A 288358-nucleotide genomic window follows, 5' to 3' on the forward strand; every position below is an offset into this window, starting at 1 on the left:
TTATGACCAATTCATTCCAGTAAACAAACAACTTTTTCACTAACTGAAAACTATTTCTTCACTTTCACTGTAATCTCCAGTGTGGTCTCAGACTTCCTTTCTGGATTTCAGTGGAAGAGTATGAAACATAGCATTCTGCAACCTGCAGTGACAATAATATGCAGCTTAGGATGCAACCTGAAACTGGATTTTCCTGATTTTCTAGTGATAATGAAGTTAGGGCTTGTAGCAGTTTGTTTATTAAGGCAATGCCCACAAAAATTCAATGATGCATACCATATTTTGCAGAGCTGTGTGACAACATTTGCCAAGTAGAACTCAAGAAAAATTAACTTTTCATTGCCTTGAAACAAGCTCTAACATTTTGCACTGTGAAGCTACTTCAAAATATTGGTCAATACACCATGCCACATAACACAGGAAATAATAAAATTGCATTTTTATGGATGTTTGTACACTTAGTGTATCATCTCATAGCATTGTGATATAAAAATAAGTTACAAGTTAGTTAGAGAGTTCTTTGCGTCATGAAACATCAAGAGACTAAAGTGATACATTAAATTTCAGCTGTTCTCCAAAACATAACAATGAGAACACATGGAAAGGCAATTCTATCATTCAATGCTTCATATTTACATTTATCACTTCTTTCAAAAATGAACAATTCTGAATGTCAAGCATTTATTGTACATAAATTATTGTGAGGGTGAGTCAAAAAGTAAAACTACAAAACACCTTTATTTGGGTCCCATTTCATTACACAAGACCAGGGATCTGAGTACCACTTCTCCCAAAAATGTGCCCTGCGTGTTGAGCATCATGCAGCCCCCTTAGTAATTCATTAAAGAAGTTATTCAAGCATCTGCCATACAATACTGAGCTTATTTCCATTTTCATGAGCCAAAAGTTGGCAGGTGACTCATCACTATGTTATAAAAAATTAAAAAGAACTTTTCCATACATGTTTCTTCATGTTCAGATAATTGCTGTTTCATCCAAAGATGGCAAGTCTGAGCTTAAAATGGAAAGACTATAAATAATAATTTTAAAAAAATTGGTACTGAAACAAATGTCTTCTTTTTAGGGAATTCACTTTTTGACTTAGCCTCATCAATAATACTACCACCACTAGTCATATATAAGTTTTTATTTGTATTTAATATGTTAACCAGAAGAGACACATATACTTGTTTGGGGCACATGATTTTTGTATGAAAGTGACACAGGATGCTTCTTTCATACAACAAGTATGGAAGTACTGTAAGACTATCTGCATCCTCTGATACTGTACATGACATATACACTGATTATCAGTAAGCACAGCATTTATTGAAGACTATGGTACACAGAAGTTACCACTTTGTGCCTTTTTATTTACTTTTGCAATCTATTTGCTTAAAGTATTGTGATAGTTTGGAATCCGCAGAAAATAATGGTTTGGAATCCATAGAAAATACTTAGCACAACATTCGACAACAACTATATAAATATGTGGTTAACACGTTAAGAATTCAAAATTTAAAGTATTTAACATTGTTGGTTAAGGTTACAGTGTAGTTGTGTAATATCATAATAAAAGGTGTTGGTATTTAGTGATACTCCAATTATTTGCTGCCGATCAACAGTAACATAAATAAGAAATATGCGCAACCCACAATTATTTTGTAGACTGCTAGGTTTCTTGATCAGTATTATATTTCAAACATATCAGTTCATTTTCTTTTACACAGCAAATTCAAAGTGTAGCACAATTTTAAAATTTTTCTTTGTTAGGCTATTTAGTTGTTTCAATGAATCAAAATAACAATACAAGTAATTTGGACCTGATGAGACTCAAATGAAAAACAAAATTCAAAAGCAATTAATAGGTAGACTACACCTACATTAAAAACCACAAATTAGTGGATAGTATGCTTGTAGCCTATATCCTGTCACAAAGCTACCAAAATCACAAAATATGCAATGCCCTTAATGACAATAACAACAGATTTCATCAGAATGCACCTGAAAACATATTTCGATTCTGTAACAACAAATACCGATTCCATTTGCAAACTTTATCTATTTGACATTATTTCAACACTAGCATTTAAACATTTAACCTACCAGACTCAATCTGAAATGCAGTCCAAATTATTGCCCTCTTAGCTCGTCAGAGTGACAGTTATAGTACATTACACATGTACTACACACAAAGGTCTTAAAACACTTCTGAATGTTGTAAAAGTTTACTATTGATTCAAGATGAACTGATTCCACTGAGGTACCACCAGAAATTCATTTGGAAACTCTCTTATTTTCAAACTGAAAATGTAGACAGTGGTATACAACAATTAACACCACCAGTTCAGGCTGCGTATCACTCATTATGATAAGCACATAAGCTGCCATTACAGTTTATCTGTACATTCTGGCAATGAAACACAAAGTCCACAATGCGACTGAGGAACCATACACCATAGTACAAATACAAACAGCTTTGAATAAAACACTGAAATACTGGCATGACTAATGCAACTGCCCTACCAAGCATGATTACTGTTTTGCTAGTAATAATTTAGCTGTGTGCGTTATGAATGAAGTCTTTTCAACAGTAGCGGAACAACATTAATCTTTACCTGTCTAATTGTTTCAATGGTCTGACACAGTGGAAGAGACTGAAAACCTCCTACAATGATGCAAAAATGGAGATGACTATGGTGACCACGTATAACTTTGGATGTATGGAATGCATGGGCATATTTACACAACAAACTGTCTTAATGGTAAAAGTGACCTTTGCAGAGTACATACTCCAGAGTTCGTGTAAAATCTGATACAATATGCCACACATTTTCCTTAATACTAAATGACTAATGAAATACTTCTGAAGGAAGAAAATCAGTCCCTGTTATATCAGTTCAAGACATGACCCAAACTATTAACCATTAGAAACGATCAATATGAAGTTGTAAAGTTTCACAGCTGTAAAGTTTATTCTTCACCCAGCTGCATTTGTTAAATACAACTGAGATAAGTAAGGCACAACTAGTAGCCTCATTTTGTCATCTTTTGCATTCCTGTTCATTTGTTTTCTTCAATATGTTTGTAAAGAGTAGAAATGTGCATGAATCATTATTATGAGCCCTCATGAACCAAGCATTATTAATTTGTGTTCCTCATGTTAGTCACTGAACAGGGATATACCACTTCTCATCTTGAAACTGATTAAAGCTGTGGAGATGACTAGAGACATAAAAATGCAGACATATGAATTAGTCAGCTATGGTTGTACTCATAAGTACAGCATTCCCTATGAACAGCAATGAACAGCATATCAGAAATACTGAATAACCTGCTAAGCATTATTTGTAAGAAATAAAGAAAGCACCAGATACATTTGTGTGTGTGTGCAGCATCAAATAACATAATTTGAATGTTTTAAGGCACAAGCCTTCTCAAGTAAACAACCATATTAAAAACAAAATCTCTGTCCATAATATCATCAAACATTTCATACATGCTCATTTTCTCTTCCTTACTGAATACATATAAAAAATTAGGAGCTATAAACCTGTGTTAAACATACAACGTTTCAGGTCACCTTGTAACAAAAGTATGTCCAGTGCTTTAGAAATAGCACGGCATGGTTTCAACTTAGTCTGGAAATTGCTATAAATGCAAGCAGTGTTTGAAAATTGATTAAATCTTTGAATTGGTTAACAATATAATGAAATTCTAATGTCTCTTCTTTCCTGTGAGCCAATTCTCCATTTCTTATAAATTAATTACAACACTCTGAAACAGTTTTTGTTTACAGTTAGCATACTCCTACAAATTTCCTCAAACTTACAACTGCTTTTGCAGCAAACTGATTCTTAACAAAATTTAGGTTTTGAGGAAGGCTATAATCAGTCTTCTTTATTGTGCTGCTTATCACTAACATCTTCCTGTATGAAGTTTAGGCCAGCTCATTCCAAATTTCATGCACCAACCACTCATACAAAAAAGATTATGTAACAACAGAATAACCAAAATATTTGGTTCACTTTAACTGCTCCTTCTCTACCACGAGACTTACATGACATGCATTACCTTATATGCGGAAACGCTTCACAATATCCAATATAAATACAGACATCATGTATGTCCGCCTCCACATGAAACTCCTTTTCATACACAAATTCACTATATTACAGCACCATTTGAGTTCTTTTTCATGATGGGTGGTGTGTAGCACGACCTTTCTTGCTGCTACCAAAGGTAAACCAGGTGCCCATTTTTCGGCCTAGCGAATTACTTGAACTGTGACTTGTTGATGAGGATAGGTTGTGATGACTTGCATCAAGGTTATTCACAGGGTGTGAAGAATCACGCTTGTAACTCTTCCCTAGAAAATAATACAGATACAAAATTATCGTTTATTTCGGATAAGTCAAAAATATAGTGCTCAGAAATGGTAGAATACAATCACACTTGGCATTAGATAAATATCTTACAATTACACTATGTCTTCTAAAACATCTTTTCTGTATCAAGAATTTCTTGTCAATTTATCATTTTCAATGTGTTTATTCTAAATGTTGCCTTCATTATTTTCAACTCAGTTTACAAAACTCTTCCGTTATTCATTCTTGTATTCATTAAATGTGTGTCAGAAATGGATGCTGCTCACAATGAGCTGCAATGTTTTGAGGTTTTAAATTTAAGTCTGATTTATTTTTACTTTCAACATACAACTGTTAAGGCAGTAGAATATAACTAATCTTTTTAGCATACAGCCACAGAACAAAAAAACACCAAAATTCAGAGCCTTAAATGCAACTTTACAGAGTTTTAGCATCTCATGATTAAAACTAACAATTATTTGCTAATACACAAAATCAACAGATGATTGGCAACGTTTTTTAAGCAATGAGGCAAAATATTTGCTATTGGTATATCACTGAAAGGACCCAGAGAATGAAGTGGAAGAGCCACATTATGATATTTATCAAAATGCAGCTATATGCAAATACTATATCATAAATAAAACAAAGAAACAATATCTCTGGTACATTATGTGCACGTACCTCGTGGTTTGCTCGGTGGCCGACGTCGTTGGCAGCGAGCAGCCATCCTGGCAAGTTGTCGGGCAGCTGGTGCGAACTCCAGCCCTTCACGAGCATCCTTATCTACAAGGCGACGTTCTTCTGCAAGAGCCTGCAGCCAGCGTGTCTTCTCAGCTGCCGAACGGCATGCGAAAACAAGCCCTCTCTCCCGACCCGAGCAGACTATTCGTACACAGTGTCTCACTGCTATTCCCAGCTGAGGATCTGTAAATTCACAGTACAGTACTTCAGCTACATTTATTTCACATTACAAACAGCATAAAGTACCAGCAGTATACCTTTAAGTGAACTGCACATTTTCAGTTCATGTTACAAAGTGTAGAACTTTGCTTCCGCCATTTTCTCCTCAACATCTGAGGGTTTAATGAAACAAATTGGTTACGCATGTATCATCCAAAGTATTTTCCATCGTTGGCCACTACTTTCTCTCATCTTTCAGGCAGTGTATGAATCCCGCATCGAAAAAATTGTTCACCTTTTGAAGCGATCCACAAATCGATCCAATCTGTGACTTCTTCATGAGATCGGAAGTGTTGGTCAGCCAGGCCAGGCGCCATTGATCTAAACAGTTGATAGTCAAGGACTTTCCATTTTAACATTTCCAAGTACGCTTTGACCTCTTTTGCAACGTGGGGTCGAGCATTGTCGTGCTGCAAAATCACTTTATCGTGCCTCTCGCTGTATTGCGGCCATTTGTCTTTTAATGCTCAGCTCAGACACATTTATTGTGTTCGATAACGAGCACCTGTGATTGTTTCACTTGGTTTTAGCACCACATAGTACACAATGCCGAGCTGGTCCCACCAAATGTAGAGCACGATCTTGGAGCCATGAATATACGGTTAGGCCGTTGACGTGGATGTATGGCTGGGATATCCCTATGATTTTTTGTGTTTAGGGTTATTGTAATGAACCCATTTTTTGTCCCCCGTCACAATGTGATTCAGAAATCCCTTCAGTTTTTGCCTCTGAAGCAACTGTTCACAAACACACAAAGACTGTTCAATGTCTCTTTGTTTCAGCTCACATAGGACCCAAGTTCCTTCTTTCTGAATCATGCCCCTAGCCTTGAGACGTTTTGAAATGGCTTGCTGTGTCACTCCCATTAATCGTGCCAGTTTTTCTTGAGTACGACGTGGGTGTTTACTCAGCAATGTCTCCAATTCTGCATCTTTGGAAACATTCCCTCTTCCACCGCTATGCCAGTCTACGACATTAAAATCACCGTTCTTGAAGCTTTGAAACCACTCACGACACGTTTTTTCACTAATAGCGTCCTTACCATACGTACATGAGAGCATTTGATGAGACTCAGCTGCTGTTTTCTTCATATGGAAACAAAACAGTAACACCTCCCACAAATGAGAATTAGGCTTGTAAACTGACATTTTTGATCTAGAACAACTTCATGATGCAGACACAAATCGACTAATGTTAGAATGAGGTTATGTTGACTGAGTCCAAGCTAACTGCGTGATGTCTGTGATCTGTTTCTTTCGACCACTACTTACCGTTGTCACCACCTATCGGAAGCAAGTTGTACACCTTGTACATCAATAGTTTACTAATTATTACAACTACAAAAAAATGCAAGATCAATACATAATAGTTTCTCGGGGGAACATTGTGTCAAATCCAGATATGGAGATATGCAGTTGAAAATCAGAAAGCTATGCCATAATAATTTCAGACAAGTGTATGAACACCACCTGAAATAGATTTCATGCTAATTTCACTATGTCTGGCAATACTGTAATCAAATCTGATCACAGTCTTCCAAGAATATGCAACAGTCCAGTTAGTTCAAGATGAACTTTTGCAGTTTTCCTAATTCACTTCCTGAGAATACCAGAATGATTACTACACAAGGTCAGAGCTGATTCTTTCTTGGATCTGTGCAACCTTGAAAAATCTTTACCCTTCGAAATTTCAGACAGGAAACTGACAATGTTTATGCCACAGAATGACACCACCTTTTTTGCGAGTGGACAAATAGTCTAATAAGCCCTTGAGGTATTACAGGATTTGGAAAAAAAATCATTCCTCGTCAGCCCTCATTTGCTCCAGAGGCTACACTGATGCAATAGCTCCATACTTCACAATCCTATACAGCCCCATTTGCTCGACAAAAGATCCGAACAAAAAGACTGGAAAATTGCACAGGTCACACCAATATTCAAAAAAGGCAATAGGAGTAATCCATTAAATTATACATCCATATTATTAACATCAATAGCAGCAGGATTTTGGAACATACGTTGTGTTCGAACATTATGAGTTACCTTGGCGACAACAGTCAACTGACACACAGTCAAAGACAGATTTAGAAAACATCATTCTTATGAAACACCAACTAGCCCTTTACTTACACAAGGTGTTGTGTGCTATCAACAATGGATTTCAAATTGATTCCATATTTCTAGATTTTGACATTGTACCGTACAACTGGCTTGTAATGAAATTGTGTGCTTATGGAATACCGTTTCAGTTATGCAACTGGATTCAGGATTTCCTGTCAGAGAAGTCGCAGTTTGTAGTAAGTGACAGAACATCACTGAGTAAAACAGAACTGATTTCTGGCATTTCAAAAGGTAATTTTATAGGCCCTCTGCTGCTCATTGTCTACACAAATGGTTTATCAGACAACCTGAGCAGCTGTCTTAGATTGTTTGCAGATGATGCTGTTGTTTATCATCTAGTAAAGTCATCAGAACACCAAAACGAATTGCAAAATAATGTAGATATCTATATGGTACAAAAATTGGCAACTAACCCTAAATAATGAAAAGTGTGAGGTCATCCAGATGAGTGCTAAAAGGAAACCATTAAACTTCAATTACATGTTATATCAATCAAATCTAGAGGCTGTAAATTCAAGTATATATCTATGAATTAAAGTTATGAATAACTTCAACTGATAATAACACACAGAAAATATTTTGAGGAAGGTGAACCAAGGACTGTATTTTACTGGGAGACTTAGAAGATGCAACAGATCTACTAAAAGAGACTGCCTACACTATGCTTGTTCATCCTATTTTGCAGTACTGTTGTGCATTGTGAGATCCTTACCAAATAGGATTAATGGAATACATCAAGAAAGTTCAAAGAAGAACAGCGCATTTTGCATTACTAAGAAATAGGGGAGAGAATGTCATGGACATGATACAGGATTTGGGGTGAACATCATCAAAAGAAAGGTGTTTTTCCTTGTGGAGGGATCTTCTCACAAAATTTCAATCACCAACTTCCTCCTCTGAATGTCAAAACTCTTTGCTGATGCCAACCTATTCAGGGAGAAATGATCATCACAATAAAATAAGGAAAATCAGAGCTCATATGGACAGATGTAGGTGTTTGCTTTTACTCTGCACTGTTCGAGATGGAATAATAGAATGGTTCAAATGGATCTGATAACTATGGGAGGTCATCACTCCCCTAGAACTTAAAACTACTTAAACCTAAGTAACCTAAGAACATCACACACATCCATGCCCGTGGCAGGATTCAAACCTACAAACGTAGCAGTTGTGCTATTCCAGACTGAAATAATAGGGAATTAGTTTGAAGGTTGTTCGATGAACCCTCTGCCAGGCACTAAGTGTGATTTTCAGAGTAGCCATATGGATGTAATGTAGAGACACAAGGGGTGAATACGATTCTTCAAACCCAAACCCCAGGATGACAGAGACTGACTTATGGTGAGTCCTCATTACAGGTGAGTCTCTCTCAACTCCTCTTTTTTTTAACCTTCCCCAGTCTGCCCCACTCTCTTCCCTGAGAAAAGAATTAATAGTTCTAAAAGCTAGGATTATGTCATCATTTTTACTTTTAGGCATATCTATCGGCAGTACTAAACATTTCATCTTCTGGAGATAAGTACAAGTCAGAAGTTTAGTCTCATATTTATCAATTGTGTAATTACTGTAGATGTGTGGATGGACCGATTCCTGAGGATTCTTCCAATGAATCATCTGGATCTCCTTTACTTGTGAATAGTTTTATGTGATCATTCCATTTTAAATCACTTTGTATGCATACTCCTAGATTTTTTTATGGATATAACTGCTTCCACTGATTGTTCTGCAATCGTGATATCATCCAATAATGGCGCTTCCTATTAAATTTGTTTATGTCCAGAATCAATTGCCAAGCCGTGCACCAAGCATATTCTGCAGGTCTTCCTGAGTTTTGGTGCAACATTTATTGTTGCAACAATGCATATGGAGCAAATGAAATAATTACATTTACAGATCAGTAGCACAAGCGGTGTTGAGGTACCAATTTTCAAACATTGAGAGTTCTCATTATATAACAGTATCATCCACAAAAATCTGGAAAAAATCATATCTTGAGTGAAGTGGAAACCTCTAAAAGGTAGTACTTACTATTTTTTTTCCTGGCAGTGTATATATTGTAAAAAGTAATGGTCCTATAACACTCCCACGGACTATGGCTGAAGTTATTTTTACATCTAAAGACTGCTCTTCGTTGGGAATAATAGGCTGTGTTCCATTCTCTAGAAACTGTTCCATCCAATCACACAGCTGGTCTGAGAGTTCTTATGCTTGTATTTTGTTCATTTGGAAACATTGCAAAACTGTATCAAACACCTGGAGACCAGGGATTGTTGTTTCTGAAACCCATGCTGACTCCTGCAGGGGAGATTTTCGGTTTCCAGAAATGTCGTTAATACTCGAGCATAAAATGTGTTCCAAAATTCTACTACAAACCAACATCAAAGATATATGTCTACACAGCTTTGTGCATTTGTTTGGCAACCCTTCTCAAAGACGAGAATGACCTGCAATTTTTACCACTCTTTATGAACACTTCACTCCTCCAGCAACCTACCTCATACTTCTGCTAGAAGAGGAGCAAGTTATTTCACATACTCTATGTACATGGGATTGCTGAACTTTGCTCAGCACAGACTCATCTAATGTATATTGTACTATATTCCAAAACTTTGTCCATTGATACTCAGTATTATCAGTGCTGGAGGTGAAATTTTCAGTTCGACTACTTAGGAAATCTGAGATCCGTTTTCTGTTGCTCTTCCTGCCTCTCTTTATATTCCTGTTTAATGCCATTAAATGAAGCTTTAATGGCTTTATGACCACTGATTTCTTGATCTCGGCTAACTAAGTAGAAAGTTCAGGTCTGTTTGTCACCATGAGATCCACATATTATCTTCGCAAGTCAATTCTTTGATTAACTGCTCAAGATAATTTTCAGATAACGCATTTCGAACAATTTCACACAATTCTGCATCTGTATTACCCACTCTAATCACTTGAGTCTCCCAGGCCAATACATGAAAGTTGAAAATGTGTGCAAATTATTCTCCAAGTTTCCCTTCTAATGTTATGGAATGCTTTTAGAAAATAACAAGACATGATTTCCATGTTTGTTGACAGGGAATGAAATAAATGAGATGTAGTACAGCTGTGTGTGGTAATTCACTTGCAAGTACAATACTGACAGACAAGGTAAAATATAGTTATATGTTCTGCTTATATCAGCAGGAAATGGTTATTACAATATTACTGCATACAGATACACAGACAATTATTGCATTGGCTACATAAAGCAATCAGAAACAGAAATTTGACAACTAGCTCTCTATTCTCACTACTACAAAGGAAAAGGTCACTTTTTAATATAATGCAAGACAGGGATCTATTACAAATTAGATCAATGACCTTAACTGGATATTCACTACATACCGAGAACACCCTAAATAAAAAGGAAGACTGGTGTCTAAGATCCCACCAACAGACAAGGTCATTGGAAAGAGGGCAAATGCTTAGATAGGGAAGGAAGTAAATCATTTCCTTTTGAAGGGATTCATCCTAGCATTTACCTTAAGTGAGTTGGAAAAACAATGGAAAGGCCTAAATATGGATAGTCGGTTGGGATTTTGAACCTTCATTCTCCTGAACATAAGTTCAGTGTTCTAACCATTGTACCACCTCATTCGGTGTGTGACCAACAAGTCATAAAAACTCCGAAACATCATTTGAGACCCATTTGGGTTGTATGGTGATTGTTCCTTTCTGAAAGTGACAAAATGTCATAAATCTAATTTGCATTCTTCATATGTAGCCAGAGTAGCATATTATGACAATGACAACACTCAGGATGACATAAAAAGTGAATAATATTAGCACACAAGGGCAGAGTATGGTAAAAGGAGGTGGCATCTCCATAGACTACAAAGGTAGAAGTCATGGCCCCAAAATACTATGTGATTCCAATGTTCTTCTGACTTTAACCTATCTGTGCATACTTCATGCATTCCATTCTCATCATCATCATCATCTACTGAAGCATATCAACATTTTCACCTGAGATATCCCTCTAAATGTTGCACAAATCTATCTGAGAAGCCAGCAGCTTCTCTCAAGGTAGCAGCTCTCCTGGCCAATTTACCATGTCAAATTTAATTTAGGAAGCAAATATACTTTACAGTAGTTTAATGATTGTTAATTATTAATGTACTTTCCAATGGCTACTGTGCTTATGACAGATAAAGGTAACAATTTACTCTTCACTGAAATATAAATAGATATCATTCAAATATTTCTTATCTGAAAAAAGAAAACTCACCTTTTCCATCAGGCACATCAATAACCTCACTTGCATCCAGAAGTATTCTACCCTTGTAGACAAAAACGTTTCTTTTCAAGATGTCCTGGAAAAAAAAAAAAAAAAGGTAATAAACATGTACATTAATACAAGGGCTATTCAGAAAGTAGATTACATTTTTGCCTGCAGCAACAATGTGTGGGGGTAACACAGTCATACTGTTATCTGAGCATTTGTCTGTTCAATCAGTATCCAGCCATGCTAACATGAGGTTCATCTCATTTCCCGTTATTTCACAATAAAAGTTTTGAACTGTCTGCAATCGAAAATCTTGCAGTGCAAGTTGTTAGGTGCTCTCAGTAATGAGGTTTTTGTTGGCAAAACAATATAAACTGATTGAAATTTATCGGCAACTTTGTGAAGTGTACAAAAGTAACATAATCGTTGAAGGTGGAGTCTGCCCATGGTTCATTACATTTAAATGTGGCCAAATTAATGTTCATAATGAAGAGCACGGTGGACGAGCAAGCATTGTGACTCATGAACTGGTTGCAAAAGTTTATGAGAAGAGTCAAAAAAATTACTGTTTCACAATGACCCAGTGACTACCATCTGTTTTCAAAGATTAAGACCTGGCTCGCAACACAATGCTTTGACGATGATGCAGAACTGCGGGAGGATGTAACTAATTAGTTGAAGTTGTGAAGAGACTATATTGAAAAGTAGTATATCAGTGTTGTTTTCAAATGAATAAAACCTTTCTTGTTTCCTATACTTTTTTTAACACCAAAACGTGATCTACTTTCTGAACAGCCCTCATAGATTGCCTCTTGAGCCAAAATGCTCTTGATGATGATATTTCTCCTGCACTACATGAACTCTTACCTTCTTGCAGTAGACAAGTTGATGATCAAACAGAAACAAAGTTATGTTATTGGTCCACATTCCAGTTGTCACACGTATTACTTCACCATGGTGAATTAATTGAGAACTGACTTCTATCAGATCTTCTCCCTGAAATAAATATTATGTACTAAACAATATCAACGGATACTCCATTTTAAAAAGAAAAATAATCCCGACTATTATTTTTAGCATAAATTACACAAGTCAGCTGCATTTAACAATAGTGGCTACAGCAATGACAGAACTTGATGATGTTTCCAAATAGTCCTTTACCTACAATCAGTCTCAATCTTCCTCTATGGACATCTTTTCAGAAAATACTATGTAATACACAACAATATCATACAACACAACAAGTTCCTCTAACTTTCTGCTCATCTGCTACTACAGCATGCAAGAGTCACTGCTATCATTGCTACAATGTCCTGTTGTATTGATGTACTCACTTCCCAGCCTTCTACTCTCTGTTGCCAAGCAGCAAGCTTCTCCAGGCTCTCCATTCTACGTTTCCGCTCATTTATAAGGACAGCCACATTCCTCATTGCTTCAAGAGCTTCTTTAATTTTTTCATAATCAGGATGATCAACCTGCAACAAAACAAGTTTTCTTTACTTTTTGAAATAAGCTATGTAATTTAAGCAACAATTTTAAAATATCAGTAATCAAAGAAACACCCTCATCAAACATATTTTTTCACAGATACATACCTTGGTATACTTCAGAAGCTCTGCAAGCTGAAGAGGGTATTTGCATATCCTTTGTACTGGAGTGAGAAGGTAGCCATCCAGTGGAATTTCTATAAGACCACGCATGAGCCTACAAGCTTCAAAGAACTTGCTGTAGCTGTTGTGCTGATACAGCTCTTGAAGTGTTGCAGTAGCCATTGGTTGACTGTTACAATATTCAGAGTATATTCGAAATCCAGACCTCTGAATAACACAAAAAACATATTATTAGGTCAAACACAACGGGCGAGATCACAAGCTCAGCCTCTGCCCCTACTGCTACACATATATGTGCATGTGTACATTTTTATTCACTGTTTTAACATAGAATTCATAAAGGATGATAATTAAGGATTTTAAGTAAAGACTTAATACATAGTACAAAGCATGAGGAGTAGATTAGACAACCTACCAACCAGTATGTGAAAGCAAGTGTACCTGATGTCAGTTCCAGTTTGTCAGTTGTTTTCTGCCATGTCACTTTAATTTTATTCAGATTTCTTACAGTTATTTCCTTGTATGCTAATTTCTTTGATGTCTATTTCTCACTGGGCAGCTTCTATTCCAGGGTGAATAATAATTGGGAAAAAAAATCAACTAACTTACAGGATTACAGGTCTTACAAAACTGGCTAATAAGCTTATTAGACATTATTTTGTGTTTCTGCTGTCTATTCTTCAGTCACTGAAGGAAGCTGTGCTTTTTCTTTACTATTTACTCTCACCCAATTGTTGTATCTTCTACATTTATTTTACCAGTTCATCTTTCTTTTGTAATTTCTCAGGCTTTCAAATCTTGCTGGCTGCTGCCAATGCAGTGTTAATTTCGACACCATCATATCCTGCATAGTATTCTAAGACCATGGTTGTGCAATACTTGCAAAATTCCATCTCCTCCAATTTTTGACAAACCTTTTTTGTCATAATTTTATCAGTCACTTGGATTCATTTCTCCAACAATGGAAAACCCAGGATGGAATGCAACAATATTATGGAAAGGAAAGTTGCCACTCACCATATAGCGGAGATGCCGAGTCTCAGATAGGCACAACAAAAAGACTGTCACAAATAAAGCTTTCCGGCCATAAGGCCTTTGTCAAAAATAGACCACACACACACACACACACACACACACACACACACACACACACACACACAAAACTGCAGTCTCTCAGGCACATGGGCTACAGTTGCCTGAAACTGCAGTCGTGTGTGTGTGTGTGTGTGTGTGTGTGTGTGTGTGTGTGTGTGTGTGTGTGTTGTCTATTTTTGATGAAAGCCCAGGCCTTATGGGCTGAAAGCCTTATTTGTGACAGTCTTTTTGTGGTGTCTATTTGAAACTGAGCATCTCCGCTATATGGCAAATGGAAACTTTCCTTTTCATAATGTTGTTGGATTCATTTCTAATATTCACAAAATTTCTACCATATAGGGATAAAAATAAAATAACAATTTACAAGAATTTTTTGAATGATTCCATTCTTAATAACTGTGGAATAAGTTCACAGAAAATTATATGTAAATATGCTTTAAATTTAGTTATAATGCACAACGTACAAGACAGAATGTGGAAACTGCAATTTCACAGCCACTACCATCACCACCATCACTCCCACTGCACCATTCCCAATTCAAGCAAACTACATGTTAACAGTTAAAGTAATTTTCTGCTTTTAGATTTAGTTCTTACAGTTTTCACATTCTGTCAGTACCAACTGAATACCTCAGTTTACTACAGGAGGAAGATGTGACCAGTGTTTAACATCCCGTTGATATCAAGGTCATTAGAGGCGGCACGAGGTCAGATTAGGGTAGGATGAGATTAGGGTAGGATGGAGAAGGTATGCAACCCTTTCGAAGGCACTGTCCAAGCTTTTGCCTTGAGTGATTTAGGGAGATCTTGGAAAACCTACATCAGGCTGGCCAGATGCGAGTTTGAACCGTCGTCCTTCCAAATATGAGTCCAATCAATGTGCTAACCACTGTGCTACACCATGCACTCCCTCTGATAGAGCCTATCTCCGTTTTTGGATTCTTATTCCACACAGAATCCTTAGTAACTGTGCAGAATCTGTCTGAATTCATCCATGTTCCCAACAGTGTTTTGTGACATACTGTTTGTGGCAGCTCTTTAGTGCAATCCTGAACAATCTGCAGTTTTCTTTTCTTTGCAGTTACCAAATTTCAGATCTTCTCAGCTAGCCAGTAATTGTTGGCACTGCATATGTATTCATGTTGATAACTGATGTTATTGTCTTCCCTAGATATGAACTCCCTCTTTATAAACTTACTGATTGTCCCACTGTGCTCATAGGCAAGATGCTTGAACCACACTGTAATGTCTTGACTTGGCTCCAATGCTAGGTGTCTTCTTGTCGTAAAACCTTTTCACCAGATAATGGGCTCCATGTAACTTTAAGACACTTTAAGACCCTAACACTGATTTGTCCCTATTATGGCCTATCTTCCGGAATTATCACCTCACCTAAATATTTCAATTTCTTGACTTTTAAGTATTCTTCCATACTTGGTGCTCATACACTTGGGTTCATAATTGAAGTTTGGCACATAATAATAAGTTTGCAAACTTACATGTGTCAAAAAACATTCACCAATGCAAGATCGATGTGGAGCATCCCAGTCCACACATTGTTCAAGGTCTTCCAGAAAGTTTGACTGGAATTGTAGCAACTCTTCCAAATTCCCAAAGATGGTGTTAATCTGCTCTGGGGAAAACATATCTGTTCTCCTCTTACATTCTGCCAGATAACCCTGCAAAATAATTAAAGAAAGCCAATGAAAATTTTTTGCAGTTTTTCATTTTCACAAGTATAATAGTATTTTAATCACAGACAGCTAAAAAAGTTGTATCAATCCGGCTGGGGCAAAGCCACAATGAAAAATTTACGTAATCACCATATTTTGGAAGCAAACCTTCTGTCAGTCACAAAATGGAGGAAATGTGAGCGAATATTCTAATAGTGAGAGTCACAAAGATGAGTGTCATGCCCTATAATCCTCTGCTGCAACACCATACAGAGGTACATCAAATATGATAATTTTAGACTCTTTAATATGACTTCATATATTAATATAATTAAAATATCTATGCATGAATTTTTAAATATTTTAAACATTTTAACTATGACGTAATCCGTATAGCTTCATAGGTTCACTTTTACCTTTTAAATTTATTTTCATTATTGTCTGTTTTGTAGGTTTGATGAGGGCTGATACCAGTTTATTTCTCACTGAAACTACGTGTGATTGTTCCAGAAAATAAACCATTTTTAAAAAGAGGAAGATCCGTGTTGATGGCCTGGTCTTTTGAAGCAGAACACAAGCTTGATTTGGTAAGACTGGGAAAGAAATTGTCCAAGGTATATCAGAGGAACCATTCTAGTATTTGCTGTTATTTACAAAAACTGTGAAAAATATAACAAAGCCCGACAAAAAAAGTGAAGCACTAGAGGGGGAAGAAGGAATGAAATGAAACCTCATGGGCTGGGATGGTGTAGGATGTTATTTCAGTGGTTATAAAATCAAGTGTACAAAGAACTTAGCAGTATGAGCACACTTATCAGTAGCATGCTTCCCCGACAAACTGATACAAAAAGGGAGCTGAATTTCCCAAATGGTAATATCACCGACCAAATGATCACATACTTATATACAATAGGTGCAAGGAGTGTATGACAGATATTAGGTCTTACATAGGGACTAAAGTGGACACAGACTATTACCTAGTAATCGCAAACTACAAATGCAGCTATTGTATAAAAGAATGAGGAACAGCATGACCAAAGGAAAGTTTGATATTAAGAAACTGAAGAATACAGAGTTGTGTCACCAATATAATATTAAGAGTGCATAAAAAAGATAGAAATTGTGTAGAAAACAGGAAAAAGTCAAGAAAATGGAAAGAAAAACAAATACGACTCTGAAGACAGAGAAAATATAAGTTAACGACCAAAGTATTAATGAAAAATGGGGGCTATTAGAATGTCTGACAGCAGGAAAATATTTCAGATGATGAAACGTGAGAAATGGTCAAAGATATGAGGCATTACTTATTAATGATAAGGATGGAAATATGCTAACAGACAAGGAAAAGTTTCTGGACAGGTCGAGGGAATATATTGAGAAAATGCTGAAGATCCTGACTTGCTAAGTAGGCACTTGTTGATTGTGACACTCATCTGCATGTATTGCCATTTTGATGTTCATAATCGAGATCAGGCATTCCCAGTGCATCTTCCATAGGTCAGCCTCAGTATGTCAGTTTCTAACTAACTGGTTCATTCTCATGCCTGACCTACCGAGGCTGCGCAAAAAGTGCCTGAGCTTGATAATGAACATCAAAATGGCAATACATGCTTTATACAGCAATCATAGATAACTGTCACACCATGTGCTTACTTAACTAGTCAGCATCAAATACAGATCAATAAATTATGAGACAGTATTTCTGGCTAACCCTTCTCTTCAGGAGGTAAAATATTTAGTACTAATAAAGGATATGCAATAGTACTGACCAGTAATTTTGTCTCACAATTTATTAGTTTTCTTCCTCTGGTATAATAAAAATTACAGCTCAGTTGTTGCTTGCAGCCCCATACAAGAGTAAAAAAGAGATGCAACTCATTATTATTTATCAAACAATGGAAAATCCAGGATGGAACATAACAATATTATGAAAAGGAAAGCTGTCACTCACCATATAGTGGAGATGCTGAGTCGCAGATAGGCACAACAAAAAGACTGTCACAAATAAGCTTCCAGCCAGCAAGGCCTCCGTCAAAAATAGACCACACACACACACACACACACACACACACACACACACACGAGCACGCATGCTAACACAACTCACACACACGACTGCAGCCTCTGGTAGCTGAAGCCATACTGTGAGAAACAGCAGCAGTGCATGATGCGAGTGGCAACTGGGTGGGGGTAAGGAGGAGGCTGGGGTGGGGTGGGGAGAGGGAGGAATATCACGGTAGGAGTGAAGGACAGTGGAGTGCTGCTGGGGAGCATGCAAGAATGAGGTGGAGAGGCTAGGTGCAGTCTGGAGGCTAGACATAGGTGCAGTTTGGAGCCTAGACAAGAGGGCAGGGAAGAGGTGGGGGTAGGTGGGGGGGGGGAGGCCAGGAGGGGTGTAGTGGAAAAGAACAGAAATAAAAAGACTGGTTGCATTGGTGTGACCCACCCCTCCCACAGTGTTATTCCACCATCCACCGAGCCTACATAATATACTCATTCATCCCTATATAGCCCCTGCTCCCAACCCTTTACCTCATGGATCATATCCCTGTAATAGACCAGACGCAAGACCTGTCCCATACATCTACATCTATGTGATTACTCTGCTATTCACAATAAAGTACCTGGCAGAGGGTTCAATGAACCGGCTACAAGCTATCTCTCTACCATTCCACTCGAACGGCGTGTGGGAAAAACGAGCACTTAAATTTTTCTGTCCGAGCCCTGATTTATTTTATCATGATCATTTCTCCCTATGTAGGTGGGTGCCAACAGAATGTTTTTGCAGTCGGAGGAGAAAACTGGTGACTGGAATTTCATGAGAAGATCCCGTCGGAACGAAAAACGCCTTTGTTTAATGATTGCCACTCCAATTCATATATCATGGCTGTGGCACTGTCTCCCCTACTTCCCGATAATACAAAACGAGCTGCCCTTCTTTGTACTTTTTCGATGTCAACCGTCAGTCTCATCTGATGCGGATCCCACACTGCACAGCAATACTCTAGAATAGGGCGGACAAGTGTGGTGTAAGCCGTCTCTTTAGTAGATCTGTTGCACCTTCTAAGTGTTCTGCCAATGAATCGCAGTCTTTGGTTGGCTCTATCCACAACATTATGTGTGTGATCGTTCCAATTTAGGGTATTTGTAATTGTAACCCCTAAGTACTTAGTTGAATTTACAGCCATCAGATTTGTGTGACTTATTGCACAATCGAAATTTAGCGGATTTCTTTTAGTACTCATGTGAATAACTTCACACTTTTCTTTATTCAGGGTCCATTGCCAGTTTTCGCACCATACAGATATCTTTATCTTTACAAGACAGTACATGACAGCATCATCTGCAAACAATCTAAGACGGCTACTGAGATTGTCTCCTATGTAGTTAACATAGATCAGGAACAATAGAGGGCCTACAACACTTCCTTGGGGAATGCTGGATATTATTTCTGTTTTACTCGATGACTTTCCGTCTATTACTATGAACTGTGACCTTTCTGACAGGAAATCACGAATCCAGTCACACAACTGAGTTGGTATTCCATAGGCACGCAGTTTGGTTAGAAGGCGCTTGTGAGGAACAGTGTCGAAAGCCTTCTCAAAATCTAAAAATATGGAATCCACTTGACATCCCCTGTTGATAGCACTCATTACTTCATGAGTATAAACAGCTAGTTGTATTTCGCAAGAATGATATTTTCTGAATCCATGCTGACTACGTGTCAATAAATTGTTTTCTTCGAGGTACTTCACAATGTTCTAATACAGTATATATTCCAAAACACTACTGCAAATCAACATTGGTGACATGGGCCTGTAATTCAACGGATTACTCCTACTTCCCTTTTTGATATTGGTATGACTTGACCAATTCTCCAGTCTTTAGGTACGGATCTTTCTGTGAGTGACCTGGTGTATATAATTGCTAAATATGGAGCTATTGTATCAGCATACTCTGAGAGGAACCTGACTGATATACAATCTGGACCAGAAGCCTTGCTTTTATTAAGTGATTTAAGCTGCTTTGTGACACTGGGGATTTCTATTTCTGTTTCTCATCTTGGCAGTTGTTCTTAATTGTAATTCAGGAATATTTACTTCATCTTCTTTGGTGAAGGAGTTTCGGAAAAGCGTGTTTAATAATTCTGCTTTAGTGGCACTGTCATCAGTGCATTCACCCGTTGTTATCGCGCAGTGAAGGTATTGACTGCATCTTGCTGCTGGTATGCTTTATATACTACCAAAATCTCTTTGGGTTTTCTGCCACATTTTGAAACAGAGTTTCATTGTGGAAATTACTGACAGCATCTCACATTGAAGTACGCACTATATTTCGAACTTCTGCAAAACTTTAGCAGTCTTAGGGATTTTGCATTCTTTTAAATTTGGTATGATTTTTTCGCTGCTTCTGCAACAACGATCTGACCCATTTTGTGTACCATGGGGGATCAGTACAATCGCTTATTAATTTATGTGGTATGTATTTCTCAATTGCTGTTGATAGTATCTCTTTGAAATCATTCCACAACTTTTCTACACTTACATGATCAGATCGGGAGGAGTGCAGACTGTCCCTTAAAAAGGCGTTAAGAGCATTTTTATCAGCTTTTTTAAATAGATATACTTTGTGTTTCTTTTTGATGGTTGTAGGAGTTAAGTATTCAGCCTAGCAGCTACTGCCTTGTGGTCACTAATCCCTGTATTTGTCACGATAGTCACTATTTGTCCAGGATCATTTGCTGCTAAGAGGTCAAGTATGCTTTCACAACGATTTACGCTACAAGTGGGCTCATGAACTAATTGTTCAAAATCATTTTCTGAGAAAGCATTCAGTACAATTTCGGATGATGTTTTACACCTGCTGCCAGCTTTAAACATATAATTTTTCTAGCATGTCAAGGGCAGATTGAAGTCAGCACCGACTTTAATTGTATGAGTGGGGTATCTATTTGAAACGAGACTCAAGTTTTCTTTGAACTGTTCAGCAACTATATCTTCTCAGTATGGGGGTCGGTAAATGACCCAATTAATAGTTTAGTCCGGTTGTCAAGTATAACCTCTACGCATACTATTTCGCAGGAACTATCTACTTCAATTTCACTACAAGGCAAACTACTTTTGACGGCAATAAATACTCCACCACCAATTGTATTTAATCTATCCTTTCTGAACACTGTTAGATCGTTAGAAAAAATTTCTGCCGAGTTTATTTCCGGCTTTAGGCAGCTTTCTGTACCTATAACTATTTGAGCTTCAGTGCTTTCTATTAGGGCTTGGAGATCTGTTTCTTTCCCAACACAGCTACGACAATTTACAACTACAATACCGATCGTATCTACAACTAACTTACTGTGTTTTATATGCCCCCTTTTAGACAGACGCCCTTTCTGTGCTTCCCTGAGGCCCTCTTACCTAAAAAACCACCCAGTTCCTTCCACACAGCCCCCGCTACCCGTGTAGCCACTTCCTGTGTGTAGTGATCTCCTGACCTATTAAGTGGAACTCAGAAACCCACCACCTGATGGCGCAAGTCAAGGAATCTGCAGCCTACACGGCACGGTCACAGAACTGCCTTAGCCTCTGATTCAGACACTACACTCAGCTCTGCACCAAAGGACCACAGTCAGTTCTATCGACGATGCTGCAGATGGTGAGATCAGCCTTAATCTCGCAAGCAAGACCGGCAGTCTTTATTTACTTCTGCTAGCCACCCAAGACCAGAGAGAATCTCCTCCGATCCAAAGTGACATATGCCATTGGTACAGACATGAGCCACCACCTGCAGTTGGCTGCACCCTAACTCTTCATGGCATCCGGAAGCAGCCTTTCCACATCCAGAATGACTCCCCCCAGTATGCATACGGAGTGCACACTGGCTTCCTTCCCCTCCTTGGCAGCCATGTTCCTAAGGGGCGCCTAGCACTGGAGTTGCAACTACCAGCAAAACCAACCCTCTGCGAAAGCTCAGATCTTCTGGGCTGAGACGCTTCCTCTGGAACAGGGTGGATGACTGCATCCGGCTCAGATACATCGTCAACCACAGATAACGCCCGAAACCTGTTCGTTAAACGAACCAGGGAGGCTCTATGATCAGCCCCTCGGAAAGTTGTTCGCTGTCTGCAAGACTTTGGAATGATCTCCCAGTTGATAACGGGTGAGGGGTCAACCTCAGTGCAGGCAGTACCCAGGGCGGCCGCAGCAGTGGACCAAACAGGGGACACGTGGAATGTGCTCAACGTCTCTTGCATACCCACGTCCAACACCCCACAGTGATGCCCCTTGGCAGCAGCCTCAAGCTGTGTGATGGAAGCCAACGCAGCATGGAGCTGTAAGCGAAAGGTCACCAACTCAGCTAGCATCCGTACACAGCAATCACAGTTCCTATCCAATACTGCAGTCGCTCCCATTTGAAGCTCGTAAAAATATACAACAAACGAACGGTGTACTTGGCTTATTAGCAACAGGAATTCGAAGTGCTCTCTCACTAACAGTCTAAATGACACTGAGCTTCATTAACCAAAACAAACAAAAGCCTGTACGATCCGAGGGTCGATAGCAACGGTGGTGCAGTATGCTACACTGTTATTAAAATAAAAGCTTGTGCATATTAAGCACTTGAACACGCAAGAAATTACAAAAATAATCTAGTAACTACACAGGTATCTGTCGCTCCTACTTGAAGCTCATAAAAATGTACAACAAATAGTCTACTCGCCTTCTTAGCAGCAGGAAGATGAAGTGCTCTGTCACTGACGGTTTACCCTCCCACAATCACCTACTCCAGTCTGGTGACAAACATCACCTATCCCATCACAGGCAGGGCTACCTGCGAAACCAGTCACGTAATCTACAAGCTAAGCTGCAACCACTGTGCTGCATTCTATGTGGGCATGAAAACTAACAAGCTGTCTGCCCAAATGAATGGCCATCAGTAAACTGTGGCCAAGTAACAAGAAGACCACCCTGTTGCTGAGCACACCGCCCAACACATCTTTCATTTCAATGACTGCTTCACAGTCATTGCCATATGGATCCTTCCCACCAACACCCACTTCTCTGAATTGTGCAGGTGGGAACTCTCCCTGCAATATATCCCACATCCCCATGACCCTCCTGGCCTCAACCTTTGTTAGTCATCTTTTTCACCCATACAGCACGTCAGAAAGGTTATGCAATTGCGAATCAAATTCATACATTTAGTACAGCTGTGCAATCCTTACCAACGTCTGTTTCCTTCAGGCATTCTTAAAATCAATATATAACTGTTATAATTGTTTAGGCATGATGTTCATCACCATGTAATCACTAGAGATGTGCTATAAATCACTGACTGATAATGTAATTTAAGAGCTCTTGGCCATACAAATGTGAGTAAGCTGCGGAGATTTGTTCAACAAAGTTTTGAGCAGTTTGCACTGCCTAAAATGGATCATACTATCACACCAATAGTGTGGGGAAAGTGAAACATTTATTTTATTGAAGTGGCCACTATCTGAGCTATTCTGAGGAAACTGTATTATGTCTCTAGGATCAGTGGAAGCAGTGCCTTACAATGGATTACGCTTTTATGCTGCATTACTTGAAAGGTGGAAGTGAAGTGAGGATTTTTGGTGGCGCATCGGCAACAGCAAACAGTTTGTGTGTTATACTGCGAGCTCAGATTGAGGAACTACACTCGAATTGTCAGCCAATGATTAACTTTGGTCTAGTTCTGTCTCCATTACTGATCCAATAATTACCAATCATAAAACAATGTAAATAAAGTTTTGCATTCTCTGAAAGGTTTAATAACATTTTCAATGCTCTGCTGTACAACCAGTTCAACACAAAGATGTGTTAAGAAATTCATAAGTCACGCAAAGTAGAAACAATAAGTTTAATTCAGATTTAAACACAAAAAATAATTAGTACAAAAACAAACCTCTGCCACATCTGTCAGAATCTTCACAAAATCCCGTTCTGTGTTTATTAGCTCACGGACGACACTAGACCTGACCTGGTCATTAGACAAGAGGGAGACACTTGTGCGACGCCGAAGTTGAGATGTAGCAGCTGAACCTGCAGCCATGGCAGCAAGACAGTCTTCCACTGTATCCTCTTGACTCACACGTAACTGGAACAAATTATCATCAAATATTTAAAATTGGAACTAACTGCAACTAGGTACATTCACAGAAATGAACAGAAGCACTGTTAACTCCACAATTTCCTTGAAAGAAGTAACTTTCTTGCATGAAGGTGTTTTTATTTAAAATAAACACTTTACTTCACTTGCGATAGGCTAATTTCACCTCCATAGTCATTATCAAGTACCATAACACAAATATTACATTGTTTGCTTCCACGCTGACAAATGAAAGCATATTATAAATGTCATTTTGTTCTGATGCTTCACAACACTATACGTGGCAAAACAAAATATCGCAAACTGAACAAAATTTCTGATGGATTCAATGCAGCTATAGACCCAAGCAAAAAAACTGTCACTATGTTTCTTTTATTCTATACACTGGGCAAAGTATTTCAACAATTAAATATATTGCTGTGAATAATTTATCAAGACTGTAAATCATTTTGTGCAGTGTACAACATTACACATTAATTTAAGATAGCTGAAGAGAGAGACTTTTAGCTTCAGGCAGAACTCACCCTGACAAAGGCAGCTGGAAACCACCCACTGTCTTCTCCTCTCGTCCCCCACCACCAGTCTCTGTTGACTGAGTCAAGAACTTCTATGACATCTCCTGCTCGGAAAGCCAGCTCTTCAGGTTCCATTGTTACATGATCCCACACTGCTTCTGCCAAGATTACCAGATCTTCATCCATGGCCTTATTACAACAAACATGAGACTTCATAATTATGTTGTCATGAAATATATCTGAGATTATAGAGAAAAAGACACTCAACAAACACAATTTCATGTTTTGATGACAGAACGACAATTTAAATTTGATTTTTGCCACTCATCCTAGCAGCAAAAAATCTGAATTTTCTGAATATGGCTCTACTTGTGAATGTCCTCAAATCATTTAGAGAAAAATTTGTTTTAACTATCACATAGAATACCACAGAAAATTGATCTCAGATCTTTATCGACAACAATCTGCTTCAGTTTTAATTATATTTAGCATGAACATAATGGATGGAAATCTTCTATCAGTGGCAATTTCCGTGGTAATACTACCACAGGTCACAGCTTAGATGAGGTTTCCTATAACAGCCACAGGTTTGAGACATGCCCATGTGAATTTCCCTCACAGCATAGCACTGCCATCAAAGGCTGTGATAAATCTTTTACGCAGGCCATGTATAAGCAAGCATTCTTCAGGAAAACTGCATATGTACATACACCAAATAACACGTAAACTGCTTCTGTTATTCCACACTCCTATCACAATGTTCCCATTCCCATTGTAAAAATTACTGACAACGTTGTTGGATCACACATATGGTTTCCCTTCTCTCAGATCCCATTTGCGACTTTGTGAGACGCACAGTGAACTCCACAGCACTTTCTAATTCCTCAGGGATTGCAATATTTTGCTACCTAAACTGCTTTACACAGCAGGAGAATCTAAGATGTCATCATTCTTGGATGATGCACAGAGATCTAACAGATTGTTACTGCACATATGTAATATATATCATGTGATCTAGGCATTATCAGTCCATGATAGTGCAGTAGTTATCACGTGACCTACACATTGTGAATCCATGATAACAGTATTGTTACAATTACATACTAAATATTGTGGACTTCTATTACAAAAACTGCAGTAATTTACAATTTGTAAAATCAATAATGAAATCTTCTTTCAGATGTACCCAGAAAATACTACAACAAACAACTCAATGAAATATTTTTGAAACTGTCAAAATATACAGTTTATTTCTTAATCTAACTACAGAAAGGGGCATTGATACATATCTGTGATGCAATGACAAATAATTATGCAAAAAAGATGTACCGACAATTATTCTACAACGCTAAGTCACTTGTTTGCTTTTGGGTTTTCTTAAACCATATCACACACTACCCATTAAAATAAAACAAAAAATAAATCTGCATACCAAGTTAAATAAAGGGCAATTTTTGTGAGTGTTAAGGGCTACTGACAGTATGAGAAAATAATGTTGATTCTTAGACTTCTGCAACCAGAAATTCCTACTTCGGAAATTAAAACACATGGAGAAACGGAAAGCAGTGCACCCTCTTTTATTTGAATTAGAAAACTTTTACATTTTTCACACATTATCATGAGATTACTCATTATCATTATAGTATCATCATCATCATCATCATCATTATTACCACTGTCACTGCCGCCACTGCTGTTGCTTGGAAAAACTCGTAGCTATATTATCTGTTCAGGCTCCACTGTCTCAGGTGCAAGCACCACTGTTCCTGTCATTTGACAACTCTGCTTAAGAAAAACAGCTATGATAGCACTTTGTTGCAATTAGATTTAGGGTGCAGAAATGTGGATCGGTTGTTGTGTCATTTGGCCCTCTTGCAGGAATCAGCCTCATTTTCCTTTGACGAAATATCTGATTAATTGTCCTCTCATCACCACAAGCACACCCATGTTACTGCAGATATGTGGTTCATCTGTAAAGGAGACTGCGTTCAGGCTGCTAGTGTGACCTATTCTTGAGTACTGCTTGAGTGTTTGGGATCTGCAGCAGGTTGGATTAAAGAAAGACATCACAGCAATTGATAGGTGGGCTGCTAGATCTGTCGCGTATATGTTTCATCAACACACAAATAGGTGACTCAAATGGGAATCCCTTCAGGGAATGTGAAGTCTTTTCAAGGATCACTAATGAGAAAATTTAGAAAACTTGGATTTGAAGCTGACTGCAGAACAATCCTATTGCCACCAACATACATTTCACATAAGGACTACTAAGATAAGATATCAGAAATCAGAGCTCAAACAGAAGCACTTAAGAGTCATTTTCCTCTTGACATATCTCCGAGTGGAACACAAAAGGAAATGACTAGTACTGGTACAGGGTAACCTCTGCCACGCACTGTATGGTGGCTTGCAGAGTATGTATGTAGACATGAATGTACGTAGACGGTGTCATTCTTTTGTTGGGTTGTGACTCCCATGGTACTGCTCGGGGCAGTCTTAACCTTGCTACATCAAGGTCGCTGGGGAGCCTCTCATACCAAACAATAGGCATGTTTTGGCCTGGTATGGAACACAGGGTAGAGCACCTCGTCGTGGCGTGCTGCCAGTGTTCGAATCAACAGGTGGCACCACACACTGTACTTTCCCTCGGCCAGCACCCATGCCAACTTGGGAATGAATCCATACAAATTCTGCTGGACCTTTATTGGAAACTTTCTGGCTGTTTATTGTTGATGCCTTTTCCAATTTTCTTACACTATTCATTGCCTGTCTACCATGGCAGAAATGACAGTCAAGGCATTATCAGTAAATTTTCTATCAAATGCATAGCTTTTAACATTGTTTCGGATCAAAGTCCTCAATTTGTAGCTCAATCCTTCGAAGATTTTTGTTTCCGTATTGGCACCTGCCACATCATGGTGGTGCAGCCACATTTTCATCCACAGCCCAATGGTTAGGCAGAATGTCTCATGAGGACCTTCACAATGCAAATGCTTAAGTATGTCATGGAACTCCCGGTGGAAGAGGCTCTTATGTTCTTTCTCAGTTCTTCAGGACGACTCCAACTGTGGAAGAGTGTGCGGCTGAACTGTTGTACAGTCGACAGCTGCAGACACGGCTCTATCTTCTACTTCAGGATGGGCACTCTGCAGTAGCATAGATGTCATCACGATCTGTGCCTGGCGCTTAGGTCTGGGTTTGGACAACACCTGTGCTGCCTTTGAGACATCAAACACAGCCAGCACACGTGCCATTTGTTAATGGTGTGCACTGACGAGCACCCTGTGACATGCCAATCCAATTAGATGCACTCTTGGTTGGGCATTGAGACGTCTCAGCGGCCCATAGTTCTGGTGCCTCTTCCACGGCATTGCCTTTTGTTGACTGCCCACCCTCCTGCTGTGGTCTTCCACTGCTCTGGCAGAGGTGCAGACACACATGGGTGATGCGGCTTTGCCTCTTACCGCCCCTGTGGTGCTGGCTCTTGCGGAAAGGAGGGAGGGGGATGCGGAGGCTTTGTTGGCACACCCATGGGCACCTCCTTCACTGACATCAGTTTTGCCATCCCCCTTCTAATGCTGCCTCCTGACCCCAAGTATCCCCAGCTCCCAGCCATGATGCTGCCATTTGCCAGGTCCACTGCGTACGAGGAGCTGGGTCATCCACATGCAATCCAGGAGGGGTAGGAAGATGCATGTGTCTGTGCTCATGCCACTTCCAGTTCTACGCACGTTTGCATGGATCGGGATGGGTTCACATCCAGAATGAATGTCTTTGACACCATGGACGTGTCAGCCATATCAGAGCGTTTTGGAGGAGCCAACATCTAGCCTTCTTCCCCCTCCCCCCCCCCCATCCCGAAGAAGGAAGGAGTTTAGCAACCCACTGTTACTGCATCTCCACCACTACAGCCACGGTGTGCATCTCATTCAAATGGCGTGCTTTTCAGCAGCTCGAGACATTTCCAACAGAGACTAAGAGACTGTCACCCATGAACAGCACCTCAGTCATCTACAGCAGGAAGCCAGCGACCCCTGGTTGGTGAATACCCTTTATATTGTCTTGTACTGGCTCTGGCCAATCTCTCTTGTACAAGCTACTAAATGACCATGTTCCCTCTTTACTTTGCTGTGTCTATTTACTTTGCAGTGACTCAAATAAAAGTTATCAGTTTATTATAACCATGTTTCTTATGTGAATGTATGCTTTCCCGTCGTATACAGCTGGCGAAGAGATCTCGCGCTTCAGGCCGGGTGGCGGTGTCTTCAAACTGCGACGTTTCGACGAGTGACATACTCATCATCTTCTGGCGAAGACAGTCTTATTGTGTTCAGAGTCAGAATACACATGGCAGACCTCACAGCAGATAGCTCGATGAAATCATAATGATTAACGCAAGTCATACTGTTTCATCTACTGGAAGAGCAAGTGATTAGTGTTTAACGTCCCATCCACACGACGACGACAAGCTCGAATTAGCGAAGGATGGAGAAGGAAATTGGCTATGCACTTTTAAAGGACCTATCCCAGCATTTGCCTGAAGTGATTTAGGAAAATCCAGGAAAACCTAAATCAGGATGGCCAGACACAAATTTGAACTGCCGTCCTACCGAATGAAAGTCCAGTGTGCTAACAACTGCGCCTCCTCGCTCAGTATTTCATTTATTAAAATGTAAAATGCAAGGGAATCACAGTTATGTCACAGTTTAGGCTTTATTGCAGGTTTATAAGCAACGTGTGCAAATTACTGTATATAATACTTGTTCTGTGAATGGGAAACGGTATTAGAAACATGGCACATATTTTAAATGTAGCTGCAAATGTTCAAATCAACAGGATTAATTAATCAACAAAACAGCAATTTTAAGTGTAATAGGGCTGGTTATTCATTTTGTCAACTGTTACTTGGGGGATTCTTCCAGGACGACAACATTTCAATGTTGTAGTTTGTTGCAGAGCAAAGCTAAATCAGCTAAGTCTGATCTTCCATTGGTACTTCAAACTGCCTGTGAGTGCAGAAATATTTGAAAGAATGATACTGCAACAGGACCTGTCATTTGTCTTGACAGAAAAGGGTAATAGTTTGCTGAGTGGAGACCAATGAGACTCAGTCTTGACAAAGTAAAATATTTCATACGGACATTTTCACAAAATTCCTTTTTTTTCCTTGTTTGCCACTTCCTTTTGTACTAGTTAGTAAATGTTGCTTCTCCATACGAAATTCTGTATTAGCAATGGCAATGCATTCCTTCAACAAGATTCTATGACAATAATGGAAAGTTAGAGCATAGTGTACTTTTAGAACATATGTAATAAAGCACTATCGTATTGAGATTGAAACCAACATGCAAAATCAAATTCATAAGATATTTCATCTTCAGTTAATAATCACTTCCAAGTGCTGGCAATATTGTGTATTAGTTCACTTAACTTAATTCTAACTACACTGCAAACAGTAAAATGCAGAAACATGTAAAAGTTATATACACTGTACCTGTTCAAATGATTTCTTCCTATCTGAAAGAGATGCAACAGATGACTCAGAATCAGACATCATCTCGTCATCAGAAGTTCCAGCGCGGGCATCATGTTCATCTTCGCTTAACACATTACTGGTGGATGTACGAGGTTTTCTCCGCAGGAGTGGAGATAATTCATTCAAACCTAGGGGCTGGCTCAGAGATCGCCTGAGTTGTGGCCTTGCAGAACGCCGTTTTGAGCTGTAAAAAAAAAATTGTGATTGTTTTATCTCTGATCAGAAAATTCATGTGTGACACCTCATGTTCGTTTTAACACTGACAATCTGAATGAAATTCAATATTGTGCAAGCACCACAAAATTTAAGGCTCTGCAATCATTTATATATAACCACATGTAATGAAAAGCAGGCAAAAAGGAATACAAACGTCTCAAAAATGATATTGACAGGAAGTGCAAAATGGCTAAGCAGGGATGGCTAGAGGACAAATGTAAGGATGTAGAGGCTTGTCTCACTAGGGGTAAGATAGATACTGCCTACAGGAAAATTAAAGAGACCTTTGGAGAGAAGAGAACCACTTGCATGAATATCAAGAGCTCAGATGGCAACCCAGTTCTAAGCAAAGAAGGGAAAGCAGAAAGGTGGAAGGAGTATATAGAGGGTTTATACAAGGGCGATGTACTTGAGGACAATATTATGGACATGGAAGAGGTTGTAGATGAAGATGAAATGGGAGATAAGATACTGCGTGAAGAGTTTGACAGAGCACTGAAAGACCTGAGTCGAAACAAGGCCCCGGGAGTAGACAACATTCCATTTGAACTACTGATGGCCTCGGGAGAGCCAGTCATGACAAAACTCTACCATCTGGTGAGCACGATGTATGAGACAGGCGAAATACCCTCAGACTTCAAGAAGAATATAATAATTCCAATCCCAAAGAAAGCAGGTGTTGACAGATGTGAAAATTACCGAACTATCAGTTTAATAAGTCACAGCTGCAAAATACTAACGCGAATTCTTTACAGACGAATGGAAAAACTGGTAGAAGCCGACCTCGGTGAAGATCAGTTTGGATTCCGTAGAAATGTTGGAACACGTGAGGCAATACTGACCTTACGACTTATCTTAGAAGAAAGATTAAGAAAAGGCAAACCTACGTTTCTAGCATTTGTAGACTTAGAGAAAGCTTTTGACAATGTTGACTGGAATACTCTCTTTCAAATTCTGAAGGTGGCAGGGGTAAAATACAGGGAGCGAAAGGCTATTTACAGTTTGTACAGAAACCAGATGGCAGTTATAAGAGTCGAGGGGCATGAAAGGGAAGCAGTGGTTGGGAAAGGAGTAAGACACGGTTGTAGCCTCTCCCCGATGTTATTCAATCTGTATATTGAGCAAGCAGTAAAGGAAACAAAAGAAAAATTCGGAGTAGGTATTAAAATTCATGGAGAAGAAGTAAAAACTTTGAGGTTCGCCGATGACATTGTAATTCTGTCAGAGACAGCAAAGGACTTGGAAGAGCAGTTGAACGGAATGGACAGTGTCTTGAAAGGAGGATATAAGATGAACATCAACAAAAGCAAAACGAGGATAATGGAATGTAGTCAAATTAAGTCGGGTGATGCTGAGGGAATTAGATTAGGAAATGAGACACTTAAAGCAGTAAAGGAGTTTTGCTATTTAGGGAGTAAAATAACCGATGATGGTCGAAGTAGAGAGGATATAAAATGTAGACTGGCAATGGCAAGGAAAGCGTTTCTCAAGAAGAGGAATTTGTTAACATCGAGTATAGATTTAAGTGTCAAGAAGTCGTTTCTGAAAGTATTTGTATGGAGTGTAGCCATGTATGGAAGTGAAACATGGATGATAACTAGTTTGGACAAGAAGAGAATAGAAGCTTTCGGAATGTGGTGCTACAGAAGAATGCTGAAGATAAGGTGGGTAGATCACGTAACTAATGAGGAGGTATTGAATAGGATTGGGGAGAAGAGAAGTTTGTGGCACAACTTGACTAGAAGAAGGGATTGGTTGGTAGGACATGTTTTGAGGCATCAAGGGATCACAAATTTAGCATTGGAGGGCAGTGTGGAGGGTAAAAATCGTAGAGGGAAACCAAGAGATGAATACACTAAGCAGATTCAGAAGGATGTAGGTTGCAGTAGATACTGGGAGATGATGAAGCTTGCACAGGATAGAGTAGCATGGAGAGCTGCATCAAACCAGTCTCAGGACTGAAGACCACAACAACAACAACATGTAATGAAAAAAGCTAACTGGTTAGTTATATTTTCACATTCCATGGGGTATCATGTGATGTATTATAACTACTGAGCGTGTCAAACAATGACCTATTTTGAACATTTTAACAGATCATTAAGATGTAAGTTGTACATTATTGGTTACATTGTTTGAAAGAACACTTCATACCATTTTATTAGACAAGTCAGTTGCTATAAATTATCTCCGTTAGGAGGCCGCAACTGTTGGCAATGCAATTTTCGGCATGAACATGCACACTTGTCATAACCTTGCAAAGAGTGTCGCTTGTTATTGGTTTGATTTTGGCATGAATGTTGTTTTTGAAGTGCTCCATAGTTGTTGGTTCAGAAATCCCCACAGAGAAATGTCAACAGTCAATAAATGGGATAAATGTGGTGGCTAATTGACATTACCAAAGTGGAAAACCAGACAGACTGGAACTATTCTGTGTAAGGCTGTCATGGATAATCCGGCAGTGTGACTGATTGTACCATCATCTCAGAATGGCAGATACTGCATATGAATATTCTATGTATTTCCTGCATTACATACTGTTGCAACATAACAATATATCTACATTACTTTGGCAGTACTACCTGCACCATTCTCAGAAAAGTATGGACTGATAACACCCAGCACAGACACAGAGTACAGAGTGCCTTTGGCACTTTGAACTGGCCTTCCATGTGTTTGATGAGGATTGGTTGGCATCCAGTACCTATAGTTTTGATTGCGCATAGTCTTAATTCATGAAAAAGGGCCTCATCAGACATCTTAAAATCACTGAAAAAAATGGGACTGACTGTTGATCATCTCCAGAAGCTGCATACATCACTTGTGGCTTGCTTCCTGGTCTCTGGGCAATAACTGTTACATCAGCTGGAGCTTGCAAAGATGAAATAATTATCCAGATGCATTATCCATTGCACACTTCTGTTCAAGATGTTAAGGATATGTGAATGCTGATGAAGTGATTGCACTGGGCTTCACTGAAAAGCAGCTATCACTGATGCAATACTGTCCAATGCACAAACTGTTCACTGTCTGTTAGGTGATGACTGATTTGTTGCAGATGCTGTTGCTCTTAACTGCTAAAGACATCTCCTAAGACTTCTGGGATAGAACTTAATATTATGACCAACGTCAACATGTTGCCAATACAAATGTTACATTCCTATGATACAATCACTACATTTGAAAACCGTTTCAATTGGGAACACACGTCGTTCGTTTGACCAAAAACTTATACTTGAGGCTTTGAACCACACTATGCTCTGATACCGCAACCTTCTCCCTCGGAAGCCGTGTCCAACAATGGTGCACCATTTAAAACAGGTCACTGTTTCTGCCGTGCCCTGTGTTATTAATATGTAATTTGGCAAGTGGTAAATATTTTGTGACACAATAATTTCTGTTTTGAAGGTCAAACCTTTACACAAATCTGTCAAATATCATTGGTACCCTTGCGTATCACTTTGCTGCTCTAATCTGTTTAAGACACTTGATGTCTTAAGCTCTTTATGTGGTTCAAACTTATTTTCTTCCTATTTGCCTAAAGGACACTCGAATTTGCACAATGTGACCACTGCACATAAATAAATTTCTCAAATACGTCCATAAATACTCAACAGGGTAATAAAAGTGTGAAAATGGTATCCATTTCATTGTATTTGCCCTCCAATCCTGATCAAACTGAATTTAGTCACTCACTGCAGTGGTGGTGATGGGAATCCAGACAAAGTAATAAAACACAGTGCAAAATACATAGTCTCGGCTTGCTGACATCATGATTAATGTATCATTTAACAAAGGAGTCTTCCCATTAAAACACAAAAACAAAAAATACTATTTACAGGAAGGATGACCATTCTGATGTCATTAATTACCTACCTACATCACTGTTCTCCAATTTTTCAAAATTAATTGAAAGGATAATGTATAAAAGATTCTCTCTTTTTCTCAATAAAAAACAAGTATTGGTTAATGGACAAAACAGTTTTAGGAAAAGTAAGTCAGTCACACAGCCATATATAACTTTTTAAAATTGATCACTAATTTCATATATAACAGTGAATTAAATTGTGGCCCGTTTTTTGATTTATCAAAGGCATTTGATGTCAGTAGTCATAATTTACTGCTAAGAAAACTATACTGTTATGGGATTCATGGAATAGCATACAATTAGTTCCACGGAAGACTGAAATAGAATATCAGTTTCTTTATAAATTATGAGACAGAACTGCACTTGGACTATCCTGTTTCTTCTTATGCCACTCATAATGTTAATATTTTTTCTGTCTTATCTCATTTTGTTATCAGTACCAATATTATGAAGAGGACAGTTGCTACTCACCATATAGCGGAGATCCTGAGTCGCGGATAGGCACAACAAACAGAGTTGGAAAAATTTGTTCACAATAGAAAACAGAAAAACACACAAACTCATGCAAACACAACTCACACATACATGACCACGGTCTCTGGCAGCTGAAACCAGACTATGAGCAGCAGCATATAATGGGAGAGGCAACTGGGTGGAGGTAAGGAGGAGGCTGGGGCAGGAGGGAAAGGATAGCAGGGTACGGGTGGGGGATAGTGAAGTGCTGCTAGTGGGAGCAAGTAGGGACTAGGTGGAGAGAGGGTGGGGGAGCTAGGTGCTGGTGAGAGGTTACACGGAGGGCGGGGGAGAGAGGGGGCGGTAGCAGAAAAGAAGTAAAAAGACTGGGTGCATTAGTGGAATAGAGGGCTGTGTAGTACTGCAATGGGAACAGGGGGAGGCTAGACTGGTAAGGACAATGACTAATAAAGGTCAAGGCCAGGAGGGTTATGGGAACATAGGGTATATTGGAAGGAGAGTTCTGTGCAGTTCAGAAAAGCTGGTGTTGGTGGGTAGGATCCAGAATGCACAGGCTGTGAAGCAGTCACTGAAATGAGGAATGTCATGTTGGGCCGCATGCTCAGGAACAGGGTGTTGCAGTTGTTTCTTGGCCACAGTCTGTCAATGCCGATTCACGCGAACAGACAGCTTCATAGTTGTCATGCCCACATAGAGTGTAGCACAGTGGTTGCATCTTAGCTTGTAAATCATATGACTGGTTTCACAGGTAGCCCTGCCTATGATGAGATACGTGATGCTTGTGACCAGACTGGAGTAGGTGGTGGTGGGAGGATGTATGGGACAGGTCATGCATCTAGATCTATAACAGGGATATGAGCCATGAAGCAAGGTGTTGTGAGCAGGGGTTTTGCAGGGAGGGATGGGGATATTGTGTAGGTTCGGTGGGTGAAGGAATACCACTGTGAGAGAGGTGGAAAGGGTAGTGAGGAGGACATTTTTCACTTGAGGGCATGTCGAGAGGTAGTCGAAACCCTGGCAGAGAATGTAATTCAATTGCTCCTTTCCTGGGCGGTACTGAGTCACAGGGGAATGCTCCTCTGTGGCCAGACGGTGGAACTTAGGGAGGTGGTGGGTGAGCGGAAAGATAAGACACAGGAGATCTGTTTTTGTACAAGGATGGGATGGTAATAACGGTCTGTAAATGCCTGAGAGAGACCCCTGGGTATATTTCAGAGGGGACCACTTGTCACTGCATATATAACAGCCATGGACAGCTAGGCTGTATGAAAGGGACTTCTTGATATGGAATGGGTGGCAGCTGTCGAAGTGCAGATATATCTGGTGGTTGGTAAGTTTGATATTGATAGAGGTATTGATGTAGCAATCTTTAAGGTGGAGATCAACATAGAGGAAGGTGGATTGTTGGGCTGACTAGGACCAGGTGAAGTGAATGGGGAGAAGGTGTTCACATTCCGGAGGGATGTGGATAGAGAGTCCTCACCGTTTATCCAGATCATGAAGATTTCATCAGTCAATCTGGACCAGGTAGGTAAGGAGTTTGGGATTCTGGGTGTTAAGGAAGAATTCCTCTACATGGGCCATGAATAGGTTGGCATAAGATGGTGCCATGAGGGTGTCCATAGCCATACCCAGAATTTGTTTGTAGGTAATGTCTACAAAAGAGAAAAAATTGTGGGTGAGGGTATAGTTAGTCATGGCGACTAAAAAGGAGGTTGTTGGTTTAAGATCCATGGGTCGTTGGGAAAGGTAGTGTTCAATAAAGGTAAGGTAAGTTCCTGTTCCTTTACCACACAGTGCCCTGCTCATCGCTATTGACGTCACCTCCATTTACACTAACATCCCTAATGCCCATGGCCTTACAGCTATTGGCTACTGGCTCGGGAAATCTGCTTTTGAACTTGGCTAGTGAGTTAATTACATTCTGTGGAGGCTGAGGTGAGAATGGTGGTTTATAGCTGGAAAGAGTCTACATCCGAACAAACAAGTTTTCCTCGAATGGTGAGGCTGTATGGGAGTGAACATCTGACATGGAAAGGATGGCAACTGTCAAAATGTAAGTACTGTTGTTCGTTAGTAGGTCCAATGTAGAGGTTAGTGTGTAGCTGGGCTTCAGTGAGAATTGGACCAACATCACGCAAAGGATGGCAACTGTCAAACTGTAAGTATTGTTATTTGTTAGTAGGTTTAATGTGGACGCAAGTATGAAGCTGGCCTTCAGTGAAGATGAGACCAACATCAAGGAAAGTGGCATGTGATTCAGAATAGGATCATGTGCAATTTAATTGGCAGAAGATTTTTATTTCACAAATTTTAGCAGGTCATCCTCATCATGAGTCCATATGGAAAAAGATGTCATCAATGTACTTAAACCGAAGCAGGGGCTGAAGACTTATGGATCACAGGAAAGTGACCCATGAAAAAGTTGGCATAGGTAGGAGTCATCCTGGTTCCCATGACCCGTGCCCCTGTTCTGTTTGTATGAATGCCCCTCAAAGGTGAAGTAGCTGTTGATAAGTATACAGCTGATTAAGGTGAGCAGGAAGGGTGTCATAGGTTTGGAATCAGGTGGTTGCTGACTGAGGAAATTTTCAGCAGCAGACAAACCATGTACCTGGGGGATGTTCGTATAGAGGGAGGTACCATCAATGGTGACAAGTAAGGGGTGTGGTGGGAACGGGATGGGCACAGATTTCAGACAATCTAGGAAATGGTTAGTGTCTTTAATATAGGATCAAAGTCTTTTTACTGTGGGTTGCAGGTGTTGATCAACTAAGGCAGATATACATTTGGTGGGTGCTAGAAGCCAGCAACTATGTCGGTTGGGGCAAGAGGTTCTATGTATTAAGGTGTTTGTCCACATGAGAGGCTTGAGGTTTTAAGGAGGGGCTGCAGGTCAGTTTGTATCAACGGGATGGGATCTTGGTGGCAGCTGCTGTATGTAGAGATGTTAGACAGCTGGCGTAGACCTTCACTAACATACTCCTGTCAGTCAAGCACCACAATGGTAGATTCCTTGTCTGCTGGGAGGATAATGATAGAGTCATCAGCTTTTAGGTAACACAAAGCCTGGAGTTCTGCAGAGGACAGGTTAGCATCACGTTGTGGGGACCTGAGGAAGGGTTGTGAAGCAATGCTGGATGTGGGGAACTCTTGGAAGGGATCAGATTAGGATCACAGTCAGAACTGTTCAAGGGTCCTTCACCAAAGCAGCAAGATTAAATGCAGGTTATGGCTCAAGTGAGACCCTTGTATAATACAGATAATTCAGGAGGGGAGAGTGCTTCACACAAGAGGTTCCGAACACTGTACTGTTGTGACTGGTTCTTGTGATTATGAATTATTATTGGTCTGGAAGGCAGTGGTGAAGGATGTGGGATGTTAACGTGTTGGTCAAGCCCGGTTTTCAGGGGAGGAGTGGGACTTGATGGTGTGGCTCTTTAGGTAGCTGCAGAGGGACAGGGAGGGAGAAGGTGGGATGGCTTTTTGAGCTGAAGTCTGGCATTTTGTTGCAGTTCGAAGTTGGCTTGGCAGATGATACCACTAAGGAAATATGAGTGGCAGATAACTGTATGATTTTGTAGAAGGAGAAAAGTGTGATGGAGTGGAAATTGCTAGATGGGGCATATAGGTCTCAGATTAGTTGGGTACGTGTAAAAGATTGCTGTATTTGAACCTGTAAAAGATCTTGGTGTACAGTAGGATTACATCCAGAAATAAGGACTTTCATTGTTAAGCTTTTGGGAATAACTTCAAAGGACAAGCAGGTTTCAAGAAACAGAAAGTGGGACATTAGTTTTGATAGTGCAAAAGCATGTTTTTGAAAAGAATGGATGTAATATGTGATGGGATTCATCACAACAAGAGAGAATGGTTTGGAGTCTTAGAAATGGTGGGAGTGGTAAAAAAGAGAAGCAGTGTGGAAAAGACAGAAAAACGGAAGAAAAGCAAGGAAAAAATTCGGAAAAAATCAGAAAAAATCATACAAAAATTTTAAGAACTGACAATGGTTTACAATAGGTAAAGAGTGGGTGAGAATTTCTCGCCAGAAAATGGCCTATATAATGTTTCAGGCAGGTTATAAGAACAAATTTTCAAGAAACACTTTCAGCCAGAAACCTGCATTTAATCATGTGAAGCACCTACTTTTCTTCACATGTAATGTCAACTGGAAACATCACTCTGCAACCCAATGCCAAAACGTTTACAACAGCAAACCTGACACTGAAACCTGCCTTGAACAGTTCTGACCACAATCCCGACCTGATTCACCACCACTATCTCAAAATCATCCCTTCCAAGTCCTCCAAGAGTTCCCCCACGTCCAGTATTGCTCCACAACCCTTCCTCAGATCCCCACAACATGAAGCTAAGCTGTCTTCAGCAGAACTCCAGGCCTTGCGTTACCTAAAACCTGATCACTCTATCATTATCTTCCCAGCAGACAAAGGACCTATCATGGTGGTGCTTGACTGACAGAGTACGTTAGTGAAGGTCTACGCCAGCTGTCTAACATCTCTACATACAGCATCTGCCATCAAGATCCCATCCCACTGATTCAAACTGACCTGCAGTCCCCCCTTAAAATCTGAAGCCTCTCACAAGGCAAACACTTTAATACGTAGAACTTGTTGCCCCAACCAAACCATGCACCCCACCTTTTGCCTTCTTCCTAAGATCCACAAACCCATCAATCCTGGCCACCCTATAGCTGCTGGCTTCAAGCACCCACCGAACATATATCTGCCTTAGTTGATCAACACCTGCAACCCATAGTAAAAAGACTTTGATCCTATATTAAAGACACTAACCATTTCCTAGATTGTCTGAAATCTGTGCCCATCCCGTTCCCACCACACCCCTTGCTTGTCACCATTGATACTACCTCCCTCTATACGAACATCCCCCAGGTAAATGGTTTGTCTGCTGCTGAACATTTCCTCAGTCAGCAACCACCTGATTCCAAACCTATGACACCCTCCCTGCTCACCTTAATCAGCTTTATACTTTTCACTTCACCTTTGAGGGGCACACATACAACAAAACAGGAGTACGGTCATGGGAACAAGGATAGCTCCTTCCTACGCCAACTTTTTCATGGGACGCTTTCCAGGGATCCATAAGTCTTCAGCCCCTGCTTTGGTTTAGATACATTGACATCTTTTTCGTATGGACTCACATATTTGTCCGGATGCACACTTTTTTACATCAATACACTACCATTCCCACCTCAGCCTCCACTAGATGTAATTACCCCACCACCCTAAGTCAAAAGCAGATGTCCAGGGCTGTCACATCCAGTGCTGGTACTGCTGATCCCACTAAAAAACAACTTCATAGCACACCAAAAAAACAACTTCATAGCACACCACTTGTCACTCAGTATTATCCACAATTTCCTAAAATTGTCTCCTGAAATGAGATTCATTCTGACATTTTGCCCACCACACCTAGAATACCTTTTTGTTGCCCTCCCAATCTCCACAATGTCCTTGTCAGACGCTATGCTCCTTCTTCACTCATCTCCCTACCCTATGGCTCCTACCCCTGTGACTTGTCCTATCCACCCTCCTACCACTTCCTATATCAGCCCTGTAATTGGAAAAAAATACTATCAAAGGGAGAGCCATATGTGAAACGACATGTCATAAACCAGCTTATATGCTAACATTGTTAGGTCTTTTACGTCGGCATGACTACCACCAAATTATCACTTAGGGTGAATGGGCATAGGCAGAGGGTATATACTAGCAACACACATTATCCTGTTGCAGAGCTTGTTCTACAACATGACAATCATGACCTCGATGCCCGTTTCATCACAGCACTATCTGGATTCTTCCCAACACTCCAGTTCCTCAGAACTCTGAAGGTGGAAATTATTGCCACCCACATGGCCTCAGTTTACCATATTTACTTGAATCTAAGCCACACTCGAATCTAAGCCGCACTTGAAAAATGAGACTCGAAATCAAGGAAAAAAAATGTTCCCGAATCTAAGCCGCACCTGAGATCTGAGACTCGAAATTCAAGTGGAGAGAAAAGTTTTAGGCCGCACCTCCAAATTGAAACAAAGTTGGTCCATTGTAATATGAGACACAATTTAGGTCGAATGAATGACGATACAGATACAGTAGTTTGGTTCGAGTCATAAGGTTAGCAGTTAAGCTTTACCAGGTAACCATTGCTATGCGTCAGGCGCTCCATCCGTATTTATACGGGTACCCTTCCTTTTTCACGTGCTTCGTCTGGTTTCAATCGATTGCTTATTTTTCTTTGATCTGATAAGTGCCGTTCTCTTTGTTATAGGTGTTTACGCCACTCTAAGCTAAAAATGCATTATTTTAATGTGGCATGCATTGTTTGTCACATTCTGATAATGAGTGTTTACGGCTTGTCGCCGCTCGTGGATGGCTTGCTTTTGTGCGTGCTACTGCCGCTTAAAAAAAAAAACAAGAGCGAAAGAGAGACAGAGACAGAGATAGATAGATAGATAGATAGATAGATAGATAGAGAGAGAGAGAGAGAGAGAGAGAGAGAGAGAGGAATCGTCTCATTGGCGAAACAATGGCAAGCGACTGCTATTTGTTGGTACTTACACTGCTGCTTTCTTTGATAATGATCAACAAGAACCAAATAATAGACTGCATATGATAGAAGATGTTCTGAACGAGAGTTTAGCGAAAATTTTTCTCCGTTTGAAAATCTTTGCAGACGCCTCTTTAGTACATTACATTCTGCACAGAAATTATGGTCATCTTAGATTTAAAAATCTAGTCAATTGCCATGCTTCATTTCTGACTGTCTCACTATTATGCATGAGAATAATACGAATATAAACATGACATGATACGTATATTCTTCCGCATTTGCTGTTGTCTCACTCTACTTTCGTAGTTTATTAGGCAGACAGGATTTAAATGAGATAGCAGCAAACACTAAAGAATACATGGCAAAATGTTTATATTCGTATTATTCTTATGGTGAAGAGAATAGGCCTACTGCATGTGATTCACAATTCATAAAAGTTCCTATTAGTAACCATCTCTTCTCACAAGTAGGAAAAAATTGACAAACATCCCAAACAGTCTTGCCAGTCGGATTTTCGTAGTACATTGAAATGCTGGTACATTCGAAGATGAACAATATGGAATTTGTATTTACTTCTTTGGATAATGTATGAAAATGCAGTGGTCGAAACTCGGGGCGGAGAAAAAAGCTTGTTTTCCACCTTTTTAGAATTTATTTACTGACGCAGAGGTTTTGGCGCCAGTATTTATCTTTGTGCCTGCAAAGCATGCCCGTGTAGCGCTACATATATCTGACGGCAGAAGTTAGTTGTGGCGGCACCTACCAACATTTTTCAGAATTTCCGCTTACTTTGCACTCAATTCTAAGCCGCAGGCGGCTTTTTGGATTACAAAAACCGGAAAAAAGTGCGGCTTGGATTCGAGTAAAAACGATTCATTATTTTTTCTGTCTCAGCATATCTTCACAGTAACTACTCCTTTCTTCATTCAGTTTTAGTTTTCTACATCTTTCATTTTCTGACCTGTCTATTTTTCGCCATCTCCCTCCCACCGTTACATAATGCACTTCTCTTTTCACTCTAATCGATTCGTGCACGATGTTTTAGCAGTGATTTCTGTCTTACATATTAACCTGACTTCCACATTCAAGATTTCAGGTTTTCAAATCTCTTACGGTGCAGTCCCTAACAATCAGTCTTTCCTTCTAATCACGTTCGGTAATTTTCTCCTGACCCGGGGTTCTGAGTGGGTTTTCCAAACTCTAATCCTTTTCCTAAACCTCTCCAGTCCTTTTTCCTTCACTCTTCCTCCCCCTTCAATCCTTCTGTGAGAAGAAGGAGCCACTGGCTCCAAAAACTTACATACGTAAAATCTTTTTTTATATGTATGTGCCCTGCCGCCACTTGGCGAGTAGTTTTTTTATCTATCCAGTTACATTATACTGTTGGTTTGTTAACTATTCCAATTAAAAAATTTCACTTTCTTGAAACATTTTGACAGCCTTTGGGAATCCCTGTGTACACTAAAATCACCGTCATAAAGTAGTACCTATTATTGTTATCGTTTTGTAGTTACACTAATCTTTGTTAAACAAACTTACACCACTGCCTACTGTGTCTCTGTTCCTTCTAATATCCCTGTCTTTTATATTATTAACTAAGCTGTAATAATCTTATACTCTACCAAATTGTAATTTTCCATATCACCCATGCAGTACAAAGCTTTAGTCAGCACACAGCAAGCTGTCATAATGGAAGTTACTAAGTCTGTGGAACTGCAAATTATTTGTGTGTCATTAAGTATTTTTCGGTTCAACTTGTTTATGCAGTCTGGGTGCAGCAGCGAAATTGCAAGTATCAGGTAGCTCTCTATGCCAAATTGTTAACATGTGAAGCCATTATGTTTTTCAGAGATGTGTAAATTAATATGATAGTCTGCCACCTGTGAAATTTGTGACTTTTTGTTAGTGTAACTTTCTATCTGATTAAAATACAGAGATTTCTGCATGTTACAGAGATGACCATCAGAAAGGGAATATTATGTAGCAATAAATATGAAGAGATTGAAAATCATTTGCTATAGTTTTGTGTATTTTCTTTCACAAATGTGCATCATGCCCATTAATAGCACAAGGGATCCACCTGCAGTGAGCACCAAGCCTCCTGACTAACAATGCTGCCCCGTAATTTATTTATTGAATTTTCCTTCAATAAAATTAATTTCTTCATACTTTCAAAACAGAGGGAAAACTGAAAGTCTTATTCCTAAGATGGAGGGATTAAGTTGATCTGTTTTTAGCTCTGTCAGCACTCCGCAAAGTCGCCATCATCAATCACATAGTGTATTGCAATTTTAAAAGCACAGAATAGACGTACTTCCGTAATTGTACTGGCTGCTCTAGATTTGCCGGACGAGGATGAGGTGGACTAGCTCGTGGGGGCCTCATCTTGATGGGTGAAGGTGTGGAAAACATACGTCGATAGCTAGAGCGCACGTCCCACTGAAAGAGGCGCTGACCACCAAGATCGGAGTGCGCCCGTCTGACGTGTTGGTGCCGTCCCTGCTGTGCTGCACGTGTCTGTAGATCTGCCTACAAACACAGGAATAGAAATAAGTCTTACCAGAGAATTCTGTCACATACTGATAGTAACAGATCAGAGCAAAAGTAACTCTTACAAAAACCAAATCAAGGAATACAATTAAAACTCCATAGGTAATAATGTTGTTCTCTTAATATAAATCTATACAAATGATACACATTTTTAAACAAAAGTACATAAAGATTGCGACAAATGCCTTCAGAGAGTGAAACAATAATGTAAGTAAAGAAAGGTCCTCAATTTCTGGTATCTTCTATGACAAGACCCACGCTTCACCCTAAGAGTGAATGTGACACTAGTATTTTAATGAACTCATGTTATCCAGAAAACCTTCAAAAACCCTTGAAGATTAAGTACTTTTTTTGACATACAAATAACCGAAGGTGCGATTCGTAATTCTGAAATCATTAATCCCTTCATTTTTCTCTGGCACACCATATACATTTATTTAAATGAATTAGCGATTGCCTGTGTCCTCACTATTAGACACACATCTAAAGTATTTTTAGAAAACAGTCTACCACTTTTCAAACAAATGATTGCACTAAAAATGTTACAGATATAAGTCCACTTCTACAACGCTCATTTCTTGAATTTTTTTGTTTATTTTAGCAAATGTAAAGAACAAGCAAGAAATTTTATGAAGAATGGAATTCTGAAGCCTGTGCCATCTCCCATTGCCTGTGTCATCTCCCAAACTTACATACAATTACAATATTCAAGAATTTTTCTAATGAATACGTCTGGAAATGAGTGATTGTCTTTTTCACTTATGATAAAAATTATGCAAACAGTGATGAACGAACACAAGAGTATAATAACTCTCTGCTAGGACATACTTTCAATAACCTTGCACTGAATATGTACACAACTGCTTTGAACTTTTGTTATATCATGCACATTCCTCATCTTTAATGATGCCCGTTGATGTTGTATGATTCTTCATATGAAAATATAATCCACAAAAAATGGACAATAAGCGTATACATAACAGTTTCATTTTTATACACAAAGAACAATTAGGAATTATTTTAATTTCCTGTGTACTAAAACAGTGTCTTATATAAATAAAAAAAAATTGTTCTTATCAAGAAACGAACTAGAGTTTTTGAAATTATTTCCCTCATTTCAATTTACACACAGCTTTTTTCCATCCCTAATCCTACAGTGATGCTGTGGCACCAGACACATTTGTTTCTATCACTAATGATTACAACACCAACTGAGAACACATGCACTCAATGAATTTTCTCAAAAGGCTTCATGCACTTTGGCATTTAATTCTTGTTATTTACATCATTGTTACTAGATTTGTGTGTGTTCTGTAACTAGCAGTTAGATCCCACCTTTGCTAAATACAACATATGAAAACTGAAAATTCCATTAAATGAAGCAGAAGTTCTTTAGGATTAACATTTGTGATATAATTTCTCTGCCAAAATACAAAGATTATGGAGAAATAAAAGTATGTTTAAAAGCATGGTTTAAAAAACTACCTTTTAGTGTCCTCATATTATTGTTAAATTTCATAACTGTATTCAAACTTTTATGCAAACATAATGCACATGAAAACTAGCCAATACACAATATTTCACTAAAGAAGTCTCAAAAATGACAGAATGGAGGCAGTTGTCATGCCTTATTCCCACCTCGTATGATGATTACGCCACATCCTGTTTTATTTCCTGCCTTATCTCTTAACTTATGTGCTGTTTGGATTTGTGAGTCCTGTCAAAGACCAAAGCAACTATAAATGGCAGGGGAATAACACACAATTCAGCTAATACCAGGTAAATATGTAGTGAGAAACTTAACCTTACAGCCTTTGTCTTGTTGCAAGACATTTTGTTATTTTAGTAATCAATATCTATCAGTTTAGATGCAAGTGACATGAAATGCATTATGTGTGTAATATATCATTTATTATTTAGCGTTTTCTTCATTCTCCCTGAAAGTGTAAAGATCCCTACACGGATTTCATTTTGCTTACAGTAATGACAATGAAGTAAATAAACTGATCGTCTTTTATTTATGTTCCCTGGCGCAGACACTGAAAAGTATTTGGGTCTATACATTTCAAAGATTTATTCAAATGAAAAGTGTCAGCTCACCTTAAACTTATCTATGAGGAGTTGCTGAATAACTTCTGACTGTGGTCGAGATGACTTTTCACTACTTGTTACTCTTCTTCTTACCTAAATGAAGAGAAATAATTTTGCATTGGTTTACAGTAATCCACATCTGACATGTACAAGCACTGCCATATTTTCTTTACAATGCAGAGTAGAAAAATATGCCTTTATAAAATATTAGTCTTCTCACAAAAAATCAACACTATAACAAAATGACAGATGGGAATTAAAAAAATATAATCATAATTAATGAAAGCCTTGCTACAGTAGAATAATTAGTAAAATACTCCTACTAGAGTAAATATCAGCCCTGTTCTTTTATAATCTATTTCAATACCTATCTGATAAAGTTCATGAAAATCACTAAAACCTAAATTACTAAGGCTGGACATTGAATTTAACTTCACTGCTGCAGAGCAATATCTAATGAAAAATGCATTAATCTGCACCTGAAACTGAACTGACACAAAATTATTTAAACCTTCTTTCATTAGAATTTCAGCAATAGTACAAAAACTTAAAAAGAGAGAAAAGAAACAGAAAGAAAGACTATTAACACATATGGAATTTTGTTCTTTTTTCTTTTTCTTCAGAAGTCTCATGAAGTAATTTTTCTTATATACGCAACTAGTAAAAATCAGTACCATGATGGTCAACCCAAGTGCTCATTTTTAGCTCTGACAGATATATAACTGTAAAAAGATGTCTTTCAGAGTTTTTTTAACTCTGTTTTGGCCAAGATGGGGATCAGAATAGACAAATTTTATGTCAACCGTGGGTCTGTGGAGAAGACATAGGAAAGTATTATGATGTGATAATGGGCAGCATTAGCCTATTTAGTATGTCTGCCTACAAAAAAAATTAAAAAAAAGTTTCCCTTGATAACAAACGGATGTGGAACTTACACTGCTTCAATCCTCAATAGTGGGAACTGCTACCTAGAAATTATTTCTGAAGCTTGTTCAGTTTTCTGTTAAGTTAACTGTGTTATATGTAACTGTGAACGTATCAGAAGAACCAACATATAAGGATTGCCTCAGTGTTCACATAGAGTGGCCTAAAAACTGGATTTACAAGCATTTTTGTAGACTGTAAATTCATTCAAGTATCTTCATACCTTAACCCATCTGATTTACCTCAACAGTCATGTGCATAGCCATCTTCGTAAGTTCTGTGTTTAGCTATGATATCATAATGTGCAACTTATTCACGGGGAACGGTATATTTAACATTTATTATGGACACCAAATTCAGTTTGATAAAATTGCATCTCTAATTTTCACTGAACCAATGAATTCTGAATTCCACTTCTACAGAAAAAAATGTTTTCAATACAAAACCAAATAAAAATAAATATTACAACCAGAATTTCTATATCTATTAATACAGTCTTAATTTCCGTTAAACTTGAAACAACTTTTACTTCCTCTCTTCATCTACCATGTTTTAAAATTTTAAATTTCATCCCTTTCTTTCTACTCGCTATATTTTCCTACCTCTTGATAGAGAACCTATTTCAAAGCTTGAACAACTACAATTACATAATTTTTATTTGAACCTTACAGCCTGGTTTCAGTTGTTCTATCTTAAACAATTAGATTTCTTTATACTACTTTTTTGACAGCAAAATTTGTGTGACTTATTTTGTTAGTTTGTATCTTGTTCCACTTATAAGATCGGTTTGTGACATTAATCACCAATTTCACGGTGAATAGTGAATATGCAAATCACATTCCACTACAGGTATTCACAAAATGTATTTAAATACAGTTACATGTTTGTATGCCACTATAACAGGTCCAATGTTTTTGGAAAATGAGTCCCTTTTCCTCCTCGCCTTCAGTATGAGTTGTAGAATTAGCCAATGAGTCAATTTGTCCAGTTACACATATCCATTTATTCACCAATGCTTGGGCACCTCCTGCATCTTTTCTCTGATGAATATGCTCCCTTAGTTGCGATAGTGTGTGTCTCTCATCCTCAGTGACACCGTAGGAAGAGTAATATGACCAAATACCTGTCTTAATGTCTAGGAAACCACAACAATATTTCTTCATTATGTATTAAGCACAAACCAGATATTATTATTTGGTAATGTCATCATCAGCTCCAGCAACAAGAAACACTTTTCCTACTGAATAGTACAAGCAGTCAAATGCCAACACGAAAACTTCAACTTTCCCTCTTTGTGATGCTTGAGAAAAAGAAGTATGGATGTTCCATCATGCCAGCAAAACAATATAGCTTGATTATATTATTCAATAATTTGTTACCACCCTATGTGGCACAACATTTAGCAAGTAACTAAATAAGATGTTCTTTACTTACAGCTGGCGGGCTATCCATTTCATCTAGGGGCTCATCATCAACAAGGTGATCAGTATCGTGTGATTCAGAGCTGTCACCTCCAGTAACATGAGCCGAGCCAGGCAGCATCTGTAACCAGACGTATCCTCTAACGAAAACTAAATTTATTATTAATTTAATCACAGAAAACTACAAATGTTGTTTATTGTGCTATTAATAAAAATTAACAAAACTGTTGAAATGAAACTGGTAGCTAGTCCAGCTATTGTGTTCACTGGTTCTAGACATTACATATTTCATAGCATAGGGCTGTCATAAGCATTCTGTTGAGTAGAAAGTGTTTACACTGTCATCCATTAACCTGAAAACCACTTCACAAATGAGTAAATATATATATATATATATATATATGGAAAAGCTAGTGCTTGGTTGTCTCGGAAGGATGCTTACACTGTGTCTGCACTTTCGGGTTGTAATTTTTATTCTGTACTCCATTTTCCTCTAATGCTGCTTTGAGGGATGAAGAGTGCATGTTTCAACACAAGAAGAGTGCATGTTTCAACACAATGCTGACGAGACGAGTCTCTGACAAGGCTATATGAATTACAAAATTTGCACGTTCACCTTCTAACACTCATAGGGACGATCCTCATGGCTGAAATTACCCCTCCAAATCTCACTAAACCCTCTGACTGCATCAGAGCACAGCTGTCAACCTAGAGAAGAGCTATCAGTTCACATGCCAAATATAGAAGGGGGTCTGACCCCCTGCCCCAGAATATTTTAAAAATTAGGAGCCTAATTTAGGCTTTTAAATGCTATATACAGTATATTTCACACACAGTTCACTGACCCCAGATAAAGAAGATATATTTAACTGGCAATTTATTTATTTAAATTAATAGTAGTAATCATTTTCAATACCCCCTTCCACATCCACATTTTCTACTGACTGCTGCCTCCTATGTACACCCATCTCTGTCTTGTATAAAGCATTGTCCCCCCACCCTTTCATATGATGACAGCTCATGTAATTCGCCTACAGCAAGTTCTTCCGAAGTCAAATAACAAATCCTCTCGTTGTTGTTGTTATCACTGCTGCAGTACTAAGAAATGAGAAACTTAATTTTTTGTTTACATCACTGATGGTAATGTGAAGCAATATAGCATTTTGTAGGAAGTCTTGCTTCTGTTTTAATATTTTTATAACTATGACTCTGAATGTGTCAGAGGCACTCCTCTGCTTCAGAGAGAGTGACAGATTCTCAAATTTTGCTTCTTTCCCACTCCATTTCATAAAGAAACTCACGTAAATACAATACCAGCACTACAGACAGAGCAACAACAAACACCATCACTGCATAGCAGCATTTAGTGGTAGCAGGTCAGGAACAACGTTCCTTTGATCAGTACTGACACAGCCATAGACTACTGGTTTTGTGTTGCCAAGAGGTCGACAACATGTTGCAAACATCAGCAATCCAGTAATAGCCGTGAACAATGTCGCAAAACGTGTTTCGAAATCAGTGTAAACATGCCTTTAGTAAGCTATTGGTGGCATTTTGTGTTAACCACCACGCCACCTTGCTCAGTTGCACAAGCCCTAATTCAAAATTTAGGTAACGTGCTACAAATTTTGTCAGGTAAAGGAAATATCTTTGGCAACATGTAGTTCACTACACATTCAATGGGCAATTCTTCCACTCTGCTCATTCCAGCATGGGAACGCACTCCTATTGATTCTTTAAGAGCTAAAGTTTTACCTCAATTTGTATGCCGCTGTCGCCACTGTTGCACTTTGCATTTCTGGCTGCCTTTTTTCCTTTCTTGCGTTCTTTGCTCGATCTCCATACCAGAGGGCCAAACCTACAAACAAGCAATATTTTCATGACACAGAACATCGTACTGTTTTGTTTACAGATTATAGCAGTTTACATCTGTTCCACGTAACAGGATGATGACTTTGTTTAATCACCCAAAAGTTCAGTTAGGATTTTCAGTTTCCTCAAAACTCTGTAGGTTATAAGCTTTTACAGCCTGCAGAAATGGTTTCATTACTGTTAACTGTCACCACTCTGTGCCACGCTATGTCATTGTGTGATCACCATGAATACAAGTTCTCACAGGAACAGGCTTTGAACTGTTGTCGCTGGAATGTGGTATCAACAGGCTTTGACAGCAACACCACATGACGTTTGAGATTGGACAATTTTCACACTATCGCACTCCTTACCTTAAAGCACAACACTGTGAGAAAGTCAGTAAAGTACTACTTTGCAACCAAAAGTAGTCAGAAACAACCGAAGCTGAAATATTCAATTTTTATCCACAAAACATACATATTTAGATATGGATCCACACTTATATTTTTTGTAATTTAAAAACACACATTTATTCAGAATTAACAAAACTAGTGGTGAAAACATCTACAATGAATGAACTAGAAGACAATCCCAAAATCCATGCTACCCTACCACTCTAGGTTGGTTGAGCAATGAAAAGGTGGCAGGAGAACTTCTCGACAAGACCATAGCAGGTCAAGAGGTGTAATACTCAGAATGTAGGTGGTGGTCATCATAAATTAAAAAGCCACTCTTACTTTCATGTCAATCACGAATCACCAAATGCATGTTACGCTCCACTACACTCACAATCATACAATAGGAAATGGACCTGGAGCCCGAGAACCCACAGGCAATTATAAGGCACCCATGATTTTAAAAAAAATTACAATTCAATGCCCTTCTTCATTTTTCCTTGTGTGGCTCCAAAATCAATTGTTTCTGAAGGAGAACTTCAGACTGACTTGTAACAAAATGACCTGGAACTTTTTTCCCTGGCTATTAACATTTCAAACACCCCAGAATCTCTCCCAGAATTGCATGAGTCTTTAAGAATTTACATGGCTATTTCAGTAAACTCAATTTCCTCAAGAATTCCTCGTTTTCCATGCTTCCCAAACAAGTCATCACCTTGAAGCAATCATTTATAGAGTAACATTGTAGCGTACTAGCATGAGACAGTTTATCTGGGTAAGGAGACCTATACTCATACAAATCCCGCAGTACATGGATACGTACTTCAACCTAAATTATGTCCCTTGTCAAACAAGTTGTATCAAGACACATTTATTGTCATATATGTCAAGAGTTACATTACAAAATAATGTTGCCAGTAATCAGTAACTCACAAATGAAAGTTAAATTCTCAGGTCATTAAAGGATACACAAATGAAAGGTACATGAAAAGTTGGTAAAATATGAGATAGTCATGGGGAAGAGTCAGGGAGGGTAAAACTGAGATAAAAATTACGTAATATAATAGAAAGGACATATTCAAAATGGAGAGAAGTGTTCGGGTATTAGAGGAAAAGATAATGCAGAACAAATAGATAAGAGTTTAATGGCTGTAATCAGGTAGATCAAAATTCTTACATTATTGTTCCTAATACCACTAAAATTGAAGAAGTTTTAATTGAAGCAATGAAAATTATTAATAAGAATAGTAAGAAAATAAGTTGTGGGAAAGAATGAAACAATGGAGGTAGAAGAAACTAGAACAAATTATACCAGCTGCATGATGTAAGATTGAAGAGTCAATGGCTGTCTCCAGAGCTCACAAGCACTGGTGCTGTGGGAGAAAAAATGAAATAAAACAAAAATAATCAATAAATTTACTCTTGTAAGCACAATAACGTTCATATTCCTCAGTGCCTATATGACAGGAAACACCAGTAACAATATAAACTTTCACATCTTTGAATTAGTCAAATAATCAGATTGCTGCAATAATTTTCTTACAACAGCCTCATGACAGCACCAGGGAGGAGACAACAATGTCCTCAACAATGAGAATTATATCCCAAATTCATGATGAACAACATCAACTAGAATAGTAGTAGTAACAATATTATATATGTTGTGACCATCTGTAGAAAATGTAACAAACATACATCTGTTTTCAGGAACACACAGCAATTAGCTTACTTGAACTTAGGATCTGATCCTGTTTCCTCCTTTGTGGGTTCTTGTGGTAGTTGTTCGTGTGACTGTGATGTAGCTAATTCATCATCAGCACAATTCTCCTCTTCAACATCACCTTCACCATCTTTACTAGAGCCAAGCTCAAGGCCATCTTTACTGCCACTCTTCTTGTGAAATTTAAAGGCAAAGCTTTTGCGAAATTTCTGTAGAACACTCTCTGATGTACTGCCTGCAACAAAAAGTATAAAATATATTATCAGAGAATGTCTTCAAAATTCTGTATTTGGATGCAGATTTTGCAATACAAATTTAGAGAATCCCTTGCGACAAAAATTTAGAGTATCCCCTGGGTCTATGACAGTACACACAGGGATTATTAGAAATTGTTACCTCTAGTACATGTCAACAGTAAGACTCACAGAAGGAAAGTGGAAACTGTCGCACAAATGACATGCCCATATGAGACACAAGGCAGATACACAAAAATTATGAGCAATTTAAAGCACGATTTTAAACATAGCAGACAAGTAAACAGATAATAATTCAAAGGTATTCAGTCGACAGATATCTCGGTGGTAAAACACTAGACATTTCAAGTCTAAACATAACCTGTAGCAAAATAGGAAAATGCTGTAGCACTCAATGAGTAAGACAGAAACATATGTAATACAGGAGAACACTACATTAGGACAGACTTGGAAGAGCATGTGAGCTTTGACAGGAATTGAGGCTAGAGGAAAACTGCATAAGGAAAAGTGTAAGAAATGTAAGTTACATTAAGTTAAGAAACAAATGTGCACCTCCTGGAAGGCAATATAAAAAAACTGCATAGGTAGTACTAACACACAAAAGGAAGTGTAGCTTGTGCCCAAATAGGCATTAAAATTAGGAAAATATTCAGTTAATAACTCTGGGAGGGAATGTTCTTTTTCAGGAGTGTTACTAATGGGATATGAAGGGGTGGCACTGTCTTAGATACTAAAATGTTTTATAAGGTAACATGTGATTCATATCAAGAAAAAATATCTGACAAATATATTAATCAGCTGATTTATTTTGTGGACAACAACAGTGTGGCAGCTAAAATACTGAATGCAGACTGGAACTGCATCTGGCATGAGCAGCAATTTGGTGTGGGTGGTGGGAGTAAGGAGAGTGGCCTGGGGTGGGGAGGAGAGGGTAGCAGGGTAGGAGTGAGGAAAGGTGTTAATACTGCCTGTGAGAGCGTGGAGGGGACATAATAAGGCTGCTAAGTCTCAATGAAACCCTTGGCATATCTGGAGAGCGACTGCTATAACTACAGATATGACTAACATAGGTGGCTAAGCTGTGCGTAAGACCCTTCTTGGTATGGAATGGGCGGCAGCTGTCACAAGTGGAGAGATTGTTGGTGATTGGTATGTTTGATATGGGTGGAGGTACTGATGTTGTCATCCTTGAGGTGGAGGCAACATAAAGGAAGGACAGGGTGGGGGTATAACTAGTGTCCTGCTTGACACACTCAACTCATTTAAATATCTGGCTGTAACACTGAAAAGTGATATGAAATGGAAAAGCATGTGAGAACTGCGGTAGGAAAGGTGAATGGTCAACTTCGGCTTATTGGGAGAATTTTAGGAGTGAGTGGTTCACCTGTAAAGGAGACTGCGTATTAGGACGTTGATGCGACCTATTCTTGAGTACTGCTCAAGTGTTTCGGATCCGTACCAGGTTGGATTGAAAGAGGACATCGAAGCAATTCAGATGCGGGCTGATAGATTTGTTACTGGTCGGTTCAAACAACATATAAGTGTTACGGAGATGCTTCAGGAACTCAAATGGGAACCCCTGGAGGGAAGACAATGTTCTTTTTGAGAAACACTATTGAGATACTTTAGACAACCGGCATTTGAAACTTACTGCTACAATCCCAATGCCACCAACATGCATTGTGTGTAAGGACCACAAAGATAAGATAAGAGAAATTAGGGCACATATGGAAGCATACAGACAATCTTTTACCCTCTCTCTATTTGCAAGTGGAACAGGAAAGAAAACGACTAGTAGTGGTACAGGCTACTCTCCACCGTGTACTGTACAGTCAATGAAGAGAATGGGGAGAAAGTGTTGAAGTTCTAGAGGAAAGTGGGTAGGGTGTCCCCAACCTCTGTCCGGATCAGGAAAATGTCATCAATGAATCTGAATCATGTGAGGGACTTGGGATTCTGAATGGTTAGGAAGATTCCTCTAGATGGCCCACGAAGAAGTTGGCATAGGATGCTGTGATGAGGCTACCCATTACTGTACTACGGATCTGTTCATAGGTGACGACTGCAAAGGACCAGTAACGTTGACTTCTACCTAAAGGATGACTACATCAGTACCTCCATCCACATCAAACCAACCAAACACCAACAATTTCTCCACTTCGACAGCTGACACCCATTCCATACCAAGAAATATCTTAAGAAATATCTTCAATACAGCCTAGCCACCCACATCTGTAGTGACAAGCAGCTCCTCTCCAGACATGCTAAGGATCTCACTGAGGCCTTCATGGACCAAAATTACCCTCCCGACCTTGTACAAAAACAAATTTCCCATGCTTTGTGTCTCCACCATAGCATCTCCCACATGTCCACTGTCCAGCAACAATGGAGCACACCCCTTCACTCAGTTAGTCCCAGGACTGGAGCAACTGGATTGCGTTCTCAACCAGCCTCGTGACTTCCCCCTGCCGTGCCCTGAAATGTGGATAATCCTACCCACTATCCTTCTCACCCTTTCTACAGCCCACAGTGGCTGCAATCACTGTGCTGCTTTCTATGTGGGAATGTCAACTAACAAGCCGTCCATCTGCACGAATGGTCACTGACAAACTGTGGCCAAGACATAGCTCGACTACCCAGTTGCTGGTCAAGCTGCTCAACATGACGTGCTTCACAGCCTGTGTCATCTTGATTCTCCCTAATGACACCAGCTTATCTGAACTGAGCAGGTGGCAACTCTCTGAACAACATATCCTTCATGACTCTCAACACACCCACTAGTCTATTACCCTTCTCTACTTGTCCCCTCTCCCTTTTGTGCCCCCCCCCCCTCCCACCCAGGCACAGTGTCTCAATCATGCACCTAACATTCATATTCCATCCCCACCATTGTCTCACAGGCAGCACTAACACCTTACCTCACTTCTACCCTGTTATCCCTCCCCTTCCCCAACCCATGCCTCCTACTTATCCCCTCCACATACACCGGATTGTTGCTCCCATCAGATGCAGGTCCAGTCGCAGTCAGGTCACAGTGGCTGGATACAGTGGCCATGGGTGTTTGAGTTGTGTTTGTGTGAAGGCGTGTGGGTGCTTTCTGTTTCCAAAGAACATATTTTGCCCAAAAGCTTAAATGTGCACCACATTTCATTGTGCCTGCCTTCCTCTACGTGGTGAGTAGCTATTTATGCTTTCCATAATAAACTGGCGTACATGCAAAAAACTACATACTTGATATGCTGCGTTGAGACTGTGACAGCTCCTTGTTGTCAGTCAGTCGATTGGTTGAAGTCTGGGATGAAAGATAATTTGATGAACCACTTGTAGCTTCCTTATCAGCTTCAGCTTCAGGCCATGTCCTAAGAGGGGCAAAAGGTAAATCGATCAGTAAATACATTGGGATGAAGTGAACTGTAAGCAATAACTGTTGGGGTTTGCTTATGGATGTCACAAAGCTCTGAGTCAATGACAATATACATGGCTGAGTTTAATTTTTATACGTGTTATATAATAATGGAACATTTTAGATTGAGGATGTACTATTTTCTGCCTCTGTTTCATTGTAAAAATAACATGATAAACAATTCACAGCTAATGTAAGTATTGTGTGAGCTATACTGTATGTTTTCAAGGAATTTCAACACTTGCATATTTATATATACCACTTAACAAAACTTGTTCTACGGAATTACTCAGTGAAATGATACGTGCTACCATGAAGCAGAAGAAAACATTCTAGTGCAATAGTAGCTGAAGTAAAAGGATAAGAAATCAGAAATGCAACATTACCAGTTAGAAGCAAATCACACGTTTTACTTAAAATTGACCGAATGGGATGAAAACATAAAAAATTTTAAAAAGAGAGTGACTTGTTCTTATGCTGGTAAACAGAAAATAATACGAGAAAAATATAAATGAAACTGTTAAAGTGCTGATACAAAAATGTGAAAGGTATGTATACAAACTAGCAAAGAAAAACAGTAACATGTAAAATAGTGCTAGGGAATACATTGCAGTGATTGAATGTGAGGACCTACCCAATCCACACCAGTTACAGCAATTTTGTCTACAATATGCAACATATAATTATGGCTGTGTATTGTTTTGTAAGCTGTATTATTTATATGTCAGAGTAAGAAAGAAAAACTGTATCATTGTTTTAGATATATCCCTACTATACAGACATACATAAGTATGATCCATTAGTTTCTCTATTCACAAGCAAAAGTTTTTCGATCACCATTTTAAATTGTCAAATCAATTATTAATGTTTTAATTAATTAAAATGTGTACTGAATCTCTGGAAGCATCTAATCTCTAAAAAGTTAAAACTGTAAATAGCTGTAAGAATGAGTAACTTAACAAAAGTGGGGAATGCACATAATTATCATACGAAATAACTATATCCCAGTTTGTGAATCTTCATCAGCCTGGCCAGCCACTTCTGTATTACTATTTACACCAAAGCATATTTTCCAATGGCATTACATTTTTTCATTAACACGAAGTATTTATTGCAAGATCTGAAAAACACTACATATACAAAATGAGAGAGAAGTTCTGTCTTACTGTACAGGATGTTTACTGAAAAGTCAAATAGTTCCGTAATTATTACCCCGAATTTTCTAATGGAAATACAATTTACTATCTATATTTGCACCAATTGTTTTGAAGTGAGAAAAAGTGCCCAAATGATTCTGGACTGACTCATACACATTTTGAACTGGTCAGAGAATTTTTTTATATCACTGGTGCCTTACTGCACATTATTTATGGTCTAATCTCGCCAGACAGTGCATACACTTGTGAGATTCTATTTTTCTTAAGATGTTTTCATGATTCTGCAATAACTGAAATGCTTGGTGAAAAAAGAGAAAATAATCAAAATCAGCTTCTAATTCAATTATAAACACAGTAAGCACACAGCTGCTACATGGGACATCTCTTATTTGTACCACGGGGTGCAATATCTTAATGTAGGGTCAAACCAGGCAAGTATCTAAATATATGAAAGAATCATGAAATGATCACAAAAATTAATGAAAATTACCACTCAGCTAGAAAAGCAGAATGGCCTGAATACACTAAATAAAATGTTTTTGTAATGATGAGATTAACAGGAAATCAGCAGGGGCAACACTCATTCCCCATTTCCTGAACAATAATCTGCACATCTTGGTCCTGGGTGCAGAGAGCTTCAAAAAATTATGTTATGGCACTTTTTTTTTCTTCTTACCTACTTTATCTCTACCATACCACTTGCATGAAATATGCTTCCTTAGAATAAAACTTCAACAAGAAACAGAAAAAAAAATTTTAACTCACTGACATCATGATGATACCACAAAATATTGCTAGCCTGCTAACACTAGTAAATATTCCAAGGCACTTCTAACAGTGGGATTTCCACTGAAATAGTCTGCGCATGGCTATTTATTTGAAGATGTTAACAGAGGTCATATTTAATTTATGATAATTTTGATACCTTTCTTTCGCTCAAAGCCTTATATTTTTATATATGGAGGAATTTTTGTCCAGTAGATACGACTTTACTGTAATTCTACAATAGAGTTAGTTCTTTTCACCCACTGAAGCCTATTGGATGTGTAGCTAGCTGATGTTACAGCACAGAGAATGTTTTCAACTCGACAGGTTACAAAGGTTTCAATCAATGTTACCTTAATGTTGCACGATTAAACTACAGTCTACTCAACAAGACAGCAATGCCATGGCGACACTAGTCTTCTCATTTTGCACTTCCACTGGCTTTCAAAAGCAATTGAGTTCCATTAAACTCTTTTGTTCTGATGGAAATTAAGTGTATCCTCTGCTTATATTACTGACAATCATTTATTCACTACAAAATGAAAATCAACCCAAGTTGAGGGCCTTTAATAGGTCAATTTTAGATAATCACTCACTACGATGTTTTTCTGTGGGAGTTCCTGTAAAGAATTCAAATACGACACTTGCACAACAAAAAAATTTTGGTGTTCATGATATATATTATTCTTTATACTTCATGCCACTAGTAAAAGAATATAAATTCCACTTGCGATTTTATTAATTTTTCTGAAATTTTTATTTTATTCTTAAATGCAATATGAATGTAAATTTTAGACAAGATATTGTCATGCTCTTTATTTCAAATACTAAATTCAAGCAATACACAAATCAACAAAAATTATATCATATACAGTTCTCACTGGAAGCAAGCTCCTTTAAACTTCAAACAAAATTTCGCCTTCAATTTACTTACAGTAATTATCTACATCGAGTGTTACTCTTGAATATTGACTTTTCATCACTCAGTTAACAGATGACATAAACAGAATGAGTTGTTTATTTATTCTTTGCTTGACTTAATGCAAATAATTTTAATATAATACTGACAAGCTTCTATAAAAGCTGATATTAGGAGGGCATTTTATTCCACAAAAAACAAAACAAGATCAAAGCAGTTTTAAGGATTTTTTCTGGCAAGTAACATTTTTATGAGACTGAAATCTCCGTTACATTAGGGAAAAAAATGAAAATAAGTAATGATATCATTTCATCATCTAATATTAGAATTTTATATTGGTCACAATAAGTGTACATTATTTGTGCTGAAAGACAAGTTCTTTTCTTGTGTATGACTTACATTACAGTGGCTATATGCCCTTCTATCTAACAATAGGTTATGATTAATGCTAAGTGATAATTTAATAACAACAACATGATTTACAATGAAGAGTGTGTTTACATCATTTAAACATGTAACAAGTTTGAATGTGTAATGAGGTGAACACGCTACATGAGTATGGTTACATAAGGTGAATCCACAAACCCATTTTGTTATGGTTTGGATCCACAGCAAATTTCAAGATATTTATTGGTTTAATCTTTTACTGCAGATAACTTACTTTCCTGGCTTATTTAAAGCTGTATACAGCTTTAAGCAGTTAATCACTATTACGGAAAAGCAAACAAGGAAAGACTTCACAGATATTTGCCAGCAAAGCTGTGATGTGTTATAATGTTTTCCATTAAGTAAAATAGATATTTCCTTAATAATTACAATAGATGAAAATTTTAAACATTTTTAGTTCTGCACTTGTATACAGTAAAACACCACTCACCATTAAACATTAAAATGTTTCCACAATACATCCAGCTGTTCATTCCTGATCAGACAATTGCTTATAATTACCAAATTATTCATCTTCTCTTTTCCAAATGTAATTAAAATGTAGGTGTTGTGTTAACGAACTGAAGTAATTGTTTCTTATTTTGACACTGATTGTATCTCTTTCTTTTACTTGTTTTTACAAATGTTAACCCATTATAATGAAGAAGTTTGACAGTGTAAGTATTAATTTGTTTATTCGTTCATATAGAGCATGCATTTCAAGGCGGATAGTAAACCAGGCACATCCTTTTCTTGGATACGTTCATATGAGTACAACAAGCTCTGCAAGGCGTGCATGAAACACAAAAAAGTCATTCCTTTTAGCTTTCAGAATCATGAAATAGAGAATAAAATTGTAAAAGCAAGACAGGCGCAGCAATATTACTAAAACAGAATGGCTGACTGGCCATGTGAAGAATATTTATGCCACCATCAAATCCAAACAATAACATTCTTATTATTAATTACTACTATCAACTAAAGTCAAAATAGACTAAAGATATTCAGAATTCTGAATACCCTAACTGCTTTCCTACATCCTGGCCAGCCAGATTCTTGCCAGAAAACAAGTTAAATATGCAGACAACACACTAAAATATGTATTGAAAAGTTCAGACAAAATAAAGTGACTGTCTGCAAGGCAATTTAATTCCAGACATCTAATATATATTAATTGTAATCATTGTTCTGCACGTTCAATAAAACTGTATCTGGCAAGAGAATAATATTTTTAAATAGAATACTGCACTATATGTGCTGCTAACAAACATTTTTCATAATAATTTGGCATGAAAAGAAACATACACTACTAAAATCTCAATGACAAGTTAAAATCTGAAATTATACATGCTTGTTTTAAAAAGAAAGCTGAAGAAATGAATAAACATATACCAAGAAAGCTTTTAAATTCAATACAATGTAACATTTAGGAAGTTGGTTCCAGATTATCAAAATATTCTCAGTATCATGACAACAAACTGCAGAAAATTGGAGTGGCAATTATTTTCCATTCCCTTTCTTTATTACCACCCTCCCTCTCCCTTATTCATTAAAATTGCGTCTAAGATGCCTGCAATGTAAAATACTTATTCTCTACTGACAATATTATGAAAGGATAGATTGCTACTTACCATATAGAGGAGAGGAGATGTTGATTTGCAGACAGGCGCAATAAAAAAGATTTCCCCCCCCCCCCCCCCCCCCCCACACACACACACAACGACCACCACCACTGTCCCTGACCACTGAGGCTGGCCAGTGGTCATGTGCGTGTGTTTGCTTTAATGTGTGTGCTTAAAACTTAAATGTACAGGAATCTTTTTGTTGTGCCTGTCTGTAACTCTTTATCTCCTCCATATGGTTAGCAGCAATCTATCCTTTTCATAATACTGTTGTTATTCCTTCCTAGATTTTTCCATTGTTTGATTTTATCCCCTACTGAATCAATTTATGTTTCCTAACTGCTCTCTAGAGATACTCAACTAGCATCATGATTTGCCAAGGAATTTAACTACAAAAACGTGCCGTAAGTGGATTTTTCATTGTGTAGTTACTGAAAATATTATATAAAAGTCAAACACTGAAACAAAATACATAATGAAATTACTACTAGAAAGTGTAAGTTACAGTAACCTACAGCTGATTGTGCAGTAAATGACTGCTTGGATTTTTTCCTCACTGAGAATATGAAATAATTCATAACCTACCAGTCCAGTGAACTAGCAGGGAGTGTTGATTCTAATGCTTGCATGGAATGGGGAAGAGGTGTAGAATGCAAATTAATGAGAAGATTGTTTAAAGAAAATTTTACTTGGAATCCTCGGTAGTAAGTCTGGGCAACTGATAGGGGAAGAAACAAAGAAGCCTCATGCTAAATCGGACACAAACTAAAAAATTCTATTGGTATTATGATTCAATGTAGTTCCATTTCACATACTGCTTACAATTTCTGAAGGAACAGAATGAAATACAAATGTGAAACAACAACAGCAGCATAGATATCTAGGAATAAGGAAAAATGTGACAGAAATAGACATAAAATGAGCAAACACAGTAAAGAAAACCATAAATACTAAGTTAACTGGAACACAAAGAAAACTCAGTAAATAGTTAAATCAATGCTAATAAAATGAAAACATATGTTAATGGAAATAAATCAAATTTTATTGAAATAAATAGAACATAACTGTCAAATGACACAGTAGTACTTGATCTGAAGTACTCCTGTCTATAGCATCAAAGACTGTGTCTTGGGGAAGTTCACAACACAGTGATTTCATTTTCAGTAAAAATGTGCCAGTACAACAGTTACATGCAAAATTTGAGCAGTCAGCTATCTGGCACACGAAATTATGTGATTTTTTGCTTACAATGTTGTTCATAATTTTTGACAAGACTTAGAGAAATACAGCTTTTTTTGCAACTGCTTCTTGGTTTTAAGTGCTTAACACTTTATATGATGCAGTAGTCACGAATGGGGGAGAAAGAATTTATGGCAAAAATTGACTAAAAGAAGGGATCAGTTAATATGATATATCCTGAGGCAACAACACATCATCAATTTGGTCCTGGAAGGAAATGTGAGGGGGATGGAGATTTAAGAAAAAGATAAATGCTTGGATAAGAAAGCATGTTCAAATGGATGTAGGCTGGAGCAGCTGTGCCAATATGAAGAGGCTTGCACGGGGGCAGACTGAAGTGGAAAGCTGCATCAAGCCAGTCTTCAAACAACAACAACAACAGTCATCAATAATTACTGTGGGCATAAAATTACAAGACGTGATTAAGGTATATGGAATCCATGGACCAAGTTACAGCTGTGTTTAACTACTAAAACAAATGCTTCAGACTGCAATTTTCTCAACAACTTGTGGTTCCATTTCTCATATAAATGTAAATGTGAGGGATAAGGGCAATTATTTCTCTATTTCAAAAGCAATGGTAGTTAGAACAGGTCTAATACTACTTAACACAACTGAAGATAATAGATTTTTGGCTTTCAGACCTGCATCTGGTGCATTACGCACAGTCGTGAAGAGGAAAAAGTGCTAACAAAATAAAGAAAAGTTGTTTTATCAGTGAGAAGATGAGAAGACTTATGGGCTCATTTTTTATCCGTTGGTTAAGGACAGTAACTGGCTAAGTTCCTCGTGTCTAATTCTTCATCTGGTCTTCCCAACTTCCACAACATTGTTATTAGTCTTTTAACTTTCACGATTCTGTTCACTTAATATTATCTTCTCTAAGTAAGCCTCTACCATACACTTCTCTTTGTTATTGTAGTCCTCACTTTTTTTGTTTGCAAACTATTACTGTTCCTGTTTACGTTTCCCTTTTCTAAAACACTGATGTGAAAGGAAAAAAGCTTTATAGGAAACAAACTAATAACAGGATATTTGTGATATTAAGACATCATGCAACAGCACATCTTAGATTAATCTTCAGACACAAAATATTGTTACTAATATTTTAATATATCAGCTATGTGACAATACCATGATCCCTCTAAACACCAAGAGCTGAAACTGTAAGTGCCATGCAAACTCACTCAGTGATAAGAAGTGAAAAATTACTATAACATAAAAATGACTAAAATAGTACAGCATACTTAAAAATTAACCTTATCCCACATGACATTTGTAAGGAGGATACTGAGAAAGCAAATGACGTCACCGACAGTGAGCAAAACACTGCTTCCTCCAGTTAGCACCTACTGATATCATTAACTAAGCTACAATGTTGACAGCATTTTCACCCTTACTTTTTTATCAGTGAATGAAAAACTGAACTTTTATATTGATTTTGTTATCAGTTAAACTTGTTTTCTAGCATCATCCATCCACCTCAAGCCTACAATCATTTTCTCTACACAGTCAACATTATTAGCGGGTAAACATAGTTTGTTTCCTGTTCAACTGGCATCAGTACTGTCACAACAAAAGCAAACATTCCAAGCAGACCAACAACACACATAAAAAGCACATTCAGATTTCAAAGATTTCAGAAACATTTTAATAATCCCGTTACCATGAGAAAGGTTAACACAATAAATGTTAAAAAGAGAGACTATGGAGTACAGGTGCTGTGGGAATGGTAAATCACTCCAAAAAATGTTGAGACTTTTTCTGCCACTTCTTGACATGTTGCCTGTTGGCACTCATCACAGAATTTTTGCTAGATAGTCATTTAGTGGATTTTCTGACAACATTAGCAAATGGTGTCAGTGAACACATGAAAAAATACATGGGATGAGTATAGTCTGAAGATCCCAAGTTCATTAGTTTACTAGTATTTCTGAAACCTTTCCTGCAGTCTTACAAGATCAAGTCTTTTTCATTCATCACGAATTTACCCATCATATCCCTTATTTCCCATATTTCCTACCTCTCTTCTTCGCAATGAAATACTTTTTAAAAATATGAAATCTAGATATTAAATTAGCATATTTCTTGTACCAAGACTGCTCCAGTTGTCCCTCTCTTAGCAAATCAGTGTTAGTATTCATTTTTGACTTGCATATTCCAAATTACATGTAATGTTTCTTTAATATTCGTTTCCTTAAAGAGAATTTCTTGTCATTGGCTAGCCACTAATCTTTCTCACATTCATCATCTCATATTGTTTCATTGTTACACAGAATATTAGAAAATTAAAAAATTATTATTTTTTAAATCAATGGAGGTGTATCTATACAGTTTGCACATAGTAAACCCACTGAGGAAAGACAAAGCTCCAAAATTCATGTCCCTTCCCATTAACAGAGAAACTGCAACGTTTTGCAATACTGTTGTCAAACTAGAAGATAACTTACGCCAAGTTCTTGTGTCTGCTTAACAGACTCATTCATTTCTAAAACTGAAGCATTGTTTCCTAAACAACACAACTCACTCCTTTTACAACCTCTGGCACACAGCAGAACTGAACAGTTTGTCCTGATATCATGTCATGTCATTAAAACTTCACCAATTTCATCCCCTTCAATACAAATTTCAATGACTGATTTAATTCATACACATCCCTCATGGTGGGATAAGTAAGTCTCCCACTGCCTCCATTCCACTAGGGTGTGATTTGCATACACCTCATGCGAACCTCTGGTAGTTGTTGTGTATAAAAATACTATGAGGAAAAATAAGTGAAAATGAATGTATGAGTCAGGTGTAGGTAGTCAAATGAGGTAAGGTGTTTATTATCAAAAAAGTGGTAAATCTGGGGGTGAGTCTATCGAGCACATATATTCAATTGTCACAGCATGTTCATTCCAAATATGAAAGCCAAAATTTGTTATTAGCAGTACCTCGGACATAAAAGGAGTATTCACTTACCTGTTGCTGAAAAAGGACACAATTGGAGAAAAGTCTCATAAAATTATTTCTTAGGTTTTTGTTTTGCCCCTATTTCTCACTGAAATACCTGCTTTTAAAGTTCAGCAAGACAGAGATTTAACAACTTTTTTCCCCTCCCCTCCTCTCCATCTGTGTGTGTGTGTCAGGCCCATTCCCATGGCTGTTTTACTAACTGGTAAGAATATACTTCATCTACCACTTACATTACATGTGAGTAAATCTTATTCATGTGTACTCAAGTGTAAATAGTCAACTAAACACTGTCTCTAATCCTAAAAATCATTCAATACATTTACATGCACAAATTTTGAAACATAATCTGTTTTCTCGGGAAGTAAATAGTAGATATTTCTGGCTGAGAAACAGTGTCACAATTGTGTATGACGTATTACACACTAAAATTTGCAAGCATTTGTAGCACTAAAATTTGATCTTTATAACTACAAATTTGAATCACACAATTGTTATATGTTATGTTTTTAAAAATATTACATTTGTCTCTCGAAAGAACAAAATCAGTATACACATATTTATATAGTCTGAATTGATGGTTTTCCCACTTAGAAGGTGCCAAATGAAGTGATTAGGTTCAATGCAAGTATCCTCTTAACAATGTTGAAGAGTTGAACACCAAAAATGAGGTCTGAAGGAGTTTGTTTTGCTCTGCCCAGTGTTACACCTTGCACGATTTTATCATGGTCAAACACCATAAATGAAAATTCATTTTTAAATCAGTATATTTTGTGAGAAAGACAGAACACCAGAAAAAGTAAAACTCAAACCTAAAAGTACACAAATTGCATTATTCTACTGCTGTTAACAAAAGCAAACCAATGACAAAAACAGCTTCAAGTTCAGGAACATGACTAACATTCCTTTGGTGAACAAGGTGAGCTTAAAATACTATGCCATATACAGCTCCAGCGTTCCCCTTATATTTTTGGCAATATACTGTTTAATGGTATTATTCCTTCATTGGTGCTGCCTTTTCAGACTTATGATGTGATGCAGTGATTAGAACTGGGCAGCAAATTGCTGGTGACCACAAAGGCTATCTGAAGCAACAACTCCCTTTAAGATAAATGGAAGACTAAATTTCTCTTGTAAGCAATGTGATGTAAAAACTAGTAGCCTTGTCTGATGTAAATTTAAAAGAAGGAAAGAAGATTGAAAAAATTAGGTTGTAATGCTGTGTTGATAAGGAGGGCATCTGAAATGCAGCACAAGCTTGGACGAAACAAGGGTGGGCAAAAAATTCATGATGGTCTTTGGAATAATACCATTATGGGATTTGCCTCAGATGGTTTTAGGAAACCATAAGGAATCTGTATCGCAGCAGCCAGGTTAGGATTTGAGCTCCAATCCTTACAAATGCAAATCCAGTGACTTCAGCACTGCGCCACCTCGCCGGTAGGAAGTTTAAAATGTAATGCCTTCGTGACAATGAGGTCATTAGTAAGGGAGAGTAAATTGGGCATGGAATCGCTGGTAGCATTTTCAAATTTTCTTTTAAACAATTTATGGAACTGTAACTTTCCCTTCAAGGATGTAACCTTTCAATCAAACAAACCATACAAAATCTCATTTTAGATTTCTGATGATGATCCCAACCTCTTTCCTTTCAAATGTGCAGTGCACGAGCCTCTTTCTGCTGAAGATAAAGACAGAAAGAGATTATTAAGAGGCAGTTGTGACGTCAAACATAAGAAGAAATGGACTGAGCTTATCCAGATTGGGAGGAGACAATTCTGAGAGAAAATCATGAATTTTCCATTTGAGGAATAATCAGGATTCTGGAGCTGCTTCTAGCTGAGACATGTCATTCCATCTCTGTGTCCACATTCTTTATTTAGGTATTTCCATAGACATATCAGCATATTTATCTTTTAATTGTTCCTTTTCTTATTTATTTTCTATTATTTAATTTATAAAACCTACCAAATCTAAGACTCTAGCAACTTCGCATTTTCTGCTGACTACTTGGCTCTAGCCACATAGACAATGATTTCCTATATTATTGCAGAAAGAATGTGTCAGGATCCTAATGAAGAATAGTTTGGGCAAATGAGCGAAAAAATGAGAATAAAAGCTAAACCACCTTAATAAGACCTCACTTCAAATAAAAAACAGACATATGAATGATCCAGCTAATTAGTTTACTTGTATAAATGATTGATTTTATCAATAGTAAATATACACTGCAGTATAATTATGTACACAAGAATAGATCACAATTCGCCAAACACAGGTGTTGAACAATGCACACACCTGCAAAAATGATGATAAACAGTTTTGTAATTTTCTGCTGACTGCACAGAATTTTCCATAGTGACGGAAAAATTTCCTGGATTATGCATAGTTTATCCTCTTTTTCTACTCTGTTTGTTGCTCTGTACCTCTTTTATTTGGTGAACAGTAATCTACCATATTATACATAATGGTACTGTATTTGATCAATTTTGAAGTCCCCTTTAAATTAAACATGTTTTTCAATATTTTTAAGAAAAGTAAGTGACATCTTTGTTTATTAACAAATAAAAGACCAAGGACCAAGTAAAAAAGATAAATACTAAACACCTGATTCACTTCAAACAATTGTATGAGCATGAATTTTACTGAATGTTGTTTATCTGATAACTTATAGCACAACAAACACCTATCAGGATTCTGGGGCACCTCATGATTCCTGTTTATTTATGGATGAACTCAGCAACTGAGTTACACTTCAAAAGGCGAGATACCATGCAAGAATTGAAACAGTCTATCATAAATTCAATGCGCCATGCATGCTTTTGCTGCAGAAAGAATGTATGTGCTCTCAGTGCCAAAATCTAAAACATGCACGAGCAAATTAGTATACTGAATTTTACCCACTTTGTGATAGAAAACTCAAAAATATTGAAACTTTTTTTTTTCTTAAATGAAAGTGTGAAAATTATGCTGACTGTGAGAAGGGGAAGGCACGCCTTGCAATTTCTTCAACACTCGTTCACTTTGCAACATGCTGTCCCTCTTACATGCATTTTGAGAGAACTACTCTTGGGATTCCACTAGACAGGCTATGGACTGACAGTTCTGGTACCAAATCCCCCTCCCCCTCCAGTGGTAAAGACCTGTAATAGTGGGATCAATGATAATTTCAAGATCATTAATTCCACACAAATAGCTATAACTATAGCAAAAACCAGTGGAGAGAGACGGACTGTCATTCAACAAGAGGTCTTTTCGTGCTGTCAGTCACTGAGCATAATTAATAGTACTTAATAGGCAGTCTACAGTGCTACTCATAGTTCAACTCTGAACACTACTGCATCAAACAGGAGAGCATAACCACAACCAAGACAAGCTCAAATAATACTTGGATCAAGCATATTTAAAATACTGGAATTGGTGAAGTCTCTGTAGTGACAATGGAGCAGAAAAAGACCACTTGTAAGTGAAAAACCTATAAATTTCAAGCAACATATTTAATAAGAAATCTTTAGTTATTTAAGGAACAAATTGATTCTGAATTAAGGAGCACAATAAATTTCTTAGGAGAGAGGAGTAATGGAAAATTTGGAAGACTACAAATTACAGGCTGACATAAGCTCACTGTTCATTTATCATGTGCAAAGATATATTCTGTATGGATATAAACAGTGCTGTACACACTGGCCAACAAAATTCAAATTTTCTTAGTGGAGACAAGAGTTAACGAGTTGGACAAATGGGTCATTGCTCAGTTTGTAAAGAAAGTGTTATTATTGCTATAGCTTAACATTAAACTGTTGGCACTTCAATGTCGTATTCATACTTCCAGAACAAATTAATAACCGCAGAGCTTCCTATCTTTCTCCCACATCTGTCTATCATGAAAAGGTACATGACTTAAACAAACAATCTATAAAATACCTTTTCTCAATATAAAGAGCTCCACTACTCATCATTAGACTGCTTGGTAGGAGTGCATCAGGTGAATTCAACAAATCCAAGTGTGAGAGCTAAAACTAAGGTGTTGCACATCATAATGAAGACTGCTCTCACAAATCCTACGAGCTCTTTTGACAACAGGAGTTAAATCTTGTGACTGATTGATACATCAGAAAACATGGGGTCTGTTCTGAGGTGAACAAATACTCCACTTGCCAGGCTAATGAGGTACCATGTCTACGAAACACTTTACTTACGTTATCCACGTTAACAAAACATTTAAACAATCAAAAGTCTGGGTTGGAATAACAACAGTATTATGAAATCACCCTATAGATGACACATTCAGTTGCAAAAGGCATGATGAAAAGACTGTTGCCCACTGATCTTTTGGTCAAAGCCTTTTTCAGAAAAGAAACGAACAAACACACGCACGCACGCACGCACATTCACACAAGCAGGCCCACATCATGAACACATGACTGCTATCTCCAGCCTCTCTGGACAGACTGCAACTGTCAAGTTGAACGAAAGTGGCAACCCAGAGTGGGGCATGGAACGGGGTGAGATATTAGGGTACAGGTGGGAGGAGAGGAGAGCACTGTCTGGCAGAGCATGCAGTGACTAGAAGGTGATGGGCTAAGGCTGCCACACACAGTGTCAGGAGATTATGGGGGAGAGGGAAGGGGGAGGTGGGAAATGGGGAGCAGGAAAGGAGAAAAGTAGAGAGGATGAAAAGACTGGTGGATGCATTAGCAGAAAGTGGTGCACAATGAGGGTGAGGGGATGTGATTTGGGAGGAGGTGATAAGACAGAGGGAATCCCAACTGTTCGGTGAAGGGTGTGGGGACAATAGGTTAAAGTAGGTTAAGGGCAGGGCAATTTAGAGAATGGTGAATGTTTTTATAAGGACAACTTCTATCTTTCCGGTTCACAAAAGGTGGTAATAGAGGGCAGAATCCAGACGGCACGGGTTGTGAAACTGTCACTGAAATCAAGCATGTTATGTTCGGTTTCACATTGTGCCACAGGATGGTCCACTCTGCTCTTGGCCACAGTTTGGGGGTGACAGGACAGCTGGGTGGTGCTACACCAATATAAAAAGCTGGTATATGCCATGACTGCTTTCACAGGTCGCCCAGCCTCTGAAGGGGTAGGATAAGACTAAGATGGGAGTAGTGCTGGGTGGGTGGATTGGGCAGGTATTACATCTGGATATACCACAGGGATATGGTAGCTGTGGCAAGGGGTTGGGATTGGGAGTGGCATATGAATGGATTAGGATGTTATGAATTTAAGTGGGTGATGTAACACCACTTTTAAGAGGTGTGGGAAGCAATCTTGGGTACGATGTCCTTCACTTAACAGCATGATGAAAGTTAATAGCGTTCTGACACGTCTACCTTGTCCTGCCACCTTCCAGCTCCTGCATCATCTTTACGGTGGCTTTAGAGAAAATCTCAGTTCAATTGTACGTTAAGTTCTCCAGTCACACTGTAATCATCCAACAATCAATTGGGAAAATTACAGTTAGTTAATGGTGGGTGATACGACATCCTGAGAAACATTACCCTGCCTTCTCTGAAAACTACCTAGAACATATAGTATGGAAGCTCACTCATGAAGGAAATACGTTGGATCTAATGGCAACAAAGAGAACTGATCTCTTTGAGGATATTCGCATTGAAACTGACACCAGCGACCATGACATGGCTGTGGGGACAATGATTACCAAAGTACAAAGAATGACTAAAACAAGCAGAAAGATATATATGTTCAGTAAGAAGACAAAGATTAGTAGGTCATATCACAATGCTCAACGGAGAGCAACAAAATCCAGAGGAACCACAGCTCAAGTTTAAAAGAATAGTTGATCGTGCACGAGCTAATTATGTACCCAGTAGAATAGTTCGTGATGGGAAGGACCTTCCATGGTATACAGTCACTGTAAAGAAATTCCTCAAGAAACAGAGACTACTGCATAATAGGTGTGTAACAAAGCATAGGACTATAAACACAGAGATACTGAATGAAAAGTGTCTGGCTGTCAAAGACCAGCAATGTGCAAAGCCTTCATGTACTACCATAGTAATGAACTGTCAAATGAACTTTCATGAAACGCAAAGAAATTCTAGTCGTAAAGGCTGTTAGTGGCACCAAACTTAAGTGTCCAGTCCTTAGCAAACAAGACAAAAGCAAAAGATGAAATGAAATGTTTAACTCATTTTAAAATGTTCCTTTACAAAGGAAAACCCAAGAGAGTTGTCCTAATGTAATCCTTGTACCACTGAAAAGATGAGCGAACTAAGTGTTAGTGTCAATGGTATTGAGAAACAGCTGAAATGCTTAAAAATGAATGAAGTTCCAGGGCCCACGTAAATCCCTATCAGATTCTATACTGAATTTGTGGCCCCTCTTCTAACTGTAATCGACCGTAGATCCCTCGAACAAAAAACAGTACCCAGTAGTTGGAAGAAAGCACAAGTCACACCCATCTACAAGACGGGTAGTAGAAGGGATTCATGAAGCTGCCATCCATTATCCTTACCACCGATTTGTTGTAGAATCTTAGAACAAATTCTGAGCTCAAACATAATGGGGTATCTTGAACAGTAAGGCCTGCACCATGCCAACCAGCTTGGATTCTACAAACATCAATTATGTGAAACCCAACCCACACTTTTCTCAAATGAGAAGCTTTGGATCAAGGCAGGCAGACAGGTAGATGCAGTAGTTCTTGATTTCCGAAAAGCATTTGACTCAGTACCACAAATACGCTTACTGTCAAAAGTACGATCATATGGAGTATGAAGTGGAATTTGTGACTGGATTGAGGACTTTTTGGTAGGGAAGACACAGCACATTGCCTCTGATGGAGCGTCATCATCAGATGTAGAAGTAACTTTGCATGTACCCCGGGGAAGTGTGTTGAGGTCCTTACTTTGTATATTAATGAGTTTGTAAAAAATATTAATAGTAACTTCAGGCTTTCTGCATATCATGCACAGATCTATAATGAAGTACTGTGTGAAAGAAGCTGTGTAAATGTTCAGTCAGATCGTAATAAGATTTTGAAGTAGTGCAAAGATTGGCAACTTGATTTAATGTTCAGCAATGTAAAATTGTGCACTTCAAAAAATGGAAAACGTAGTAGTGTACGATTACAATATCAATAAGCCACAGTTGAAATCAGACAACTCATACATGAGACATGAAATGGAATGATCACACAGGTTCAGTCATGCGAAAAGCAGGTGCTAGACTCCAGTCTATTGGTAGAATACTGAGGAAGTGCAATCAGACTACAAAGGAGACTGCCAACAAATCACTAATGCAACCCATTCTGGAATATTACTTAAGTGTGTGGGTCCTGTACCACACAGGACTAACAGGGGAAATAGAACGTATACAGAGAAGAGCAGCATGAACGGTCACAGGTTTGTCTGACCTGTGGGAGAGTGTCACAGAGATGCTGAAAAAACTGAACTGGTGGACTGTTGTAGATAGATGTAAACTATCCTGAGAATATCCACTAACAAAGTTTCAAAAACTGCCTGTAAACAGTGACTATAGGATTATACTACAGCTCCCTCTGTATCACTCACAAAGTGAATGTGAGGACAATATTAGAACAATTACAGCATGCACAGAGGTGTTCAATCATTCTTCCTGCACTCCACATGTGAAAGGAAAAGGAAAAAATCCTAATAACTGGTAGAATGGGGTACACCCGCTGCCATGAACTTCACAGTAGCTTGCAGATGTAGGTATCTTCAACTTCAGAATAAATTATCATGGGGCAGCATATTGTTGTTGTTGACTTCAGTCAAAGAGTGGTTTGGTGCAGCTCTCCAAGTTAAACAATCCTGTGCAAGCCTTCGTCTCCCTCTACAATACCCTCTCCCTCCTCACTCAATACCAAATTGACAATTTCTGTTTTCTCCTATTCAAATCAGTACCTCTTTACCAGTTGTTCAACCCAACCATCTAATTTTCAACAGTATTCTGTAGCATCACATTTAAAATGCTTCCATTCTCTTCTTATTTGAACTGCTTATTCTCTATGTTTCATTCTGTATTAGACTACACTCTGTACAAATAGCTTCACAGTTTTAACAAATTCCTTATATTTCAGAAACACTTTTCTTGCTATTGCCAGTTTGTATTTTATGTCCTCCCTATTTCACTATCATCGACGCCCAAATAACGAAACTCATCAATTGCTTCTAGTAGCTCATTTTCTAATCTATGTGCATCACCTGATTTAATTCGACTTGTTTGTCTTTTATTGGTATTCACCTTATAATCTTTCTTCAATACACTATCCATTACATTCAACTGATCTTCCAAGGCATTTGTCATTTATGACAATATTACAATATTATCAGCAAGCCACAGAGTCAATAACGCCACAATTTCCTAAAGGAAGTTGATAGTGCACACACGCAAGTATGAGGATAGACAGTAGTGCATAAGTACGTTAGTACACCGGATTAAGGTGTAAATTAATTAGCTTGATATTACCACAAAAATTTGAGATGTTTTAGTTTGGATTTGGTTGAATATTTCCAGCTCATTATACTCTTTACATTTAACATACAATCAAGCTCACCAGGAGCTGCAATAAATGTTAATATCTTTGGATTTATCAGGAAGACTGTCAGATTTTGATAACTATTCAAGTGAATGAGACTTCCTGGCAGATTAAAACTGTGTGCCGGACTGAGACTCGAACTCGGGACCTTTGCCTTTTGCTGGGCAAGTGCTCTACCAACTGAGCTACCCAAGCACGACTCAAGCCCCGTCCTCACAGCTTTACTTCTGCCAGTACCTCGTCTCCTACCTTCCAAACTTTACAGAAGCTCTCCTGCGAACCTTGCAGAACTAGCACTCCTGGAAGAAAGGATATTGCGGAGACATGGCTTAGCCACAGCCTGGGGGATGTTTCTAGAATGAAATTTTCACTCTACAGCGGAGTGTGCGCTGATATTAAACTTACTGGAAGTTTCATATCAGTGCACACTCCGCTGTAGAGTGAAAATTTCATTCTAGAAACATCCCCCAGGCTGTGGCTAAGCCATGTCTCCGCAATATCCTTCCTTTCAGGAGTGCTAGTTCTGCAAGGTTCGCAGGAGAGCTTCTGTAAAGTTTGGAAGGTAGGAGACGAGATACTGGCAGAAGTAAAGCTGTGAGGATGGGGTGTGAGTCGTGCTTGGGTAGCTCAGTTGGTAGAGCACTTGCCCGCGAAAGGCAAAGTCCCGAGTTCGAGTCTCGGTCTGGCACACAGTTTTAGACTGCCAGGAAGTTTCATATCAGCGCACACTCCGCTGTAGAGTGATAATTTCATTTTAGAAACATCCCCCAGGCTGTGGCTAAGCCATGTCTCCGCAATATCCTTTCTGTCAGGAGTGCTAGTTCTGCAAGGTTCGCAGGAGAGCTTCTGTAAAGTTTGGAAGGTAGGAGACGAGGTACTGGCAGAAGTAAAGCTGTGAGGACAGGGCGTGAGTCGTGCTTGGGTAGCTCAGTTGGTAGAGCACTTGCCCGCGAAAGGCAAAGGTCCCGAGTTCGAGTCTCGGTCCGGCACACAGTTTTAATCTGCCAGGAAGTTTCATATCAGCGCCCACTCCGCTGTAGAGTGAAAATTTCATTCTATTCAAGTGAATATTTGCATTAGAAGTGTTGTCAAACAATATAGAAACTACCACTGCCTGTAATGTACGAATGCTCAGCGTTTATCACCTGCATTCTGTGCACTGCAACACGTTCTGGCGCTTATACTTAACATTCTTTAAGTCAGACTTCCTTCTTTGTTCACCAACTACATGTACTCATGCATACTAAGAAAATTTCAATAATGCAGTAACATATACACAGAGTCACAAAATTACATCCGTATTTCATGGCCGTGATTTCATATGGGAATTTTCAAATATACAGTTCAACAGAGAGAGAAAAGTGTGGAATGTACAAAAGACATGCAAGTTAATAAAGTTGTTTAAATTTTCATCCTTTTCAAGAGAGTTGTTCGCTCCCATCAAATAAAGGCAGAGGGAATTTAAAATTTCTGGTACATGCAAACACGCGCATAACCAATTAAAAACTCACTGAGCCCACTTTTCTCCGAGTAATTAAAATGGGTAGGAGGAGAACACACAGAAGATGAGACTACCACACAACAATGCACGACAAAATACGGCAGTATTTTACAAACAGTGAAGGGGGAAATATGTAAAGAATAAAGTTTTTTATCGTTATATTCAATTACCTGTGGATATCCCAGTCGGATCTGCTTGTTGGTGGTTCATCAACGTGTCCAATGGTGCCGTTCTTAGTGTGCCGAACAGATTTGGAGAGTCCTGGAGAACGCCTATACTGCCCTTCTGTTGAATTGTTCGCTTCCTTTATCGGCTGTGGAAGACAAGGGAAATGAGTAACAATATAGTCGCTGGATATTCATATTCTACATAAGAGTTATCAAAGCTATTTATCGCAATCTCTACCTTAGAAATTCCATGGAAATGTATTTCTGTTGGGTTATTCAACACATGATTCTACGAAAACTGGTGTTTTAACACTTGACAAGCGTCCGCAAGGTGTGGCTTTATGCCCACCCTAAAAAAAAAGTTTGAAAAATTCCGAAATTGTTGTTGGCTTATACTAACAACATACTTTTTAAAGAACTTACTGAATTACATGTACGATCCACAACATGAAAACATCAAAAACCACACTCTTAGCAATTCAGTAACGTGTACTACCAAACTGGGATACTTTACCAACACAAAAAAATTAAAAAGGCAAATTTCATTCATTTCTGTTGGCTTTTACTCGGAATATAACTTTTGAGTTCTGATGTGTAAGCAAGGTCGTGAACCTGAAGATATTAAATGACACTCATAATTGTCTTACAGACATAAATTTTTGGGGTCAGTTTAACCAAAAAATTCAAAACATTTAAGAATTTCGTAAAAGAAAAATAATAAATAAGTTACTTTGTTAAAATTTTAAAATTTAAAGTAACTGGCTGGTTGCAATATTTTCGAAAGGTGGTCTTAAAATACCACCCTCCCTCCCCCGTCGGTGTTCGGAAGGTTAAAAAACGCCATGCGTCGCCAGAGGGTCAACGAACATTTTGTCTGTAACAAAAGTTGTTCGCAATGACGTTATCTATCACCCATCGTTCCCAATGACGTTATCTATCACCCCTACGAGTTTCGTGCAATGAGTTTCAAACACCACATATGCAAAAGATAACAAGTAAGAAATATATCGAAACGTAACCCTGAAACGAACATATTAGTCGCCTGAATTCCCGAGTAGAATTCATCAATCTCGTCTTAACATCAAGGTTAAAATCGTTCAAAATATATTTGTAAAAAATGTTGAGACGAGGTCTCAGTATACTTTTTTTCTATTTTTAGCTTTATACTCACTGTGCATAACAAGCATTGCATGTAAATTACTGTTTTCGGAATTCCAGATGCTTTCTTTATGATCATCAAGTAGTTCGTCTTTGAAAGTTCGTAACGGCTTTCTTGGTAAATAACCTTCATGTTTCCCAGTTTATTTCCTTTGGTTCGTCATTCCGCACTAAGATAATTTTATCTAATTCATTCAATAATGGCGAGTATTTTACTCCTGAACTGGCTATATGGCGCTCTTAAACTTCAATTCAGTCTGCGCCCAAGTCAAGCTACAAGACGTAAACATTTTCCGCTTTTCGGCCAATAGCCAACTTCAGAATACCTGATTCCAGAACCAAAGCCAAATGTGAAAAGTATTGTACGAGGGTCATTCCATAAGTCATGGCAACTATGGTATATATCGTGCGAACAATAATCGCAGTAAATATAACCGAATGCCCACGGAAAACAGTGCCGAGATCAACATACACATTGCTACAGCATCCGAGGATGGCTCGCTACAGCATTTAAGTGTGACGTTGGCAGCAGTGTGCGATTTGCAGGGGGGATGGGGGGATTCCCCCCCCCTCTGCATCAGACCATCCCCTCCTCTGGTTTTAGTTTATGCATCCCAACCTGGGATGTTTATTTACCACGCACTGGAGTAAAACTTTACATATAATTTAAATTTGTGGAGCCGAACACTGAAAGTTTTTAATAAGTCTTACTATTAATATGTTTCAGTTTTCTATCATCAGAATAAGTACAGCTTTTCACAAATGTGCCTCTACTTTTTGAATTCCCCTCGTATATCTGTACCCGTATGTAGATGATTTTGTAAATAAGCTTTACCTGTAATGTACTTTTAAAGATATAACAAGGGATGGCTTTTCTGATAGTTCATACCGGTGAATAGTGAGTTTCGGCATTAACATCTATTTATAAATAGCTGTTTAACCATGCGTAACGCCACGGTCCAAGCTAGTAACATATATAATTCAACTAACCCCCTAAGACATCCCCCCCCCCCCCCCCCCCCCCACTGGTAAAAGCACAAATCGCACCCTGGTTGGCAGTGCTACAGAATTGATTTAAGCAGCGTAGAAGAGAGAGCATTCGTGAAAATTGCCTTTCTCACAGGAAGAAACACGACTCGGTGTCATGAAGAACTACGAGCAGCTGCGGGTGACGGCGAAAACGTCCGGCACTGCTGGATAATGCAGTCATACGCCACGATAATGATACATATCACACTGTAGATATCATCATGAATTGGTTACAACAGTTTGGGTGGGAAATCATCCCCCACCCGCCAGAGCCCAAACCATGCGGCCGTGACCTCATTCCACAACTGAGGGAAACCATAGCGTGCGAGGCGCTTTGCAACAGGGAAGGTACTCTCACGGCATTTCTGCGACAGCCATGGCAATGCCAATGGCATTCAACGCCCTCCCTATCGTCGGCAACGCTGCCTGTATCCAATGGGGGACTATTTTGAAGGACAATAGTCGATTTTCATTCATTTTGTTCCATATGCGCTCGTGCATAATAAATTTCCACGAAGTTCCAGTGTGTGTGTGTGTGTGTGTGTGTGTGTGTGTGTGTGTGTGTGTTTCATCCTCTGCCGCGACCTCTCATAATGGAACCCTGTTTTATGTTGACATTCAGGTACACACTGCCTTACGGATTCAACGAGCATCGCGGATTTCCGACGTAGTCGCATTATCGTAAGATATACCACAGTTGCCGTGAGTCGTACAAGTAACATGGTAGTAGACACGCGTCAGTAAAAAAATACATAAAAAATGAAAGAAATGTGTTCAAAGTATTTCATCAGACAAGGAACTGCCAGTCTCAATATCAAGTGTTCAAATGGCTCTGAGCACTATGGGACTCAACATCTTAGGTCATAAGTCCCCTAGAACTTAGAACTACTTAAACCTAACCAACCTAAGGACATTACACACACCCATGCCCGAAGCAGGATTCGAACCTGCGACCGTAGCAGTCCCGCGGTTCCGGACTGCAGAATATCAAGTGTTAACTGAGTTAAGTGAATGACATACGTTCGCTATAAACGAGGCGCTTTTTGCTACGCGAAATACTACCACATTTACCGTGAAGTTTACATGGACAGTGGCAATGGAAAACGTTCTAAGCGCCAAATCAGACATTTGTCAAGGGAATGGAGAACAATGTATCTCTGTTTGTACGTAACGTTACAAGTCTGCTGTCGCACTAGAAGATAGCAAAACGGAAGCCGAAGTTATGAATCTCGCGATTAAGTAATCGTTCACGCAGGAGACGCGTTCAAACATGCTGTCGATTCACCAACGAACAGGATCCCGTATGGACGACATAGTAATAAGCATCCCTGGGGTAGAGAAACAACTGAAACAGTTGAAAACAAGTATGTCACCAGATAAAGATGGAATCCCAATTTGGTTTTACAAAGAGTACTCTACGCGATTGGCACCTTACTTAGCTTGTATTTATTGCGAATCTCTCGCCCGCGCGAAGTTCCATGCGACTGGAAAAAATGCGCATGAAAGAAGGGTGAAAGAACAGACCCGCAAAATTACAGACCAATATCCTTATCATAGGTTTGCTGCAGAATCCATGAACATATTCTTAGTACAAATATAATAAATTTTCTTGAGACCGAAAAGCTTATGTTCACGAATCAGCACGACTTTAGAAAGCATCGTTCGTGCGAAACTCAGCTTTTCTCACATGATATGCTGCGAACTATGGATGAAGGGCAACAAGTAGATTCCATATTTCTATACTTCCGGAAAGCATTCGACACGGTGCCCCACTGCACACTGTCAATGAAAGTACGAGCATAAGTAATACGTTCCCAGATATGTGAGTGAGTTGTTCAAAGTTAAAAGCTGATTCCTGCAAAGAAGAAAACGGGAACTAATCACTGTTAGTAACGCTGTTTATTTACATGAATAGCGCTGTTAGCGGTTTCGAACCGACAGTTTATCTTCGGACGACTGTTTGTATATTACATCTGTTGTTGTTTACATCAGTTGTTAACTGTTTTTTCAACTGCTGTAAACAACAAAAAATCTAATATAAACATGAACAATTGTTTGAAGATGAACCTGTTGGTTTGAAACAAGTAGCAGCGCTATTTGTGTAAATAAATAGCATTATTAACAGTATCTGGTTGCTGCTTTCTTCTTTGCAAGAATTAAATTTTTTAATTTTTAATTTTTTTTTTTTTTTTTTTTTTTACACAGCCATAGTCCCAAGAGCGTCAGTGTTCGACGAAATTGCAGGAGGAAAGTTTTTGTTCCACATGGCATGAGAATACAGAAATACAGCATTAGGTTTTTAACTAGTAGAACTGTCGTCAGCAAAAATCACTTCCCATGTCTTTGAAACTTCGGAATTCCAAAGTGAAGCACAGCTCGGCACAAAGACCATGCGTATCTACTGACGCATGTTTGAAAGACTTTCTCCATGGTTTGGGACTTACAACGTTTTCCACTTACATTTTCCATATGATGTTATTTTCTACAGAACACAGTAACATTCGCTAATGATACCGGTACTAGTAAGTACTGAACGACAGAGGTGTGCGGTGCTAACACATTAGACACGTATTCGAGTCTCGGGTTACAGTACAGACCATTCACACTTGCCTTCCTTGCGGAATGGACATTCATGTTCTATATAAATCCGTACTTCGAAAGCCACCTTATGGAGTGCGGCAGAGGGTACTTCGTGCGCCGCTGTCACTTCCCCTTTTCTTGTTCCAGTCGTAAATTGTGAGAGACAAGAACGATTGATGGTAAGCCTCCGTGTGAACTCGCATATCTCTTATTTTAATTTCTTGGTCTGCGAGATAAACGTAACGTAGAAGGAAGCAGTATACTGGCTGACATTTATATGAACTTTGTTGTTGTTGTTGTTCTTGTTGTGGTCTTCAGTCCAGAGACTGGTTTGATGCAGCTCTCCATGCTACAGTATCCTGAGCAAGCCTCTTCATCTCCGAATAACTACTACAACCTACATTCTTCTGAATCTGCTTAGCGTATTCATCTCTTGGTCTCTCTCTACAACTTTTACCCTCCACGCTTCCCTTCCGTACTAAACTGGTGATCCCTTGATGCCTCAGAACGTGTCCTACCAACCTTCCGTTCTTCTAGTCAACTTGGGCCACAAATTCCTAATCTCCCCATTCTATTCAGTACCTCCACATTAGTTATATGATCTACCCATCTAATCTTCAGCATTCTTCTGTAGCACCACATTTCGAAAGCTTCTATTCTCTTCTTGTCCAAACTGTTTATCGTCCACATTTCACTTCCATACGTGGCGACTCTCCATACAAATACTTTCAGTAAAGGCTTCCTGACACTTAAATCTTATGTTAACAAATTTCTCTTCTTCAGAAGCGCTTTCCCTGCCCTAGCCAGTCTGCATTTTATATCCTCTCTACTTCGACCAACATCAGTCATTTTGCTCCCCAAATAGCAGAACTCATTTACTACTTTAAGGGTCTCATTTCCTAATCTAATTCCCTCAGCATCACCTGATTTAACTCGACTACAATCCATTATCCTCGTTTTGTTTTTGTTGGTCTTCATCTTATATCCTCCTTTCAAGATGTTATTCAATCCGTTCAGCTTCTCTTCCAAGTCCTTTGCTGTCTCTGACAGAATTACAGTGTCATCGGCGAACCTCAAAATTTTTATTTCTTCTCCATGGATTTTAATTCCTACTCCAAATTTTTCTTTCGTTTCCTTTTCTGCTTGCTCAGTATACAGATTGAGTAACATCGGGGAGAGGCTACAACCCTGTCTCACTCCCTTCCCAACAACTGCTTCCCTTTCATGTCCCTCGACTCTTATAACTGCCATCTGGTTTCTGTACAAATTGTAAATAGCCTTTCGCTCCCTGTATTTCACCCCTGCGACCTTTAGAATTTGAAAGAGAGTATTCCAGTCAACATAGTCAAAAGCTTTCTCTAAGTCTACAAGTGCTTAAAACATAGGTTTGCCTTTCCTTAACCTATATTCTAGGATAAGTCATAAGGACAATACTGCCTCGCGTGTTCTAACATTTCTACGAATCCAACCTGATCTTCCCCGAGGTTGGCTTCTCCCACTTTTTCCAGTCGTCTGTAAAGAATTCGTGTTAGTATTTTGCAACCGTGACTTATTAAACTTATATGAACGTATGTTCTCGAAACTTTAACAATAAACCAGTAAGTGACATACAACGCCTCTTTTATAGTAACTGCCATTGGGTAATGGGCCAAGGTAATACTCCTTATTGACCTACGAAGTTCAGGCAAATATTCATGATGCATTACGCCACGGTAACTGAAAAAACAGTGAGCATAACTTTGACAATTGGTTGAACTTGGCGAGATGTTTCGGCCTTGGCTCTCCAGGATGCTTCCATTGGGACGATTGGGCTTTGGTTTCGACGTCATAACCGTAAACTCATTTTTTGTCACCAGTTATGACCCTTTTGAGCAAATCAGGATCATCATCGACGTCATTTAAGAGCTCCTGAGCGATGCTTATGCGGCGTTTCTTCTCATCAAATTTGAGAAGTTTTGGAACTAACTTTGCTGACACACGTCTCATGCGCAAAAAATCCGGAAAAATTGCATGATAGCCGACCGATATACTAGCATCCTCAGCAATTCGACGATTTTCCAAAACAATTTTCTTCACAGCTTCGACGTTATCATCTGTTGTTGATGTGCTGGGGCGTCCAGAGCGAGGTTCGTCATTGGCATCTTCTCGGCCATCTTTGAAGAGTTTGTACCACTTACAAGCATTTTTTTTTTTTACTTACAGCAGACTCACCGGATAACACTGTCACCCTTCCAAGTGTTTTATAGCACACAAAATTTGATGAAAATTCTTTGCTCCATTTTTTTGTAATAATCGAAAATCGCAGAACACACTAAAACACGTCTAACCTTTCAATCTGTCAAAAACAAACGGAGTATGCTGTACACTTGAAACTGTGAACATATGTTCGGGACATGTATGTCAAGGTAACAAAAAAAAAAGATCGATAATCGAATGTACGTTGCCCGCGTAACTTGAAAAGTCATCTTACTTTTTGAACAGCCCTCGTACAGTCGCTGAATCAAGCGTCTATCTTCAGTTCTTCTTGCATTTCGTTACAATTTGCTGTCGTTGTGACTGGTCTACCAATCTGGTAATTCGAAAAGCTGTTTGTTGCAGGTACAAACACATTGTGCACGTCGCTGGATAGCGGAAAGTTCAAAGTTTTGACACCGATGTGCTGTCGTTAGTAGCAACAAGGCGACTACCGACTACACCACAAGAGACATTATTTTGTGTGTTGCAGTTTGCGCAAAGTCAATCCATTGTTCAAGTGCAACGTGCATTCCGCCGTCGATTCGGGAAGAAGTCGCCTCCACACAAGCAGGTCTATGATTGGGATACAAAATTCGTGGGAGTTGACTGCATATGCAAGGAGAGGAGCACCGATCTGTCGCACACGTCTGATGAAAATGTCGAGCGTTCAGGGACGAGTTCACACGGAGTCCTCGGAAATCCACAAGCCGGGCAGGCAAGGAATTGCGATTTTCTCGAACAACGATGTGCCATGTTCTGGAACTATGTCTGCATATGAAGCCTTGTTCGGTTATTGTAGGAATTGCGTCCCGGAGACTACAACAGAAGTTACGAATTTTTCATTCAGTTCTCCGGGATACGGCAGAACGCACTTAGACCGATCGTCTTATCTTTTCGGAGGGATCGATGTTTCATTGACTAAGTAAAGTAAATGGCCAAAATGTACGAATTTGGGGGCCACAAAATCCTGGCATCGTCGTCGAACTTCAGAGACTCACCGAAACTGAAAATAATTTCGACCGGTTCTATTCACAAAGTTTAGTGACCTTTCTTTTTCGCGGAGTAAACTGTGACAGGAATGTCAAACTTGGAGACGCTGCAAACTTGTTTTTTTTTATTTTTTTAATTTTTTATCCAAGTTCACGAAGATTCCACTGAGTTCATTTTTATGCAAGACGGTGCCCTGCTTCACCTTTACCTCAAGATGCAGCGTTATCTTAGCAGCACCGTTTCACAACGACGGATTGGAAGAGGTGGACAACAAGATTTTGTTGAAACTTCCTGGCAGATAAAACTGTGTGCTGGTCCGAGACTCGAACTCGGGACCTTTGCCTTTCGCGGGCAAGTGCTCTACCAACTGAGCTACCCAAGTACGACTCACGCCCCGTCCTCACAGCTTTAATTCCGCCAGTACCTCGTCTCCTACCTTTCAAACTTCACAGAAGCTCTCCTGCGAACCTTGCAGAACTAGTACTCCTGGAAGAAAGGATATTGCGGAGACATGGCTTAGCCACAGCCTGGGGGATGTTTCTGGAATGAGATTTTCACTCTACAGCGGAGTGTGCGCTGATATGAAACTTCCTGGCAGATTAAAACTGTGTGCCGGACCGAGACTCGAACTCGGGACCTTTGCCTTTCGCGGGCAAGTGCTCTACCAACTGAGCTATCCAAGCACGACTCACGCCCCGTCCTCACAGCTTTAATTCCGCCAGTACCTCGTCTCCTACCATCCAAACTTGCCCGCGAAAGGCAAACGTCCCGAGTTCGAGTCTCGGTCCGGCACACAGTTTTAATCTGCCAGGAAGTTTCATATCAGCGCACACTCCGCTGTAGAGTGAAAATTTCATTCTAGAAAGATCTTGTTCATTGCTTTTGGCCTCCCAGGTCATCAGACCTCTCTCCTTGCGGGTTTTTTTATTTTTTATTTATTTATTTTATTTTTTTGTATGGGGGAACATAAAAGACAATCTTTGTCCTACTTGTGGCAGCTATTATTCAAGAGTTGAGAAATCGAATTGTTGTAGTTGTCGATTCAATAAACTTGAAACTGTGGATTCATGTGTGGAATGAAAAGGACTACCGTTTCGATGTTTCTCGAGTAACGGATGGCGCTCATACTGAGAGTATGCTATAGTGTGCGCGCGAACATAAAACTTTGAAGCTGCCTCTATCCAGTGACATGCGAATTGTGTTTCATCTTTTTTAGTGTGTGTGTAATAAACAAATGAAATCTGTTTTCGTTTTTGAAACGCCCTGAGCATAGCAGTACTCTGGTCTTTCTGAGAGTGTCTCTCGATCTAGCTGGATTTCTTATGGTACTATGTTCTACTTCTTTTTTTCGTTGTGCCTTCGTCCTGCGTCGGCGCATGGTCAGTATGGTTATTAAAGGATTTGGTATTGTTAATTTAAGTGGTGGCCGTCGCCATCCCATCAAGACCCGGGAAGGAATGGATGGACGTCAACTGTCTGCATGGTGTGTTATTCATATGGAAGTGAGGGGAAGTTTTCTAAATGTTTGCGAGTCGTGTGAATAAGGCGGGACTTATGTACCAGCCAAGTATTCACTTAGTGGGATGTTGCAAACTGCTTAAAAACCACATCCAGGCTGGCCGGCAGACTGACCTTTGTCGTTATTCCACTGGGCAGATTAGATATGGGAGCGGCGCAGAAGCAGTGCTAAAGCATGGCTATCCGGGTGGTTTTACTGTTCTTCATAGCTGAAGTTGATTTGTATTACTATTCTTATTTGAACAATGATTTTCATTTGAGTACATTATACTTCTTATTCTCTTCCCCCACCCTCCTCACCTCTCTCTCATATATATATATATATATATATATATATGTATATATATATATATATATATATATATATATATATATATATATATATATATATATATATAAGAGTGTATGTGTGTATGTCTAGAACTTTAACCAAATTTGGCCCAGAAACATTAGGCCTCATTAGTATCAGCATTGTTGGAATTTACAACCCTCTAACTCCAATAGGTGGGGAGATACAGGTGAACACGTTTTTTACAGCTTCTGGCATATGGGCTGCCCTCTACAACAGGTGGATTGTATGGAAATAGCATCAGCCTGTCTTACCGCCCTGCTTTGCAATGCAGCCTAGTTATTAGGGGCAGGAAAATGTTTTCCAGCTCCTAACATGTAGGCTTCCCTGCACAACAGGCATGTCGTGGGAGTTATATCGGCCTCCTATATTGACCACCTTTGCAGGGCCTACATGCACAGAGGGGCATGGTAAGCAGAGTGATGGGCGTTGGAAACAGATGGTGATGGGGATGTTAAGTTTGGCAGAGAAAAGGGGGAAGAGAAGATGGACAGAGTGGGGGTGGAGGGGATGGACAGAGAGGATGGAGATGAAATGTCGTGTGGCGAGAGCATCCCAGTGGGTAGACCCGATCGCCTGGTGCAAGTCTTTTGAGGCGGCGCCACTTCGGCGACTTGCATTTCAATGAGGATGAGATGATGGTGATGATGATGATGATGATGATATTGTTGATGATGAAGACGACATAAACACCCAGTCCCTGAGCAGAGAGAGTCTCCAACCCAGCTGGGAATCGAGCCCGGGCCCCCCGTCATGACAAGCTGGTGCACTGTCCCCTCAGTTATGGTGGTGGACGGTGGTGGCAGCTGTTCTGGTGTGATTGTGTACTCAGCAATCGCACCTGAAGATGGCGGCAGGGTGGATCGCCGAAATATAGTTTCATCAAGACGATCATATCTGGCAGCATACCCATGAAGAGGATAAACAGTACGGGGATACTTTACAAATATTGAAGAGCGCCATCGAGTCTAAACGCCCGGGAATGTTGATAGACCATATCATTCTGTTGCAGGATAATGACAGCCCATATGTTGTCATGGTTGTTTCGACCATGCTGCGGTAGTTTCGCTGGGAAACCCTTACACATCCTACGTACAGTCAGTCCCGGTATCTCTGCATGTGATTTCCGTATTTTTGGAGCCCAAAAGAAAAGCATCATGATGATGATGATCATGACCTTCGATTTGATTTGGACGAAGAGGTGCACACCTGAGAACAATCATGGTTCCATGGAAGGCAACTGCAAACATCTTTCTATCAAGGCGTCGACTGTCTTGTCTCACAGTGGCGTGAATGCATTAACAGTTACAGTGATTACTTTCGAAGTTATGAATAGTTTATTTACTTTTTTCCATCTGTTTCTTTTTAATTTGACTGCCCCTTATCTTACAGGACGCAACGGCCTACCACAGTGGATACACCGGTTCTCGCCAGATCACCGAAGTTAAGCGCTGTCGGGCGTGACCGGCATTTGGATGGGTGGCCATCCTGGCCGCCATGCGCTGTTGCCTCGTGATACCAATTGAAGGGCTACTCAACCGAATAGTAGCTACTTCGGTCACAGAAAACCATTATAATGACCGGGATAGTGGTGTGCTGACCACACGCCCCTCCTATCTGCATCCTCAGGTGAGGATGACACGGCGGTCAGATGGTCCCGATGGGCCACTTGTGGCCTGAAGACGGAGTGTGTTGTGGATTGGCAAGAGAGCCAACCCACTATGAGAGGAAGCCGAAAGGCACGCGTTTTAGCTCACGCAGGCTGGCGTGAGGTCTGGAACAGGTCAAGGAAATGAGACTAGCAAAAAAGGACGTAGCTGTGGAATACTTAACTTTAATCCATAAATGGTGAACATCGCTCTTGACGGTACATGTATTACAGCATCAATAGTAACTGGTAATGGCGCCTTGCTAGGTCGTAGCAAATGACGTAGCTGAAGGCTATGCTAACTATCGTCTCGGCAAATGAGAGCGTAATTTGTCAGTGAACCATCGCTAGCAAAGTCGGCTGTACAGCTGGGGCGAGTGCTAGGAAGTCTCTCTAGACCTGCCGTGTGGCGGCGCTCGGTCTGCAATCACTGATAGTGGCGACACGCGGGTCCGACGTATACTAACGGACCGCGGCCGGTTTAAAGGCTACCACCTAGCAAGTGTGGTGTCTGGCGGTGACCCCACAGAGTGCTTTACCTTACAGAACATATTGAATCAACAGTGTACTGAGCACAGAATGTGGATTGAGAGTGAACCGAAGAAAGATGAAAGTAATGAAAGGGAACAGAACTCAGATTAGCGTTATCGAAACATCAGTTCTTGACGTTTAAGAATCTTTTTGTTATGAGATCACGACCGGTATCGTGCCACTGAAAATCACATCCACAGGTGTCATCTGCATAATAATGAATCATGGAAGAGTAACAGATCCTAAAATAGCAATAAGAAAAAAATTCAAAGAACTTTTAAAAACACGTAAAACAGGGAAAGGAGCTAAGTAGCCCAGAATATGGGACCCAGATCACACCAATAAACCTCTAGGATCAAAGTCCATAATGGTCGTTAGAACCTTGGATCACAACGCCTGGATGATTCTGATTCACTGACGTAGCGTCATTTAGCGGTTTATTAGTTTGGTCTGACAACGAATATTGTGATCCATGTTCTAGACTACCTATCTCCGATCACTTAGTTACGCAAGTACAGTTTTCCTTATTTGACATGTTTTCAAAATTTACTTACATTTTTTTCCATTTTTGTGGACGCTTTACGGTCTGTTATGTCTCATGATTCATTGTTATGTACATATAACCTCAGGATGTGGTTTCCAGAGTCACGAAACAGTTGTGATCTGATAATAAAAAGATTAAATACAACTGAAGCAACTTTTTAATTTCCAAGATGATTAGTCACACACGCAGTTGCCCTGTTTACAAGGTTTTCTGCTGAATACCAAGACTGGGGACAATGAAGTAGACTAAGTGAAGGAATTATGATACCTTCGAAACAAAATAACCTAGGATGGATGAAGCAAAGGCGATATAAAATACAGAGTATCACAAGCAAAGACGGCATTTCTGTTAACAAAAAGTCTGCTAGTATCAAGCACCAATCTCAACCTGAGGAAGAAATTTTTGAGACTGTGTTTATGGGCACAGCATTGTGTGGTACTGAGTCATGGATTGTGGTGAAAACGGAAAAGAGGAGAATCGTAGGATTTGAGATTTGGTGCTATGGGACGCTGAAAAATAAATGAACTGATAAGAAATGAGGTTTTCCGCAGAAATGGCAAGGAAAGAAATATGTAGTCACTGACAACAAGAAGAAACAGGATGATAAGAAAAGTGTTAAGGCATTAGAAACAAGTTTCATGGCAAGAGAGGATAACTGTAAGGGAGGGCAGGAACTGGAACACATCCAACAGATAAACTGAGGACGTTGGATATATTGCTACAGTGAGATGAGGAGGTTAGCACAGAAGATGATGATGTGGCGGGCCGCATCAAACCGGAGGACTAAGGGAAAAGGAAAATTACTCTGATAAGTACGTATGAGGCTAAATAATTGCAAGTAAAGAATCAAAGCGTTGATATATTCTGGTGTACTTCCAAAATTGCGATTGGTATGTTCCCAGTTCTTCACAGGGCCTACTGAATTGATCTTGCACGTATTACTAGATATTTTTAATATTTTATCCGCCGTTTCATTTGCATCTATTTTATAATTAAACTACAAACACTTACAACTATTTCAAAATCCAAGTTGTGCGTGTTTTGGTCATCAAGCCTCATGGCTGCTTTGATGCAACTCTTCATCATTTTGCTTCGTAGCTATTATCTTCATTTCAGTATAACTGCAGCATACTACATCATCGAGACTCCGACTTATGTCCTCATACCCAGAGATGCCATTGCGATTTTTTACCTCTCCTATGCCTTTAACTATCGTTTTCAGCAACGATGAATATCATAATACGTGCCCAAAGATTCTCTCTCTTCGTTTCATTAGATTCTTCATTAGAATTTTATTTTCTCGTTGAGTCGTTACAGCAAGTCTTCGCCCCTTACTCGATCGGTCCATCTGATCTTCAGACCTCCTGCGATACGATATCTGAAAGGCTTCTGATCGTTCATATCCATCTCCCCCATTGCCCACGTCCCGCTTCTGACCGACCCATAAGTAGGTCTCGCCCAATATACACTCCTGGAAATGGAAAAAAGAACACATTGACACCGGTGTGTCAGACCCACCATACTTGCTCCGGACACTGCGAGAGGGCTGTACAAGCAATGATCACACGCACGGCACAGCGGACACACCAGGAACCGCGGTGTTGGCCGTCGAATGGCGCTAGCTGCGCAGCATTTGTGCACCGCCGCCGTCAGTGTCAGCCAGTTTGCCGTGGCATACGGAGCTCCATCGCAGTCTTTAACACTGGTAGCATGCCGCGACAGCGTGGACGTGAACCGTATGTGCAGTTGACGGACTGTGAGCGAGGGCGTATAGTAGGCATGCGGGAGGCCGGGTGGACGTACCGCCGAATTGCTCAACACGTGGGGCGTGAGGTCTCCACAGTACATCGATGTTGTCGCCAGTGGTCGGCGGAAGGTGCACGTGCCCGTCGACCTGGGACCGGACCGCAGCGACGCACGGATGCACGCCAAGACCGTAGGATCCTACGCAGTGCCGTAGGGGACCGCACCGCCACTTCCCAGCAAATTAGGGACACTGTTGCTCCTGGGGTATCGGCGAGGACCATTCGCAACCGTCTCCATGAAGCTGGGCTACGGTCCCGCACACCGTTAGGCCGTCTTCCGCTCACGCCCCAACATCGTGCAGCCCACCTCCAGTGGTGTCGCGACAGGCGTGAATGGAGGGACGAATGGAGACGTGTCGTCTTCAGCGATGAGAGTCGCTTCTGCCTTGGTGCCAATGATGGTCGTATGCGTGTTTGGCGCCGTGCAGGTGAGCGCCACAATCAGGACTGCATACGACAGAGGCACACAGGGCCAACACCCGGCATCATGGTGTGGGGAGCGATCTCCTACACTGGCCGTACACCACTGGTGATCGTCGAGGGGACACTGAATAGTGCACGGTACATCCAAACCGTCATCGAACCCATCGTTCTACCATTCCTAGACCGGCAAGGGAACTTGCTGTTCCAACAGGACAATGCACGTCCGCATGTATCCCGTGCCACCCAACGTGCTCTAGAAGGTGTAAGTCAACTACCCTGGCCAGCAAGATCTCCGGATCTGTCCTCCATTGAGCATGTTTGGGACTGGATGAAGCGTCGTCTCACGCGGTCTGCACGTCCAGCACGAACGCTGGTCCAACTGAGGCGCCTGGTGGAAATGGCATGGCAAGCCGTTCCACAGGACTACATCTAGCATCTCTACGATCGTCTCCATGGGAGAATAGCAGCCTGCATTGCTGCGAAAGGTGGATATACACTGTACTAGTGCCGACATTGTGCATGCTCTGTTGCCTGTGTCTATGTGCCTGTGGTTCTGTCAGTGTGATCATGTGATGTATCTGACCCCAGGAATGTGTCAATAAAGTTTCCCCTTCCTGGGACAATGAATTCACGGTGTTCTTATTTCAATTTCCAGGAGTGCACAATAGCCCAAAGCACGCTGATTTCCAATCAACAGTGTAGTACCAGGTTTTTCTTTGAAACACGGTATTGTACACTAGGGATAAACTGAACGAGGTTGCGCTGTTTTAAACAGAACGGTCTTGTAATCGGGAGGAAAGAAGCTGCAATGTCGTTTTGGCCATCACGACTGTGGTTTACCGTGCTTTCCCTAAATTACTTCAGGCAAATACCAGGATGCCTAGGTAGTCGGTGTTGTGTTGTTAAGATAAAGCTACACGTCAAAGTAAGGCGCAGCACCCCCAAGCATAAAAAAGAAATAATTGGAATCTTCGTGAAGTTGAGGAAACAACCAATCCACAGGCTGTTCAAATATGACATTCCCGTCACAGTTTCCTCCACAAAAAAGAAAGGTCCGTAAACTTTATGAACAGAAACGGTACAAAATATGTTTAGTTTCGGAAAGTCTCTGAATTTCGTCGATGACGCCAGTATTTTGTAATCCCCAAATTCGTACATTATGGCGTTTACTTTACCCGGCAGATGAAACGCTGATTCGTCCGAAAAGACGAATCGTTCAGAAAAAGTATCCTCTGTCATATCCTGGAGAACTGAAATGCAAATCCGGCTGCTGTGACCGAGCGGTTCTAGGCGCTTCAGTCTGGAAGCGCTTAACCGCTATGGTCGCAGGTTCGAATCCTGCCTCGGGCATGGACATGTGTCATGTTCTTAGGTTAGTTAGGTTTAAATAGTTCTAAGTTCGAGGGGACTGATGACCTCAGATGTTAAGTCCCAAAGTGCTCAGAGCCATTTGAACCATTTGAAATGCAAAATTCGTACCTTCATAACAGAAGTCGCCGGGAAGCAATTCCTGCAGTGGCTGTAACTTACAAGGCTTCATATGCGGGCGTCGTTTCAGAACACGCCACGCCATTGTTTGAGGAAGCTGAAGGTCATGGCCTGTACGTCTTGTGAACTTCCGAGGTCTCCGCGCGAACGCGTCTCCGATCGGATCGACATTTTCATCAGAATTGCGTGGCCGACCAGTGCTCTTCCCTTTGCATATACAACCAACTTCCAAGAACTGCCTCTTGCACGTTGCATCTGAACAATGGATTGATTTTGCGCAAATTGAAACACACAAAATGATTTCCCTAGTAATGAACTCGTTATGCTGCTGCAAACAGCTGAGACAAAACTTTGAGCCTTCTTTATCCAGAGACATGCACAATGTGTTTCTCTCTCTCTCTCATATTTTGACTGCAATAAACTGCTGAAATTTGTTCTTTCTTTTAGAATCACTCTGCACATTGACGCCTTTCAGCTGTTAGCATTTTGAAGCTTATACAATAGAAGTAGAGTTCACTGGACGTTCATAGTGGCAGTCGCGACATACGGGGCACATAAGGTCATTTTGAGTTATTTACGAAACTACTACACGCATTATTAAAGTTTGTAGCTTCTAAACAGAATGATTTAATATTAAGTGGAGATTTTAATATAAATGTTTAGGGCGTACCTATTTTACAGCTATACTCAAGTCCGCTGTTGTGTTATATTACCTAACACTCCCTCATACAATTTATAGCAAGATTTGTGGTGGACTTTACTGTAGTTTTGACACACTACATAAATGACGTTGTAAATGGTAGGATTCGGGAAAGAAACATGAATGAATGCGTAATAGGGAAGATGAGAGCCGACGGCTTCTTTTTTTGTCTTTTTTTTCTTTTCTGCACATAATTAGAACCGCAAATCTTTCAGCGTTAGTCCACTGTGTATTTTATATACTTAATAAATAAAAATTGCATTTTACACGTAATAAAAATTAGTTGATCACGTAACTTCTGCGCTTTTCTGTAACTAAAGCAATTACTTTTGATGCAAGTACAATTTACACCCACATACATAAAAAATACATATAATTATTTTTGTTATTTTGTACTCAAAAGTATGTTCTTCATTATGATCAAAGGCAAGAGATTCCTGTTATTATTGATAAATACGAAAGTTATTTACGAATAACAGAAACATGTTTGATTTAAGTTCGACAAAATATTGAAGCGATGTTTGATATATTTTTGTTCTGCAATCTTTTTTATTTTACGTTTTTGTGGAGGATATTGCGTTTCATAGCGTAATATGACAAGTCTGTAGTAGTTTCTTTATTTTTATTACAATATCCCAGGGTTTCACATTACAAATCAACAAGTTTCGAATAAAACCAAAATTATCTGTTTGTTCTTAAGGAATGGACAGGAAGATAACTATTTAGAACAAAAAGGTTCTGTAGGTTACCCGGCCCTTTATACATCCTCACTCAGTTTCCAGATGCTCACCACTTCTGGTATTCAGGGAACCTAGTAAGACACTGATCACATACCTACGGAAAGCGATCGTTACGAGGTAACGCCTGATGCGTATGCAACACACCGAACATACAGCTACAGCGGGTACAACCTTAACTGACCAGAGGTACTTGGAAAATTACCATAGTGTATACTTAGTTGTGGTAGCCTACGACAGCTACTGACAACATCTCTACAGACACACCGAGACTACAAAACCAATGTTTATATGCATCCATTTAAACTACAAGAGTAATGAATGAAAGAGGAAATGAATCTGTGACGTATTCTGTAACGTAATTATAGCGCTTCAAGCAAGTTTAACATATAACAATTCATATTTATTTATTTGCAAGAATCTGTGAAGATATGCAGATTAACTAGTTGCCACTGTTGCTAAGCACAGCAGTTGATTTTCCTTAGCAGACCTTGACAAGGTGGCAGGGACGTTCGAAATACTGGTTGACAGCTTGGTACATCGCTCGTGTGTGGCGGTGTCGAAAGAAGAACGACTGGTTGCAGGCGATAGCGCCAGCGATCCGTCACTCATGTGTTGGATCCTTTAGTAGGGATGGACGTTATCGTTGACACAACCGGTTTTCGGTTATATCGCTCTTTTTTCAAAGCCACTTTAATCGGACTGCTAAAACCGCTCAAAATAACCGTTTTCTAAAATAACCGATTTTAAAGTTTTTATTCCTGTTATTTCCTGTAACAACGTAGAAACCGAAAGAAGATTGAAGGTATTGCCCCCTCAGTGCGAAGATACACAGAATGAAAATATTAAATTAGAGAGCAAATAAAACTTGCTCCATCTACCGTTTGCTGCATTTCTCGAAAAGTGTAAATGGTAGCATATCACATAAAAATCACTTGCTTTCTAGTATTGATTCTGATTTTTTAGAATTCTGCTCAAAAGTCATGTTGCATTGGAGGATCATTTCGGACTTAACATTTGTTTACAATGAAAAATACAGTGAAAAATACATTTATAGAAGTTGATGAAAGTTACCCCCTGCAACATCAATTCAGCTGCGCACATCTAAGCATATTCAGGTAGACCCGGCGTCAAGTTCGAATTTCGATTGCGGCAGCTTCATGGCTGACTGATGACTCTGAGCACTATGGGACCCAACTACTGAGGTCATCAGTCCCCCAGAACTTAGAACTACTTAAACCTAACTAACCTAAGGACATCACACACATCCATGCCCGAGGCAGGATTCGAACCTGCGACCGTAGCGGCCGCGCGGTTCCAGACTGTAGCGCCTAGAAACGCTCGGCCACTTCGGCCGGCATTCATGGCTGATGTCTTGCAGTTCCTGTACTGTGTAACAGTCAGCTGTGAAAGGTAAAAACTTTTTGTTGTTGTTAACTTGTCCGTTTTCAGGGGGTACAAGCAGATAAAGGCATATTATATAGATACTCGCAGCAACACAGCTACCTTCTGTTTTTATTACAACGTTTGAATGAACTGCTAAGTTTTAACTTTTCTCCTTATACACTGAAAAGCCAAAGAAACTGGTACACCTACCTAATATCGTGTAGGGCCCCCGCGAGCACGCAGAAGTGCCGCAACACGCCGAGGTATGGACTCGACTAATGTTGGAAGTGGTACTGGAGGGAACTGACACCATGAATCTTGCAGGGCTGCCCATAAATCCGCCAGAGTGCGAGGGGTTGGAGATCTCATCTGAACAGCACGTTGCAAGGCTTCCCAGATATGCTCAATAATGTTCATCTCTGGGGAGTTTAGTCCAGCGGAAGTGTTTAAACTCAGAACAGTGTTCCTGGACCCACTCTGTAGCAATTCTAAACGTTTGGGTTGTCGCACTGTCCTGTTGGAAGTTCTTCGGAATGCACAATGGACATGAATGGATGCAGGTGATCAGACGGGATGCTTCCGTACGCGTCACGTGTCAGAGTCGTATCCAGATGTATCAAGGGTCCCATATCACTCCAACTGCACACGCCCCACGCCATTACAGTGCCCCCACAGTTTCAACAGTCCCCTCCTCACATGCGGATTTATGACGTTGTCTCCATAGCCGTACACGACCGTCCTCTCGATACAATTTGAAACAAGATTCGTCCAATCAGGCAACATGTTTCCTGTTATCAACAGCCCAAGCGGAGCGTAAAGCTTTGCGTCGTGCTGTCATCAATGGTATAGGAGTGGGCCTTCGTCTCCGAGAGGCCATATCGATGACGTTTGTTGAATGGTTCGCACGGTAACGCTTGTTGATGGCCCAGCACTGAAATCTGCAGTAATTTGCAGAAGGGTTGCACTTCTGTCACGCTGAACGTTTCTCTTCAGTCGTTATTGGTCCCGTTCTTGCAGGATATTTTTCCGGCCGCAGCGATGTCGGAGACTTGATGTTTCACCGGATTCCTCACATTCACGGTAGACTCATGCAATGGTCGTACGGATAATCCCCACTTCATCACTACCTCGCTCATGCGCCGACTACAAAACCACGTTCAAACTCACTTAAATCTTGATAACCTGCCACTGTAGGAGCAGTAACTAGCAGCTGCGCCTCATACTTGTTGTCTTATATAGGCGTTGCCGACCGCAGCGCCGTATTCTGCCTGTTTACATATCTCTGTATTTGAATTCGCATGCTATACAAGTTTCTTTCGCTCTTCAGTGTATGATAGCGCAAGTTTATTATGATTCATCTTGTTTGTAATCTTTTAAAGGAAATGGAGCATTGTAGTTGTTTGATTCCATATTTTATAGAATATTTCCAGTCTAGGGATGGTGCCCGTCTGTAACACAATTTATTTCTGACGATGACAGTGAGGAACTGCCATTAGGCACACGCGTACCATCTAATATGCCACGCCACGTGGTAATACGAAGGTCACTCCAAAAGAAATGCACACTATTTTTTAAAATCTATCTTTTATTCTACATGTTTGAAAGTTTTACTGCCGGCCGGAGTGGCCGAGCGGTTAAAGGCGCTACAATCTGGAACCGCACGACTGCTACGGTCGCAGGTTCGAATCCTGCCTCGGGCATGGCTGTGTGTGATGTCCTTAGGTTAGTTAGGTTTAAGTCGGTCTAAGTTCTAGGGGACTTGTGACCACAGCAGTTGAGTCCCATAGTGCTCAGAGCCATTTGAACCATTTTTGAAAGTTTTACAGTGTGTAAATATATCCTTTTAGGAACAATATTTCCATTTCTCCACATAATTTCCATCCCTCTCAACTGCCTTAGGCCATCTTGGAACCAGTGCCTGTATACCCGCGGTAAAATTCTGGACCAACCTGTTGGAGCCACTGTTTGGCAGCGTGCACAAGGGAGTCATCATCTTCAAACCTTGATCCACGTAGAGTGTCTTTTAGTTTCCCAAAGAGATGATAGTCACATGGAGCCAGGTCAGGACTGTAAGGCGGGTGTTTCAGTGTTGTCCATCCGAGTTTTGTGATCACTTCCATGGTTTTTTGACTGACATATTGTCGTGCAACAGCAAAACATCCTGCTTTTGCCGATGTGCTCGAACACGAGGTGATTCCACTTCGCACGATGTCCACAAGCAATAGTCCTTCGGAATCGAGAAACACCGTAGCCATAACTTGTCCAGCAGAATGTGTGGTTTTGAATTTTTTTTTCTTGGTTGAATTTGCATGATGCCTCTTCGTCTCTGGTGAAAAATGATGGAGCCATGTTTCATCACCTGTCACAATTCTTCCAAGAAATTTATCTCCACCATTCTCGTACTGTTCCAAAAGTTCGCTGCATACCGTTTTTCGTGTTTCTTTGTGAGCCACATCCTGGGAACCCACCTGGCACAAACCTTTTATAACGCCAACACTTTCAGTATTCTACAAACACTTCCTTCCCCTATCCCAACGTAGCGTGACAATTCGTTCACTGTGTTGCGTCTGTCAGCAGTCACCAATTCGTTAACTCACTGCACATTGTCTGGAGTGTGTGCAGTACGATGCCTGCCGCTGCGAGGACAATCCTCAATACTGCCGTGCCCGCGTTCAGCATGTAACCTGCTTGCCCACCGATTAACTGTACTGCGGTCGAAAGCAGCATCTCCATACACCTTTTCCAACCTCTTGTGGATGTTTCCCGCTGTCTCGTTTTCACAGCAGAGGAATTCTATCACAGCACGTTGCTTCTGACGAACGTCAAGTGTAGCAGCCATCTTGAAGACATGCTGTGACGGCGCCACTCACGGGAACAGGTTGAACTAAGTTTGAAAACAAGAGGGAAGGGTGTATTTATACACTGTAAAACTTTCACACATGCAGAATGAAAACTGTATTTTTATTTTCAAAAATAGTGTGCATTTCTTTTGGAGTTAGCTTCGTAGGTACATTAATGTCTCAGTAAAGCTGAACCAATTCTCACAGCATGTGTTTTTTGCTCATTTCTGCCGGCTTTGTCATTAAAATAACACTGATAGCTTATCCCATTTTCTATAATAACGCAATGTTTCAAAGCAATGGAAATTTTACGACTAAAAATTACTCGTTTTTAAAAAGAGGTTTACTTAAAAACCAAAAATTCTAGCGCCGCTGCTAACGGCTAACTGACATTTCTGTTTTTTTATCTGGTTATTAGAAAAAGTAAAAAAAAGCACCTGTGTAAGTAGGCTGTTTAGGTTTTTATGTTGGTAACGCTATATGAAAATCACTGACTGTGCTGTGTGAAGTCTGTGGCTGCTTTGCGTTGTTGGAATATTTGCTATTGTAGTGTAGGGCAGTTGGATGTGAACAGCGCGTAGCGTTGCGCTGTTGGAGGTGAGCCGCCAGCAGTGGTGGATGTTGGAAGAGAGATGGCGGAGTTTTGATAGCGGACGATCTGGACGTGTGTCCGTCAGAAAGAGTAAATTTGTAATACCGGATATCATGAAGTGATATATATATTATGACTTTTGAACATTATTAAGGTAAATACATTGTTTGTTCTCCATCAAAATCTTTCATTTGCTAACTATGTCTATCAGTAGTTAGTGCCTTCAGTAGTTAGAATCTTTTATTTAGCTGGCAGTATTGGCACTCGCTATATTGCAGTAGTTCGAGAGACGAAGATTTTTGTGAGGTAAGTGATTCGTGAAAGGTATAAGTTATTGTTAGTCAGGGCCATTCTTTTGTGGGGATTATTGAAAGTCAGATTGCGTTGCGCTAAAAATATTGTGTGTCAGTTTAGTGATGATCAGAATGAGTAAAGAGAGAAATGTTTGAGTACGTTCAGTTTTGCTCCGCTGTTTGAAAATCAAATAACTTAGAGGTTTTCCAGCACAGTCATTCATAGTTTTCAAAGGGGACGTTCTACCTGTTACAGCCTAGACCAAGCAAATAGCGAAAAATACCGGTTATTCAGAACTAAAATATCGGTAAGGGTTTCCAGCGGTCGGTTTTTCCCATCCCTACCCTTTAGTGGGTTTGTTCATCATCGGGAAGCTACGTGGACAGTGTGCGAGCAGGAAGGGTGCAGTATAAAGGTACCCTGCGCGCATGCGCAGTGAGTGAGTGTTGGGTACTCACGGTGGCCGGGGCGGTCCTGGCGGCGTCCGGCGTGGCGGGCCGCAGCGCGGAGGCGGCGGCGGGGGCGGCGTGGGCGGGCGAGGGCGACGGCGGCGGCGCGGGGCTGTGCGCGCGGCTCTGGCTGGGGCTGGAGCACGGGCTGGCGCCGCCCGCCGTCGCGCGCCGCCACGGGAACACGCCGCTGCAACACACGCACAGCCTCCGTCAGCAGCCTCTCCACACCACTCTGCCCTTCTTGTTGTTGTTGTTGTTGTTGTGGTCTTCAGTCCTGAGACTGGTTTGATGCAACTCTCCATGCTACTCTATCCTGTGCAAGCTTCACCCCCCAATACTTACTGCAACCTACATCCTTCAGAATATGTTTACTGTATTCATCTCTTGGTCTCCCTCTACGATTTTTACCCTCCACGCTGCCCTCCAATACAAAATTTGTGATCCCTTGATGCCTCAGAATATGTCCTATCAACCGGTCCATTCTTCTTGTCAAGTTGTGCCACAAACTCCTCTTCTTCCCAGTTCTATTCAATACCTCCTCATTAGTTATGTGATCTACCCATCTAATCCTCATTCTCGAAAGCTTCTATTCTCTTCTTGTCAAAACTATTTATCGTCCATGTTTCACTTCCATACATGGCTACACTCCATACAAATACTTTCAGAAACGACTTCCTGACACTTAAATCTATACTCGATGTTAAAAAATTTCTCTTCTTCAGAAACGCTTTCCTTGCCATTGCCAGTCTACAGTTTATATCCTCTCTACTTCGACCATCCCTATACCCTACTCTCATTTAAATTATCAGTGGCTACTGCAGATATCGATTAGTTTGGCTTTAGGAAAGGTAAAGCCACCAGAGAGTCAATTTTGTCGTTGTAGTTGATAATGGAAGCAAGACTGAAGGAAAATCGAGACACGTTCATAGGATTTGTCGACCTGCAAACAGCGTCCGACAATGTAAAATGGTGCAAGACGTGCGAAATACTGAGAAAAATAGGGGTAAACTATAGGGAGAGACGGGTAATATGCAATATGTGCAAGAACCAAAAGCGAATAACAAGAGTGGACGACCAAGAACGAAGTGCTCAGATTAAAAAGGGTGTCAGAGAGGGATGTAGTCTTTCGACCCTACTGTTCAATCTGTACATCGAAGAAGCGATGATGGAAATAAAGGGAAGTTTCGGGAGTGGAATTAAAATTCAAGGTGAAAAAATATCAATGATACGATTCGCTGATGACATTACTATCCTGAGTGAAAGTGAAGAGTCCGCAGCTCGTGGTCGTGCGGTAGCGTTCTCGCTTCCCACGCCCGGGGTCCCGGGTTCGATTCCCGGCGGGGTCAGGGATTTTCTCTGCCTCGTGATGACTGGGTGTTGTGTGCTGTCCTTAGGTTAGTTAGGTTTAAGTAGTTCTAAGTTCTAGGGGACTGATGACCATAGCTGTTAAGTCCCATAGTGCTCAGAGCCATTTGAACCATTTTTTGAAAGTGAAGAAAAATTACGTGATCTGCTGAAAAGACTGAGAAAAAATAGAAGAAAAACGAAAACAATGAGAACTAGCAGAAATGAGAACAACGAGAAACTTAACATCAGGATTGATGGTCACGAAATAGATGAAGTTAAGAAATTCTGCTACCTGGGCAGCAAAATAACCAATGAAGGACAGAGCAAAAAGGCCATCAAAAGACTAGCTGGTGAAAAGGGCACTCCTGGCCAAGAGAAGTCTACTAGAATCAAACAGAGACACTAATTTGAGGAAGAAATTTCTGAGGTTGTGCATTTGGAGCACAGCACGGTATGGTATTGAAACATGGACTGTGGGAAATCCGGAACAGAAGGGAACCGGAGTATTTGATATGTGGTGCTACAGACGAATGTTGAAAATTACATGGACTGATAAAGTAAGGAAGGAGGAAGTTCTGCACAGAATCGGAAAGGAATGTGTGGAAAACACTGACAGGGAGAAGGGACAGGATGATAGGGCATCTGTTAAGACATTATGGAATGACTCCCATGCTACTAGAGAGAGCTGCAGAGGGCAAAAGCTGTAGAGGAAGGCAGTGAGTGGAACACATGATGTGTTGGCAGATGTGCCAACACCTTGTAGTTAGAGGAGGCCGAAATGCACGCTATAATCTAACGCAGACTGGCGTGAGGTCTGGAACAGGATACGTAATGAATGCTATAAAGAAAAGTAAGTAGCTGCTGGAATACTTAACTTTAATCCATCATTTGTATACAGCATTCTTGATGATACAAGTGAGACTCTCTCTAGAAATGGTTAATGGCGCCTTGCTAGGTCGTAGCCATGGACTTAGCTAAAGGCTATTCTAACTGTCTCTCGGCAAATGAGAGAAAGGCATCGTCAGTGTAGTCGCTAGCAAGTCGTCCGTACAACTGGGGCGAGTGCTCGTACGTCTCTCTAGACCTGCCGTGTGGTGGCGCTCGGTCTGCAATTACTGACAGTGGCGACACGCGGGTCCGACATGTACTAATGGACCGCGGCCGATTTAAAGCTACCACCTAGCAAGTGTGGTGTCTGGTGGTGACACCACAACACATCCAGCAAATAATTGGGGACGTACGTTACAAGAGCTACTCTGAGATGAAGAGGTTGCCACAGGAGAGGAGTTCGTGGCATCAAACCAGCCAGAAGACTGATGACTAAAAAAACTGTGCGAAACGACTTACTTTACCAGTGGCGTGATAGACGGATCCCAAGATTCCACCTTTTAACAAAGTTACCGTAAGCCAGGTATACTTTGACTGCAGTGGTTACTTTGACACTAATACACCAAAAGTTTTACAGCTCTCTGCTGGCTCTCATTTGGGTGTTTAGTATACACTGTTACGCATAAGTTTGCAAACCTGTTGCGACTTATAAGTGCATACAAAAACAGGCCACTGATCAGTTTATTGTTCACATGTATATATCCGCCGCTACATTACGATTCCTGAGACTATGTGCACGAGTTCTCCGTTTCGGGGTTGCTGTGACCATTGATCATTGTTATCCCAAGATTACAGATACGCAGTTTATTCAACAACGTTGATGCCAATGACAGTTTGGATCTAAGGAATAGAAACATTAACACACAGAGGAATTACAGACATTTTCTGCGAGTGAGCATTGATTGAAATCAATGGGGAAAGTTCAAAATTTGTGCCAGACCATGATTCGAACCCGGCTCCAGCTTACTAGGCAGATGCGCTGACCACCACGCCATCCGGACACAGTGCTCACAGCAGCTGCACGGACTATCCTAGAAGATGTCTGAAAGAACAGAAACCTCATACATACGTACAATTAAGGCGCGACGGCCAATGATCTCTTCAGTGCAGATGCACACCGGACTCGAACTCTTACGGGGATCGACGAAATGCCGCGAGTGGTAAGGATAATAGGTAAGGGGGACAACATTAGTAATGTGTGTACAATTTGGGTCTGACCTGGAGGTGTGCTAGGGTAGTCTGTGCAGTTGCGACGACCACTGTGTCCGGATGGCTTTGTAGGCAGAGTATCTGCCTACTAAGCAGGAGACCCGGGTTCGAATCCTGACCCAGCATACATTTTCAACTTTTCCCATCGATATCAATCAATGCACATCCACAGCCAACGTCTGTAATTCCTTTGCGTTTTAATTTATAATGGCTATGGCTGCTGAATCAAAATGGTGTCTGTTCTTTAGGACATACAGAGGATGTGTCTACAAATAAGAAAAGCAAACGCCGATCATATATTGCTAAAACTGTGTAAGCTGTTGTGGTTCAGGCAGTGATTCATGTGCAACATATAATGCCAAATACCTCCAGAAACAAAGAATGAAATTAGTTTGGCAACAGGTTCTAGAAACAGTCTCGGTAAATGAAGAACAGACAACATTAACTCTAACTACAATGGATATTTTGAAACGAGGATTGAGGTATAAGATGGATGAAATTGAAGGTATTAGGCTCAGCTAAATTTGAGCTATGAGTATGGTATTCTAATTTAGAACTTTCCATTTAAATTATAATTTTGATATTGGATGACACTGTTTGATTCATTTACCATACTACGTTTTTTATGAGGTTTAATAAAGCATTTAAAAAAGCTTTAGATTAATTTATTTATTTCTGTTTGGTCAAAGTCTTATTGTGTTTTTCAAATACTGGTCACAAATGGAGTGGTAGCTGATAGTTGTGGTGGAAGTATAGGCCAGTCAATGTATACCCATGTCCATGGTAACTTTGACCACCTACATTTTTTTCCATTACTTCGTTTTAGTAAATGTATCGTACTACTTCATATGTGCGCCTTTCATACAAGCCCATATGTTCATTAACATTAGCATCACAAAAGTTACGAAACAACAGTCATGATCATCACTAAAAGTATGCCCGTATTCCCTGTGTACTGTACCAGGAACTAGACCAAATTCGCCTAATGAACAGGTCGATACCATTTTTATTTGGTACTACTTGACACAGCTTCAGACTTGTAATTCACGATGAATCACTCGATACATTTGGACCACTGAAGAGCATTCAAGGGCAATCTTATCGCCTGTGATTTTTTCGTCATACATAAAATAATGTTACATAATAAAAGTCCGTCCTTCATGCTACATCGGTCGGATAACGTCGAAGAATTCATTGGGAACATTACATTTAGTGGTAAGTCAACTTTTCACTTAAGTGGTAAAGTTAATAAACACAACTATGGAATTCGTGTCAGTGAAAGCCGACGACAAACCTTCAAAGATGGTCGTGATAGCGAAATTTACTGTCCTTTCCTTCTCAAAGAAAAACAATTAACTGTAGTTTGATGTGCTGCTACTGCTACGTTCTGAGGTACCAACGAATTCATTAAGATAGTACAATTATTTTTCATTTAACAGCGCTCGTAAATTTACTAATCTAGGAAGCTGATTTTTTTGGAGATTTGTCTACTTTTTTTTTTAATTACGTCGTAGTGCTTTAGGAAACTGAGGCCCGGCAGCTGGCCTTCAAGTCCTGTAAGTATGAAGGAAATCGAAGAGGACCAGTCCGTAAGGTCCTCTTAGTAGAAGGAGTAGATCAATGTTCAACGCCCCGTCTCCAACGGGGTCATTAGAGACGAAGCACAAGCTCGGATTAGGGAAGGAAGGAGAAGGAAAGCGGCCGTGCCCTTTCGAAGGAACCACCACGGCATTTGCCTTAAGCGATAAAGGAAATCACGGAAAACCTAAATCAGGATGGCCGCACGCGAGTTTGAACCGTCGTCCTCCCGAATGTGAGTCCAGTGTGTTAACCGCTGGGCTACTCTGTTCGGTCTTTTGAAAGGTAGTCTAGAAGAATTCGGGTTAGTAACAGATATAGAGCAACTCCAGTTCTTTTAATAAGTCGTTAAATACAACGAAAAAAAAGTACAGCGTGATTACGACTGGCCTCTCTTCCGCTAAAAAGCCTTTTTCGAAGTTGGATTGTTCTTCAATGTCACCACAAATCGTCGCTCTTCATTGTCGTATATTCATGAAAACTTGCGTTGTTACTATATAACTACACATTTTCGGTGTGTGTTCTGACGGACGAGTCTACCAAACAGCAGACAGTACATCTGTACGCGTGACTGCCTTCATAACTTCAGTGCGGTTGCGCGAGAGGGTCCGAGCCTCTTTCGGGAATTCAGGACCCGCTGCGTGCAGGTACGTCAATGGACAGTGGACAATAGTAACAAGTGAGCAGTTGAGAATTTGGGTCGTGCGGGAAGAGTGTCCGGATGCCCGAGATGGTTAAGGCAACCGCTCACGTTAATCGGGAGAACCGGGTTCGAGGCCCGGTCCGGCATAACTTTTCAACTTTCACTATCGAATAATTTCGATGCCAGATTGCGGCTGGACGAGCCAGTGGTGTGGACGAGCAGGTCGCAGGTTCGAATCCTGCCTCGGGCATGGATGTGTGTGATGTCCTTAGGTTAGTTAGGTTTCAGTAGTTCTAAAAGATTCATGACCTCAGATATTAAGTCCCATAGTGCTCAGAGCCATTTCAACTATTTTGCGCACGATATTCGCCAGGTTCTCCTCGAGGCAGGTAGCGTTCCTCCACATGCGTTCAGTCATTTCAATAGGCAAATCCGCAATGTAGGACGGCTCTAAGTATGGAGACGTCGTGGCACCAGTGACGCCAGAAACTGACGGAAGAAATTCGGACGTCACTAAGCAGACGGCCGATGTTATCGGGCGATCTCTGGGGCTCTGGCAATGTACCCGGCAGTCTATGCCTCGAGTGCCTAAGCAGAAACACTGTGCGACAGGCAGCGAACACTGCAGGGTAATTGCTATTGACATTTACAAACCACCGAAGCGACGCAGATACGCTGAGACAAGTAATGTAATATAAGACACATGGGGGTCGCAAATGGCGGAAAATACCCTAAAAATGGATTGAGAAATGTGACGTCGTCAGATGACGTACCTCCCCGCACGTGCAGTGGATGGGCTTGGGCGTGAATGGACGATTGAGCGATGCAATATTTGCATTCGAGCACCTGTGAAAATTTCAATTAGCTTTTGTAAAAGTGATCGACTGCAAACGCAGAAGTTGCAAAACTATTGTCCTCGCTGTAACCAAGCAAAAGCTGTTCTTATTTGGTGCCTGTTTCCTTTTATCCCTTCTGTTTCTGCAGACATTATTTAGTAAGGAAAACGTACTGGTAACGACGCAGTTCGGAAGCTGAGCCACATTTTATAAACGTGTTACATTTTTCTTATTATTGACACTGTTCGTAACTGGACATAACCTTTGAGCATACACAGGAAGGTTTAAAAAAAAAAAAAAAAAAAAAAAAAAGTTCAAATGGTTCTGAACACTATCGGACTTAACATCTTAGGTCATCAGTCCCCTAGAACTTATAACTACTTAAACCTAACTAACCTAAGGACATCACACACATCCATGCCAGAGGCAGGATTCGAACCTGCGACCGTAGCAGTCCCGCGGTTCCGGACTAAAGCGCCTAGAACCGCACGACCACCGCGGCCGGCTCACACAGGAAGTTAATTTTGCAATAGGTAAGGTTATTTGGCAGTAGCGGCAAGATAACATCGCAACACACAATTTCGTTCATCCTATTGCATCACTCCTCATCTTCAGAACTTGAATGTTCGCAATAATTGTCACACATGCGGATAGATCCTTAGTCAGTTGTTTTTGGCAGCTGTCATAGTAGGGTATGAAGCAAAACGTCCAGTGTGTCCGTGATGCACCTGTTTTTTCCTTCACATGAGTTACGTGTGTGAAACACTTGCCTTCAGTAATATTTGCTATAATCGTCTTGCAGAAAGGTGTAGAACTGATGTACGTAAGAGCAACATTGACAGTCATCCAAATGAGTAACCCGAGATGGAATCTGATTGTCGTAACGCTAACGTTAACTCCCTAAGATCCTTGTCGTCATGTATTTCACAAAATAAATAAGCCAAATTATTTATAAGTCTCATAGTACCTACTGTGCATAAATAAAATGTACACTGATTGCGTATTACAGACGTAAAATAGATTCACAACTATGAAGAAAACGATCACTCTACTTCACCGTGCTGTGTGCCACACAATAGTAACTTGTTTAGTCAGCTCATGTAGCGCTGCTCGAGAATACACCGTCATGCCATCTGTTGGTACAACCAGGAAACACAACACTGAATAGGATCATCGCAGCTAGCTTATAACAAAATACTGCAAAATTACCTGTACTGCGAAATTACCTTCCTCATTTGCTTGTAACACAGTACGGTAGGTTTTTATTGTACCGCATTTTGCAATAAACCAGCGAAGATCATGAGACCAGTAAATAAAACTATCCATCTTACCTCAATGTAAACAAATAAATGTCAAACGCAGTGAGGGAAATACTGCCAGCCAGACCCAACACTCGAACCCAGAGCTCCACGCTATAAAGTTGCGCACGTGGGTCCAGAGTCCGGCCGACGAGAAGACTTGGGCTCGGATGATGAGGTGAGACAGATTGATACGCTCAATCGCTGAACGTGTGACGTGGTATGTCATCTAGTGACATCACATGTTCAACAATTGCCATCCACTTTCGGGGCTGATGAAACGCTCTCGGGTTTACAATAGGGTACCAGTACGGTCAAGCCGCGACGTTTCGACGAGCGATGTACTCATCATCGTCTGGCGAGGTGTCGAGATTCTGCGGACGCCGTCCTACTTATATCTGCGGTGTGCTCCCCTCCACCTGTCTCCGGGAGGCTGGGTACTGAGAGGCAGGTGGGCGGGGTGGGGGATGAAGTCGCGGTGGTGGGGGTAGCGGGCGCACTGTTCGCATCTCTGTCAGAGCATCCTGGCGGTTCGATGCGCCACCCGCGCCACGCAGTCTAGCCACGTAGCTTCCACGGCACCGGCCCACGCACCGCCACCTACGCTGCCACTGAAAGACGTCAGCCGCTTCACTTACAGCCCAGGGCACAAATGCGGGATATTAATCGCAATAAGTCTATTGCTGTGTTCGCAGGCCGTTTGCATCTCCTGCCGGCCGAAGTGGCCGAGCGGTTAAAGGCGCTACAGTCTGGAACCGCACGACCGCTACGGTCGCAGGTTCGAATCCTGCCTCGGGCATGGATGTGTGTGATGTCCTTAGGTTAGTTAGATTTAAGTAGTTCTAAGTTCTAGGGGACTTATGACCACAGCAGTTGAGTCCCATAGTGCTCAGAGCCATTTGAACCATTTTGCGTCTCCATATCTGACAGTGCATCGCTTCCTTCTTAATGCTGCTGTAACTGCTACCGTCTCAGGCAGAGATGCAAATGACGCGCCCGCTACCCCCACCACCGCGATTTCACCGCCACCCCACCCGTCGGCCTCTCCTACCCGGCCTCCAGAAGCCAAGTGTAGGGGGACACACCGCAGATATAAATATGGTGGCATCCGCAAAATCTCGACAGTTCGCCACGCGCCAGAAGATGATATGTCACTCGTCCAAACGTCGCGGTTTCATAATACCGCCACCCGCCTGGAAACCCTATACCTTTTCATCAATTATATACGCCGTGAAAATACACCACTGACCATTAAAATTGCTACACCACGAAGATGACGTGCTACAGACGCGAAATTTAACCGACACGAAGAAGATGCTGTGATATGCAAATTATTAGATTTTCACAGCATTCAAACAAGGTTGGCGCCGGTGGCGACACCTACAACGTGCTGACAAGACGAAAGTTTCCAACCGATTTCTCATACACAAACAGCAGTTGACCGGCGTTGCCTGGCGAAACGTTGTTGTGATGCCTCGTGTCAGGAGGAGAAATGCGTACCATCACGTTTCCAACTTTGATAAAGGTCGGATTGTAGCCTATCGGAATTGCGGTTTATCGTATCGCTCGCGTTGGTCGAGATCCAATGACTGTTAGCAGAATATGGAGTCGGTGGGTTCAGGAGGGTAATACGGAACGCCGTGCTGGATCCCAACGGCCTCGTATCACTATCAGTCGAGATGACAGCCATCTTATCCGCATGGCTGTAACGGACCGTGCAGCCACGTCTCGATCCCTGAGTCAACAGATGGGAACGTTTGCAAGACAACAACCATCTGCACGAACAGTTCCACGACGTTTGAAGTAGCATGGACTATCAGCTCGGAGACTGTGGCCGCGGTTACCCTTGACGCTGCATCACAGACAGTAGTGCCAGCGATGGTGTACTAAACGACGAACCTGCGTGCACGAATGGCAAGACGTCTTTTATTCGGATGAATCAAGGTTCTGTCTACAGCATCATGATGGTCGTATTCGTATTTGGCGTCATCGCGGTGAACGCACATCGGAAGCGTGTATTCGTCATCGCCTTATTGGCGTATCAACCGGCGTGATGGTACGGGATGCCATTTGTAACACGTCTCGGTCACCTCTTGTTCGGACTGACGGCACTTTGAACAGTGGACGTTACATTTCAGATGTATTACGACCCGTGGCTCTACCCTTCATTCGATCCCTGCGAAACCCTACATTTCAACAGGATAAAGCACGACCGCATGTTGCAGGTCCTGTACGGGCCTTTCTGGATACAGAAAATGTTCGACTGCTGCCCTGGCCAGCACATTCTCCAGATCTCTCACCAACTGAAACTGTCTGGTCAATGGTGGCCGAGCATCTGGCTCGTCACAATACGCCAGTCACTACTCTTGATGAACTGTGGTATGGTGCTGAAGCTGCATGGGCAGCTGTACCTGTACACACCGTCCAAGCTCTGTTTGACTCAATACCCAGGCGTATCAAGGCCGTTATTACGGCCAGTGGTGGTTGTTCTGGGTACTGATTTCTCAGGATCTATGCACCCAAATTGCGCGAAAATGTAATCACATGTCAGTTCTAGTATAATATATTTGTTCAATGAATACCCGTTTATCGTCTGCGTTTCTTCTTGGTGTAGCAATTTTAATGGCCATTAGTGTATGTCACTCGTCGAAAGGTCGCGATTTTATAACACCGCCACCCGCCTGGAAACCTATAGCTTTTCATCAACTATATACGCCGTGAAAATAAACATTCACGTACACTTTTAGGATATCCCCCGACATATGTGACCCCTTATGTCTCATATTACATTACTAGTCTCAGCATCGTCTATGTCGCTTCGATGGTGTTTAAACGTTAGTAAGAATGACCCAGCATGTGTTGACATACGGTACTTGCAACGAGACGGTACGTGGCCGCCTATCGCGCCTCATGCGGCGCCTTTCTGCCTTGCACGCGGCGCCCGCCCGGCCCCCCGGCACGTGACATATTGAACAACAATGAGGCACGCCACGCAGAGCCACTCCGCTCGATACGCCACCCGCGCCACGCCGTCTGTCCACGGGGCGGCTGCGGCTCCGGCCCACGCACCGCCTCCCACGCTGCCACCCACAGACGTCAGCCGCTTCACTTACAGCCCAGGGAACCAATGCGGGAGGATTCTCTACATCTACATACATACTCCGCAATCCACCATACGGTGCGTGGCGGAGGGTACCTCGTATCACAACTAGCATCTTCTCTCCCTGTTCCACTCCCAAACAGAACGAGGGAAAAATGGTTGCCTATATGCCTCTGTACGAGCCCTAATCTCTCTTATCTTATCTTTGTGGTCTTTCCGCGAAATATAAGTTGGCGGCAGTAAGATCGTACTGCAGTCAGCCTCAAATGCTGGTTCTCTAAATTTCCTCACAAGGGAACCTCCCCATCGCAGACCCCTCAGATTTAGTTATAAGTTGGCACAGTGGATAGGCCTTGAAAAACTGAACACAGATCAATCGAGAAAACAGGAAGAAGATGTGTGTGGAACTATCAAAAAAATAATCAAAATATACAAACTGAGTAGTCCGATTCTCCGTACATTTTTATTTGATATTTCCATAATAAATTAATAACGAAAGAGGAACTCAATCAGCAGCATCGGTCACATAAGCAGTAAAGTATCAGAGGGAAAAATATAAAAATCAAAACTGAAAACCATACCAACTTCGTCTCCCCTCTCTACTCAACATTATTGATAATACTGACAGACATTTCTACGATGCCGCTGAAATGAAGACAGTAAGTGCACCGGTACGCGTAGAAGTGAGATGAATGAAAGGGTGACGTGGAGGGTTGTGAAAAGAGAACTCGAGGCAGTGGCGCAGTATAAAGAACCCCACACGTGTGGCACAGGGGGGGAGGCGTCTGTCACGGCTGCTGGGGAGCGAAGGACCAGGAGTAATCATACGAGGGGAGGCGGGAAACCATTCCGAAATTGTTTCCTGCCTCTTGAAATCCAAAATGTGCTGACGTATTAATATAGGCTGAAAGAGCTGACGCTTTCCTCTTCTACAGTACCGTGTAAGTTACAAATCTGCGATTCTGAATGAGATGAAAACAGTGCTCTGGTGTTGGGCGAGATAAGCTAACGTAAAAAGATCATATTCAAAGCACGAGAGAGGAGGGAAGAATTCATGTCAGGAGGCCGTATCCTGTATACTGCCATAGTTCTAGACGTCTAGCATTACGCGGACACAAACAATTGATCCATTTACAGCATCGTGTCGCATATTACACAAGAACCGAAAAGAGAGCTCTGTCAGCTGACGATCACTTTGGCTTTCGGAAAGCTAAAGTCCCCAGATAGTCAGTTTCGACGTTGAAATTGATGGGGGAACCAGACTTCAGAATAACTGAGAGACGTTCATAGGATTTATCGACCTGTAAATGTAGAAGTGCCCCAAGACATTCTAAATTTTGCAAAAAAATTAAGCTTCATGGTTGTTAGGGCCTAAAATCAAGCGCCGTCACGCCAGTCGGGAACGAGAGAGCGGACAGGGCTGTGAAGAAGACGTCAGCCGATCGGCCCCCTCTTCACGACAACAACGCGACAGCAGCGGCCTCTATGCAAAGAGGACATAATCGCCACGCCCGACTGGCTGCGGTCCAGTTGTAGCGAAGCCTCAACTGTATTATGTAAGTGTGCAGTCTGAATTTTAACCAATACTATCACTTCTCCAGCACGAACGCCAGAAAACTCCCCCTTTATAAATGAACTCGACACTCATCTCTGACAGTGTTCTAGCAGTTGTGGACACCAGAAGATCCTGAGGAAGATCCCAGCAGAGGGCTCGAAACGCCGAACATTTTAAAGGAAACATGACGCGGCCTAATAACCCAAAAGATTTTAACTTCAGTCTCAACTGTATTACTTGTATTAGGAATTGTATATACTGAAGAAACTTGTTTATTTTGTCTATCGCCCTTTGCTTGCGACACATATATATAATTCTCAAAGTTAGGTATTGTCATTTACTTTCTTGTAACAAAACACATTAATACGATTTGCTGGAATTGTTGTCTAGCGATCCGAGAAAGAAGACAACCCATATTCGACGACTAGGCAGGATTTAACAACGGATAGACAGGTAATATGCAATATGCACAAGAACAAAGGGGGAACAGTAAGAATGCAATACGGAGAGCGAAGTGCTTGGATTGGAAAGGTTTAAGACAGGGATGTAGTCTTTCACCCCTTCTGTTCAGTCTATACGTCGAAAAGGCGATGACGGAAATAAAATACCCGTTCAAGCGGGATCAAAATTCAGTGTGAAATGATATCGTTTGTTAGATTCGCTGATGGTACTGGTATCCTCACTGAAAATGAAGACGACTTACAGAACCAGCTGAATAGAATGAAGAGAGTAATGAGCACACAGTATGTATTGAGAGTAACCGAAGAGACGCGAAAGTTATGAGTAGCAGCAGATAGGATACGATATTGCAGTGCGTGTGCTATTCCGAATTACGGTGCAATGTTTCTTTGGAAATGCATGCATGTCCGATGGGACAGGCACTGCGGCAGCTACAGCCGTTATGAAATACATTAAATGTATTCGCAGTTCCGAATATTGAACAATATCAGCTGCATAACGGAATGACGACAGTGAAACTTGGTGCCGGAGCGGGATTCGTATTCGGATTTCCCGCTTATTGTGGGTGGTCGCTTTATCATTAGGCTATCCGAGCAATTCCATATGTCGTGCACCATTTGTCTACCAACTGTTATCGGACACCCATTATGTATATTCCTGTACAGTGCAGACATTTTACTTGAAAGTCGCTTACTCGGTGTCGGTGGATAAATAAGATATTATATTGCCTGGGTTATTCCGAATTACGATGCAATGTTTCTTCGGACTTTCAAGTAAAATGTCTCACCTGTACGGGAATATACATAATGGATGTACGAGAACAGGTTGTAGACAAATGGTTGACGACATATGGAAGTTTGGGTGTGGCCGTGAATCGTGCTCGGATGGCCTAATGATAAGGCGATCCCTCCCGATAAGCGGGATATACGGTTTCGAGTCCCGGTCCGGCACAAATTTTCATTGTCGTCATTCCATCATGCAGCGGATAGTTCTTCATAGTCGCAACTTTGAATACATTTCGCGTAATACAATTGGGTTTCATTAAATAAGATTGGTGATAAACTCAAAATTTGTGACCGCGAAGAAGACTAAATTAAGGAAATCTGCCACCTTGGAAGTAAAATAACACAAGATCGGAAGCAAGCGAGGAGGATGTAAAAAGCAAACTAGCAGGTGAAAAGGCGATATTCCTGGCCGTAAGAAGTTTACTAGTATCAAACATCCTACGTTTGATACTTGAAGCTTCTTTTGGCCAGGAATACCTTCTTTACCTCTGCTACTCTGCTTTTTATGCCCTCCTTGTTTGCTTCCGTTCTTGAGCTGTTTCCAAGGAATAAATTTCTGATAATGTTCTTACGGAGCACAGCACTGCGTCTTAGTGAACTAGGGACTTGAACTTGTTCAAAAAAGCGTTTGACATGTGGTGCTGTTGAAGGATGTTAAAAATTAGGTGGAATGATAAGCAAGTAATAAGGATGTTCTCTACAGTACCGGCAGGAGAGGGAAATATGGAAATAATTGACAAGAGAAAGGCACAAGGTAATAGAACAAGTGTTAGGAATTAGAAAATAACTTCCATGGGACCAGAGAGAACTACATAGTGTAGAAATATTATGTGAAGACAGACATTGGAATAATTATATCAAAATAATAAAGGAGGGTAATGGTGCACGTGCTAGTCTAAGATGAAGTTGGTAGAGGTGCAATATTCGTGGCGTGCCACATGAAACCATTCAGAAGACGGAGGAAATTGGATAATTTTTATTTATTTCGTCTGTCTTAGCTCCACTGATATAAAATTCAGCTGTAGTGGTTACCGCTTTCGGACTGACTCGCCCATTTTCAAACCACACACCTTGCTACTAACCGCAACTATTCATACTACATGCCGCCAAAATGGCACAGCAAAGTATATTGTGGGCAACGAGTATCCTCATTAATTTTACACTATGTATCCGTTGCTACTGACTGACACAACCAAACTTGTCAGTAGCAACGGATGCGTAGTCTAAAATCAATGAGGTACTCGTTGCCCACTGTACACTTTGCTGTGCCCTTTTGGCGCAATATTGCATGAAGTTCATCTTTGGCACATACGTACATACTCTCTGAAGTATCAGTCCCGTTATTTTACAGCAACAGCTCGTATACGTTCGTTCGAAACTGGCAACGACGCTTTTTTGTGTAAATAATAGCATTATTAGCACAATTTAGAACTCCAGAGGGTTGGCCAACTAGGCACAAAGGCCATATGTCATCTACTAACGCATGTTTGAAAGACTTTTTCTATGACTTGGCACCTGGATCAAGCGTTGGGACGTACTACAGAAGCTGAACTGACCCAGTGGGATGTACGAGCCGACAAAGCCATACGATATTTACATTTACATCGATTATACACAACTGCATATTTTTTTACAGATAAATGACGCTCATAGGTGATAGAACAGGTACAGCTCCGTATTTTAGAATTTTTTAAATTCAGTTTTATCAGGGTAGTTGTAAAATTTTCGTTGTTATTGTTGTTGCCTTCAGTCCGAAGACTGGTTACTTGCAACTCTTCACTTTATCCTGTGCTGTGCAGGTTTCTTCATCTCTGAACAACTGCTGTCACATCCATTTGCACCTTCTTACTGTATTTAAGCCTCGGTAACCCGCTACAATATTTACCTGCCATACTTCCCTCCGTTAACAAACGAACAATTCCTTGATATTACAGGATGCGCCCTATCAACCAGTCCCTTCTTCTGGTCAAGATATGTCATAAATTTCTTTTCTTCTCCAGTTCGGTCTACATCCTACTTGTTAGTTATTCGCTCTATCCATCTAACGATCAGCGTTCATAGGTAGCACACTATTTCAGGAACTTCTATGAACTTCTTACCAGAAATGAAGCTGTATGGTTCCAGAGACGTTTTCAAGTCTCCAACATCTACGAGGGTAAGTCAATTATTTTCCGCAAAGTAGTTATAAAATTTTATTGTAATCAAATAGGAAACTTACAAGAACATCACTTTTCGACATTGTTTCCTCGCGTTTAAACGTAATTGGTCCATCGTTGTACAACCTTCCTGATGCCCTCATAAAAGAAGGTTCTCGGTTGAGCTGCGAGCGAGGAATGCGCCGCTTCTTTCACTGCTTCGTCCGAGGCAAATCGACGGCCCCTTAATGCCTGTTTGAGTGGACAAAACAAGTGATAGTCAGAAGGGGCAAGATCGGGACTATATGGAGGATGATCCAGTACTTCAAATTTGAGTTTGTGGAGCGTTTCAGCAGTGTGGGCAACAGTACGCGGGGCAACAGTATGCGACGGGCATTGTCGTGCATCAACACACCACCTTTTGACTGCAATCGTCGGCGTTTGCTTCGAATAGCAGGCTTTAGCCTGGCAGTAAGCATCTCACTGTAACTTAACACTGTTCATTGTTGCGCCCCTTTCCCCATAATGTTTCAGTACTGGATCTTGTGAGTCTCAAAAAACCGTAAGCATCAGTTCTCCTGCGGACGGTTGGGTCTTAAACTTTTCCTTGCACGGCGAATTTGGATGTTTCCATTTCATACTCTGCCGTTTACTCTCCGGCTCGTAATGATGGATCCATGTTTCGTCACCAGTAATGATCCTGTCTAAGAAGTTGTCCCCTTCGTTACCATAGAGATCCAAATGTTTTTTTGCAGATGTCCAAGTGCGTTCGTTTACGCAACTGTGTGAGCTGTTTTGGGACTCATCTTGCACAAACTTTATGAAACTCAAGTCTGTTGTGGATGATTTCGTAGACAGAACCGCGACTAATTTGCAGACGATGTGCCACTTCGTCAATAGTTAATCATCTGTCTAAGAGAATCATTTCACGTGAACGCTCAATGGTTTCTTCATTTGTGGCAGTAAACGGTCATCCGACTCCTTCATCGTGCGTAACACTTGTCTGACCATTCCGGAATTTTTCAATCAAAATGGCTCTGAGCACTATGGGACTCAACATCTTAGGTCATAAGTCCCATAGAACTTAGAACTACTTAAACCTAACTAATCTAAGGACATCACACACACCCATGCCCGAGGCAGGATTCGAACCTGCGACCGTAGCAGTCCCGTGGTTCCGGACTGCAGCGCCAGAACCGCTAGACCACCGCGGCCGGCAATTTTTTTTTTTTCAATCCATTCGTAGACACTCCGTTGTGGAAAAACACTGTTCCCATACTGTACCTAAAGTCTTCGATGAATTTCGGCCCCTGATACGCCTTCCGACCACAAAAAACAGATCACTGAACGTTGCTCTTCTTTGGTGCAAATAGACAGCGGAGCAGCCATGATTATCAGCACGGCAACGATAACGAAACTAACGTTGTAGCTTAAAAATTGCAAAGATATAACAACAAATAAACAAAGCATGCGTCATCAACGTAAAACGATAATAATACCAAAATAAGCAAAAATATAACTAAACTGCGGATAATAATTGGCTTACCCTCGTATAATGAGACCTAAGTGACGAATTAAAATTTGTACCATGGCCAGTATTCGAACCTAGGTCTGCCGCTCACTAGCCAGGTGCGCTAACTAGTACGCCACCCCGGCACAATGGCTACGCACATCTGCACCGACTATCCTAGCACGCCTGACTCCGCAGTCCAGATTCCTATTCACGCCTCAGTCCACTCCATATTCCCCCTAAACTCGAAATGCATTGCAGAGGTTCTCCAACTGTACTGGAATAGCATCTCAGCATAGAACGAAGAGGGAGATACTGCCTGACACCCAGGCATAGGTGCTTCAATCAAATGGAACTGCACGGTTCGAGAGACCTCTTCAAGTTTCAGACATGTGAATCGTTAATCGACAATGCTGCTGGACTAGTTCACCGAGCGAAGTGGCGCTGTGGTTAACACACTGGGCTCGGATTCGCGAGGACGACGGTTCACACACGCGTCCGGTGATCCTGATTAAAGATTTCGCTAAATCGCTTCAGGCAAGTGCCGCGATGGTTCCTTTGAACGAAAACGGCCGACTTCATTCCCCACCTGTCCCTAATTCGGTGGGACCGATGACCTCGCTGTTTGGTCACCTCACCCAAATCAACCAACCAGCCTACCAAACAACAAGTATCACATCGAAAAAATAATTTTGTTTCTTTGTTTGCCGATACATATCTTCATTCTTGGTACACACTGAAATACCCGCGGCACAGTATCGTAGCAAGCCGCTAAAGTTGCTAGAACAAAATGGTGATGTAGATCTCCACCTTCAACAATAGGCGGCGCCATCTTGTCTTAGCACCTCTAGCGGCGTGTCCTGTGGCGCAGCATGTGATTTAAAATGGAATGATCATTGTCAATGGAGAGAAGTTTTCCGAAGTAAGAGTGATTTCAGGTGTGCCGCAGGGGGTGTCATAGGACCGTTGCTATTCACAATATACATAAATGACCTTGTGGATAACATCGGAAGTTCACTGAGGCTTTTTGCGGATGATGCTGTGGTATATCGAGAGGTTGTAACAATGGAAAATTGTACTGAAATGCAAGAGGATCTGCAGCGAATTGACGCATGGTGCAGGGAATGGCATTTGAATCTCAATGTAGACAAGTGTAATGTGCTGCGAATACACAGAAAGGAAGATCCTTTATCATTTAGCTACAATATAGCAGGTCAGCAACTGGAAGCAATGGAATGATCATATAAAGTTGATCGTCCGTAAAGCAGATGCCAGACTGAAATTCATTGGAAGAATCCTAAAGAAATGCAATCCGAAAACAAAGGAAGTAGGTTACAGTACGCTTGTTCGCCCACTGCTTGAATATTGCACACCCGTGTGGGATCCGTACCAGATAGGGTTGATAGAAGAGATAGAGAAGATCCAACGGAGAGCACCTCGCTTCGTTACAGGATCATTTAGTAATCGCGAAAGCGTTACGGGTATGATGGATAGACTCCAGTGGAAGACTCTGCAAGGGAGACGCTCAGTAGCTCGGTACGGGCTTTTGTTGAAGTTTCGAGAACACACCTTCACCGAGGAGTCAAGCAGTATATTGCTCCCTGCTAGGTATATCTCGCGAAGAGACCATGAGGATAAAATCGGACAGATTAGAGCCCACACAGAAGCATACCGACTATCGTTCTTTCCACGAACAATACGAGACTGGAATAGAAGGGAGAACCGATAGAGGTACTCAAAGTACCCTCCGCCACACACCGTCAGGTGGTTTGCGGAGTATGGATGTAGATGTAGATGTAGATATTTCAGTGTGTACCAAGAACGCAGACATGTATCTGCAGACAAACAAAAAAAATTGATTATGTTATTATATTTCTTCGCGGTGATAATTAATACTTTATGACTGCTCCTCGTAGCCGGCTGAGCTGAGGAACTTTTCTTATTGGCGCTCCACTTCTGACTATGTATTCCTTTGGCTGGAGAGGCTGTGCGAACACTTCCCACTGGCTGTATAACTCCCTCGGAAAGCGTTTGCAGTCCCAACAGAGGTGAGGTAACACCGAGGATTACGGCGTGGAGCGGAGCCGGTGGCAGACGAGACAGGCTGGCTAGTTAGCCCGCTGGCTGCGAGCGTGGGCGCTATCGACCTGCACGTGTCCCGGCAGGCTGTGCGCACGCCCCGGCCTCGCCTCAAACAATACTGAGGCTGCACCTGCAGGCAGCCACCCGCCTGTCGATAAAGCGATTAGTCGCCGCCACGTGCACGCGCCTGCACCTCCCGTCTTCCAAAGCGCACCGGGCGCCCACGTGGCCACGGGAGGAAAGGGCCCAAAGGGCTGCTACTGCTACACACCGCAGTTTCTCTTTTCTCGGCGTTGTATCTTGTCCAGTACTGGGTCCGCTGAAGTCCAGATTTTGCCATTTTACTTTTACTGAAATCTGCGGTCGGGTACCCTTCGGATTTCTAAAGGGTTCTGATATTGAGAAGGCTATGTACACTTACAGTGAAAATGTGCTCAATTCATTAGATAAAAAATTGCAGGCAACTGGTATATTTTGTGATCTGTCAAAGGCATTTGACTGTGTAAATCACAATATACTTTTAAGTAAATTAAAATATTATAGCGTAACAGGAATCAAGACTGCAGTGGTATGGACACATGAAGAGAATGGATGAGGGAAGAATTCCTAAGAGGATGTTTGATCTGCAACTGGAGGGGAAGAGGCCCAGAGGAAGACCAAGAGATAGATGGGTGAAGGGAGTGAAGGAATGTGTGACGAGAAGAGGAGAGAACTGGACGAAGGTGGAAGAGGGGGAATGGTGGAAAGACAGAACACGATGGAGAGGCTTGTGTTCCCGACAGACCCAGCCAGTGGCTGGAAACTGTCCAAGATGATGATGAACAGGAAATGCTGCAAAATGGTTCAAATCTTACATCACTGGCAGGAAACAAAGGGTGTTATTAGAAAACAGACATGTATCAAGCTATCAGGCATCATCCAACTGGGAACTAATTACATGTGCGGTTCCACAAGGTTCCATTTTAGGGCCCTTACTTTTTCTTGTGTATATCAATGACCTTTCATCAGTAACATTACCAGATGCCAAGTTCGTTTTGTTTGCCGATGATACAAACATTGCAATAAATAGCAAATCAAGTGTAGTCTTAGAAAGATCAGCTAATAAAATAGTTGTGGACATTAATCACTGGTTCCTAGCCAATTCCTTGTCACTAAACTTTGAAAAAACACACTACATGCAGTTCAGAACTTGTAAGGGGTGTCCCACGAGTATATGCCTGACATGTGATGACAAGCAGATAGAAGAAGTGGACAGTGTTAAATTCTTGGGTTTACAGTTTGAGAATAAATTCAACTAGGAAAAGCACACCACAGAGGTGCTGAAGCGTCTTAACAGATCTCTATTTGCAATGCGAATTGTGTCAGATACAGGGGATATAAAAATGAAAAAGCTGGCATACTATGCTTACTTTCATTCCATAATGTAATATGGGATTATTTTCTGGGGTAATTCATCAAGCCAAGCTTAAGTTTTCCGGGCACGAAAACGTGCAGTAAGAGTTATATGTGGTGTGAACTCAAGAACATCCTGCAGAAGCCTGTTTAGGGAACTAGGGATACTAACTACTGCTTCCCAATATATTTATTCTTTAATGAAATTTGTCATTAAAAATATATCACTTTTTCAAACCAACAGCTCAATTTATGGAATCAATACCAGAAATAAGAATAATCTGCACAAGGATTTAAAGTCACTTAGTCTTGTACAAAAAGGTGTGCATTATTCAGGAACACACATTTTCAATAACTTGACAGCAGCCATAAAAAGTTTGACAACCAATGAAATTCAGTTTTAGAGAAGCCTAAAGGATTTTTTGGTGGCCAACTCCTTCTACTCCATTGATGAATTTCACGGTAGAACCAACTGATTTGTGTATATATATATATATATATATATATATATATATATATATATATATATATATATATATAACTTCTGCACCATTTCAGTGCAGTAATGTGTTCATTGTAAATAAGTATTATAGTAGTTGTATTACACGTTTATTACCTTATAAATAAATAAAAAAACTTTTATGCCGGCCGCGGTGGTCTTGCGGTTCTAGGCGCTTCCGTCCGGAACCGCGCGACTGCTACGGTCGCAGGTTCGAATCCTGACTCGGGCATGGATGTGTGTGATGTCCTTAGGTTAGTTAGGTTTAAGTAGTTCTAAGTTCTAGGGGACTGATGACCTTAGATGTTAAGTCCCACAGTGCTCAGAGCCATTTGAACCAAAACTTTTATTTTACATTCAGTGCATTAGTATTTGTAAAATGATTCATTCATATAGCGTTCATTAAAAAATGACGATCATTCCACTTGGGACCTGTGGAATGGTACATTAGCTTATTTGAGTTGTAAATACTATGTCATGTATTGTTGTTTTTCTGACATGTTCTACATCCTGGAGGACCTCCTCACTACGGAACAATTGGAATGAAAGTAAATCTAATCTAATCACCGCAGTCGTCAGTCACCTACGCGAGAGAAGTCGTGTGCGCCAGCTCTCTGTGTGAATCCTGCAAACTTTGTTCATACTCCGCAAGCCACAGTAAGATGCGAGGCGAAGGGTACTCTGTACCACTGGTGATAGTTTCCCTTTGTGTTCCACCTTCAAACAGAGCGAGGGAGAAACGACTGGCTGTATGGTACATTAGCGGTATTACAATCACTCTGCAGTCAGCCTCACGTACCGGTTCTCTAAATTTTCTCAATACCGCTCCTTAAAAAAATTGTTGGCATCCGTACGGTGATTCCCATTTGAGTTCCCGAACCATCTCCGTAATATCTGCGTGTTGTTCGAACCTACCGTTAACATACCTAGCAGTCCGCCTCTGAATAGCTTTAATCTCTCCCTTTAGTACGACCTCCTGTGGATCCCAACCATTCGAACATAACTCAACAATGGGGCACACTAGTGTCCAATATGCGGCTTCCTTTACATATCAACCACACTTTCCTGAAGTTCTCCCAATAAACCGAAGTCGACCATTTGCCTTCTCTACTGCACTCCTTACATGCTCATTCCATTTAATATTGCTTTGAAACGTTTTTAACCGTCAAAATCATATATTTATTTTTCAGCAAAGTCACAGTTAAGACTAACATATTTCTCCCAACGTGTAATACGACGTTTTTCCGTCACTAAAAAGTTCTTCCGATTTTTCTCGAATCCACGACTTGACTGCTGCCTTCACCTCATCGTCCGAGGTGTAATGATTACCCCTGAGGTGTCTCTTTAGTAGAGGAAACAAATAAAAATCACAAAGCGCAAGATCGGGGGAGTATGGAGGGTGTGGAATCTGTCCAAATTTTAAATTTAGCAGAACCTCTCCAGCCGCGCGTGACGTGTGTGGACTAACGTTGTCTTGTTGGAATGGTCAACCATGAAGTCGAGACGTTCGCTATATATTTCAGTATGGTTTGCGATACGCTTTTGAGTGATTCACCGGTCTTTTGAATCAAATCGTCGAACCCCGTCATTTGGGATCAAATCTTCGAAGATCTTGCATTGTTCGTCTTCTGTGGCAGTGATCAGACATCCACTGCTTGTTTCATAAGCAATATCGGCTTTTCCAGGCTCGCAACCACAAAATTTTACTAGCCATCAATTTACAGTGGACCTATCAACAGGATCACCACCAAGAACAGCCTTTAATTCGATAACAGCACCGTGTTTAACTCGAGCTGACATAGCATCAGAACAGGTCTCTACACTTCCACTACTGAAGATACACTGGACGAAAGCAATCCATTCAAATCGCGCATGCGTTCAAATCGTATTGAGGAGGAAGTTGTCTTTCACATAACACTTGGTGCGTTTCTCAAGGTCATATCTTCCGCGTTCTAGAAGCGTGTGTGGACTACTTTTCAGCCTACTCTCGTAGGACCAGCCCAACATTTGCCTAAACGGGCGTGGGAAACGGGCTAAAAGTCACACCCAGGCTGACCGGTGCACCTGCCACGATCGTCAATCCGCCACACAGACTGGATCTGGGTCTGGTTCATGTTCCTTTTCTCGAAAGCTATTTCACTGCGATTTACGCTACATAAAGAGGCGGTTCTCAAAATTACCCGCGCGAGAAAGTTACAACGCCAAGACGGGATCACCAGTGACGACTGAAATTTACATTTAAAATGTTTTAATAACAGTACGTGGCGGATTCAAATGGCTCTGAGCACTATGGGACTTTACATCTGAGGTCATCAGTCCCCTAGAACTTAGAACTACTTAAACCTAACTAACCTAAGGACTTCACCCACATCCATGCCCGAGGCAGGATTCGAACCTGCGAGCGTTGCGGTCGCGCGGTTCCAGGCTGAAGCGCCTAGAACCGCTCGGCCACAGTACGTGGCGGAATTATATCCTTTCCTAGATCATATTTATCGAGAATATACAACGAATAGTCCCGCGTGACTGAAGAAAAGCAAGGAGATGTGTTTACTTGGTCCGCAGACATGGCCTAGCAACATCGGAAATCGTTAACACCAAACGATAATTTAACCTCACGAAAATTGTACGACAAAAGTTGTTTCTTAACTGAAAAACAACAAAAAACATGAGAAAACGTGACACAGTAACATACTTGTAACTAACACATAATGAATTTATTATATATATATATATATATATATATATATATATATATATATATATATATATATATATATATATACGAACGTGTATTACAGGTCACTGAAGATGCTTCATAAATAAAAGAAGCGAAACACGCATGGCAAGAAAAAATGCCTTTCATTTAGGTGAAATGACGGAACGTATAACGATGAATTCTAAAGCAACTAAGGAACGACGGAAAACGAAAAAATCGCAAATAGAATTTTCTTTGGAATGGGAAACAAATCGACGTTTTTCGTTGACATTGTGAGTCGCATTAAGACGTGACGAGCAGTATTTTTTTATTTGGCCGACTGCAATTACACACTGCAAAAACAAAATTGCAAATGCATCGCAGAGAATATACCTGTCGACTCTTAACAAAGACACCCGCAATGTAGATGCATACGTAGATGTCGTCTTTTGTTGTGAAAATTGTAGGAAGGAAATTAGAAGAGGAGGACTGAACGCTTCCAAGCAATAGAAGTGAAAAACATCAGAACAAGAAGAAGAAAATTTGTAGCTCCGAGATACGTACTATAATATAGAAGTAAAATGCAGGGTGTCTGAAAAAAGTTCATACGATTTCACAACACTACTTATATCTCCTACATAAATGAAGATGCAAACAGTTATGTGATTCATTCTTGAGAACTGCTCTGGTCTTTGATAACGCTACCACATAGATAATATTGTGGGGAAGGCGAATCGAAGACTGCGCTTTGTTGGCAGAACACTTAGAAGATGCGACAAACCCACTAAAGAGACAGCCTACATTATACTTGTCCGTCCTCTGCTGGAATATTGCTGTGCGGTATGGGATCCCTACCAGATAGGATTGACGGAGGACATCGAAAAAAGTGCAAAGAAGGGCAGCTCGTTTCGTGTTATCACGCAATAAGGGTGAGAGTGTCACTACTATGATACGCGAGTTGGCTTGGCAGTCACTGAAACAAAGGCGGTTTTATTTGCGGCGAGATCTATTTACGAAATTTCAATCACCAACTTTCTCTTCCGTATGCGTAAATATTTTGTTGACACCCAACTACGTAGGGAAAAATGATCACCATAATAAAATAAGAGAAATCTGAGCTCGACGGATAGATTTAGGTGTTCCTTTTTCCCACGCGCCATTCGAGAGTGGAATGGTAGAGAAGTAGTATGAAAATGGTTCGATGAACCATCTTCCAGGCACTTAAGTGTGAACTGCAGAGTAACCATGCAGATGTAGATGTAGATTGAAGTAAGACAACGGAGAAGTTCTACTAGAGTTGTTACCGACGGGATCAACAAACGCGTACCAAGGATATACCCGATGAACTCAAATTGGAATCCCTGGAGGGGAGAACGCCTTCTTTTCGCGAAACATTATTATTAAGTCAGGCTGTAGAACGATCCTACTGTCACCAACATACATCTCACATAAGGACAGCGAAGACAAGGTCAGAAAAATCTGGGCTCTTTCCCAGACAGCCGTTTTTCCCTCGCTCCATTTGCGAGAGCAACAGGAAAGGAATTGCCAACAGCGGTACAAGGTACTCTCCGCTATGCACCGTTCGGCGGCTTGCGGAGTTCGTCTGCACATGTGGAATGGATGGTAGATGGACCTGACAAGTTCTTGCCGGATTTCAAGAGACAAGAAAAGACAGTGACGACATTCTAACGGGTGGGCAGCACTACAAAAATCGCAGAACCAGTACTACTACTTGTCACGAAACGTATAGTCTACATACAGGATGGAAATTATTGAATTATATGAAAAAAATGTAAATTAGTTACAAACCACACCGTGCTCACACTTAATTCAACATGTAAACGTCAATACAGATACTCGGATTTAGGTTACGACAAATTCTATATACCTGCCATCATTGGCGACGATGTGGCGCCCACAGAATAACAAAATTCTGCGTGACCCGCTAAAGCGTCGGAACATCGATGTTGTCGATGACATCTTGAATGGCTGTTTTCAGCTCAGCAATGGTTTTGGAGTTATTACTGTACACTTTGTCTTTAATATGCTCCTACAAAAAGGAACCGCATGTGTTCCGATCCGGAGAATATGGTAGCCAATCGTGGCCCATGTCGGTAGCCTCTGGGTACCCCAAAGCCACAATGCGGTCCCCAAAATGCTCCTCCAGGACATCAAACACTTCCCTGCTTCGATGGGGTCAAGCTCCGACTTGCCGAAATCACGGTCACTTCGGATAACTGGGGTGAAATCATCTTCCAAAAACTTCATGTAAAGTTCGGTAGTACCCGTGCCATTAAGGTATATCGCACCGATTATTCCGTGACTGGACATTGCACACCACAGTCACTCGTTGAGGGTGAAGAGACTTCTCGACCGCGAAATGCGGATTCTGAGTCCCCCAAATGCTCGAATTTTGCTTATTGACGAATCCATCCGAATGAAAGTGGGCTTCGTCGCTGATCTTCAAATGGTTCAAATGGCTCTGAGCACTATGGGACTTAACATCGGAGGTCATCAGTCCCCTAGAACTTAGAACTACTTAAACCTAACTAACCTAAGGACATCACACACATCCATGCCCGAGGCAGGATTCGAACCTGCGACCGTAGCGGTCGCGCGGTTTCAGACTGAAGCGCCTAGGTCGCTGAATTAAATCATACTAATTCCCATCGTGGCCCGCGGCCAACCGTACAGTTTGAACGACCTAAAGCAAACCATTTAGAAGTTACGACGTATAGTTCAATAACTGTCACCCTAGTCTTTATCCACCAGAGGATGTCAAATAGATGTTTTAATTTCCACTTCTGAATCCAATTTGTGATTTGATGCTCCACTGTCACACTTCAAAATACGTGAAGGCCAGAGTAACTTAGACAAATCGAAGCATTCCATATTTGCCTTTTTTTTTGTACTTCGTACCGAAAGCTTTGAGAAAAAAAAAGGTTATTTCGCCTAAACTATGGCACTTGATCACAGCGGATCCTGGTCTGTGTTGTTTATGTTACTTATTCCTTGGAGAGAAGGTTAGCGCAACTGTAAATGAAAGAAACATCTTTTTTACGCTACAGACGTTCCCAGTAGGCGATCCGATGTTTCTTGAATACTCGTCCGACTACTTATTTCCTGGCGGTAATTCATGAGAAACAAAACACTTTGAATCACGGGTAATGGGAAGTGACGCGTTTGGAAACACTCTTCCCTAACAGCTGAAGACGCATTTCGTATTCCGGTCTGGGAGGGAGTGTTTCCGACTAAGAGAGGCGGACAGGTGGGTCGATTGCCCATCCTTTCTCCCGTAAGGCGCGGTTCTGCCTCGTCAGAGTGCTGGAGCTCCGGGCGCCTTTAAAAAGGCCTTTGTACGCTTGCCTGCCTTTGTCGGACACGGTATATGAAAAAAAGGAGTTGCTCTGTGCCAGCAGTTACTTAGCGGCTATTACGGCCGGCGGCTTGTCAGAAGCAAGAGCTCGAGCAGCAGCCAGCGCACGAGGAAGCAAGTGCCCCATTTAACTCTCTCTGCTGCAGTGATGTTCCGATATCAGGTCGCTGTTGTATACAGCCGAAAGGCGTTGTTCGCGAGGTGCACTCATAACCTATCGAGTCGTAAGCAGCCCGCTACACCACTGCAAATAGCAAGTACCTTCGCGGACACAGCAAAAGTGTTCCTACTCACGTCCAGATCAGCCTGCGGTTGCCAATATTACTGGCACTGTATGTACTGTGCAGCCGACTCGAATGCACAATTTCGCCGCAGTGGAGCATACAAGACCAGTCTTGGCATCGTGTTGTCGTCGCATTATCACCCTCTCTCATCGGAACTTCATCCTACTCCAACTACACAATACTCAACGATGAAATCCCGCTAGAACCACTCATTAACGTTCCGCATCACCCCATCCTTAATTTTTCTCCCCCCTTTGCCCTGTTAGATGCGTCCTGCAGTACCACAGGGCCCCGACGGCAGAACTCATTGTTTCCCATCCGTCATGAACAAGCACCACCAGCATCACCCCAGACCAAAGGAAGCATCGACATCATCTCTGATTACAATTTACCTTTAGTGAAACTTCATCTAAAATTAATAAAAGATAATTTTTTACCGATTTATGCCATTCTTGTTGCAGTTGTTAGGGTTCTCATTCCGAAGAGTGGTTTGATGCAGCAATCCAAGCTGTTCTATCGTGTGCAAGCCTCTTCATCTCTGCATTACTACTACAGCTTACATCCACTTGGGTCTGCTTACTCTATAAAAGCTTTGATCTCCTACAATTTTACCCTCTTCACCCCCCCCCCTCCACTCCTCCCCACCACCCCGGCACACCGCACTTCCCTCCGTTTATACCAGACAGACAGTTCCCTGATGCCTCAGGATGTGTCCTACGAACCAAACCCTACTTTTATTCAAGTTCTACCACAAATTTCGTAATCTTAAATTAAAGTCAGTTTCTCCTCTTTTTGGTTAATAGAGCTGCCTGACTAATTTTCTACATTCTTTCTGTGTCGTCACATTTCAAAATGCTCTATTCTTATCTTATTTGCTCTGCTTATCTTCCACATTTCATACTGAAGGATATATTCATGACACTTATTAGCATTTAAATTTATGTTCGATGTTAAGGCATTTCTCTTTTTCAAAAAGCTTTTCTATTGCCAGCCCGCATTATACATCCTCTGTACATCCGCCATCGTCAGGTATTTTTCTGCTCAACTAGCAAAACTCGGCGACTACTTTTAGTGCCGCACTTCTACTTCGTCTACTTCTATTTGCATTATTTGATTTAACTTAACTACATTCCCTCACCCTTGTTTTACTTTTGTTGATGTTCATCTTGTAACCTCTTTTCAAAACATTGTCAGTTCTGTCTTTTCAAAACATTATCAGTTCTGTACAACTCGCCCTCCAAGTACATTACCGTTTAATGACAAAATTACGTCGTCGGAAATCGTCACAGTTTTGATTTCTTGTCCCTGAACTTTTGAATTCCCTTTCGAAAAGTATATACAGGGTGTTCCGAAACTATTCGTTGAAATTAATGCATAAGGTGGAGAACATCAAATTAAATGTATTTCGACTAGGAACATTGGTCTGAAGTCAACTTGTAGTGTTACGGGACACTCTGTTAGTGATGATGACGCAAGCTGTTGTGTCAGGGCCTCTGACTGGGACTGTGTACTGACGATCAAAACTGCTCCGTGTACGGATGGTTGGCTATGAGGTCTGCTCGGAAACAAATCGATTCATTTGCCAAGCATCACAGCCTTGGTACCACAATAGTCATAGATTAATTGGACCATACAGTCTCCTATTCCACCTCAATGGACTGAGATAGCGTGTCTTCGTGGATCATGTGTTGAAAGAGCTCCTGGAGGGTGCACCTCTAAATGTGAGACAAATGATATACGATTTGTGATCAAAAGTATCCGGACACCCCCAAAAACATGTTTTTCATATTAGGTACATTGTGCTGCCATCTACTGCCAGGTACTCGCTATCAGCGACCTCAGTAGTCATTAGACATCGTGAAACAGCAGAATGGGGCGTTCCGCCGATCACAGGGACCTCGAACGTGGTCAGGTGATTGGGTGTCACTTGTGTCATACGTCTGTGCGCGAGATTTCCACACTCCTAAACACCCCTAGGTCCACTGTTTCCGATGTGATCGTGAAGTGGAAACGTGAAGCGATACGTAGAGCACTAAAGCGGACAGGCCGACCTCGTCTGTTGAATGTCAGGGACCGCCAACAGTTGAATATTGTCATAATGTGTAATAGGCAGACATCTATCCGGATCACCACATAGGAATTCCAGACTGCGTCAGGATCCACTGCAAATACTGGCAGTTAGGCGGGAGGTGAGAAAACTTGGATTTTATGGTCAAGCGGCTGCTCATGAGCCACACATCACGCCGGTAAATGCCAAACGACGCCCCCCTTGGTGTAAGGAGCGTAAACATTGGACGATTGAACAGTAGAAAAACGTTGTGTTGAGTGACGAAGCACGGAACACAATGTGGCGATCCATGGCTGGGTGTGGGTATGACGAATGCCCGGTGAACGTCATCTGCCAGCGTGTGTAGTGTCAACAGTAAAATTCGGAAGCGGTGGTGTTGTGGTGTGGGCGTGCTTTTTATGGACGGGGCTTGCACCCCTTGTTGTTTTACATGGCACTACCACAGCACACATTTGTTTGTTATGCTTACAGTCAAACGTCGATACATCTCATTCTTTCTGAATTTAATATCATCACTCTGAATAACAGACACAAGTAAATTATCTCATTTTTATTATGATTTTCTTTTTTGTGTAATATAACAGTCTTATAGCGAAGATTCTCATAACTGTCAGTCGTATTTCAACCGTAGTGAGTGTTATAGGGTTCATCATTTGAAATAAATAACCAATAGGACTAGAGAGCAACACTGTGCAGAAATAATCAATTGTAACATTAAAGAGAAGTTAAAACGCTCATTCTGTATAGATGTGCAGGATATCATTCGTGTCCATTTCGCATTGTTGTTATTGGTGTTGCATGACGACGAGAAAGTTTTAACTTTGAATATCGTGTTCCTTCAGGAATGAATGGTTGAATGTTTGCCAAGTTTTGCCCTTGTATTCTGAGAGGTTTCTCACATCGGTACCATCATCGAATGGACCTTTAGTTACAGTAGTAAGAAAATCTATATAAGGTAGACTTACGAAAAAAGGTATCCCTTCTGTGATACTACTCTTTGTAAAATGGTCACCTATTCCGTTTTTTATAATTCAGGAATGCCTTTTGGCCCCGAGATGCTGCACTTTTTGTATTGATGGCTACACTGACAGGTTAGTTCCTTGTACATCGAAGAGGTAATAGTTACTTTTAAAGCTCCAAAGTAGATGCCCTAGTCTTTTGAGGGTGCTGCGTGAATATATTATTATCAGAATATTGCTCATGTTAGGCGATGCCTACCTGAATGTCTGCTCATTTCATGTGCAAGCTTGTACAAAGATCCAGTTTCCATAGTGGGACAGAGGCATCGAAATCCTATTCCTTCAATCTATTTAGATCCGTCATTGTATATCAGACACGTAGGTTTGGTATCGCCTGCAGCCTTTTGAGGTCCACAGTTGACAGATGGCAGCAGCGCTGCCTACTGTCAGGGCCCCTCTCTCACTGTACGAAGTAGTCTTCAGCAGACGGCGCTGAACCGTCGGTGTGTGTGTGTGTGTGTGTGTGTGTGTGTGTGTGTGTGTGTTACCAGGCGAAATTATTTGCGATCGATGACTTCCCTCCAAGCTCATTATGAGCGTCTTCACGATGCCTTTATTGTGAAGAATGGCTGAGACATTGCTCAAGTGCTGTCCACGTCAAGCACAAAGTTCCTTTTGAGACGACATCTATTGACGTCAGCGCACTACTCCGGTCCCGCCGTATCGATTCTCAAATGCTTACAGTTCGTACCATGCATATGATGAACCAGCCTAGACGCTTCACTCCGACGCCAATAATTCCAAAATGGATATTGCTTTCGTCACTACTATTTAATTTAGTTTTAAAAAGGATAATACTTACTAATGTTCTACAAAATATTAGGAAGTGTTATTCTTTTAAATATTACTATCATGTTCTAGCAAGGACCGAAGTAAAATTCGATGTTGTTTGCCACAATACAATCTTAGGAATTTTAATGCTTAAACATTGGTTGTATAAAGTGGCAATGAATATGAAGGTGAAATTGTTACCTAGTATTATTACGTGCTTGGTTAGACGAACACTTTTTGTCGTCCACTGAATGGTCCGCTAAATCACGCGAGCTGACCCCCAAATAAAATGTCTGACTACTGGAACAGCGGGTGTAGCGCAGAAGTCAAAATGTATGCAATTTAGCAATTCTATGATATCGGATCGTTAATGAGTGGCTTCTGCTGGATGTGATATATCTGAAGAAATTACTGGACTGCCTTCCTCGCCGAACTGAGGCGATTATAAAAGCCATAGACGGTGATGTACGGTATTAGCGTGTTGACTTCTGTGGATAGCAAAATGTTCGTCCGATGTTTTTATCTTATCACATATGTGGCTGACTAAAAAGATTTTTGACAAACGGATGCCAATGCGGTACACTGGACGGCAACAGAAATCGAAATAAAATGTTCAAACGTACCTACGTTCTGTATTTTAATTTAAAAAAACCTACCTGTTACCAACTGTTCGTCTAAAATTGTGAACCATGTGTTTGTGACTATTACATCGCCATCTATCACAAAGCGAAAAAAGTGTTCCAACTAAAACATTATTATTTCTTTACGTGCTACACGAATATGTAATAAAAAATGGGGGTTCCTATTAAAAAAAAAACGCAGATGATATCCGTTTGACCTATGGCAGCGCCATCCAGCGGGCCAACCATAGAGCCCCCTTCAAGCTAGACAAGTTTCGTTCTTCGTAGTTTTTTCGTTTGACGCTTATTTCATGAGATATTTGGCCCGGTCACGATCAATGGACCACCCTGTATACATTGATTTTTGTTTTCCGATGAACGGGAAACTCATAGCTTTTCATGTTGTTGTTGTTGTTGTGGTCTTCAGTCCTGAGACTGGTTTGATGCAGCTCTCCATGCTACTCTATCCTGTGCAAGCTGCTTCATCTCCCAGTACCTACTGCAGCCTACATCCTTCTGCATCTGCTTAGTGTACTCATCTCTTGGTCTCCCTCTACGATTTTTACCCTCCACGCTGCCCTCCAGTACTAAATTGGTGATCCCTTGATGCCTCAGAACATTCCTACCAACCGATCCCTTCTTCTAGAAAAGTTGTGCCACAAACTCCTCTTCTCCCCAATTCTATTCAATACTTCCTGATTAGTTATGTGATCTACCTATCTAATCTTCAGCATTATTCTGTAGCACCACATTTCGAAAGCTTCTATTCGCTTTTTGTCTAAACTATTTATCGTCCACGTTTCACTTCCATACATGGTTACACTCCATACAAATACTTTCAGAAACGACTTCCTAACACTTAAATCAATACCGATGTCAACAAATTTCTCTTCTTCAGAAACGCTTTCCTTGCCATTGTCACTCTACATTTTATATCCTCTCTACTTCGACCATCATCAGTTATTTTGCTCGCCAAATAGCAAACCTCCTTTACTATTCAAAGTGTCTCATTTCCTAATCTAATTCCCTCAGCATCACCTGACTTAATACGACTACATTCCATTATCCCCGTTTTGCTTTTGTTGATGTTCATCTGAAACCCTCCTTTCAAGACACTGTCCATTGCGTTCAACTGCTCTTCCAAGTCCTTTGCTGTTTCTGACAGAATTACAATGTCATCGGCGAACCTCAAAGTTTTTATTTCTTCTCCATGGATTTTAATACCTACTCCGAAATTTTCTTTTGTTTCCTTTATTGCTTGCTCAATATACAGATTGAATAACATCGGGGAGAGGCACAACCCTGCCTCACCCCCTTTCCAACCACTGCTTCCCTTTAATGTCCCTCGACTCTTATTACTGCCATCTGGTTAGGTACAAATTGTAAATAGCCTTTCGCTCCCTGTATTGTACCCTGCCACCTTCAGAATTTGAAAGAGAGTATTCCAGTCAACATTGTCAAAAGCTTTCTCTAAGTCTACAAATGCTAGAAACGTAGGTTTGCCTTTCCTTAATCTATCTTCTAAGATAAGTTATAGGCTCAGTATTGCCTCACGAGTTCCAACATTTGTACGGAATCCAAACTGATCTTCCCCGAGGTCGGCTTCTACCAGTTTTTCCATTCGTCTGTAAAGAATTTGCATTAGTATTTTGCAGCTGTGACTTATTAAACTGATAGTTCGGTAATTTTCATATATGTCACCACCTTCTTTCTTTGCGATTGGAATTATCATATTCTTCTTGAAGTCCAAGGGAATTTCACCTGTCTCATACATCTTGCTCACCATAGGTGTTCAATACGCCTCCGTTGGGATGCACGGCATATGTCAGTGCGGTACTGTTGCAATTACTGTGAAGGTTATCGCATATTAAATTTTTAAATTCGGTGGATAATTATATCACATACTGACTGTTAGTGGTTTCGTAAATGTAAATGTCGTATGATATTGTTGGTCGGGCAGTCCCACGGGATGGGTGCAGTCGCCGGTCGGAAAGGGTATTCTTCCTCCGCGGACACGGGCCTCTTTACTTGCGTATGTGTGTGTAGTGCCGTAGGACAGACTGAGGTCTTCATACAAGGCTACGTAAGGTGATGTCAGATTGACTCAACAGAAAGCAACCGTCACTTTTAATTTCCTCTGCTCTGTGCTGCTGCGAACGGAAGTAAGAGAAGCAGCAGGTGCTGTGTTGCTCTCTCTCTCTCTCTCTCTCTCTCTCTCTCTCTCTCTCTCTCACACACACACACACACACACACACACACAGAGGCAGCTGGCAGGCAGAGTGAAAAAGCGCGTCGCTCTCGTGGCAGCGGCGGTGGGTGGGGGCAGCTATTGACAGGCAGGTGATCAAACCGTTTGGCAGGGCTGCGAAAGGCCAAGGGGCCCGGGATGGAGACCGCACGCCGCTCGGGTCTGAAAGCTCCGCCTGTCGATAAGGCCGGCCACAAAGCGGCCGCCCATTGAGGCATCGACGTCAGCGACTCTGCTGCCTCCTCGCTGCCAAACAACACACACTCAGCGCCCGTCAGATGCGCGCCCAGCACTGATACATACACTACGGACTGCCGATACGCTTCCGAAGGAGGCAATACACATCAGGAGAAAAGAAATACACTACTGGCCATTAAAATTGCTACACCACGAAGATGACGTGCTACAGACGCGAAATTTAGCCGACACGAAGAAGGTGCTGTGATATGCAAATGATAAGCTTTTCAGAGCATTCACACAAGGTTGGCGCCGGTGGCGACACCTACAACGTGCTAACATGAGGAAAGCTTCCAACCGATTTCTCATACATAAACAGCAGTTAACCGGCGTTGCCTGGTGAAACGTTGTTGTGATGCCTCGTGTAAGGAGAAGAAATGCGTACCATCACGTTTCCGACTTTGATAAAGGTCGGATTGTAGCCTATCGCGATGGCGGTTTATCGTATCGCGACATTGCCGCTCGCGTTGGTCGAGATCCAATGACTGTTAGCAGAATATGGAATCGGTGGGTTCAGGAGGGTAATACGGAACGCCGTGTGGATCCTAACGGCCTCGTATCACTAGCAGTCGAGATGACAGGCATCTTATCCGCATAGCTGTAACGGATCGTGCAGCCACGTCTCGATCCCTGAGTCAACAGGTGGGGACGTTTGCAAGACGACAACCATCTGCACGAACAGTTCGACGACGTTTGCAGCAGCATTGACTATCAGCTCGGAGACCGTGGCTGCGGTTACCCTTGACGCTGCTGCATCACACACAGGAGAGCCTGCGATGATGTACTCAACGACGAACCTGGGTGGACGAATGGCAAAACGTCATTTTTTCGGATGAATCCAGGTTCGGTTTACAGCATCATGATGGTCGCATCCGTGTTTGGCGACATCGCGGTGAACGCACATTGGAAGCGTGTATTCGTCATCGCCATACTGGCGTATCACCCGGCGTGCCAATGGGGTGCCATTGGTTACACGTCTCGGTCACCTCTTGTTCGCATTGACGGCACTTTGAACAGTGGACGTTACATTTCAGATGTGTTACGACCCGTGGCTCTACTCTTCATTCGATCCCTGCGAAACCCTACATTTCAGCAGGATAACGCACGACCGCATGTTGCAGGTCCTGTGCGGGCCTTTCTGGATACAGAAAATGTTCGACTGCTGCCCTGGCCAGCACATTCTCCAGATATCTCCCCAATTGAAAACGTCTGGTCAATGATGGCCAAGCAACTGGCTCGTCACAATACGCCAGTCACTACTCTTGATGAACTGTGGTATCGTGTTGAAGCTGCATGAGCAGCTGTACCTGTACACGCCATCCAAGCTCTGTTTGACTCAATGCCCAGGCGTATCAAGGCCGTCCGTTATTACGGCCAGAGGTGGTTGTTCTGGGTACTGATTTCTCAGGATCTATGCACCCAAATTGCGTGAAAATGTAATCACATGTCAGTTCAAGTATAATATATTTGTCCAATGAATACCCGTTTATCATCTGCATTTCTTCTTGGTGTAGCAATTTTAATGGCCAGTAGTGTATGTCTATATCATGGGTATCGCTGTTGTTGGGGTTGCTAATGGCAACAACGTCAGAAAGGAGAAATGTTTAATGGCGTCATTCTGAGTGGTGTGACAAGTTGCTGTTTCCATTTTCTGCACAACATTTCGATGACCGGCCCAGCAATTTTCTTCAGGTGCTGCCAATTTTGCTGTATGTTTACTCGCTGACTAGACTCCAACGAGACTGTGAACTACTATAGGTCTCACGCCGCTGTTTATACGCGAGTTCGATTCCCGGCGCCCACTACACCCATCGACGCTCATTTCCTTCTCAGAGCTCGCCCTGATACTCTGTGAAACGAAAATTTTCTCCCCAGCGTTTTCCCGAATTTGCTGCCCTCCAGGAAATTTCCTGTTTCTCAACTTATTCTCTGGACCGAAAGCTGGCTGAAACCCGAAGTAGAAAGCCCTGAGATATTCAGCGTGCCATGAAACGTATACCGGAAAGACAAAAAAATGGCTCTGAGCACTATGGGCTCAACATCTGAGGTCATAAGTCCTCTAGAACTTAGAACTACTTAAACCTAACTAACCTAAGGACCTTACACACATCCATGCCCCAGGCAGGATTCGAACCTGCGACCGTAGCGGTCACGCGGTTCCAGTCTGAAGCGCCCAGAACCGCACAGCCACACCGGCCGGCCCGGAAAGACAGATTAGATGCCACATGAGGGGAAGTGTTCACGGTAGCTGACCAAAATATTCTCTCTACTGAGGTCGAATTTGATTGTGACAGCGAAGTTACCTGGTCACATATAACAGCTCAGGGTGGAAGCAAGTTAACTGTTGGATTTTTACCGGCCACCCAATCCACTGTGACAATTTCAGAGCGGAGGGTGGAAGCAAGTTAACTGTTGGATTTTTACCGGCCACCCAATCCACTGTGACAGTTTCAGAGTCATTCAAAGATAGTCTACGGTCAGTAGCGCGGAAATACCAGATCATGCAATGTTAATTGGAGGCGACTTTAACCTACAGAATACAGACTGGGACGACCATAAATTTATTGCAGGAGGTTCAGACGTACAGTCTTGCGAAGAACTTTTTAACACGTTTTCCGAAGTAAACCTCAATCTTCGAAGACTTACACATTCGTCCCACGTGGCCAGGCATTGTCCTGCTGAAATATGGCCTGAGGAGTTGCCTGCATGGGGGCTGGAGACAGGGTGGACGGGAGCAGTATCTGAGGCTCTATCACTTTCCAGATGTTGTGATTGCTGTTCAGGTTGTCCTCAATGCGTAGGAGGCGAGACAGCACGTTATAGCCCCAATGGCGCCCCAACGCAACACACTTGGCGATTGTCCGCTATGCAGCTTAACAGTGCCCTCTGCCCGACTGCGTTCCCCACGGTAGTGTCACTGTAGGACAAGCTGAAGTGGATCTTATCTGAAAACACGACATTTTGACTGTGAGCACTCCTGTGATAATGATGTTTGCTTTGTAGGATGCTCAACTGCACGGTCATCAGCTCCCATGCTAAGTCCCAATTTTTACACAGTCCAATTTTTTTCACAATCCAGTCTAGCCACTGTCACGAATGGTGATGGTGATGATGATGATGAGGATGATGATGATGATGATGAGGAGGAGGAGGAGGAGGAGGAGGAGGATGAGGATGAGGTTGAGGATGAGACCAAGCCCCGGGCAGAAAAAATTCCCAACCCGGCCGCGAATCGAACCCGGGACCCCGTGATCCAGAGGCAGCAACGCTAGCCACTAGATCACGAGCGGCGGACTGGGCACGCCAGTGACTGCGTTCGCGTGCCTATTGCTGCCTGAGGCCCTGGTTGTTCCTAGTTTGTGGAAACCGACGCGATGTCATACATGCCAGCAGACGACGTGGAACCATCGACGAGAAGCTGCCCACATTCAGCCTTTGAAGTCGAACCAGGACTGGGTGAAGCTGTTTTGTCGGTTACGCCCATGCGGACAAGATGGCAAACATCCCACGCCGTGGTCACATCGAAGGCTCCAGTACAGGCTAGTTGCCATGTATACCCATCTTCTATGCGCTGGTTCAACACACGCATTACTATCGTCGCATCGTGCCTTGTACGAGCCGTAATGTCTCGGTACGACAAACTCGTTTCCTGGAGACCAATCGTTCGGCCCCGTTCGAAATCACTCGCATGCTAGTAGTGAACCCTTGACGTCGACTGAACATATCAGCACTTGCTTACATGTTTCCACTTCGTTTGACGGCTCTGCAACTACTGAGCGTGACGTCACATAAAACAAAAGAAGACGCTGCTGAGCCTACGTGCAGGCCAACTCCCTCTAGAATCTTAATCGTTTATTGTGGTTCCACTGTTATGTGATTGCCTGATTTTAGAGCTATCAGACAATTAATTCTGGGCGCTTCAATTTTTTACAGACAGTAGTGCATTTGAACAAGAACGAGCGGGAGGGAAACAACGAACAGTGCATACGCGAGCGCCTAACGCGATTACGGCAGCCCGTAGGAGTCTCTCGTGCGGCCTATCTTTAAGGCGGTTCCTACGGAAGCGTGGAAGCTGCCCTCTTTAAATTCGTGCGCAACGAACTTTAATTGGAAAATAGCGGCGCCACGTGGACCCCCTCCTACTCCACTGCCCCCTCACCCCTTCACCACTTGATATCGGTGGCTCGGCGCCAGTTTCCCAAGTTTAATAGCAGGGGCGGGACCTACAACACCCGCATTCCACTTTAGCGTCCTGCCTCTTCGGAGAAACTTGAAATTCCTAGAACACACGCTGAAAGCAAAGACGTACTTATATGAGGCCAATAAATCACGAGGCATCGGATAGAGTACAGGCTACGTGTGTCCAAAAAATATAGTGAGACGTTTTAAACAGATAAACAAAAGAGAAGTAGCGTCAATAAGAATACACTGCTGGCCCGTGCCAATGAAATTTTCCCTACTGTGCAGTAGGAAGTATGCCTGATTAACACTACAACGCTAAAGGAGGGCGGAGATGCTACATTGCTACTAAACCATCGTAAATTTTATTACTCCAAAATTTATTCAGAGGAATAAAGAAAAACTAGGTAAACGCCAATCAAATCTACTTTCTACGAAATAATCCCAGGTCAGGTTTTAGAGGGATTTCCTCACCTGTAAGACGAATTCTGGGATTATAATTTCCCACTCAAAGAAAAACAAAATTGGAAAAAGGCGATACATTCAAAATTTTCCGGATTTCGCCATCTAAAAATTAATGAAGGAAAAAACCTATGGCGCTATATGTCGGTAAAGAGAGAATAATGATCATATTTTATCTCCCTCCGTTCCGACCATCTTTTCGGGAAATTTACGATGCTTGTAATGCAAGTGGTGCAACGAGGAATTCCTTCTCAAATATATCCAATTGGGATTTCGCCTCCGTCCCACTACCAACTAGCTTGCGATTTAGTTAAGAAAACTTCACAAACGAGTCGGATCTTGAACAACCTGCTCTCGTCTTCGAAGTGGAGAGCAAAACTTACTTTAATTAAAGTAAATAAATACTACCGTATCTGGAAAGAATAGCGAATAAAACTCCCCTCAGAAATTCAGCTGAAAAACCAAAATCTATGTCAAATACTGTATAAAAAATGCACCAAAATACACTCCTGGAAATTGAAATAAGAACACCGTGAATTCATTGTCCCAGGAAGGGGAAACTTTATTGACACATTCCTGGGGTCAGATACATCACATGATCACACTGACAGAACCACAGGCACATAGACACAGGCAACAGAGCATGCACAATGTCGGCACTAGTACAGTGTATATCCACCTTTCGCAGCAATGCAGGCTGCTATTCTCCCATGAAGACGATCGTAGAGATGCTGGATGTAGTCCTGTGGAACGGCTTGCCATGCCATTTCCACCTGGCGCCTCAGTTGGACCAGCGTTCGTGCTGGACGTGCAGACCGCGTGAGACGACGCTTCATCCAGTCCCAAACATGCTCAATGGGGGACAGATCCGGAGATCTTGCTGGCCAGGGTAGCTGATTTACACCTTCTAGAGCACGTTGGGTGGCACGGGATACATGCGGACGTGCGTTGTCCTGTTGGAACAGCACGTTCCCTTGCCGGTCTAGGAATGGTAGAACGATGGGTTCGATGACGGTTTGGATGTACCGTGCACTATTCAGTGTCCCCTCGACGATCACCAGTGGTGTACGGCCAGTGTAGGAGATCGCTCCCCACACCATGATGCCGGGTGTTGGCCCTGTGTGCCTCGGTCGTATGCAGTCCTGATTGTGGCGCTCACCTGCACGGCGCCAAACACGCATACGACCATCATTGGCACCAAGGCAGAAGCGACTCTCATCGCTGAAGACAACACGTCTCCATTCGTCCCTCCATTCACGCCTGTCGCGACACCACTGGAGGCGGGCTGCACGATGTTGGGGCGTGAGCGGAAGACGGCCTAACGGCGTGCGGGACCGTAGCCCAGCTTCATGGAGACGGTTGCGAATGGTCCTCGCCGATACCCCAGGAGCAACAGTGTCCCTAATTTGCTGGGAAGTGGCGGTGCGGTCCCCTACGGCACTGCGTAGGATCCTACGGTCTTGGCGTGCATCCGTGCGTCGCTGCGGTCCGGTCCCAGGTCGACGGGCACGTGCACCTTCCGCCGACCACTGGCGACAACATCGATGTACTGTGGAGACCTCACGCCCCACGTGTTGAGCAATTCGGCGGTACGTCCACCCGGCCTCCCGCATGCCCACTATACGCCCTCGCTCAAAGTCCGTCAACTGCACATACGGTTCACGTCCACGCTGTCGCGCCATGCTACCAGTGTTAAAGACTGCGATGGAGCTCCGTATGCCACGGCAAACTGGCTGACACTGACGGCGGCGGTGCACAAATGCTGCGCAGCTAGCGCCATTCGACGGCCAACACCGCGGTTCCTGGTGTGTCCGCTGTGCCGTGCGTGTGATCATTGCTTGTACAGCCCTCTCGCAGTGTCCGGAGCAAGTATGGTGGGTCTGACACACCGTGTCAATGTGTTCTTTTTTCCATTTCCAGGAGTGTACATAAAAACACAAGTCATTAAGATAGGACGAGTCAGTAAATTTAAATATCCTGGAGGAACCATACAGTGGCATTAATTAGAACGAACTTGCAACATAAATTGTAATTCAGCTGATTCGTTTTATGCAACCTGCATTACATCTGTATCAGGAACGGTAACCAGACAGGCGACAGCCACGCAATCGATGTAACTTCTCCCTCAGAGCTTTGGGCGTCTGTTAGCAAACGGAATCATAGGGTAAAAAACGTAGATGAGGATTGGCTATGTGTTACACTATATTTTTGTACCAAGATATACCTTTCTTCTGCCATATTTACCCAAGTGTCTCCAACTATGCTTTGTGTCATTAGGGTTTTGGACCTCAAAGAATTTTACTCCGTTTCTAGTACTTAATCTTTCGTAAATAGTTCAGAAACGTTGCCTTATAAAGTGTGTTTCAGCACCGGAAACAACAAAATTAACAGGAGATATCAAAATGTGGGGCGTGGAAGAAGGAACTTTCCGGTATATAATCTTTGATCCATTTACGAAAGATTAGGTACTGTAAACGGAATAAACTTACAGACATTCTAAATCTTTATGACTACACCACTAATTACACAAAGAAACACTGGAGACACTTGGATAAGTGTAGCGGAAGTAAGGTATATGTTGGTCCAAAGATACACTGTAACTCATGACCAATCCTAATTTGCGTTTTATACACTACACTTCCGTATGCTAAGAGTCGCAGGAAGTTCTGAGAGGGGACATAATCGTTTATGTGGCTGCCGCCTGTGTGGACACAACTCGTGATTCATAGTGCGGGTTGCATAAAACGAATCGGTAGGGGCAGCTGAATCACTTTGTAAGAATTATGAAATTGAAGGAGCATATGGTCTGACAAGAAACGCATCTATAGAGAAAGAAAATTAAAGCACTCTAACACAGTGATAAGAATGGAATATTCTTGCATGTGTAAATACCTAACACTGAACGTGGCTCAGTCAATCTTCTGATATAGGTAAGTATCCTGGAGAAAGGATTCAATGAAAGTTTGCAAGATTTGCGTCCATTCTGCGGCAGTCTAGGTATCGCGAAATCCACTTATTAAGCTCACAGTAGGTGAAAGATAAGCAATTATTTATTTTGTAAGTTCTTGCGTGTGTGCAGGGACATGCGCCTTCTCAGGTATCACGCAGGTGACCGCCATTTACAATTCACACACGAATTCCTAATTAACAGCAGACCGCCAGTATGGTCACGACCCAACGCCAACTCAGTGCTTAAATGTTGCCGAAGTTGCGTGCACGTTCCGTGATACACCGATTAAAATTCTCTCTAATCGTTACTGAAACTACCATAATCTGCTGGCTATAGGCAACAGGAGAATTATGTAAATGCGGCATTATAAATGCCAAGCAGTCAACAGAAAAGGAACGTATTTCACGTTCAGTGTTCCTAATGAGCACGCAGTCTCAATTTAACATAGTTAGGAAATGAGAGCTATAAATTATTCATAAATATAGCCCAATATTCCACAATTAAACAGTCGTTCACGAAGTATATAAAAGATTTACGGAACACTTACAGAATCGCAATCTTATGGCTCTTCTCACCACATATGGTTTACATGTGTTAGGGGCCAATGCCATGTTCTGCTCTTGTTCTGTTTTACTTAGCTACATTTCCACGGATCATTTGTACGATACTCTGCAATAATGAATCGATGACTTTTATAACAATACTCTTATCCGTTTTCGAGCTGAAGTGAATTTTCATAAAGTTCAATTTTTGTATTTTGTAATTACGAACAATTTTAATACTTCTATTCGCTACTAACCTCGCGAGAGAATGCAGGTGCTGTGACGCTTGCAATTCAAAAAGTGTAGATATGTTGAACAGTTGTCTGCAGGATGATCGTGGAGCAACACCGAATGCTTTACTGAAAAATGAGTTACCTTGGAAATCCATACGCATTACAAAAATGGATGTGTGTGTGTTCCATATCTGCTCCTAAGTCACTGGACCGATTTCAGCCAGACTTCGTATACATATCCCTTGCTGTTGAGGTAACAACCACCTACCTATCATATTTCAGGAGACGTCATATGCAATGAGATGCATGAAAAACTGCCCCATCATACACGAAATTTCAATTTATTACTTTTTTGCTATTCTATTCGCAACATATCTCGTACACAGTATCCAAATATACTGCTGAATATACCTACACTAATATATCGTTGTACGACATGCAGTTCAAGAGATTGAGGTCATAAATACTGAGATACGTGAAAAAATGCCACATGGTGCATCAAGTTAACTACTAAGACATTCCTACAGCAGAGTCAACTTAGGGAAATCGTTACACCTGGCAACGCTTGGGACTGCGAGGCGCAAATGGCTGTAGGTGAAAACAGTAGCCGTTCAAAAGGCTCTGAGCACTATGGGACTTAACATCTGAGGTCATCAGTCCCCTAGAACTTAGAACTACTTAAACCTAACTAACCCAAGGACATCACACACATGCATGCCCGAGGCAGGATTCGAACCTGCGACCGTAGCGGTCGCGCGGTTCCAGACTGAAGCGCCTAGAACCGCTCGGCCACAACGGCCGGCTCTTACCGGCAAATAGAAAATGAGAATCGATAAATAAATCCATAGCAACCGGCATACCTTACGATCTTATGCACCAACTAATGTTATTCGATCACCGTGGGATTAATTATAAGAGTCTGTGACCTGCAGACAGACCGAAGTCTGCTTGCTATGACTGAGAATACTTACATATAAGGGAAACAATGGTGGATCTAGGAGTGAATCTTGTGGAACACTTTTTAATAATTTTTTATCCCTGTTTAATGCGATCGTTACAGCGACTATTGTCTATGTCAGAGGCTAGCATCATGCCCTCTACGAATGGATAGTTAGTCTTACCATCCTAATGTATTTGTTTTGTATCTACAGCCACTTGGATGGATGCTGAAGAGAGTGCTGTCTCGGTATAGCAAAGTGCAGCAAGCAGCCTTACGCGGCGCGGCGCCGCCTGATAAAGAGGCTGCCTGGGAGAGTGTAATCGTACGGTATAACTTCATTACGCGCTAAATCATGTCATTCCCGGCCTTCTTGCTGCCCCGCCGAGCTAAAAAGACACTCGTGCTCCCGTTAATGAGGACTGGTTTCCAGCGACCGGTCTTCGATTCTTTTGAAACGGGAGTGATCGACGCGGGCTCGCCTACGCCGCAATTCATTTCCACCCCAGGCTTCCCGTAACAGTATTTCTTTGCGGCAACTCGCACTTACCTCGGCCTCTGCATAGTTTCACGTCCGTTTCTCGCTCGCGCGAAAAATAGCCTGCGCCGTAAATTGTGCTCGTAGCTGGAAATAAAACGAAGGTCGCAGGCGGCATAAAGCATAGACTGCGCGATTGCTACCGGCAGTGGGCGGGAAAATACTCCTCCTGTGGTTTATTTACGCGCCGACTGACGCACGTTCGGAGCCGGTGCCGAATTAATTGCGCTGGTGGGCTCTGGCTTAAGGCAGCTGAACTGCTGATCTGGTCGCTGAAACTACAGCCGTGAAGACACGTCGGCCTGTGTACTACCGAGGGCTGCTTACAGACTAACAAGGAACCCGGTGAATGCGAGATCGCTGAAGACCAATGATGTTTACAGCATTCGACGCCTCAGATATTGTCTACCGGTAGCCAATGGTGAGCACAGCATGAGGCACGGAGCGTGGTTGAACTGCGTAGTCGACGAATAACTCACAACAGTGCTAGTGGTGGTGACGCAAAGTAGAGCAATGACAACAGTAAACAAAGCAAACGCTGCATTATATCTACAACAACTGCTGCCGGGGTTGACATTTCGTAAGGAAATGACTAAGAAATCTGGGAAGGGAATTAAAACTTCAAAGTTGAAGAAATAAAAGCATTGCTGTTCCAACGGAAGGGATAGTGTCTTGAAAAGAGGTTGTAGTATGAACATGAACGAAAGTAAGACATGAGTAACGGAGTGTAGTCGAATTAGGTGGTTCTCAGGAAACTAGATTAGTAAATGAGACACTAAAAGTATCAGATTAATTTTGCTAATTAGACAGAAAAATAACTCACGATGTTCGAAGAAATGTCGATGTAAAATATAGCCAACCAAAATTATATATATTACTTGGCTTTGCGTTTGAGCAAAAATACGAGTAGAACCCAAGGTTTTGAATCGCGTGGTTACGGAAGAATCTCCTGTTCTCCCTTCTCTCTGACCTTGAGCATTATTTACTGTACTGCAAATTGGAGTCACTTAAAATAAGTGGGTAAATCAGATGGGGTCATTGATGTTTGAGGTATGAGAGAGACCTCTAAAGCTGGTGGATCTGTGAGGATAGTAGCTTCAATAGCAGTATTTCATACACTTTTAAACTGCGAATGTGTGTGATTACAATGTTTACGACGATTCAGATTCCACAGTGGTATTCTAATCATTAGCCGATAAGACATAAACACAACTTCCTATTTTCTATAAAACCGAAAGCGAGGAAGAAAACGAAACAGCGCAATATCGTGTTTACAATTTTTGTTTAAAATTATAAGAAGGAAGAATATATATGGTAGAAACAATTTGTCTAAATGGTGTTATATACTCTGCTATCATAATTAAAACTGACAGCGAAACAGAAAATGAAACCGCACTTTTTCACAGCGGAGTATAGCATTTTCTTTATCGCAGTCTGGTTTAACACGAAAACTGTACATTGTTTGGAAAATATATGTAGTATATGTCCGTCCGAATGTTTGTTAGTATATAGGTAAACATTTGAAGTACATCGGTCAAGAACTGTTCGAAGATTTTACTGACAATGTTTCCTTATTACTTATCATATGTATATTTATAAATGATATGTACTTGCACTTAAACAGTATGGAACCTAAGTCCGAACGTTTGTTAGAACAACTGGTAAAAATCTGAGATATATATTTATACACTGGGTGTTTCCGAAATGATAGTCAATATTCAGGGATATGACAGGAATGATCAGTCGAAACAAAATAAGTCACGTAAACATGGGCTCTAAAACGCACCTATGAGCAATTCTTGATTTTCGACAATGTGAAACAGATTTCTTCTACTGCAGGCTCCTTGGTTTTAATATTTTGAGAAGTGGTAGTATGGACCAAAACAAGAAAAAAAGTCCAGTAAACACGTGTTCTAAAATGCATACCTTAATAGTTATGAGCACTTGTTCATTAGAAGAGTTGTATTTCAAAGTAGCGAACATGAACAAGTGCTCATAACTCTTAAAGTATGCATTTCAGAGCACATATTTATTGGACTTTTTTCTTGTTTTAGTCCATACTACCACTTCGCAAGATATGGAAACCAAGGAGCTTGCAGCGGAAGACGTCTGTTTCACAGTACTGAATATTAAGAATTGCTCATAGCTCTTAACGTATGCATTGTAGAGCCCATGTTTGACATTTTTGTTTCGAATGATCGTTCATGGTATATCTTTGGATATTGACTATCACTTCTGAAACGCCCTGTGTTTATTTATATACCATATGTATTAAAAAAAGTGTTGTCTACGTCCATCCGAATGTTTTCTAGAGCATCGGGTAAAATTCTGAAGTAAATCGGTCACGCACTTTTAGAAATTTTTAGGTAGCAACGTTAAACAGCGACTTGTGTTTATAGTGTTTCATAGACAATGGAAATGAGTAAATTCCTTGTCAATTAAATACTAATTCTTTTCCTTCAATTCGTCTTCACTACACAACGTTTTAATAAGCAAGCAGCAACCAGACTACCCAATCGCGACTCAAACCCAGTAGCGCGATAACTGGAGTGAAAATCGCTTTTGAGATCAGAACTCTGACAACCAAAGCCGCGTTTCCAGAATCGATATTGGGGAACCAATTTGCGTGGAAATGGATTTCAGAGGAAACAATGACTGTCGAGAACGCCGCTATACAGGCAGAGTGCCTCTACTGAGCGGACTGCTACGAAGTTTGAGTCGGTGCTCCACTTCGAGCGTCCGAGTTGCCGGCGCCTGTGTCCCGCAGGAGGGCGGATAGACTATAGGGTTAATCGGCCCATTACGCGCTGCGAGCCGAACGCCAGTAATCAAGTATCGAGACACGCGGGCGTCGACCACTAATCGCCTATAATTTTCGAACGTTGCTCGGCTACGGTGGGCCGCACAAACTGCGAAATTGCGGGCCTCGCCTGCCGAGGGCGCCGTATCGCAACTCAGCCGAGGTCGTCCGTCTCAAAACTCTTCGCTATTGGCTGTTGGAAGCTACGTCACCACACTAGCCTGGTCCGGTGCCTTACCGAGTATGGAAGCCCACGTGAAACTTTAGCAGACGTCCGAAGTCCGTTAAAAGGCGTCGGCGTGCGTTTCACTGACGAGACAAAACATTATCACCATCTGCAAAACGGCATGTTGGCACATTTCAGGAATGCAGTACATTACTGATTACTTGTGGAATGGATACGACAAGTATTTGATTGCTTTCCGCTGGTATGCGGCACCAGATGTCCACTGACACGTCACGCAATTCCCCTAAATTACTGTCCTGTGGTTTGTCGCTACAGTGTTCACGTCCGATGGCTCCCAGAACTCTTTCATCGGTTTCAGAATAGGCGAATTTGGTGGTCACGACATTAATGTGAGTTCACTCATGACATTAATCTCACTTCACTATCATGTTCCTCAAACAAATATAGCACGATTGTGCCCTTATTACAAGGACATATATATCGGGTGATCAAAAAGTCAGTATAAATTTGACAACTGAATAAATCACGGAATAATGTAGATAGAGAGGTACAAATTGACCACATGCTTGGAATGAGATGGGGTTTTATTAGAACCAAAAAAAAAACAAAAATTCAAAAAATGTCGCACAGATGGCGCCTCATCTGATCAGAATAGCAATAATTAGCATAACAAAGTAAGACAAAGCAAAGATGATGTTCATTACAGGAAATGCTCAATATGTCCACCATAATCCCTCAACAATAGTTGTAGTCGAGGAATAATGTTGTGAACAACACTGTAAAGCATGTCCGGAGTTATCGTGAGGCATTGGCGTCGGATGTTGTCTTTCAGTATCCCTCGAGATGTCGGTCTATCACGATACAGTGGCGACTTCAGGTAACCCCAAAGCCAATAATCGCACGGACTGAGGTCTGGGGACCTGGGAGGCCAAGCATGACGAAAGTGGCGGCTGAGCACACGATCATCACCAAACGACGCGCGCAAGAGATCTTTCACACGTCTAGCAAGCGCCATCCTGCATAAACATCGTACGTTCCAGCAGGTGTTTATCAGCCAGGCTGGGGATGATGCGATTCTGTGACATATCGGCGTACCTTACAGCCGCCACGGTAGCAGTTACAAAACGAGAATCACGCATTTCCTCGAAGAAAAAAGGCCCGATAACTTTGTTCTAATAAAACCCCATGTCATTCCAAGCATGTGTGTCAATTTTTACTTCTCTATCTACATTATTCCGTGGTTTATTAAGCTTTCAAATTTATACTGACTTTTTGATCACCCGGTACGTTAAAAAGTGAGTATGAAACACTACACACTTCTGTCTTTTGATTTTATCCCTAATGGGTAGTATGAGTCGTAATTTTTTCTTTTTTTGCTTTCCGAAGCCCTTTTCTTGCCAGTAGAGACTGTGTAATTTACGATTTAAAACTAGGATGACGAAGCTATTTTTCTAAAGGTTTCTCAGAGCGTCTGTCCAATGTAATGGGATAATTTCTATTTTGATTACTCTCTTCAAATATTATCTACTTGTATTAGGCTAGTGCGTAAGTTCGTAGTGTTTTTGTTTTACATATTGGTATTCTAGTTGTATGGGTTTATTTACCGAGTGTCATTTTTTAATTGTCTTTCGTTGCTATTCGAGGTTACACAATGTCCTTTTGTCATTTGGAGACAGTGAATGAAGCTGTGGACGCTAGGAAATGAAGTGCCAAGTGGAGAAATCGGAACAGTTCCGACGTATTCTTCCGTTTGAGTTCAATAGAGGGGTGATATCAGCGGAGGCAGCCAGAAACATTTGGGCCATGTGTGAGGCACAGCAAGAAAATGGTTTTCTCGTTTTTAAGAGGATCCTTTTGACATTAGCGACTCTCCACGTTCAGGAAGACCTTCGTGGTTTATCGTTCGTTTAAACGTATTAATTCACAACGATCCACGGCAGTGTACTAGAGAATGGGCAAATGTGGATCTGTGATCAGTCCACCAACGTGTGACATTTGCGTGCCTTGGGAAATGTTAAAAATCTGGTGGAATGGTACCGCATGCTCTATGCAACAATCACAAAAATCAGCGGGTGGTCATTAAGTGCATCTCTATTAGCTCATCAAAATTGGCTCGTGAACAACACCGACCATTCCTATCCTGTATTGTTATTGGTGACGAGAAATTGTGTGTTTATGCTAACACAGCGAAAAGAAAGGAATGGTAGAGCTAAAAAAAAGCAGCAACTTCCCGTACGCAGACCTGCGCATATCCATAAAAGATAATGTTACACATCTGTTAAAACAGCGAAGGTGTGGTGTACTACGAATTGCTTCCCTGAGGTCTAACCACCACTGCTGACATTTATTGTCAACAACTGTGAAATTTTACAGACGCAAGCCAAGAACAACGACCAGGAAGACTGTGCGAACTGACGCTATTCCGCGATAACACCAGCCCGCATTCTGGTTGGGTTAGGTTGTTTTGAGGGAGGACACCAGACAGCGAAGTCATCGGTCTCATCGGATTAGGGAAGGACGGGGAAGGACGTCGGCCGTGCCCTTTCAAAGGAACCACCCCTGGAGCGATTTAGGGAAATCACGAAACCCTAAATCAGGATGTGTTGGGTTGGGTTGTTTGGGGAATGAGACAGACAGCGAGGTCATCGGTCTCATCGGATTAGGGAAGGACGAGGAAGGAAGTCGGCCGTGTCCTTTCAAAGGAACCATCCCGGCATTTGCGTGGAGCGATTTAGGGAAAATCACTGACACCTAAAACACGATGGCCGAACGCGGGACTGAACCGTTGTCCTCCCGAATGCGAGTCCAGTGTGCTAACCACTGCGCCACTTCGCTCGGTCTCGCATTCTGCTAGACTGACAAAAAGCACTACGCTGCAACTTGGTTGGGAAGTCATTCCGCAGCCACCTTAATCACCTGATATCGCGCTCTCGGATTCGCACCTTATCCGCTTTCTATGGAACTGTCCTTAAGGAAATTCGTTTCCGGATGGAAATGCGCTCCGAATATGGCTCGACAAGTTCTTCGCCTCAGTATCATGTGATTTCCACAGTCGCGCAGCGTTGGCACACTGTTGTAAATAGTGAAAGAGAATATATTATTGATGTCTGAAGTCTGTGTTACGTGTATCTGTTGTGTTTATTAAACGTACGGAAAAAACGCTACGAACTTATGTACCAACCCAACATCATCAAAAGCTTTTATAAATTCAATGAAAATATGTGGGTTTCTCTTTCAAATTACCTGCGGTTTTTCTATTTGAACACCAATACTTTTTCTATCATTTATATTTGAACACAAATACTTTTTGAATCAATCATCTTCCTTTAGGAAAGTGCATTTGTTCTTCGCTTAACGAAACACTCAGATCTACTTTTCATAGTACAATTCAAAATGTTGACGCACAATTTGCACGCAGTGTCCAACATGCTCAGCCCTCTATAATTTTCGCAGCTACACCTATCTCTCTTTTCGACCAATGAGGTTACTTTTGTCTGTTGCCATGGTTTTGGTGCACCTACATTTTTTTTCGAACATATGTCCTAGATGCCTAAGAATTTAAGCTATTACAAAACACGCCAGGGTGATTCCATGGTTACCGACGTAGCATTTGTACAATTGACAAAGAAACCTTAATATGCAAATAAAAAGCAGTCAGACCAGAAAGGGGACAACATACAGCCAAGGCTTGATGAAGCAAGCTGTGTCCATTTATCACTAAGCATTACAGGCGTAACAAAACCTTCACATTTCATGGGATCGCCCACCAGTTTATTTTAGAAAATACTGGTTTTGCTCGTAAGTAGTAAGTCTTTCTGGTGAACAAAATATTAATTTTACACATTTTTGGAAATTTGTGGTACGTACCTATGGGACCAAACTGCTGAGATCATCCGTCCCTAGGCTTGCACACTACTTACACTAACTTACGCTAAGGACAACACACAACCCATGCCCGAGGGAAGACTCGAACCTCCGACGGTAGCCACGCGAACCGTGGCAAAGCGCCCTTGACCGCGCGGCTACCCCGCGCGGCACTTTTACATAAATCAGTGTATACGTAGTTGTGTATGCTCTACAAAAGTGAACTGCAAATCTGGTATGAAAGTTTTCCCTCGCTCGTGAAAATAAACAGAAAAAAGGCATTATCAGTCGGGCAGCTCAGCTCACAGTTCTGAAGCAAGCCGCCGTGTATATGCTATCTAATTACCAAGTACTGTGGTACAAAGATAAATACTGCCGAGTATACGTGGCCATTAGATGAGAAAGAGCACTGGTAAAACGCATTGGAACTCATGGCCTGCGATCCACCGAATTCGATGAGCTTCGTCACGGTAGCAGAAGCCACTCGGAAAGTAACCCCTTTGAAAGGATTTAGGTCAACACACTTCCATTTTCGAAAAACACGTCGATGTCAAACATATAACGCATGACGCGTCGTTGAAGTTTATTTTAGAAAATACTGGATATTGTTGGCATAGTAATAAAACTCGAAAGTAAGGAGACTTTCTTTAAAAAAAAATGTTTCCCAGAAATCGAACCATTAATGATATCTATACGCTGCAGAGATATTGTTGTTAACTGATGTCGTGGCCCGGCAATGTAAGACCATGCCCATCTCACTTCATTCTCCGTGTTTGTGGGCCTGAATCGGAGTTCTGGCTGTGTCTTTTTCCTCGGCGGCAAGAGAAAAGAAACTGTCGCAAAATTTAATTAACTTTTTTTAAACAAAATACATTTTATAGTATCATTCTTACCGGAAGTAAAAACAGCAGTTGTCTTCTGTTCTACAAGCATGAACAATTCTCAGTTCCTGGCGCGGTAAACTTAGCGCTATTTTGTCGAATTAAGCAGGGGAAAAAAAATGTTATCAGCGTGGTTGTCTGCCTGCCGAGTTATATTTATTTCTTTTCTCAAGCGGAGAATTTAATTACGAAGTTCGAAACTCTCGTACCCTTGTTAAAGTACATCCAGAACTACATCATCGAGCTGATGAGCTGTAGGTAATCCTATGTCACCAAACGCAACATTTCACAATAGCTATTCTGGACATGATTCGCATCGAAATTAACTTGCCAAAGGAAGTAAACCAAAGCCGCAAATATGTTTTCAATCGCAACTGGGCGGGAAATATGTGTGTAAAGGAAAGTGGCTTTCATCCAGTTTGCTCGGCAAACACGTCTTATTAAGGTTCATAGGCGCGTTCAGCATAAAATATTTTTCTTTAAAAAACGATTGTAAATTTCGTGAAAGCTTTCATTCTTTGGCAAACGAAAGAGTAAGTCATTTCCAGAGGTGTACTGATTTATACCTTTTTAATTTTTTACATGAGGTTGTGGCTGTGCCCTCTTGTAATATGTTTTGTGGTTCCTGGCTGGATGAGCTGAGGGTGATATGATAGGTGGGGGGCCGGTTTCCTCTCACAACAACACAAAATGCACACGTCGTTAAAATACACTGTATTACAGGAACCAATTAAGTACTTAACTTCAATTATGTCCAGTCCGAAGCTCTGTAGTTAACAGCAATCAAATAACATGTACAAATTCTTGAATGTTGTCCGTGCCCGTATCACAACTATACAGGGTGGTCCATTGACCGTGACCGGGCCAAATATCTTACGAAATAAGCGTCAAACGAAAAAACTACAAAGAACGAAACTCGTCTAGCTTGAAGAGGGAAACCAGATGGCGCTATGGTTGGCCCGCTAGACGGTGCTGCCATAGGTCAAACGGATATCTACTGCGTTTTTTTAAAAAAATGAACCTCCATTTTTCATTACATATTCGCGTAGTACGTAAAGAAATATGAATGTTTTAGTCGGACCACTTTTTTCGCTTTGTGATGATAGATGGCGCTGTAATAGTCACAAACATATGGCTCACAATTATAGACGAACAGCTGGTAACAGGTAGGTTTTTAAATTAAAATACAGGACGTAGGTACGTTTGAACATTTTATTTCGGTTGTTCAAATGTGATACATGTACCTCTGGGAACATCATTTGAGAGAACGCATGCTGTTACAGCGTGATTACCTGTAAATACTACATTAATGCAATAAATGCTCAAAATGGTGTCCGTCAACCTCACTCCGTTTGGCTATACGTGTAACGACATTCCTCTCAACAGCGAGTAGTTTGCCTTCCGTAATGTTCGCACATGCATTGACAATGCGCTGACGCATGTTGTCAGGCGTTGTCGGTAGATCACGATAGCAAATATCCTTCAACTTTCCCCACAGAAAGAAATCCGGAGACGTCAGATCCGTTGCACGTACGGGCCATGGTATGATGCTTCGATGACCAGTCCACCTGTCATGAAATATGCTATTCGATACCGCTTCAACGGCACGCGAGCTATGTGCCGGACATCCATCTTGTTGGAAGTACATCGCCATTATGTCATGCAGTGAAACATCTTGTAGTAACATCGGTAGAACATTACGTAGGAAATCAGCATACATTGCACCATTTAAATTGCCATCGATAAAATGGGGGCCAATTATCCTTCCTCCCATAATGCCGCACCATACACTAACCCGCCAAGGTCGCTGATGTTTCACTTGTCGCAGCCATCGTGGATTTTCCGTTGCCCAATGGTGCATATTGTGCCGGTTTACATTACCGCTGTTGGTGAGTAACGCTTCGTCACTAAATTGAACGCGAGCAAAAAACTTGCCATCGTCCCGTAATTTCTCTTATACCCAGTGGCAGAACTGTACACGACGGTCAAAGTCATCGCCACGCAATTCCTGGTGCATAGAAATATGGTACGGGTGCAATCGATGTTGATGTAGCTTTCTCAGCACCGACGTTTTTGAGATTCCCGATTCTCGCGCAATTTGGTACTGATGTGCGGATTAGCCGCGACAGCAGCTCAAACACCTACTTGGGCATCATCATTTGTTGCAGGTCGTGGTTGGCGTTTCACATGTGGCTGAACACTTCCTGTTTGCTTAAATAACGTAACTACCCGTCGAACGGTCTGGACACTTGGATGATGTCGTCCAGGATGCCGAGCAGCATACGTAGCACACGCCCGTTGGGCATTTTGATCACTATAGCCATACATCAACACGATATCGACCTTTTACGCAATTGGTCAACGGTCCATTTTAACACGGGAAATGTATCACGAAGCAAATACCGTCCGCACTGACGGAATGTTACGTGATACCACGTATTTACACGTTTGTGTTGCGACTATTACAGCGCAATATATCACAAAGCGAAAAAATTGATCCGACTACAACATTTATATTTCTTTACGTACTACACGAATATCTAATAAAAATGGGGGTTCGTATTTAAAAAAAAAAACGCAGTAGATATCCGTTTGACCTATCGCAGCGCCATCTAGCGGGCCAACCATAGCGCCATCTGGTTTCCCCCTCCAAGCTAAACGAGTTTCGTTCTCTGTAGTTTTTTCGTTTGACGCTTATTTCGTGAGATATCTGGCTCGGTCACGATCAATGGACCACCCTGTATAGATGCAGATCAGTGGTAGGCGCTTCATTATGTACCCATCCCCCCCCCCTCCACGCATAATAAAAAATGGATTCACCACCACCGAAAAAGGCCTAGCCCTAACCATCAGGCCGGCCGGAGTGGCCGTGCGGTTCTAGGCACTACAATCTGGAACCGAGCGACCGCTACGGTCGCAGGTTCGAATCCTGCCTTGGGCATGGATGTGTGTGAGGAGGTATTGAATAAAATTGGGGAGAAGAGGAGTTTGTGGCACAACTTGACTAGAAGAAGGGATCGGTTGGTAGGACATGTTCTGAGGCATCAAGGGATCACCAATTTAGTGTTGGAGGGCAGCGTGGAAGGTAAAAATCTCAGAGGGAGACCAGGAGATGAATACACTAAGCAGATTCAAAAGGATGTTGGTTGCAGTAGGTACTGGGAGATGAAGCAGCTTGCACAGGATAGAGTAGCATGGAGAGCTGCATCAAACCAGTCTCAGGACTGAAGACCACAACAACAAAAACAACAACCGGAAAATGGTCGTTATAGAGCGAACTCGATAGTCTAACAACAACTGAATTTAAAGGAAGCACCATCTGGTTTCCCCCCTTCAAGCTAGACGAGTTTCGTTCTTTGTAGTTTTTTCGTTTGATGCTTATTTCGTGAGATATTTGGCTCGGTCACTATCAATGAACCACCCTGTATACAATGACTAACGTTCCCTCACAGCTAGCTAAGGTGCGAGGTGACGACTATCACTGTGGAAGACTAGAGCACTGTGCGACGTATTGAGGTGCAATGCGAACTGAGTCCCGACGTGACGTACTGAGATTGAGACAGCTCGGCCGGCGGCGGCGGTCTATATGCATGCTGCACAGGCGCGTAGCCTGGGGGCGTGTCTTGGTCTTCTCTCGTCATACGCGCGCTTAGTTCAGCGCGTACTATACGATGTTTCTTAGAGCCAACCGGTGTGCCAGCAAAGGTACACACCAGCTCAGCTGCTAATAATGTCTGCCTCAATTCTACATTTCTACTCGACTTCTAGCTTGACTCTGGTATTTTCTCAGATTGTATAAGCCAACTCGATGTCTCCTAAATATTTACAGCAATTGATGTTTTTGAGAAACCTTCCAAAAGGCGACCTCTTTTTGTTCAAGGAATATCGTTAATAAAGAAATAAAGAGTATTTGAAGTATTTTACTAGACTACTTACGAGGGACGTTCCGAAAGTCAGTTTATTTATTGTTTTTGACACGGGAACTTCATTGCGAAAAACAAATTTACCATGGCATCATCAACTAAAGACCTTGCCCTATTTTTCGACATAGTCGCCGCAGACATTAAGATATTTGTCGTGGCGTGCAGTCACGTTGAAGAAACAGTTCCCTTAAAACCCGGTATACTGTGCGCCTATGCGCAAACACCTTTTCGTCTACTCTTGGAATGTTGTTTTCACTCGTGGATGTGGCCCAACGCCCACTTTGACTCCCGTTCTCCATTCTCTGCCTTCCTTCTCCGAACATGCAACAGCAGCGTCAAAACGTTTGAGCCCTTTCACCATACATGGTCTGTAGGCGTTCACTGATGACGGGCACATTAGCACCACGTGCCTATTCGTACCATATAACAGCACGTCCGTTTGCCATCGTGATGTGTGTGCCGTCATTCGTCCTCGCTGAAACAGCAAGTGTGGATCGTGCGGCGTTTGTTTGTGCCATCTGGTGTACCATCTTCTCATCCAAAAACAATTACGAAACTTACATTCGGAACGTCCCCCGTAAAATAAGCAACCAAAATTTCATATATTCAGCATTACGTCATTTGCATAAAAAATTAAAAAGTATCGGTTTGAGTAGGTATCGATACTTTCTGCGTTATAAGATGGGTAGTATCACAGGACAAATGAGTATTACTCATCTGAGTACGTATCCATATTTTGATGGTATCAGGACAACCCCACCTACTATAAGGAGCGTTCACGAAGAAACGAGCCGGAGGCATAATTACAGAAACCAGTACCTGTATGTTAGAAGTATTGACCCTGGCTGTTGAGACGCTTGTCTCACTGTGACACAAGGTGGTGAGTGGCTGTCTCATAAAATTACCGGGGCTGTGATGTCAATCAGTTTAGCACGTACAGCTGGACGTCGTCGTCCGAGGTGAATTGTTTGCCCCTCAGAGCATTTTTTAAGGGGACAAAAATGGCGTAATCAAGGGAGAGAGGTCCGGACTGTATGGAGGGTGGCCGAGAACCTCCCATTTGAATCTTGCAGGAGTGCCGCGACTGTGTTGGCCGTATGAGGCTTTGCATTATCGTGGAGCAGAATGACCCCCCATGGGTGAGATTGCCTGGTCGTTTTGTTTTGATCGCTTGGCGAAGGGTGGTCAAGGTTTGCGAGTAACGCTGGGCATTCACTGTTGTCACGAACAACACCTCTTTGCTCTTCTGTTGACGCCTCCTTGTCACTGTTTGCAATGCGACTGGCAGCGTTGAACGATTGATGCATGCTGCTGCTAGCTCTGTATAGTCATGTGACGTGCACGCGTACCCTGTAGCGACGGGCTGTGAACATCGAGGCTCTGGTCGGAACCACACCTCGTTACACACGCCACGATATTACCCTCCTGTCACCGGTTTCCGCATTCCAGACTCCGCTCGTTTCTTTTTAAACGCCCCTTATAGAGGGTGTTACAAAAAGGTACGGCTAAACTTTCAGGAAACATTTCTCACACACAAAGAAAGAGAATATGTTATGTGGACATGTGTCTGGAAACGCTTACTTTCCATGTTAGAGCTCATTTTATTACTTCTCTTCAAATCACATTAATCATGCAATGGAAACACACAGCAACAGAACGTACCAGCGTGACTTCAAACACTTTGTTACAGGAAATGTTCAAAATGTCCTCCGTTAGCGAGGATACATGCATCCACCCTCCGTTGCATGGAATCCCTGATGCGCTGATGCAGCCCTGGAGAATGGCGTATTGTATCACAGCCGTCCACAATACGAGCACGAAGAGTCTCTACATTTGGTACCGGGGTTGCGTAGACAAGAGCTTTCAAATGCCCCCATAAATGAAAGTCAAGAGGGTTGAGGTCAGGAGAGCGTGGAGGCCATGGAATTGGTCCGCCTCTACCAATCCATCGGTCACCGAATCTGTTGTTGAGAAGCGTACGAACACTTCGACTGAAATGAGCAGGAGCTCCATCGTGCATGAACCACATGTTGTGTCGTACTTGTAAAGGCACATGTTCTAGCAAAAAAATGGTTCAAATGGCTCTGAGCACTATGGGACTTAACAGCTGTGGTCATCAGTCCCCTAGAACTTAGAACTACTTAAACCTAACTAACCTAAGGACATCACACACATCCATGCCCGAGGCAGGATTCGAACCTGCGACCGTAGCAGTCGCACGGTTCCGGACTGCGCGCCTAGAACCGCGAGACCACCGCGGCCGGCCATGTTCTAGCAGCACAGGTAGAGTATCCCGTATGAAATCATGATAACGTGCTCCACTGAACGTCTTCCTGTCGGGACACCTTCGTTCTGGAAATCTGTCTCGATGCAAACGTACCGCGCCACGGCTATTGCCCCCTGCTAATCCATACATCAAATGGGCATCTGCCAACTCCGCATTTGTAAACATTGCACTGACTGCAAAACCACGTTCGTGATGAACACTAACCTGTTGATGCTACGTACTGATGTGCTCGATGCTAGTACTGTAGAGAAATGAGTCGCATGTCAACACAAGCATCGAAGTCAACATCACCTTCCTTCAACTGGGCCAACTGGCGGTGAATCGAGGGAGTACAGAACATACCGACGAAACTAAAATGAGCTCTAACATGGAAATTAAGCGTTTCCGGACACATGTCCACGTAACATCTTTTCTTTATTTGTGTGTGAGGAATGTTTACTGACAGTTTGGCCGTACCTTTTTGTAACGCCCTGTATATCTATAAGTATATCGTTTTATCGGCATAACTACGTTCTCTTCAGCCCACTCCGCTCTTGCAACTCATGTCAACAACAAAAACAGTTCACATACGAAATAACATGTGAATATTCTCTGTATTGGCCGGCCGCGGTGGCCGAGCGGTTCTAGGTAGTACAGTCTGGAATCGCGCGACCGTTACGGTCGCAGGTTCGAATCCTGCCTTGGGCATGGATGTGTGTGATGTCCTTAGGTTAGTTAGGTTTAAATAGTTCTAATTTCTATGGGACTGATGACCTTAGAACTTAAGTCCCATAGTGCTCAGAGCCATTTGAACCATCCTCTGTATTGTTAACGCCAAAGCAGAGAAACCTCTAACTTCCTCTGAGTAGTTCGCTAACACACCGACAACCAGCGAAACACGAGCGAGCGCCCATGAATGCGAACCTAACACGATCGAATGTTGTTCGATCGCTCGCGCGAGCTCGCCTACTGTTAACACCTCCGCTGATGCTCGTTCAATTGCGTTGGCTCCCGTGTAAACCAGCCTTTAGAGGCTACGGAATGCACTCGATTTTTAGTAATGCTGTGTGTGTGTGTGTGTGTGTGTGTGTGTGTGTGAGAGAGAGAGAGAGAGAGAGAGAGAGAGAGAGAGAGAGAGCGGGGGGGGGGGGGGGGGAGAAGGTTTTTGTGTTGCAGAAATTCAGTTAGACCAATGCAGAAAGAGCAGAGGCAGTCAAAAAGCTAACATTATGGAGAATAATGTATCATCGGCTATATAAAGGTACGGCACGGTGATGCAGCGTTTGGGCTGGGGTCACGAGCGGTGGCGTTGGGCCAGAAGGCACCACCTTGTAGCGTCACACCACGGCGCCTTGGCCTACAAAGTAAACAGCACCAAGTAAGGAGCACCGGCGATCGGAGCCGCCGGATCGCTATCACGGCAGGCGGAGGCGTCTGTCACGCTTCGCCCGCGGCCCAGGGTCTGCAATTACTGCTTCACAGTAAACACGTCTGGTCGCCGCCGCGTGGCCCACACCTGCAGACTGGCTCTGCGAGTTTCATCTCCTGCGTACAGTGGCCTTTCAGAATACGAGGTGCGTCTAAAATAGGACCAGACACACACACAAGCGCGCGAGAAAGAGAGGGAGAGAGAGATATCCCAAATGGAAATTACAGCCACATTGTTTTCAAAAGCACAGACTATCATGCCTAAAAGCGAATTCCAGCGGAACGGGACTTCATATTTAATTTTTATTTATTTATTATTCATTTATTGAACCAGATGTAATTAGAGCCATCAGAACCAATCTTACACGCCGGTTTCACATATACAGTACTTTTATACAGCATAGTTACCTAAAAAGTAACAATTTTAATATGACAAATAGTTTTAAATTGATCTGAGTGTTTATAGTGACAATGTGACAGACTTGTAATAAACATTTCACAGCTAGGAATGACTTGTTGCCGAAACAGATGTTCCCCTCATCTTCGGATAGTATGAAAACAAGACTGATAGAGCCTGCTATACGAGTCAACGCCGTTAGTGGTAGATCGTGATTCGATAGCGTCCAATAACTGGTTCGCCGGTTGTTTGTCACGCCAGTTGATTACTAATAACGAGCATCAGCACCGCTTGCTATAACCGACAGTAACAACAACAGAGAGAGCAGATGTGGAATACGTGTTAACTTCGAGGCGTGCCTCTTAACGATCGCTAGCCAAGGCACCTCACCATTACCAGCATACGGACACGCAGCTTCTGTTGTCTGTGTTCCAGATCTCGCCCGCGCCACGCGTGATCTTTCTGGTTGGCCGTTCACGCCACACTAGCTGTGCCGAGTTTTTTCTCTCTCTTTCGCTCTCGTACACACACACACACACACACACACACACACACACACACACACACACAAGGTTTCTCTTCTTAACATTCACAGTATTTCCGCATTTACAACAAAGATACTCCGGATGTTGCTTACGAGTGGAAGGCTTCAACAGGTTCTCCATTCGCTAAAAGTCTTACACCTCCTATACACAGTACGTATCATTATTAACAGCAGAAACTCACATGAGTGAAAGTACCCGTCACATGAGTGAAAGTACCCGATAATAAAAGAAAAAAAACCTTTCCATGATCATATAATTATGCGAATGTGTGATTACGAGCCACCACAGGCTTCACTATGAAACACTGGCCTATTAACTACAAATACATCTGAAATGAACAATTTTCGAATAGGCCGGACGCTCATGAAATTAAACGAAAAAGGCCAATTTTCAATTTTTATTTATTAGTAAAACTCGTGGACAATAAGTTCCCATAGTTTCGATGATGAAATAGCATCCGAAGTGCCTAAAAAATAATTAAATGTGTGATGCAACCTTCCTACCACGGCCTCTTTTTGAAGCAACATTTCAATACTAGATCGGTCAACAACTACACCGTGGATTACTTTCAAGAAAACTTGCACAGGATACATCTAGAAGGGCGTGATTATATAGTTTGGTTTCATAGATCATTTGTTGGTCAAGGCTGTGACACATACTCTTTGGTTTTATAGGCCATCTCTTGGACATTGGGGGCACAACAGACTCGCAAAGAAGATAAATACTCTTCAAGTGTATTGTGGTAAGGCTCTCAGACAAACTATTCAGTGTATGTGGCATGAAAAGCGCAGTATGAGCTACATATTTCAATATAGCATCAACGGATGAACATCCCATTCATCATCTTGTGCCACATTAGCTGGTGTACATACCTACAGGCTCAAAAGGTTAACAACCCTACATTCACAAGGAGAGACTTCCAAACTGCATCCTGGATGTTGTCAAGCACACTTACAGGTTTCTAGTCGATGCTGAAATTCTAAATAAAAAGTGTGTTCATGGCGAAACCCAGAATCGAAATGAGTCTCTAAATTTATTCACGTGGCTTTGATGCCCAAAAACCGCATTACGCTATAGTTGTCAGAATTGCGACTTTTGGCGCTATTCTTCTAGTTCATGATGGAAATTTAGGGCGGAGAAGGTATTAGAGAGAATGAGCTTCAAGGCAGGAAATTTCAATCATGACATTGAGCAAAATAGATAAAAGCGCCTCTTTACTACTGAAGTCAGTTAAAGACCTGGTAAAGGAAAGAAGGCAGGATACAGAACACCAGAAGCTTTGAAGGGAAAGAGGACCCTGCGTACAAATCTGGGGCCTTCTGAAGAGGTGACATAAGAAAAAAAGTTAGGTTGAGCTTTAAATTGCATTTCCTGAAAATTATTTTTGTTCAAGTTTATGTTTCTCAGAATCTATGAAGGCTAGAATTATGAAATTTTGGATACTCATTTCTATAAACACAATAAATATAGTCTCAAGAGCAAATTTTGAATTTCGCGTCTAAGCTGAAATATGGGGCAAGGCGCCTGGAATTTTGCATGAATTTTGTGGTATACGTACGGAATTGCAACTAAAAATTAATAAAATTCTCCAACACACATTTAAAAAAACCTAACAAAAGAAACTTGCTATATGCAACGCGATTAAACAGAGAAAATTGTATATAAATTTCTTGAATAGTTTCTGTGAGAAAGGTAGCCCATACATATTTTTTGAAAACAAAATTTTTAAATTATATAAAAAGAAGTTAAATATATATAATCCAAGGCACTTAACAGTAAATGTGTTAATTTAATGTAAAGCATGGTACAAAATTTCATTGTCGAATCTTCAAAATTGTGGGTTTGGTGCATCTTTTAAACAGTGTATGTTTTTCATGGACGTCCCTCTTTAAGTCCCCATCCAATCGGGCTAAAATTTCACTCATGGCCCTCCTTAACAATAAATACAACAATTTTTCAGCACGTTATACGTTACAATTTACTATACGAACACCCACATCTGTTAGAGGTGTTCCTCGCGTTTAGATTCAGCACTGACTTCTCCAGCGAATTGTAAACACCCCGTCATCGTCTCATAAATCTCGACGAGACTGTACGATTCGATGCACAGATTCGTCAAGCGTATCAACTGCGGTGTTGTACAATTGACTTTTTACATGACCGCAGACAGCAAAATCCAGAGAATTCAGGACAACTGATCTCAGGTGGACAAGTAACAGACTCAATTCGACTTCCCCATTTCGGACGATACTGGCACCAAATTATTCTGGTGCCGCCTCACGCATGTAGCACATTCCCCGAAGTTGCGCAAGAGATTCTGTTAGATCCCACCGCACAAACCGAAGGTACTATTGCCCATCAAGTTTTTATTATTGGCTGGCTCTGAGCACTAAGGGACTTAACACCTGAGGTCATCAATCCCCTAGGACTTAGAACTACTTAAACCTAACTAACCTAAGGACATCACACACATCCATGCCCGAGGCAGGATTCGAACCTGCGACCGCAGCTGTCGCTTTTATTATTATTATTATTATTATTATTATTATTGATTTAAGACGGTGTTGCCCTATGAGACCAGTAACTATTAACCCTACCCACACATTCAATCAAAGATTTTGCTCCTGCGATGACTCATGAACAGCATGAGAGTTACGTCACATACGATCCCAACTGGATGGTGACTTAATCTAAAAGTTTACAAATACGTGTGCACTAACTAGGGCACTATTCCATACCGAAATCAGACTTCAAAGCCTCAATAATACTGAGATCTGGAGACTGTGGTGGCCAAGGGAAATGCGACAATTCATCCTCATGCTCACAAACCAGTCCTGGACGATGCGAGCGGTATGAAAAGGTGCCCTGTCGCCTTTGAACACAGCATCACCATTGGGGAAGAAACACTGTACCATGGGATGGATCTTATCAGGCAAAATGTTCACATAACCCTTGGCAGTAATGCGTCCTTGCAAAATAACCATCGGGCCGTAGAATGCAACGATATGGCTGCCCAGATTACCATCGAACCCTCGCCGTGTTTCAGTCTTAGGACTTAAACTCGGCCAGAATTTGGAAACAGTGTTAGACAAGACTCATCCGATCAAACGACTTTCTGCCATTGCTCCATAGACAGGTTTTGTGGTTTATGCACAACGTTTTCCTGTTTTGCGGGCACTTGCGTGACTAGAGAATGGTTTTGGAATCCTAGGTCGCCCTGCAGTTTCCAAATTAATGGGCTCCCTTCGTATTGTATTGGTGCTGGCAGGGTTCGCTAGTGCAACATTCAGTACTACAGTGACTTCTGCTGCTGTCGTGTTCTTATTTTTCGTCAAAATCCTCTTCAATGACCATCTATCACGATCACATACTTTCGTCCGCGTTGCGACTTGCGGCTACGTTTTCCGCTTTCTCTGTATGTGCAGTATAAACCGTCGATTCGGTGGCTCTCCGAACACCAAACATTCGGCTCCCATGGTTACGGAAGCACCACCATATTAGCAACAACCGTTCGCCCACGTTAGAATTCACTTAGCTCCAACATAATGCAGCCACTACTACACAGAACGTTGTTCTGACCGCGACTGACACTTAATACGTATTGAGGAGAGTGTACAGGTGCCGTTCGTGGTCAAATACAACAGCGCAATCTGCAGGCTTGGCTAACATCTGCATTTATTATCAAGCATGAATTTCTCACGGTGTTCACAGTTTTTTGTTCAACTACATTTCGTTAGCCGGTATTGCAAGCTACACATACGGCGTGCATTTCTAAGGGAAAGGCACATGTGCTGGAATTTTTACATCAGAATACGGACGATGTACAACTGGATTCTTCTGTTATTTTCTAATTATTCAAAGTATTAGCTCTAGGTGGCCGATTCAATGTGAGGAAATTATATCGCTTCAAAGATTGTACTGTTCACGAATACTCTCGATTTTATTCACTACGATAAATCAGTGTGGAGCTGAGTTCCGAAAGGGCGGCAAATAATGCGAGAAAATCGAAACGTCTGTTGTGTACAACTATTCCCACGCGTATTCATTTGTCTCTTTACTGCGGACAGTTGAATGGAACGCGCTAGCAAAGACCTGCCTGCCTAAAAAGGCATCGCAAGGAAAGATGTTGCAACTCGGCAACGTTAAATTATCGCGCCACTACGCAGAATAATTTCTGCCGTCGTCGGGGTCCTTGTCATATTTACTCCTCGGCCGTCACAGTCAGGATTTTTTCCGCGTACTCGCTACAATAATTTACCGTTGTGGACTTTCGACATCTTTGTCTGCGATACCTTTATTAGGTATCCCATGACTTTGGTCATCTCAATGCATGTCTCGCGAAATAATGTCAAAAAATCAGGGAGATTAGAGCTCAATATGGGAGTTATCGGCAATCATTCTTCTCGCTCACCATTCGCGGATGGAGCAGGGAGGGGGGGGGGGGGGGAAGGAGTGGGGAGACTGAGCTACCAAACGCAGACTCTGCCACACACCGTTGGTTATAGAGGCAGTTGTTTTAACGGACAAAATACTTTTATTTGTTCTTAGCGTGAACTGAATTCCCTGGCGGTGATCGGCAGAACATTGCAACAGCGACTCGAATGACTGCTGTCACGAGGTGATGGCCGAGGAAGCCGAAAACCGGCAACAGTACATAAATCAAGTACATCATCAAGAAAGTGTTTCATGTTTTCATTATTAATTTATGAGCCTTTGGCTTCCCTGCCTCGCTGTGAGGTGTCCGCTGCCGCAGAGGCCAAACAGAGGGGGGAAGGGAGAATTAAAGGGCCGATAGCTGACCAAGCTAGCACCTCCCAGACTCGATTCGAATTAACAGCTCGACCTTTCAAGCTTCCTGACAACAAATTAAAGTTTGGGAGTAGTAATAGAGTTTTAATAATCACGTCAGAAAACTTAAATAATTTAATTCATATTTTTGTTTGTGCGCAGGTTCATATCTCCAGTTTTAGTACACGCTGAAATCCTCACGCCAGCGTGCCGTTAGAGCAACCAAATTAAAATTGGCGCTTATAGAGAAAGTACCTGCAAACAAGCAATAATTAACTTTCGTAATCTCATTGTTTTGAGATGGTAATTAAATCTTTACAACAGCTCCTCTTGTCTCTCAGGACAATTCAGTGCGGACTGTTGATATTTTTTAAAATATCGTGATTCCGATATATCGATATTTAAAAAGGTATCATTGTCAGTCCACTATATATCGACAATACGTATCGATGTCTCAGGGTGGGATAAATATCGACATAACGGCCTGTAAAAATATCGTCTGCATAATGTAAGTATACTGCCGGTTTTAGAGTTGTATATTTAATTATTGATATTCCGTGCATCAACAAGCCAGCAGCCTGTCCCCCTAACAGCAAGAAATAAATAAAAACACTTAATGTGAAAATTTATAAGTTAATAATGGGACTCTGTGTAGATGAAAAGCTTCTATTACAATACTTTATTGGTCTACTGTTGTGTTGTTAATTAACAACTGTGTAAATGGCGCAGTGTCATGCAGCATTTCATTCCAGTTAACCTCTCATATCTTATTTTCTTTATATGTCATTCGCTGTATGACGAAATAAACATTTTTCCGGCTGATGTTGGAAAACTGCGCGTTGAAGTTACACGGTGTGGTTTCTGTTGGTAGCGCCGAGCGCTAATTACGTTACCATTTCCCCACGCACATCTCGCCCCGCCTTAAAGACCAATCTTGTCATTTAGATTTTTGTTCAACATTTTCAGCAAATGTTCCTGAAGAATGTCGATGTAAAGAAATAGCACACTAGTTGCGTTAAAAATGGTATTTCTTCATGTCGGAAATATTATCCATTCACACAGCCAACCCCCCCCCCCCCCCCACCCAGTGAAATCGGACTACTACTTTGTGGCACCGACACTTGCTTCACTCAGTCAAAGACAAAGACTGGACGGGATGAAAACTCAAAAGTTGTAAGACTCCTTCACACAGTGAAAATAAAATTATGTTCTACTACAATTTCAAAAGAACAATTTTAAATATTTACCGAAAACTGCGAAGAATATATAATATAAAATAAAAATATCGGCACTTGATATTGCATATCCGGTAGGGAAGTACTCGCGATATATGTCGACGTAAGTATGGAAATATCGATATTTTTACGACAGACCTATTTCAGTGCTTCTTCAGGACTTACATTTCTTAGAAAGCCATACTACTGCGTCAAGACACCCACTGAACAAATTAGAATTCCCCACATGCAGTGACGTGTTTCCACTGTGGACAGTGATCAACCGGCAAACCGGTTGTCTGCCCATGCGCGCGTGTCGACAATGACAATGGCAGCTAGTTTATCTTGCATATAGAGAGTCCATTACGCTGCAGCGGCGTGTTCAGTCCTGGCACCTTGATCAAGTAGTGGAATGCCATAAATATTAGCCAACCAGTATGTCTACACTCAATGGCTACTTCTGTTCTGCCATAATCTAGGGTGACACATTTTGTTAAAGCTTGAGTAGCTGTCAGTTTTAGAACACGTTCTCTCGGCGCGATACAATGATTGAAATGAACTTTCTTAAAAATATCAGGATCTGCAGTTCCTAAGAGTTGACTTGGATACATATTTCTGTGGTGCGTATAGAAACTTTCTTAACCAACTCACCCGCATGTCCAGTTACACGTTCCCAGCTAATCTTTTCTCCAGTAGTACGTGGTTAAATCCGTGCCACGTGATCAGCCTAACTTACTAACAAGGACTCACCTTACTCACACTTCCTACTGTAATATTACTGGCTTTGCAGCCATCGTACTCAGCTACAAGAAGCTCTTCTTACAGCAGTTAAGGCAGCAGTGGGATTATGACGTAATGTGGTGAGACGTATCGATGACAGATGGTTTGTCCGGTATGGGTATCGTGAGAAAGACTGCCTAAATTGCAGTCTTGTTCCACGATTGGCTGCTGCGTTCGGAAGTAGCACGCCAACTTGATAAATTTCTATTATTAATATTAGAAAACAAACAGTGAATTTATTTGCATTTCATATAAAGGCACCTCTCAATCGTAGGCTACCATTCCATTGAAACTTCCTGGCAGATTAAAGCTGCGTGCCCGACCGAGACTCGAACTCGGGACCTTTGCCATTCGCGGGCAAGTGCTCTACCATCTGAGCTACCGAAGCACGACTCACGCCCGGTCCTCACAGCTTTACTTCTGCCAGTATCTCGTCTCCTGACTTCCAAACTTTACAGAAGCTCTCCTGCGAACTTTGCAGAACTAGCACTCCTGAAAGAAAGGATACTGCGGAGACATGGCTTAGCCACAACCTGGGGGATCTTTCCAGGTGTCGATTACCAGCAGAATCATAAACAGTAGCTAAACGTAAAGGTAGGCGAAGCGCTTCGGAGATATTTGTGTCGCGCGTAACTTCGACGGCACGCGAAGTGAGTCGGCTGTAGGAGGACAGAAACGTTGTCTGGCGTGGTCGGTTATCTGTTAAGAAGTTTATTAGCAATCTCTGATTATTTGGACATGTTCTTGAGAACAATCTGATAGTAATTACGCTAATACGCAGATCATTATTTTGTTTATTTTCTATGGAAGGGTGAAGAATGGAAATTATTTGCGATTCGTAAAGTGGACTATAATTGTGCAGTTTCTCGTATTCTGCTAATAAAAAGCGCCTGGAATCCCCTTTAAACAAACTAATTTAAAAGTGAACTATTTACACAATACCAGTTCCTCGATAACAGTTTATTGCAGCCTCAAGATAACCGACTAACGACCTACGTGCCGTTTTTTGCGCAGGTGGCAACTACAGAAGACCGCACGTTGGTGAACAACTTCGGAACTTATGCATACCACTCAGGGCGGTGGAACCAACTAGGCACCTGTACTGCGATCTCCCACAAATGAGATCAGTTTCCTGCCACCTGTGGTAACACAGAGGAGGTGCCGGCCGGGGTGGCTGTGCGGTTCTAGGCGCTACAGTCTGGAATCGCGCAACCGCTACGGTCGCAGGTTCGAATCCTGCTTAGGGCATGGATGTATGTGATGTCCTTAGGTTAGCTAGGTTTAAGTAGTTCTAAGTTCTAGGGGACTGATGACCTCAGAAGTTAAGTCCCATGTGCTCAGAGCCATTTTTTGAACCACAGAGGAGGTATGAAGGAGGGAAATTTTCGAGCGAAGGGGTTTATCATACACACGTAAATCCCCTCTCGCCATATCTCTTTCTCTCTCTCTTTCACTTGCCGTATTATTTATTAGGGTTGAAGGAGGCCATTGCAATCTTATTTGAAATGAGTGTACTCCCTTAAAAAAAGAAAAAAAATCAATCCAACTTTCGACCCAAGACCTCGCAAGCATATGTTCAGCTCTTTAACATACAAATGAAAAAAATAGAGAAGATGATATGGTGTTCAGATCAGGTATCTTCCACGTCTTCTCGCGAGATATCCATTAAGGGAATTTCATAATATTTATTAGGCTTGTTCTTCTCTGCGACGAAGTTAGCTTAAAGTGATCGACGTCTGCAGCTAGGATACAATAGGTGGCGTATTTACGTACACGACAACTAAAAGACTTGCATCAAAACACTGATGCGGTAATAATCGTCGTTCTCTAAACGGTATTATTATGTTAATTCTCTCTCGTAGATGATTGCTTTGAATGTCTTAGTGATTTACTAGACATTTTCCTAGCTGGTATACCGTTATCTTCCCACTTGTTGCAACTTAACTACTCTTAAGGCAATCTATATTTCAATATGGACTTCTGTGGTATATGCACCGCGCAACTTAGTATTTTTCACACTGACCAGTGTCGCCGGCCTAGGTGGCCGAGCGGTTCTAGGCACCTCAGTCCGGAACCGCCCTGCTGCTACGGTCGCAGGTTCCAATCCTGCCTCGGGCATGGATGTGTGTGATGTCCTTAGTTTAGTTAGGTTTAAGTAGTTCTAAGTTCTAGGGGACTGATGACCTCAGATGTTAAGTCCCATAGAGCCATTTGAACCAAGACCAGTGTCAATGAAGCGCACAATAAAGACTAAGGCGGACCTATCTTCGGACATTTCGTCAGACAGCCCCTGGAGGACGAATGTGGTGAACAGCCATTTGGAATTTTACTGGGAAGGAGCAATGTTTGATGCCTGCGAGGGCGCTTTTCAATCGTTATGACCCTCGCCTGCGTTTGCTCATAGACTTCCCTGTGGGGCCGAGAGTGGGTATGGTAGGGGAAGGTGATTTAAGCGGATCCGCCGACGAGTAGAAGGAAGTTGCCTACTGTAGCGAATACGTGCAGTTTTCCTCGTGGCCGCTGGCTGGTCACAACACCAGGAGTCAGCTTGGCTGGTGATTGTCTGTGAGCCTGCGGCACGGACTTAGGTCTGCTTTGGTGTTGATTTTCAAGGGGCACTGTTAATATGGAATTGTCTTTCAGAAAGGAAGGCACCCTGCACTTACGAATGTTACTCAGCTTCTGTAACGCATGGGCACTGGTTGTCGGCAAGAAAAAAACTGCATGAAGAGCAATTTGAAAAACTTAGACAACACATGAGCATAAGTTGGTCAATAAAGCTTATTTGTAATATCCGCCCTGTCAGACATATGTAGTTGCCGTCACCGGGATAATAATGATTCAGCTTCAATGTCGAGTAGATAAGTGGACAAACCAAAATAATACTGCAGTTTGGCTGTCCTTATAGTACTATTTTCTACTGGATCGAGTTAATAAGACTAATGTGTACTGGCTGGATATATGTGCTTCCCCGTATTTACTTTCTTAATTCTACAGAGTTTAACAGTGTATATTTTAAGGCTTATTTAACTATGGTTTTTTTTCTGCTGTAGTACTGGTTACTATTGTCTGGCCTGCAATTACCGTTGTTTTGATGGTGTTGCTGGTCGGCTATTCAGCTGCAGTTAATCTGATATTATAAGAGCGGCTAAGCTAGTGAATGGCTATTAGCTGGGAGTCAGGTACTTCATTGTAAATTTTGAATTATAACCAATAAGCGGAAGCAATCTACTTTGACTGGATTTTGAACGTCCTTTCTGTTGTTGTTTGCCACACGCGGTAGCCGTGCGGTCAGGGGCGTATTGCGTATTGACACGGTTCGCGCGGCTCCCCCCCCCCCCCCCCCCCCCCCCCGTAGGAGATTCGAGTCTTCCCTCGGGCATGGGTGTATTAGATTAGACCGAATTAGACCGATGACCTCAGCAGTTTGGTCCCATAGTCCTTACCACAAATTTCCAAAATTTCCTTACTGTTGAAATGAAATTAATTTCACTGTTTTCATTTAATATTCAGTTCGTTGAAAGTTGTCATTTTGGCAGCTTTGGCATGTATGTTTTATTCCTTACTGTTCATAACGTAATTTCTTAACGATGTACGTTGGCTTCTGCGCAATTTGAGTAACCTAGCATTTCAGCGAAATTGCCCGAATGTATACTTCTTCGCAAATATTATTTGTTGCACAACTGTAATTGAATGACAGTGCCTCTCATTTAATTAAAAGCCTTCAGTTGACCAGTTTTTGTTTTTCTTTTAATCTGCTTGCATGTTGGTTATATAACTTCGTTGAAATGGACGCACTCTGTCTAAAAATTTTACAAGTGTATTCTCCTCTAAACGCAATAAGTCGCCTTCTACGAAGTTTTTTCACATAGTTATTTATATAAACTGCACTGCCTTCTGATTCTTGATCACCTTCTGCAAACTTTGTATCATGTTTTGAATTTTCTTCGGCAGTTTCAAAAAGGTTATCTGATGATCTTTTAATTAAAATTTTCTTTTGTAACTGTGTGTATTTTCTTTTGTAACTGTGTGTTAAAACGCCTTGTGCCTTCCCCTGTTATCATTTTCGAATTTTCTTCAGTCACTTTAAAAAATGGTCATCCCTTGTTATTATGATTAATAAATTTGGTTTTCGTTAAGCAATTTTCAATAAAATCTTGTACGATATTCCTAGCAAATAACTTTATGCCTGGCGGTTTCCAATCCAGTTGTTCCCCTCTCCCCCTTATCATTGCTAAAAAACCGAGGTGACACTCCTCTACCATCTTTTTGCGGTTTAGCCGGCCGGAGTGGCCGAGCGGTTAAAGGCGCTACAGCTTGGAACCGCACGACCGCTACGGTCGCAGGTTCGAATCCTGCCTCAGGCATGGATGTGTGTGATGTCCTTAGGTTAGTTAGGTTTAAGTAGTTCTAAGTTCTAGGGGACTTATGACCACAGCAGTTGAGTCCCATAGTGCTCAGAGCCGTTTGAACCATTTTTTTTTTTGCGGTTTCCAAAGAGGAAGAAGGAAGGAAGGAAGGATGATTAGAGTTTAACGTCCCGTCGACAGCGAGGTAATTAGAGACGGATCACAAGCTCGGATTAGGGAAAGATGGGGAAGAAAATCGGCCATGTCCTTTTCAAGGAACCTTCCTGGCATTTGCTTTAAGTGCTTTAAGGAACGGCGTTACTGATATTTGAACCGTCATCCTCCCGAATGCGAGCCCAGAAAGCTAATCACTGCGCCACCTCGCCTGCTCACTGACGACGAATCCAGTCATTATTGCTTCAACAAGACAATTGCCGATTTCTTTCTTCAAAACTGAATCGAAGGCTGCATCGTCAAAACGACTTTAAGCATACATTTCACATACCAGTTAAAGTTAAACTTAAAAAAATTTAACAGAGGATCGGTCGCGTGCATGTCGTAACAGTTACCATGAAAACCTGCCCGTGTTTACGACATTGTCAGCGCACAGTACTTGTGTGGCGTTCGAAATGAACCAAGCCGGTTCGAATGGAAGAAATTCTTATCACCAATATTTGGTTGTCGTAAAAACAAGAATAGTTAGTGGGCAATAAATCATTACCAGACCTTACATCAATACTTTATGTGAACTCTCCTACCTGCGATATTGGACTTCAGGCGAATCGTAATTGCTGGGATCGGATATTCCATGTAATTTGACATACCAAGTCGTTAATTTCTAAGAAATTTCATTAGCTTAATGCTTTCGTTTTCGCTTACAGCTCGTGCCTGACTCGGTTAGTATCTGTATTTTTCGTTTTCGTTATAACCACAATACCACAGCGTCGCTAAAAATTGAATTTCAAAACTAAAAAACGTATTGGATAAAATATTGATACCATATACGAGGGCGCGCTGAAGAGTAATGCCTCAGATTTTTAATGTGAAAATTCTTAAACCTTTTTTAATAACACCGAAACGTTATCAACATTCTAAGTCTTTATTCTTCATATCTACGTATTTGCAACCATCTGCCGCTATAGGACTACGAATTGTAGCGTGTAGCATGGCGGTGTACAACGTAACTACACTACTGGCCATTAAAATTGCTACGCCAAGAAGAAATGAAGATGATAAACGGGTATTCATTGGACAAATATTATACTAGAACTGACATATGATTACATTTTCACGCAATTTGCGTGCATATATCCTGAGAAATCAGTACCCAGAACAACCACCTCTGGCCATAATAACGGCCTTGATACGCCTGGGCATTGAGTCAAACAGAGCTTGGATGGCGTGTACAGGTACAGCTGCCCATGCAGCTTCAACACGATACCACAGTTCATCAAGAGTAGTGACTGACGTATTGTGACGAGCCAGTTGCTCGGCCACCATTGACCAGACGTTTCCAATTGGTGTGTGATCTGGAGAATGTGCTGGCCAGGGCAGCAGTCGAACATTTTCTGTATCCAGAAAGGCCCGTACAGGACCTGCAACATAAGGTCGTGCATTATCCTGCCGAAATGTAGGGTTTCGCAGAGATCGAATGAAGAGTCGAGCCACGGGTCGTAACACATCTGAAATGTAACGTCCACTGTTCAAAGTGCCGTCAATGCGAACAAGAGGTGACCGAGACGTGTAACCAATGGCACCCCATACCATCACGCCAGGTGATACGCCAGTATGGCGATGACGACTACACGCTTCCAACGTGCATTTACCGCGATGTCGCTAAACACGGATGCGACCATCAAACAGAACCTGGATTCATCCGAAAAAATGACGTTTTGCCATTCGTGCACCCAGGTTCGTCGTTGAGTACACCATCACAGGCGCTCCTGTCTGTGATGCAGCGTCAAGAGTAACCGCAGCAATGGTCTCCGAGCTGACAGTCCATGCTGCTGCCAACGTCGTCGAACTGTTCGTGCAGGTGGTTGTTGTCTTGCAAACGTCCCCATCTGTTGACTCAGGGATCGAGACGTGGCTGCACGATCCGTTACAGCCATGCGGATAAGGTGCCTGTCATCTGGACTGCTAGTGATACAAGGCCGTTGGGATCCAGCACGGGGTTCCGTATTACCCTTCTGAACCCACCGATTCCATATTCTGCTAACAGTCACTGGATCTCGATCAACGCGAGCAGCAATGTCGCGATACGATAAACCGCAATCGGCATAGGCTACAATCTGACCTGTATCAAAGTCGGAAACGTGATGGTACGCATTTCTCCTCCTTATACGAGGCATCACAACAACGTTTCACCAGGCAACGCCGGTCGACTGCTGTTTGTGTATGAGAAATAGGTTGGAAACTTTCGTCATGTCAGCACGTTGTAGGTGTCGCCACCGGCGCCAACCTTGTGTGGATGCTCTGAAAAGCTAATCATTTGCATATCATAGCATCTTATTTCTGTCGGTTAAATTTCGCGTCTGTAGCACGTCATCTTCGTGGCCGAATTCGAAGAGTTCGTTCACACGTGGAGCATCCTCACCTTCGGCACGACAACGCCAGACCCCACACGCGCGCTGCGACATCTGCAACAATCCGCCGCTTTGCGTTCACTGTCTTCGATCATCCTCCATACAGCCCCGACTTGGCACCTTCTGATTTTCATATGTTTCTATAATTTAAAGTACACCTTGCGGGACTTCCCTTTGATAGTGATGAAGCGGTGCAAGCAGAGGTGAGGTCGGTCTCCATCAACAAAGGCAAATATACTAACAGTGACGGTATCAACAAACTGGTGTCGTTGGGAGAAATGTGTTCGTCGCCAGCGTGTCTTAAAAAGATGTATTCATGAAGAATAAAGATGTATATTGTTAATTTTGTTTTATTCAAATACTTCAGTAGTTCCCAGAATGAGATTTTCACTCTGCAGCGGAGTGTGCGCTGATATGAAACTTCCTGGCAGATTAAAACTGTGTGCCAGACCGAGACTCGAACTCGGGACCTTTGCCTTTCGCGTCAAGTGCTCTATCAACTGAGCTACCCAAGCACGACTCACGTCCCGTCCTCACAGCTTCAGTAGTTTTCACATAATAAATTCGGAGGCTAGGCTTTACAGTATGCAGTTTTAGATGTCATCCTATTCTGAAGCAAATGGAAACCTCATTGTAAGAGAAATACGGAATGAAACAAGTACCTCGAAAGAGATAAATGTGACTCTGCTACCCAAATAGCAAAATTCATCTGTTACTTTTAATGCTTCATTTGCTAATGCTCCCAGGCTGAAGGCACTTGATATGTGGACATGGCGCAGGATGCAAAGAATAGGTTGGATGGATAGAGTGAAAAATGAGAAGATACAGAAAAGACTGGGACAGCAAAGACAACTACTGAATGTAATAAAAAGAAAGAAAAGTAACTCGATTGTACGTGTACTAAGAAAGAAGGGGTGTCGGATGGATAGGACTCTGGGCGTCTTACGAGGGGACCTTCTGGGAGGTGCACCGCGTTATGAGCTCCCACTTCGCCTGCTTATAGTGTGGGTAGGCACCTATCACACCCTAAAATTGTAGGTGCCAATGCGGCCGCGTTTTTTTTGAAATATTGCCTGTTAAAGTTTCGGTAGCTCTTTATACATAGAAAAGTTTCAGTATTGTGGCAAGTGAGCGAGGAGCCCAGTGATTACCTACGACGGTGCGTTCATTGTGGTACGTAGTTGTGAATGGGAAGTTCGCTACTCGTCAGAGGCTACATTCCATACATCTGACGGACGACCCCTTGTGTCCGACATGCTCAGTCGCTGACTCGGACGCACACCGTCTGACGTGTGCCGCGACCAGCGAGTGCTGGCTACTGACGCAGCGCATGCTGGCGTTACTCTTGCGGCGATTGCCGGAGTCTATCTCCCATGATGAATTATTGCGCCCCGACGGCGTATACTTTCTATCAACTAGAACGAACGCCGTTAACTGGCTAAAAGGCATGGCCGTTTACTACATATTTTGCGATGCTCCCAAAGGCACACTCGCCTTTTGGTCCCTATTGATGACGACACATGCAGCTTTCAGCCGCCACCCGAAGTACAGAACTCGTTTCGCAAATTATTTAGGTTCATTATTTGCGGGTCCTCCTGCTCACTGGGGCGTTCCGGGTATGAGACGCTGAAAATGAAGAAGAATCCTGGAGCATATTGATCCTCTACGGACGGAATAGGGGGGAACCCCTCCCAACAGACGAGAAGACGACTCGGACGCACGGCTACGGCAGTTGTAGGATCTTTCTTTGTAATGAAACAAAAATAAATCTATAAAAAAATGTTATAAAAATTTTAAAGAAAGAATAAATAAATAAATAAAACAACATCGACAAACCCACTACATCCTCTTCCTGATCCTTCGATACTCGAACACGTTGCTTGGGCGTGGCGGCGGGATGGCCAGGCTTCGGGTGTCGACCCCTGCCCTGCCCGTCGTCCTGCTCCTGCAGCGGTTCATTAGATTTTATATTAAAAAAAAAAGTGACAAGGGAGCGAGGCTCCCGTCCAGGCAACCCTGGTTCGAGACCCGTCTATGCTGCTTTTCTTTTCTTTCTGTTTTTTCAAATGCTTGTATTAATTTATAATTAACCATCAAAATTCTGCTAGGACTTGATTAAAAAGAATTACAAGCTTCTATAAATCAAAATTACACACTGAATGCCAAATTTTGTCAAAATTTCTTAACTCCTGCCGTTCTTCATTGTTAGGTGGAGTCCACAAAAGACCTTCTTGGTCTTCCACCAAATGTTCAATGTTGTCAAAATTGCACTGGCTGACAACACGTGCACAACTTCCACTTTTTGCTCCATTTTAAAGGATAAACGTCTGCACACTTCAAAGCCAAGCTTTCAACTGACGAGAAACGTCTATTCGGCAGTTATAACCGTCGCCACTCACGTACACAGACAGTAGAGTCCCTTTATTCGTGGAACGGCAGGTACAAATAGGGGAGCGCCAACAGTCACAGACCATAAACAGGATTAGGCGCGACGACGCGTCAACAATCTGACAGGTATAAAATTTTCTAGGACCCTGTCCCAATATTTGTACGAGGGGTTTATGACTATTTTCCAAGAAATATTTTAACAACGTCTCTCAATTTTCAGGTAAATAGGAAAATTTATGTACGCCAACGTTTTAATTACGGTTAATTTACTGTTAAAATAGAAATAAACGCAAAAGATTGAAACAAAATGTGACATTCAATTTGTAATTTTGATTTATAGAGGCTTTTAATTCTTTTCAATCAATTCCTTGCAAGATTTTGATGAGTAGTTATAAATTAAACAAGCATTTGAAAAAACAAAAAGAAAAGTAGCATAGACGGGTCTCGAACCAGGGTCGCCTGGTCGAAGGCCTTTCTCGCTTGCCACTCGGCTACTCGCTCACCTGCCACAATAGTGAAACTTTTCTGTTTATAAAGAACTGCCGAAACTTTAACATGCAATATTTCAAAAACGAGGCCGCATTGGCACTACAATTTTAGGGTGTGATAGGTCCCTACCCACACTATAAGCAGGCGAAGTGGGAGCTCATAACTCAATGCACCTCCCAGAAGGTCCCCTCGTTAGAGCGGTATGTGGAAGGCATGTGGAAGGCGAGAAGGTATAGGAAGAGATTTCAGATGAATGCCGAAGTGATGGATAGCAACATTAAGAACGGGGCAATGCGTCGCAGGATATGGAGACGCAAAGGACTTGCTAACACGGCAGAAAACACACGATAACTCAGATGACGCCTGCCGATTGCTGTCTGTCGCATTTCGTCTGTCGCATTTCGTTGACGCAATGCCCTGTGACAGGCCCCTGCGTGCGCTTTTCACTGTATACCCGCGGCCTCGTTTCGGCGCGGTTAATGCAGTTCCTGCCACACGGCAGGAGTTGCACTCCCGACTGCTAACAGTTCCCCTCCGCCCCCACTCCACCCCGTCACGTCAGAGTTGCTCCTGCATCTCACGGCTGCCGACCGGCGCCGTTTTGGCTGCTAAATCACAGGGACGCGCCTCCTTGTGTAATGGACTTACCGGGTAAATAAATTAGGCTATCAGGCGGAACAGCGACCCGTTCTTGTACCTTGTTTGTTCCCGTCAACCTTCCAAATTTGGAGAGCGCTCGCTGACAGGTATCCAGGGCTCCGTTTAACGCTGAGGCGAACATTTCCTATCCATTTTCTTCATTTAAGCACGTCAGTTGTTACGATGAGATCAGCTAACTGCCAATTATTTTTCTCTTTGTTGCTCTCCAGTAGCATTATGTCGATGCTTCCTCAGAAAGGAAGTCTCAATTACTGTAATACTAAATCTCAACATGAACACCTACTTACTCTTGTTACGTAACACCTGACGATATAAATGTGATTCTGATAAAACACGCGGAAGGGATGAAGGAAGATCAGGGTTTCAAAAAATGGTTCAAATGGCTCTGAGCACTATGCGACTTAACTTCTGAGGTCATCAGTCGCCTAGAACTCAGAACTAATTAAACCTAACTAACCTAAGGACATCACACACATCCATGCCCGAGGCAGGATTCGAACCTGCGCCCGGAGATCAGGGTTTAACGTGGAGTCAATAACGGGGTCACGGTCATACTACGCTCCGATCCCACGAGTGATTATAAGGTCCCTCTGGTTTCAGAAGTTTTAGGCAAGCAGGAAGCTGATAACCATCTTGGTACGAATGCGTACCTATCATGGTTTAACCTCTTCCCACTTGCATCCGCTAGACCCCAAGGATAACCCATTCTACGACTGTCAGAAGAAAGAAGCAGATGTGAACCATTTGAAGTGTCCCTGCAGTTTCTTCGAAGCACAGTAAAAATGTTTCCTGCGAAACGCTGAGAAACTGAAGGTGACTCTTCCAACACATGCTGCTGTTCTATTGTATCATGAAGAGCCTATAATACACAAAGCCCTTTCTTATTTTTACACGGGATAGTAATCTAAGTACACGAATTTTGGTGTACTACCTGTGGCTTCAAAGACACGCTAATGTATGCTTCCCATCCTCTGTTGAGGTTTTTTCGGTATTTTATTTTGCCTGTAATTGATGTGGCAACATCCTTAGCTGTAAATACTGAACCTATGTGAACACTGTAAATTTTAAGTTATTAACAGCTTTTTGATATCACCCATACAGTCAGCATCACAATGATTTTTTTAACATTTGTATGTACAACGGCCTGAAACCATTAAAAGGAAACATGCACCACAAGTATCATTATGACAGTAAGGTCAAAGTAGCGCTTGTACTCACCGTCCGCAATTATTTGTTGGTTATATTCCACTCTTTCTCTCTTCCCCCGACAATTTTTTCCTCTACGGCTCTCTCTAGCACCATTAAAGTTATTTCTCGATTTCTTAACACACGTCCTGTCATCCTATCCCTTTTTCTTGTCACTGTTTTCCATGTGTCTCCTTGCCCATTCAACTGAGAACCCCCTCAATCCACATCTTACCAGTCCACTTAATTTTCAACATTCTTCTGCAGCACCAGTTCTGAAACACTTCGATTCCCTTCTTTTCCGCTTTTCCACAGCCCACAATTCACTTGCATACAATGCTGTTCTCTAAATATATTTTCAAAGAAATTTCTTCCTCAAATTAACCCTATGAGTATCAGTATTTTCTGCCTGAAATCGCAATTTTATTATTTTTTTTTCAGTGGCTTCACTTTGAAATCACCGATGCTGTTGCAAGACAGAGACATATAGTGGTATACTGAGCTACTACGCATGTAGTGTATTGTGACAGTCACGAGTATATCGTTCAAAGCAACATTCGCCGCAGAGATTGTGACACACGGTTTGTCTTCATATTCGTCACATTGAGGAGATTGACACCTAGAGCACCAAAATTTTTTGTAACGTAAATTTGAGTTTGTACTACTGCTTTTATGAGTGGTTTCGAAATGAAACCATTGGGTCACTACATAGTTTTGATAGAAAATTTATTAAAAGGTCTATTTTTATTGTTATTTAGGACGACACTTTGTTTTAGGCATTATGAGTTCAGGCAAGTTTCGAGATGTGATACTATGTCTAAGAAAAATGTGAATCTGCTCTCAAATTTGTCACATGAAATAATGGTTGGTCGAAAACTGTTTGTTCTAGTGGTTCCAGAGTGAAACTACGCCCTTAAAACAATTGACCTTTCACTTTCTGCCTATTTCTTCTTGTATTCATTGCTTCCTATGATAATAAAGGTTAATTATGTGAAAAAGTTTAAAATTATATATTTTTTATTATTGTGGGAGTCAAAGGGTTAAGGCCGATGTTTGATACTAGTATACTCCTTTAGATCACAAATTACTTATCTGCCTGTGTTTGTCTACTTTTTATGTCCTCCCTGCTTCGAGTTTCATTCGTTACTTTGTTTCCAATGTAGCAGAGTTCCTTCAATTCGTCTAGTACGTGATCCCGAGTTTTCGTGTTAAATTTTTCCCCACTTTCATTTGTACCACTCCTATCTCATCGGCTAACTCTCGGTCTATATTTTGTGCTCAGTAGACTATTCGTCCCATTCAGTATGTGGAACGTACGGAAATTAATTTCCAGAACCTTGATCTCTGATATCGGTACAGCCAAACTAATGCAGTAGCACAATTTGGTTATTTCCGCATTATGTTCACGCCTCTTAACATTTGGATACCATGTGTAAAGAATTTTCTAGATATGCATATAGGCGCTGCTACAAACGATGACAAACAGGTGGTGACCACTATACAGCTTCCAGTTTCTCAACATTCATCGAAAGTTAGGAATATAAAAATTGGCTAGTCAAGGCTCCAGAAAGAAGTTGCTCTGGTTTTTCACTTTTTCCAGTCGATAAGTGGAAGAGGAGGTGAGTGAGTGAGTGAGTGTGTGTGTGTGTGTGTGAGAGAGAGAGAGAGAGAGAGAGAGAGAGAGAGAGGAGAGGAAGGTTAAGTGGAAGGTGGGAGAAAGGGGGAGAAAAAAAAACGCGTTAATTATTTCCAGGAGGTCAAAATACGGTTCTCCATTAGAGTGTAGGACACTGGCGTTGATCAAAGAGAAACTCGCTTTCTCGGTGTTGATGTAGTAATTACACGAAATTAAGCAACATCACACCAAAGAGCGTAGCAGCCAAGTTAAGTTTATGTTGCTGCTCCTGACCGTGTTATTAATTTAATGAGTTGTCTGCACTTCGCAAACGGAATGCTGATTAGGCTCACGAATGATAAAGCGCAGCTTTCGGCTACATTTCCACTCCTTCCTCAACGACGTTTTAAATCGTCGACTTCATTAATGACGCAACACATGGATCCTACAGCTGATCTCATTCTTCGTTTCTTTTCTTTCCTTTTGTATTGCTTAAGTATTATCAGCGCCTTTATTTGTTTAGTAATCGCTACATCATACCGAAATTCTGGTTTACTGCTCGTGAACATCTGCCAGTCGATGACAAAGTCTGTTACATAATACCGAATGAAAGCGATACGGAGCGATGATTATTTTTTCTCTATTCATTTTTTTTAATTTTCTATAAAAAAGAGTTCACTTTTTACAACCATCACCACAAACACATGTTCAGGTGCTACATTTCAACATCTGCCTCCTTCAACTCAAGAAACTTGAAGTATCAAACATTGTAAGGAACATAGCGAACGTAAATAATACAACCATCATTTAACATCGTAACGAAATGCCTTTTATGTACATCCCTCACAACTGGAAGTATTAAATATAATATAGAACATTGTTAACATAATTAGGTAACAAATTCTTCAGTATATATTTTAAAATGCAAGTATTTTACATAACCAGTTGTTCAATATTCATAACCAAGTAGTGATTATAAAAATAGATGACAACTTAAAAGTAGTAAACATTTAATGGAAACGGTAAACATAGTCAACAGATGCAATTATTCTGGATCCACAATGAAATACGCTTTTATACGAACTGGTATCAAAATATCGATTCATATATTCTCTGTGTGCCCATGAACCAATTTTGTCTTTGGACTGGATCAGTTCTATCTGGTAACGTTAGACTGTTGCGCTTCAGTTGACAAGATCGAAGATCAGTTGAGGACCGTTTCCACAAAACTCAACGAATCCGTTACAGCACATAGATTTTATGAAAACTTACTATTTGCTTGGTTAGTCTTGCACACAAAACTGTGAAATTTGTGTAAACTCGACATCTACAATACAAAGTCGAAACAACAAGCTTTTTTGTCTCCGATCATTGTTGAAGTCAAGAGAACTGACATAGTTAGTTTCAAGGACACTGATCAAACAGTTGTAATAAATCCATGGGTGCGTAAAAAAGAAAAAATGAAACATGCCGAAGTAAAGAAACTAAAGAGATTTTTGATACATCTTCAGAAGAAGCCCGGAAGTTCTATTGGAAAATCCTAGAGTGTTGCTATGAACATGCCAATGAAAATAATGGACTAGAGTGCCTTGATGAAACAGTTTATTAAATTATTATTTGTTCAGTAGTTTAAAATAAGCTAGAACATTACTGCTATAAAATAATTAAGCTATAGGTGTTTAGTTTTGGAAATAAATCAGGATTTTTTCATATTTTTTATTTGCAACAAAAAGCTGATAGGATCGATTTTGCCCCGTTTTGTTGTGTATATAAAGTCTATTTGTGAATTATAATTTTGTGATGCATCAGCAACCATCAGCATCCAGTTCAAGTAATTCAATAAAATGTTTCCTTTAAGATGTTGGCTGTTCCAGAGATTCGACAGGCAGCAGACCGCTCCATTCGCACCATCAACAGAACAGGCTCTGCTAACGGTATACTACGCCTTCCACACCGGTGGCAACGGGTTCTACACAACGCTGGTGACTACTTTGAAGGACAGTGGCAGGTGCAACCATGTAACTCTTTTGTATCGGTTGTGAATAAATAGTTGCCACTATTTAAGTTCCAACCCTCGTATAATAGCGTCTAGTACGCACAAATGGAATAATACTCAATTTTATTTTTCGTCAGTATCTGTGTAATTCTCCAATGCTTGTAGGCCTAAGCTAAAGTGAATAACAATATAAAGCTCTGTAAAAGATCTTTTCATCGTTAGATTGTAAACACGTGTACTGATATTAAAAAGACACTGCTGCTATACTGTCTGGTCGGCCGAATTCTCTAGCTGTATAGACTGGAACTAGGATACGAGTTTACGTGTTACCTATTTCTCATTAAAAAATCACAAAAATATTTTCTTCAGTACAAGGTTACATCATTTTGCAATCCCTTTCATTGAAAGTAATAGTTAAAGCGTTTATTTTTGGTCAAGGCGAATTATTTGAATATGTTGGCTTTTCGTTTGGTTCGCGATCTTTTTAAGCGTCATTTTGTGCGCCATTGTAATGCAGTCACCATGTCAGATAGACCTGCAACCATTTTAATTTTACTAAATCCTACATTGTTCCTAAATAATGTTTACCGAAGAGAAAGCATTGTTTTCGCAGTCGAATAAAAATTACAAATTAATCGTCTGCCAAGCTAACTGTGGGCCGTAGCTACTTAAATGAATGTAATAACGGAAAATGAGATCATTATTAATTATTCTTGCCTTTTTACGAAAAATAATCAAAAATAAATATTTTCACTTTCTGGACCCACTATTTCTTAAAACGATGTCGTCAAAGACAGAATCATCTATTGCTGATTTACGTAACTTAAAGCTTGACGACTACAAGGTTCAGAAACTAAGTTCAACACTCCAAATTATACGGGCGGTAATGTAATATTGCGATCAAGATCTCTCTACGTTTGCATAGAATTACCTTCAGGAATATGTGTGAGCATGTTTTCAAGCCTAGTATATTTTTTTGTCCGCTCATCATTATAATAAACTCTGTGGTATGGTTATAAACGATTTTGGATATTAGTTCCTCCACCTGCAGCATAGTAAGACCAACGCAAGCTACATATATATACGGCTTATGTTTGATCCTCCTCTACTTCCAAATCCTGTCACACAATCTACAACAATATACTGGATTTGCTTTCCTATTGAAAATATAATATACTCAGATTTATTTGCACACTTATATGTGCTGGATGTTCTTTGGAACGAAACATACTTTTCGGGCTCCACTTGGCGCCAACGAGTACAAGGACTTTACTGATTTTGCAATAGTTTTGTACCGAGATGCAGCAAAAAGCTCAAGACCTCACTATTCGATGTCGTAGTAGCGACATGTGGCCTACTTTTATCGTACAAGGTGATCGGCCCGCCACACTGCTGCCGCGGTGAAAACTAAGAAAAACACAGAATGCCAGATGCTCAGCTTTCTTTTTCGTACAGCTGCTCATTTGGCCTCCCGAGACTCAAACGATCCCATTGCAGACCATCTCTTCCAGGGAAAACAGAGGCATTCTTCGCAGATAATGCTGTTGAATACAGGACATTATCGTTGTGGGACGAACTTAAGGAAATGCACAACGACTTATTTCTAGTCGGCGAACTCAATAAAGCCCTCTTTAAAGACGAGAATGGAAGGTAATTACCACTATAAAGAGCATTAACCCGATAGCACACGATTATTAATGGAATCAGTTGTAAGGGTAGAAGAACGAAAGACTTCAATTTGTAGGAACGTTTGCGGAAAGTGTTGGGCCTAGTGTACAGTGAAATCGCGAACAAGAGCCAGTACTATTAATTCTAGAGTACTGCTCCTGCGCTCGGGAGAACGAAGATTAGAGTTTAACGTCCCGTCGACAGCGAGGTAATTAGAGACAGAGCACAAGCTCGGATTACAGAAGGAGGGGGGGGGGGGGGGAAGGAAATCGGCCGTGGCCTTTTCAAAGGAACCACCTCGGCATTTGCCTGGAGCGATTTGGGGAAATCTGGAGACAAGTGTGCTCCTGCGATTGGAATACGTGTCGAATAGGCATCCAAGCTGACACCGAAAGAATTCACAGACAATACGTTAGCATCGTAAGATGCCGCTGCAGCCAGTCCGAAAGTATAATGAACATTTAATAATTTTTTCATAATGCGGGTCCACAGTTATATTTCTTTAAAGTCAATACCGCCATTAGACTGTTGTTTATTTACACTGTTACATTTACACCTACACAGTCACGATTTCGGATTCAAAGTGCCACTGTCAAGTGTTTTAAATGTTATAAATTGCCTGAGATGGCATACTGTCGTGTTAAAATACACTATTAGACACATTGTCTTAGAGTCGATATTTTTTGCAGTGCCTGCTGCTTTCTTTCATTACTGAGTACACCATCTTGATAAGCAGTCTGCTAGCTTGTTGATGTAAAGAATTTCTAATAATAAATCAATAGCCGGCCGGGATGGCCGAGCGGTTCTAGGCGCTACAGTCTGGAACCGCGCGACCGTTACAGTCGCAGGTTCGAATCCTGCCTCGGGCGTGGATGTGTGTGATGTCCTTAGGTTGGTTAGGTTTACGTAGTTCTAAGTTCTAGGGGACTGATGACCTCAGAATTTAAGTCCCATAGTGCTCAGAGCCATTTGAACAACAAATCAATACTTAAATATACCGCACTGGCTCTGAGCACTATGGGACTTAACATCGGAGGTCATCAGTCCCCTAGAACTTAGAACTACTTAAATCTAACTAACCTAAGGACATCACACATCCATGTACGAGGCAGGATTCGAACCTGCGACCGTAGCAGCAGCGCGGTTCCGGACTGAAGCGCCTAGAACCGCTCGGTCACCGCGGCCGGCTATTACAGCTCTAAAACCAGCCGTATATTTACAATGTACAGACGGTATTTTTATAGGCAGGTACGTCGATATTTTCTCATCGATATATCGACGTTGTAGTGATATTTTTCTAAGATATCGATGTATCGGATTCCTGGTATTTTTAAAAATTTCAACGGACCTAATGACGATTGGCACCGTCGACACGGCTCAAACCCCTTCGGTGTACACGAGGACTTTTGGAGTACAAGTAGAACGTGAGTGATGGGCAGAGTTTGCGCTGGACGATGATTCTCGCGGTGAAGGTAACTTAGTGAGCAGCTAGTTTCCAGCAATGCTTTGGGCAAATTTCACTATTTCTGTATGAGCCCAAATTTCATCTTTCGCTTATGTCACCTGGAGCAAAAGGAAATGCTCCGCCTGCTGTGTTCGACGCCCATCGGGAGCAGCAGAGACGGCTGCGGCCAAACCACTGAACCAGTTCTCGCTTCTCAGGTAGCGCGCGACATTTAAACGGCGGTCAGATCACCTCTAGCACCTACGTATAGCAATAATAATGCCCGCTACTTGCAGTGTTCTCAGCCTTGTAATAATTACCTTTCGTGGCGCCGTTTTTCTTATTACGACTTGACTGGCGAGCTAACCGCGAGCTGCCGTGATTTCTCTCCTGCAGCGGTACTGGTGTAGCAACGCGTTGCTCGCATGACGTGTCTTAATGATGTATGTTATGTCGCATTTGGTTCTTCGCCAGATTAGTCACCCAAAGGTACTAAATTTGATCACAGGTTGGTTCCAAGGATTTCTTACGATAATTTATGTGCTTGCGCTGACGACAGTACTTTATATTCGCCAAAAATGCTAAGTAGATCTGTGTTTCATCCGCTGCTTTTTGCAATATACGCAACTCCAAATGTCAACTGCGAAGAGTTCTCAAAGCAATATTCTCCCATTTGGACCTGCATTCACTAACAGCAGCATTTCCTGTCTGATTTGACGAGGCGTAACACTTGTATCTGGTCCGCTGTCGGATGCCATCTTTTCACGACGACTGGTCTTACTGTGTTACATATAAGTAAACGCAAATGTCGTGTAACTATGGCCCCCCGTCGGCTAGACTGTTCGCCGGGTGCAAATCTTTCGATTTGACGCCACTTCGGCGACTTGCACGTCGATGGGGATGAAATGATGATGATTAGGACAACACAACACCCAGTCCCTGAGCGGAGAAAATCTCCGACCCAGCCGGGAATTGATCCTGGGCCCTTAGGATTGACATTCTGTCGCGCTGACCACTCAGCTACCGGGACGGACGCTATGTTACATAATTGCGAGCGGTACACTGCTCTTTATAGACACGTTGGACAGCCCGCGTAGACATAATATCAATACTTGAACATCGAAAACTGAGTACCGATTTTTAATATTAATTGTACAAGGAGAACAATGAAACTTACATACTTCGAAAGCTACTTTACCATAGATCTGCACGAAAAAATCGTGTGCGTAAATAGCCGCCAAGAGAGGTAAAAGGGAGAACTGTTTGTTCACAAAGAAAATGGCGAGGGTTCTTCCAGCTCTGAATCGGCGGAAGTCGGTAGGAGTCAGGCAACTTACGTCTACTTATGTCTTGCGTCTGGCCGCTGCCAACCTCAACATTACGTATGTCGCCATTGTGAAATGACTGTCGTGCAGAGTTGCGTTCTGTAGTGACGTAATACATAACTTGGTGAGAGACGAAGTGGTTCCTGGCCCATCACGGGCAACGCCAAATACCCCTTCCACTCATCAGAGAAGGGCAACGGTTAGCACATTACGAAGTGGAGCAAGAAGAATAATTAATGATGTCGTTGAACGATGCGAACAGGACAATAAAAATAAATAGTTGCTCCATCCTCTGTCTCGGACGACAAGATGAACAATGACATGTACAGGGGCATGCTTCGTATCTGTGAAAAGAATTCGCAGATTTTTTACAGGTAATACTGGGAAATCACCAGAAACTTCCGGCAAAAAGAGGTAAATTTTGTTCCTATTTTTCTTTTCGACTTGCTTTGAAACTGCCTTCCGCTCCATCCGAATTACTTTAAAGTGATGATTTTGTTTTGTTGTAAAATAATCCACTAGGTGCCTGACCAGGCAATAACAAAGTTGATTATTCAGAAATTCCCATATATCGAGGGTAGTGGATAACGTATTTGGCTAGTATACTGAAAGCAGTGGGCACGTGCCCTGTAACATGTCAGTTTTTTTTTTTACATCACAATAGAAATGGCTGCCATCATTATTCATTTACAAGGTGCATTCAAGTTCTAAGGCCCCCGATTTTTTTTCTTGGACTGGAAAGAGATAGAAACATGCGCATTGTTTTAAAATGAGGCCGCGTTCATTGTCAATACGTCCCAGACATGGCAGCACCATACGGCAGATGGAATTTTACCGCCAGCGGCGAGAATGAGAACTGTTTTAAATACTTAAAATGGCGACGTTTTCGTTACTTGAACAGCGTGCAATCATTCGTTTTCTGAATTTGCGTGGTGTGAAACCAATTGAAATTCATCGACAGTTGAAGGAGACATGTAGTGATGGAGTTATGGATGTGTCGAAAGTGCGTTCGTGGGTGCGACAGTTTAATGAAAGCAGAACATCGTGTGAAAACAAACCGAAACAACCTCGGGCTCGCACAAGCCGGTCTCACGACATGATCGAGAAAATGGAGAGAATTGTTTTGCGGGATCGCCGAATGACTGTTGAACAGATCGCCTCCAGAGTCGGCATTTCTGTGGGTTCTGTGCACACAATCCTGCATGACGACCTGAAAATGCGAAAAGTGTCACCCAGGTGCGTGCCACGAATGCTGACATACGGCCACATGGCTGTCCGTGTGGTGTGTTGCCAAGCAATGTTGACGCGCAACGACAGCATGAATGGGACTTTCTTTTCGTCGATTGTGACAATTGATGAGACGTAGATGCCATTTTTCAATCCAGAAACAAAGCGCCAGTCAGCTCAATGGAAGCACACAGATTCACCGCCACCAAAAAAATTTCGGGTAACCGCCAGTGCTGAAACAATGATAGTGTCCATGTTCTGGAACAGCGAGGGCGTAATCCTTACCCATTGCGTTCCAAAGGGCACTACGGTAACAGGTGCATCCTACGAAAATGTTTTGAAGAACAAATTCCTTCCTGCACTGCAACAGAAACGTCCGGGAAGAGCTGCGCGTGTGCTGTTTCACCAAGGCAACGCACCCGCACATCGAGCTAACGTTACGCAAGTTTCTTCGTGATAACAACTTTGAAGTGATTCCTCATGCTCCCTACTCACCTGACCTGGCTCCTAGTGACTTTTGGCTTTTTCCAACAATGAAAGACACTCTCCGTGGCCGCACATTCACCAGCCGTGCTGCTATTGCCTCAGCGATTTTCCAGTGGTCAAAACAGACTCCTAAAGAAGCCTTCGCCGCTGCCATGGAATCATGGCGTCAGCGTTGTGAAAAATGTGTACGTCTGCAGGGCGATTACGTCGAGAAGTAACGCCAGTTTCAGTTTCATCGATTTCGGGTGAGTAGTTAATTAGGAAAGAAATCGGAGGCCTTAGAACTTGAATGCACCTCGTAATTTAGGCTGCATCGTGTGATACCTGGGACCATTACATACACTTCTGTATAACTCGTTTCAAAAAGTCAATCCTTGCGCTTGGCTCTTCTCCTTATTACCTGCAACTATACATTCTGCATAAAATTCAATTCTGCTTCCTGATATTTTTAAAATTATCTTTCACTTAGGCCAAGATCCACAGGGATAACTTCGCAGGGGTGTATTGAGACAAACTCATACTAGACGAAATGATTATTCATACCAGTACTGCTGAATAGGTCAACAGCAACAATTATGCATCATGCAGAGACGAAGAATTTAAGGAGGCAGATTCTGAGTTATTTGTGTGACCATACAATGCAGTGTTACATATGTGAAGAAATGATCAAAATTTTTGTCTTTCTCTTTTCATTGCGACAAAGTAAGTTTTACTACTGGTTCTTTTTAATACAAATTTTCTAGAAGAACTGATATGAAATTTGTAGCCACAAGCAACATCATTCAACATGAATCTGTCAATTTCGATTTCACGAGTCCTGTAAACTTTTATTACGTCCCCGCCTCAATTTTTGTTTTCGTAGTCAGTCAGTATGTAGTGGTTGACAGCTGCTACAGCGGCTGCTCATAGACGCCACTGTCAGCGCCACTTAGAGCACAAATTATATCTGAACGCAAGTGTGTTGCCAGCCCTGCTTGATGTTAGCGCAAGGTATTCCCTCCGCATTGCCCCTCACCAATGGGCAACCAATGCGCTGGGGATCGTCGGGCGGAGCTTGCTTACTCCACTCCCCACACCCCTCTCAGAATTCGGTCTTCTTCTTGTGAACGAACTGTACATACACATACTCCCAGAATTATACGTTCTGGACCCACTACTGCTCTCTGCTGGCAGTTATTATTAACGGCACACCTGGGCTGTTTCATCACACTGTAGACAGAATCCATAGTCTACTGTCCGCATCTTCCGACAATCTCTTCCCGCGCAGTTACCTACCAAGGCAAAAAATAATATTTTTCGAATGATATAATATTGTGGGATATTCATTCGTAACTCACACCCACTACGTTACAAAATACGCTAGAAGGAAGACACAAATTATGTTGGGTCAAGTTATGTCAGAACAAGATGTGCCCCGACTCTGCACCGAGCACACACACCTGCGCACCAGACATGTGTCGCGCTTCCATGTTTGCTTCCTCGAGACAGAGCTGCAGTGGCATGGGGGGGGGGGGGAGGAGGGGGGATGGAGGGAGGAGGAAGAAGAAGAAGAAGAAGAAGAGGAGGAGGAGGAGGAGGGCGGGCTCAAGGCTTTGCAGCGCACGTGGCGGCGTGAGGGGCGCGTTTTACGAGCACTGGGGTCTAACGTGACGTGTTACGAGGCGACGACCTGTGCGGCAGCACCCACTCGCCGTGGCCCCTGTTTTAACTCTGAGTACACAGAGTGTAGCTGTGTCCATTTCCTCTTCTCGCCACTGTCTTTCCTGCGAAAGATATTGGGATGCAACTAGTCAGCAGATCCGGTTAACTGGCGAGGAGACAACCACCCACCCCATTTCTCCGATCATACACAGTCAAAATTGGTTCAAATGGCTCTGAGCACTATGGGACTTAACTTCTGAGGTCACCAGTCCCCTAGAACTTAGAACTACTTAAACCAAACTAACCTAAGGACATCACACACATCCATGCCCGAGGCAGGATTCGAACCTGCGACCGTAGCGGTCGCGCGGTTCCAGACTGTAGCGCCTAGAACCGCTCGGCCACCTCGGCCGGCATATACGGTCCTCTCGTAGGAGGAGATGAAGAAATGGGTGAGTCGATCATGTGACGAAAGACAGCGGAAGGACAGCGATAATGTGGTTTGAAAATGGTACCTCAGCTCGTGAAAATTTAATGGATACACCTCTACAAGTAGTCTGACAACATTTGGTAGCCTCTCTCTCTCTCTCTCTCTCTCTCTCTCTCTCTCTCTCTCTCTACATCACAGTCTGCAAGCCACCTAATGGTGTGTGGCGGAGGGTACTCTCGGTACCATTATCTGATCCCTCCAACCCTGTTCCACTCGCGAAAAGTGCGTGATTGTCGGTAAGCCTCTGTATTCGCTCTAATTTCTCGAATTTTCTCCTCGTGGTCAATACGCGAGATGCATGTGGGAGGAAGTAATATGTTTTCCTACTCCTCCTTAAAAATGCTGTCCCGAAATTTCAATAGTAACTCTCTCCGTGATGCACTACGCCTCTTTTGTAACGTCTGCCAGTAGAGTTTGTTTAGCATCTCCGCAGCGCTCTTTCGCCAGCTAAACGACCCCGTGACGAAACGAGCCCCTCTTCGTTAGATCTGTATCTCCTCTATAAGTCCTACCTGATAGGGATCCCAGATAATGAACAACACTCAAGAATCGGGTGAACAAGAGTCTTATAAGCCACTTCTTTCGTGGATGGGTTACATTTCCTTAAGATTCTTCCGATGAATCTGAGTCTAGTGTCTGCTCTCTCTCTCTCTCTCTCTCTTTGTCTTTCTCTCTTGTTACAGGTAGCGTAATATAGAAGTGTTGCTGTCACAATGGCGTCCATGCAGGAGAAAGTGCAATATGATTTGTGGTTTTTCCCATTATAGTTGAGTTGCCTATTGTCAAGATCCGTAAGATGTGAAAAGCATCGGCGAATGTGTCGTGACCTTAGAAACGTTTCATAAATTTTGTTACATGTCAGCATAATGAAAGAAGTGAGCCAGGTTTCAGATGCAAGACGGCCCGCGTGCGTTACAGAGGGAAGCCAAAAAATATGCAGCTGGGCACTATTTGCTTCTCCGGCGCTCATGAAACACGCCAGCACGCCAAGGATCGTTGTCAACGGAATAATAAGGAACTTTGCAACGTGCGTAATGGAAGAATCCCTAGTACGATTTAGAGAGATGGCTAAAATGGCTCGGAGCACTATGGGACTTAACATCTGAGGTCATCAGTCCCCTAGAACTTAGAACTACTTAAACCTAACTAACCTAAGGACATCAAACACATCCATGCCCGAGGCCCGTAGCGGTCGCGCGGTTCCAGACTAAAGCGCCTAGAACCGCTCGGCCACCACGGCCGGCTTTAGAGAGATAATCAAACATTAAAGTGATCACATGTCGAGGGAAGGGTCCACAGGAATGTTCCAGAAAAAGACTGAAGAGGGCCGCGTGCAAGTAGAGTGAATTAACGATATAAAAGAATCATTTACCTGTGAACAGAGTGAGTATTCAGTTCCAGTAGCGAGCATCCAGAGTGCAGTGACGCACCGCATCAACAGCTGATACAGAAGTAAACATTTCAACTACGTGAAGATCGTGACGGACTCTGGCGGATCCACGGTAACTCCAAATTAAGAATCGTTCTACAATATTCATCGGAAAAGAACTGAAGAGAGACAGTCTCTCTCTGTCTCAAATCGTTAGAATAGCGGGATTCCAGTGAATAGCAGAAACATGTTACGATAGGCAATGTGGTCTGTGAGTACTAGTAAAGTAACTCACAGTGGTGATGATCGATTATTTCGGCCAAGTGTTCAACGTAAGAAAAGCCATGCCTCAGAGCACGGCGATGAAGATTTTACGCTGACGGCTCCGTTTCCACGCACGCAAAGCGACTTCTGCAAGACAGGTGATAGGCCACACGTGCTGAATCTGTTAGGAACATGCTGGAACGAATCGATGCAGACAATGACTATCTTAATAAGGTTTTGTTTTCCGATGAAGCAACTTTTCACGTCTCCGAGAAAGTAAGTAGGCATAACGTCCGGATCTGGGGATCAGAAAACCCATATATCGTGGTACAGCAGGTAAGGGACAGCCAGAAAGTGAATGTGTGGTGTGCCTTGATGTACTGCACACTTATTGGACCATTCTTTTACACTGAACATACCATTCGGAAATCACATAGACACGTTGGAACTTTACTTTGCACCTCAGTTTCAGGAATTTCAACCCTCTGTAGCGTTTCAAGGAGATGGAGCACATCCACACTGGGGGGTTAATTACTTGTCAGTTCTTGGATGTAATCTTTCCCAACAGATGGATCGGTAGAGATGGTCCAACATAATGGTCACGACGTTCACCACACATGGAGCCACTTGCATTTTTTATGAGATTACATTATGGATAAAGTGTTCGTCTCAACAGCTACAGATGTGCAAACTCTTATGACACGAATACAACGGGCTGTAGAGGTGCTGACGGAAGAGAAGTTGCCACAGAGATGGTCAGAAACTGAGTTTTGCCTAGATCCCTAGAAGTTCACAGGCAAAAAATGGAGCACTTGGAGAAGTGTATCCATAAAAGACTTTCTGCGTTAATCTACCACTTGCAACAAACTACATCGCTGTATCTAACATAGTTCCCCAGAAATAAATTTTTTGTAATCAGGAAAAGAAATCCTGGAAATAAGCTGAGCTACTAACACATACTCTTACATCAGGTAATTGGTTGAACAGTAGCAAAAATGAATAAATCTTTTAAAATGTAGTTAACAGTGTAACACTACATTTTGCTTGCTGATGCAATGCTTTATCGCTTGTCGATTGATCGGTTTCTCAACACTGCCTGCAACTTTGGGCTTCTCTCTGCATTTCCAGGAAAAAAAAACTGTCATTTATTCTGTCGTTTCTCTCCGATACGACCTACTGTACCACTGTTCATTTATATACGAGTATATTGCCTCCCTTTGATTTTAACTCTCGATATCAGATAGTTCTTTTGTGACCCCCATAAGTCGAAATAAAGTGACCGAATGCCGTTTACTGTGTAGGTACCTTTCCTTCGTACTGTGCCCATTTCCTTAGCATTCGGAAGTCTCATCTATTAACTCACCAAATATTGTACTTACTCGTTACCTTAACAACTAATTCACTACGTATCTCGCTAAATATGTAAACCTAAACAGAACTAAACGGACACTAGTATCTGACTTAAACTACCAAAGGAACATAACACACGACAAAATTCGACGTAACATTCATCATTGCGGGGCTTACATTCGGAATACTAGGGGGACGTCATATCCCACAAATGATACATACCACAACCGCGATGAATTTACATCTATCATGAAAGAGGAAGTGAGAGCCACTGTCTATTTGCCGCATTCTGTCTATGGGCAAACTCAAGGCATGGAGTACAGATAACATGAGATTGCTCCAGACAGCCTAATGACGGGCTCGGTATCGGTGGAGATTTAAATTTTCTAAGGGCACGCGACATGTAAATTACCATGGACAGAAGGCGAATCGTGATCAATTCCAACACGAAAACAGAAAGGTCATAACGGTGTTGAAACATCTCGTATCTTATTTCAGGTATCATAATCTTCTTTTTACTTACATTTTTACGTTTTGAAGTTGCAGGTAATAATATGGTACAACGGTTTTCGCACTTATTTACCGCCCGGTAAACTCATTTCTTTTACTTGCAATCAGTGCGAAGTAGATGACCGATTATATTAATCCGAATGTTCAGAGCATATGTCTATATTGCCGATTTATTTCAATGCTTAGCTCGGTCACTTCAGTGTGCTGCTTGCGAAATGCCACGAAAACGTAGTAGGTGACTCATATACGACAAGAAACATTTCTTTTGTAAGTGATGAAGAAATAGTGCTATTGAGAAAAGTTGTGTTAGGAATGACAACGAAAAGCGTCTGATGAGCGGATCTCAAATCGGTTGTCAGGGCGTATGGAAACAAGTTTGACTAGCGCGAGGCAGCAGAGTTGTTTCCAAATGTTCAGTCAAGACTACGATTGTTTTTTAATGCGTAATGTTGTTGATGTCGTAGGTATTATATCAACCTAAAACATACCGCTTGCAAATACCACCGGAAAACAGCTGTGATTACTGTCAATTTCGCAGCGTTTTATTGTTTCAAGATTGGTTTCTGGTGGACTGTTTGCAGAGAAAATTATAGCAATCTTCAATGTTTTTCGAGCCACAAAGTCAATAAAAAATACTTCCATTTTCGATCTTGGCTGTTCTATGATCAGCTGATTTCGGCGATGTGCCATTCCACGTGCTTACTCGTAACCTCGTAATTTTACAAAGTCAGCTGCGTGGCTGCGTATAGTATACGTCTGACATTTAAGTATATAACAGCTGTCATAGTAAAGACGATAGAGAACAGCTTCCCGTACTCGTCGACGGTTTAAATGACCTACTACCATAGTATATATGCCACTACGACAATTGTTTGTTGTTGTGGTCTTCAGTCCTGAGACTGGTTTGATGCAGCTCTCCATGCTACTCTATCCTGTGCAAGCTTCCTACTGCAACCTACATCCTTCTGAATCTGCTTAGTGTATTCATCTCTTGGTCTCCCTCTACGGTTTTTACCCTCCACGCCGCCCTCCAATACTAAATTGGTGATCCCTTGATGACTCAGAGCACGTTCTACCAAGCGATCCCTTCTTCTAGTCAAGTTGTGCCACAAACTTCTCCTCTCCCCAATTCTGTTCACTACCTCCTCATTAGTTATGTGATCTACCCATCCAATCTTCTTCTGTAGCACCACATTTCGAAGGCTTCTATTCTCTTCTTGTCCAAACTATTTATCGTCCATTTTTAACTTCCATACATGGCTACACTCCATACAAATACTATAAGAAACGACTTCATGACACTTAAATCTACACTCTATGTTAACAAATTTCTCTTCTTCAGAAACGCTTTCCTTGCCATTGCCAGTCTACATTTTATACCCTCTCTATTTCGACCATCATCAGTTATTTTGTTCCCCAAATAGCAAAACTCCTTTACTAATTTAAGTGTCTCATTTCCTAATCTAATTCCCTCAGAATCACCCGACTTAATTCGACTACATTCCATTATCCTCGTTTTGCTGCTATTCATACGGTAAAGCTGCATGCTCTCGGGAAAAATTACGGCTGTAGTTTCCCCTTGCTTTCAGCCGTTCGCCGTACCAGCACAGCAAGGCCGTTTTGATTAGCGTTACAAGGCCACATCAGTCAATCATTCAGACTGTTGCCCCAGCAACTACTGAAAAGGCTGCTGCCCCTCTTCAGGAACCACACGTTTGTCTGGGGGGGGGGGGTTACAACGACGACAATGACAGTAGTGTTATCTATATCGTCGACGAATGTGGGGCGTTGTCCTCGGTCGATTCTACAACGACAGCAGTACACTTTTTTATCGAATGTATCCGGACACATATTGAGGGACATTAATATTTGTTATGTCCACACTTTGGTGTTATTACGGCTTGAACTCTGCTGAGGACACTTTCAATGGGGTGTCTGAATGTCTGTAGAAGAATAGCAGCCCATTTTTCCTCAGAGCCGAAACTAGGGGAGGTAGTGATGTTGGATGCTGGGGTCTGGAGCGAAATCCCCGTTCTAGCTTATCCCAAAAGTGTTCCATCGGAAACACCGAGCGAGGTGGCGCCAGTAGCCAGCTCACTGGATCCGCATTCTGGAGGACGACGGTTCAAACCCGCGTCCGGCCATCCTGATTTAAGTTTTCCGTGATTTTCCTAAATCGCTTTAGGTAAATGGCGGGATGGTTCCTTTCAAAGGGCACGGCCGACTTCCTTCCCCATCCTTGCCTAATCCGATGGGCTGATGACCTCGCTGTTTGGTCCCCACCCCCAAATCAATCGACAATTGGAAACAGGTCGCGGCTCTGTGGGCAGGCCAGTCCATTTCGTGAATGTTACAGTCCAAGTACCATTGCCTCACAAATGTTGCTTTACGATAAGGAGCACTGTCATGCTGATACAGTCGTCGTCTCCGTATTGTTCCTGTACTGTACACAGTACACTGTACTGTAAAGTGTGTTCAGATAGCCGGCCGGTGTGGCTGTGCGGTTCTAAGCGCGTCAGTTTGGAACCGCGTGACTGCTACGGTCGCAGGTTCGAATCCTGCCTCTGGCATGGATGTGTGTGATGTCCTTAGGTTAGTTAGGTTTAAGTAGTTCTAAGTTCTAGGGGACTGATGACCTCAGTAGTTAAGTCCCATAGCGCTGAGAGCCATTTGAACCATTTTTTTGTGTTCAGATATTTCCGCAAATAGCTTTCTCTGGGGGGGGGGGGGGGGTAGAACGTGAAACGGGCCGAATGGAGCAGGAGAGGCACCACAAGACATATCAATTTCTTCCACTGTGTATACTTTTACAAATAAATTCATAAAACTTTGTCAGCATGACCAGGAAGGATTCAGGATTCACACTCGTAGCAGTGGAAATTCAGAAACATTAGATACACTCCTGGAAATTGAAATAAGAACACCGTGAATTCATTGCCCCAGGAAGGGGAAACTTTATTGACACATTCCTGGGGTCAGATACATCACATGATCACACTGACAAAACCACAGGCACATAGACACAGGCAACAGAGCATGCACAATGTCGGCACTAGTACAGTGTATATCCACCTTTCGCAGCAATGCAGGCTGCTATTCTCCCATGGAGACGATCGTAGAGATGCTGGATGTAGTCCTGTGGAACGGCTTGCCATGCCATTTCCACCTGGCGCCTCAGTTGGACCAGCGTTCGTGCTGGACGTGCAGACCGCGTGAGACGACGCTTCATCCAGTCCCAAACATGCTCAATGGGGGACAGATCCGGAGATCTTGCTGGCCAGGGTAGTTGACTTACACCTTCTAGAGCACGTTGGGTGGCACGGGATACATGCGGACGTGCATTGTCCTGTTGGAACAGCAAGTTCCCTTGCCGGTCTAGGAATGGTAGAACGATGGGTTCGATGACGGTTTGGATGTACCGTGCACTATTCAGTGTCCCCTCGACGATCACCAGTGGTGTACGGCCAGTGTAGGAGATCGCTCCCCACACCATGATGCCGGGAGTTGGCCCTGTGTGCCTCGGTCGTATGCAGTCCTGATTGTGGCGCTCACCTGCACGGCGCCAAACACGCATACGACCATCATTGGCACCAAGGCAGAAGCGACTCTCATCGCTGAAGACGACACGTCTCCATTCGTCCTTCCATTCACGCCTGTCGCGACACCACTGGAGGCGGGCTGCACGATGTTGGGGCGTGAGCGGAAGACGGCCTAACGGTGTGCGGGACCGTAGCCCAGCTTCATGGAGACGGTTGCGAATGGTCCTCGCCGATACCCCAGGAGCAACAGTGTCCCTAATTTGCTGGGAAGTGGCGGTGCGGTCCCCTACGGCACTGCGTAGGATCCTACGGTCTTGGCGTGCATCCGTGCGTCGCTGCGGTCCGGTCCCAGGTCGACGGGCACGTGCACCTTCCGCCGACCACTGGCGACAACATCGATGTACTGTGGAGACCTCACGCCCCACGTGTTGAGCAATTCGGCGGTACGTCCACCCGGCCTCCCGCATGCCCACTATACGCCCTCGCTCAAAGTCCGTCAACTGCACATACGGTTCACGTCCACGCTGTCGCGGCATGCTACCAGTGTTAAAGACTGCGATGGAGCTCCGTATGCCACGGCAAACTGGCTGACACTGACGGCGGCGGTGCACAAATGCTGCGCAGCTAGCGCCATTCGACGGCCAACACCGCGGTTCCTGGTGTGTCCGCTGTGCCGTGCGTGTGATCATTGCTTGTACAGCCCTCTCGCAGTGTCCGGAGCAAGTATGGTGGGTCTGACACACCGGTGTCAATGTGTTCTTTTTTCCATTTCCAGGAGTGTATGTTTTCTAAATCGTTTTGCAATTTGTTTTGATCTTCTGATGACTTTAATGGACGATAAACGACAGCGTCATCTGCAAACAATCTAAGACGGCTGCTCAGATTGTCTCCCAGATCGTTTATATAGATAAGGAACAGCAAAGGGCCTCTAACACTACCTTGGGGAACGCCAGAAATCACTTCTGTTTTACCCGACGAGTTTCCGTCAATTACTGCGAACTGTGACCTCTCTGACAGGACACCACAAATCCAGTCACATAACTGAGACGATTTTTCATAAGCACTGAGTGTCACTACAAGCCGCTTATGTGGTACAGTGTCAAAAGCCTTCCGGAAATCCAGAAATACGGAATCGATCTGAAATCTCTTGTCACAGCACTCAACGTTTCATGCGAATAAAGAGCTAGTTGTGTTTTATAGGAACGATGTTTTCTAAACCCTTGTTCACCGTGTGCCAATAGATCGTTTTCTTCGACGTAAATGCGGTCTGAGGCGCCTTGTCACGGTCCGTGCGGCTCCCCCGTCAGAGGTTCGAGTCCTCCCTCAGGCATGGGTGTGAGTGTGTTGTCCATAGCGTAAGTTAGTTTAAGGTAGATTAAGTACTGTGTAGGCTTAGGGACCGATGACCTAAGTAGTTTGGTCCCATAAGATCTTACCACAAATTTTTTCTTCGAGGTAATTCATAATGTTCGAACATAATCTATGTTACAGAATCCTGCTGAATATCGACGTTAATGATACGGGCCTGTAATTAAGAGGTACTACCTTTCTTGAATATTGGTGTGACCTGTGCAACTTTCCAGTCTTTGGGTACGGATCTTCCGTCGAGCGAACTGATGTTTATGATTGTTAAGTACGGAGCTGATGCATCAGGATACTCTGAAAGGAAGCTAACTGGTATACAGTCTGGACCAGAAAACTTGCTTTCATTAATGATTTAAGTTGCTTCACTACTCCGTGGACATTTACTTCTACGTTACTCATGTTGACAGCTGTTATTGATTCGAATTCTGGAATACTTACTTCGTCTTCTTTTGCGAAGCCATTTCGGAAGCCTGTGTTTAGTAACTCTGCTTTGGCAGCACTGTCTTCGATAGTATCTCCATTGCTATCGCGCAGAGAAGGCATTGATTGTTTCTTGCCGCCGGCCGGAGTGGCCGAGCGGTTAAAGGCGCTACAGTCTGGAACCGCACGACCGCTACGGTCGCAGGTTCGAATCCTGCCTCGGGCATGGATGTGTGTGATGTCCTTAGGTTAGTTAGGTTTAAGTAGTTCTAAGTTCTAGGGGACTTATGACCACAGCAGTTGAGTCCCATAGTGCTCAGAGCCATTTGGACCATTTTTTTTTTCTTGCCGCTAACATTTTCAGATGAAGAAACACGTCTACCAATTTTTGTTTATGTCGCATAACTCCCTCTTGGTGTTGCGATTTTTTTCCGTCTGTGTAAATTGCAACGAGTTAGAAAAAGCGGAGAACATACCTGTTAAAATCAATACAGATCATCTCGTCATTTACTACTACATAACACGATGAAGCACCGAACGGATGAAGTTCGACATTGTACAAGGAGAACAATTGCATCCGTATGTTTGTTAATGAAATATATCCATACAGTGAAACTAGTGATGACAACTGGAAATTGCTAAAAGTAGATATCTGGAGCAGATCAAGCCGCCGTACGTTTACTTGGCGGTAACGACAGGAAGCCGAGGGGGAAGGAGCAAGCAGGCAGTGGTGGCGGGTCGCTTGTGAAAAGGAAATTGCGATGGTGGATCGAGGAGATGCGCAAGGGGGACTGGATTGCGGCAGTGGTTGCTGGGGGGCGACGGAACGGGGGTACTGCGGAAGCCCGCATAGCGGCGCGCTCGCGGCGGCTCCTGGGCGCTGGTGTGTGTGTGTGTGTGTGTGTGTGTGTGAGTGTGTGTGAGGAGGGGGTGGGGGCAGAGAGGGGTGCCGTTAATTAGCGGGAGCTGTGGCGGGTGTTTGGCGCTGCTCGTTTTACCACCACTGGGGTGCGCATCCCAGCGATAAGTCCGCGAGCTCGTAAAACCAGCGAGCCTCATTACCGGGACAGCCGCGGTTTGCACCGCGGCGCCACAATCGCAGTCACTCCCAACGGCGACCTTAGCACCCTATCGCCCAATATTTATATTAACGCACTTCTGCATGCGAAGTGGAAACACGACGTTAACGCACTAAATCATCATCGCAGTATTCTTCACTGAAAGTTTTTGTATTTCAATAAAATTTCTAGGCAGATACAGTAGTGGCATGACTGTCAATTTCGTGTTATAATACAAAGGCCATTCCAATAACAACAGGATTTTATTTTCAAAGAATCTTTTACCTAAACGGAATATAACATTTATCGAGAATAACACCGCTCGAGTTCTACGCTGGACAAGCTTCTCAGTTCTACGCGCAAAGGATTGTTGCGTCCGTATATGTGACCAGTTATGCACTGCTGCCTGGACTGGCGCCGGTGGCGACACCTACAACGTGCTGACACGAGGAAAGTTTCCAATCGATTTCTTATACACAAACAGCAGTTGACCGGAGTTGCCTGGTGCCACGTTGTTGTGATGCCTCGCGTAAGGAGGAGAAATGCGTACCATCGCGTTTCCGACTTTGTTTAAGGTCGGATTGTAGCGTTCGCGATTGCGGTTTATTGTATCACGACATTGCTGTCCGCGTTGGTCGAGATCCAATGACTTTTAGCAGAATATGCAATCGGTGGGTTCAGGAGGGTAATGCGGGACGCCGTGCTGGATCCCAACTGCCTCGTATCACTAGCAGTCCAGATGACAGGCATCTTATCCGCATGGCTGTAACGGATCGTGCACCCACGTCTCGATCCCTGAGTCAACAGATGGGGACGTTTGCTAGACTACAACCACCTGCACGAACAGTTCGACGACGTTTGCAGCAGCATGGACTATCAGCTCGGAGACCGTGGCTGTGGTTACCGTTGACGCTGCATCACAGACAGGAGCGCCTGCGGTGGTGTACTCAACGACTAACCTGGGTGCACGAATGGTAAAACGTCATTTTTTCCGATGAATCCAGTTTCTGTTTACAGTATCATGATGGCCGCATCCGTGTTTGGCAATATCGCGGTGAACGCACATTGGAAGCGTGTATTCGTCATCGCCATACTGGCGTATCACCCGGCGTGGTTACACTTCTCGGTCACCTCTTGTTCGCATTGACAGCACTTTGAACAGTGGACGTTACATTTCAGATGTGTTACAACCCGTGGCTCTGCCTTCTGCCCTCTACCCTTCATTCGATCCCTCCGAAACCCTACATTTCAGCAGGATAATGTACGAACGCATGTTGCAGGTCCTGTACGGGCCTTTTTTGGATACAGAAAATGTTCGACTGCTGCCCTGGTCAGCACATTCTCCAGATCTCTCACCAACTGAAAACGTCTGGTCAATGGTGGCCGAGCAACTGGCTCGTCACAATACGCCAGTCACTACTCTTGATGAATTGTGGTATCGTGTTGAAGCTACATGGGCAGCTGTACCTGTACACGCCATCCAAGCTCTGTTTGATTCAATACCCAGGCGTATCAAGGCCGTTATTACGGCCAGAGGTGGTTGTTCTGGGTGCTGATTTCTCAGCATCTATGCACCCAAATTGCGTGAAAATGTAATCACAAGTCAGTTTTAGTATAATATATTTGTCCAATGAATACCTGGTTATGATCTGCATTTATTCTTGGTGTAGCAATTGTAATGGCCAGTAGTGTAATATGATCCGCGTCTGTAGCTCAACCCCTACATTTCTCCTACGATAACATTTGAGCCTACTGATTCGTTTGCCTAAGCCCGTGTCGTTTTACCAAACTCTGCCCGTAGTGTAGCAGAGGTCATATCTGCTTCTAAAATGGGGATTGTACGAACTGCCCCACACCGATTTGATTCCTACTGACATGATGTTAGGGCTCAGTGTTTACTCGCTCGGCTGCGGACTCCGTGAAAATTAGCAGTCAAACAAAGTATGTAATCACGCCTAAAATTTTGAAACTTGATTTCCTCCAAAACGGTTGAGGGTTGCATCTTCCTGTTCACCTACTTTGAAGTTCTAGTCGTGCCCTACACATTTCGTCAATATGAATTAAATCGGAGAGAGGAAGTTTTTTTACGGTCCATTGTAAGTGCTGCTGGCGGAGAGATTCACGGTGTTGAGGAGTCGTTATTTGCCGGAGGGGAAGCCTGCTCTGTTCGATGCTCAGTAAACAAGTATTATTCTTTTCGTTCTCCAGACTAACTCTTCGTTCTGTGTCAGTGTACCTTTCGGTGCGCCAGTCAAATGATTTTTTTTACAAAACTTTGCCCAATGGCAAGGCTATATGTAAATAAATATTTCCCAGTTTGCAATATGAACCCATGACTGGACGCAGTTCTGAAAAGATCTTTCTGTAATCCCCACTCTGCTATCGAATTGTCTCTCTATACAATCAGCTGGCTCCACGTTTTGGACTTTCTGGAAGCCAGCACTAGGCTCCGCTACTCTGCTACACTATAGCTGTTCATCACTAAAGGAGTCACGTTCCAAATTTTCAACAGACTTGTAGGGCTGACCCAAGCGATTTCTCACAGTTCTGTGGAGCGCGTGTCTCCTCATAGCAACTGCTCCTGAGGACTTTCCAACTTGAAAACACGTTTTTTTTGTCAGTTGCGACTCGATGCACCGGTTCGCTAGCCAATCGCTCAAACTGAAGTGTTATACCGTGACATCAGTCTGATTGACTGGGAAGCCACTGGACCATATCTAGCGCGAAATGCGGCTGGGTTACCGTTCTGGGATTCACCACGGGCGGTACGCAACATTCGGACAATGACGCAGGCAGGACTCGGACAATGCTGCGGCAAGCGATTTTTACGTTCTGCTGGACGAGGCCGTCCGCTACCTGGCCTTAAGCCACAAAGGGTGGTCGCTCCCAAGAACTGAACGGGGCTTCGCTGCGCTATGGAATATAAGATTCACAGACAGTGCCTTGATCTGGGATTTTCCATTCACAAAAACTACGGACAGATCTGCTGGGTGATTCAGCTGGCCGACTGATGTAGTTTTATGCATCCTGCAATTTTATATCTGGCTTTCGTAACCCACACGCGAGATTTTCTTACTTTCTCGCTCTCGCTTTATTTTTTTTTTATTTTTCCTTGACATTTGCATTATATAAATTATATTCTCATCAACTAGGTAGTAACAAATTGTATGGAATCATTTTAGCAATTGTGAAGCATTCAATTCGCTGTAACCTTAGAGAAATCTTTATTATGTTCTTTGTATTTTTTTTAGAAAAAAAAATTAACAACTCTATGCCAATAAGACTGTAACAATGAGAAGTCTTTGCGGTTAGATTCAGAAGCACCCGACCCACCTTACATCTCAAGGCGGTGGGTTACTCTGCACTATTAATGAAATAAATATAAAAATAATAATAAAAATCTCCACGCTCAAACTACTAGTCCTACAGAGAAAATGAACATGGCCTTTTTGTAGGAAATTTCATCTAGTTAATTTTTGTACTGGGGTACGTTTTCACAAGAGGCCGTAGTTTTCAAGTTTTTCAAGAAAAACTTGCAAAAGTGACCTTCAAAGGCACTCTCACTCCCACACTCAGCCCTCACCGGTCAGATTTTCTAGTATGTTGTTTATGGCACTCCCTCCTATCTTCGACTGCATCAATTACTTTCCACATTCGTCCTTTTTTTGTCTACATTGATTGGCCTTACTAATCCAACGGGTAAAACTGACGTTTGTGTACATTTTACCTAACAATTTTGTGAATCTGAAAAGCTTAAAGTAAACAATTACATCGTTGTATTCGGCCTACGAAACCAATGTTTTTCTATATCTTAAGTTTTGATCGATTTCTCAACGTAATTAGTTTTAGTGTAATGTTTACAAAAGTCGTTTTTTCATTATTCTTACAGGCATGTTTAAATTATTAATGTTAACGCAATAGCTGACCATGCTGGTGGGTTACTAGCCCAATCAGTAGAGACCAAGAAAGGTCGAATATCGGGAATGGTTCGTGTAGTCGGAAATTTCTGTGCAGTGATAGGAGGGAGTGCCACGAACAATATACTAGAAATCATGACTGGTGTGGGATGTGTGTTTGTGTGGGGGGTGAGTTTGAGGGTGATTTTTGAACGTTTTTCTTGAATAACTCAAAACTGTGGCCTTCACCAGAAACGTACCCCAGTACACAATTTAGCTACATTAAATTTCCTACAAAAAAGTTCTGTGCATTCTTTTCTGTTGTGCGTAAGAAGTGGGAGAACATGAAAATCCAGCGCGTAGTTTATGAAGGCCAGATATAACATGGCGGGCTGCATAAAACAAAATCGGCAGGGGCAGCTGAATCAACCTGCATATATAGGAAGAGGTAAGATGTTAGTTAACGTCCTAATATCTGCAATCACTGATTACTGCTTCCTATAAACGTGACGAAACATCAGCTAACCTCAACTGAATTCAAATCAAATGAATTAAAGAGCATTATGACAAGAAAACACGAGACGTGTCAGTCAAGCAATGCACTGCCACTAATCAACTTCAAACCGATGGAACACGTCTGTGACGCTATCGGGCGGTAGCTCTGCGGCTACAAACTAGCGGCCCTCCATTTACGGAAATCACGTCACCTGTGTGTAGATGTCTAGTGCAACGTACCTTTCACAACCTACCAAAGACCTGTCAAATGCTTAACGAGCAAAATCGCTGCTGTACTGCATTTCAAAGGTGGACCAACAACATCACGCTATTATGGAAGTGGTCATAATGTGTTGTCTCATCAGTGTTGGCAACAACCGTGAGGCCGTTAATAAGCCAGATTAACTGCCATTAGTAGACGGATTGAACGAATTCTGCTGCCTTGGATGCAAAATAGTGCATGAAACACGCAACAAAGTGGATACAAGAATCTGATTAGCATAAAAAGGGCGCTTTTAGCTAGAAGAAGTCTATTTGAATCCGTCCTCGGTCTTCATTTGAGAGAGACATTACTGGGAAGGCGCGCCTGGAAAACAGATTTATGGAGATGAATCCTGCAGTGTAGTAGAACCAGGAAATAAGAGCATCGAAGATTTAAGACGTGATATTTATTACGGGAGGCTGATAATTAAATTAACTGAATAGATACGAATTGAGGTGGTCTTCTGCAAAGGAGTGTGTGGAAAACAGAAACAAGAAGAACGGACAGGATGAAAGAGCGTACGTTCAGACAACGCGGACTAACTCCTATGGTACTAGAGGGAGTCGTTGAGACCAAAACCTGTAGGAGAAGCCAGAGATTGGAATTTATGAAACAAATTATGAAGAGGTTGGCATAGATAAAGAAGTCTTGGTAAGCCGCATCAAAGCAGTTAGAAGAATAATGAAGAAGCTTTTAGCGCGATAAAGGGCAACGGCCTTGCCGCAGTGGATACACCGGTTCCCGTCAGATCACCGAAGTTAAGCGCTGTCGGGCGTGGCCGGCACTTGGATGGGTGACCATCCGGGCCGCCACGTGCTGTTGCCATTTTTCGGGGTGCACTCAGCCTCGTGATGCCAATTGAGTAGCTACTCGACCGAATGGTAGCGGCTCCGGCCAAAGAAAACCATCGTAACGACCGGGAGAGCGATGTGCTGACCACACGCCCCTCCTATCCGCATTCTCAACTGAGGATGACACGGCGGTCGGATGGTCCCGGTGGTCCACATGTGGCCTGATGACGGAGCGCTTTATTAGCGCGATAAAATTTACTATCTAGTCTCTTCACAAAATTATGCTTCTTGTCACTGCATCAAACATTATTTTTATTTAAGCATAAGAAAAACGCCATTTTTCTGGTTGGGGGGTCATGACTTCTGCGGTTTTACTGACTCACTGAGACGATTTCCGTGCAGCATGTACTGGGTGGTTGCAGTTAAACTTTCGGTACTTGAGAGGGCCCCCATGAAAAACGAGTGAGCGTAATACAGTGAAATTTTGCGGAAATAATTGTTTCATGTGCCAGGTTACAAACGTTACTCGGTATGACGACCATTGCGTCCATAACAGCACGGAATTGCACAAGAGATTGCTCTACTACAACTCGAAACAACGGTTCAACTGTCGTGACACAATTCGTTCACTGCCTGAAGATCGCAATGGTATCCCCCATTCTTAGCAGTAGCAACCGTAGTTTCTCCAACAATTTGTGACGCAATGGCGGTCGAACACACTCAGGGCCAATTTCCAGATCACCAGTTAATTCTTCCGAACCATGTCCCTAACTCCTGTGCGAAAAAGAGGACCTATACGAATGCTTTTAATGCGTCGGTACTCGCTAAGAGAAGCAGCACTGTTCCTGCTATTCTGATAAAAGATCTTTCCAAGTAAAGCCCTGCTCTCCTTGTTCACATCCACATTGACTGTCTACAACTGTGATTGACCCTAATAAGGAAAAGTGTGAAGTTATTCACATGAGTAGTAAAAGAAACCAGACAAATTTCGATTGCGCGATAAGTCACAAAAATCTGAGGGCTGTAAATTCAACTAAATACTTAGGAATTACAATTACAAATAACCTAAATTGGAACGATCACACAGACAATATTGTGGGTAGAGCGCCGGCAGCGGTGGTCTAGCGGTTCTGGCGCTGCACTCCGGAACCGCGAGACTGCTACGGTCGCAGGTTCGAATCCTGCCTCGGGCATGGGTGTGTGTGATGTCCTTAGGTTAGTTAGGTTTAAGTAGTTCTAAGTTCTAGGGGACTTATGACCTAAGATGTTGAGTCCCATAGTGCTCAGAGCCATTTGAACCCATTTGTGGGTAGAGCAAACCAAAAACTGCGATTCATTGTCAGAACACTTAGAAGGTGCAACAGGTCTTCCAAAGAGACTGCTTACACTACGTTTGTCCGCCCTATTTTGGAGTACGGTGTGGGATCCGCATCAGGTGGGACTGACGGATGACATCGAGAAAGTACAAAGAAGGTAGCTCGTTTTGTATTATCGCGAAATAGGGGAGATAGTGTCACAGACATGATACGTGAATTGGAGTGGCAGTCACTAAAACAAAGGCGTTTTTCGTTCCGACGGGATCTTCTCATGAAATTTCAATCACCAGTTTTCTCCTCCGATTGCGAAAACGTTCTTTTGGCACCCACCTACCTACATAGGGAGAAATGATCGTCACGGTAAAACAAGAGAAATCAGGGCTCGCACACAAAAATTTAAGTGCTCGTTTTTCCCGCGTGCCGTTCGAGAGTGGAACGGTAGAGAGACAGCATGAAGGTGGTTCATTGAACCCTCTGCCAGGCACTTTATTGTGAACAGCAGAGTAATCACGTAGATGTAGATGTAATGCACGCTGATGCTTCGTATTTAAACCCTACGCCGCAGTACCAGTACCGGCACCTACCGGCAAGACACGACACTAACACTACCACAAACGCAAATCCTGCAGCAGACAGTCTGAATGCCACTCGCACAAAGTCGGGAATGCATACGCTAAATAGTTTTCCGTCTACACTGGATCAGATAGCGAAAGTTTAATTATAACCACCGTGTACTTGCGCCTGTCGTTAAGAACTGCCAGGAATTTATTCACGTGCAAATGGAATGATTTACCTGACGTTGTATTAAGTAATCAGCTTCCTGCACATTTCACTCGTTTTCTCTCCAGTCAGCCATTTCAGACACTTCAGCGCGACACCCGTTATACTTTGTGCATCGCGTAGCTGCAACTTTTTACTCAAGCGCCAACACGTTCACATTACTTGTTGCATAAATTTATTGTCTAAAAACTAGTCAGTCTAGAACGACTCCTCGGGTAAGAAAGCGCAAATGGCTTCACTTTCTGGAAGCCCTTTCCACAGCCAGCGCCATAACTCTCGCGCTTGAAGGCCAGTAGTTATCTGTCTAACCAGTCATTCTGTTACAACCGGCTCCCCGTCCCCTCACAGCCTACTTTACGACTGCACGGTTGTAAACACATACACATAAACGCACAAGGATTCTCCAGACACTGGATAAGCCGCATACAGTGACAACCCGAAGACGACTGATAATATTTCGATGGTTGTTCGGGGATATTTTCTGATTTATTTTGGTATATGGGACCCGCGCTCACCTGTGGCTCATTCCACAGTAACAATATAATTACGATTTATTTGGTTCGTTATGTCATTTACCTTTGTTTATGCCGGCCGCGGTGGTCTAGTGGTTCTAGGCGCGCAGTCCGGAACCGCGCGACTGCTACGGTCTCAGGTTCGAATCCTGCCTCGGGCATGGATGTGTGTGATGTCCTTAGGTTAGTTAGGTTTAAGTAGTTCTAAGTTCTAGGGGACTGATGACCACAGATGTTAAGTCCCGTAGTGCTCAGAGCCATTTGAACCATTTGAACCTTTGTTTATGTGACCATATATTCACAACAGTGAAAAAGCGTGTAATATGCAACCACCAAAACGTCCAACACAAAACACAGATTAACGCAACAGTCCTTACAAGTTAGACGCAAGAACACATGTTCGAGATGCACAGACTGTCGGAAAATTGCTCATTAGCAAAGCCAACCATATTGCGGTGTATCATTGTTACCGTAGAAATACCACTTCTCGGTAAATAAACACGAGACAGAACCGGGTAACACCGAACGCATGCAAGAGAGCGAAGAGTGAAGTTGGCACTGCAAATTTGGAAAGTTGTGGTGAGGTCTTATGGGACCAAACTACTGAGGTCATCGGTCCCTAAGCCTACACATTACTTAAGCTAACGTAAACTAACTTACGCTATGGACAACACACTCACACCCATGCACATGGGAGGACTCGAACCTGCGACGTGGGGAGCCTCAGACCGCGAGGCTACCCCGCGAAGTTGGCATTACTGTTGACAACTGCAGTACTGTTAATGAACGACAGAGATTTGTTGCCAAAGAAAATACACAGCGCACGCCCTCGACATTTACGATGTTGTACAGATAGTTTCAGTGCAGTACAGGAGGAAAGATAAACGGGATAAGAAATCAAAGGCCGGTCGGAGTGGCCGAGCGGTTAAAGGCGCTACAGTCTGGAACCGCACGACCGCTACGGTCGCAGGTTCGAATCCTGCCTCGGGGATGGATGTGTGTGATGTCCTTAGGTTAGTTAGGTTTAAGTAGTTCTAAGTTCTAGGGGACTTATGACCACAGCAGTTGAGTCCCATAGTGCTCAGAGCCATTTGAACCATTTTAGAAATCAAAGGAAATGAAACTATCCCGATAAAAGGCAGTCAAGATAGCAACAAATTCAAGTTTTTTTTAAATTCTGGTTACATGTTTCTAGTTACCAATATGACGTGAGAAGCCGCTAACACATTTTATATCGAAACTAATGTTGCTTTTACGCCCGTTTTTAATTCGTATAAGGTTGTCACATATGACCCACAATAAACGTTATGTATTTAAGAGGCTTAGTCTGAGAATAGTAACCAGAATTAAGAATGGGAATTTGTTGAAACCTGGATAGCTTTTTATAAGGGTATTGCGTACGATTGTCGCTGTTCCATAAAGATGTCAAAAATTTATTAAACAACTGAAAGTCCATTTCGGAATATCAACAGTTACGAAAAGGATAGATTCCTACTCACCTTAAAGATCACACGTTCAGTTGCAGACAGGTACACCGAAGAGACTGTCACACATTAGGCTGTGGGCCAAAGCCTTCATCAGATAAGAAAAACACACACGCATTCACATAGAATGTCTGAATGCCAGTGTTTTTCTTTTCTTTTCTGATGAAGTCTTTGGCCGACAGCTTCATGTGAAACTTCATCAGTAAACCCATAAATATCGCTTTGTGTCACACAATGTGTGAATGCTTGTGTGTTTTTCTTTTCTGAAGAAGGTTTTCGCCTAAAGCTTAATGTGCAGCAGCTATTTCTTTGCGGCTGTGTGCAACTCAACGTGTCGACTTTACGATGAGTAGCAGTCTATCCGTTTCATTATTACCAAAAATTTATTGTAAATGCAATCACTATGTAACATGCCACTCAAGAGACCATGGGTTACTTACACCGAAATGCTCAGAAAATATTTCTGAATAACCTCCAAAATTTTGACGATGAAGTTAGAGTTCACCCTCGTGAAACCTTCTCTCTACCGCAAGCAATCACTCTAGGGGCTTGAAAAAGAAATGCTGCTGTTTGTTGTTATGACAGCACTGTTTAACATCAATAACTGAAAATTACTCTCCACTCTGAAGTTCAATAAGCAACGATCACCTAGTGAACAATCTCTTCTAAGTCAAACCGGGAAAGAGTGGAACAATGGGAATTGAAGAAAATTTACTTACGAAGGAAACTACTAAAAAAATCTGCACGATAGAGAGATTGTTGACGATTGTGATGAGAGAGACGCAAGTGAAAACGGCGAATGTTACAAAGCTGTTGCTCCTTATGAGACTCTGCGTGCCACAGAGGCAACAAAAGCCACCAGTATTGCTAAGTTCTATCAGACTACCGGGTCGCATATATCTGGGAATGCCCAACGGAGAAATTCCTAGTGGATTAGAACAGCCTGCTGAGCCGAACTTTGGCGTGCATCTAAACTTAGCTATCTCTGACTTCTTTAGCCGTCTGGATTGGACTGACACCTGCAACATTTGCGTCGCTGCGTAAAACGAGTTAGCGTACGGGCACCACTTTATTAACTCTAGAACACTAAAAGGAGGGGAAAATATTACACGGAAGCGTCAAAGAAACTCGTAAAGAGATGCGTATTCAAATACAGAGATAAATGCAAACAGGCAGAATACGGCGCTGCGGACGGCCATGCCACTGTGAGACAGTAAGTGTCTGGCGCAGTTGTTTGATCGGTTACTGCTGCTACAATGGCAGGTTATCAAGATTCAAGTGAGTTGGAACGTGGTGTTATAAGTGGCGGACGAGGGATGGGGGGCAGCATCTCCGAGGTAGAGATGAAGTGGGGATTTTCTGGTACCACCATTTCACGAGTGTAAAGTGAATATCAGGAATCCGGCAAAACATCATACCTCCGATATCGATGCAGCCGGAAAAAGATCATGCAAGAACGGGCCCAACGACGACTGAAGAGAATCGTTCAACGTGACAGAGGTACAACCCTTCCGGAAATTGCCGCAGAATTCCAATGCTGGGCCGCCAAGAAGTGTCAGCGTGCGAACCATTCGACGAAACATCATCGATACAGGCTTTCCGAGCCGAAGGCCCACTTGTGTACCCTTGCTGACTGCAAGACACAAAGCTTTACGCCTCGCCTGGGCCCATCAACACCGAAATTCGACTGTTGATGACAGGAAACATGTTGCCTGGTCGGACGAGTCTCATTTCAAATTGTATCGAGCGGATGCACGTGTTCTGGTATGGAGACAACCTCATGAATCCATATACCCTGCATGCAGCAGGTGAGTGTTCAAGGTGGCGGAGGCTCTGTAATGGTGTGGGGCGTGTGCAGCTGGAGTGATATAGGACCCTTCATACGACTAGATACGACTTTGACAGGTGACACGTTCTTAAGCATCCTGTCTGATCAGCTACATTCACTCCTGTCCGTTGTGCATTCCGACGGACTTGGGCAGTTAGAGCAGGACAATGCGACACACCACACGCCCAGAACTGCTACAAAGTGGCTCCAGGAACACACTTCTGAGTTTAAACCCTTCCGCTGGCCACCAAACTGCTGAGACATGAACATTATTGAGCGTATCTGGGGTGCCTTGCAACGTGCTGTTCAGAAGAGATCTCCACCCCCTCGTACTCTTAAGGACTTATGGACAGCTCTACAGGATGCATGGCGTCAATTAGCTCCAGCACTACTTCAAACATTAGTCGAGTCCATGCCACGTCGCATTGCGGCACTTATGCATGCTCGCGGGGACCCTACACGACATTAAGCAGGTGTACCAGTTTCTTTGCCTCTTCAGTGCACATTGCTACCAAAACATCGTAAAGTGTATCACTCCAAATGTTACTGAAAAGAAATCATAATTTATAGGTTATGCATTAATTAATTGCAATTATTACATCTCAATGGTATGTAACTTATCAAATTAAAGAAAAAATGTCTTGTTTTATAAGATCGCAAATTTTATGAATGTGTATCGGGTAATCCATTCTTGAAAGGGAGGAAGGAAGGTAAAGTCCCATCGACAGCGTGGTCATTAGGTACGGAGCACAAGCTGCAGTTACGAACGGATTGGGATGGAAATCGACTGTGTCCTTTTCAAAAGAACCATCCTGGCATTTGCAAGGAGCGATTTAGGGACATCACGGAAAACGTAAATCTGAACGGCCGCAGGCGGATTTCAACCTTCGTGTCCCAGAAAACGAGCCCATTGTGGAAAGTACTGACCTAGTTGAACAGCTGTCGTGTTGACGAAGCGCATACGGGACAAAAGAATGAGGAAGGAGGTGGGACTCTGCCAGCAGCTAGAGCAGCGGCGCCGAGGCACAAGAGGTCGGTAGCAGGGCAGGTATGCACTTTGAATGATGTGTGCCCGGTCTGAGGTAGGCGGCACACTGCGTCCCTGATCTCCTTCGGTAGCAAGCAAGCAGAGGGACGGCTTAAGCCTCTGCCGTGAATCTGACCACCACGAATTGCCTTTCTTAGAAAAGCTTAGGATGGGGAAGCTTTAAGACGCTGATTATAAAGGCAATGGTTAGCATCTTCAGTAAAGTCAAGGTTTCGATTTATAAGGGCGAGAGATTTGCGGAGATGCTTATCAAACAACAGTGGTATAACGCTTCCTCAAACCAACAGTTCCTGTAACAAATACTAAAAATAAGAATAAACTTCACAAAGATTTAAAGTGACTCACTTTGGTCCAGAAAGGTGTCCACAACTCACGAACGCGCGTCAATAACTTCCTGCAGCCATAAAATGTATATCTACTATTCAAGTTCAGTTGAAGAGTAGCTTATTGTTGGCCAACTTACATTACTTGACTTTATTAACAACACATACACATTCATCGATTTTGATAGAAAAAATTCATCTCTGGATTAGAAGTATTACGTAAAAACTGACTTCTGCACTCGTTCAGAGCAGTAATATGATCAATGTAAATAAGTGTTGTAAATTTATTTTCCGTTTGATGATGCGTGGCTACAATATCCCAAGGATAGTCACATGCACCTCAGTGTACTGTACATTTACACCTTTTTTGGCAAGTTCTTTATTCTTCTTAAATGAAAATATGTTTTAAGGTTTATTGGCCTTTTCTACAGCCATGAGCACCATCTCACTTACGATCTGTGTAAAGGGTATAAGAATATCTCATTTTTCCGTAAATATGTATTACAGATTCCTACTTTAAGTGTTTTTAATCCTTGAGGAGACCTTTAGTGAGTCTCTATGAACCAAAATGTAACTGTCCTGAAAAGAGGTTACATGAGGAATAGTAACAAAATAAAAAAGAGTAAATCAGGCAACGCATAGGGAATTAAATTACGGAATGAAACATTAAAAAATTAGCATTAAACTGACGATGGCCAAAGTCGAGGGGATATAAAATACAGACTGGCAAAAGCAAGAAAAACCTTTCCGAAAAATTGAAATATTTTTTAACATCGAATGTAGATTTGAATGTTTGGAAGTATTTTTGGAGGGCATTCGTCTGATGTACGGCCTTATAAGAAAATAAGATGTGGCTGATAAACAGCTCAGATGAGAAGAGAATTGAAACTTTTGAAACGTGGTGTACAGAAGAAAGCTGATTATTAGGTGAGTAGACCAGATAACTAATGAAAATATACTGGATCGAATTGAAGAAAAAAGACTGTTTATGGCATAAAAAAGAAGGGATTGGCGGCTAGGACACATCTTGAGACATCAAGTAATCATCGATTTGCTAATGATGGGAAGTGTGTACGTGGGAGAGGGCGTAGGGGGGGGGGGGCATGGAGGTTGGGAGTCGGAGACCAAGGAAAAAATGCATTAAGCAGATTCAAATGCATGGTGGTGGAAGTAGTAACGGAGAGATGGAGAGGGCAGTTATAATTACAGAGCAGCTACTTACAGAGGTCTAGTGTGGCTATAACTACGGCAGCAAAAGTTGGCAGATAACAGAATGCGTTACTGCGGAACCAATTTACGCTGGAAAATAATTAGTTCCAATTTTGGCCACCAGGTGCTAATCTGGCACTGTATAGCATCTCCTCGATATTTCCGGTCCTCATATTGAACTTACTGTGTACTAACTATATCAACAATATGTGTTTCTCTCTTGTTTGACCTTTTCTGACCACGTTCCATTCCTAATCTATTACATATGGAAACATTTCTAAGTCTTTCTTGCATTCACAGCGCCAGATTGGAACTAATTTTTTTCGGAGTTAATGGGTTCCGCGCTAACGTATTTAGAATATCTACCAAGTTTCGCCGCCATACCATAATTAATGCCCACACTGGATCTCTGTAAATAGCTGTACTTCAATTATAACCATACTATACTTGCGTGTAGAGCTGCATGAAACCAGTCTTCGGACTGGAGACCAAAAGAACAACAACGGCAACAACAACGCACCCCACCGACATTCGTTCTACAGTTCACTACTCGCGAATAGAGCGGGAAACAAGAGAAAAACAGCGGTACAAGAAGTATACTGCACCACACGCCATACGTTTGCGTAGGGATGACACATGTGGGTGTAGAGGAAAATACGTGTCAGGACAATCTAGGAAGACACTGCGTCAGACTCCCAGTTGCGGACATCTCCAGAAAGTAAATTTTGAACAAAGAGGTGAGTGTCGTTGTAAATGAGCTTCTTCACTCTAGTCGCACCACATTCCTGCTGGGAGGTGCCGGTGACAGAAAACGGCCTGTGTGCGACGGGGCGGTATCTGGCGAAACGGCGACAGCGCGGGAAGGGCTGGCGCGCCGATTAACACACAATGGACACAGGTCACGTGACTGACCTCGAAGTCGGGTCGCCGCAGTAATGGACTTAATGCGACAGAGCAGGGGGGCCGCCACCTCCTCCTCACCCCCCCCCCCTCCCCCAACTCTCCCGCCACGGCCAGTCTGGCAATCCTACGGATTGATGTCGTCTCGTTTTTGTCGTCACAGGGAACTGGTCAGCAGGTGGCATCTGAGATTTGGTGCGAAAAAAGTAGCAACTACGAGAATCAGTTCGTAAATTGATGAGCGAATCATCACTCCATGAAGCCAACTACATCACAATGAATATCTACTGGCTGCTTCACAAGATAATACCGGCACTCCCACAGTGTGCCTTTTGAAAAAGTGGCAACGCCCTGCATAGAACGCCCGAAAAATGTTTATCTATATCACTGAATGGGAAGTCTGGTTTATGGTTCATGGTGCACGATGCCAGTTGCAGGTTGCCTATCTAACGCCTTCCAGGAACAGGAAAAAATTTGATTTTCTTTACTTCATATAATTATTCACCGAATTTAAAAATTTAAAATGGTGTCATCATGTGCTGGTCTTGAAAGGAAACCATTCACGCTTGATGATAACCACTTTGCTAACAATGGTAACTGCATGTAAGTGGCACAATAAAAGGTGTCCGATGGGTCGGTCATTCGGTTTCGTCACATACGGGATTTGTCCGGAATACTTCATGTCGACTTCCCTGTTTTTCATTTCTGCCAACACCAGCGACCTAGTAGCTGTAGTGTCAAAATTGTGTGGTGAAGCTAAGCGCTGCTGTTTCTGTTGGTAGCACTGAGCGCCGATTATGTCAGCATTTCCCCTCACACGTCTCCACCCACTGCAAAGACCAATCTTGCCATTTAGATTTTTGTTCGACATTTTTAGCACTCATTTTTGAAGAATGCCCGTGTGACGAAATAGTAAAACAGTTGCATTAAAAATTGCTTTTTAACGTAACTGGTGAGCGACAGTGCGGAACTGTATCGAACGCCTTCCGGAAGTCAAGAAATATGGCATCTACCTCGGAGCCTGCATCTAATATTTTCTGGGTCTCATGAACAAATAAAGCGAGTTGGGTCTCACACGATCGCTGTTTCCGGAATCCATATTGACGGTGTGATAGGCAACCAATTCGACACACTTCAAAAGAGTGGTGCTACGTCGCTGAACTAGCGCCTAGAAATCAGTGACTGGCTGTACGGCATTTTTATTGTGTGTGTGTGTGTTTGAGAGACCCTATGCCATTTTATACACGCATGTGTCAATGTCGCACACAACCCTGTAATTGTATTGTGCAGTGTTTAAAGAGTGGTTCTTCATAATCTTACTTGCAACATCCTGTTGCGAAATTGCTCAGATTCAGCTTTCACTTCAAATTTGGCGCTGATCTGTAAACCAAAACAACTTCTCGTGGATAGCGAGACTCAGTACAAGAATAAAACACTAGGAGGAGCTACTGTAGACTCACTTGGCGCAATTGGTAGATCGAGACAAGAAAGTCGCTAACGAAAAACGGGGCTTTACCAGGGCAGCGTGTGTAAATGATCATAAAATTAATTTTGTAACATGAAATCAATGAGCCGCTCAAGCACTTAAATTTTATCGCAGTGCATGAGCAGGCAGTTGATTGCTATGATCGCCAGCTTCTTACACTCTGCTCTACGCAGGCGTAATATTAATCTGCAGTCATTAAACGGGTCCTTGCGACTGACTACCTATCCTAACAGCCTTCACTGAATGATGGCATCCGTTTTATAATAATGGGGCAGCGTCGACAGTTCTATGCACTGACTCATTTGATGAGATTATGAAATGTCAGTTCTCTGAAACCTTCTGCAAGATTAAAACTGCGTGTCAGACCGAGACTTGAATCCCGATTCTAGCTTTTAACGGCAGGCATCCTTATCGATTGAGCTCTCCACGAAAAATGCAAGGTTCTTGGTTCGAAGCTCGGACAGACACACAGTATCAATCTGCCAGAAAGTTTCAAAACAGCGCACACTCCGCTGCAGAGTGAAGCATTGATTTTGGAGACAATCCCTCGAAAAGCATCGCTGACAAAAATAGAGTCTAAAACCGGCAGTATATTGAAATATGCAGTAGGTATTTTTATATACTGGTTTGTCGATATCTTCCCTTCGATATGTTGACATTTTTCTGATATATCGAGGCCCAATAATTATATTTTTTTAAATGTCGATATTTCGGATTGCCGATATTTTTAAAAATAACGGCGGTCCTAGTTAATATAGGTAGAAACATAACGATTTTTTTTTCAGTGGAAGACTGCAGCTAGTGAGCTGCGAAGGGATTAAGCTACCAGTACGACTGGGAGCGTTTCAGAGCTATTGTCAAATACCTATTGCGCGCTATCGAACTATTCGTTTCTTGGCGACAGTGCACCAGTACTGCCCATCCTTCCAGCGGTTTCTCTGTCTTATGCGCTGCTATATTCCACCAGACCAGCACTCGTTTGTGAAGGTATTGCGAGTGGCCAGTGATTTGTTCCATTGAGGAAGAAAGTTCCCGTCACTACACATTACCCCTGTACGGTTAATCCCTGAAATGTACGTGCGCATACTGATAGTAGCAGCGAAAGTAAAATTTATGTATGATACAGCATCGTGCGGGTTTTCTTGTATTTTGCTGCAGTTTGACGGCGTTGCAAATTTCCTACACATCACCCGCAAATAGCTTCAAGGAGCTTCCGACTTAAGTGCAGGCTGATGGGAGCGTAAATAGTGACTGAAACAAAAACTGAGAAACAAAGATGGCTAAACTGGGAGAGATACGTGACGTCTTCTATTATTCGTGTTCTTATCTTCTGCCTACGAGAAGAAGAATTTTTTGAATTTTCCTCAATCAACGACTCTAAAAGCACGATGTTGTCACAGAATCGTTTCTACCGTGCCACTTCGTCCAAGTAGCATCCTAAAGAAACTACTACTAACGAACAGGATTTGTGGGGTAACCCTGCGCTTGGTCCACCCACCTGCAGCCCACACATCTTACATATGGTCAAAAAAAGCAGACGAGTGCGAGTAGAAATTGCTCTCTGAGGGTTCTGTATACAATTAATTATATATACGGACAATAATAATCATAATAACAATAATAATAATTCCGTGTGGCTCGATGGCCCGGCGCAAGTCTTTCAACTGGACGCCACTTAGACGACTTAGATATCCCTAACCCACCCCAGTTATCCAACTTGAGAAAGGGGATCTTCAGATTAACGTGGAATCCGAAACACATGACGGGAAACGCAGACATCAGTATTTGACGTAAATTTCAACTTGATGCATTTACCCATTCTTAAGAAAAAGGGGTCTTATCAGACGGACAGACAGACGGACGAAAATATTGTAAAAAATATTTTTTTAATCGTACCACTATGCAGTGTAAAGACAAATCGTTGGTTAACATTTTTACCAGAAATCTCGAAAAGTTCTTTACCAATTTACTTCAAATTTTTAGACGACACTCTAAGAAACGTTCGGATGGACAAAGGTTATATATATATATATATATATATATATATATATATATATATACCATCTCCATTGACAAATAAGTACCTCTAAGTCCTTTCTGTTATTTCCCATGAATATATATATATATATATATATATATATATATATATATATATATATATAGCGGAAACACTGCTAGTCAACACCTGGAAAAGTTCTAATAAACGTTCAGACGGACATACGCTACATATTTTAATATATGTATAACTATATAAAGACAGACCGTTGTTTAAAATTGCTAGCAAAAATCTCGAAAAGTTCTTGACCGATTTACTTTAAATTTTTACAAGATACTCTAATGAACTTTCGGACTGACATAAACCATATATTAGCAAGAGTACTCGTATAATGTATAGATATACACTCCTGGAAATGAAAAAAAGAACACATTGACACCGGTGTGTCAGACCCACCATACTTGCTCCGGACACTGCGAGAGGGCTGTACAAGCAATGATCACACGCACGGCACAGCGGACACACCAGGAACCGCGGTGTTGGCCGTCGAATGGCGCTAGCTGCGCAGCATTTGTGCACCGCCGCCGTCTGTGTCAGCCAGTTTGCCGTGGCATACGGAGCTCCATCGCAGTCTTTAACACTGGTAGCATGCCGCGACAGTGTGGACGTGAACCGTATGTGCAGTTGACGGACTTTGAGCGAGGGCGTATAGTGGGCATGCGGGAGGCCGGGTGGACGTGCCGCCGAATTGCTCAACACGTGGGACGTGAGGTCTCCACAGTACATCGATGTTGTCGCCAGTGGTCGGCGGAAGGTGCACGTGCCCGTCGACCTGGGACCGGACCGCAGCGACGCACGGATGCACGCCAAGACCGTAGGATCCTACGCAGTGCCGTAGGGGACCGCACCGCCACTTCCCAGCAAATTAGGGACACTGTTGCTCCCGGGGTATCGGCGAGGACCATTCGCAACCGTCTCCATGAAGCTGGGCTACGGTCCCGCACACCGTTAGGCCGTCTTCCGCTCACGCCCCAACATCGTGCAGCCCGCCTCCAGTGGTGTCGCGACAGACGTGAATGGAGGGACGAATGGAGACGTGTCGTCTTCAGCGATGAGAGTCGCTTCTGCCTTGGTGCCAATGATGGTCGTATGCGTGTTTGGCGCCGTGCAGGTGAGCGCCACAATCAGGACTGCATACGACCGAGGCACACAGGGCCAACACCCGGCATCATGGTGTGGGGAGCGATCTCCTACACTGGCCGTACACCACTGGTGATCGTCGAGGGGACACTGAATAGTGCACGGTACATCCAAACCGTCATCGAACCCATCGTTCTACCATTCCTAGACCGGCAAGGGAACTTGCTGTTCCAACAGGACAATGCACGTCCGCATGTATCCCGTGCCACCCAACGTGCTCTAGAAGGTGTAAGTCAACTACCCTGGCCAGCAAGATCTCCGGATCTGTCCCCCATTGAGCATGTTTGGGACTGGATGAAGCGTCGTCTCATGCGGTCTGCACGTCCAGCACGAACGCTGGTCCAACTGAGGCGCCAGGTGGAAATGGCATGGCAAGCCGTTCCACAGGACTACATCCAGCATCTCTACGATCGTCTCCATGGGAGAATAGCAGCCTGCATTGCTGCGAAAGGTGGATATACACTGTACTAGTGCTGACATTGTGCATGCTCTGTTGCCTGTGTCTATGTGCCTGTGGTTCTGTCAGTGTGATCATGTGATGTATCTGACCCCAGGAATGTGTCAATAAAGTTTCCCCTTCCTGGGACAATGAATTCACAGTGTTCTTATTTCAATTTCCAGGAGTGTATATATGTAATACATAAATGAGAAACGTTGTTAGCAGTAATAAGATGAGGATGGCATAAGCTACATCGTTAGGAAGTGGCAGAGGGACTATCACAAATGGTGTTTAACCGTTTATTTAGAGAAAACGAAGTATTTGGTTATTGGATACTGACGTTACATTTCGGGGTAGTAGGCTCTGTGGAATCTCTCATAGATACTGGCGAGTCATTATTCAGTAGAAGCGAAATTAAGAATAGCATTGACCACGGCAGACAAGCAACCAAACAGCTGAATGAAATTTTATGAAGAAGGCGTATTAGATGAGAAACAGCTTACGACATTTAAAATTGTTGTAGAAACTGTAGCAACGTACGGAGCAGAAACATGGGAAATAACTGAAAGGATTTAGAGGTACTTATATGTCAATGGAGATGGAATTTTAGAGGTGTTATTGTAGTCTCAGGCTGCGATGTAAAATAAAAAAAATGGTTCAAATGGCTCTGAGCACTATGGGACTTAACTTCTGAGGTCATCAGTCCCCTAGAACTTAGAACTACTTCAACCTAAGGACATCACACACATCCATGCCCGAGGCAGGATTCGAACCTGCGACCGTAGCGGTCTCGCTGTTCCAGACTAGCGCCTAGAACCGCTCAGCCACTCGATGTAAAATAAAAAAAAGCAGACATATGTAAGAGAATGAATCTGGGCACCACTATAATGGATATAATCGAAACAAAACCCTTGAGGTGGTATGGACATATATGCCGTTTGGGTAAGGACAGAGGGCCTATGATGTTGACAGGATAAATTCCAAAGAACAGTAGAGGAATATGCCCGAAAAGATCACGGGAGGAGGGAATCAAAAGAGCTATGTGGTAGAGGAACTTTGTAGACATAACATTGGAAAGACACGAAGCTAGGATAAAAGAAACCATTGTAATGTGTAATCAATCGCAATTTAAAAAAAGAAAGTGAAATTCACTGATGAAGCAGAACTTGCGTATCGGCTTTAGCATTTGCTTAGGTGAGAGGCTAAACTCACCTCGCGTCGCATTTATGCCAACAGCACAGCACGCCATTACTTCCAAAGTCGGATTCAGGCTACGCGGGTCTCTGATCGTCGGTTGGTGTAATCTATGGCGCCGCAGGCCCACACGCTATCCTTCGTACCGAACTATTTTGTACGATTTGCGTGACTGCATCGCCGGCCGCGGATCTATGATTTGCATGAGATTACCGGCGTAGCTATCGTTGCTAGGCACCGGCAGCCGCGGCTCGAGTTGGCAGCAAGTGGTCCAGGGCCGATGTTCCCGGCCTTGCCCTTTGGCGACCGCACTACGCCCTGTCTGGCCCGCGTCACGTTCACGTTCGCGTTCTCCGCCACCACAAGCTTTCACCTAGCCACTGCTGTTCTTCGAGTACTGGCTCTAAAATCACTGTACTCACCATCTGGTGCAGCAGAAACAGCTGTTTGAGCATCTGCTGAGACAGAGTAAGGCACTATGAGGTGGTGGATGATGATGATGATCATGATGCTGATGATGATGACGTTTGGTTTGTCGGGCGCTCAACTGCACGGTCATCAGTGTCCGTACAAAGTTCCAATTTTTTTACAGTCCAATTTTTTTCACAGTCCAATCTAGCCACTGTCAGAATGACTATGATGATGAAATGATGGGAACAACAGAAACACCCGGCCCCTGAGCAGAGAAAATCCCCAACCCGGCCGGGAATCGAACCCAGGACCCCATGAACCAGAAGTAGGAACGCTAGCCACTATACCATGAGGTACGGACTACGAGGTAGAGACGAAATAGGATAAGGTATGAGGGCTGTTCGGAAAGTAAGGTCCGATCGCCCGCGAAATGAAACCACAGTGAAAATCAAAAATCTTTCACTCACAACAAAACCTTCCAGCTACCTCTCTAAATTCCGCTGTCACTTAAGACATGTGTCGTGGCGTTGTACAAACTTTCCAGTACCCTCTTCACAGAAAGCAACCGCCTTTGCTTTCCGCCAAAATGGCTCTGAGCGCTATGGGACTTAACCTCTAAGGTCATCAGTCCCCTAGAACTTAGAACTACTTAACCTAACTAACCTAATGACACCAAACACATCCATGCCCGAGGCAGGATTCGAACCTGTGACCGTAGCGGTCCCGCGGTTCCAGACTGTAGCGCCACCATGGCCACCATGGCCGGCCTTTCCGCCAATTCTCTACATAGCCAGCGCTTCATGTGAGCAGAGATGAACAACGGAGGGAGCCAATTAAGGGCTGTATTGTGGGTGACGAAACACTTCCCATAGTAAACGCTGCGAGAGTGTCTTCATTGCCCCTGCAGAGTGTGGCTGAAAATTGTCTTGGAGAAAGAAACGCATGACATTTATGTCATGTGGGCTGCATAGCTTCAGGCGAAATCCCTCACCAGATCCACATACTTGGCAGGGACACTGTTGTTTCAGGCATTTCTACGTGATCTCTTTGCGCTCTGAACCGAAAAGAGCGATGTGAAGCAATCGACATGCACACTACAGGCACTGCCAACGACATCTGCGCAAAGTTCCCTTGGATTTTCACAGTCGTTTGCATTTCGCACCTAAACGAATCTTTCTTTCCGAATACACCTCGTACGCAACGGAGAACAGGAAATGTACACGCTATGCATAGTCTTTCCCTGATTACAAAAATTTATTTCTACGAACTATGCTAAATAGAGCTAAGTGGTTTGTTGCGAATGATAGCTTGACTTAGCTTTTATGCCTACACATCTACACGTTGTGTGCCATCTGACTTATTTTCCCTTTCTCTTGCTACAGGCAGCGTAATTTAGGAATGCTGCTGTCATAAAGGCGTCTAAGCAGGAGAAAGCGAAACGTGCTTTGTAGTTTAATGAAACACAGTCGCCTATTAACGCTCAGCGGCAGTTCTGAAATGCGCTGGATCCGCCAGATGTGAAAAGTATCAAAGGCTGTACGAGAAGTTTAAAGACAGTCGTAGCGTTGCTGACAAGGCAATAAGCGGTAGACCTGAAGTGAATGGTGACATTGACAGCGTGGGTACAGCGTTGCAATGCAGTCTGCTCGAACCGAGCATCATGTTTCCAGAGAACCGGGCATACTCAGTGCACCATAGTGAAGATTTTAAAGAGAGTACTGCATTTCCATACAAAGGGCGACTTTTGCGAGCTTTCCATCCGGGCAATATACGCAGAAGCGATGCGTTTCCTACGAACATGCTAGAACGAACCGATGTAGATAATGACTGTCTTAACTAAGTTTGTTTTTCACATCTCAGGGAAAGAAACAGGCATAATGTCCGGATCTGGGGGTCGGAAAAACTACATATCATGGTGCAGGAGACAAGGGACAGCAAAAAATAAATGTGTGGTGCGGCTCGATGCACAACACAATTACTGCAGCGCAGTGTCTGAGACACTGCGTTGAACCTCAACAGCCGCATTCAATTACGAATGAACTCGTAAATCGCTATTACAGTTTCGTATTAGCTGTAGGGTATTTTAGAACATGTGAAAATTTGTGCCAGACTGGGACTCGAACTCGAATTTCCCGATTGTCGCGAGCAGTGGCCTTAACTGTATACAAAGTAACCCTGTTTTTATTAAATATGACGTGCTCCCACTATTATTTACTGATCTTTTTACAAGGTGATGATTTTACATCTGGAATTTCGTGGGGAGCGAATATTTTTCTTAATTTATGGCCAATTTTAAAGCTTGATGTCCTGCATTATGACATAAACTCAATCACCTTGTGACTATTACAGCGCCATCTATCACAAAGCTAAAAAAGTGGTCCAACTAAAACATTCATATTTCTTTACCTACTACACGAATATGTGATAAAAATGGGGGTTCCTATTTAAAAAACCGCAGTTGATATCCGTTTGACCTATCGCAGCGCCATCTAGCGGGTCAACCATAGCGCCATCAGGTTTCCCCCTTCAAGCTAGACAAGATTCGTTCTCTATAGTTTTTTCGTTTGACGCTTATTTCGTGAGATATCTGGCCCGGTCACGATCAATGGACCACCCTGTATAGATGCAGATCAGTGGTAGGCGCGTGATTATGTACCCATCCTCACGCCCCCCCCCCTCCCCGCATAAAAAAATGGATTCACCACCACCGAAAAAGGCCTAGCCCTAACCATCAGGCCGGCCGGAGTGGCCGTGCGGTTCTAGGCGCTACAATCTGGAACCGAGCGACCGCTACGGTCGCAGGTTCGAATCCTGCCGTGGGCATGGATGTGTGTGATGTCCTTAGGTTAGTTAGGTTTAATTAGTTTTAAGTTCTAGGCGACTGATGACCTCAGAAGTTAAGTCGCATACTGCTCAGAGCCATTTGAACCATTTGAACCTAACCATCATCGGTCAGGATGATGGTGTGTAGTTTTTCCTCGTAATAGGCGAACTGTCCGAAATCTCCTGACGTGCCACGACGAAGCATAGCGGGATCTGTCCAAGGTGTTGTTTTTGCTCGTTCTGTACTGTGCACAATAATACATGATGCTTCCTTGTGCTATCACATCCTGCCGTACCCATCCTCACCCCTCCCGAATTAATCTTGGTGAGCAACCTATTGCCTTCTTGCTGTTACTAGTTTCCCAGACAACCAAAATGCAGACTTCTACACAAAGCGAACCCAACCAAGTCATCCATCGGTGGGAAAAAATACGTCGTAATGACGGGTGAATATGTAGAAAAGAACTGACACCGCAACCACATTTAATGGCCAAAACTGTATTTTTTCGGAACTTTATAACTAACCCTGGTACGAGTGGTTTTGTGGATCAGTGGTTCAGCTCCGGCTACAAACGAAAATGTCGGGAGTTCTGTCACTAAAGAGTTCGTACAGTATGATGATATCAATGAAGAGATCTAAGATACATTTTCATAGTTACGTACATCATGCACCATTACGGATTTACAAACTTTAGAGTAAGCCAGCTCAGAATCTGTAAGTCTCTTTGACAACCCGAGTATAGTATAATAAGAGGAATGGTAAAGTTGATCTTCAGAAGGGAACAGAAATGGAAAATGAGAAGAATTATCGCATATTCAGTCCCTTTCCAAGTAAACAACTTCACACCGCCGTTTATTTTTCGCCGTATTCTTACGCATTTAGAAGGGTGAAGAAGAAACGCTGAAAGCCTAAGAACCAGCTGAAAGGAGGGAAGAAAGTTATGGGAACAATTTTTTGAGTTGAACGCGAGATGGGTGGAGGAATAGTCCCGTACGTGTGAATATAAAGGCGAGAACTGGAAGAGATACTGTCATGTTTTATTCAGTCGTGGATAACCTTTCTGCCGCTATATATATGGATATATATCTTTATTGCGAGGTTTCATTCCCGCGGCAGCTAATGGATGTAGTGCTGCCTCAGAAGCAGGCACAACGTTCGTTCTTAAAAAATGGCTCTGAGCACTATGCGACTTAACTTCTCAGGTCATCAGTTGCCTAGAACTTAGAACTAATTAAACCTAACTAACCTAAGGACATCACACACATCCATGCCCCAGGCAGGATTCGAACTTGCGACCGTAGCGGTCGCTCGGTTCCAGACTGTAGCGCCTAGAACCGCACGACCACTCCGGCCGGCGTTCGTTCTTAACAGTCAGCCAAATTATTTTCTTTCTGAAATCGTGATGACATTTCGAATTTCAGATGTATTTCGGGACTGTCGGTTGCTACTTTGCGTCGCTTTCCTCTGTATGCGAGTCTTGAATGCTACTTACGACATACTTCTAAACCGTTTACATCTGTCCTGATTGTGCAGCCTTATCGTACATCGTGAATGCATGCGATTCGTGTGTATTTAATAAGCAGAAATTTATTACCTACAACAGAACGTAAGCAAGTCTTTTGTCATGCACAGTCCTTCCAACATTTTTCGTGATCATACCAGGGGTAGTCGTGAAGTTTTAATTACCTCCTAGAAAAAATGACATTTTTCGTGATCGTACGAGGGGTAGAGGTGAAATTTTAATTAATACCTTAAAAAAGTGAACCTGCGACCACACATTGATGACGGTCTTATTGATCCTCTACGCATTCTCCCTTCAATGCGCCACTTGTTTCCCAATGACTGGATCGAAATCTTGGTTGTAGAAGTTTGCATTTTGGCTGTTCAGGAAACGTCCGACATAGAAAATCAATTCCTCGTCATTCTGGAAATGCCTGCCATGCAATAATTTCCTTACCCGAGGAAACAGGGTGTTCAGAGATTTTCTGCGCTCGGGGACGGTGTGTTGCGTTGTCCGTATCTTCGTATCGTCATAACTGACACGAAAATCGTCTGAATAGCGTCATTTGACGAGTCTAAGCCTTCGTGACTTCATAACAGGTTACGGCCCTAATGAATGTTCTGAATTATTGAAACACTGTATCATACATTCCACTATTGAGATGGCTGTATGGACTCGTCCCTAAAGCCAATAATTTTTTTTTTAAAATCACTGGATACCATTTCGGGGGAATACACGCACTGTGTGTGTGTGTGTGTGTGTGTGTGTGTGTGTGTGTGTGTGTGTGTGTGCGTGAAAATTTGATAGCGCTTAACGCGGAAACAATTATCTACAAGTTAAATGCACCAAAATAAATTAACAAACAGAATAAATTCTGTAGTGGTTATAGTAGATTAGGAGTTTGGCAACTGGTTAAGGGTTTCATTGTAGTTTTGTAGCAGCAGAAGTAATTTTAGTTTTTTTTCCTTTTTTTAATTTAAGCATCAAAAATAAATAGTTAATACATAATTTATTAATATCCAAGAAAATGTGATTTGTATGCGCTATTTTAGCTTTTCAGATAATAGGTTGTAATTACGAAGAATAAATACATAAATAGCCTTTAAAGAAACGCCAACTTTGGCTCTCTCCTGTGCACAGTGAGCTGGGGCGCTGTTGTGGAGGAGGTGGTGACCTCTGTCATGTTCAAAATGTCGTGCAAGATAACTGATCCACGACTGATTTACACCAGTGATGGTGATTTTCATCTATTGAGGAGGGCTGAGAAATTTGCCTGGCCACGTCAACTGTTACTCTGCAGCATTCTGTGGTGGTGGTGGTGGTGGTGGTGGTGGTAAGTTCCTATGGGACTAAACTGCTGATGTCATCGGTTCCTAGGCTTACACACTACTTAATATACCTTACGCTAAGGACAACAACAATCCCATGCCTGAGGGACGACTCGAACGTAAGACGGGGAAAGCTGTGCGAACCTTGACTAGGCGCCTCAGACCGCGCGGCGGCATTCTGTACCACCACCCTATAACGTATGACACAGCATTTGGAAGTAACATCTTTTGGTATTAAATTGCAATGCGTATTTACTAAATGCTATTCGCTCGTTCTTTGTGGGGCATATGTGATGCACGCCTACAGTAGTTTCCTAACTAGATACGTAATTTTCTTCAATATTTAAGTCTATTTACTCAGTACTTTAAGATACAGTATCTCAGATAACGTCATTTCCCCATTATCGAAGCATTAATTTCAGCCTATTGGACTATTCGTTTAATTTTATATTTTAATACTTTTAACACCTGTATTTAAAACATGTTGTACTGTACTGAATATTAATACTGGCTGTACCCGTGTGACATGTACACTAACAAACTGAGACCTCCTGTCTTCAACGTATCTCTCTCACTGAAAATGCTGTCATGAATAAGGAAAATCGTGCCTTCGTTTTTAAGTAAGAGAACTATTTCCTAATCTTTAACTCTATAACCGATGCTGGAAACACACCTCTTCTAGGGTATTGAAACATGTTTTAAATTTATCGTAAAAGCAAATATTCCAAGAACTGGTAAGGCCAAAAAAATATGGAAGATTGTTTACCGGCCGACAACATCATTGTTTGTCACCCTTTTTGCCTTTTGGATACTGGTGATACATACACAACTTTGTTGTAGTTCTTTACAATTGCACTTCTCACTGATATGTCTCTTGGTATCAGACTTTGGAACGATTTATTGGAAGGACTCAGGAAATCAAATGTTCACGTTAATATTTCTTTATCAGTCGCCATCACAATGACACAACTATGAATCTCATATACATCTACGACTAGCGTTATGTGACGGGAAAAGTAAAGCATACAAAAACAGTAATTAAAAAAAGGACAGTTAGAAAGTTACTGACCACGATCATTAGGCGGACGTGACGAAATCTTAAAAGAAGTTTTCAAGACTTATCCCACGCAAAACAGAATTACAGCTCACCGCTGCAGATCTTCTACGATGGCGGTAGCAACTAGAACGTCCTTTTGCGGAGTATTTTCTTTGTACACACATCACTAAAATTTAGTATCACGCTTTTATTTTTAAATTCGTGTCACAGAAAAAAATTGGCTCTAAAGCATGTGTATATTTTCATGTGGGATATGTCCAAATCACAAGAATCAAACATACCAACATTTGTGAAACAACAGAAGAGTCTGTTTCCCATGGGGTGTTTACACAGCACTCCTGAGCAACGCCAATAAGTGGTGCAGCGTCCACTTTCTCGGATGCAGGCTTCAATCCGTTGTGGCAGACTATCGATTAGATCATCAAGCCAGCCCTGGACTAAATTGTCTCACTCTGGCGAGTCAGTGTAGGTGGCACAGAATACATTATGGTTGTCGACGTCCAAAAGCAACTCGTTTCAATCGATCCCGCACAGGTTCGATTGGGTTCATGTCCGGGGAACGTGCACGCCACTCCATGCTGGTGATCCTAGCAAGCTAAAGCAACGTGCATACGGGAACAGCACGATAACCCACGCAGGTTAGCACCAATCAGAATGAAACTGCCACCAAAATTCTGCCGATACGGTCCCATTATTGGCTGCAGAATCTTCTCCCTGTACATTGAATCAGTGAGACTGAATTGAACACCCTTTGGAAGGGTACGGGGACACCATGTAATGCAATATCAGAAATTCATTCCGCCACCACCTTGTTGCACATGTGGGACATCGTGTTGGAGACGTTAGATATTACTGGGTTGTCTTCAAACACGTTGTTTGCGATGGTCAGTGCACTAACAGGCATGAAGTTCGTCCGTAAACAACACCTCGCGCTAATCTCGGGTCGGCCAGTCTGCATGATTTCTTGTCTTTCTGTAACGGAGTACATGGTTTTGTGATATACGATGTGGTGCTCGGCATGGTCGTCGGGAACTGAGAATCGCTTCATGCCGTCGTCGCCTGACAGTTTCATGTGATAGATCACGTCCTGTAGCCTCTTCGAACGACAAACTCTGGAGCACTTAGCCCACAGTTCCTTTCACTCGAAATTCGTAGATATAGATCATCCCCTGCACCTGTCGAACTGAACGGCCTTTGCGGTAACTACTCAAGACTACCTGTGAACTGGAGCCGATTCCATGCCCACACTACATCACTTTGACTCCGATGAAAAGTAGAGCAACTTCCCTCGTTCACATTTGTTCTGTGCGTAACATGATGAAGCGGACCCGATTATTGTTAGTGATAGTCCTCTTAGCATGATACATGTTCACTCTACTGATCCACCGACATCTCTAACGCAGCCCTATTGGCGCTTTCAACTGAAATGCTACAATCCATTCGAAGGCTGGATTCTACCCACAGATTGCGCTCCTGGTAACTACCTGTGTGTTTACAATCGTCAGGATGACCTTCTGTTCGGTGCAGAACCAGTAACAAGAGCAACACACCTGCACGACACATCAGGGTGATGAAACACTTTTGTTCATGAAACTTCCTGGCATATTAAAACTGTGTGCCGGACCGAGACTCGAACTCGGGACCTTTGCCTTTCGCGGGAAAGTGCTCTACCAACTGAGGTACCCAAGCACGACTCACGCCCCGTCCTCACAGCTTTACTTCTGCCAATAAGGCAGAGGTCCCGAGTTCGAGTATCAGTCCGGCACACGGTTTTAATCTGCCAGGAAGTTTCATATCAGCGCACACTCCGCTGCAGAGTGAAAATCTCATTCTGGAAACATATCCCAGGCTGTGGCTAAGCCATGTCACCGCAATATCCTTTCTTTCAGGAGTGCTAGTTCTGCAAGGTTCGCAGGAGAGCTTCTGTAAAGTTTGGAAGGTAGGAGACGAGATACAGGCAGAAGTAAAGCTGTGAGGACGGGGCGTGAGTCGTGCTTGGGCAACTCAGTTGGTAGAGCACTTGCCCGCGAAAGGCAAAGATCCCGAGTTCGAGTCTCGGTCCGGCACACAGGTCTGCCAGGAAGTTTCATATCAGCGCACACTCCGCTGCAGAGTGAATATCTTCTCATTCTGACTTTTGTTCATGTATGTATACATTAAATTCTATGTTCCATAGATCTGGTTTTTATTTATATATATATATATATATATATATATATATATATATATATATATATATATATATATATATATATATATCAAATGTTGTCCAATTAAGACCTTCTCGTAAACAACAAGCAATCGAGCGTCTCTACGTAAGCACGTCCATTTCTCTAAGTGAAGCGAAATAATACTGTGCCACCGTTCAGATTACGTGACTTATCACTGCAGCGCTGAAGGTGTCAAAAAGAGGAAGCAAGTCTCAGAGGTAGATCGAAGCATTTAGAGACGAGAGCGGTGATAGATATGACCCGGCCACACAAAATACGAGAGCAGACTCTTCCAGCTACTTCTGTACATTGTCGACGCTCCGACTGAGATATTGGTCGTAGCATTACGCCGACTTTCCAATACCATCGTCGTACAAGGCAGCCCCTTTGCTTTCTGCCAACTCAATGCTGATCTGCAGCTTGGATGTTTGTGACAAAAATCCTGTCTTCACAGCCAACGATTAACGTGAGCAAAGATGAAAGAAGGAGCCACGTCCACGCTGTATGGTGGGCGATCGGACACTTGCACTGGAAAATGCTGCAGGAGCGGCCGACAATCGTCATGAAGAAGCAGATGCATGACAGTTACGTTCTGTGGGCTGCATGAAATCAGGCGAAATCTCTTGGGGGCACTGATACTTGCCGGGCGACGCATCTTTATGTGCTCACCTTGTGCTCAGAACTGAAAAGAGCGACGTGACGCGATCTACGGGCATACTAGAGGGATTGTCCAACACATCTATGCAAAGTTTTATTGGATCTTCAGTGTGGTTTCCAATTCGCGATCGACCATACCTTACTTTCCGAATTGCCCTCGTCTTCTCCACTCCTGGTGGACAACACCGGTATCGTTCCGGAAATACGTCAGCAACTACCTGCAAGGACCTGCTGTATCGGAAATAGTGCCAGACTATGTCGCAATATTGTCACGTATTGCACACATACAGTGCCGTCAAATATGGCACGTATAAACGCACCAGCACGAATGTTCCATGGTTTGAATCACTAGACTAGTTGATTTACGCCATTGTCTATATTCCGTCTTCAACCAAGTAATGACTGTTTGAACATCTTCGTGTCCATCCCGCCAGTCTGGTCCCCTTAAAATCAATGGTGCGAGGGTCTGCCTCGTTAATGCCGGCGGCAGTGTCGACAAAGGCCGCCCAGAGAGGCAGGTAGCGGATTGGTTTCCGGCGCCGCCCGCGTGGGCGTCGCGTGCCACCCCGCCCTGTCTCGCTGGCCGCAGCTGCCGCCCACGGCCGATGGCTCGCGATCCGGTCCGTCGCCCACGCACGGCAACACGCAGGCGCAGACGCACAACGTACGCTTTGCCCTCGCTGCACGGAGCTGCGGCTTCCGCACACGGCGCTCTGCGGGCTTGCATACCTCGTCAGTGGCAGGCGAGCACTTATGGCAAAACTCGCCACCAAACGCACGCCGCGCACAGTCTGTTACTGCGAATGCCTGCCATCGAGTTTGAGCGCTGCAGCACATTCAACGCAAAATCTGAAAACTACTCCATAATGGGGCAACGAATTCCACTTTCTGCATCAGTCCCTAACGGGACAACGAATTTCACTTTCTGCATCAGTGCACGATGATCGGAAATCATTATGAATTAAAGGCTTTTCAGTGTGTACCTACCGATCAAAAACGACAAAATATCGCCCTTGACGAAATTTGTTTTATAGTCGTTACACTGTGACCCAAGTTTCCTCTCCTGCCTGAAGTTCCCTCTCCTAATTCTGGAGACATCATCAGAGGCTACAAAGACTCAGATAGTTTTAAATTTGAACAAGCTCAGTTATTCTAGTCGTTTATATGTATCCACCCAAAACTGTTAGTGACGTCATCAGACCGCTGTCTAAAGGTCCCCATAAACGATCAAACATTTTGTTAAACTTAACTATGCTTGCCGAATATTTGACCGTGTACGGTGCAGTTTGACCTGTTTGTCAAGCATAGATCGTGTTTGATGTGTTTGAGAGAAATTCTGACAGACGGAAAGTTTAACAAGATGGCGGACGTGGTTTGTGTTGACGTTTCGCCGCATATGCTTAGTGGAAAACTGTTATACTACGATTTCTCTCGTTGTATCGTGAGTTTCCACAACTATGAAAACTACGATCAAGGATAAAAACAACGTCAACAATTACCGAAATGGCAGAAGTAGCGTATCTTTCCCAGAAATATTGCGCATAAAGAGGTTACGAGCAAAATCAATATTTTATGCTTACCGTAGCATACAACCGGAGTGGAATGAAATAAAGGAAATCGAAGTTCTCCGCTTCTTCCACGGACGATGTGGGGTATGTGTTCCCGTGTTGCGGTACTTTAATCAAAAATGGTTCAAATGGCTCTGAACACTATGGGACTTAACATCTTAGGTCATCAGTCCCCAAGGACTTAGAACTACTTAAACCTAACTAACCTAAGGACATCACACACATCCATGCCCGAGGCAGGATTCGAACCTGCGACCGTAGCAGTCCCGCGGTTCCGGACTGCAGCGCCTAGAACCGGGTACTTTAATCGCCTGTCATTAGAGGACCAAGTAGAAGAGAATAAATTTTCGCATACTTGTGTCTTCTCTTTCAATGCGAGGGTGAAGTACTGCTAAACAAGTTATTAAACGTTCCACTGTCCATCCGCAGAAAGTTGATGTAATCATCCGGTTCTGAGTGTAACATTTCCATTAACAGGTTTCCAGTTGTATATTCCTCATCTGAAACCATTCCCTGGACCAGCGTCTTGTTTTCTTCTTCTTTAAACACAGTACCAGAGGCAATGTTAGAAATACTTTATCTGCATTTGTAGTCATTCCCACTAGTGCCAAAACACAGCACACACGAAAAGTGTCTGCTTCAAAAGTAAGTTTTTAGTACGCGTACGAGCTTGATGATACGTCCGTGGCTAGACAAGAGCGAACTTGACAGGCAAGTTTGCTCTGTTAGCAGAGATTTAACAAATTTTGAAAAGTTTCATTGTTCATTCGAAGGAAGTTGTAACCATCGGGTTCTGGGGGCAATATTTCCTTTCGCGTATTTTCATTGGTAAGCCATTCCCAGGACCAGAGCCTAGTTTTCTTATCTGCTTTAAACACAGAGCCAAAGTCAACGCCAGGGCTTATTTGACTGCATTTGATGGCCGTACTCACTAAGCTCAAGATACACACGAACACGAAAAGCGTCTGTTTCAAAGTGAGGTTAGACAGATAAACATTACTTGAACGCCGGCCGCGGTGGTCTAGCGGTTCTAGGCGCTCAGTCCGGAGCCGCGCGACTGCTACGGTCACAGGTTCGAATCCTACCTCGGGCATGGATGTGTGTGATGTCCTTAGGTTAGTTAGGTTTACGTAGTTCTAAGTTCTAGGGGACTGATGACCACAGATGTTAAGTCCCATAGTGCTCAGAGCCAACCATTACTTGAACGTGTACGGGCTTGCCAGGAAAATCCGTGGCTAGATAAGAGCAATTTTGTCAAACACACATGATCGTTTACTAGGGCCTTAAGATAGCGCAGTCGCGCCAGTGTGTGTTACTGGGCTTGCAGTGGGGAACAGCTTGCGCTGTTTGCTTTCCTTTGCACTAACTTGCTAATTTAATTTTCATCGTTTTCCGTTAAAGTTGTTTTTGTGTTTTTGTATTTGTATGGCCTCTCTATACAGCCTAGTGAAGTGGTGTAAAATTTACGTCACTGGAAAACATACGTTATGATTTCCAAAACAATGGGTATATAAAAAACAAACTAACAGATACTAATAACTGTAAGTAATGCAAGTAAATCTATCTCATAATACGAATAAATCTTGCCACATTCAGTACTTGCATGTTTAGTTTATACATTTTTCCACAGCTACACGACCCCCACAATGCTGCTGGTTAGGGGATTCGAAACCGGTAATGGAAAATAAAAACTGAACAATAAAAAAGAAAAGGTGGCTGGTTGTAGTAATTTGTGGGAACCTTATCCTACCTAGCATTGTAGTGGTTGAATCTTGGTGCACCGGTAATATTCAAGAAATCAATTTGGTGGTTCCCTGGTCCCACTGTATGATCTTCTACTATTGATTTATCAGTATTTCCCTGACGAATGCGTTCCTTAAGGCCGCAAATGCCGGCCGTGAAAGCCTGTATTGTACGATAAAGATTCATTTTTGCGGTCAAAACCGTTATAAAATGAATACATGATTCGAAGGTGCTATATGTTGGCCGGCCGGAGTGGCCGTGCGGTTCTAGGCGCTACAGTCTGGAGCCGCGTGACCGATACGGTCGCAGGTTCGAATCCTGCCTCGGGCATGGGTGTGTGTGATGTCCTTAGGTTGGTTAGGTTTAAGTAGTTCTAAGTTCTAGGGGACTAATGACCACAGCAGTTAAGTCGCATAGTGCTCAGAGCCGTTTGAACCATTTTGCTATATGTTGTCAGTGAACCGAGAACGATAACAGGCAACATAATCCGTAACGGTGGACAGAATTGCGAAACAGATGGGCTCTAATTAATAATAAAACTGCAAAATGATTATTATACACGACATGGTCTCGAGGTAAAAATTCTAGAACTGAGCAAGGATCCACACGTACCCACGTCCATGTAACAAACTTTTGTTTCAATATGTGTGAAGAAAGAATGTTATAATTTAGACCGTAACTATTTGTTACACACTATATAAGTAGATAATGAAAGACAATTATTCTCAGAAGAATGTGTATGAATATTCGTCAGCGTTCTCTTTATGTACCATACGGAAACAAAGTGTGTGGATAATGTAGTAGCACATCAAAAGCTATACTGAAAAATATACATCTATGAGATTGTAATAACCGTTTAGAGAATGTTGATAAAATTAAGATAGCTCGAGAACACGGCAGGAATAAGTCTATTGCGTTTTCGTTTCATCTTTTCTTTTGTTCCTTACAACAAGTTTTTCAACAACAGATGTAAAGTGAATTACATCGTAAAGTTCCTACAGCAAAATAAAATTTATACACGTAAATGTAATATATATTTTCTGAAAATCAAGATTTAGTCGTTGGAAAACGTAGCGGGAAGCAACACAACACGGCTTTTTCAACGGCGACTTTTGTTCTTTTAGTTGCGATACAGCAAGAGTTCAGCGTTGTCACTCTTTGATAACATTTTTTTACAGGAAATTGCGAGATTTAATTTTCGTCGATGGCAAGCTCATTAAAAATGACCACGAGTGTTGGTTAAGACATGAGTCGCATAGCTCTTTCAAAGGAACTTACCTCAATCGATTTACAGGAAGGATGCTCAACCTCGTAATTTAGGATGGTCAGAGTAAATTAGGATGGCCGGACGGTGATATGTATCTACTTTTGGTAACTTTTCAGATTTTACACGTGGTATTTTGCCTTGACAAAGTTCGTAAGCTTGTCGTGTCATCTACATCTGCGTCTACATACATGCTCCGCAACCAAGCATATAGTGCACGGCGGAACGTTCCTTGAACGACTGCTAGTCATTCCCTTTCCTGTTCCAGTCGCCAATGCAGCGAGGGAAAAACTGACTGTCTGTACGCTTCCATAACAGCCCTGATTTCTCTTATTCTGTCTTCGCAGTTCTTACTCGAGTTTTGTGCTGGTATCAGTAGAACCGTCCTGCAGTCTGAGCAAATGCCTGTTCTCTAAGATTTCTCAATACTGAGCGTCGTCTTCCCTCCAGGGATTCACATTTGTATTCGTGCAGTATTTCTGTAATACTCAGTTCTTGGTAGAACTTACCGGTAACAGATCTAGCAGCGCATTTCTGGATTGATTCGATGTCTTTTATTAATTCCACCTGGTTGCGATCCCAAAAACCCGAGGAGTACTCAAGAGTTGGTCGCACAGGTGTTCTGTATGCGTCCGCTTTGCAGATGAGCTACACTTCCATAACGTTCTCTCAATTAACCGAATCAACCATCTTGCTTCTCTGCTACCGACCTTACGTGTTCGTTCCATTTCACATCACTTTGCGACTTTGGACCTGTGTCAAATAGCACACCAGTAATGCTGTATTCGAACATTACAGGATTGTTTTTCATACGCATCTTCATTAACTAAAATTTAAAAATAAAATGGTTCAAATGGCTCTGAGCACTATGGGACTAAACATATATGGTCATCAGTCCCCTAGAACTTAGAACTACTTAAACCTAACTAACCTAAGGACATAACGCAGATCCATGCCCGAGGCAAGATTCGAATCTGCGACCGTAGCTGTCACGCGGTTCCAGACTGTAGCGCCTAGAACCTCTCGGCCACACCGGCCGACAACTAAAATTTCTCCACATTTAGAGCAAGCTGCCGTTCATCATATCAAACAGAAATTCTATCCGAGTCATCCTGTGTCTTCCTACAGTAATTGAACGATGACGTTTTCTCGTACACTACACAGCCATCAACACAATAGCCACAGGCTGCTGCTCAGTCTATCCGTCACATCGTTTATGTACAGACCTACACAGAGCAACGTGGTCCTACCGCACCGTCCTGCGGCACTCCTTATTAAGCTTTAGTCTGTGGCTTGTAGTTTGTCACGCGACTGTGTAAATGCGGAGCCTACGAGATATACAGCCCTTGCAAAACTTGTGACGTCACACTAGTAGGTTTAAAGGCATCCAATAAAGGTCTTAATTTTTTCGTATGTATTTTAACGCGCAGAAATATGTATGTATTTTAACGCGCAGTTAATAATTATTAAACCCGAAATAGTTACTTGCTCCCCGCCGGAGATGGCTGCTGGCACTGGTATGGCCTGCAGTTTTACGTGCTGTGAAGTACGCCCCAGACGCCTGTCTTTCTCGTGTGCCTCGGCCGAAGGCGGGGTGAGGTACAGACGGCTCGTGGTTGCGGAAGTGTGGCTGTACTAAGGATCAAATCGAACAGGGAGTGAAGGAACGAGTCCGCACCGCAAAACCCAATGTCGCGTGTCGTCAAGGTCGCGCGGTAAACACGCTGTCCTCCAAAAAGTTGCTCTCGCGACGTAGGCCATGGCGTCACGACCCGTTTCGTACGCCGTGTTATCTAATCACTACCGACTAGCTACGTGGAATTCAAGTGTCGAAATTAGAATTTCATCTACAGTAAATGATTAGTCTACAAACAGACATTGTAATCGAACGCAAGCAGCGCAATGCAGAAATACGTAGTATTACGTAAGTCTTCATAGACCAACACTGCACTTAAAAAAAAATGTTCAAATGTTAGTGATATCTTATGGGACTTAACTGCTAAGGTCATCAGTCCCTAAGCTTACACACTACTTAACCTAAATTATCCAAAGGACAAACACACACACCCATGCCCGAGGGAGGACTCGAACCTCCGACGGGACCAGCCGCACAGTCCATGACTGCAGCGCCCAAGACCGCTCGGCTAATACCGCGCGGCTGCACTTAAAAATCGTGGTTCTTATATATCCCTTACTGTTATAAAGGGAAGACCAAAATTAGCACACTCGGGCGTCACAGCGCCATTCCTTGCATGACAAAAGCGCAAGAATGTTTTTAACGATATTTAGCAACGTGCCTATTTTCGGTAGAGAATTGCCGTCAAAGAAGGGCATTTGGAATCACTGTAATCGCATGTTCGGCAAGTACAATATGTATAGCAATGCTGCCCAATCAGTGTGGTGTGTAGCGTTTTGCGTTAGAATATTCGGCTTCGAAAATTCTGTTCCGGTCATTTAGTTTTCTAATTTTACATTGTGTCGCAGGATATTAGTTATGCAGCAATTACAGCAGATCTTACACAAAAAATACAATTATTTAATACCAACACAGAAATGAGAACACAATGAAAGACATGCTGTCACTGACGGTGTATTTAAAATAATATACCTGTCTGCTCTCACTAAATGTGGTATTTTAATATTTACGCAAAGTTCTGTTTTTGTGTGGTGTCTTATTTCGGACATGTTCGAATGAATATACACCATTTGTTTTTTTTAACCCGCGCCCCGTATATATACACTATGAAACTGAGGGTTTGGGTACGGAGTGGTTGGTTGGTTTAGGGAAGGAGACCAGACAGCGTGGTCATCGGTCTCATCGGATTAGGGAAGGATTGGGAAGGAAGTTGGCCGTGCCCTTTCAGAGGAACCATCCCGGCATTTGCCTGGATGAAACTGAAATTCAGCTATTAGCCTCCATCGGACATTGAAATAAATTCAGCGGCGACAGGTGAAAATTTGTGCCGGACCGAGACTCGAACTCGGATTCACTCTTTACGCGGTCGGTCGGCTTAACCGCTTCGGATATCCGAGCACGCTTCCAGTCCAACCCAAATTCCGCTCTTGTCGCATACTACATACATACCGTGCGCTGACCTTTACCTTAACTGCTCGCAACCTCACGCTGATTCCCGCATGAGGTCGGACGAAGAGTGCGTCAGGAAGATCAATCAACTATACTTATAAATATAGGAGCCTTGACGGCAATTAATAATCATTCATTGCAGATGCAGTCTTTGTCCGAACTCTTGCAGGAATCTGCATGAGGCCGCGAGGAGTGAGAGTAAAGGACAGGTGACGCTACGTAAGCAGTGTGCCACAAGAGCGGAATTTGGGTTGGACGGGAAACGTGCTCGGATAGTCGAAGCGACACTCATCTTACAGGGACAGGCAGTTTCTAGCCGCACGCGATTGAGAAGAAAACGGTGATTAAGGCGACTGCTCGTGCAAAGCGGAAATCCGCTTTTGAGTTCCAGTCTGGCAAAAATATTCACTTGTCGCCTCTGAATTCCTTTCACTGTCCGATTGCGGCTAATGTCGGACTTTCACTTTCGTCACAATAATTTCTGTAGCTATCTCTGTCCTATGACCGGTAATTTATTTTTAACTGATTATTTCTCTTCTTGAACATTTTTTACTTGTCTGACCAATAATTGTTATATTTAGCGTTTAAAAGACTCTACTTGTATGGTATGTATCATTTACGAAACAGTGTCACTACAGCATTATTGGCATATCAAAAGTAGAAAATTAAAAAAAAAAAGAAAAAAAAACAGCACAGTCGCGGAATCGAATTCGCGAACTCGAGTACTCTAACGCTAAACTCTACAAACTGCCGCAATTCGGCGACACTACCACAAGGTATTGATTGAAGGTGACGTGTGGATGTAGTGCCAATTGCCTTTTTTTTTTTTTTGACACCAATTTTCTTCCGATACAATGCTTTACTTTTTTTACGCAATGACTCGAGCTGTGGCATCCGAATGCGCGAGGTTCGACCTGGCCGGCTTCGCATGGGTAAGCACTAAGTCTTATCTCGCGCAGAGGTAGTAAATTACATACACAAACATTTCTCGTGAGTCAATCTGCCTATTAGCGAAAACCGTGTCGGGCCTGGTGGTCTAACGCTAACGCCCGTGCCTGAAAACCGGGATGTCGCGGGATCGAAGCCCCGTCGCAACACGAAAATTTTTAGCCTGTCTTTAATCTGGCCTTCACTTCTCAACGACGTGAGGATCCTCTAGGAACTCCGTCCGGTTCGGATTCCACGATAAATTATAGGTCCCCTTTCCACGGTTGGATAACTAAGGTAGGTTAGGGACAGGCAAGTCGTCGAAGTGTCGTTCAATTCAACTGCATCCGGTCAATGAGACACACGAAAATTACTATAGTGATAACCGTATCACAGTCCCTGCGATCAGCCCTCACATATCGATCGAAAAACGAGGCAGCTGACTTCAGTTCCTGATATGTGTATGTGTGTGTGTGTGTGTGTGTGTGTGTGTGTTTAACTACATAGGTCTCGCATTTCTGCCTATTTATGCAGATTCCTGGACAGCAAAATCAGTAATCATTGTATCAGCGTACAACTAGTTTCCACCGCTATCGTACGCCAATACATACAGTCGTTCGGCATGACTGATTGGGAGACCCCAGGAGACAGATTCAGTCACCTGAATTGGAAAGTTTTTTTCCTGTCCTTCGCGTACACTGGCACTTTTCGTGCGCGAAGTGTCAGATTTGTTTCTTAAGTGTATATGATACGTGGTGTGGGTTTACTGTGGTGTCATGTCTACGTTGTATGATGATGAGAGAAGGGAGAGAGTGCAACGGTGCCGGGACATCTGCTCTTCTCGAATACGACGAAGGGGCCGCCGAGTTTAACGTCCCCATCCGACGGACGGGTCACGATCAACAGTGTCGCATGCCCTCAGTTCATGAGGCACTGTGGAGAGGTTTGCAATTTAATCCAGGAAACTGGCGCAAAGACTGGTAGCTAGGGATTTTACGTCACCACCCCTCCTTCTCTCCTTTGCCGGAAAGGCAAAGGAAACCTGGTAGCAGCGTGTGACGCACCCGGCCGTGTACCCAACCAAGTACGGGCCAAGGCGGGCTTCGGAAATCGACAGGAACCTGTGTTTTCAACGAGTCAACGCCGTTGGCTGCCACTACATAAAGCAGATAATAACATCATGATTGAATTTTCTCACGTCTAAAATTAGAAGAACGATCAGTTTTGCTTGGTAAAACACTTCTGTAGCCAAGATCGCATAAATTATTCTTTATTTTTGACAACCGGTTTCGACAGATATAACTGTCATATTTTATCCTCAAAACTTTTTTTGCTACAAAACGTGTTCATTGTAAGTTAGAACGTCGTGCCATGTTGTCATTACGGTGCATAAAATGACTTTAGTCCTATGGCTCTGAGCGCTATGGGTCATGAGTCTCCTAGAACTTAGAACTACTTAAACCTAACTATAACCTACGGACATCACACACATCCATGCCCGAGGCAGGATTCGAACCTGCGACAGTAGCAGCAGCGCGGTTCCGGACTGAAGAGCCTAGAACCTCTCAGCCAGGGCGGCCGGCTTGTTAAGTCTTAAAAATCACAAATAGTATCGGACATGGCCATGTCCACAAGGTGCTTTATTTCTCACAAACGTTTGTATAATGTCCTATATTTCATCCAGCAATATGACATGAGGTTCTCCAATATGACATGAGGTTCTACATACAATGAATATATTTTGCAACAAAAAATTTTTTGAATCTCAGGAGACAATATTTATATCTGTCAAAAATAAAGAAGAATTTATGCGAACTTAATTCAAAAAATGGTTCAAATGGCTCTAAGCACTATGGGACTTAACATCTATGGTCATCAGTCCCCTAGAACTTCAAAATGGCTCTGAGCACTATGGGACTTAACATATATGGTCATCAGTCCCCTAGAACTTCAAAATGGCTCTGAGCACTATGGGACTTAACATCTATGGTCATCAGTCCCCTAGAACTTCAAAATGGCTCTGAGCACTATGGGACTTAACATCTATGGTCATCAGTCCCCTAGAACTTAGAACTACTTAAATCTAACTAACCTAAGGACAGCACACAACACCCAGTCATCACGAGGCAGACAAAATCCCTGACCCCGCCGGGAATCGAACCCGGGAACCCGGGCGTGGGAAGCGACCTTAGTTACAGAATGTTTTTAACAATTACATTTTTTTAGTTGCTTGAAGCAATATCATCGATATAAAAGTTACGAGTGTTAATCACTGCAGCAAAATACTCATATTTTTAAGCGAACAGTTGGTGATCCAACTGTTTATGAACTAACAACCTGTTACAAAACTAACAGAATTTTGTGTAAATTATTATGATCACGCTCCCTACCACAAAAAATATTACGCCAAAACAGCGATGCACGCAAACAATACGGAACTAAATCAAATTTGACTTCGAAGTTATACACTTATATACGGTGATTCAGCTGGCCCTACTGATGTCGCTTTATGCAACCCCACATGACAGAGTAATGCTGTTGGCCACTTCTCTCTGGAGATGTGAAGCACATCTGTCGCCTGTCTGGATACCATTCCTATTACATTAGTGATGCGGGTTGCCTAAAACGACGTCGGTAGGGGCAGCTGAATCATCTTGTACAACATACAAAAAGCCAAAGCTCCTTCTGCTGACCCTGTTGGGCCATTTAGTACCTACCGCCCGCCGTGTCATCCACTTCCAGTGGCGTCATTTACACAAGCTATGGAGGGGCATGGGGCCAGCCCATTTCGCTCCTGACTGCTGTCGGCTTTTCACACTTTGGGTCCACTAACTGTCTGCTAAGTAACTCCTCAAATAGCATCACAACGCTGGTGCAGTCCGTTCCAGGAATCGAACCCGTTTACTCTAAATAGCGGTCTTATGCATTTGCCACTGCCCTACGGATTGGACAGAACATATAGTCAGCATATTTCAAGAAGGGAAAGCAGAAAGGTGGAAGGAATATATAGAGGCTCTATACAGGGACGATGTTCTTGAGGACAATATTATGGAAAGGAATAGGATGTAGATGAAGATGAAATGGGAGATATGATACTGCGTGAAGAGTTTGACAGAGCACTGAAAGACCTAAGTTGAAACAAGGCCCCGGGAGTAGACAACATTCCATTAGAACTACTGACAGCCTTTGAAGAGCCAGTCCTGACAAATCCCTACCATTTGGTGAGCAAGATGTATGAGACAGACGAAATTCCCTCAGACTTCAAGAAGAATATAATAATTCCAATCCCAAAGAAAGCAAGTGTTGACAGATGTGAAAATTACCGAACTATCAGTTTAATAAGCCACAGCTGCAAAATACTAACGCGAATTCTTTACAGACGAATGGAAAAACTGCTAGAAGCCGACCTCGGGGAAGATCAGTTTGGATTTCGTAGAAATGTTGGAACACGTGAGGCAATACTGACCCTACGACTTATCTTAGAAGAAAGATTAAGGAAAGGCAAACCTACGTTTCTAGCATTTGCAGATTTAGAGAAAGCTTTTGGCAATGTTGACTGGAATACTCTGTTTCAATTCTGAAGGTCGCAGGGGTGAAATACAGGGAGCGAAAGGCTATTTACAACTTGTACAGAAACCAGATGGCAGTTATAAGAGTCGAGGGGCATGAAAGGGAAGCAGTGGTTGGGAAGGGAGTGAGACAGGGTTGTAGCCTCTCCCCGATGCTATTCAATCTGTATATTGAGCAAGCATAAAGGAAACAAAAGAAAAGTTCGGAGTAGGCATTAAAATCCATGGAGAAGAAATACAAACTTTGAGGTTCGCCGATGACATTGTAATTCTGTCAGAGACAGCAAAGGACATGGAAGAGCAGCTGAACGGAATGGACAGTGTCTTGAAAGGAGGATATAAGATGAACATCAACAAAAGCAAAACGATGATAATGGAATGCAGTCGAATTAAGTCGGGTGACGCTCCAGAAATGAGATGCTTAAAGTAGTAAATGAGTTTTGCTATTTGGGGAGAAAAATAACTGATGATGGTCGAAGTAGAGAGGATATAAAATGTAGACTGGCAATGGCAAGCAAAGCGTTTCTGAAGAAGAGAAATTTGTTAACATCGAGTATTGATTTAAGCGTCAGGAAGTCGATTCTGAAAGTATTTGTATGGAGTATGGCCATGTATGGAAGTGAAACATGGACGATAAATAGTTTAGACAAGAAGAGAATAGAAGCTTTCGAAATGTGGTGCTGCAGAAGAATGCTGAAGATGGGTGGATCACATGACTAATGAGGAGGTATTGAATAGAATTGGGGAGAAGAGGAGATTGTGGCACAACTTGACTAGAAGAAGGGAGCGGTTGGTAGGACATGTTCTGAGGCATCAAGGTATCACCAATTTAGTACTGGAGGGCAGCGTGGAGGGTAAAAATCGTAGAGGGAGACCAAGAGATGAATACACTAAGCAGATTCAGAAGGATGTAGGCTGCAGTAGGTACTGGGAGATGAAGCAACTTGCACAGGATAGAGTAGCATGGAGAGCTGCATCAAACCAATCTCAGTACTGAAGACCACAACAAGAACAATATTTCATATTAGCAGTGAACACTTTTTCGAGTATTTTCTGGAAAGTATTGCAAAAAATTAATAAAGGTGTTTAATGGAATAATACTTTCAACCACTGAGATTCTTTTTCCATGTCGCTGGATGCAAACTGCCACACGTATAAGATCTTCAGTTTGACCTCGTCAGCTGCCATCACTAGGAGGGACATAACAGGCAGTTAACTGCCAGATAGTAACAAATAACCTCGTTTATCCAGATGGTATTCCTAAAGTCCTTCCAGCAGGTTACGCTTGTTGTCGCTGCAACAGTCGTGTATAGCGACGTTCCCCCTGCGGCTACGTGAGCCGGCAGAGTTTGCGCCGGTTTATTGATGGCAGCGCGCCGTCAATGCCGCTTTACGCTAGTAAGCCCGTCCAGGCGTGTCTTATCGACTCGGCCGGCGCCGGTTTCCCTTCCCGCGGTATTTCGTTGCAAACACGCGCTGGCGGCTGTTGTCGCGGCGGACACAAATTACATTTGTCCCTGTAATTACCACGCATCAACGGTAGTTAACAAGGTGTGACACAGACAAGTACAGCGTAGCGACATACTCTCGTTTTATAAATTGAAACTCTTTTTTCTTGTTGCAGTCTATATTTATTTATGGTCCATACGCATTTCGCCTTTTACGTTAAGGCTTCTTCACTGGATTTATCTGGATGAATACAGTTTTGTTTTTATACGCGATACATATAGACTGAAAATTAAATCCGCTGAAGATGTCTTGATGTAAAAGGCAAAACATGTCTGGAATATACATATATATAAACTACATCAAGAACACGGCGTTTAAATTTGTTAAACGATTATTTACATACTTGCTGCGCATAGTGGCCAAACTTGTTTTAACGTTTATATATTTACAGCTTGCCTTCTTCTGGGTCAGAAATTGTCTTTATGAGTACAGCACAACATGAAAAACAACTGCAAGCATTCCCTTCAATAAAAACTCACCCTTTTCCATTAAAAAGAATGTATTGTTAATTAAAATTGTTCTTATACTCTTATTAACATTTAAATGAATTTTCTGTCGGCGACAGGCGGAGAGTGACAAAAATATTAAATAGGAAATACTTCCTTAATGTTCTACAAAATTATATATATATATATGTTGGTTACGAACAAGCTTTCGGTTTCTAAGGCCATCGACAGGTGGCAACTACATGTCAAAGACGTGCGACATATACTGTTATTACTTACACAGAAGATACAAAAATGATGCCGCGTACAGAGTGTATGCAATGCTTTTATTTGTGTATCATTACATTTAACAATCTATGACAAAGTTAAATTTACAATTGCACTTAATACTTGTATAACTACCGCGTCTAGAAATAAAAATGTGCGAGAAGTTTTCGAAATAGCGGATATAATCTTAGTGATGTGTGGAAGTGATTTCTCGACCACGAGAAGAAACAAAGAAATTCGCCTCATTGTTTACGCTAATACGGAAATGGCGGCGCCACCAGCGCAGACGCTGACATCATCTGTGATAGCATGACGTACGTGCCGACCAATCATAAGCCGTCTGCGGGCTACATAACTCCACCTCAGCAACAGGTACGACAGTCATCTGACGAAGACGGCGGTGCTAATCATTGCAAATTTGACATTTACCCAGAACTGATGTGGCAAGAAGTGCCGAGAATATTTTATACATGTACATACCTATTTGTCACATGTGTAGAATGTGCAATGTCGCAACCTGATTACTTAACGTCACAAACTTATTTCTCGTGTTGCAGCTGGACACCAGCTTTCTGGAATAGCAATGGCGTTCACATTGTGATTCTCCAGGAACTGAGGCCTGGCCTGCGCTGTTATACCTGTTCGACAATGCCAAGCTATTTTGTTTACAAAAATGGTTCAAATGGCTCTAAGCACTGTGGGACTTAACACCTGAGGTCATCAGCCCCCTAGACTTAGAACTACTGAAACCGAACTAACATAAGGACATCACACACGTCCATGCCAGAGGCAGGATTCGAACCTGCGACCGTAGCAGCAACGTGGTTCCGGACTGAAGCGCCTAGAACCGATCGGCCACAGCGGCCGGCTTTTGTTTACGTTTCATGACGATGCCACTTTGGCCTACTCATGTACGGCCTCTTCTGCTTGAATGTTTCTTCCTATCTTTAAGCTCGCACATATATGAAATTAGTACATTTCCATTACTTCGCAATTTGTCGTTTACAACTGCTTATTGCTCAGTAGTCGTATTATTTCGTTTCCTCTACAAAGGGGAAACTAGAGCCGTAATTTTTCCCGCGGCCATGCAGCTTTACTGTATGGTTAAATGATGATGGAGTCCTCTTGGATAAAATATTCCGGAGGTAAAATAGTCCCTCATTTGGATCTCCGGGCGGGGACTACTCAAGACGACGTCGTTATCAAGAGAAAGAAAACTGGCGTTCTACGGATCGGAGCGTGGAAACATGGACGATAAACAGTTGGGACAAAAGGAGAATAGAAGCTTTCGAAATGTGGTGCTACAGAAGAATGCTGAAGATTAAATGGGTAGATCACATAACTAATGAGGAGGTATTGAATAGAACTGGGGAGAATAGGAGTTTGTGGCACAACTTGACTAGAAGAAGGGATCGGTTGGTAGGACATGTTCTGAGGCATCAAGGGACCACCAATTTAGTATTAGAGGGCAGCGTGGAGGGTAAAAATCGCAGAGGGAGACCAGGAGATGAATACACTAAGCAGATTCAAAAGGATGTTGGTTGCAGTAGGTACTGGGAGATGAAGCAGCTTGCACAGGATAGAGTAGCATGGAGAGCTGCACCAAACCAGTCTCAGGACTGAAGACCACAATAACAACAACCGGACCATGGTCGTTATAGAGCAAACTCGATAGTCTAACAACGACTGAATTTATAGGAAGCGCCATCTGGTTTCCCCCCTTCAATCTAGACGAGTTTCGTTCTTTGTAGTTTTTTCGTTTGATGCTTATTTCGTGAGATATTTGGCCTGGTCACTATCAATGTATCACCCTGCATATATATTTTTTCTGTGAAAGCCAAGATCGCTTGAATTCAAGATCTTTATTTCAATTACTAGTTTCGCCAGAATCGTCCAGTCATCTTCAGATTCGCATTACACTGTGCGAAAAGAAAACAGGCAATCCATAATCTGCACAACGGATGACCGAAATATTACAAAAAATTTTACATGTCTGCGTTTATGTACACACACGTGTGTATTCGACATTTTGAAAGTGTAAATACGTTAAAGAACTCCACATGGTTTCTTATTTATGAAACAGAACGCTCCAAGATGGGTTGTTAAATGAATAAAAGGTAAAAGTACACCAACAGCACCAACATAGTTAAGACTACACGCCATGTTGACGACCTTACGTGGACTTAACTGGGGGCGCTGCAGAGCCCTTGTGACTTACCGTGTACACGTCACGTGGTGCCGTCGCATTAACCGGCGATATATTGAAATATTTTAAACTTAGTCTCATGAAAATTTTTACACAATTAAAAAAAGCATATTATATACTACAGGAATCACAAAAGTAAATCTTTACACCTGATGCGTATACAAAGATACGGCACATTTAACCAATATAATTTACATGTATGGAAACACGTAGAGGTAACAAACATTTGTAATCCTCCCAGATTGTCATTATGCGCTACAAGGCGCTCAATACACCACAACAGCTGATGAGCTCATCCACTGTACACGACGATCTTTTTATTTACACCCTGTACATACCATTCACTAATCCAGCAAAGCCTAGTCGTACAAAAGGATTATTGTACGCAAAATAACACAATAAATTAAAAAACCAAGAAGGGAGGGTGGGAGGATACGGGGATATAAAGGGAAATGGGGCCTAGGGGGAGGGGAGGAAAGAGAGAGTGGGAGGGGGAATGGAGATAATGAGGGAAGGGGAAGGAATCCTAGAGGGTTAGGTAAATGTATAGGGAACGGGGCCGGAAAGAGGAAGGGGGTGGGAAGAAAAAGGGGGAGACAGGATAGTACATGGTTTAAAGTTATTCGTCGCAATAAGAACAAAAGTATTTGTCTGACAAACTGAAATTACGGTATGCTTGTAAAGATCAATAGTTAAAATACGGTGCTTAAAAGGAAATAATGATATTATAATGCCATAGTGTGCATGAACTAACATAATCACAACCGCAGGATAATAGCTAAACAGAATTACAATTCTATTGTTGTAACTGTCATAACTAGCAATTGAAATAAAGGTCTTAAAATCAAGCGATCTTGGCTTTCACCATATACGAGGGTTGGAACTTGAATAGTGACAACTATTTATTCACAACCGATACAGAAGAGTTACATGTTTGCACCTGTTACTGTCCTTCAAAGTAGTCACCAGCGTTGTGTAGAACGCATTGCCAGCGAATGCGGAAGGTGCAGTATACCATTAGCAGAGCCTGTTCTGTTGATGGTGCGAATGGAGCTGTCTAAAGTTATGGTGATTCTCGTGTACGACTGTGATGGTGTTATCCTCACGCGTTACGTTCCTTCACGGCAGACCGTCAGTGCATAGTATTAGTGTTCGTATTTGGAGCATCACCTGCGACCAGCTTTGCGCAAGAAGAAGCGACACTTTCTGCGCAACCCACCCATCATTTTGCACGACAATGCGCGGGCGCTATACAGCGGAAGCTGTAGCTGCTCTGTTGGGTCGATGGGACTGGGAAGTACTGTACCATCCACCATAGTTTCCGGACGTAAGTCCTTTGATTTGATTCCGAAGATGAAGCAACCACTTCGTGGTATTCGCTTCAGAACTGTTCCAGAGATTCGACAGGGAGTAGACCGCTCCTTTCGCACCATCAACAGAACAGGGTCTGCTAACGGTATACTGCTCCTTCCACATCGCTGGCAACGGGTTCTACACAACCCACTATTAAGTTCCAACCCTCGTATATTGGGCTTAAGAAAACGCTAAATGTGAAAGAATATGCACGCACTTTAGAGTATTGTGACAAGGCAGCATCTGTGAGTCAATGGTTTGAGCTCAACATTCTTGAAATGGACTGGCTTGCCCAGAGTCCGGACCTGAACCCAGTGGAACGCCTTTGGGATGAGTTAGAACATCGATTTCGTTCCACACCCCAGCGTCCAACAGCATTACTTTCTCTGGTATCGGCTCTTGGGCAAAAATGGGCTGCCGTTCTTCCACCCACATTTAGACACCTCATTGGAAAGTGTCCCTAGCAGTGTTCAAGTCATCATCATATTAACGTCCAATATTATCGGATACTTTTGACCAGGGAGTGTATCTTTATTAGCCAGTTTGCACTCCTCGTATACTATGCAGACGTGACGTGGTGTTCCCTTCCTGTGTCTCGTATGAGGCACGCTCTGAAATTATTCCGTGTGTGTGCACTGGGCTTGCAGGGGTCAGTGACCTCGTAGCCGGCTGCAGGGCTGGCAATTAGCTCAATCTGCCAATTGTGCCTCGCCGTGGGCGCGGCGGGCTATTTCTGTACTTTTCCCTCACAGTGCAAGAACGCACACACAATAATTTAATAGCATTATGACATGAACCAACAACGTGCTGTAATTCTATGCACAGTAGGTTTCACGTCCGCTGGAACCTCTAAGTTTATCGTACGTAGCCACTCAACAACAAATACGGGAAATAACACCTGCTTTCGGTTACGGAAGATTGACAAAGCGGTAGTTGTAAAAACTTGGGGTCTACTTCGATAGGAGAATTTTGGGCGATGCAACAACTGTTTTATACTCGTAACATCATCGTTCATCAGCTTATGCGACTTTATTTCTTTTCACTGGTGAACCTAACTTAGTGCCAATATCATCAGCCTCTCTTTCGTAGAAGTTAGTTTATCTGAAGGTCACGTCGTTTTATGTAGGTATAGAATAGAGTTCTAGTTGTATGTAATAAACAGCGTTGTATGTCTTTATTTGCCATTCAAAGTTCGCACACCGAATTTCCCTTGTTTTAACCAATATTTTACAATTAATCTGAAGAAATAGATGTTTCACAGTGCTCAAAAGTTTTTAATACAAACTGATATATTGCAGATTACCAACACAGGTAGTGGGCAGTATATTAACTTACGTATGGCAGACCCACAAGAAGAGAATTGTATGAGTCGAATCGCCTCACTGACGTGGAACTTACCTAAAACAAAGAGAGAAAGGGCAGTATTAGTCATTAGTTTACTAGACGTTTCAGCACTATGCACTGAAATATCAACAATACCGATTTGTTGCATTTTAATACCACTGGGAAACGATCAAATAAAGAAGAGACACTTCTATGATTTACTGTGGATAACGGAAGAATTTCGAAAAGTGTAAGTCAGACATCAATTCGAGGACTAATGTGATACAATATTCTTCTATAAAAATACCCGTGTTTCAGTTTTCTAACAATCAGAAAAAGCGTTTTACCGAGCCATTTACACGAGAAGTTCCAGTTTACGCAGAATTCGGTGCAATTTGTCATTCCCACGAACACTGAGAGTAACGTTATGCACCAGGAAAATATCTCAAAACCAATCAGAGTTCCAACCCAAAGCCTTTACTTCGTTAACTTTTGTACAACTGGTACGTAAATGTTCAGTAAACATAGGAAAAAATTGTCTGTAATTTATCACCCGTAATTTTTCGAACACAAAACAGAGCCCTGAAAAGTTATATAGTAATCAGACGTGATTATTTCAAAATATTTCTCTTACTGTAAAAAGTTAATTAAAGGAAAAACAAAAATTAGCATTACTGAATAACCAAGAAATACTTAAAAAATCATACTAATTAATATATGCCATTAAATAAATATGCTTAAATAAAAAGGTTTGTGTCGGCCACTGTTGCCGAGCGGTTCTAGGCGCTTCAGTCTGGAACCACGCGGCTGCTACGGTCGCAGGTTCGAATCCTGCCTGGGGCATGGATGTGTGTGATGTCTTTAGGTTCGTTAGGTTTACATAGTTCTACGTCTAGGGGACTGATAACGTAATATGTTAAGTCCCATTTTGCTTAGAGCCATTTGAACCATTTTGAAATAGGGATTGTAGTCGTATTTTAATTGTTTAATCTTAGCGACTGGAATAAGTTATCTTAGTAGTTGAAGAGTGTTTGAAACGTAAACAACTCAGTTACAAAGTGTTAAGTGATAGCGTTGTTTTTACTATTGTGCTTGTGTGACAGACAAATAGACACTACATATTCAGCAAAATGTAAGTAAAGACAACAATGAACTGATTTACACACACAACTCACTTAAGGTTAAATAAATATTTCTGTTCACAGTTAAGATTCAGTACATAACCTCACTGGGACACCCAGCAAATGAAACCTCATTACACTTTAGATCAATCCACATGTAATTGTAATGAACATGATGATGGCGCCATGCTGTCGAAATGAGATGTTCTAATAAATATCAGTAAAAAGTGACTGAAGCCGTAAAAATTATTTCATAAATGAAAAATTCTGCAATTACGCAGAACAAGAACGTGAGTGTGTACTTCGTTTCGATCTGTAAGTATTTTGCAACAGGCAAGGGGAGTTCGTGCCGGCAAAAAAACTGATGCGGTACGTATATGGCTAACATAGCGAGAGAGTACGACAGAAGCATTGACTCTGTACGTTTGCTGAACCATCCATTGAGTTCTCCATAATGTAATTCATAACGATACGAGCCAGAACAATCATCTCGGCAGCTTTACAAAAGCAGGGAGCAAGAGAAACTCCCGTGGGTGCGAAATTCGTAGGGTCTTTTACAGCTTGCGAGACAATAGTCCAGTAGGCAACGACGACGCGTGGTACAGGAAATGATTCCAATGGACAGCGTTTGCAAACAGTGCTCCCCGCGGAATTTACCTGATTTGTGTGTCTGCTGTTGCGAAGCAAGGCGGAGTTATTTAGCTATCTGGAAACAGTGTGTCGGGGAACGGCGAGGGGTCGTTTGGACTAGCGCGCCGACCCGTAAATAGGACAACTAGGATAACCGATATGCGGTGTGGGAGGATTAGTTCCTCTTTTTATTAATGGTCACAACTTCGCACTCCGGGGATTTCCGTGCAGTTTCCATGCCTCGACTGCCAGTATTTCGCGTTAGCTCGGTTTTATTTAGAGACCTCCGCTGCCGTACAGCTCACAAATCAACTATAGCAAAGCATATAGATGAAACAGGACGCAGCGTTGGAATAGACAGTAATCGTTAAGTGCCGCAAACTTTAGAAATGAGCAGAAAAACGGCATCTCGGAGGCTTTGGAAATATTCTAAAAAACAGAAGCCAAGATCGCATAAAATATTTCTTTATTTAAGGCAAGCGGTTTCAATAGACATTTGCTGTCCTCTTCAGTTACTAAAACACTTTTTGTTGTAAAACGTGCATTTTACGCTTAACCTCACGCACAAGATCTACTTGCCATCTTCTGGGTGAGTATAGCGGAAAACGAACATGTTGTAGAACTAAAAGATGTTTTAAGACCTGAAGATGGCAGCAAATGTCTGTTTAAACCGCTTGTCTTAAATAAAGAAATATTTTACGCGATCTTGGCTGTTGAATGGTTTTTTACAATTAAAAGATTGCCCTTTAGGACTCTGAAAATGAGAAAATTCAATTTGGAAATATTCATCCATGGCCAAAAGTGGAATAATGAGATCCTAAACGAAAATATATTTCCAGAACTCATATTTATTCACAACTTGTATTCCACTCGAATACTTAACGATTAAGAATACAGATAACTAAACGATCCAGTAGAATTTTCTTTATACAGGGTGACAATTAACTTCTGAACGGTTGGCCTTAGAACGTTCATGATGGAAATTAGTATGCGCATGCATGGGTTGGTTTAGCGACGAAGCCCACTTTCATTTGGATGGGTTCGTTAATAAGTAAAATTGACGTATTTGGGGGACTGAGAACCAGCATTTCGCGATCGAGAAGTCTCTTCACCCTCAACCGTGGTTCATGCAAGACGGAGCTCGACCCCATCGAAGCAGGAGAGTGTTTGAAGTTCTGGAGGAGCACTATGGGGACCGCATTCTGGCTCTGGGGTAGCCAGAGGCCACTGGCATGGGCCTCGATTGACCGCCATATTCTCCGGGTATGAACACATGCGACTACTTTTTGTGGGGCTATACAACAATAACCCCAAAACCACTGCTGAGCTGGCAACAGCCATTCAGCAAGTCATTGACAGCATCGATGATCCGACACTTCAGCGAGTCATGCAAAATTTCGCCATTCGTCTGCACCACATCATCAATGATGACGGGCATATCGAACATGTCATAAACTAAATCCGAATACCTGTAGTAGCTATTCATGTCGAATAAAGTTGGGCATTTTACGTGTTTTCATATAGTTCAATAATTGCCACCTGTAAGTCTTTAATATAATCATCTTTTTAATTTGCAACTCTTGTGTGTCTTCCGTGTTTGCAGTTGAAATTACTGGACATAGGTTCCGCCATTTCTGCAAAACATCGTTTTTTCTTGTTATCCAAACATGTTTCGGCAGCTCTGTGCCGTCATCAGTGGGTTTTGTTTATTGGACAGCTGTAAAAACTGAACATATTTTAGGTTATGACTGCTCTAACAAAATGAGGCCTAAAGACAGTTTGTGTTCGTTTCTGTTCTTACCATGATTTTACATTATCCTGCAAGGAGGGGACCAACGACGACAGAAGTGAATCGTTCAGCGTGAAAGAAGTGCAACCCTTCCGCAAATTTCTGGGTCACAAACAAGTGTCAGCGTGCGAACCATTCAACCAAACATCAATGATATGGGCTTTCGGAACCGAAGGCTTACTCGTGTACCCTTGATGACTGCACGACACAAAGCTTTACGCCCCGCCTGGGCCCATCAACACCGACATTGTACTCATGATAACTGGAAACATGTTGCCTGGTCTCGTTTCAAATTGCATCGAGCAGATGGCCGTGTACGGATATGCAGACAATCTCATGAATCCATGGATCCTGCATGTCAGCAGAGGACTGTCAAGCAAGTGGAGGCTGTGTAATGGTATGCGGCGTGCGGAACTGGAGTGATATGGAACCCCTGATAGTCTAGATACGACTCTGACAGGTGACACGTACGTAAGCATACGGTCTGATCATCTGCATCCATTCATGTCCATTGTGCATTCCGACAAACTTGGGGAATTCCAGCAGGACAATGCGACACCCCACACGTCCAGAATTACTACAGAGTGGCTCCAGGAGCACTGTTCTGAGTTTAAACACTGCCCAGATATGAACATTATTGAGCATATGTGGGATACCTTGCAACGTGCTGTTCAGAAGAGATCTCCACCCCGTCGTGCTCCTACGGATTTATCGACAGCTCTTCAGAATTCAGGGTGTCAGTTCCCTCCAGCACTACTTCAGACATCAGTGGGGTCCATGCCACGTCGTGTTGCGGCACTTCTGCGTGCTTGCGGGGCGGTCCTATACGGCATTTAGGCAGGTGTACCAGTTTCTTACAGGGCATATGTAGATTTTTGTTAAAATGGATAGTATACCTGTGAATAATGCTTATTTATGCTGTATGTGACATAGCAATCAGTTAATTTCCACATGTTAACACTATCATATGAACGGTTTAACTGAAGCTTTCGATACCACTTCTGTGACTCGCAACCAAAACGTCATCTGTCAGCCTCACCTAAAAGTCGGGGAACCCTACCGATCAGTACGTCAACATATCAAAGGTTTCAGAATCACATTTTCCTTGGCTTTGCCAACTCAGAATCAGACTGTCACCTTCGGCCACGCTGCAGTTCATTTAGCGCCACCGACGAAAATGAACCCAACAGCTGAAGTGATTCCACGGGAGTCATTAATATGTGGTTCGATAGCGTTTAGTAGAGCGTCATTTTAACATCGCTGTTACCGAGGAAATCAACAAATAGCGCGAAGGAAGCAAAAACAAGTTTCAGGTAACGACGTCGTCCAATAGACACAGCTCTTATATCCTAATCAGGCCATAAACAACTAATGTATAGCGAGACTACATTTAATATTGTACCTAGAACACGTCTGACTGACGCTGGCAACTACGCTGCGTACAACTCTCTTTTTCTTCCATCTAACTGTGGCGACATTTGAGCCCCGTTTGTCCACAACCGCCCCGAAGTGCTCATTCGTATTCCGTGAGTGCGCCGAGGTATGTTATTTGAGATGCAACAGCGCCGGACTGCTAAAAAGCAGTCGCCAGGAACAGGCTATAAACTCGACAGAAACCACGACACAGCCGTGTACAGTTTATGATGACCTTACAGTTTACATACGAGATGCTAAGACCTGAATTTCAAAATGGAAAAATGTAATTCCCACCGTACAGCTATGATTAATTCACGAACCTACTGTAATTAATGTGTGCAAACAGCAGAGCGCAAGAAGACGTGACTGGGGCTGCTAACAAGTGGGAGCTGACACAAGTTGTGACACAAGGTAAGAGTAATTTGTTGAACTCTTGGAAGTGTACCATCACGGGATGGCATACTATATCACTCCGCTGTCTCGTTTTCTGTTCTGCTCGCTGTAACAAAATGGTTATGAGAATTGTGCACCGATGCCGTAACAATGAATTTAAAAAAAAGGAGGGGGGGGGGGGAAACTGATACATAAACAGCAATTACTTAGACACCTGATAGAATATTTGTTAATAATCATACCATTTACTCTGTTACGAAAATCGCAGCACCCAGAAGGACTGGTGTGAATCCAGAGTTGTAAAACTACCGTCGGCTGCTGTGAACTATAATAAGCAATCGCGGAGTATGGTAGTTTTCTTACTAGCTTTTGTCAGTTACGGTCGTATCCGCTTCACCTGTACGTTGCGTGTGTTACGTACCACTCGGACAACCTCATAACGATCGCTTTCTTTACGTATGCGAGCTGTCTCTTACTAGATTCTCCTAAAAACCGGAGGCGGTCAACCGTCTAGAAACAAAGTGAGGATATATAAAGGATCGTGTAATCTACGAAACATTTTTGTTTCGCATAGTTATCTTCCATTCTGTTACTTAAAAATAAACAGTATTTATAGCAAAACTGAAACTTTTAATGTTTAATTCAAGGTTCATTCGAAAGCTGTTGATTTGTAACGTAAAACAGAGGGATGTTGTAGTAAAAACAAAGAAAACAATACGGATTTATCACATAGCGCTAGACAACTCAATTTCCTTGACAACAGAGAAAAATAAAAAAAACGCAAACCTAAAATATATCAAACAGCTCTTCAATCCTTCGTCGAACACAGGACGTGTTTCTGCTAACTATAAACAAGTTCAGCGTTTACAAATAGTAACAGGAAACTCTTGCCTTTGGTTCAAATGGCTCTGAGCACTATGAGACTAAACTTCCGAGGTCATCAGTCCCCTAGAACTTAGAACTACTTAAACCTAAGGACATGACACACACCCATGCCCGAGGCAGGATTCAAACCTGCAACAGTAGTGGTCGCGCGGTTCCAAACTATAGCGCCTAGAACCGCTCAGCCACTCCGTCCGGCACTCTTGCCTTTGATCATTGTGGAGAACGTTCTACTGAGTACAAAATAAAAATAATTATACATACTTGCATCAAAAGTAACTGCTTTGGTTGCATTAAAGCGAAGAAGTTACTCGATCAGGTTATTATTTACAAAATGCCATTTATATTCTGTAAGGATATAAAATACACAGTGGACTACAGTAAATAATGTGCGGATCTAATTATGTGCAAAAAAAAAAAAAAAAAGATAGAGAAGTCGTCGGCTCCGATTTTCTCTCTTACCCGTTCATTTATGTTTCTTTCCCTACCCATGCTACCGGTAAAAGACAGTGTCGCATCTTACTCTGAAGTCACACACACAGATATGGCGGTAAAATCGTGCAAAACACACAGTGGGAAGAATAATAAATGTGACTACTTACAGTAGTTTGTATTATCACTTGATATACAGGGCGGGCCGGAAAATATTTCATGCACCTGAAAAATAAACAATCCAACTTACATCATCTGCCCTGCATGCAGATGGTATAAACTCGGTTATCTATCTTAATTTACATGAAATACAGGGTGTTTCAAAAAGAAAACTTTATTTTGGACGGTGATAATTACAAATCGACAATGGAAACGTGTGCTGTTTGAATGTGCATGGCCTAGAGTTTTAGAGCATCGCTGTTAGATTTCAGTCAACGTGTATTCTCAGTCAGTCAGAAGTAAGTGGGCGTCCGCTCAACAGCAGGCGTTTTGTGTGCTGAAATTGCAAAGAGTGAATCAATGACTTTGATCCAGCGTGCTTTTCTTCGGCGCTTTGACGCTGATCCTCTAGCAGCCAAAACATTCGTCGTTGGTATCGCCAATTTGATGCGACAGGATGCTTGAGCAAAGGTAAGAGTCCAGGTCGACCTCGCACATCTGATGAAACGGGTGCAAAGAATCCGGCAAACGTCTGAGCGGAGTCCATGGAAGTCTAATCGCTGTGCGCGCAGAGAACTGGCACTGCCTCATACGATTGTCTTGCGCGTGTTAAGAGTCGTTTGGTCTATAAACCACACAGACTACAATTAGTGCAAACTCTTTGTGTTGGCGATAAAAGTAAACGGGTTGACTTCAGCAATGTTCTGCTTGAGGACATGGAAGACGATACATTTATACCACGGTTAATGTTCAGCGATGAAGCAACATTTCACGTTAGCAGAAAAGATAACCGACAAACGTGCGCATATGGAGACTCAGAACCCTCGTGAGATTACCGAGAGAGACTCACCTAAGGTGAACGTTTTTTGTGCCATTTCTCGTGGAAAAGAGCACGGTCCTCTCTTTTCTGAGGAAAACACAGTAACTGGAATGAGTTATCTTCAAATGTTGCAGAACTGGGTTTTTTCACAACTTCCGGAAGACTCCGATGACTTCAATTTCCAGCAGGATGGAGCTCCACCACACTGGCACAACAATGCATGTCATTTTCTCATCGACACTCTGCTTCAATGCTTTATAGTGTGCACGGGATCCCGAGACAATGCCCTGCATTCTTGGCCTCCAGGATGACCAGATGTGATTCAATACGATTTTTTCTTGTGGGGATATGTGACGGTAAATGTGTTCATCTCCCCTTTATCTCCTGACATAGAAGAAGTGAAGAGCAGAATAACAGCCGCCGTAACTTCTATCAAACCAAATGCACTGTGTAACGTTTATGACGAATTTAGCCGTCGTCTCGATGTTGTTCGTGCTGCTGCTGGTGGACACACAGAGCATTTGTAATAGCGTAGCTGAAACTTTAAGATTTTTTGAGTATTTTGCAATTTATAGCATGTTTATAGCATGTTTTTATCAACAAATAGGGAGTTATGAAATCAGCTCATTCTTTTCGAAACGCCCTGTCTTTTCTGGCCCAGTATCATTATGCTCACAATCAATCCTAACTTCAAATGTTTGCATTTAAAGTGTGAAATCTCAAAGTAAACTGTGAACCGCGGAAAACAACTTGTAAGATAAATCGAAAAGTAGAATTTCAGAATAACTGCAACCTCGCACAATTTTATTCTAGTTATGGAGCATTTCAAACATGTTGCGAAACACTATGAAGTGGCAAATAAATAAACTGAAAACACTCTGACGGAAAGTGGGCGATGTCTTCTGATTCTGTATGAATAATATCAATGCCTGCTGCGAAGGAGAGTAACATTTCAGCTCCAGCCACCTGGCGCGACATAAAGAACAGTAATGCATCCATGTCATAAAGCAAAAGTTTATAACCAGAATAACTGCGAAATTATCTGTGGAGTGCAAAAAATTATACATAGCGAGTGCAACAGTACAACGCAACAGTAACTTTCACCACGGGATGTAAAGATGTACATCTTGTCGCAATGCGCGTGTGCAGTGGACCTGGAAAACTCGAGAAGCTGTACTTAGAATTATATGGAACGAAATGCATCAACCTTACTTTCTTGCTACTTAGAGCGTGACAGATTCAGTTTACCTCCGCCATTCTCCACTCATTATACGACTACCCAAAGCGTCACCTGCGTACTTTTCCGTGTAACGCGGTTTTCCGCGTTCGGTGCCCGACAAAAATTACTATGGAGCGACCTCAGCATTCGTACGAACCGCATCTACAAATTTCCAACATTCAGTTGGAAAAATCCTGTCTGGAGCCCCTAGTTTCATTCATAAATAGAATAATGAAATCGCTGGTCTTGTGCTCCTGATTCGTAACGATAACAAAGGAAATTAGATGTAGCCATGCGCATAAAAAATAAAAAAGGACAGTGCAGTATCGCCCCGGTCTCACGCCTCTGCTGTAAAGCACTTGGTTGCGTAGCGAATTACCGGTCCAACGCGCCCCGTTTATTCTGACAGAGTAAATATTAATGCGTACGTCACAAAACATCAGCGTTAACCCTAATATAAAAATATGATGAAGTACACATTCCGGGAGTTCCAGAGTTTTTACAGTTACCAGAATGAGATTTTCACTCTGCAGCGGAGTGTGCGCTGATATGAAACTTCCTGGCAGATTAAAACTGTGTGCCCGACCGAGACTCGAACTCGGGACCTTTGCCTTTCGCGGGCAAGTGCTCTACCATCTGAGCTACCGAAGCACGACACACGCCCGGTCTCACAGCTTTACTTCTGCCAGTACCTCGTCTCCTACCTTCCAAACTTTACAGAAGCTCTCCTGCGAACCTTGCAGAACTAGCACTCCCGAAAGAAAGGATGTTGTGGAGACATAGCTTAGTTCGAGTCTCGGTCGGGCACACGGTTTTAATCTGTCAGGAAGTTTCATTTTTTATAGTTACTGCATTTCAGTATTTATTTTTCACACGTTGCATTCCTAATTTTCAGTTACATGTTATCACATTTTATTTCAAATACATAAAGCGATTTTTTTGTTGGTATTTATATTTGAAAGTCGTGTTTGACATGGTTCAAATTATTTCGTCACAAAGGCAGTGGAGATAAGTATGATGATATAATTTTTTTCTGGAATATCCTGGTAGATTTCATCTGCGCGAAATGCAGCTAACTCATTGACAGCGTCTCTTTCGCAAAATGCTTTTACGCACAACAGAGCTGAGTGATTTTACGCATTTATTTGAGGAGAAGAACGTGCCATTAATACACCATAGGCCAATGTTGGAAGATGAAGAAATTAAAGAAGACAACGCTACAACTGATATTAAGATTTTATAAATGGAAAAAGTCGAATGAACAGTGGGAAATGCATAAAACCCACATCTAGCAATCAGAACAGTTTTATCCCTTGCCACCATATTTTCAGAGAATGTGCCAAAAAACAGACCCTGTAGAACTTTATATAAATTTAGCACCATAATAGGGGGTGATAAGTCCGTTATATCATAATAACGACAGGTAAATGGAATACTGAAGATGACATATTACCTGGTGCGTGACGTCTCTTTTAAGTTCCATTCATTCATGTTATCTGAGACTAAAAATTGACGCCCTAGCCGGAAAATGAACGCTATACGGAGTCAAAAGGCGTACTACATTAGATTAAGTACGGTAGTGCATTGGTATAACGTAAGAAGCCTTTACGAAAGCATAACAATAACGTTAGACATGGACTGAGAGCTGACAGCAGTTCAGAACGTCTAGTGGGAAGAGGATGTAGACTTTCGCCCACGCTTTGTATTACATAAGTTCTACGATTTACTACATGAATAGAAAGCCAAGTATCATGCAATTATTAAAATAGAGATACAAAGACCCTGAACTGTATATGCAGACGATGTTACAGTTTTAACAAAGAAAGAGAAAGGCTTGCAAAAAGGAATTTCCGTGCTAAGCAAAACAGACGAAGACTGCAGTTGGGCTATATCCAAAAAGAAAACTATAGCAATGACTTTTATAGGAACGGATTACGCAATAACAAAAATAGTGGTGCACAATACAGTTGTAAACAGGTCAGTCGTTTTACTTATCTGGGACATGATATAACACATGAGTATGACACAGATACAGACAAGAAAGCTGCAAAATTTGGAAATATGAGGCGGTAAACAGGCACTTTACAAACATGAAACAAATAATTAAGACGAATGACCTATTATAAAGTAACTGCCGTCCCCACACTACTCAACGGAATTCAGTCGTGATTTATAAGTAAACGATATGAAAGTGAAATCTGGACAGCTGAAATGGAACTTTTATGGCTGTGAAAAGCTGTATTGTAGTACACAGATTTGTTGTTGTTGTTGTTGTTGTTGTTGTGGTCTTCAGTCCTGAGACTGGTTTCATGCAGCTCTCCATGCTAATCTATCTTGTGCAAGCTTCTTCATCTCCCAGTACCTACTGCAACCTACATCCGTCTGAATCTGCTTAGTGTATTCATCTCTTGGTCTCCCTCTACGATTTTTACCCTCCACGCTGCCCTCCAATGCTAAATTTGTGATCCCTTGATGCCTCAGGACATGTCCTACCAACCGATCCCTTCTTCTAGTCAAGTTGTGCCACAAACGTCTCTTCTCCTCAATCCTATTCAATACCTCCTCATTAGTTATGTGATCTACCCACCTAATCTTCAACATTCTTCTGTAGCACCACATTTCGAAAGCTTCTATTCTCTTCTTGTCCAAACTATTTATTGTCCATGTTTCACTTCCATACATGGCTACACTCCATACAAATACTTTCAGAAACGACTTCCTGACACTTAAATCTATACTCTATGTTAAATTTCTCTTCTTCAGAAACGCTTTCCTTCCCATTGCCAGTCTACATTTTATATCCTCTCTACTTCGACCATCATCAGTTATTTTGCTCCCCAAATAGAAAAGCTCTTTTAGTACTTTAAGTGTCTCATTTCCTAATCTAATTCCCTCAGCATCACCCGACTTAATTCGACTATAGTCCATTATCCTCGTTTTGCTTATGTTGATGTTCATCTTATATCCTCCTTTCAAGACACTGTCCATTTCATTCAACTGCTCTTCCAAGTCCTTTGCTGTCTCTGACGGAATTGCAATGTCATCGGCGAACCTCAAAGTTCTTATTTCTTCTCCCTGGATTTTAATACCTACTCCAAATTTTACTTTTGTTTCCTTTACTGCTTGCTCAATATACAGATTTAATAACATCGGGGAGAGGCTACAACCCTGTCTCACTCCCTTCCCAACCACTGCTTCTCTTTCATGCCCCTCGACTCTTATAACTGCCATCTGGTTTCTGTACAAATTGTAAATAGCTTTCGCTCCCTGTATTTTACCCCTGCCACCTTTAGAATTTGAAAGAGAATATTCCAGTCAACATTGTCAAAAGCTTTCTCTAAGTCTACAAATGCTAGAAACGTAGGTTTGCCTTTCCTTAATCTTTCTTCTAAGATAAGTCGTAAGGTCAGTATTGCCTCACGTGTTCCAACATTTCTACGGAATCCAAACTGATCTTCCCCGAGGTCGGCTTCTAGCAGTTTTTCCATTCGTCTGTAAATAATTCTTGTTAGTATTTTGCAGCTGTGACTTATTAAACTGATAGATCGGTAATTTTCACATCTGTCAGCACCTGCTTTCTTTGGGATTGGAATTATTATATTCTTCTTGAAGTCTGAAGGTATTTCGCCTGTCTCGTACATTTTGCTCACCAGATGGTAGAGTTTTGTCAGGACTGGCTCTCCCAAGGCCGTCAGTAGTTCTAATGGAATGTTGTCTACTCCCGGGGCCTTGTTTCGATTCAGGTCTTTCACTGCTCTGTCAAACTCTTCACGCAGTATCGTATTTCCCATTTCATCTTCATCTACATCCTCTTCCGTTTCCAGAATATTGTCCTCAAGTACATCGCCCTTGTATAGACCCTCTATATACTCCTTTCTGCTTTCCCTTCTTTACTTATAACTGGGTTTCAATCTGAGCTCTTGATATTCATACAAGTGGTTCTCTTTTCTTTTCTCCAAAAGTCTCTTTAATTTTCCTGTAGGCAGTATCTATCTTACCCCTAGTGAGATGAGCCTCTACATCCTTACATTTGTCCTCTAGCCATCCCTGCTTAGCCATTTTGCACTTCCTGTCGATCTCATTTTTGAGACGCGTGTATTCCTTTTTACCTGCTTCATTTACTGCATTTTTATATTTTCTCCTTTCATCAATTAAATTCAATATTTCTTCTGTTACCCAAGGATTTCTATTAGCCCTCGTCTTTTTACCTACTTGATCGTCTGCTGCCTTCACTACTTCATCCCTCAGAGCTACCCATTCTTCTTCTACTGTATTTCTTTCCCCCATTTGTGACAATTGTTCCCTTATGCTCTCCCTGAAACTCTGTACAACCTCTGGTTTAATCAGTTTGTCCAGGTCCCATCTCCTTAAATTCCCACCTCCCTGCAGTTTCTTCAGATTAAGGAACAGCGAAATTAGGAAGGGATTAAGCAGCGCCGTCTGAGGCGCCTAAGTGCCACCGTTCGCGCGGCTACCCCAGTCGGAGGTTCGAGTCCTCCCTCGGGCGTGTGCGTAAGTTAGTTAGATTAAGTATCGTGTAAGCCTAGGGACCGATGACCTCAACAGTTTGGTCCCGTACGAACTTACCACAGTTTTCCAAACTTCCAAACGAGTTAAAACTACATTATGTAAGAAACAAAACTGAAGATAGCAAGCCGGCCTTTGTGGCCGTGCGGTTCTAGGCGCTTCAGTCAGGAACCGCGCAACTGCTACGGACGCAGGTTCGAATCCTGCCTCGGCCATTGATGTGTGTGATGTCCTTAGGTTAGTTAGGTTTAATTAGTTCTAAGTTCTAGGCGACTGATGACCTCAGCTGTTAAGCCCCATAGTGCTCAGAGCCATTTTTGAAGATAGCAGGTGAGAATGGAGTGAAGATCTCCATGGAATTAACAATGGCGGACTATCTTACATGGTTAGAAATAATAATCGGGTGCGCCGAAGTAGTATGGGTAGGCAAAAGGAAGAAATGGGCCTAATACTTGAAGTGCAGAAGAAGACTAAGTCATACGGGGTTTGTTGTTACTTCTTTCGTTGAAAAAATAATTCAAGTGGTATTCGTTTCAGATAAACGTCTCTATTCATGGCGTGGAAACTTTAGAAATATAAAAGCTAATGGCTATTCTGAACTTCGCGATTTTCTTCCCTCTTCGGTTTATTTTTCAAATGGCACCAGTATACTTGTTGATCAACCTGTATGCTGTACTTCCGTTTCTGTGGCGGGACGTCGTTCGCGTCGCCACTGCGTCATCTTCACAAAAACCAAAATGTTGATGGCAGGGATTAGGGGGTCGAAGCAGTGTATGGTACGTGAATTGTACAGAATGGGTGGAAAAACTGAGCCGAAAAATGTTTCATGCGCCATAAAATAGGCATCCTAGATTACACGATGAACACCCTGGATGGATGATGTAACTAGGGTTGTCTATCTTATGCCGTATGAAATACTTTTCGGGCCAATTTTATTTCGCCCGTAAGCTCATTGTGTGCGCACTGGACATGTGCCGCAGACTTTTTCCATTTCCTCCAGATTCTGTGGAAGACAGCCTAAAACCGTTATAAATAACCATACGAGGACGTTGTACCACTGGCACTGTTCATTAACATCAGCACGTATTAGTTCGGATGGGAAGGGACGTAAAGGTTCTACGTCTCGTCCACGATGAAGATCAGTCGCATGGCAGTGCCGAGCGACCATTGCCATCGTGTAAACCATCATCCCGGCATATATCTGAACTGAGTTAGGGAAATGAAGTACAAATTTAAATTAGAATGGTCACACGGGTTTGAATCTCACTATTCCCGAATGAATGACCCTCAGTCTGAACACTGGTGCTATTTGATACAGTAGTTTTTTAGGGTTTCGTGCTCCAGTCTGTAAAAACGGAGCCCTTACACGATCGCTTTGTTGTCTGTCTGTCTGTTCGAGTGTTAAAGAACCATTTTACTCAGGTACGAGTAGAAGTATCAAGTTCAAATTTATGTGACGCACTAATGTCTATTGTCCTTTGGCGGTGAAGAGAGTTTAAGCTTCTAAGTCAATCCAGTCATAAGAAAAGGCCATTTACGTCACACATTTTGACACTCGAAAACTCACTGATCAAAAACTGCAGGGTATATATCCTGTTGGCCTAGAATCGTGAAATTTGGCAAGAAGCAAGATTTTACAGTACAAGTAAACGAAAAAATCCGAAAATTCTTAATTTGTTATGTAGCAAGAAAAAATATTTTTTATCATTTTAATCGGCCTGTTTGTCCGTTAACACCCTTTTTCCCTGGAACAGTTTCGCGTTACCACCTTCAAATTTATGTCACATACCAAGGTCTTTGGTCCCTTGGCGGTGTAAAATTTTTAAGCTTCTAAGTAAATGCAGCCAAAAAGATGCGCGAATTTACGTCACATATTTTGATACTCGAAAACTCACTCATCAAAACCTAGAAGATAGTTCCTGTTGGCCTAGAACCATGACATTTGGCAAATCTGTAATTGTTAATATGCGATTGTATCAGACAAAAAAATATTGCTCTTGTCATTTTTTATCCGGCGTCAAACTTGAAATTAAAACAGTCAGCAGTTCTGCATTCAGTCTGACTGGGTCGCAATGGTTAAAGTCAAACATCAGGCAAGAAATGACTTCATTGCTCATATGATGGGTTTGGGAATTTATCAATCATCAGATATCCAGCAGTGATTACTGCACGAAGATATGGCGTTTCAAGTTGTATGTGAAACAAACTTTCGCAGACTAATCGGGAATCCCTGGGCCAATATCTTGCCAGTATATGTGTCGATAACCGAGAGAAGTGGTCGAGATTCTCGATTCCTAGGCAGATGAACTGTCTCTATCTGTAATTAAATTTGTACGGACCACTCAGTGCGCGAGTCCTACCCCGCACCTTTTTTATTTATTTTTTTTTTTATTATATCTGTCCAGGTTTGGAAGCGAGATGGCAAAGTTCCCGGGTCGCCGAGCGGTAGATTAAAAGTCGTGCGTTGGACAGTGTTCATAATATCTTAGCTCAGCAGAATGAGTTGGTCCAACAGCAGCAATTTTTCAACTACACTCTGGAATGATTTCACTAAGGGTTTGTGCTACTCGCGTACGTATCAAAAATTAACAGCGCTACTTTTCTCCTCCTGCGCACAGGGTCTCAGCCGTTTATTAACTGCGCCGCACCTGTCTGCACACTGAACAATAGTGTGTAACGTCAACACACACACACACACACACACACACACACACAAACACACAGGAGAAATACTGCAGGCACGGGACGGCCGGTCTGTCATCTTCTCCCCGCAACGGGCTGGCCAGACCACAGCACGGGCAGAGGTCTTCTGCAAGTAGAAAGCCGCGGTCAGTGTGGGCGAATCGTGGCCGTATCTTGTGCGGAAAGCCTCAGGTGCTCCACCACGCCCTGTCGTAAATTTAAACCCAGCCGGGACCCGTGTTTCTTTAACTTCACCAGGAAAGTTTGCACTGACCATTCCGCTGAAAGCACCCCTAGGTCTCTCTCTCTCTCTCTCTCTCTCTCTCTCTCTCTCTCTCTCTGCTGCTGGAATCTCTCTTTCCTTGTTGGATTACCGGTAGTAGGCGCAGTCGGTGTGTCTGTCTATTTCGGAAGTCTCTCTCTCTCTCTCTCTCTCTCTCTCTCTCTCTCTCCCTCCCTCCCTCCCTCCCTCCCTCCCTCTAACATAACTGCCAAATACGAGGAAAGACAGCACAGTATTCAGCACGCTGAAAAAGTCTCCACTGCCAGTTCATTATCCCACTACTGCTCATAAAAACAGGGACAAAAATGTCGCATCACTGACAAGTAAACCTACTCGTCGACCGGCTTTGAATATGTTCCAGTGTAGAGCAAAATAAGAGAAACACATTTTTTATATGTTCCCATATGGGCATTGGAGAAGTGAAACACTCTCTTGAAAAAAATTAAGATTAATATTTCTGAATGAATACTACTGAAACAGTAACAGATGTAAAAATACTTCAAATGAAAGTTCTGTGGTATTTAATGTACATTACAGCGGTGCACCCTGATTTGACGAAAAATTAACTGTTTTCAAAATCTTCTCCTCCTCCTCCCTCCCCCCCCCCCCAATCCCTCGCTATTTCGTTTTTCATTTTGAGATTTGACTAATAGCAAAACGTATAGCATCGTTAACACCAAATTCAATCATTTAACACCAAATTCAATCATATATGATGGTTTAAATGGCTCTGAGCATATATGCGACTTAACTTCTGAGGTCATCAGTCGCCTAGAACTTAGAACTAATTAAACCTAACTAACCTAAGGACATCACACACACCCATGCCCGAGGCAGGATTAAAACGTGCGACCGTAGCGGTCGCTCGGCTCCAGACTGTAGCGCCTAGAACCGCACGGCCACTCCGGCCGGCCATATATGATGAAATGGTATTCCAAAGACTTATTTGACAGAAATACGTTAGAACTATCTCTGTATCGCTGTAAGCACCCTACGTGACCGCTTCATACCATTTGTTATGATGGGTTGTTTAATAAGTCTTTCTTTTCATTTTGTGAAATATAAAATATCTCATGTTGTATTTGTGTTTTCTTTTTACTTTTTTTTAATTGTTTTCAAGATGTAATCTTTTCAGATTTAATTATATTATATTTGAAATTGTTCGTACATTACTGTTTTAACATTATAGTAGATCTGTACAATAATAAGGAAGTGCAGAATTGTCAATTCAAAAAAGGAGAGTGCGCTTCGATTTTGCGCACCAAGCCCATCGGACAACTACAATTTCACGACAAGAGCGGGAAGGAAGAGGGGACGAGCCCTGCCCTCTCTTCCCCTCGGCCGACCAACCTAAGGCCGGAATTACACTATCAAATTTCTTTGTCAAAGGTTTGCTCAAAGATATGATCAAATATTCGTCAAATTTATTTGACAAAAATCTTTGACGTGGCGCTAAAAAGGGTATTACACTGTCATTATACTTTTCATCAAAGTTCAAGATGGCTGACAACAACATGTTATTAACCGCAGCAGTTGCATGTTCCACAAATGGAAGAGAAGCGGGGGAAAAAAAGGAAACGTACCTGGGTGAAGACGTGGGTTTTACGACGAGACGATAAAAGTATTCAACAAAACTTGTTAAATGAGCTTGTAGTGGAGGACGTCAAGTCGTCCATAAATTACTTAAGAATGGATGAGCATACATTTCAGTATGTGCTCAGTGAAGTGTGTCCTCAAATCACATAGCACAATACTCACTTACGAACTGCTGTATCTGCAGAAGACAGGCTCACTCTAACACTCCAATTCCTTGCTACAGGAGAGAGTTGCTGTAGCTTACAGTACAGCACTTGAATATCACAGTGCACATTAACGCAAATAATACATGAAACGTGTTCAGCAATTTATAAAGCACTAAAGGTCCAATGTCTGAAGGTAAATAAATGTTCAATACACTTTATATGCATTAAGAACTATTTTTATTTTATAAACAAATCAATTAAATTTTGTGTCCGTATCTCACGGCTAATGACCTCTTCAGTATTTTTATAGCTCTCCAATCTTCTTAATCTATTTTTGTATTCCGGGTGCCTCACGTTGTAAAGCGCCTCATCAGCTTCATACATCTTTATTAATTTTATAGTTGACGGTACACACCAACTGTATTTACCTGCCATGTTTATAAACACACTACAGATGGCAGAACGCTGCAGCGATGCTAGCGCTCCACGTGGTAACATGTCACATTGCTGTGAACAGAAGACACGCGACTTTTATGATCAAATCTACAGCGAGGCCCTAGATTTGGTCAAATTTATTTTATGACAGACGAGATTTGACAAAGTGCCCTGTTACACCATCAAACTTCTTTGACATAAATATTTGACATATCAACTTTGACAAAGAAATTTGATAGTTTAATACCGGCCTAACCGAAGCGCACGGGCAGCGGACCAGGGACAAGCGGTGGGAAACGCAGCATGCTGGAACGCCTAGTTCGCATCACAGACCGTGTTGTCGACATGCTGAGTGTTGGATCTTCAGTCTACTGTTTCTCTCGGCTCACGTTCGCATTTTGCAGACATATTTATATGATATGGTTACGATGTTAACTTGCATTTCATAAATAATGTTTTAAGAATTCAATACCTCGTTTACAACGAGATTTCTGCTCCCAGATTCGTCTACGTTTTTAAAAATACATGGTACAAGAGTGATTATATTGAACAGAAATCGCAAAAATGTGAGACTTCTGTTCACTTTTACTTTAAAAACTGTGATCCTGTCTGTGACTCCTGTCATGAAATTGCAATTGTCCGATGCGCAAAATCAATGTGCGTGTGTATATATATATTTGACGATTACAATCAATTACGTATTCAGGAAATAGTTACATATAGATGGAATTAGCCTTATTTTTCCCCGCATTCAAGCGTATGTTTCATATTGCAACAGCTTGCTCCAAGTACAGGGCATTCAAAATGAATGTAGCGATTATAGCGATTACAAAAATAAAAAAAATAAAATAAAAATAAAAAATGAATATAGCGATTACTGAAACTGCTGTACTATTTTGTAACTTCTTTTTTTTTTTTAAGATTCAAATTGACCCACAATGGGCTACGATTTAACAGTCAATATCGTTTCCCATTTTTAGCTGGCGTTTGTGTGCTAGCTTTGATGTCCTGTCAGTGTCTCTTTAACTCATCACTCAATGCGTTCTTGCGACATTTTGACAAGAGGCCGTCCTTCGTATTCTTGCGTTCTCCTCCCAGGTTAAAGCCACACAGTTTTTAACCGTTTCTCTGAATTCGTTCCTATACATAATTTTGTCCTCTTAAAGAGTTTTATCACATTCTTGGAACCAACAGAATCTGTTCGCCTTTGGCCTTATGAAATTTAACATTTTCTGAAGATATTCTTACAGAACGACGATATTTTCTTTTCAGTCGATGATGTAATTGGTTCCATTTTACTCATTAGTTCCTCATTTGATCTCCTTAATAGCCTGCCTTCTCTTTTGACTTAATATATAGGCTAATCCCTGTCTATTCATAATCAAACTCTTCGAAGCCTATAATCTGTAGTGTTTGACAACTGTACCGTAGCCTCTTAACTTGGTCCCAATACTCACTGATTTCTTATTACACAAATTCTTCGTCCGGCGTAAGCTTGGCCCAATTTGCAGATCCTAAGATTGATCGCTTCGTGTTCTAAGCCATTCTGTTGGATTACCTCATCTAAGTCTCTCAATTTCTTCACACAACTACTCTTTCTTGGTACATCGCTATGCCACTGTATCAGCTATCTCTGTCAACCGACCAACCTTTATGATTTTGAGTTAGTACTGTTGGCAAAAATTGCCAGGTCATCCACAAAGGCCAAACAATCAACGTATACTCCACTCTGTTTGGATCATAATCTGATCCGTTCTTCGTCCCCCCCCCCCCCCCCAGTGTTTTCCCCCATTCTCGAACGACCTTTTCTGGGAAACAGTTAAAATGGGGTGGAGGGAAGCCATCACCTTGTCTGACGCCAGTTTTGGTTTCAAAGGGGTTCAAGATCTTGCCAACGAATTCAAGTTTTGAAAGTAAGTGGATCATCCTATGTTTCATTAAATTTCTGATAGTTTCATCCACACACATTCTTCCAAAACTTGCATCGCGGTTTACTGAGTGGTAAGCTTTTGTTTAAAATCAATTAATACAACCTCATAATTGTTTCTACCACTCGTATCTGATTAAGTTTCACAGGTTAAAAATCTGTTCTGGGCAAGAAAGTCTTTCCTTAAAAGAGCCTGGTACTCACCAATCCGTTTATCAAGATGATCCTCAATTCGGTTCTCGAGTGGTTTGGAGAGGATCTCTGGTGAAACAGGTACTAATGAAAACACCCCTGCAGTTACTGACGTGTTTTCAGTCTACCCATTATGGAGTGGTGGGACTAGTGCCGATTGCCTCTCAAAGGGTATGCTACCAAGTTTCCATAACTCCTCAAAGAGTTGACCTAGCATGTGAGGATTATCTTCATTTGCCAGTTTCAAGGGTGCCATCATTTCAACTTGTTTTTGATTCCACCTTGCCCACTTAACCTTCTTTAAATTGAACTCTAATTATACGAACGTTTCTGAGGTCCCATGAAATTCGAATTACCGTGAGTGGAGTGTAATACATCTCAAGCCAATTTGATATGTTGTTGCATGAAATACATATCTGAACATAAAACAAAGATGCTAGCCAAGTGGGCATGTGGCGCTCTTGTGTTTGACCATAAAAGACACCTGTGCAATGTCCTCAATATGTCGCAAGTGTCCGTCGTAGCCAGAGCAGTGTTTTCATAGTTATAGGTGCACTATGTCAGAGCTAATGAAGGCCAACATAGGAAAATTATTGGTGCTCATATGGTGGGTGCTTCCGTAACCAAGGTAGTCGAAGTGTTTGGTGTTTGAAGAGACACCGTATCGAACATCCATACCGCTTGCTGGGAAAGCGGAAAAACATTATCCGCTAACTCACACTACGGACTGAAGCGTCTGTTGAATGATTGTGACGGAAGATCATTAAAGAGGATTGTGACGAAAAATATGAGAATGTCAACTGCAAAACCCACTGCAGAACTGTATGTCGAACTCGTGAACCCTGTCAGTATCAAAAGAGACCGAAGGGAGATCCATAAGCAGAGAACTGCACGGCAACCTGGAATTCCAAAACTACTCATCAGTGATACAAGTGAGCGTAACAGGAAATCTTGGTGCCTAAGATATAAGATCTGGAATATAGAGCAAGGGAAGAAAGTAACAAAACAGAGAGAGGTGACGCTGCGGTTAGCGCACTGGACTCGCATTCGGGAGGACGACGGTTCAAACCGGCGTCTGGCCATCCTGCTTTAGGCTTCCCATGATTTCACTAAATCGCTTCAGGCAAATGACTAGATGGTTCCTTTGAAAGGGCACGGCCGAGGTCCTTCCCTAATACGGTGGGACCGATGACCTCGCTGTTTGCAGCCGCCCCCCTACCCCTCTCCCCAAATCAACCAACCAAGCAAGGAAGTAAATAAATCTTGTTTCACGCTGTTTCCAACATCTGGATAAGTACACGTCAGAAGAGTCAAACAAGGCGGGCGTTCGTTGATGATTTTGGCAGTGATATCATGGTATTCCATGTGTCCCATGGTTAATCTGCAAGCCTGAATTACTGCCATGGATTATGTGACCATTTTGGCTCATCAGGTCCATCCCATGGTACGTTTGTTCCCCAATGGTCATACTGTATTCCACGAAAACAGGACCCCTGTTCACACGGCTCGCATAATTCAGAACTGATTTTTGCGAGCAGAAGGATGAATTGTACGACAATCACTCCAAAAGAAATGCACACTATTTTTGTAAAAATACAGTTTTCATTCTGTATGTCGAAAGTTTTACAGTGTGTAGATACATCCGTCCCGCTTGTTTTCAAACTTAGACCAACCTGTTCCCGTGAGTGGCGCCGTCACAACATGTCTTCAAGACGGCTGCTACACTTGACGTTCGTCAGAAGCAACGTGCAGTCATAGAATTCCTGTGCTGTGAAAACGAGACAGTGGGAAACATCCACAAGAGGTTAAAAAAGGTGTACGGAGATGCTGCTGTCGATCGCAGTACAGTTAGTCGGTGGGCAAGCAGGTTACGTGATGAAAGCGGGCACGGCGATATTGAGGATTGTCCTCGCAGTGGCAGGCCTCGTACTGCACACACCCCAGACAGTGTGCAGAGAGTTAACGAATTGGTGACTGCTGACAGGTGCATCGCAGTGAACGACCTGTCACGCTACGTTTGGATAGGGGAAGGAAGAGTGTGCAGAATACTGAAAGTGTTGACATTAAAAAAGTTTTGTGCCAGGTGGGTTCTCAGAATGTTGACATGGCTCACAAAGAAACAAGAAAAACGGTATGCAGCGAACTTTTGGAACAGTAGGAGAATGGTGGAGATGAATTTCTTGGAAGAATTGTGACAGGTGATGAAACATGGCTCCATCATTTTTCACCAGAGACGAAGAGGCAACCAATGGAGTGGCATCATGCAAATCCACCCAAGAAAAAAAATTCAATAGCACACCTTCTGCTGGAAAAGTTATAGCTACGGTGTTTTTCGATTCCGAAGGACTCTTACTTGTGGACATCATGCCAAGTGGAACCACCATAAATTTTGATGCATATGTGACAACACTGAAGAAACTTCAAGCTCGACTGAGTCGTGTTCGACCACATCGGCAAAAGCAGGATGTTTCGCTGTTACACGACAATGCAGGGCCACATGTCAGTCAAAAAACTATGGAAGCGATTACAATACTCGGATGGACAACACTGAAACACCCGCCCTACAGTCCTGACCTGGCTCCATATGACTATCATCTCTTTGGGAAACTGAAAGACTCTCTTCGTGCAACAAGGTTTGAAGATGATGACTCCCTTGTGCACACTGCCACACAGTGGCTCCAACAGGTTAGTCCAGAATTTTACCGTGCGGGTGTACAGGCTGGTTCCAAGATGGCGTAAGGCAGTTGAGAGGGATGGAAATTATGTGGAGAAATGAAAATATTGTTCCTAAAGGATGTATCTACACACTGTAAAACTTTCAAACATGTAAAATAAAAGATGACTTAAAAAAAGTGTGCATTCCTTTGGAGTGACCCTCGTATCTCCCGTGTACACAACATTCACCAGAACTCAATAATACTGAGTCTTTTGGTCTTCTTTGGAGAGAAGTGTCCGTAATCGCTATCCGCCTCCATCGTCGTTACCTGGACGTGCCGCTATTGTGCAGGAAAAATGGCACAAGATTTCCTTGGAAACCATATAGGAAACGGCCATGCCGCAGTGGATACACCGGTTCCCGTGAGATCACCGAAGTTAAGCGCTGTCGGGCGTGGTCGGCATTTGGATGGGTGACCATCCAGGCCGCCATGCGCTGTTGCCACTTTTCGGGGTGCACTCAGCCTCGTGATGCCAATTGAGGAGCTACTCGACCCAATAGTAGCGGCTTCGGTCAAGAAAACCATCATAACGGCCGGGAGAGCGGTGTGCTGACCCCACGCCCCTCCTATCCGCATCCTCCATGAGGATGACACGGCGGTCGGATGGTCCCGTTAGGCCACTCGTGGCCTGAAGACGGAGTGCTTTATGAGGCATAGTAAGGTGTTTTAAATGTGGTGTTCCATGTTTTTGTCCATCGTCAGTACAGGAAAAATTCGGCGTTTCGTAGCCGCTGTACGTATTTTGTAATCGCCCTCCTGCTGTACCGTTTACGAAATCCACCAAGTACTCAGTATTACTTACTTTACTTTTTCGTGTCCGGAGATTTGTTTCAAAGCCTTTCAACCCAATGTCGGGCCAAGTCCAATGTTTCTCTCTTCTCAAGCCATAGTTCGTCAAGGGTACACCTTGTGGGGCAAATGGAACACTGTATAAGGTGTTCCATATCCTGAACTTCACCACAGTCGCATTTGTTGTTTCCTTCGTCCTTGAAGCCCCATTTGACTACGTTTGCTTTAGCTGGTGCTACGCCTGTTCTGATGCGGTTCAGTGTTCTCAAAATATTCCAGCTTGATGTACTGCCGCTGTGTATTTCTCGTGAGGCAGGGTAGTCCTTCGGAGGCTCGTTCAATTCTCTAATGAGAAATCTCTTGCGGGATTTAACTCAGCTACGTCCACATGAAGAACCATGCTGCGGGTGGCGATCGTCGAGAATCTGTTTAAATTTTTCTGTATGTTCGTGCGCAATTCTTCGGGATTCAGGAGATGAGAATCCAGCTGCTTTGTATATTTTCCCAAGTGGAGTGGGTTTCATGCATCCTGTTGTTAGCCTGCATGTTTCATTAAGGACTGTAGTGACTTTTTTGGCATATGTGGATCGGGACCATACAGGGCATGCATGTTCTGCCGTGGAGAAGCAAAGTGCTTGAGCAGTTGTTCGTAATACAGTCGAACTAGCTCCCCATTTACTATTCGTCAGTTTTCTTAAAATATTGTTCATGGCCGCAACTTTTTGGCAGGTTTTTTCACAGTGATATCTGTACGTCAGTGATCTATCCAGCACGACACCAAGGTATTTTGGTTTGTCCGTATGGTTCAGTTTGTAGCCATTCCAGGTGACGTTCAGCGTCCTGTTTGCCTGTTTTGTGCGGAGGTGGAAAGCGCTAACCTGTGTCTTAGATGGATTTGGTTTGAGGGAATTCTCTTTATAGTATTCAGCCATTACGTGTAGCGAGCTTTCTAATTTCCCTTCTACTTCCTCGAAGCTATTTCCTTGCGCTGTAATGGCCAGATCATCGGCATACAAGAAATGGGTAGTACACAGTATTAAATCCCGTGTCTTACGGACGACTGCCGCCTACAGTTTCGCCCGAGTACAAAGGGACATCGCAGGTAACGCAGCGACTGACGGTGTACGGACGCGGCGGACGAGTAAATATTTGCTGTGCGCGGTGCGCCTGTGGCAGCTATTGGCCCCGCAGGGCGAATACATCAAAACCAATTGCTTATGAATATTTCCGTTCGCTAAAGAGCGAGCGCGGGCGGTCTTTTGGCGCACGGACGAGAAAAAGGAGACAGAACTGCGCCCCGTGGCGACGCACAGCGCGCTATTGGCGTCATCCATAACTGCGTTACGCCGGCCCGGGGGTAATCCGGAATGCGTGTGAATATTTCAGGGCGGCGCTGCGGGCCCTCAAATCTCCCCGCCGCTGCGGGCTGCCGGCCAAAGGCCACAGCGCCGCCGTAAACCTGACCGGGGGTCAGCGTCGACGGCGCCATTCTGGGCGTGCCTGCAGCCGTAACAGCTGCCCACTTCGCTCTTTACATCGCCCCGCCTTTTCCCACAGGGCGGGAAAACACTCTAGGGAAGTACACAGTGTAGGGTGCAAGTGATATCGACGGCATCATAGACGAGGCGCTAGCCCAGTCGGGCGAGTACCGCGAATGTAGCGGCATCGTTCCCATTTTATTTGTGTTGTTGTTGTTGTTCTGGTCTTCAGTCCCGAGACTGGTTTGATGCAGCTCTCCATGCTACTCTATCCTGTGCAAGCTTCTTCATCTCCCAGTACCTACTGCAACCTACATCCTTCTGAATCTGCTTAGTGTATGCATCTCTTGGTCTCCATCTACGATTTTTACCCTCCACGCTGCCCTCCAATACTGAATTGGTGATACCTTGATGCCTCAGAACGTGTCCTACCAACCGGTCCCTTCTTCTAGTCAAGTTGTGCCACAAACTCCTCTTCTCCCCAATCATATTCAATGCCTCCTCATTAGTTATATGATCTACCCATCTAATCTACAGCATTCTTCTGTAGCACCACATCTCGAAAGCTTCTATTCTCTTCTTGTCCAAACTATTTATTGTCCATGTTTCACTTCCAATACATGGCTACACTCCATACGAACACTTTCAGAAACGACTTCCTGACTCTTAAATCTATACTCGATGTTAACAAATTCCTCTTCTTCAGAAACGCTTTCCTTGCCATTGCCAGTCTACATTTTATATCCTCTCTACTTCGACCATCATCAGTTATTTTGCTCCCCAAATAGCAAAACTCCTTTACCACTTTGAGTGTCTCGTTTCCTAATCTAATTCCCTCAGCATCACCTGACTTAATTCGACTACATTCCATTATCCTCGTTTTGCTTTTGTTGATGTTCATCTTATATCCTCCTTTCAAGACACTGTCCATTCCGTTCAACTGCTCTTCCAAGTCCTTTGCTGTCTCTGACAGAATTACAATGTCATCGGCGAACCTCAAAGTTTTTATTTCTTCTCCATGGATTTTAATACCTACTCCGAATTTTTCTTTTGTTTCCTTTACTGCTTGCTCAATATACAGATAGAATAATATCGGGGAGAGGCTACAACCCAGTCTCACTCCCTTCCCAACCACTGCTTCCCTTTCATGCCCCTCGATTCTTATAACTGCCATCTGGTTTCTGTACAAATTGTAAATAGCCTTTCGCTCCCTGTATTTTACCCCTGCCACATTTAGAATTTGAAAGAGAGTATTCGAGTCAACATTGTCAAAAGCTTTCTCTAAGTCTACAAATGCTAGGAACGTAGGTTTGCCTTTCCTTAACCTTTCTTCTAAGATAAGTCGTAGGGTCAGTATTGCCTCATGTGTTCCAATATTTCTACGGAATCCAAACTGATCTTCCCCGAGGTCCGCTCCTACCAGTTTTTCCATTCGTCTGTAAAGAATTTTATTTATGCGCCATATTTTATAATGGTGTTTCCCAACCTTTCTTATACCATTACCCCTAGAGCCCGCCCGGTTGGCCATGCGGGCACGGCTTTCCGGGCGGGAAGGAGCGCCTGGTTCCCGGCACGAATCCGCCCGGCGTATTTGTGTCGAGGTCCGGTGAGCCGGCCAGTATGTGGATGGTTTTTAGGCGGTTTGCCATCTGCCTCGGCGAATGCGGGCTGGTTCCCCTTATTCAGCCTCAGTTACACTATGTCGACGTACGCGTACACCACCATTACTCTACCACGCAAACATAGCGGTTACACTCGTCTGGTGTGAGACGTTCCCTGGAGGGGTCCACCAAGGGCCGAACCGCACAACAACTCTGGGTTCGGTGTGGGGCGGCAGAGGGGTGAAGTGGACTGCGGTAGTCGTTGTGGGGTTCTGGACCACTGCAGCTGCGGCGGGGACGGAGCCTCTCCGTCGTTTCTAGGTCCCCAGTTAACAAACAATACAATACAATACAATATACCCATTACCCCAGAATGCAGTGAGACATAAGCTAGTTCCCCCGCCCTCCCCCTCCCTAACATCTGTTGCCCCCGTCCCGCACATTATCGTCAACTTTAGTACCAAACTAAACTGTAGAATGAAAGACTTTCCTCTAAACACTTTTATTTTTAAAATAATGAGAAATGAATCACACTTAGTTCGTACGCGCGCGCCTGTGTGTATGTGTGTGTGTGTGTGCGCGCGCGTGTATTTGAACGAATAGTGAAGAAATTCTCAGAAAAGGAATCTAAAAATATCGACAAGGGTAGGCACTTGTTACAAAACATGCTTTCTCTGCACACTCCTCTCACTCTGCACAACAATCTGAAGTTCCATTGGTATTGGTACGTTAATCTTATTCTCACATATATCTCTGATACTTGACAAAAGTGTCTATACATTGATCTTCATGGCGATTTACAGCAATATGGTAATTTTATTAGGCGCAGACTGAAACTTGACTATAGACTGGTACAGACAAATGTACAACTCGTACAGACTGGTACAGACTAATGCAGACTGGTACAGACCGGTGCAGTCTCGCGCGTTCATGTATCACTGCGCGAGTGTGATCCGCGAAGAGTAAAGGTTCTACGTCAGCAGCAATCTCATTGGTTGCGTTAATGTTAATACGTGGATCAGCGGAAGCAGAATTTGGTCCGTCTCTATGGCAGCGCCATCTCGTAGTGCGGAGACGGACGAGCGCTGCGCCTGCGCTGTTCTGCTTAGCGGGGCGCGCTCTAGTGGGAAAGTTGTGTTAGCGCTGACTATGCGGAACTATGTACACAACACTATTGCAGCACTTGCTTGTTGCACACTACAACCATATTTAAAATCAAACAAGTTCAGATGTGTGCACTATACTTTCTGTTCGTAAATCACATCATTGTTGCACTCCTACTCCTGAACTGGCAGAAATTGGACGACTTCAGGCTGTTAATGCATCGTGTCTAATAATGATAAAACTGTGTACAGCAATATAGTAGTTACTGTTGTGTCCTGCTCTCAATTAATTCATTTCTGTGCCTCGAAGCGAGTAATGAAGTAATTCCTGGACTATTGCAGGTACTATCTACAATTTGGAAAATTCACTTTCTCGAGATATTTAGCATTTGTGAAGTATATGTTTCGCTTTTATCGTCATCTATGCACGGGTCAAAACTCACCGCGTCGTCTCAGTAACCTCCACCACATTAATGCTGCTAATTGAGAAGAAGTAATTATTTATATGTTCTCTAATCAGTATTAGAGTCTTGCAAATGTTTGATAATAGTAACGATCATTCGAAAATAATTGTGTTTCGCGACTGAAACAGATTCGAATCTTTAGGTTCTTACTCCACAGAAAATTTCACCCCGCAGTTGGGAGCCAATATTTTACGACAATGTGTGTGTGTTACCGTCAAGGTTTCTACAGTGTGGCTATATTAGTCGGTAATGTTGCGGTATGGCTGGACAATATTGCTGATGGAACTGGCTCTCGCAAGTACACTACTGGCCATTAAAATTGCTACACCACGAAGATGACGTGCTACAGACGCGAAATTTACGAAGATGACGTGCTACAGACGCGAAATTTAACCAACAGGAAGAAGATGCTGCGATACGCAAATTATTAGCTTTTCAGAGCATTCACACAAGATTGGCACCGGTGGCGACACCTACAACGTGCTGACATGAGGAAAGTTTCCAACCGATTTATCATACACAAACAGCAGTTGACCGGCGTTGCCTGGTGAAACGTTGTTGTGATGCCTCGTGTAAGGAGGAGAAATGCGTACCATCACGTTTCCGACTTTGATAAAGGTCGGATTGTATCCGATTGCGATTTTGGTGTATCGTATCGCGACATTGCTGCTCGCGTTGGTCGAGATCCAATGACTGTTTGCATAATATGGAATCTGTGGGTTCAGGAGGGTAATACGGAACGCCGTGCTGGATCCCAACGGCCTCGTATCACTAGCAGTCGAGATGACAGGGATCTTATCCGCACGGCTGTAACGGATCGTGCAGCCATGTCTCGATTCCTGAGTCAACAGATGGGGACGTTTGCAAGACAACAACCATCTGCACGAACAGTTCGACGACGTTTGTAGGAGCCTGGACTATCAGCTCGGAGACAATAGCTGCGGTTACCCTTGACGCTGCATCACAGACAGGAGCGCCTACGATGGTGTACTCAACGACGAACGTGGGTGCACGAATGGCAAAATGTCATTTTTTCGGATGAATCCAGGTTCTCTTTACAGCATCATGATGGTCGCATCCGTGTTTGGCGACATCGCGGTAAACGCACATTGGAAGCGTGTATTCATCGCCATACTGGCGTATCACCCGGCGTGATGGTACGGGGTGCCATTGGTTACACGTCTCGGTCTCCTCTTGTTCGCATTGACGAGACTTTGAACAGTGGGCGTTACATTTCAGATGTGTTACGACCCGTGACTCTACCCTTCATTCGACTCCTGCAAAACCCTACATTTCAGCAGGATAATGCACGAGCGCATGTTGCAGGTCCTGTACGGGCCTTTCTGGATACAGAAAATATTCGACTGCTGCCCTGGCCAGCACATTCTCCAGATCTGTCACCAACTGAAAACGTCTGGTCAATGGTGGCCGAACAACTGGCTCGTCACAATACGCCAGCCACTCCTCTTGATGAACTTTGGTATCGTGTTGAAGCTGCATCGGCAGCTGTACCTGTATGCGCCATCCTGCCATCCAAGCTCTGTTTGACTCAATGCCCAGGCGTATCAAGGCCGTTATTACGGCCAGAGGTGGTTATTCTGGGTACTGATTTCTCAGGATCTACGCACCCAAATTGCGTGAAAATGTAATCACATGTCAGTTCTAGTACAATATATTTGTCCAATGAATACCCGTTTATCATCTGCATTTCTTCTTGGTGTAGCAATTTTAATGGCCAGTAGTGTATAAAGCTGTAAACCATCTGTTAAGTAAATAAATATCTTTAAGTAGTAAAATCTACTTTTTAATTGTGTTCGATTCTTAGATCCTCGTTCGGTATACGGAGGGGGCTGTTGTAGACGGCATGACTCAAAAGAGGCGTGTTTGGAGGAACTGACGCTAATATTGCTCGAGACAATCTACGGCGCACGCCTATCCTTGTGTGACCGAACCGCAGTTTCTGGATAGGAGAAATCGTTATCGGAGCGATAGCGAGAGAAGTTGGGCTGTGCGACGCAGCCGCTGACGAGTTAGAATGCACGCCCCTGTGGCAGGTGGTCCGTGTACGCTAGCGTCGAGTGTATTGGATTCCGGACACAGGGCAAGCCGGAGCTTAACAACGGAGCGCGGTCGACCTGGCCTGGCGTGACCGACGACCTTTGCTGGCTGCGTCCGCTACCTGTGGTCACCTCTGCCCGGCCACTGCCTGGGGGTGGGGGGGGGGGGGGTCTTGTGTCGTTCACTGTGCAGCCAATGGGTTTCTACTAAATAGAACACCGCGCAAATCCACTGGCCAGCAAAGCGGGAAATTATCGTGTGATCTCTGTGGCCACAAAATACTGGTATTTGTCTTACTCAAACGTGTGTCGGCAAAGTTCACCATCAACAGTACGATTTTATTTTGATTTTTGAACAACTGAGCATCGGATGAACATGTCTGTCGAAACGAACATTTTATGTTAGTGTCATACTTAGCTAGTTAGTTACACGTCCCACAGAACATTTTAAGGATTCTTTTATCAACAAGACGTAGAACGAGTCGGTTTACAGGACACGTGTACGTAACTAATGTTGAAATGAAATGATCGTATGACAATGATGACCTGGGGAAGTTTGGCCGCCGAGGTGGTAGTATTTTCAGTTGAAATCACATTGGGCGATTAGCGTGTCGATGATGATCGAATGACGAGGACACCACATCATCCAGTCCCCTAGCGGGAATCGAACCCGGCTCGGCTGCATGGCAGTCAGACGCGCTAATCACTCAGCTAAGGTGTGGACATAGTGATAACATTAGTGAACACATTATTTTAGTCCTACTCATGGCACTACACTTAAAAATTAGTGCTCTCCTGTTTTTTACAAGTTATCAGTTTTTAAATATAAATGGAATAGGAGGAGTTGTCCAAGAATGGATTTTAGTTATGTTGCTGCGTGTCACACATTTTGTGATACGGGGCAAACGATCAAAAATTTGTAATGTACATATTCAATTCCTTTCTGAGCCAGTGACAGCCTTAATAATGGATAGTGAATTCATTTTTTCCTCTAGTGTTGTAGGTATGGATATCACTTTTCTTCTCAAACTGTAATGAATTATTTACGAGAACGTTCATTTGGAAATCTATATATTGTAAATGTACAATTAAAATGCCCAATTCCTTAAGAGGTACGTTTTTTCATCCCTGGATGAAAACCAGACGTTGTTCGTACTGCTCGCTTTTGTGCAACCAATAATTTATTTCTAAGATGATTACCCCAGAATATTGTTCAATAAGAGTATAATACATAATCGAATGGATGTATGCGATACATGTTTCTAAGACTAGTAATTATACGAGGAGAAAAAGTAGCTGAACTTAATTGTTTGACACGCTTAGTAATATGCTTTTGCCAGCTCAAGCTTACGTCAGTAGGTGCACCCAAACATTTGGAGCATTCCCCCTTTCCCCCTCTTTACTGTCTCCTGTTCATGTGCTACATCAATTTGGGAGCGACTTTGTTGTACAAATTGAATATAGTGTGTTTTCGCAAACTATAGGAATACTCCTTCTTCAGAGAAACAATTAATACTTCTTTGTAAAACATCGTTATCAGTTTCTTCTGTTTCTTTCTCGCTGATGGGATTTATTGTAACATTAGTACTGTCTGCAAAAAGTGCCAGTTCTGCTTGTTGAGTGTTAAGTGGAAGATCACTCACGTATACAGCGTTTAACAGATGTAAATGCAGATTTTCTGTTGGTGACTGAGGACGGTGTACTGAACAACGTTACATCAGTATTTATGTCATTCGCTGATTAACAATTCATTAAATGTATGTTCTTAAGTTGGTTAGTACCTCGAAGTACTTGTGGCAAGAGCAAGCCCATTAATGCTCCCTTGGGCAGGAGGTCAAGTGTTGCAGTGTGGTCGCGAGGACGCAAAAAGGTCAAGCTATACTGACAGGCATAGCCAATTAGTGGTACAGTACGACTGTGCAGAAAACATCCGGACAAAGTTTGTGACGTGTTTGTAGGAAGACTGTTCGACGCAGAGAAAAAAACAATCAATACACTGGTGATTTGTCTATATACTATGGTACCATCACATTTAACCCTTTCGTGGGCAAAATTATTGAGCAGTTTTTTTTAATGAATGGGGAGCAGATAGTAGGTAACAGATAGATATATTTATCATACAGAATATCAGATTTGCTCCGACTGTGAAAGTAAGGCCACACAACAAGGTGGGAAGTATTCTTCCCACTGCCCTTCCTTGGAGTTAAATGACAAAAACCACTTTTTCAATATATGTCATATTTATTTGATAAATTTACTTCTCTTGTTACGATGATTGTTCAAAATTACTTGCCATGAAATTTTCTGAAACATTTGACAATATGCACAAACACAGCGAGTGCTCTTTTCCGCAGCAGCTTTGGTACTACAATGACGGCACGTCCAGTAGGTTTCTCCTAAAATGGGTTGCTGCTCCCCTACAGCCACATGACGAAAATCTTCAGGCACTTTACCCCTTTTTGTCAGAAAGGCAGGTTTTTGCCCACGCCTTTTTTGGGATGAGAAGCCAGCGATCAATTGTCTGCCTAGATGGATCCTGTATGTGAGCTGATCATGCTGTCCACTTTCTCTTTTACTTATTTTCCACAGGATAGAACTATTCACTGCAGCAACTTCCACCAGGAAAAAAAATATTCTGTGCCACCATTTTACAGAACGTCTGCCAATAGCATATCTTTCTCGTAATTGATCAAACTTATCGACACCACCCATTATTTTGTTGTATTCTGCCACAACTTTAGGACAAGAAATCTCTGTACTAGTACCATCCTTGTTTTTCCTTTTCACTGTTGCTGTTTCTCATAGGTCATGAATTGAGGACAGGAAAGTGACTGGACGGTTATCCATCCATTTTACTGCAGAAATGGCTCCTTTTGTTTCAAACTGGAATTCTCCTCGTTCCAATTTTACTTTCTCCTTCATAAATTTCGGTAAATCAAAAGTATTTACCTTATACTATAGCTTTGAGGAAAAAATCACAAAAGTCACGCAAACAGCACTGAAAGGTTCCTCTACAGAGTAACACTCAACTATACAATGCCTCTGCGTGAACGTACAGCTTCCGATTGGAAGCAGTACCCTATACTGTTTACTAGGTGGTAGCACCGTACAAAGGTGGGAACTGTGAATCCCACGAGACTAGGAGCGAGTTCATTGTAGTGGGAAGCATGTTTCCCACGGCTCACTAAAGGGTTAAAATATCCCCACTTTACCCTTACGCCCTGTATAAGGAATAGGAGCAGACCCAAAATTGAACCCGTGATTTCTCCCGTCACTAAATTCTTCCCTCTTTCCGACATCGTCTGAATTATTCATGTCAACCATTTGCATTTTGTTTGATATGAATGATCAGTTACACAAAACTTAAGTTTCTCTAAGAATTTAACATTGTCTATATAGCAAACGCCTTGGACAGATCACAAAAAATATCAAGTTGCGATATTTTATCATTTACAGCTTGTAATATTTAGTGGGTAAAAGTCAGAGGAAAGATAAGGCAAAGCACAAACCTACCGTCAGAGCCTTGTCGTACATAACAAGTTAAAGCGAGTCACTTAATTTTAACATCCATGGATGCTGATTAAATACCGGCCGACGATGTGGGAGCGGATGAGGAACTCGGGGAATTTACCCGCGGAGACCACCAACTACGATTATTCAGACAAAGGTATTGACACTCGTACCAGTAAGCTGGAAACACGTGGAGGTAGTAGACTTGTGTTATGGTGTGTTGCAGCTGCAGCTTGTGCCGTGGTCTAACAGGGCAGGGCGGGGCACGATAGGACAGCAGCATCTGCCGCGGCAGCTGGCGGCCGTGGCGGCGCGGCGCCCAAGGACAGCGCAGGTACTGCCCGCTCTGACCGCAAAGTGGACACCGGGCCACAGCTAGTAGCCGTCAGGGACAGCGGGAAGAACACCGGGGAGGAGCCGTCTCACTTACATTCCACCTAGCACAGCTTAAGCCCCCGCAGACGATCAGACAATTTGTCAAACTGTACTGTGTTTGCCAAACATTTGACCGTAAATCTGTTTGACATGTTTGCGAGAAATTTTGAACTGCGGAACGTTTGACAAGCCGGAGGACGTTGTTTCTGTGGAAGTTTTGCCGCTAATGCTTACTGAAAAATTGCTTCACTACATTTTCTCTCACTATATCGTGAGCTTCCACAACGATGGAAATTACTATCAAGGAAAAAAATAGCACTGACCAATATCAAAATAATATTGTCATATACTGTATTACGGAAGAAGAGGTCATGAACAAAATCAACTTTTTTACTCATAACATACAAGCCGTTGTGCAATGAAATATAAGAAATCGAAGTTCGTAAGTTCCTTCACGGACGATGTAAACTGTATTTTAATGAACTATCGTTAGAGGACCAAGTAGAAGAGGACAAATTTTCGCATATTTCTCTTCTTTTCCAGTGTGAGGGCGAAGTGAATCCAAACAAGTTATGAAAGTTTCCATTGTCCATACGCAGAAAACTGATGTGATGATAAGGTTCTGAGCGTAACATTTCTATTAACAATTTCATACGTATATTTCTATCTCATTTTAAAGCATTCTCAGGACCTGAGTCTTGAGTTTTCCTCTTCTTTAAGTACAGTGCCAGGAGTCATGGTTGTAAACACTTTATCTTGAGTTGTAGCCATTCCCATTAGTGCCAAAATACAGCATACACGAAAAGCGTCTTCTTCAAAAGTAATGTTAAACTGACGAGCTTTATTGGTACGTGTATTTGACTCAAAAGTTTGCTCTTTTATGGGAATCTCGACAAGTTTTTAAAAGTTTCATTGTCCATTAAATGTTTCCTTGTCCATTCGAAGAAAGTTGAAGTACTCATCGGGTTCTGAGGATAATATTTCCTTTAGAAGATTTTCATGGGTAAATCTATATCTCCCTTTAAGCTATTCCCTGGATCAGCGTGTTGTTTTCTCCTTCTTTTTAAACACAGTTCCAAAGTCAATGGCAGGACTGCTGTGTCTGCATTTGCGGCCAGACTCCATACTGTGAAAATCCTCAAACACCTACAGCCTCTACTCCAAAGTGAAGTTAAGTTGACAGACTTTGTTTGTACGTGTACAAGTTTGTTTGACAGATGCGCGGCCGGCCGGAGTGGCAGAGCGGTTCTAGGCGCTTCAGTCTGGAGGCGCAAGACCGCTACGGTCGCAGGTTCGAATCCTGCCTCGGGCATGGAGGTGTGTGATGTCATTAGGTTAGTTAGGTTTAAGTAGTTTTAAGTTCTAGGGGACTGATGACCTCAGCAGGTAAGTCCCATAGTGCTCAGAGCCATTTGAACCATTTGAACAGATGCGTGGCTAGACAATGGCGTATTTGACAAGCAAGTTTGCTCGTTTACTGGAGACTTTATCATTGTGTAAACGGTTCGCGGTAAGGAAACAAGATTATCTGCTGTAACAGGACTTAACATTTTTGGCACATCTTTGACTGAAAAACCCTACATACACGGTAATAACAAAGTGTTTGAATCGGTGTGTGAAGTAGCCCATACCGTTGACTTTGCTTTAGTGAAATCACACCCTGTGCTCACTGGCAACCAAGTTGTGGGCGACCTACACAGAGAAACTGTTGTGCCCGCATCTCGTGGTCGTGCGATAGCGTTCTCGCTTCCCACGCCCGGGTTCCCGGGTTCGATTCCCGGCGGGGTCAGGGATTTTCTCTACCTCGTGATGGCTGGGTGTTGTGTGATGTCCATAGGTTCGTTAGGTTTAAGTAGTTCTAAGTTATAGGGGACTGATGACCATAGATGTTAAGTCCCATAGTGTTCAGAGCCATTTGAACCATTTGAAACTGTTGTCCGAGGACACATTTCCTGGACCGGAACCTCAGATACCGATTACCGATATGTGCTGCGCAGAGGCATAAAATAGAAGACTGGCAACGGGAATGGGAGGAAACAACAAGATGGAAAGGCAAGAAATACGCAATAATTCACCCGTCGGTGACCTGTTCCACGACATCCTATGCACATTCAATGTCTAGCCACATCACTTCTCTAGTAAGTAGTATCAAATTTAACCACTGATCTTTACTTAAATGTCAGCAAAGAGCCAGCTTTCGACTCTTGTCAAGAGGAAGAGGACGCAGACCACGTGTACCCCAGACTACAAAGAAGCAGTACAGTCCTTTTTACAAAAACTTGTGCTGCTCGGTCATCCGTTTCCAACCTGCGTGACGACTCTGCAACACCGAATCCCACGCTTTTCCACGCAAGGTACAGACTTACTGCTGCTGCAGGAATCCGTATTTATCAGAGACTGTGAACTGTTACCAAAGTGTTCCGTAATATGCGAAGTTAGTATATTGCTCAATCTATAGCTATGAATTTTACTTCTGCAACGCGAGCGCGCGCGTTTGTGTGTGTGTGTGTGTGTGTGTGTGTGTGTGTGTGTGTGTGAGAGAGAGAGAGAGAGAGAGAGAGAGAGAGAGTGAGAGGAGGGGGGGGGGAGGAACTAAGAGGAAACAGGTAAAAAAATTATTCTGTACTCTTCAGCTCATTCTTGAGCATTTGGCAGAAGTTACATAGAACCTCTCGGCCGTCCCACTCCCGAATAGCAGGTGTGAAAAATGAACAGCAATATGTTTCACTGCGAAGCTCTGATTCTTTTATTTTATAACGACACGCGTTTCTTCCTATGTAGGTGGTAGACAAGAAAAATTTTCGCAATCTGAGGAGGAAGTTGATGATTGAAATTTCGTTAATAGATATCGCCGCAACGAAAGACGTCTTTGTTTTAATGATCGCCATCCCAATTCCCTTATTTTCGTGTCTCCTTCACGTAATTCGCGATATTATAAAGCGAAATTTTTCGATGTTCTCCCTCAATCTTATCTAATAAGGACCCCATACCACACAGGAATATTCGGTAGTATTTTGTTGTATGGTTAAAACTGGTAATATTTTAACGACGGTAGCCGTCAAAATAAAAACCATAGGGCAACTCGCCAGATGTGAACCCGATCTAATACATCTGAGATCTGACTGAACGTGACGTCAGAGCTTATCGCCCCCTCCCTCGAATTTACGGGAATTGAGTGACTTATTTTTGCAAATGAGGTGCTAACTCCCTCCAGCAATCCACCAATGCTCCATTGCTTCCATGCCACGATGCATCGCTGCCAAAGGTGGACATACTGGCTATTAAGTAGGTGGTCACAATGTTTTGGTTGATCAATGAATCTTGATACAAAAATATCGTGTAACTCATGGCCAATCCTCGTATTTTTAACTGTATGATTCCGTTAGCTAAGAGCCGCTTAAAGCTCTGGGAGGGAACTTGCAGCGATTCCGTGGCTTTCACCCTTCTTGTACCGTTTCTGATACATATATTGTGCAGATTGCATAAAACGAATCGGTAGCGGCAGCTGACTTATCCTGTATATAAAGGGTGTTTGTTTTAACTTGAGACAACTAAATGTCTCGAAAACGTCGCATCGTACGAAAAACAAAATGTTCTAAAGTTAATATTGTATTAGTAAAGGGGACATCCGTCT

The 288358-nt window shown here is 42.4% G+C and overlaps 1 protein-coding gene, 1 non-coding gene and 2 pseudogenes across 2 annotated transcripts; 2 read left to right on the forward strand and 2 right to left on the reverse strand.

Moving 5' to 3' along the window:
* Positions 1-216: 216 nt before the first annotated feature.
* LOC126152233 (spermatogenesis-associated protein 13) lies at positions 217-143104 on the reverse strand. The gene is made up of 19 exons (XM_049915994.1): positions 143091-143104; positions 98609-98789; positions 75307-75449; positions 55845-55972; positions 52369-52594; positions 50146-50248; positions 48404-48511; positions 46055-46138; positions 43719-43933; positions 30214-30439; positions 24729-24908; positions 24001-24192; positions 15904-16083; positions 13295-13516; positions 13034-13174; positions 12567-12695; positions 11703-11787; positions 5052-5294; positions 217-4369 (listed from the first exon to the last, which is right to left on the reverse strand). Exons 1-19 carry the CDS (start codon positions 143102-143104, stop codon positions 4197-4199), a joined length of 2973 nt encoding a protein of 990 aa, XP_049771951.1. The 3' UTR covers positions 217-4196.
* Trnas-cga (transfer RNA serine (anticodon CGA)) lies at positions 83905-83979 on the reverse strand. Its single transcript has one exon. It is a non-coding gene; the product is annotated as a tRNA-Ser (tRNA).
* A 61830-nt stretch (positions 143105-204934) lies between the features above and the next one.
* Positions 204935-205052, forward strand: LOC126164090 (5S ribosomal RNA; annotated as a pseudogene).
* A 68620-nt stretch (positions 205053-273672) lies between these two features.
* LOC126163431 (5S ribosomal RNA) lies at positions 273673-273790 on the forward strand (annotated as a pseudogene).
* The last annotated feature ends 14568 nt before the right edge of the window (positions 273791-288358 follow it).

The sequence above is a fragment of the Schistocerca cancellata genome, chromosome 2 (genome assembly GCF_023864275.1).
Source record: "Schistocerca cancellata isolate TAMUIC-IGC-003103 chromosome 2, iqSchCanc2.1, whole genome shotgun sequence".
Lineage (NCBI taxonomy): Eukaryota > Metazoa > Arthropoda > Insecta > Orthoptera > Acrididae > Schistocerca > Schistocerca cancellata.

Bases quoted from the DNA above. Each gene is read 5' to 3' on its own strand.
- LOC126152233 (XM_049915994.1), bottom strand. The intron at 16,084-24,000 runs GTTTGTTTTTGT...ATTATTTTGCAG, and splicing joins TTCTGACAGATGTGGCAGAG to GGTTATCTGGCAGAATGTAA. The intron at 12,696-13,033 runs GTGAGTACATCA...TATTTATTTCAG, and splicing joins AGAGAGTAGAAGGCTGGGAA to GGAGAAGATCTGATAGAAGT.